General features: G+C 39.5%; 1 protein-coding gene across 8 annotated transcripts; it reads right to left on the bottom strand.

Annotated features, from left to right (window-relative positions):
- Nucleotides 1-69,417: 69,417 nt before the first annotated feature.
- LOC130930158 (partitioning defective 3 homolog) lies at nt 69,418-284,566 on the bottom strand. Of its 8 annotated transcripts, none has more exons than XR_009066999.1 (26): nt 284,153-284,566; nt 246,563-246,664; nt 206,548-206,734; nt 205,105-205,292; nt 204,901-205,044; nt 182,067-182,155; nt 180,595-180,678; nt 178,069-178,194; nt 174,024-174,409; nt 169,239-169,378; nt 163,255-163,383; nt 160,483-160,518; nt 150,862-151,050; nt 149,094-149,264; nt 138,423-138,576; nt 131,632-131,830; nt 131,188-131,342; nt 130,154-130,198; nt 123,660-123,890; nt 119,309-119,561; nt 119,087-119,203; nt 117,857-118,129; nt 79,917-80,049; nt 77,992-78,128; nt 71,068-71,481; nt 69,418-70,871 (listed from the first exon to the last, which is right to left on the bottom strand). XR_009066999.1 is itself a non-coding variant. In XM_057857914.1 (26 exons), the coding sequence occupies exons 1-25, from the start codon at nt 284,270-284,272 to the stop codon at nt 71,127-71,129; spliced, it is 4,143 nt and encodes a 1,380-aa protein (XP_057713897.1). In that variant the 5' UTR covers nt 284,273-284,566; the 3' UTR covers nt 69,418-70,871; nt 71,093-71,126. The 8 variants fall into 8 exon arrangements, 6 of the variants coding, with proteins under 6 accessions (XP_057713897.1, XP_057713900.1, XP_057713896.1 ...); XM_057857914.1 differs by having other exon boundaries at nt 71,093-71,481; XM_057857913.1 differs by having other exon boundaries at nt 69,419-70,871; nt 71,147-71,481.
- Nucleotides 284,567-288,358: the final 3,792 nt, after the last annotated feature.

Below are 288,358 nucleotides of genomic sequence, written 5' to 3'. Positions count from 1 at the left end.
TAATTGACGGACACAGAATGTCTGTGTTGTGTTACGTTTGTTACGGTCCGAGTTGCGAAGCTGCAATAAACGTTGACTCAAATGAGTTCAAGAAACTAAATTCTGTGCTCTATGAAGAGTGAAAAAAGCAGAATTTAACACAGACGAAATCATTCGCCCAATCAGAGTGAAGTATTACCGTGTAGCGAGTTACAACAGGATTCACCGGCGGAACTTATGTTGGCACGTTGTATAGTTCCCGGGGGGAGGTATTTTGTTGAGGGAACAGCCGGAAAGATAGTTATATTCCGCGGGTTGCATGTGAGACAGACATTGCTACCCTATTTTGTTGCAGCCTAAATGTCAATAAAGGAACGCGGATTAGCTCCGTTGTTTGATACTCCGCCTCCGACTCCTTCCCTAGCTCGCCAGGACCGAAACAAAATGGTGACGTAACGTACCAAAATGGTCGCCAACGGGTCGCCGCATACGTTTCTTCAACACAACATGGCCGTGTCAATAAAAAAAAAAAATCGGTCTTTATATACCGTAATTTCCGTATTACAAGCCGCTACTTTTTTCCCTCATTTTGAATCCTGCGGCGTATGCAATGATGCGGCCAATTTATCAATTTTTCTAACGACCGCCAGGAGCGCTCGAGCATAAAATGTAAGCGTAAGACACGTGGAATATATGTGTCGAGGAAGACGCTAGTTTGCACTCTTACCCGTATTTTAACTTTGTGCTTTGTGCACGAATAAAAGTAGCAGACCCTCATCGTTGTGCATTAGTAAAATGCTAGAAGAAATGGATATGACGTGCCGAGTTGAATTGAAGGCTTGGATGGCCAGCGACGTCAGATCGTTTACAAAAGTGGCCGTATGCGAAGAGCAACTTTTGCAAAAGTCAGCGTGAAAAAAACCATCATCAACAGGTTTCCAAAAGCCGGTCTGCTACGTGACGAAGACGACGACACACGCTCAGGAGTGAGCTTGAGGAGTCAGCTAAGTGCCGTGTCGCTGGCGCTGTTTGGAAACAAAGGTTTTGTATTGTAACGATGACAAAGAGTAACCCGCTAAGTTAGGTTACAATTCTTTATGTTGGAAACTCGTTGAACATCACACGACTGTTGCCTCTAGCAGCCGAAGCACACACACAGACACACCCGCAACAACAGCACGTCTCTTGCTCTTCCGCACCTCCCTTACCTGTAAGTCACGCGCTATATCATAACCCGATTCGTTAAAGTATGGTATTAAAACTTAGAAAATTGTGTATTTCTTTATAAATATTTCAGTTTACTATGTGGGCACACGCGGCTTATAGGCAGGAGAGGCTTATGTGTGTACAAAATGCTTTTTCCCATAAAAATGTACTGGGTGAGGCTTGTAATCAGGGGCGCTCAATAGTCCGGAAATTACGGCAAATTAAAAAAAATCGGTCTTTATACAGTATATATACAATATATATAAATATAATAACTTATATTTTTGTCTCCATCCCTGTACCCGTTTATAATGCGCACCATGATTTTACAAGTTGGTTTTGGGGGAAAAAAGTGTGCGTTATATTCGGGAAATTACGGTAATTCAATCTCCAACTAAATTGTCTTCCGTCTTTACAAAAACGAGAGAGAAAAAACGTGCATTCAAATGACTGCTGATTTAACTAGGTCTCATCTAAATTGTCTTTGACACACAAAACCAAAGATAGTAGTTTAACTAATAATTCAAGTTAGTTTTTCCCAAGATTCCCAAAGACCCGAAAGCGAAGTTAATGGAACACTTGAACCCTCTTTCGTTTTCAGCAATCTGAAAAAGTTCATAAAACCAATATTTTAGGTTTCATTGAAGACTTGGATTTAATATTTATAACTACTGTAATTATATAGTTACTAAAGTGTGACTGACCATAAGCCAAATTGCACAAATTTCACAAAATTTAGGAAAGACATATACACCAACAACACCCGACTATAATCCACATGTGTCCATTACTCAATATGGAGTATTTACATATGCAATGTTAACAGTACCACATGTTCGACTTGTCTTCTCTGAGACAGACTGAAAACACTTAGTAATTAAATAAAAACGGTCGCTCCAATTATGAAGAAGAAAAATCCACAAACCATGACTTCTCATCTTGCAGCTGACTCCTAAATATCCCTATAGTGCTGAATGAACTGGACAAAAGGCTGTCAGCCCTATTATAGCGGCTTTGTCATAGCACACTGTATTTATCTATCTTTTTGAAATCTGTCGAACCATCCATGGTTAGCTAAACTGTTCTTCTGTAATGGCATCATGCATCGGATGGGTATTTCCAGGGGCCTACTGGGACTAAAAAGCAGCGCTGGACTTTGACTCAGCCCAGCCCACAAGAATCGCTTGCACAAAGGGAAATACAGACCCTCTAGGGGGGTCCGGGGGCATGCCCCATGGGAGATTTTTTTTTTCTACATTTGATTTTAAAATGCATCAATTTTTTGCACTTTGAGAGAAAAATGAAACGGCTATGAAGAACTACACATTGCATTGTTATACATTTTAACTTGAATACTCACTTCTTCTGAGGGTGGTAAGTAGGGATGGGAATCGGTTCTTATAGAGAACCAGTTCCGCATGTATCAATTCCATGGAATCGCTTGGCAGATTGTCTAACGATTCTCTTATAGATTCCAAACAGTACAATACGTACATAACGTCACGGACTTTACGCATGATACACACGGACAAGTAAGCAAGTATCACATCATGAATGCTCACAGTGTAACCACCCACCAAGTGTACCATGAGGTGTCGCCACTGAGTGATAATATGGAGGTATTATGTATATATTAAAAAGTCTATTAATGGGTCTATTATATTTTCGTCGAATACTCTATAAGAAAAATATAAAATAAATGCATCTAAAATAACCCTAAATGATTTTATGAGCAATTTTTATACTCCTGTTAGAAAGATTTCATGGTTATGTGTTCGTTCCCATAGCAACCAGTCCATTTCCTGTTATTGAACTGCGTCATGCGCGCTGCATATTCTGGGACCGAGAATAGGCGTAAGGTGCGCATTTCGATCAGAGAATGGCCACCTTTTAGATAGAGGAAGTATTCATTTTTTTGCGTCCATGAACGAATGTAAGTATTTCCTCTTCATGCCATAAAGTTCTTATGATAAATTAGAGCCGTTATCAGCGCGACCGTTTCGTGTTTTTACTGTCGGCTGGTTGCTCCGCTCATCCTCGCTGCGTCGAGGAGAGTGTTTACATTACATTCGCGTTGCACATTTGTGTTAAGAGGCTTAAGATGATGTTGTACATCCATATGAGTGTACAGTGCTTAGTTTTCGCCACTTTTATGGCCAAGATGACCGCACGTGCACGCAGCGTGCTTGTGGGTTGTGCGCGCGCAGTCCCGCCGTCGTAAATCCATAACTGTAATGTGTCCATGAAAACATTTTTTGTTTTCACCTAAATAAAGCGTTCCGTCAGGGGGGACATTTCATGCAGGCCGGCTATTTTTCGGCACAACACCCCCACCATTACATTCGCGTTGCATATTTGTGTTAAGAGGGAATGTGTTAGTTTAGCATCTTAAGATTATGTTGTACATCCATATGAGTGTACAGTGCTTAGTTTTCGCCACTTTTATGGCCAAGATGACCGAACGTACACGCAGCGTACTTCCGGGTTGTGCGCACACACTCGCGAACATCCCCCCTCTTTGTGTTAATTACACTGCAAGTCATGTATGTGTGTTATTGACTGCTTTACAGTCAATTTGCATCGTTTACTGCATCAGCACTAATTTTCTTTCCTTTCAGAACCACACATATCCACACATTCCAGTCTTTCACACACATTCAATTACATCAACATCTTTCCACGCCTGCTCCCACCTGCTCATTGAGTGATTCTCATATCAAGTGCCATTGCCTGTATATAGTTGTGCCTGTTGCCAAGTTGTATTAAAAGTGGCAAAGACCAACTCCACTCTCCGCTCCTTGTGTTCTAACCGACACCCCAACGCGAATGAACATATTGAACACACATATTGAACCCAGAACCTCATACAGTCCATTAGTCCAAATTAGAATCGATAAGAGAATCGATAAAGAATCGAATTGTTAAGCAATATCGATAATGGAATCGGAATTGTAAAAATCTTATCAATTCCCATCCCTAATGGTAAGTAAAAATGTGTCTAGACTGTTACTGTCTGACTTGGGGCGCTCAAAGTACTGCAAGGCTGAACTGGAGTTGGATTCATCTTCTGCCCTAGCTCTATGATCAACCTGAATAAACAAATGAAAGAATTTTTTAAAGCAAGTTTTATGTATCCAATTGATTATTACAGCGCCTATCCCGTGTCTATAAAATGACTTCATTGTTTAAGCCATAATTAATCTTGCCACACAAATAATACATTTCAATGAAAATACAATAAACATTTCAAGACAAATCCTGTATACATAACCTTCATTGGAAAGTATTAACCAGAAAGCAAAAGGATATATAATGATTATAAATATATCAATTTAACTACCTAAACTTTAAAGTAAAACCATTCATTTTATTAATCACTTAATTATTAATTATTAATCACTAACCCTTTAATTGCCATTTATTTCATTTAATATGTAGCTACCTGGTAGATAACAATTGCCAATATACCTAGCAAGTAACCCTCTTCATCCCTACTTACTTGCCCTGCGCTTGTCCGGGGAACTTCCACCATCATTACCCGCTCCTTCGTCTGTTGTCTCTCCCTGCACCGGCTGCATGCGAGAGCGGCCGCTGCTCCCACTCTCACCATCGCCGGGGGCTGGGCTGTTGCTAGCCGGCGTGGCCATTGCAGCCAGACTGCTGCTTATGAACATGTGTGTTAACTTGTGACATTTCGATGCTTTGCTCTCGAGTTTCTTAAGTTTTCTCTTTTTTTTGCCACCACCATCCGTATTGTTTATCCACGCTCGTCGCTATTTTGCTTCCACAAGGAGTAAGGTTTTACCAAAGTAGGCTACTCTGTCCTTTCTTTGTTCTTCTCCTATCAGATTGGCGGTTAACAGCCAGGCGCATTGCTGCCACCTGTCGGACTGGATGCGAACCGTAGATAATCATAGAGGATAGGGGGGAATAAAAACAGTGATGCCGCCGGACGTCCAGAGCACCGGCCGTTCTGTGATCCCCCAGAAACTACAGATTACCAGTCGGCCCCTGGGTAATCCTGAGTACTGGGAGAAAAACGACTATCTGACGCATACTTCTAGCTAACAATAGCCACGTTTACATGCTGACTTTTATTCATACCGATTCAAATCATTCCGAATGGAAATTTCACATCAGCTGTTTACATGTCACTCCATCTATTCCGATCCAGCGTTTACATGTGACTGCCTTTATTCCGAAAGGACGTTTGACAACTGCCGTCTGACATGCGCAGATTGATCAAAACAAAGCGTCACGTTGCAAAACATGGAGATCGATCGTCAGATCAGCTGCTGTTTTAACTTTTCGAGTGGAAACAAAACTTCAGAATGATACGCCGTTCATTTAAAAAGTTGTGTGGGTGCGCTGTGCGTGTGCTTGGAAGCCATGTTGCAAGTGACGTTACTTACGTCACCAAGTGACGTCACCATGTCAGTACGGAGCATGCGCAGAAAGAACGCAACCAGACACCATTCCGCTTCCCTGTTTACATGATATAATTTTACTTCTAATCGGTTTGGGAAAAGGAATATTCCACCCCTGTGAATCGGAATGAAATTCCATTCGGTTTGGGCCTGTTCATTCCGAATGAGGTGTTTATATGGAACACATTTATTCGGTTTGAACAAATATTCCGATTGTAATTGGAATATTTGGCTCCATGTAAACGTGGCAATTGGCTATCCAACCTTTTGGAATCTGTTTTACTGCCCATGGTTAGCCTTAAACCGTTCTGTGGAAGCACATAACAACAGATGACTCCTTATTCGTCGATGAAATAAAATAGTTTTTGATGTAATCTGACAAAGTCGCTGGCAAGCTTTGTCGGCACTAGTGTGTATATCCATTCTTTTAAAATATGCATGGTTAGTCTCATATGGTTCTTCAGTAGCACCAATGGTCCTCGCTTGATAGCAAGTTGGCATGTACCCATAAATAACTTGGGGGAATAACAAGAGGAATGCTATCCCGAGGTCAGACTGTATTGGAGAATAAACTCCGAGCACGATACATACATACAGCACATGAACTCAATATTGTTGAGTTGTCATTATGACACACTCGTGCTTGACTGAACCCCGGCACGAGTGGCAATATCATCATGACACGCTGGGCCACCAGAACGGATGTGAATGGAGTGAAGGAAAACTCATTTTATTTCTAATGAGAAATTGCAATTCTCGTTTGCTTGAAAAACAAACATAAATAAACTGCTTCGTTATTAAAGTCGCAGGGTCCAAAATGAGGGGGAAAAGTAGCGCCTTACAGTCTCAAAAGTATGGTAAAACCGTCTTCGTTGAAGACTTGGATTTAATATTTGCAAAAACAACTATACTACGTTACGTTTCGTTAATCGAATTTCCTAAATTGTTTTTTATGTTTACGAAAACATAACAAAACATGAAAACAAGGTTAATATAGTACGTTACTTTTAACAGTATGTGCGTGTTCATCATAAACATACAGTACATGTTGAAATTGTCTTTCAGCTTAAAAGCGCCTGTGACACGATAAAAAAAAATCTTAAATAACAATATTATTGGAATTCAAATCATAATTTGAGACAATTCGACTACATACAACAATTTGGCAAAGTGCAGATGACGAGAAATGAGTCTTTTAATCTCCCGTTTAGCCCCTCCTATCGTTATGGCGCTCTGGCGCCTCCATCTGGGTGATGACTTCGGCAGAGTAATGATTTCAGAATTTAGCTCGAAGGAAGAAGCGTTTTTCAGTGATTCTGGTTCAAGTGTGGATCATTCAAGTGATATTGTTGATCCAGAGGAAGCCTGTGGCATACAGTCATATATGTTTGAGTCGTATTTGGAGGAGGAAGAAGATTCAGAACGGCAAGACAACAAACACGAGGTTGATGACTACAGCGTACTGTAAAATGTCATCATTGTTTTTTCTCCCTACTCCAATATTTTTACAGGATATTTTTTGTATCTAAGTATTTTTCTCCGATTGCTAAATAAATTGCATGGTCATGATCAATAACAGTCTTGTGCTAAATGGAATGTGAAATGTTAAAAATGCATTTCAATACGACAGGGCTAAATTACAGCATAATGGTCAAAACTGCTGACTTCTTTAAACTCCCAAACGGTATTTATTGCCACCAGAGTTAGTCCGGCTCTTGTCATTTCCCTGTGGGGACTTGGAGACGGAGGAAAGAGCGTAAACAAATGAGAAACATGAGAGCTATACTACATGCTAACCCGAACAGAGCGGCTCTTCCAAGTCTCTTCCTCGATTTTCGAACACTAAAAATCACACAAAACTACCCCGACTTATATCACACACGGCGGCGGGGGTGATTGTCTTCACCAATCGGCCAGCCCCCGGGGGCCATCAAGTTGTCGTCGTTCCCCTCGTGCGGCCCTGTCAGGCAGGCAGTGCTTGTTGCCAGGGACGCAGCAGGGTAAATGAACGGCGAAAGTGTGGACAAACCAGCCAACATTGGAGCGCGTGGCTGCCCTAGCCCAAGCCGAGGATAGCGCTCTCTCTGCGGGCACACGATGAGGGCCAAGAGGGGTGGAAGTCTCGACACCAAGCGTCTCCAAACCGGTCCTCGAGGGCCTCTGTGTGTCCTGGTTTTTGTTGATACCTATCAAGCACAAACCTTTTAACCAATGTGGTTTGCACTAAAACAAGCAGCACCTGACTGCAATCAATTGATTGCACTTATAAAACACCGGATTGGTGAAAAGGTGTGGTCTTATTTTGTTGGAGTGAAATCCTGCACCCACTGTGGCCCTATGTGGAATAGTTTGAAGACCACTGCTCTACACAATCGAGAACCACAGACGAGAGCGTGTGGCTGCCCAAGCATGGACGCTCATCGGCCGGCGACCATTGTGTTCAACAAGCCACTGGTTGTCGGCCGAGGGAGGCGGCCACTCCCGCCTTCTCAATGGACAGGGAACATTGTCACCCACAAAATGCAAGCCACCTCCTTATTGAAACGTGTGCCACGATCCCAGTATTGGACATAATATAAAATACCAAGCTTACTCACTTCCTGGTCCGTCCAATGGTCACTCCATTGTCATACTTGTTTTGTCCATGCTTCGCGGTGAACAGGGTCTTTTTGAAACCTAGAAAGGCTCTCACCACTCTCCCTGGTGTAGCAACAGAAGCCTGCTGCACGTTGGGCTGGCGTGACACGAAAAATAAACAAATGAATCTGCAAAATCAGCTGGATCCGCAGTCCTTTTGCATACAATAGCATGACTGTATAGTGAAGATAATGTCACATTCGCCTTCTTCCTCAATCCGAGACCGTGGCCGGTAGTCTCTTATTTTCGTAGCGCGGGATTTAAAAAATTGAATAAACATACCGATCGCTTCTGCACACATCCAAGTGGTCCATTTCATTCAGGAGCATAAAATACTGCGTGTAATATGAAATAAACGTGCTTTTTTCTGTCACAGGCACTTGGGGAAAGTATTTTGATTGGCGTGAAGATTGTGGAAGGTCACAGCAAGTTTATGAGAATGTCCCATGAACGCATGTTTTCCACTTGCAGTTCCTTGCCGTAAATCGGATACATTTTCACCGCTAAAAACCATTCAGGCCACAAATACCATGTCAGCCAGCCAGATGGGCGTTTTGGGCCCGTCGGCGTGGCCTAAGAGACGAGTTTCATCGTCGGTGAAAGTGCTAATTAAGTTCTGTGTGGAGAGGCCCTCCAGATCCCCGCTGCGCTTTTCCCAGCCCAGTCCTCCAATACCAAGCGCATCATTAGCATATGTCTTCACGAAAAATGCGCCTCTGCAAAGGATGTGGATGAGTGTCCTCTCCACCACTTATGGGCGTCTCCTTGACAGAACAAATGCAAACATGGCGAGACAAATTAGAGGAGCTGCATGGTTAGTCAAATGTAAAAATACTCTTATTTTTAAGTTTTTGTGCTATTAGGTGTTGCCACAGAAGCCATTTCAGCATCCCCCTCTCTGCCTTGATGTCTTCCCCCACTCCATCTCTTTCCCCTCTCTTGGGTCTTCCTCAAGTAGCTCCATCCTTATCATGCCTCTGCCAGCAGACTCAAATCACCCCTCTGGATGTGTCCATAACATCGTATCCAAAACAAAGTTCTCACTCTCTAAAACACCTTGGCTCGTTTTTTTTTTTTTTTTTAATCGAACCTAGGTGCTCCCATGGAAAAGTTCAATATCTTAATTTCTGCTATGGTACCCCCGTTGTCTCTTCCGTGCTACTGTCTCTAATTGGGTCAGATGGATGTCGTATTCATGTGTAGGTCATTATATCTGTCACTGAAACTGGGGGTGTTTACTGACAACGTAAAACACCACCAAATCAAAGAGGCTCCACTCATTCCCTTTAAATGTATCACATTCACTGTCTCGCATGGGGAGAGCTTACCATTCTGGTTCTTTGAGTGAAGATAGATTGAAACAAAATTTATCCATAGACTTCATTATCAGTTCACGGGAAACGGGGTGCGGGGCAGCCCCGTAAGGGCATATTTTCAAAAACTTATAATTCAAATATTTTCAAAACCAAAGCCGCTAGTGACCTAAAACTAAAACAGGTACCTCCCTTAGGCATATATGAGCAGCAACATTAGAAAAAAATTAAATTCTTTCCCTAATAAAATCCAGACTAATTATTTTTATATGAGTATAACAAAAATTAAAATGGCTATAAAATTCTCAGATTTCACACTGGATGCAAGAAATCACCAAATGCAGAGATAATCACCTATATTTTCAAGATCAATAGCAATTTTTAACATATCATATAAGTTTTTGCCCGAAATAGCAACTTTATGTTTTTTAAATTTAGCGCAATTTTGTTTTCAACAGCAAATAAATCACTCCATTTTCACATCAGGAACTTAATACTTGAAGAAAGCATGCAGAATCATCTTAATTTTACTCAACAAAAGCAAAATTAGCATTTTTCTTTCTACAATCGCAATTTATTTAGGTTGAATTCTGATGTCACTATTGCCTCAAGCCGAATTTCTTTTTGTATGGATGCAGAAATGTCTGAATTACTAGTTTTTGCTGCCCCGAAAAACAAGCAGTTGGCTGAAAATTACCAAATTATATGAATGTAAAGTACGCTATTGTGTGTAGATACAAAATCCAAAACAGCGGCCATCACAAAACAAAGAGCTTTTTGAGTAGAAAATTCTAGTAAATAAATGCGTAAATCCCGGAATTTCTATCGATGTGAACATAAAAAAGTCTAGATTCTTGGTTAAAAGCAAAAAACGGCCAGTTATCGTTCATTTTACGTAAATATTTCAAGATAAAGTTAAGCTAATTTTTTTTTCCATTCATTTTTTCACAAAGTTTCAAAGTGCTTGCATGGTGCTATTTTATATAACAATTACCTTGAATCCTCGACCAACTCACTCTTGAGACACTCCTGCCTGCTTGTATGCATTAAAACTTTCATCCTGTTTCCACCTAAATCCAGCGTTAGAACGCTGCGTGTTTGAATTCATCACAGTGAAAGCGTCCACGACGCTCTGCCTGACCCCGGCCCCTATGTAAAGCCGCGGCGCTATGTAGGAGCTGTCTCGTCAACTGATAAGAAGTCAATGATTTATCACGTTATTTTCTGCAGACCTGTTGCGAACATTCCAGAGCCCTCAAGCGGTGGGTTCGCGGGTTCTTCTGTTATTGTAACACCTGTAAAAGAAAATGTTCATCTTATGGACATGAGAGGTTTTTTAATCAAAACTTGGCTGTCAAACGGCAAGGAAAAAAAGGCTGGCACGCGTTAATGGACAGCGGCCGGCAGCTCCATTAAATGCTCGCCCGCTGCCGTTTCTCAGGCCACGGTGGCAGTTAATTACGTTCCAAAGAACGCCGCCTTTGCTTTCATCACGAGAAGAAGGAGAAGTACACGCTGAGGATTAATGGCAGGTGTCAGCCATCAAAGAAAAAAAGACAAATCCAATAGCCCAGTGATTAGCATTCCTTGGAGACGTGTGTGTGTGTGTTTGGTATGTGTTTTTCCACAGCCTATCATTCCATCCCAAAAGGAGACAAGATTCATGACTGATATAGAACCAGAGGAAGCACTGATGTTGATTAGGACAAAAGGTTGTTGTCTCCTTCAAATGCACTTTTTAAATGACTGTCAACCACATGAGAAACAATCATCTTTGGATTCATGGCTTTAACTTAACTTCCAAGTCGCTTAAAATTGATTAGTGTGAGAATTTTTTTTAAACAAAAAAATGTAGTTTTTAAAATTGATGTGAAAAAATTATTTTTTTAATACACAGTACATGCAGCATTTTTCTGTTGAAAATTACGACATTTGCCTAATAAAAAACACAAGTAACATAAAAATACATTTTAAAAAACAAAAGTTGTACTTTGAGGGCAAAAACATATAAATAGTTTAACGTTCAAGTTTGCTTTTTTCAGTAATTTTTTTTTTTTTTTAATTAAAAAAAAAAAAACTATGACGGGGAAAAAAACACATTTTCTCTAATCTAAAAGCAGTATTTTTATTTTAAGAAAATAGCTTTTCTTGAAAAACAAAGTTGATAGTCATATTTTTTGAAAGGGAAAAAAAAAACTCTCTAATCCCCAATTTTTTCCCTTCTGTAGCAAAAAACAGTATATGGCAGAAAACACAGACAAGGCTAGAAATCAAACCTGCTCTTGCACCCTTCTTTAAAATAAACTGCTGTATTTAAGACAAAAGAACTGCTGTGCTTGATAGAACAATATGCCTATATGCTGCCATAGCGGTTTTGTAGCCCATTAAGCCCCGGAACTATTTTCAATTTGCCCGTTTTACCCTGGAAACCCCCGTTTACAGACACCGCGCGACTGCTTTTTTTTCAACCCATTATTTGAAATGTCTATCATTTTTAGCTCAGAATCATTAATTGATGTCTAATATTTAATTAAACACAAAAATGACTTGATAAAATTATTCACTCGCATATTCTAAACTTTTAAACAAATTACGTCACAATGAAAACAATTATGTCTGTAAACAGGTCAGGGATATTTACCTCATAACTATCTCTAAATAGTATTTTATTTTTTACTGTCGCATTTTCCCTTCTTCCCGTCTTTTAGATGATAAATAATCGATCCAAACATAGAAAAAAAAAAAAAAAACTTTTAAAACGGTAAATATTTGAAAAAGAAAATCTCGACCACTCCTTGATGTCTGCAATTTCTGCATTGTGACCCTTGTTATATTGCCGTGTTTCTACCCATAAAATCCCCAAAAAGTCCAGCTGTTGCCATTCACAGATGTGTGTTGACACCCGGTGAGACATGCTACACCGAGTTTTTGGATTAAACAAGGTAAATACGCGATAATGTCTTGTTAAAAGCATGGTGTCTTTAATTGTGCTCTCTCATGCTCTTGCCTCGAGTTAATTTATTTATTTATTTTTTTTTTAAATGTCCACCTGTTCAAAAATGCCCCCCCCCAGAACATTGAGAGTTTAAGCTTTCCAATGATGTATCACACATGCATATAGGACAGGGTTCACCAAATCTGGACCTCGATGCCATCAATCCTGTCGTGTTTTCTACGTCTCTCTCCCATAACACACCTGAATCAAATGATTATGTCATCAGCAACCTCTCCAGAAGCCCGATAATGATCTAATTATTTGATTCAGGTGTGTTGGAGGAGGGAGACATGGAAAACACGACAGGAAAAGTGGCTCCGAGGTCCGGATTTAGTGGACCCTGATATAGGACATCTTTGATATTTGGCCAATTTGGGGGTCTCAGAGCAGAACTTCAAGTCACCTGAGTGTTTTCCGCCATATATATTGTTAAAGACAAAAGAGTATGCTTTCAGAAAAAAAAAATTGTGGGAAGAAAGAAAATGTTTGAGGGGGAAGCTTTCTTTCACGATGAAAAAGTTGAATATTTTCTAAATTGACACTTTTACATGTTCCCAGTTGGCCAAAAGTTCATTGTTTTTTACCTAAAAGTCACATTGGCAACCGGAACAAAAACTATCAACGGAGTACACGCCGTACCCACAACAGACACCCCTACATTGACTCAAGTGACAAGATGACGAAATCCAAATGTTGCGTAGTGGCAAATGTTTTGTTGCCTCCAGCGTTGATTTTCCATTTTTTGTAGGGGATGATGATGATTTGACAAAGATATTACACATCTGTTTCAACAGTTTTGTAGCTCAGAGCAAAGTCATGACACTATGTGCCATATGCAATCTACACGCTAACACACACAAGACACAAACCGGTGCCAAACGCAAAGTGATGCAATACAAGCCTCATAATGTGTGGGGGGTTCTTTTTTGGGTGAAGATTACATCACACAAATGATCTTCAACAACAGTTATTACCACCACGATGATACTTTGTACGTGTGTGTCTGTGTGAATCTTTATCAGATGAAGACAGCTGATTGGATTTTAATGAGAATGTGAGGAGGACTGATGCACAAAATTGTTCCTTCACGAGGGCTCAACAGCCAAAAGCTCTTTATTAAAGTCGTCATGACTGCTATCTTGTCTTCTTGTGATGCAGCCAAAACTAGAAGTTAATAGAGTATACCTACATACGTACAGTACAGTGGTACCTCTACTATCGACATTAATTGGTCCTGCAAGCAGTTTTGTAACTTGAACGTGCTGTAAGTACAAATGCATTTTCCATGTAATTGCCCTAATCCGTTCCAAGCACTACTGAAACGCGACATTAAATTTCATAATTAGGGTAAAACGTGAATAAAACAAAAGCTAAACACATTTGAATCATTCCTCAAACCTAACCTAACCTAACCTAACCTAACCTAACCTAACCTAACCTAACCTAACCTAACCTTACCTAAACTAACCTGTAATGAAGTTGATCATAGAACATAATGAAAAGGAAAAAAGAAAAAATATATCTTAACTTTCAAGTGAGGCAATGTCCTCTTTTACGAGAATGATGGGGCCTATCGCCTATCTCACTCATCGTGACACAAAAATGCGAGGAGCCTTGCGCTTTAATGTGCTACTAATGAAGTGAACTGTGTGTGGGCTTAAAAAAAACTTTTCGTGAGACATAAAAGCGAGGAGACTTGCTATAACAACAACACTGTCGCGTCTGTGCACATCATCACACTGCGACACCCAAATTGAAATGTCATAAACAATAGGCCAATAGGAGAACAGAATAGCATTCCTTAAGCATGATGGGAAATATTATGATCAATAGGGCAGTAGATCTTATGGCACAACATTTAAAAGCAGAAAGCTGCAAGTACCATATTGGCCCGAATATAAGACGGTCCTGATTATAAGACGACACCCTCTTTTTCAAGACTTAAGTTGAAAAAATACAGAAAATAATTACAGAACATCTGAAACAAATGATTATAACAATATATTTGAGAGAAAAAGCATGTTATTTTACCTCATTCAAATCTTAATATCTGAACATTTAAATATGTAAACTAAAGTGCAATCACATTCATAAATGAATGGCTTCTGGTTTTTAAAATGTAAATAAACCAATCTATTGTGATAAAACAACAAAATTGCAATAACTGCATTGACCATCAAAGTGAAGTCTCACTGTAACTGTAGTCTTGAAACAAATCTAAATAAGGAAAAAACATTGCAATAAAATAATGCAAACTGGTTAAACTTGAGAGTAGCTGAGATCTGTCATGAGTCATGACAGATCATCGCTTCAATGATATCTGGCGCCATCTAGCGTCGTGAATGGGTATAATGTCTAGACCGTGAATATAAGACGACCCCCACTTTTGCAGTCTTATTTCAATCCAAAAATCACTGTCTTCGGGCCAGTACGGTGTATACTTCGCGCTTTACACATCGCGTCCTCAGTCCATCGCAGATTTTTTTTTTCAATTAAAAAAAAAAATGCTGGATTTTATGGAGATGTCCCATCCGATCACATAGAGCCTCTCACTCTCCCTCCTGAAGCTTTTCTTTCTCACAAGGTAGCTGCATCTTGTTAAAGTTAACAATGAGTGACAAGGGAGCTACTTTGAACTTGCCAGAGAAGCTTGAGAGTACTACCTTTTAAAGGTGCCGACGCGTTTAATTTGTTAAACTTTGGCTATAGTGTGCTTTGGCAACTCATTGTGTTGTGTTGTGTGCTGTTCTAAGCAGCATGAGTTGATTTGAGAGGACTCACTCAATGAAGCATTTAATAAAGAAGTATACTTTTGAGAAAAAAAGGGGGGAAATAATGTCTTATATGTATCAGTTTTGTATCTCTTTGAACACACAATTTTTTTTCAGAAAATGTAAAAAAGCTACACCTCTACTTCGTAGATTTCGACTATCGCGCGGGGGTGTCCTTATTAACTGCAGGAAAACGAGGGCTCACTGTACATACTGTATCTTTTACAGTAGTATTTTTGCCTCTAGTAACCTGAAATTTCTTAACAAGAGGCTATACTTTAGCATTGAGGTGTGTCCTAACCTGAAAATTACGTTTGTAGACACATTTGTAAGTAGAGGTATCACTTGTACGTAAGTATATGGGATGGATTAACAGGGTTGTCAAACGTGTGGCCCCACTCGGGGGGTCTGACAAGCACATTTTAGTTCATTACAAGGCAGGGGGACAGCTTCACTTTCGTTCTGAAAGTGTCCATTTTAAGTCATTGCCTGCCTCATCAAGGGTTCAGTCTCGGGCTCCAATCTTCTGTCGTGGTGTTACAGTGTTCTCCCTGTGCCTGTATGAGTTTTCTCCGGGTACTCTGGTTCTGCCTCCAGTCCATAACAAACTGGGATAGGCTCCAGCACCCCTCTTAGATCCAAACTTCCAAACATTTGGCTCTCTTTTCATGAGCTGTGTTCCCGCCCCTTCGTTCAGCTCCAGGCTAATGTGATTTCAATTAATTATCATAAAATAAAGCGCTGGTTGCTTGACTGCTCCACAACCCCGCAATGACACCCCCCGGAGACCCCCTGACGTTGAGGTATGCAAATGTTAATTAGGAATTGATGCAGTGCACAAGGTTTTCAAGTAATCACATCCTCGGGGAGCAACTTTTACTCCAAATGCCTCGCATGTTTTCTCACACGAACAGTTGAAAACGCAACAGTACAACTTAACTTATTGGCTGCCATTGACAGTGACTGACGTCCAGTCCATTAAGACTGGGACCTTCCAGGCAAAATAACAGCCAAGAACTGAGTGCAACATTTGTGAAATTAAAAAATCCCACACATATACCAATGAAATATGCATTCGTTCATAGGTTCTGCCGAACACACCGAACGTGTCGGCAACGACATTTTTACGCATATCATTTTTTAAGCCTCGTCACGCTGTAATTACCGCTACGCTGTAGTTACCCATGTGGCGCTGGGTGGCCTCATTTGAAGGTGCGGAAGTTGAGGTCCACAACTGTTTTTACTTGAAGCCGATCAACCAAGTAAAACGGGAGATAATGTCATTTGAATTTTATAGTTTTATTGTACTCATAAATAAACATTAAAACGCTGCACGGACCAAGTGTTAATATCCATATTTCCATCATTTCTTGTCCTTTTTCAAAACCGAAAGCACCACGAAAGACTACATATCCCAGGAGTTGTTATAAGGTCAAGAACGATGAACCTAATGTGAATATTTATAATAGATTTCCGAGCGAGGCGCCACCTCGGGAGGCAAGGGAGCAAGCGACGGCCGGTTGGATTGAGCAAGCAACTTTGAAACGCATGGAATGAATCGAAAACTAAATTTAGCACAAGCTAATGCATTATTTTGTCAACTCGATGAAGAGGATGAGCCAGATTTGTTGTCGTTTTTCTACGATGAGTCGGCGTCACGGCAAGTGCGAAATGACAGCAGCAATGACTTAACTAGTTTATTGTCAGTATTTATTAGAAGACTTTTTATCATTGTTATACTGTATTTGATTTTTTTCTTCACTTTCAATCTTTTTAATTTTTATAGATGTGTTTGTTCGAGAAGCTTGATTGCATGTATATATTTTGGATAAGGTGATGGGTACAATAACTAACCTCACAAAGATATGTCCTCAAAATCCTTTTTGTGTGAGAGGAAGCCCGCCCGTCTCTTCAGACCATAGGACATGGTTCCAGTAATCCATATGCTTTGTTGACATGTCTTCAGCAAACTGTTTGTGGGCTTTCTTGTGTACCGTCTACAGAAGAGGCTTCCTCTTGGGCCATGCACACCAATTTGATGTAGAGTGCGGCGTATGGTCTGAGCACTAACAGGCTGACTCCCCCACCTCTTCAATCTCTGCAGCAACGTTGACAGCACTCCTGTAACGAGTCACATGACATTTTGGAGGGAAAATGACAAGCAGTACTCAATTTGGACATTTATGAATGCACATTTTTTCAGAGGGGTGTACTCACTTTTGTTGCCCGGGGTTTAGATATTAATGGCTATATTTTGAGTTATTTTGAGGGGAAAATAAATTAACTTCATTATATAAGCTGCACACAGACTACTTTTCATTGTGTGAAAGTGTCATTTTGTCAGTGTTGTCCCATGAAAAGATATACTTAAATATCTACTGAAATGCAAGCGTGTACTCACTTTTATGATACACTGTAAAAGGCCTGCAAATTCGGCCAAAATAGGCTCAGGTTTTAAAGGGCTAAATGTCAAACAAATACTTAGAAATACATACAAATTAAAACATCAATTACATTTTAAAAAATACAGTGTACAGCTACAAAAAATCAATAAAACAATTATGAGGAAATAAGATTAATATGATAAGTGTGCGGTGTTGTTACAGTTATATATATATATATATATATATATATATATATACAGTTGTGGTCAAAAGTTTACATACACTTGTGAAGAACATAATGTCATGGCTCTCTTGAGTTTCCAGTTATTTCTACAACTCTGATTTTTCTCCGATAGAGTGATTGGAACAGATACTTCTTTGTCACAAAAACCATTCATGAAGTTTGGTTCTTTTATGACTTTATTATGGGTTAACAGAAAAAGTGATCAAATCTGCTGGGTCAAAAATGTACATACATGGATCTGAAAAAGCGAATCATTGACTTGAACAAGTCAGGAAAGTCACTTGGAGCCATTTCAAAGCAGCTGCAGGTCCCAAGAGCAACAGTGCAAACAATTGTTTGTAAGTATAAAGTGCATGGCACTGTTTTGTCACTGCCACGATCAGGAAGAAAACGCAACCTATCACCTGCTGAGAGAAAATTGGTCAGGAGGGTGAAGATTCAACCGAAAATCACCAAAAAGCAGATCTGCCAAGAATTAGAAGCTGCTGGAACACAGGTGGCAGTGTCCACAGTCAAGCATGTTTTGCATCTCCATGGACTGAAAATCAGAGTTGTAGAAATAACTAGAAACTCAAGAGAGCCATGACATCATGTTCTTCACAAGTGTATGTAAACTTTTGACCACAACTGTATATATATATATATATATATATATATATATATATATATATATATATATATATATATATATATATATATATATATATATATATATATATAATATACAATTATAGTTACAGTTGCCTGTCTGAAAAATGAACTCATTACATTATTAGTTATTCAATTATGAAAGTAAGTTCCTTGAGTTACTTCAAATAAATAAATTAGGAAAAGCGGCATGGAAAATGAATGAATGAATATACTGTATATGTACTGTATACCCCTTGTCTTGTGTTAGAAATCATCCCATATTTTTGCTAGTGAAATAAATTTGATCTGTAAATTAACTTGGCCTGAAAATACTAAACCTTTGCAGTGCATTGTTTTCGGGTCAAGATTGACCTGTTTTCAAGTTTGGGTATGGAAAAAAAGTACCATTGATTTTTGCATACGCATACGAAAACTTGAAAACGGGTCAATTCTGACCCCAACACAATACAAGGGTTAAATAAAACAATTTAATAAAAAAAAAAATAATTTAAAAACGTTTCATTAGTGGTGTCCGATAATGACTTTTTAATCCTTAACCTATATCCTGATGTTGTCCAACTCCAAAAATATGATATCGAAAATATGATACTGATATCAAACCGACGTGATATATGTTGCCATGGACTTATTATGGCTAATTGTATTGTGATGCCCTACTGGGGGCTTTTATAATGATAAATGTAACAACATCAAAGGTTTTTCAAATTAACATTCTGTGAAAAATAAGAGAATAATTTCAACTGAAATTATTGAAAAAGTGCCTATATTGCACCACAATATCAATAAGCATGACTGTTGTGCTAAGCTGTGAGGCTTCTACATTCACTTTGAAGGCAGCGTGCATATTGACCCAAAACCGATAATGAAAAACCGCTTTCGATATTATCCGATATAATTTTAAAATTCTTTTATCGGCCGATATTATTAGCAACCCGGTAATAACGGACAACACTAGTTTTTGTTGTTCCATCGTAAGGTAAGACAAAAGACAACTCCATCCTAACACTATGAAATGTAATGGAACAATAAAACGTGCAGACATTTTGACAGGCATCTTTTATAAACTGGCCTACAAAACAAAAGTTGCTTTGATATATGAAACAAAGAAAACATTAATAACAATAATAATCAACTAAAAACATTGTCAACAAGACTCGCCCTACTCTGTCTGACTGTCTCTGATTGGCTTACCCTGACATCTTGCTCTGTGTTAGCCAATGAATAACCTCTTCTGGGATGTGGTGTGGCAAGAGTGAGAAGAGCCATGTGAACCCAGAGGCTAGTATGAGAGCACAAAGCTGTCAACAAAGTAACGTGGGTAACGCTCGTACCATAACTATAGAGCCGCTATATACAAGTTTCCTGAGCGAAATATTGTCGGCGCCATCTTGGAAAATGTTTGCTACAAACTTTTGGTTTAGAAAGAACAACATCAATTGCGATCGAAGTAAGCAGTGTGTTGACAAATTTAAAACTGCAAAATCAAGCCTGAGGACCACACGGAATCTCCAAAAATGGATTCAGTACGACGTAGTATATGAGACATAGAGGAGATTGTGTGATTCTTCTTTTCACTTCGTTGATCAATCGTTGACAAAATTATAACAACCTGTCAGCCTGTGTTGACGTGAAGTATAGATTGATACGCTGGCCACTTGTGTGACCAAAATTAGGTGAAATTAAAAATTATATTACATTTGCCGAATGCAGAAGGGCTCACACTGATTTTGTTGTTGCAAGGAAATACTACAAGGTATGTACACATAAACAAAAATAGTATGTCATTCTTTTTTATTGCAGATATTGATCATATTAAAACATTTGGACAACATTATTTAATTTCTTGTTTACTTTAAAACGATTGGTGCATGTGCAAAACAGGTCAATAAATCACAATTTATAAAATTGGGGAAAATAGTATACAGGAATGTGATAGACAGCAGAGCTCCGGACCCTCGCCAAACTTTCACCCAACTCATACAGGCTTTCTCCCGCTATCCTCGGTAATTCCAGCTCCAATAGTGTATCTTAAAGTTTTTCCACCTGTAAACAAATGGAAAAAAAACTTGTAACACTAGCATTTATGTGTTGACATAATTGTGCCATCTACACGTACTGATTAGCAAAAGGCTAGCAGCCTGCACTGCTACAGCAGTACAGTAGTTGTGGTAAATAATGTTAAAGATCATCAAAATTACAATCATCATGGTAATAACAATATCAAAGGCAACAAGTCGTTTCATGCGCAAGATTTTAGCTTCGGTATTTTTTGAGCACCGGACACATGAAAATGCAGGGATGGGAAGAATATACCTTCCATAACAGAGGCAACATGGCTACAAAAACCCCCGGTCTGTTTTGGTGGCACGAGCTTGGTTCCACATCTGCCTTCATGAACATGTTGTCCTCCCCTGTCGTGATGATGGCAGATGGATGCGTTATTTCCAAATTGTCTTTTTAAGGGATTTTGATGAGTAATGTTACTCCAGCTCCACTGTTGGTTTGGATGGAAACATTCCAAAAAGGAAGTTGCTTGCAGATATATGGAAGTAAAGCGGAAGTACATCGGAAACTTGTCTATAGAATGAGAAAATGTAATTAATTACATTTGAAGTTACAGCAAAAATTGGTTTTGTTATCTAATGTAACGAATGTATTGTGTAGGCTACTGAAGAATTAAAAATAGATATTCAATTTTGAGTTTCAGTAAAGTAATATTCATTTGAAATAGCATATTTTTGGGCGTTTTTATACTAGTTGTGTACAACATAACTTCGGCATACGGAGAATTGCTTCTAGTTAGGTCTTTGCACATAATATTCCTCCATAATGTATATTTCATTCCACATTGTGCAGAGTGCGCGAAAAAAATATAACACCTCCGGGGCACTAAATACTACATGAAGATAATAATTCTGTGCCTATTAACATAACATTATAGCTGCATATTTAGTATCTGCAATGAATGGGATATTTTGCTTTACTGTTCAGATATTTTGCCTTTTAATAAATAGATACAGTGCCTTGCAAAAGTATTCGGCCCCCTTGAATCTTGCAACCTTTCGCCACATTTCAGGCTTCAAACATAAAGATATGAAATGTTATTTTTTTGTCAAGAATCAACAACAAGTGGGACACAATTGTGAAGTGGAACAACATTTATTGGATAATTTAAACTTTTTTAACAAATAAAAAACTGAAAAGTGGGGCGTGCAATATTATTCGGCCCCTTTACTTTCAGTGCAGCAAACTCACTCCAGAAGTTCAGTGAGGATCTCTGAATGACCCAATGTTGTCCTAAATGACCGATGATGATAAATAGAATCTACCTGTGTGTAATCAAGTCTCCGTATAAATGCACCTGCTCTGTGATAGTCTCAGGGTCTCTCGATGTGCAAAACTGATAGAAACATACCCCAAGCGACTTGCAGCTGTAATTGGAGCAAAAGGTGGCGCTACAAAGTATTAACGCAAGGGGGCCGAATAATATTGCACGCCCCACTTTTCAGTTTTTTATTTGTTAAAAAAGTTTAAATTATCCAATAAATTTTGCTCCACTTCACGATTGTGTCCCACTTGTTGTTGATTCTTGACAAAAAATTAAAATTTTATATCTTTATGTTTGAAGCCTGAAATGTGGCGAAAGGAAGCAAGATTCAAGGGGGCCGAATACTTTTGCAAGGCACTGTACACATGAAGACATTTCAATGAGAAAATTTCACATGATAACAATTAGTCTTAAGTTATAACATGATACAGTGCCTTGCAAAAGTATTCGGCCCCCTTGAACCTTGCAACCTTTCGCCACATTTCAGGCTTCAAACATAAAGATATAAAATTTTAATTTTTTGTCAAGAATCAACAACAAGTGGGACACAATCGTGAAGTGGGACAAAATTTATTGGATAATTTAAACTTTTTTAACAAATAAAAAACTGAAAAGTGGGGCGTGCAATATTATTCGGCCCCCTTGCGTTAATACTTTGTAGCGCCACCTTTTGCTCCAATTACAGCTGCAAGTCGCTTGGGGTATGTTTCTATCAGTTTTGCACATCGAGAGAACGACATTCTTGTCCATTCTTCCTTGCAAAACAGCTCGAGCTCAGTGAGGTTGGATGGAGAGTGTTTGTGAACAGCAGTCTCCAGCTCTTTCCACAGATTCTCGATTGGATTCAGGTCTGGACTTTGACTTGGCCATTCTAACACCTGGATACGTTTATTTTTGAACCATTCCATTGTAGATTTGGCTTTATGTTTTGGATCATTGTCCTGTTGGAAGATAAATCTCCGTCCCAGTCTCATGTCTTGTGCAGATACCAACAGGTTTTCTTCCAGAATGTTCTTGTATTTGGCTGCATCCATCTTCCCGTCAATTTTAACCATCCTCCCTGTCCCTGCTGAAGAAAAGCAGGCCCAAACCATGATGCTGCCACCACCATGTTTGACAGTGGGGATGGTGTGTTCAGGGTGATGAGCTGTGTTGCTTTTATGCCAAACATATCGTTTTGCATTGTGGCCAAAAAGTTCAATTTTGGTTTCATCTGACCAGAGCACCTTCTTCCACATGTTTGGTGTGTCTCCCAGGTGGCTTGTGGCAAACTTTAAACGAGACTTTTTATGGATATCTTTGAGAAATGGCTTTCTTCTTGCCACTCTTCCATAAAGGCCAGATTTGTGCAGTGTACGACTGATTGTTGTCCTATGGACAGACTCTCCCACCTCAGCTGTAGATCTCTGCAGTTCATCCAGAGTGATCATGGGCCTCTTGGCTGCATCTCTGATCAGTTTTCTCCTTGTTTGAGAAGAAAGTTTGGAAGGACGGCCGGGTCTTGGTAGATTTGCAGTGGTCTGATGCTCCTTCCATCTCAATATGATGGCTTGCACAGTGCTCCTTGAGATGTTTAAAGCTTGGGAAATCTTTTTGTATCCAAATCCGGCTTTAAACTTCTCCACAACAGTATCTCGGGCCTGCCTGTTGTGTTCCTTGGTTTTCATAATGCTCTCTGCACTTTAAACAGAACCCTGAGACTATCACAGAGCAGGTGCATTTATACGGAGACTTGATTACACACATTTGGATTCTATTTATCATCATCGGTCATTTAGGACAACATTCGATCATTCAGAGATCCTCACTGAACTTCTGGAGTGAGTTTGCTGCACTGAAAGTAAAGGGGCCGAATAATATTGCACGCCCCACTTTTCAGTTTTTTATTTGTTAAAAAGGTTTAAATTATCCAATAAATGTTGTTCCACTTCACAATTGTGTCCCACTTGTTGTTGATTCTTGACAAAAAAAATAAATTTCATATCTTCATGTTTGAAACCTGAAATGTGGCGAAAGGTTGCAAGATTCAAGGGGGCCGAATACTTTTGCAAGGCACTGTAGGTTTCACATTATAAAATGATCAATTTCACGTCTTTCACAATATACAGTGGGGCAAATAAGTATTTAGTTCTCCTACTTGAAAAGATTAGAGAGGCCCGATATTGTCAACATGGGTAAACCTCAACCATGAGAGACAGAATGTGGAAAAAAAAACAGAAAATCACATTGTTTGATTTTTAAATAATTTATTTCCAAATTAGAGTGGAAAATAAGTATTTGGTCACCTACACATAAGCAAGATTTCGGCTGTCAAAGAGGTCTAACTTCTTCTAACGAGGTCTAACAAGGCTCGACTCGTTACCTGTATTAATGGCACCTGTTTTAACTCATTATCGGTATAAAAGACACCCGTCCACCACTTCAGTCAGTCACACTCAAAACTCCCCTATAGCCAAGACAAAAGAGCTTTTGAAGGACACCAGAGACAAAATTGTAGAGGGCTGGGAAGACTGAATCTGCAATAGGTAAAACGCTTGGTGTAAAGAAATCAACTGTGGGAGCAATTATTAGAAAATGGAAGACATATGAGACCACTGATAATATCCCTTGATCTGGGGCTTCATGCAAGATCTCACCCCGTGGCGTCAAAATGATAACAAGAACGGTGAGCAAAAATCCCTAAACCACACGGGGGGACCTAGTGAATGACCTATAGAGAGCTGGGACCACAGTAACAAAGGCTACTATCAGTAACACAATGCGCCACCAGGGACTCAAATCCTGCACTGCCAGACATGTCCCCCCTGCTGAAGAAAGTACACGTCCAGGCCCATCTGCGGTTCGCTAGAGAGCATTTGGATGATCCAGAAGAGGACTGGGAGAATGTGTTATGGTCAGATGAAACCAAAATAGAACTTTTTGGGAGAAACACAGTTGGGGGTGGAAACATCATGCTTTGGGGCTGGTTTTCTGCAAAGGGACCAGGACGACTGATCTGTGTAAAGCAGACATTTCCAAAGTCTGGCCCGGGGGCCAAATGCGGCCCGTGGTCAAATTTCATCCGGCCCCCAGCCTCTGTCATAAAATCAATAACGTCTGGCCCACACACAGACTTAATAAATTGGTCATCAGTACTGCAACCAGCATATGAAGTAGCTTACACAGGAAATGCTGCTCCTCATTCACCCACTAAACGGCAAAAGCACTTTAACCCTTTATTGCCAAATGTATCACATTTTAAAAACCTAAAATTTCATGATTTTGAGACTAATTTAGAATTTTGACATTTTGAAAAAAAAAAAAGATGGATGCAAGTCAACACATTCATCTGCAGGTTCCATGAGAAAAAAAACATGATTTAGCATGGGTTATTGATATTAGAGCGCTTATTACACATATTCATTTTGACTCTCTTTTCACAAATTTGAAAAAAAAGTTTAATTAGGACCTTATTTTTCAAATATTGGGATTCTCTGATAATTGCTTCATGTTGCAGGTATTTAAGGGCTAAGCAACATTACCCCGTGTGACCCATTCCATTTTCTAAAATGGCGAAAATCAACAAAAAAAAGAAAGTTGACTGTGAAGGCCGACGCTTTAAGGATAGGTGGAAATTGGACTATTTCTTCACTAAAATATGCAACAACTGTGTCTTCATTTGCAAAGAGAAAGTCGCTGTTTTTAAAGATTTCAATGTGAGGCGATATTACCAAACAAGACACGCTGACATGTACGACAAGATCAGAGGGAAGATACGCAGCAAGAAATTGAAGCAACTTGAAGCTAGTTTAATTTCACAGCAGAAGTATTTGGTAAGAGCCCGAGAGTCGAAAGAGAACGCCACAAAGGCAAGTTGCGAGATTGTTGAAATTATTAATTTAAAAAAATAATAAAGCAAATGTGACACACTGAATGGCTTGCTAAAATTTGCTTAAATATATTGTTTTTAAATGTAGTGTAAAGGACATTAGCCAAGGTCGGCCCCCCACATTTTTACCTCACCAAATCTGGCCCCCTTTGCAAAAAGTTTGGACACCCCTGGTGTAAAGGAAAGAATGAATGGGGCCATGTATCGAGAGATTTTGATTGAAAATCTCCTTCCATCAGCAAGGGCATTGAAGATGAGACGTGGCTGGGTCTTTCAGCATGACAATGATCCCAAACACACAGCCAGGACAACAAAGGAGTGGCTTCGTAAGAAGCATTTCAAGGTCGTGGAGTGGCCTAGCCAGTCTCCAGATCTCAACCCCATAGAAAATCTGTGGAGGGAGTTGAAAGTCCATGTTGCCCAACGACAGCCCCAAAACATCACTGCTCTAGAGGAGATCTGCATGGAGGAATGGGCCAAAATACCAGAAACAGTGTGTGAAAAGCTTGTGAAGAGTTACAGAAAACGTTTGGCCTCCATTATTGCCAACAAACGGTACATAACAAAGTATTGAGATAAACTTTTGGTATTGACCAAATACTTATTTTCCACAATGATTTGTAAATAAATTCTTTAAAAATCAAACAATGTCATTTTCTGTTTTTTTTTTACCACATTCTGTCTTTTATGGTTGAAGTTTACCCATGTTGACAATTACAGGCTTGTCTAATTTTTTCAAGTGGGAGAACTTGCACAATTAGTGGTTGACTAAATACTTATTTGCCCCACTGTAAGTTCAGTTCCAGTAACTTAGCCAGAAGTTAAACTAATACATGATTTTCACCCATAGGCTACATTATTTCTGGCTGCAAAAACATGGCCTGGCTCACGATGCCAGCATAGCGGCGATCAGTCGTCCGTCAAACTAGAGTGTGCGCAAAGGAACAAAAAATTTCAGCCATCAATACTCTTCACCGATAATTGAAGAAAATCGCTGTATTATTGAATTCACGTTGCATTAGCATTTAAAAAATAATCCTGAAGCGACGTCATAATTTTCACGTTAAAAAAAAGTTAATTGCAGTTTGAATGTAGACATAAAGTGAAATGTTCAATTTTTATGGTTAAATGTCATCTTCCTTTGCAAATGTCAGCGGCGCAACCTTTGCGTCACCCTGCAATTATTACTAGTGTAGTGCAATAACGCACAGCAGGGCTATTGTTGTCGATGCTGTAATGAATAATTGATCTGGCTCCTGCAGAGCCATTTAAGTCTTTCTGTGCCAATGACGATGAAAGACGTCCAATCCCGCAGTTCTCTCCATCCTTTTGCTTTCAACTAAATTTGTCAGCAGGAGACGTCCAGGTTCATTTGTTTTGGGGGGGCTGGTAAACGTATATTAATATATAAAAACTGCAACCTGTCAACCGAATACTCAAAATTGTCTTTGATGTTTACAAAAATCAAGTTCTATTCTAGCAACTATTTTTTAAATTCACAATGTTGGTTCAAATCTTCCACGTCTTTGTAAGCAGTTCTTGTCACTTAGAGCTGATTTACATTGCTTTTGTTATCAAAGAAACAACAAGCAAGACACTTCCTGTTTGGACAGGAAGCAGCCTGGAAAATCACAATGAGGTGCTCGCGCAATGGCAGCCAAAGCTTGATTTAGTCCAGTTGTGCAGCTTGATGAAGTAAAACGTTTGTTTAAGAGTCTCATTGTCGAGAGACAACAGCAGGAAACAGGATAGACACTAAGCACACACAATTTTCTTTACAAGGCGGCGTTTCCTCTTTTTAGTGTCCACACACAAACGTACAATACATGACGTTTGTGAGTGATGTTGAAAAATGCTAAACCGTTTATATGGGACGATACAGGATTTGAAAAATACTTTTCTACTGCATGCATGCTTCACAAATGCCCTGATGAGTTAGCAGAGACCTGACATTTTAACTGAGACTTCCCCCAAAAAAGGAGCAAAAAGCTTTACTAAAAGCAACGATTTTTTTATTTCAACGAGCTCCAGTTCGAGAAATTGACATTGACTGACATTAAAGTGCCTGTAACACGAAAAAGCATGTTTATTTCATAATACACGCGGTATTTTATGCTCCTGAAAGAAATGGACCACTTGGATGTGCGAAGAGGCGATCAATATATTTATTCAATTTTTTTAATCCCGCGCTACGAAAATGACAGACTTCCGGCTTCGGTCTTGCATTGAGGAAGAGGGCGCTGTGACGTGAACGGAGGAAGGAGTCCTCTTCACTATACAGCTGTACTGTTGTATGAGAAGGACTAAGGATTCAGCTGATTTTGCGGATTAATAGGTTTATTTTTCGCCTCATGCCAGCCAAATGGCTGCAGAAAAATCTTGCTGTACGAGGGAGAGGCGTGTGCACCTTTTTGGGGTTTCAAAAGGTTCCCATTCACCGGTGGATATTGGCCACAACAAGCCCTACTTCTGTGGGACCATGGGACTTACGAGGAAGTGAGTAAACATCTTGTTTTGTATTATGTCAAATACTGGGATCATTTTAATATGTAGGTGGCTTGCATTTTGTGGCTGACATGATCCTTGTCCCCCTCGCCCAAAGACCGGCGGCTTGTCACAAATCCCCCCACCGGGAGAGCACTATACTTGGCTTATTGCCCTCTTCACGTGCCCGGTGTTCTGTCAAATTTTCTGACCGATCAGAAATTGCAAATTTGTGTTAAAAATATCCTCGAATACAGGAATTACAAAGTAAACACTACAAACTTTCTTTAAATAAAGGACTACTTACGTTTGATCATGGATGGGCATGTAAAAAAAACTCTCCTCATACACATTAGCTGTACATTTTAGCTGCACAATAACTGCAGCCGCTCTTGTATGACTCTCGCTGTTTACGTCTTCGCCGTGTAGTAAAGCATTATTTTGCCCAATTCGTGTTGACCATTTGGCAGCTACACACTCCTCCTCCGGCGGTCATTGTCCAGCTGCTTCCCCGGCAAGCTCTCCTGTCCGTAGTAGCAGGGGTACGAGCTGTAAATTGCTTCAGCCGGGCAGGTTGCCGATCGGCATAGACAATCGACAACCCAGTCGTCCTGTGAAATGATCCGGGCATCACTAGGTTCGGGTTAGCATGTCGGCTAGCTGTCATGCCTCTTGGTTTGTTTACATTCTCCGAAGCCGGGGAAGGGAAATGACATAAGGTGGCATAAAATATCGTTCGGAGGTGCGACATTAAAGGTGAAGTCGACAGTTTTGACCATTATGGAGTAATTTTGCCATGTCGTCCTGAATAAATGCATTTTTATTATTTCATATTCCATTCAGCACAAGACTGTTATTTGTCATGACCATGCCATTTATTTAGCTATTGGGGAAAAATACTTGGATAAAAAGAATATCCTGTAAAAATATTGGAGTAGAGAGACTGAAACAATTACATTTTGCGGCTCTTTTCGTCGCCTTTTCCTCGTTGTGAATAATTCCTCCTCAATGGGCTGAATAGTAAAACCGATGAGCCCAGTCTACCGCTGACGTCATCCACCTGTTGGGGACGCTAAAGCCCTATAATGGTAGGCGTGGCTAACCGGTAGATTAAAAGACTACCGTAATTTCCCGAATATAAGGCGCACCCGTGTATAACGCGCACCCCCAATTTATCTGCAAAATCTAGGGAAAATTCTTGTACCCGTGTATAACGCGCACCCTAATTTTAGCACCAATAAATACGGTAGAATACAAGTAGAAATACAGAAATGTCATTTTAATTTAACAAATTATAAACAGACATAACACAGCACAAGCATAGCACAGTGATAAATACCGTTCCGGTAGTGCAAAACATTACTGTAACAACTTTTAACAACTTCTCCAACTTAAGACAACCCGTGAGAAAACAAAACAGCCATATCTGTATTATACATGAACATCTAAAGCATTCTTATAAGTGCTTTTCTGCCCCTACCAATTGCTTTTGCTGATGACTTTGCTTGTTCCAGCTGCTTCTTCATTCATTTCCAATACTGCACACTCGATTCTCCGACGTCATACCATCTTGCCGCTTCACGAATTCCAGCTTCCTCAGATACGGAAATTACTTTCCTTTTGAAGGCTGCCGTGTAGCTTGCTCGTTTCATCATCATGAAATACCGCAAATGTATCTTCCTTGGAATTATACTGTAAAGTAAAAGTGACGACTGAAGTGGGAAAACGAAAGGAGCTCATAACAGTGCAGACGAAACGAACTCACGGAAGTCATTCGACCAATCAGAGTGAAGAATTACCAAAACAAATGGTGACGTAATATACCGTAATGGCGGCAACAGATCACCGTATGCGTTTTCTTCAACACAACATGGCCGTGTCAATAAAGAAAAAGTCTTAAAATATACATATTTATATGTATTTATTTCTGTCTCCATCCATACATCCGTGTATAATGCGCACCCTCGATTTTACAAGTGGATTTGGGGGGAAAAAAGTGTGCCTTATTTTCGGGAAATTACGGTAATTTCTCCTTATCTGCGCATGGCTAAATTGTTGTATATAGTCGAATCGTCCCAAAATATGATTGTAATTCACTTTAAAGAAAGCAATGAGTGCTATGTGAAGCTCCATGAAACAGAGATAATGATACAACCCCTTGTGTTCGGGCAGCGCACTGCAGCGCAATGCGTCACTTCTACGCATACAATGTTATTTACGAAACTGTGTTGTGTTTTTATTATTTGAACAGTGTAAATTTTCTTTCATGTTTTTGATAAGTACAATTGTTGAACATTCGGAATTGCAATGCAAATATGTTATGTACAGTGAGGAAAATAAGTATTTCCACACTCTGCGATTTTGCAAGTTCACCCACTTAGAAATGATGGGCGGGTTGGAAGTTTTCATGGTAGGTGCTTTTCCACTGTGAGAGACAATCTTTAAAAAAAAAATCAAGAAAACACAGTGTATGATTTTTAAAACAATTTATTTGTATTATCCTGCTGCAAATAAGTATTTGAACACCTGTGAAAATTAAAGTCAATATTTGGTAGAGTAGCCTTTGATTATAATTACAATTATAGTCAAACGTTTCCAGTAACTTTTCACCAGGTTTGCAAACACTGCAGCAAGGATTTTGCAGCCCTGCTCCATACAGTTCTTCTCTAGATCAATAAGATCTCTGGGCTGTCACTGAGAAACACGGCGTTTGAGCTTCCTCAAATGATTTTCTATTGGGTTAAGGTCTGGAGACTGGCTGGGCCACTTCAAAACCTTGATATGCTTTTTACGAAGCCACTCCTTAGTTATTCTGGTTGTCTGCTCCTTGCCATTGTCATGTTGGAAGACCCAGTCACGACCAATTTTCAACCTGGTTATTCTCTCCTTAATACAGTGCAGTCGTCTAGTCCCATATGCAGAAAAACACCCCCAAAGCACGATAATATCACCACCATGCTTCACAGTAGGGATGGTGTTCTTGGGATAGTACTCATCATTCTTCTTCCACCAAACGCTATGAGTGGACTTAGGACTAAAAAGATCCATTTTGATCTCATATGACCACATGACTTTCTCCCACGACTCCTCTGGATCATCTAAATGGTCATTGACAAACTTAAAACGGGCTTGGACATGTGCTGGTTTAAGCAGGGAAACCTTCCGTGCCATGCATGATTTTAAACCATGATGTCTTAGTGCATTACAAACAGTAACCTTAGAAATGATGGTCCCAGCTCCTTTCAGGTCATTGACCAGCTCCTCCTTTGTAGTTCTTGGCTGTTTCCTCACCATTCTTAGGATCATTGAGACCCTACAAGGTAGATCTTACATGGACACCCAGTCCGAGGGAGATTGAGAGTCATGTTTAGCTTCTTCTACTCTCTAATAATTGCTTCAATGGTGGATATTACATCCCCAAGCTGCTTGGAAATGGCCCCGTAACCCCGTCCAGCCTTGTAGAGGTCTACAATTCTGTCTTTGGTGTCTTTTGACAGCTCTCTGGTCTTGACCATGTTAGGAATTGGAGACTTCCTGATTGTATGGTGTGGACAGGTGTTTATATGCAGACAACCACCTCAAACAGGTCAAAAGTCAGACCCAAAAAGTCAACTCCACTTATTTTTTGGACTTTTTACAGGCGACTCACAGGTCTTTGAGGCTCACAATTCTAGCTAATAGACAGGTGTTCAAAAACTTATTAGCGGCAAATACAAATAATAATACAAATAAATAGTTGAAAAAAATCATACACTGTGATTTCTGGATTTTTGTTTCTTTAGATTGTCTCTCACAGTGTACAAGCATCTACCATGAAAATTTCAAACCCACCCATCATTTCTAAGTGAAAGAACTTGCAAAATCTCAGGGTGTTCAAATACTTATTTTCTTCACTGTAAATGGTATACTAAAAATTGTCTTTGAGAAAATTCACAGGAACAAAAAATACAGTGCATCACAAAAGTGAGCACACCCCTCGCATTTCTGCAGATATTTAAGTATATGTTTTCATGGGACAAAACTGACAAAATGACACTTTGACACAATGAAAAGTAGTCTGTGTGCAGTTAATATAATAGAGTTATTTCATTTAAAATATAGCCATTAATATCCGATTCCAAACACCTGGCAACAAAAGTGAGTACACCCCATAGAAACTACGTACATCCCTAAATGTCCAAATTGACTACTGCTTGTCATTTTCCCTCCAAAATGTCATGTTACTCATTACAGGAGTGCTGTGCAGAGATTGAAGAGGTGGGGGGGTCAGCCTCTTAGTGCTCAGACCATACACCGCACTATACATCAAATTGCTGTGGATAGCTGTCACCCCAGGAGGAAGCCTCTTCTGAAGACGGTAAACAAGAAAGCCTGCAAACAGTTTGCTGAAGACATGTCAACAAAGCACATGGATTACTGGAACCATGTCCTATGGTCTGGTGAGACGGGCAGGCTTTCTCACTTTTGTGATACACTGTATTTGGTTCATTAAAGTTTAAAAATGTTTTTTGATGCTTACATAAAGATACGTATGAATCAAACTCAGGAAACTAGTCGACTAGTCTGAATATTCAAACATTGTTGACTGTAGATTGGACGTCAATTACCTTAAATGGAAGCAATGGAATTCAAAGTGTCCACTTGAAAGGAACATTGATTTCACATGTTCCCCTCACTATTGGCATATAAATGTAGCACAAATGCTCGGGAGGTCCCCACACCAGGATTTTGAGAAAAAAAAGAGTGAATATTATTTTCGCTCCATCTGCGCAATCCCAGCAGCCCTCTTTGGCGGGTACGCGGCGCGCACACACACACGTACGCAGCGAGGGAGGCCGTTCTCGCACCCCGATAACGGCTTCACACTAGCCCACATGCTAAGGCCACGCTGGGCTAATTCCATTCGGTGCTGTTGTCGAGGTAACGGAATGATTTTTCTTGGGGAAAAAACTCCATCTGAAATGCTATGAATCCATCTGCAAGGAGACATTTTTTACATTACCTGATTTATTTTTTTACTCCAATCATTTTTATATAGTTTTTTTTTTAAGTTGTGTATAGGATTTTGCTGTTGATGTACAAAAATATTTTTCGTTAAACATGTCATTTGGTAATATATCACACAGTTTTTTTTTTTGTTTGTTTGTTTTTTGTTTTAGGATTTATTTGAGTTGTTGTGATGTAAGATTCTAAAATATATTGTATTAACTTGTGCTGAAATAAAACCCTAATGTCATCTGAAAATCCTGATTTGAAACTAGTCCTAGTCCCTGAATATGATGCCGCGATCCTGGTCCAAATCTGAACTCCCAAATCCTGTATTTGTAACTAATCTTGATTTGAATCCCTATTTGAAACTGTGACCCTGTGTTAAAGTAGAAGTTTGAAAACCATCTTTTGACAAAGTCATTTTGTTTTGAAAACTTCATTTCGAACACAAACTTGGGCTGAAAGCCTCATTGTAGTTCGAAACCCAATATTTTGTTCCAAATCCTTAACCCGGTTTTGAAACCTTATTAAATTAGTTACCCCAGCTCTACACTGTATTTCTGTAAGATATGCTTGATTGTATGACCATTATACTTTGCGGGTTATACAAGTTTGCTCTCCCACAGCTATTATAAGCGCTCTCCCAAGCTATTATGAAGAATACAGTTTTAGCCCATAATCATGTGCTTACATTTTTATTACCGGCAGTTGCTCACATTCTGCTGATAAATAGATACACACAAATATGTTGATTCATCACACAACATCTCAGTACTTTTCCACCAAGCTACTTCGAGTGCAAATGTGTGTTCAAAACAAAGTTATCTTGCTCGCTCAAGAGTGTGACTTAATTTAATCAATGAGTGTGACTGTTAATTTAATCAATGACTAGAATAAGGAACTTGCCCAATCGAAACTGCCACGTTGGACAACAGTGTTGTAACTATATTCTGCCCAGCAACAAGCCCTCAATAAAAGTCAGCAGCGCAGGGAGCTCTGAGAGAGACTTCGATGAGACGCTCTTAGTTACGTTGCCCGATCTCACACCTCTCCCCAAACTGCAGCTTGGTAAAAGTCTACTCTCTGACTCCTGCCTCCTTGTGTCCTGCCTTTGTCACCTCGCTCTGGGTCAACAGCTAATTTGAAAAAGGTGTTTTAGACCCAACAATTTCATAAAAATATGATGCAGATAGTATTTATTATTTGAGGAAGATGGCTCATCCAATCACTAAGGGTGTATTTACACCAGCAAAGTTCATAGTTCGCTTTCTTTGGTCCGCACAAAAACACATTTGTTCCGGACTTTTTTGATGTGGTTCCTTTTCACATTGCAATTTGAGCAAGCGACTCAGGATTTGACAACAAACCTACACATGTGCAAAAATCATTTAATATTTGGACATAACGATTTGGGCGGGGTAACACGCTAAAATAATAAAGTAAACAATCACAGAGCTCCCGAGTACTGCAAACGTGCTCATAATGATTTGTATTATCCAATTACAAGCTTTTGTGGGAAATTTGGAGCATCAGAGGCCTTTGATGCCATGTTCATTTTACAAGGACAGTAGAAATTCCTCTCCTCATTGCTCCACGTTGAACACCGACTTACAGTGGGGCAAATAAATATTTAGTCAACCACTAATTGTGCAAGTTCTCCCACTTGAAAATATTGGAGAGGCCTGTAATTGTCAACATCGGTAAACCTCAGCCATTAGGGACAGAATGTGGAAGAAAAAAAACAGAAAATCACATTGATTAATTTTTAAAGAATTTATTTGCAAATCATGGTGGAAAATAAGTATTTGGTCACCTACAAACAAGCAAGATTTCTGGCTGTCAAAGAGGTCTAACTTCTTCTAACGAGGTCTAACGAGGCTCCACTCGTTACCTGTATTAATGGCACCATTTGTTTAACTCATTATTGGTATAAAAGACACCTGTCCATAACCTCAGTCAGTCACACTCCAAACTCCACTATGGCCAAGACCAAAGAGCAGTCGAAGGACACCAGAGACAAAATTGTTGACCTGCACCAGGCTGGGAAGACTGAATCTGTGATATAGGTAAAACGGTTTGTGTAAAGAAATCAACTGTGGGAGCAAATATTAGAAAATTGAACACATACAAGACCACTGATAATCTCCCTCAGATCTCACCCGGTGGCATCAAAATGATAACAAGAACGGTGAGCAAAAATCCCAGAACCACACGGGGGGGACCTAATGATTGACCTACAGAGAGCTGGGACCACAGAAACAAGTCAGTATCAGTAACACAATGCGCCACCAGGGACTCAAATCCTGCACTGCCAGACGTGTCCCCCTGCAGAAGAAAGTGCACGTCCAGGCCCGTCTGCGGTTCGCTAGAGAGCATTTGGATGATCCAGAAGAGGACTGGGAGAATGTGTTATGGTCAGATGAAACCAAAATAGAACTTTTTGGTAGAAACACAGAGGTTCTCGTGTTTGGAGGAGAAAGAATACTGAATTGCATCCAAAGAACACCATACCCACCGTGAAGCATGGGGGTGGAAACATCATGCTTTGGGGCTGTTTTTCTGCAAAGGGACCAGGACGACTGATCTGTGTAAAAGAAAGAATGAATGGGGCCATGTATCGAGAGATTTTGAGTGAAAATCTCCTTCCATCAGCAAGGGCATTGAAGATGAGACATGGCTGGGTCTTTCAGCATGACAATGATCCCAAACACACAGCCAGGGCAACAAAGGAGTGGCTTCGCACGAAGCATTTCAAGGTCCTGGAGTGGCCTAGCCAGTGTCCAGATCTCAACCCCATAAAAAATCTGTGGAGGGAGTTGAAAGTCCGTGCTGCCCAACGACAGCCCCAAAACATCACTGCTCTAGAGGAGATCTGCATGGAGGAATGGGCCAAAATACCAGCAACAGTGTGTGAAAAGCTTGTGAAGAGTTACAGAAAATGTTTGGCCTCCGTTATCGCCAACAAAGGGTACCTAACAAAGTGTTGAGATGAACGTTTGGTATTGACCAAATACTTATTTTCCACCATGATTTGCAAATAAATTCTTTAAAAATCAATCAGTGATTTTCTGGGTTTTTTTTCTTCCACATTCTGTCTCTCATGGTTGAGGTTTACCCATGTTGACAATTACAGGCCTCTCTAATATTTTCAAGTGGGAGAACTTGCACAATTAGTGGTTGACTAAATACTTATTTGCCCCACTGTATATTGGTCGACGTACTGCTAACCACAGACGATGATGCTAAACAAACAATATTTCCTGGCTACGGAACTCTGTTAGATGCAAAAAGGTAAGTGATTTCAGCTATAGTACGGACCATGGTGAAGTCGCATTCTTACTTAGAGCGAACCACACCACGGTCTGCTTGGAAGCGAACCGAAACCACCACTCCAGCGAGGTCTCGGACCAGCTGATTGGTCCGCACCAGAGTTCGCTGGTTTGTATTCACACCAGCCCAAAAGGTGCGCACTTTGAACTTTTTTGGTTTGGGCCAGACCAAACAGAGCAAGTGTGAATACACCCTAAATCTCATTTTCCATGACCTTCCAGTATTTGAGATAATTATTAACTAATTAATAAATATTAGTCTCCACTCAGTAATTTAAAAAAGACAGAATTTACCTGATAAGTACATTTTCATTTATGGAGACTTGGATGAAATATCCTCCATACAGAAATTGGAGGTCTCCTTGACTGGCTTGATTCAAAACCAGAATCAAGAAATCGTCAGGGAGCTCCAGTTAATGCGCGCTGAAAACGAGAAACTCAAGCAGGCGGTCGAGGAGAGGGATGTTCGCATTAAAAGGCTGGAAATTTTGGCTGATGATCTCGACCAGTGCCAACGCGCAAATGAGCTCATCATTTCTGGATTACAGAAGTATTAAGTATTTGTACCCCTGAGAATCAGCAATAATTATGACACTCAAAGAGTTGTCAGTCTACCTTAAAAAAGTTCACCTTTACCCCATGAGTAACCACCCTCACACCACCCGTTTGAGCTCAATATTGTCACCTGTGAACCCCAAAGTAAGTCATAATCCACCTTTTACCATGGGCATGACCACAAAGCTTTCGAAAGACACCAGAGGAAAAAATTGTTGAGCTCCACAAAGCTGCAAACAGCTATGGGACAATTGGAAAGCAGCTTGGTGAGAAATCAACAGTTGCAGCAACTGTTAGAAAATGGAAAAGGCTGAACATAATCTACCTCGGACTGGGGCTCCATGTAAAATCTCTTCTCGTGGGGCATCACTCATGATGAGAAAAGTGAGGGCAACCTAGAACTACATGGCAGGAGCTGGTCAATGACCTGAAGAGAGCTCGGATGTCGAAAAGATCGTGTGTCGAAGCGATCGTATGTCGAGGTACCACTGTACTTTTTTTTTTTTTTTTTTTTAAATATATACAGTTCTTTCAGTTTGTCTAAATGTTTAATGTACACCGTCTGAGCTGCTGCAATGCCTGAATTTCCCCTATGAGGGATTAATAAAGTCATATTTTATCTTATTGAAATGGTGGTTGAAAGCGGGTAAACTCGCAAAATCACAAGGAGTGCAAATACTTCTGCTCCTCACTGTAGATTGCTAACAAAAAACATTGAATGGTTGGGTTTGCCAGCGTGAAGGCCCACGTCCAGGCCCGGAGTGACTAATCGGGAGCTTCTGGACGATTCCAGAAGGGCCGGCCGGCCAGATGGGCCGGTCCGCGTTTTATTTAAAAAAAAAAAAAAAAAAAAATTACACTGTTATCATTTTTTGTTTGGTATTTATTTATGACAGTGTCACTGAGTATAACTTACATTCTGTTACCGCTGTCCCTGTGGGCCGTCTTAAAAAAAAAAAAAAAAACAGTATTATTTTTTTTTCCAGACTCATCCTCACGTGTGCAGACGAAAAATACAGCATGCAGCTCCGCCCCCTAATTGTAGTCTGTATTGAGCCAAATTAGCTGCTATCTCGGTGCTCGGATGGATAAAAAGAGCAAGGGTGGCGCTGAAAAATAAGAATTAAAAAGAGAAAAGCACTCGTGAAAGAATCGGCAAAATGCGCGAAAATAGCTAATTTTTTTCATGCAACGACCTTGCTGCCTCAAACTACAGAGGATTACAACGAAAGTGGTAAGGCCAGATGGCGAATAAAATGCAACTTGCACCGTGTGATACGACAATATGTAATTGTGGAAACTTTGGCTTCTTGTAGCACCTCACAAGGGATATGTAGCAGCAAGCATTAGCCATAATGAACACACCACAGGTGCAGAGCTGGAAGGTAGGATTGCCATGTCGTTCAGCGAGTGAACATTAGAATTAATATAATCAATTACGTGGCGTTTTTAAAGTGGAAATGGAAAATGGATAATAGTATCATTAGAAGTTGTTACAATGTGCAATACGTATTCTTTATTTTTCATATTGTTATGTTGCTATGTTTGTTTTATCTGTAAGCACTCATTTTGTTAATATTTGATGTTGCAGAAAAGGTCTTATTTATTCATTTATTTTGGGGCTGCCAAAATTATCGCGTTAACGGGCGGTAATTAATTTTTTAAATGAATCACGTTAAAATATTTGACGCAATTAACGCACATGCCCTGCTCAGACAGATTTAAATGACAGTACAATGACATGCCCACTTGTTAATTGTGCTTTATGGAGTTTTGCCGCCCTCCGCTGGCGTTTGGGTGCGACTGATTTTATAGGCTTCAGCACCCATGAGCATTGTGTAAGTAATTATTGACATCAACAATGGCGGGCTACTAGTTTATTTTTTGATTGAAAATTTTACAAATTTTATTAAAACGAAAACATTAAGAGGGGTTTTAATATAAAATTTCTATAACTTGTACTAACATTTATCTTTTAAGAACTACAAGTCTTTCTATCCATGGATCGCTTTAACAGAATGTTAATAATGTTAATGCCATCTTGTTGATTTATTGTTATAATAAACAAATACAGTCCTTATGTACCTTATGTTGAATGTATATATCCATCTTGTGTCTCATCTTTCCATTCCAACAATAATTTACAGAAAAATATGGCATATTTTATAGATGGTTTGAATTGCGATTAATTACAATTAATTTTTAAGCTGTAATTAACTCGATCAAAAATTTTAATCATTTGACAGGCCTAATTTATTTTTCAAATGTATCATTTAATATAGTTTTTTTTTTAAATCCATTTTTAAATTTGTTCAAAATATGTTGTGTTGCACTTGTTAAAATAAAGCCACCTTGTTAAACAACCATGACCTGCACTGAATTGGAATACACAGAATTACAGTACACGGCTTTAGAGAACACTGAACTTAACACGTGTATGCATAATGACATAATTTTAAATGAGTGGGCCGGTCTGAGGCATGAAATTCCAGGGCCGAAAATGAGTCCCACTCCGGCCCTGCCCATGTCCACAATACACAGCCTGCCACTTTTGTAAAGAAGTAAGCGGATTAGAAATTGGGATTAGTTCCAAGCAGAAAGCTTCAAGTCATACGCAAAGTCCGTCATCTTCTCATTGATGTCAAACAGTAAGACAACAATGTTGTGCTTTTAATGGATATGAATGTCACTTGTAAAATCTTCTTTTTGTGTGACCCCAAACAACAGTAACAGCTGTTCGCTTCGTTGGTGCTGATTTGCATAACGCGTTTCATAACCTTCTTGTTTCACAGGTGTGAGCGTAAACTTAAATGTGACCTGGCGTCCCAAAATGAGTCGAAAGTGAGGTACAGTAAAAGGCAAAGATATTTCACTCGGTGAAAATTTTCTAAATGTTCAATAAACACCTTTTTTACCATCTCAAATGAAATAAACATTGCACATTTCCTTACTGTTTTTGTAAATATCCGTACAGTGAATTCTTTCTGGTATCAGTATACGAGCGAAAATTTCTCTTTGGTAATTTTGGACCCGTTTTAATAATTCTACGTCGTTATTAAGGAAAATTAGGGATAGTTAGGGTTAATCTATTCTTCACGCGCAGCGCATTGTGGGTATGGTTGGAAAACAATGTGTGACTCTCACAAATCATGGACATTTCTGCAGATTCTCAAAGTAAAAAAACAGAATAGGAATTAAAGGGTTTTTAGATGATGAACAACGTTGTTGACAGCCTGAATCATTTGTCGGCTTGCAATTTGGATGGTTCAGCAAATGGCAGAGGACTGAAATTGTATTGACATCAGGGGTCGCGTTAACCGAATATTTTCCGTCGTTGACCGATTTTTTAAAACGGTGACGGAAAAAAATGAAGTCCATCCGTCATTTTGACCGGTTGCAATTCACACCCCAGACCACAGAGTGGCGAGTGAGCATATTAATTAGCTATTGTCTCTCTTGATGCATGACGTCATTGGCCTTACTCTGAAAAAATGTCAAGGCAACTGAGTGTCCGAAGTTTCTTCAAAAAGCCCCAAGACGACGATGGTGTTGATAAAAGAGGTGAAAAAACAGGGACTGCACAAGCGGGCACGCAATTCAAGTCCATGCGCACCAGGAGGAAAGTGTGAGACTACGTTCAGGCCACAGCAGGTGAACTGTTAATTTCATTGTTCCATATGCTACATATGGTAGGCTACCTACTTACTGGGGCCTCAGTGACGTTTCTTATTCTCGCTATAAGATTATACAACTTTAACATTTGTTAATAATACGCTCTGTGTGTTGCATCATCCATCGCTTTTCCTTTTTAAATAGCACTTATAAGCGAACGCAAGAAGTAACAACGGGAACATTTTTAAACAGGCATTTCACGGGAGAGCATTTTGACTCTTCGGCCAATCATATAGCGAGAGCGAGTGGATAGTGAGGGGACCGAGAGCGGCTCTTAAGTGTCTCTGTCACGTGACTGTCGTAGCCGGTGTAGGCGCTTGAACCTACACCGGTAACGCGCTCAGCCAAATGGACACACAAGTACGGAAGGTGAATTATGCCAAACAAAGGGTCACCACAATGTCATTATCATCATTTTAAAAATTTAAGTGACGGGTAAAAATATATTATGACCGGATTTTTATGACCCTGTCAGTCAAAATGACAGACAACGAAAAAGTCTAGCGCAACCTCTGTTTGACATGTATAATAATAATGGGGTGATAAGAACTGGAAGGACAAAGAGAATGACGACAGCTCTAGAGAATTTGAAAATGACGCTGGCAATGGTCAAGTCAATGGGAATGACAGTTATGCTTCAGGTTTGGACAATCGGTTTCAGAATGGATTTTAAAAGTGAAATGGAATACATACAGGAAATTGTTCCTCACACTATGTCCTAAATTTATGTGGCAAATTTGGTGCTTACCCAGCGGGTAACACTTCATTTGAATGTTTCTTATGCAGTGTTGTTAATCTTACTTTAAAAAAGTGATTTATTACAGTTACAAATTACTTCTCCCAAAATGTAATTGCGATTTTCATAAATGTGCAACATTAGCGCTGCCTGCAAAATGCCTTATCAAAATCCTTATCAAAGTGAATGGCATTTCTTCATCTGAAAAGATAGAAATGCCAAACGTTACACACAAAATCTTGAAACGTTTCTACACAAACTGTTTCAGGTTAAGAACACCCTGTAAATGCTTAACGGTCTGTTAACAAATACTTCACAAATCAACAATAAATAATTTATCAACAATTTACTAATGATCTATTAACTAGTAAAATGGATAGTTATTATAAAGTGTTACCCCACCGTTGAGTAGGTTTTATTCATTTTCAAGCAACGTAAACAGACAGTCTGAGCTGCTCCATCAGCTTTTATTTTGTTACTTCCAGTCTCCATTCATGTGAATTTGCATATTAAGCTAAATATTTAGTTCCAGCCATTTCCAGACTTAGCATTTAGGATATAAATAAATATAAATATAAATAAGGATTTAAATTAAATATTTAGTTCTGGATTTAAAGAATCAGGTCTAAAACTTCTTATTTAAAAATTAATATTTAAGTTGCTAAATAATATTGTAAATGTGCACACACACAAAAAAAAGTGACTCTAAAAGTTTCACATCATTTTAAACACGGAGTGGCGCTAAATGTGAGAAAATGTCGTAATTTTCAGCATGTGCTGCTTTACAAACGGCGCTCAATAGGAGATTGTCCTATTTTGATTGCCAAACTGTCACTTTTGAAAAATGGGTCACTAAGAACCATTTAGCTGTGCCTGGTCACAATATAAAATCCAAGCAGTTTAAGCATAAGATTGAGTTTTTTTTGCTATATGTTGCTCCAAAATGTATCGTAACATGTTGAAATGACTGTGATCGGCGTTCAAAAAGTCAGCTAGACTGTCGCTCACAAGCCAACACGTGTTGCACAGAAAGCGCCATCAAAGATTTGGTTCTAAACGGCGACAAGCGCGTCTGGCGTCTCAGCTCATCGTCTGCTCGCGATGGAATCATTTCGACCGTTTGATGATGTCTGGCGCGATCAAACGGCCTCCTTACTTCTGGCGTGTGTTTGCCCGCCGTCCCCGGAGACTCTCTAATCTGTCATTGGACGTGTTCATTAGCCTCCATGTGCACATGATAACAACAGGTTTTTATTTGTCCGCTCTGGGAATCCACACAAAGCGGCGCTTCATGGCGCCATATGCCGAGCTCAGGTAGTAGAGACGCAATTAACATCGGGTTTGATACTGCAAATTAACAAACCGAGATCAAAAAGACAGACGCTAAAAAACACCAAAAACAAGACCGACGCTCAGATGCTTCTATCATCTTTCATCTTCAAATTAATTTTTATAGCACAATTCAACACAAGGCAATTCAAAGTGCTTTACATCACATGAAGATCATAAAAATGACATTTAAATCAATACAACCTAAAAACCAAGACAATCAAAATCGGGAAAAAAATTATACATAAAAATCGCATTTAATCACATAGAGAATAAAAATAAATAAATAAAAATAAAACAAAAACTACTACTACTAATAATAATTGAAATCAGCAATGGAGATAAGCACAAGAGGAATAGAAAGCAAGTAGATTGAAATATATAGACAGTTATGGATATGCAGTGCTAAACAAAAGCGTTTTTAGCCCTGATTTAAAAGAGCTAACAGTTTGAGCATACATTTAGACGTTCAGGCAACTTGTTCCAGAGGTGAGGAGCATAATAACTAAATGCTGCCCCACCCTGCTTGGTTCTTGTTCTTGGAACATGCAGGAGGCCGGTTCCAGACGACCCTAGGGGTCTAGATGTCTCATAGGAATCTAACAAATCAGGCATGTATTTTGGTCCAAGGCCATTAAGTGTTTTGTAGGCGAACAGTAGTATATTATATTCTATCCTTTGACTCACTGGAAGCCGGTGTAGCGGTTTCAAAACCGGTGTAATGTGGTCCAGCTTCCTTGTATTTGTGAGGACTCTGGCTGCAGCATTCTGTACTAGCTGCAGCTTCCTGACTGATTTTTTATCAAGACCCGTAAATATACCGTTGCAATAGTCCAATCTGCTGAAAATGAATGCATGCATAAGTTTTTCCATGTCTTGTTGAGTCAGAAGCCCCTTAATTCTGGTTATATATTTTTTAGGTGGTAATAAGCAGATTTAGTGACGGACTTTAGATGGCTATCAAATTTTAGGTCTGAGTCAATAATGACGCCAAGGTTTCTGACTTGATTTGTAGCTGTAAGTGACATTGTGCTAAGTTGCCTGCTTATCTTTGACCTTTCCGTTTTTGGCCCAAAAATGATCACCTCTCTCTTCTCCACATTTAATTGGAGAAAATTCTGGCACATCCATTCATTGATTTGATGAATGCATTTACTCAGAGAGACTAAGGGACTATAATCATGTGTGGACACAGAAATGTACAGTTGTGTGTTATCTGCATAGGCGTGAAAGGTCTTTTTAGTAAGGGTTAATCCATGACTGGCATCGTTGTCAACGGTAGCCAATGTCATTTTACTCATGTTAGTTTTGTTAATAAGCCTGCAACCTGCATATGAATGATAACTGATCAAAGAAAACTACACTTGTGTATGATGTGTATGATTTTTTTTTCTAGAGAGATTGCAGCCAATGTGTTGGGGAATCCTTTGTGTGCAAATCCAACGTGTTGAGGCGTGATCAACAGTTGCCACGGTAACGCACATTCGCTCGTGTGTGATCTGAAACTCAATTTTATTACAGCGTGTTAAGATCATATCATTTATGTTTATGTTAAAAGGAAACCAATTCCCACTTGTAAATATTTCTAAATGTAACAGTGGACATCTTGTGTAAATGAAAAGACTGAATGTGAGAAGATACTGACACATATGTCGGAGTAATTAAGATGTGGCTAATTTAGTAAAGCATAATTCATGCAAACACTGTCATTCAAAGGTTAAAAATTCATTCAAAGTTGCTCTTCATTTGGACCAAATGTTCATTATTCAAATGAGCTCCACTGGAGGATTCCAAATCAAATCATGTGGAAAGAAGAATACCACACAATGTTGTTGACTGACAGGGAATTGGATTTGTTTGCAAACTGACATTGTAATCATGATTATTATTTACAAAGACCATTTTCAACGCATCTTTTGGGCATGATTCTCTTCTGGAAATGTTTTCCATCACAGCACAAGCAGGAGCGTCTCCATCACGAATTATAGGACACGTAAACGCGGGTCGTGGTGTTCTGTAGCGACACGCCGCCGCCGTCCGAGGTTCCCATGAATTTCATCACGGCGAGATCTTCACAGCGTCGCCGTTTGTAATAAATCAGTTCGGATTTCCAGGTCGGATAAGAGGCGCCGCACTTGACGGATTGCGGCCTGCGCTGCATGCCGGTGTTATCTGATCCAAATGCGGCGCGCTCACAAGGGGAAATGGATTTCTTTCACTTGCAGAAAAGGATTTACAGCATTCACAAGCTGAATTTAATCACTCCTTTCATTGGTCGTGTTGAATCTGCCAGCTCCTCACAGTCATAACGGATTGGACGTCAGTCACCGTCAATGGTACCCAATGAGTTCATGTCAAACTGAGCTGCCGTGCGAGGAATACATTCATTTATACACGCAGTCACGCGTCATAGCGGCTGGCTTTGTGTCGTTTTGGCACATTGACACATTGAATGTGAGACTGTTGAAAACAAAAGAATAGAATGTAATGGCTCGGCGCAATTAAAGCAAGACAAATTCAGCGCCCTAGTGGCTTTAATTGACTCTTTCTTTACTTGAAGCAGAAGCCAAAAGAGCAGCAAGACAAATGAAAATGTCTCAAAAGAGATTGTCTCCATAAACCAGGACTGCTGTTTGTAAACGAGGCTGGATTGCACTTTATGAGGGGTACAGGCTGACCATGTCCAATAGACAGACAATTAAAGCAAAAAAAAAAAAAATCATCAAAATATACTTAATTATTTATTAAGGTCCATTTCTGGAATTTTTCAATTCATTGATTAAGCATTTATTGTCGAATTGAATGTTTTTAATGTAATGTTTTTTTTGCCCATATATTTTATTTAGCCATGTTATTATTCCTGAGTTGATAATAAAGGCATACAAGCTAAATACAGATACAGTAAGTTATAACATCTATATAGAGTTTTTGCAACTATTAACACAAACTGAAGAATAAATATTGTTCAGAGATCAATAATACAAACAATAATAATGCTTGCACACTCTTTTCACTAAATGACTGACAAATCCACAAGCATCGGTCCATCATGAACTGAGGTGTAAAAAGTCATGTGTCAAAATTGAGTCAGAATTTTTCACTAACAAAACGCTACAAAATAAATCAAGCAGTGTGCAGTTCCAATTTAGCAATGAATACACTTTCCATCCCCTCCTCCTAGTCAATTTTGGACATTTTAGTCTCTTGGGCTACACAGTTCTAACAAAAACTGTCAAAATGAAAGCACACGACTTATTGCCTTGATATTCTTCCTTCAAACTTTTTAAAAACTGCTTTTATTGCACAGGACGTACTGCAGATTTAAAAAATATATATTGACAAGTTTCTTCAGCGAAACATGGGTGTCGCCATCTTTGACATTTTCTGCTAGGGACTTCCAGTTTAGACAGAACATTATTAATTGCGATTGAAGTAGATATAGTTTTAAACTGCCAAATTAAACCAGAGGAATCCTTGGAATCTTCAAAAATGGATTCAGTACGACGTAGATTAGACTCCAGGACTTTCTGTGTTGTGCTTGGTTGTGTAAACTCCTGGAAGTGCCTATATATGCCGGAAAACACAGACGAGACTGAAAAAGCTGTTTCTGCTCTTGCACACTTCTTTAAAATAAACTGCTAAAGAACTGTTGTGTTCGATAGAACAATATGTCTATATGCTGCCATAGCAGATTCATTCGAACTATTTTTAATTTGTCCGTTTTACCCTGGAAACCCCCGTTTACAGACGTCGCGCAACCGCTTTTGTTTCAACCCAGCCATAAAAAGAAGGTAAGTAATTATATTTATTTATTCAAAATGTCTGTCATTTTTAGCTTTGAATTATTAATTGCTGTCTAATACTACGCTAAAAAAAAAAAAGAAAAGAAAAAAACGACTTTAAAAAATTATTCACTCACAAATTTTAAACTTTTAAACAAATAACGTCACAATGAAAAAATTGGCGTTTGTAAAAAAGTCATGAATACCTCACAACTATCGCTTAGTTGTATTTTTTCTGTTACTGTCGCATTTTCCCCAATATTTTAGATGCTAAATAATCGAACCAAACACAGGAAAAATTGAGAAAAAAAAATGCTTAAAAGGGTATAAATATATGAAAAAGAAAATCTCGACCACTCCTTGATGTCTGCGATTTCTGCATCGCGACCCTTGTTGTATTACCACGTTTCACCCATAAAATCCCCCAAAAATCCAGCTGTGGCCATTCACAGCTGTGTCTTGCAACTCAGTGATACATGCTAAATGGAGTTTTTGGATTGAAACAAGGTAAGTACGCGATAATAACTCTGCTCTCACCTTTAGATAGGGTTTTGCTGTTTAATAAAAAAAAAATATATACATATATATACTTTTTTTTTTTAAAATGCCCTCCTCTTCCAAATTTTTCTTCCCCCAGAAAATTGAGATTTTAAGTTTTCCAATGATGTATCACACGTGCATATCGGAATATTTTGAAATTTGGACAAATTGGGGGTCTCAGAGCGCAACTTCAAGTCTTCTGAGTGTTTTCCCCCATATATGCTTGGAAGTGGAATGTTTTGAACAGCGTCGAACTTCAAAGCGTCAGTGTGGATCTACCTCGCCATACACCTTAAATTGAAATTAGCAGCAGATTAAAGATTTGGCTAGCAGCTTTAAACTAAACGATCCACCTAAAAGATTGCATGTTTGTTCTTATCACTTCGTTGATCGTTCAAGGACAAAAGTCAAACAATCTATGCAGTCTGTGTTAACATGGGGTGTAGATTGATACGCCGGCCACTTGAGTGACCAAAATGAGGCGAAATTACAAATAATATTACAGTTGCAGAATGCAGAAGGACTGACACGGACTTTGTTGTTACAAAGAAATACTGTAAGGTAATTTTCATCTAGTTAGGTTATAGTTAAGGTATTATGAGCTCATTGCACATGTACATCTAATGCAGCTATTGATCGCAATAAAACTTTTGGACAACATGATTCCATTTCTTGTTTTATTTAAAACAATGGGTGAATATGCAAAACAGGTCAATAAATCACAAATTATAAATCAGAAAAATATCAACGAAGGTGAAGCTTAAATCGAGCCTATAGTCTCGGTATGCGTCCATCAACGTAAGTGTTGTTGTGAGGCACATCAAGTTGTCTTCCCATGCCTAACAGCGTTTTCCACCTGTAGAAAAACGGGGGGGGAAAGCTTAACACTTGATTGTATGCATTTAGGGTAAAAAGCCTGTGTATGACTTGTAGTAGATGAGTGTTTTCCATTTCTTTATTGTTGAAGCTAACGCAAAGCTAATGATGTCTCTGCGGTGACGCAACACACTATATTGAAGTCAAATTGAACATAATTGTACCTGTTATTGCTTTGTGGTGGCACTGTCTTGGTTCCACATCTGCCTTCATGAACACAAAATTCTCGTATTCATGTATTAGGAAGAGGGCTGTAAAACGATTAAAATTTTTAATCGAGTTGATCACAGCTTAAAAATTAATTATTCGTAATTAATTGCAATTCAAACCATCTATAAAATATGCCATATTTTTCTGTAAATTTTTGTTGGAATGAAAAGATAAGACACAAGACGGATATATACATTCAACATACTGCACATAAGTACTGTATTTGTTTATTATAACAATAAATCAACAAGATAGCATTAACATTTTTAACATTCTCTTAAAGCGATCCATGGATAGAAAGACTTGTAGTTCTTAAAAGATAAATGTTAGTACAAGTTACAGAAATGTTATATTAAAACCCCTCTTAATGTTTTCGTTTTATTAAAATTGTAAAAATTTTCAATCAAAAAACAAACTAGTAGCTTGCCATTGTTGATGTCAATAATTACACCATGCTCACTCATGGTACTAACCCATAAAATCAGTTGGACCCAAGCGCCAGCAGAGGGCGCCAAACACAAAAAAAAAACAAGTAACATGCGGACATTACACTGTACTGTCATTTTAATCTGTTTGAGCGGGGCATGTGCGTTAATTGCGTCACATATTTTAACGTGATTAATTTAAAAAATTAATTACCGCCCATTAACGCGATAATTTTGACAGCCCTAATTAGGACACATACAACTGGATGCTTTGGAGTTTTTCAGGTCCCTATTGCATTCCATCCACTGCGGTTAAACCAATAAAATACAAAATTATTTTGGTTGTGGCGACTCTTAGCCATTTCTTCTTGCCTGGTATACCAGACTCACCGCTGTACCAGCGATTGAGTCTGGCGACCGTCCGGCGGATCAAATTCCGAGGGCGGAGCAAGCCACAGCAAACAGACAGCGGAGTGGACCAATCAGTGATGGGCAGACGTGACGTTGTAAAAGCGACAAGTAATTAGCGTGAGCGGAGAATGGAGAAGTTTATTCAACATGGCTAGCGCGAGCCATGTTGACTGTTGTCACTGACTTGTTTCGATGTGTTCTTGGTCATTTAAAACTGGTTTTACCGCGAATTGGAACATTTTCTCGGCTCTCCCATTCACCATCTGTGTTGTTGTAGAGACGACTTTCGGCGCGCAAGCGTGACGATACTCGTTAACAACACGTCACGCAAATAAACAAATCTGATTGGACGGTTGATTTTGTATCTTGCTCATGAGGCCGGTAATGGGCTGGGTCCCAGACTATTTCTCCCAGTGTTTGAAAAACTTGTCTATATACATTTTTTTTTGGGGGGGGGGGGGGGGGGGTATGCATAATAAAACCTCTTCTAAAAAAACAAGCAAACACTCATCAGGATTCCACGACAATAAGCAACTTATCCTATTTCAAATCTGCCATTTATTATACAAATCATCGAAAGGGTTGTTTTTGAGAAAATTCATGCTTTTGTGATGCAAAACAATATGTGTGACTCATTTCAGTCTGGATTTTGACCACAGCACTGAGACTGTGCTTATCAAAGTCTTAAATGATATCCACCACAACAATGGCACAGGCAAATAATCTGTTCTGGTATTACTGGATCTCAGTGTCGCATTAGACATGGTTGATCATAACATAGCACTCAGCAAACTAGAACAGTGCGTAGGGCTCACTGACACTGTGTCAGTGGTTCAAATCTTATTTACAGAAGATAGGGATTTCTTTGTGTCAGCTGGAAACCATGAGTCTGAATGAACCAAAATCACATGTGGGGTTCCTCAAGGGTCCATTCTCGGATCACTTTCATTTAACATCTATGTTCTTTCTCCATCTGAGATTATGCATATGACACACATCTCTACATTTCAGTGTCTCCAAATGATTATTGTCTCTTAGTCTCAATGAGTAAATGTATTAATCAAATCAGTGAATGGATGTGCCAGAATTTCCTCCAGCTAAATGCAGGAAAGATCATTTTCGGCCCAAAAAAGGAAACGTCAAAGATCAGAGCTCACCTGGACTCGGTGTCATTGACAGCTACAATTCACGCCAGAAATCTTAGAAACTCTAGTCTCATTTTTATCAATGTTACTTATTTGTATTTTTCTGAAAAATAAAATGTTTTTAAGCAATAATTTATTTAAAAAAATATATATATATATAATATATAATTATATAATTATTTTACATATTAATTTTATTTTTTATATATTTTACTAATTATAAATATATATATATTATGAAAATATATATTATACTGTACATATATATACATGTACAGTATATTATATATGTATATATTATAATAATATATTAAATATATATATTATAAAAAATATATAATTTATAAAAAAATATCTATGTATATATATATTAGTGTCAAGACTTCATGATTCTATTAAGAATATTTGATAATTTCTCACGTCATGAATTTCACTGGATCTCCTCTCTTATACCCGAAACAGTTTTGACCAGCAGGTAGTCCCCGGGATACGACGTACTCTACTTGCGATTTCGACTTACGACGCCGGAGTCTCATCTGCAATTGTCTACAGTCGTTTTTTTTTTTTTTTTTTTTTTAAGCTGCGTAAATAGTACCTTATTGTACATCAGAGTATCTTATTTTGACCTTTATTAATTTGACGTGTTCTGTCCTCACTAAACGAGAAGTTGTTCAGCTTGATAGACAGCAAACAAGACAATTACAGTTTTTGAAGCTTTTTCCTTCACTTTTGACAATTTGCAAAGCTGTCACACACATTTGTACATTTATGTTCAAAAGAACACACATTTTAACAATGAAACACTTGACACAAAACAATTGGTGTTCAAACGTCCATGTCGTCCGATCAAAATAAAAATCGAGTAGATTGAATTAGCCCAATTTGCCTATCAAAAGTCCACTATCTTAAATGCTACGAATGCTAACGTATTTAAAAATTCATAGCAAATCACTCACACACAACTCCTCTGTAGCTCTAAACTTAATTACATATGCATACCCAAACATACTTAACTTAAACTTACAGCCTTATGTGGTCCAAACAAGAGTGCAGCTGTCCTATATCCATGTCTCCTACTCAGGCACCATTAAACAAAATACAATACTTTTGGACTTTTTGGATAGTTTTTTTTTTTTAAAGGGTATATTCAGACTAGAAGCGGAAATTCAGGTTACGTCGCCAGTGTAGGAACGGAACTAGTTCGTAACCTGGGGACTTTCCGTACTGGTATATTCATTTCCTTTTTAAATACAGTATATACTTAAGACCTAGTTGCATTCGATGGCAAGTTCTGGTGTACCTGTTAAGGTGTCCGGTGAGTGTGCTAAATAAAGAAGGTGAAGATGAAGGTGAATACTGGTGCAGTAATCAAGTGTGTGAGATTGGTCGCAGCGCACTTTCAGAAGGGATCAAACCTTTCAATCCGCCGTCTCGTCACGGTGAGAACTCCTGGTCGAGAGTGAGGTGTGGCGACGCCTTTTGAGCCACAATCCAATAGTCAGCGTGGCTTTGAGGCAGATTTGCAGCATCCCGCTTGCGTGCAGTGCCTTCACCTTGACATTTGCGGTTGCCTGGCAACAACAACAATAACATGGACTCTTGATGAAAAGTCAAATTTAAGATCATTACGTTCTCCCAAATTTAAAAAGGGATTCACAGTGCGGTGAAAAAGTCCCCCCCCCACCTTCTCAAATTTTTTGCATAATTTCCATAAAATTTAAATCTCAAACAAAGATAACCCAGTAAAGATAAACGATCAATCAAGAAAACTGATGATAAATGAGAAAGAAGCAAATACAAATGCAAAAAAATAATAATAGTGTCAGAAACGCTACACACAAACGCTCTCTCATTCTTATGTGCACTATTTATTTGGAAGAATATTCAAATATAAGGTAATGTGTCACCTAGATGGGGGCTAGTTAGCGTGCATCTCGACTAAATGTGCTAAAAGTTGAAAGGTTGTCCGATCGCAACGGCTTTAATCCCAAAAGTTATGGGGTCGTGACCCCATCGGGGGAGGCGGACATCAAAGTGTGGCGTGCGCTCTTCTCATATAAAGGCCCTGTGATATCAAAGTGGCAGAGAACCCCTTTGACCCCGACGTCCCTGCGCCAGCGCCTTTCATTTGTCGGCCATCAAAGAGGGCGCCGGTGATGGAGTGCCTCATAATTCTTGCTGAGGTTTTTTTCAAACAAAGATTAGATGCTTTCCACAGAAGGCATCAGGAATCATACCCCAAGCAGATCAGTTGGTAAAACCAACTAGATGGAAAAGTCATTAAACCATTAGCTCATTGTCATTGCTGTGACATGTGTCCAATCCATAGGAACTACTGCAAGGGCTGCCAGTGATCATTCACTGATGATATATGTACTGTCATATGTACATGCTGTCCACTTGATTTGAGCTGTAAAAATTGTGTACAATGGAGTTGCTGAACTGGTCGCTGAGTTCACAGGACAGATTTTTTTCAACAATCCGACCTACATCGAGCCAATGCCCATGTCCGGCCAACACCTTTTTACCGAAGTGTTATGTCCAATCAATGACTTTTGGGAAGATAATTCTTGAGATGGGAAAAAAAAAAAAAACACTCTGCTCATGTATCGCAATGTATAATGCCTACTCTACCATGTATTGATTGTGCGTCCTTGCTTGAAGGGGACGGGACTTGATAAGCATATGCTTCTCCGGTCAGCCCTTGTCTTTTACTACAGTTTTTCCTTTGGGTTAATCATATCACATCTGGCAACTGTCAATTATTCCGATGCTGATGACAATAAATAAATAAATATAGTTTTACTGATCTCGCATGTATCCCAGCAGATTTCGGGCAAAAGGTGGTGTATACTCATGATTGATCAAACAAATCACTCAGTGGGGATAAACAACAGATTGGTCACCAGTCGACATCATGTCAGAGACAAAGACTGAACTGATTTGTGGCGCATAAACAGACGAACAATGGACTGTCTGTTAATCATTATGAGTTTTCTCAAAGCAACCATGCCAATGACTTTTTGTATTTGAATTTGTCAAAACTCAACAGGCTCACCTTTGTCTCCCCATGCATTTCCAATACTATTTGTAATATATATGATAATACCAGTTCTTATCCTAAATGCCAAGGCTCTGCTGCAAGCATTGGCTTGGACACTGTGGGAAAATCTCTAGAGACGTGGAAGATGGAAAAATGACATGCGTCACCTTAGCACGCACACCTGCAGATAGCTGCTCTTATTTTGATATATTAAAGGGCACCTTTGCATGTGCAGCCTCTGATGGAGGCTCTTATTTTGACGGGAAGTGGTCGTGGACTGCATGTCAAACAGAGCAAGCTGATAAGAGCAAAATGGAAAAGCGCTGTGAGCAGATGGAATTGCAAGCAAAATAGGTTATGTGCACATTTCATTACACTTTTTTAAATGAGTAAGTATTTTAGTGAACATCTTTGTTCAGCACTTGTACGGAGACAAGTTGACTAAAGTACCGGTACATGTAGAATCTCTCGAATCTAGGTCTATAGGATTTTTAGATTGTAGTTTGTGTTATTTATTGTACGAGTTATTGTTGTGTTACCTGTATGTTTACCTGCTGTGGACAAGTTTCCCTTTCTTAGGGAACAATAAACTGAACTGACCTCAATGTTAACAACCTTAGTAGTCTAAATAAGTTTTATTACTAGTAAGAAGTAGGGTTGTTCCGATCATGTTTTTTTGCTCCCGATCCGATCCCAATCGTTTTAGGATGAGTATCTACCGATCCCGATATTTCCCGATCCAATTGCTTTTTTTTGCTCCCGATTCAATTCCAATCATTCCCGATAATTTTTCCCGATCATATACATTTTGGCAATGCATTAAGAAAAAAAATGAATAAAACTCGGACGAATATATACATTCAACATACAGTACATAAGTACTGTATTTGTTTATTATTACAAGAAATCCTCAAGATGGCATTTACATTATTACCATTCTTTCTGTGAGAGGGATCCAAGAATAGAAAGACTTGTGACTTTGTATATTGTGACTAAATATTGCCATCTAGTGTATTTGTTGAGCTTTCAGTAAATGATACTGTGGCCATCCCAAATGCATGATGGGAAGTGGAACCATGACTGTGCGTAGTGCTACCAATTGATATAACTTCTCTGCGTTGGGAAGTAACATAAGGTGTTAAGACAAAGATCAATTGCCACCTTGCTTCCCCACATTGCTTCCCATGATATTTCTAATCATAGGGAGAGGGATTGCAAGGCTTTAGCCAATTAAAAAAAGGCTCCAAAGGCTGCCAAAATTCACTCTACTCATTTTGCGCTGACTTTTATCTCTCTAAAAAGGTAAAACGGCGTCATTACAGATTTGAGCGCGACAATGAGTGAGAGGGTCGTGCAGCGCATGCATTAATTGCGTTAAATATTTTAATGTGACATATTTTTTTAAAAATTAATTGCCGCCGTTATCGGGATAAATTTGACAACCCTACCTTAAAGCCTGAGTTATACTCCTGTGTTGCGGTGACGGCGCAGCGACTACGACGTCATTCGACATTCGATAGTTCTGCGGTGAGGGAACGCGTTGCTCTGTAATTCACCGCCAAGCCACTAGAGGGATGTGGCGTTATGTTTGTACGGTTTTGGGGCATGCTTGTTGATTTCCGCTAGTCGGAGAAAAAATAAACAATGCAAGATGGAACTCTTGAAAGTAAATATTCTGCTCATCAACACTGAATAAATATTGAACATACAAATGTTGAGGGGCAGGCGACGCAGAAGACTGTTTCGAGGCGGTCTGGCCGACTTTTGATGCCGCACAGAGAGTTTTAGACTCGGGTGGAGAGAGCTAGCTGTGGTGGCTAGCTTCAAACTGGCGTCAAACACTGCGTTCAAGGTCCGCAAAGCCCTCCAGCCCGATTTGTTTGCCGTGTCCTACAACCAGCCAGTGGGAAGCCATAGCAGATTTCTGGCGTCTATGGAACTTCCCAAACTGCGTTGGGAGCCTTGATTTTAACGTTATCATAAATAGCACCGAGGCACTCTCAATCAGTGATGATGTATCGTGTGTCAACTGTGTTAATGAAAATTAAAGATCAAAACAACTCTTTTGACACCAAATCTGTGCTTTATTCTTCATATACTTGAAGTGTGACACGTAAATAAGTCACAGACTCACAGCAAACATATGTACACAATAAATGATGAAGTGCACCAACCAAAAATACGACAAAGTGATAAAAAGTTGGCAGTTTTTGGCCGACTGGGCCACCGCTTCGTGTGGCCACTCGATTACGAACACACACATCTCGGTGGTTCTTCCATTTTTTTTTTTTTCCAATCGCCGACCTTGCCATTTGGCAATCACAATAATGTCTTGACGAGACTTGCTCTTCGATGATACTCCCGTCGGCTTGGTCCATTTTTGCGTGTAGAAAATAATGTTTAATTCTATTCTACAATGGCGGTGATTTGGCGCTAAACCGGAAACAACAGTCTGAGCGGACCAATCACAGTCCGTTTTCGCCACGTCATACACGTCTACGGGACGCGAAGGTTAGAAAATTCGAGAGGCGCGCGTCAGGCTACGGCGTAGGGTCGTAACTCGGTTCTTCCTTGACGGCGTAGGTCTGACGCGGAAGTATAACTCGGCCTTAAGCCTAAACTAAAGACTCTGGATGAGTGTAACATATTATGTCTGTAACGTTAAATACAATTAGAAAAAAATCTTAATTTAAAATATATATATTAAAAAAAGGCATGGCCGATATTTTTTTGCCGATTCCGATACTTTGAAAATGACCTGATCGGACCCGATCGATCGGCACTAGTAAGAAGTCAAGTAAATGAAAACAGTGTTCAAATGCATGGACAGACAGTTCAGGGTCATGTACTAATATAATTGTAACCCTTAATAGCAGGGGTCCCCAACCTTTTTTGCACCACGCACCAGTGTGATCTGGGTCTTTTTTCACAGACTGGTGTTCTGTCAAATTTTGCACACTTACAAAATTTTGCTCCCAAAGCTTTTGTGCGTTGAAAAAAAGCCCTCTTTTATATTCAGTTGGACTCTGTGTTATCCAGCGGTGCTAAAAAAAACTATTTACATCATAAACATACATGTGCAACACAAAAATGGCGTATGGTAATGCTTAACGACACTGCGAAGTTGTTAAGTGAGAGAGCTGTGTGCAGTTTTGTGCAGCTAACATGGCAAACGTGAGTTAATATTCCTTTCTTTAAAGACGGTTTGTAGTGTGTACTTTGGAATCGCTGCATTCAGGGTCATTTTTAACATTACGCGCATGCCAAGTTTGTCAGAACACCGGAAATGTGCAGCAGAAAAATACAGCAAATATAAAATAACATTTGTTTTCAGCCCCGTCGTGTTAAGTGCAGGGAAAATACAACTCACCTGCTGAATCAGTGGGAGGCCTGAGCTTGTTTCGATGAGACGAGAGTGAGAGAAGCCAGCTTCACAAAGATACGATGTTGGAAATTGTAGCACAGTTTTCAGTGCTCTCCTAGCGATGTCAGGATATTACGTAATGACTTTAATCCAGATCCTCGGTAGAGTTGCTGTCTCAAATGTACAGTACGTTTAAGGTCGCCGTCATTTGCGATCTCTACAAGCTGATCCTCCAGTTGCACAGACATGCTCGAATCACTGTTTCTTTACAAACGGGTCACAAATCCACTCCTTCCCAGTTCGTGGGTCTTTAGTGATTGGGAAGTAGCATAGATTTTGTTTTGTTCGAGGTCGTAGGCTAATCTTCTGGCTCGTCAGGTGCCCTTTTCCCCGTAAAAAATCTGTCCAAAGACATCTGTTTTTCAGTCATTCTAGTGTGGGGGCTAAATATTTCCGGGAACAAATGTGATGCTGCACAGATTCAAGGCCTGTATCCCTTTCATTATCACACAATTTTCCTTAGAAAAAGCTCAGAGAAAAGCACATCAATAACTGGAAGAAATGTACCTGTCCGAAATGACTCCTTCTCTGTGCTGACCTGTCTTTGAACTTTAGGAGTGAACAGGTAATGCCCCTCAAGCCCCGAGCTTGGTTTGACATGACGGCCTGGAGGTGTGGCACTGATGTTGCATTGCTCAGTATGAATTAGAGCAGGGGTCGGGAGCCTTTCTGGTTGGGAGAGCCATAAACACCACATTTTTTAAAATGTAATTCCATGAGAGCCATACATTATGTTTAAAACTAAAAATACAAGTAGTAATGTGTGCATTTCATGTAATTTCAACACTTTTAAAGTACAACAAGTGTCTGAATTCTTTTTAATAACATTGTTATGCTGTTGTTGATCAATGATGAGTATTTCTTACCATTAATGCGACCTCAGGTGCTGCATGGTGTTGCTGATGGCTTTGTAGTCTGGTTGATACTTGATGAGCTTAAGCGTCATGCAGGCATTGAGAAACTTAGGATACGTCTCTTTCATGTTCACCAAGAAGCGACATGAATCCTCGGTTTTTTTCCAACCATACACAAAGCACCATCAGTGGACACCGAAACAAGCTTATCCATTGGTAGATTTTTTTCTTTAGCGAACTCAATGAAGGACTTGAATAAATCCTCCCCTCTTGTTGTCCCTTGCATATAGCCAAAACTGCCATACTTTCCTCATGTAGTGTGTCACCGACAACATACCTTGCGATTACGCTGAACTGTGATAAATTGCTTACGTTCGTTGACTCATCCAAAGCGAGTGAAAAAAATGGAGCTGAATTTATGTCCTTCACTTGTGTTACCTCAATTTGATTTGACATCATGATGGTACGATCGTGAAGAGTTCTTGCTGACAGGGGCATGTCTTTTATTCGTTTAATAATCTTATAAAAGTCCTATAAAAGTCGTCAAAAAGTTCTTTGGCAACATCAAGCATGAATGTTTTGGTGTACTCCCCATCTGTGAATGGCCTCCCGTTTCTCACAATTGCTAAAGCGCCAGCAAAGCTAGCCGAATTCCAGTCACCTTGTTTGGTCCAAACACGGAGTTGCTGCGGACTAGCTTACACTCTTGATAAAAGCTCTTGAAATGCTTTCTTACTGTTGTCCCCCGCCGGATATTTCGATGCAAATGTAGTATGGCGGGTGTTGAAGTGCTTTCATAGATGCAATTTTATCATTGCATATTAGATAGAGATGTCCCGATCCGATATTTGGATCAGATCGGACGCCGATATGGGCAAAAAAATGCGCATTGGTATCGGATCGGAACACGGAAAAATTCAGATCCAGACTTACGATCCAGGTTTTTTTCAAATTCCGGTCCGGGTTTTCCAGTGCACCGATTTACATAATCCATTCCAGTTTTTGTTTCGGTTTGCTTAAAATCCGGTCCGCATTTTACGGCACACCTTCAACATACTACCGTCTCCCAATTTACCGAGAGACTTTATCGGTAAAAATGTCAGCTGTGTGGGATCATTTCACCTTAAAGGACGACAAAGACGAAGAGGCAGAGTGCAACATATGCCACAATAAAGTCAATCGTAGTGGTAAAGCTGTAATAAAGTGTTAATACAACCAACCTAATCAAGCATTTAGCGAAATACCACCACAAACAATATGAGGAGTATGTTAAGAAAACCGAAGACAAAAAGAAAGGTCCTACGCAACTAACACTGGCAGAAACTTTTGCTATGCGTGACAAACTGGCACTCGACAGTCCCAAAGCCCAGGGAATAACAAGAGTCATTGCCGAAGAATTCATTCTGGATGACGAGCCATCATCTCACGTGAGTAAAGACGCACCATCCAACACTTAGAACCACGGTACAACATGCACAGCCGCCATTACATCCTTGAGCAATTCGGCCGTGGAAGATTCGCGAACGATTCACAAACATCCAAATTCCGATTGGGGAAATATGTCAAGTAAAGCGGAACTAATACACAGCGCGGTCTTCGGGACGCAATGAGAAACGGACCGCATTGCGTCCTGAGAGTAAACATCATGCTTGTCATAGACCCGGGTAATGCCAATGCTCAACTCACGGCTTTAGCTCAACTCATGCTGCTGGATAAAAAACACAAGAATACCTGACTGCTGCTGACAGCCGCTAGAAACTACGTCAACGTCGTTTTACTGGAGATAATAGATATCATATGTATATAGAACTAGATACACCACGACAGACTCGACTGCGTTAGCAACATTGAAGTATTGAAAACCAGATCCGTTAGTAAACAGTCGCCATCTTAAAGCAGAAGACTTCCCTAGTAGGCTGTTGTGAACCTTCCAAGCGAACCTAATTAACTTTTTATCTAAGATACTCCTAAATCGGCAAAATCTTGATTTGATTTCTTCAAAACAGTTTTAAAACTTTCACATGTCAAAAGTAGACAGAAGGGAAATTATGGAATAACGGGAGCAATTTTAACAACTTTAACAGTTGATTCGCAAAATTAAATGAATTGAATGTAGTTTAAAGCTGCTGATACAGAATGGGGACTTGAGTATTTTGTTTACTGTTTTAAAATGTTAACTTGATACTGAAATAGTCGTTTATTTAAACCTGAGAGGGTTTTTTTCAATTTTTGTAACTAATGCACAAAAGATTAAAAGGATCTAATAGCTTGGGGGGAATTTGTGGGATTTTTCACTGAGGTTGTTGGTGTGTTTTGCTTTTTTAAGACAGTTTATAATATTATTTGCACGTTTTACTGACTGACTATGCCATTTCTGTTTGTTATTTATAATGTTTTGTGTTTGTCACTGAATAAACAGGTCAGTTTCTTGTTACCAACCGTTGTGTGTTATTCAAACTCACCTAATTCAGCTGGCTAGATGTTATCTAGAGTACTAAAACCTTTTTCAACATGAGTCTGACAACTAAGTAAGGAGGCTAAATAACTTTAACACATGCTCAGATAGGTCGGTATCGGTATCGGATCGGAAGTGCAAAACAATATCGGTATCGGATCGGAAGTGCAAAAACCTGGATCGGGACATCCCTAATATTAGACAACACGGCAGAACCTGCTCTCTCCACAAAGGCAAATTCCTCTGTCCATTCCTGCTGAAAAGTATGATACTCCTCGTCTTTTTTTCTCAAAAGGGTTTCTAAAATTAGCGGGGAAAACTAAACTAAAACCGTGGGGAAATTACTACGCACATGCGTACATTGGCCGCTCTTTTTGACAGCAAAATACGGTGACCCCACTCGATCAGTGTCTCTGCCTCATCTGTGTTGCCAATGCGATTGATGGTGAGGTGAGGGCTTGCCTGGCTGTGCATTTGGGATTAAATGCATAACTGATGGTACAACAATCTAACGATATACTGGCAAGCGGGGTGGCCAGTGGAGTGGCCAACAAATTTATAAGGGGGGCCGTGGCCACCCCCTGGAGGCCCCACTGGGAGGGAGGAGGTCGGACAGGACTGGAGGGGCAAGGTTGTGGATGGCCTTGAATGTGAGGAGGAGAACTTTGAACTGGATGCGGAAGTGAATCGGGAGCCAACAGAGCTGGCGGAGAACCGGAGTGATGTGGTTGATCAATGGGCTACGGGTTATAATGTGAGCGCTTGAATTCTGGATCAGTTGCAGTTTATGGAGGGTTTTTTGAGGGAGGCCAAAGAGGAGGGAGTTGCAGTAATCCAGGCGGGAAGTGACAAGACTATGAACCAGGATGGCAGCAGAATTGGGGGGGTGAAGGACGGGCGGGCGGAGGCGTTTGATGGTGCATAGGTGGAAGTGGGCAATCCAGGTAATATTATTGATGTGTGAATGAAAAGAGAGTGCACTGTCCAGGATGACACCCAGGTTCTTAACTGGGGGGGAGGGTGAAACAGTGGAGTTGTTGATGGTGAGGGGATGACTATGATATTTGGATATGGTAGATTTGGAGCCAATGAGGAGCACTTCGGTTTTATTGCTGTTGAGTTGAGGAAATTTTGGGTGAGCTAGTTTTTTATTTCGGTGATACAGTCAGTAAGGAAGGTGGACGGGAGAGAGGAGGAGGGTTTGGAAGTAAGGTAGAGCTGGGTGTCATCGACGTAACAGTGACTGTTGATATCGAATTTACGGAAAATATTGCTAATGGGAAGGAGGTAGATGATGAACAGTAGGGGCCCGAGGACAGAGCCCTTAGGGCAGACATGTCCAAAGTCCGGCCCGGGGGCCAAATGCGGCCCGTGGTCAAATTTCATCTGGCCCCCAGCCTCTGTCATAAAATCAATAACATCTGGCCCGCACACAGACTTAAGAAATTGGTCAGCAGTACTGCCACCAGCATATGAAGTAGCTTACACACTAAATGCTGCTCCTCATTTACCCACTAAAAGGCAGGAGCACTCCAAGCAACATTACCCCGTGTGACCCTTTACTCCCAATTTTCTAAAATGGCGACAATCAATAAAAAAGTTGACTGCTACGGCCGACGCTTCAAGGATAGGTGAAAATTGGACGATTTCTTCACTAAAATACGCAACAACCGTGTCTGCCTCATTTGCAAAGAGACAGTCGCTGTTTTTAAAGAGTTCAATGTGAGGCGATACTATCAAACAAGACACGCTGACCTGTACAAGATTACAGGCAGCGAGAAATTGAAGCAGCTTGAAACTAGTTTAATTTTACAGCAGCAGTATTTCGCAAGAGCCCGAGAGTCGAAAGAGAACGCCACAAGGCTAGTTGCGAGATTGTTGAAATTATTACCGCATTGGCCCGAATATAAGACGGCCCTGATTATAAGCCGACCCCGTCTTTTTCAAGACAAGTTTGAATAAAAACTTTTTGAACACCAAATTAATTTTTATACAGAAAATAATTACAGTACATCTGAAACAAATTATTATAACAATATATTTGAGAGAAAAAGCATGTTATTTTGCCTCATTCAAATCTTAATATCTCAACATTTCAATATGTAAACTAAAGTGCAATCACATTCGTAAATGAATGGCTTCTGGTTTTTGAAATGTAAATAAACCAATCTATTGTGATAAAACAACAAAATTGCAATAACTGCATTAACCATCAAAGTGAAGTCTTACTGTAACTGTAGTCTTGAAACAAATCTGAAAGGAAAAACATAGCAATAAAATATTGCAAACTGGTTAAACTTGAGAGTAGCCGAGATCTGTCATGACAGAACATCGCTTCAATGATATCTGGCGCCATCTAGTGTCATGAATAGGTATAACGTCTAGACCGCGAATATAAGACGACCCCCACTTTTTCAGTCTTATTTCAATGCAAAAAAAATGTCTTTATATTAGGGCCAATACGGTAATTAAAAAAAGATAATGAGGCAAATGTGACACACAGAATGGCTTGCTAAAATTTGCTTCAATATATTGTTCTATGTAAAGGTTGTCAGCCTAGATTGGCCCCCCAGATTTTTACCACACCAAATCTGGCCCCTTTTGAAAAAGTTTGGACACCCCTGCCTTAGGGACTTCGGAGGTAACGGATGAGGGAGTGGATTTAAGGGACTTGAGTTGTATGTAATGAGAATGTCCAGAAAGGTAGGATGACAACCAGTTCAGTGGGGTGTTGGTGATGCCAATAGTAGATAGACGGTGGAGGGTGGCTTGACTGATGGTGTCCAAAGCTGAAGATAGGTCCAGGAGGATGAGTATCGTGAGAAATCCAGAGTCGGCTGGCATGGGGAGGTCATTGGTTATTTTAACAAGTGCTGCTTCAGTGCTGTGGAGTGTCCGAAAGCCAAACTGGAACTGCTCATAGAGGTTAACGTGGGATAGATGAGAATAAAACCCTAACTCTAAACAAATACATAGTGCTTGTGGCCCTCAATAAACTTTTTTTTCCCCATTTATTTTAAAATATTTAACTCTTTGCCAACTATTGACAATTATACTTATAGACATCCAGTTAATTTAAACACGGAAGTCTGGCTGTGAATGCTAATGTTTCAATTCCTTTGAGAATCTTAGACATCGAATCCATTTTGACTGGGAAGGCTGGCAGCGATCATTCACTGCCAACATTGCCAGTCAAAATGGATTGGACGTCTCGTGCCGTCAATGGCAGCCAATGAGTTAAATGGGGGCCCTTTGAAGTTTAGATTTAATGTTCACATTATTAGATTAGAGCAGCATAGTAATATAGCACGTTTGATATGACAAAATAAAACCTCCATGAAATAATATAATAACCTGAACCGGAAGGAATGACTTCATTTTGTTTTTCTGAAAGTCCATGTGAAATATATTAGAAATGAAAGGTGATCATGTTAAAATGGATGATTTTATAACAGTGAAAAATGTTTGCGATCAAGCACATGTTTGCAGTACGCACATTTGTAAGGTCAAAGCAGTGCGCAAAAGGCTTCTCAGCTGGTAGCAAGCTCACCATCGATCTGTCCTCAACTTCCTGAGAGGTAAGAGGGCAAACGTGCTTGAATGCCTCGTCGGACCTCACGCTCAGTTTCACTCTCCCAAACTGAAAAAGGTCCAACTTTTTCCACAGATGGACAACAAGCAAGCGCCTGTGAGGAAACACATTCTTAAGAAGTTTAGAAGAAGATTGCTAAGCTGGTTAAGTACATTATGGCAACGGACCAATTTAAGCTGTTGCTACATACGTACCCTACGTTTGCACCTTAAATGCCAAATCCAACTTTGAGAAAATTGCATGACTGCACACTAATGATAATTCTAACGAATCGTCACGTGATGAACTTTCCAATATGCCGAGCAGGCAGATGGCTGTGTCTTCCCGGGTGACATCGCCTCCTCCGCACATCTGCTTCCAAGCTGTTGACACACGACCTTCGCCTAGAGGTCGTCCGTGGATCTTCCTCACTTGCTCTTCTTCTGCGAATGGTAACACTTTCACTTGGCCTGTTGGATCGCTTGACACTTTATAGGGCACTCATGTAAATCATTGCTTGCCATTGATAACGCTCGACGGACTTCGGACTTTGAGCGGTGTTAATGGCACCGAAATATGAGCATGCACATTCAATCCTCCCAGTATGAATGAATTGGACGTGTATTATTTTCAATTGCAGGCAATAAATGAAACACAGTGCCGTGAAAAAGTACAGTGATCCCTCGTTTTTCGCGGTTAATGGGGACCAGAACCCGTCGCGATAGGTGAAAAACAGCAAAGTAGCGCCCCCACTAAAGTTTTTGTGTGTGTTCAATGTACTAGTATTTATTCAGATTTAGCAGTGGAAAGAGATACATACTGTATAACACATGTTTTTTCACCCCCCCCCCCCAAAGTATAACTAGAAAAATAACGTATGTATATGGCGGAAAACACGCAGGCGAATTGAAGTTCCGCTCTGAGGCCCCTAATTTGGCCAAATTTCCAAATTGTCCTATACGCATGTGATACATCATTGGAAAGCTTAAAATCGCAATATTTCTGGGGGGAAAATTTTGAACAGGAAGGCATTTTAATGTTTTTTTTTAAACAGCGAAACCCTAACAGGAGGCAAGAACATGAGAGAGCATAATTAAAGACGCCATGATTTTAACAAGATATTATCGCGCACTTACCTCTTTTTGATCCAAAAACTCCATGTAGCATGTATCACCGTCAAGACACAACTTTGAATGGCCACAGTTGGATTTTGGGGGGATTTTAATGGTGAGACATGGTAATATACGTATCAAGGGTCGCTATGCAGAAATGGCAGACATCTAGGAGTGGTCGAGATTTTTTCCCCCCCCATATATATTTGCCTTTTAAACGTTTTTTTCCCCCCCAAATTTTTCTTTTTTGGGCTCAATTAATTATCATCTAAAATATCGGGGAAAATGCGACAGTACCAAAAAAAAAAAAAAAAAACCTTTACGCGATAGTTATGAGGTAGATACCCGTGACCGATTTAAGACACTTTTTCTTTGTGACGTAATTTGTTTAAAAGTTTAAAATATGCAAATAAATATTTTTTTTAAGTCGTTTATTTTTTTTAAACAAAATATTAGTCGTCAATTAATGATTCTAAGCTAAAAATGACAGACATTTCAAGTAATAAATATGATTACTTACCTTCTTTTAATGGCTGAGTTGAAACAAAAGTGGTTGCGCAGTGTCTGTAAATTGGGGTCTTCAGGATAAAAAGGACAAATTAAAAATAGTACTGGGCTTAATGCGACATGAAACTGCTATGGCAGCGTATAGACATATTGTTCTATCAACAGTTCATTTTGCATAAAATACATAAAACTGCTTTTTCAGCCATGTTTGTGTTTTTCGCATATATATTTTAATGTTTTTAACCACTTCAATTGTAATAATTATAAATATATTTTTTTTAAAATAAAGTAGAAAAATGCTTCTCTTTGTTAAACTTCATTGAGTGAGTTCATTGAAATCCGCCCAAGCTGCTCACTTACACACAATGAGTTGCCATAGCAACTCTTTAACAAGCTAAAGGATGATTGACGCATTCGGCACTTAAAGTTTTGGCTTCCAAGCATCTCTAGCAAGATCAAACCTTAACGTCTGTCAATCATTACTTTTAATAAGCAACTCCAGTGAACTGCCAGACCAAGAAAAGCAGCAGGAGGAAGAGGGAGACTACCTGATCGGATCCGGACAGTTCCTCTGTATTTATTTATTTATTAATTGGGAAAAAAATTCCGCGCTGGACTAAGGGCGCAAAGTTTGAAGCACGAAGTAGCAAGGGATCACTGTATTTGCCCTCTTCTTGATGTTTTTTTGCATATCAATCACACAAGGTTTCAGTTAATCAAATATTAATACGACACAAAGACAACCCAAGGAAAAATAAAATCCAGTTTCGAAATGTATATTTTATTTACCGAGGAGGGAAAATTCCAAACCTATCTTGCCCTATGTGAAAAAGTAACGGCCCAGACCCCCCTTTGTTAAATCACAAAATAACCATTACTAACCAGTTTTTGCAAAGCTCAAATTCAATTTCTCAAATTGCTCAAAGTTCAATTTCACTAGCCACACTTAAACCTGATAGCCACTACATTTGTTTAATTGAGAAATCCCCGAAATACCTCAAACACAACATGCCACGATCCAAAGAAATTCAAGAAGAAGAAGCTTTTGAAATCTATCAGTATGGCAAAGGTTCCGAAGTTATTTCCAAGAATTTGGGGCTCATGGGAACCACTGTCAGAGCCCACTGTCAGAGCCATTATCCACAAATTGGTAGCAGTTTCAAACCTTCCTAGAAGTGGTTGACCATCCAAAATGCCTTTAAGAGTGCGACAACAACTCAATCAGTTCACAAAAGAACAGAACTGCAGGCCTCGCTAGCCTCAGTTAAAGTCAGTGTTCATGACTCCCAAAAGAAAGACACTGACCAAAAAATGTCATCCATAGGAGATTTTCCATGTGAAAACCATACTGTCATAAAAGAACACAAAGCTTCGACTTAAATTTGATTTAAAGCATACTGATGATCTTCAAGAATTTTGGAAAAACATTTTGTGGGCAAACTAGTAAAAAAGTTCCGGCTTCAGTCTCGGGTTTAGGACTAATGCGAATGTGACGTCACCCGGGTCAGCATCTCATAATACAGCATTGCTTTATAGCATGCAGACGGACTGCTGATTTTGCGGATGAATTTGTTTATTTTTCGCATCACGCCAGGCAAACGGCTGCAGAAAATTGTTGCTGCACCAGGGAGAGGCATGTGAGCCTTTTTGAGTTTCAAAAGGTTCCCATTCACCACGGATATTGGCCAAAACAAGGCCTACTACTGTGGGACCATTGGACTTACGAGGAAGTGAGTAATCATCGTATTTTGTATTATGTCAAATACTGGGATCATGGCACACGTTTTATTATGGAGGTGGCTTGCATTTTGTGGCTGATTGTCCACCAAGAATGCCACTCGGCAGACGACCGGCGGCTTGTTTGCACACACCCCTCCATACTCGGTTTATTGCCCTCTTCGTGTTCTGTCAAATTTTCAACCCCATCAGAAATTGCAACTTTGTGTTAAAAATGGCCGCGAATACCGCGATTACAAGCACGACAAACTTTCTTTAAATTAAGGACTATTTACTGATGTTTGATCATGGAGGGACATGTAGAAAAGTTCTCCTTAGATACATCCTGCCATGTCAAAGAGCGGCGTGCAGTTGTTGTGCAGCTGTTTACGTCTTCGCCGTGTAGTAAAGCATTATTTTACGCCATGTTCGTGTCGATCATGTGGCAGCTAGTCAGCCGGTTTGTACGGCGGTACTCACCAGCTGGTTCCCCGCGAGCTCTCCTGTCTGTAGCAGGGCAACGAGCTGCAGCTTGCTCGCTGCCTGGCGGGTTGCCGATCGGCGAAGAAAATCAACAACCCCGCTGCCGTGTGAAATGTTCCGTGCTAGTTTTGTGTGATTTTTCGCTTCGAAAAGTGAAAATAAGACTTTTGAGACATCACTCAGTTCGGGTTAGCATGTCGGCTAGCTGTCACGCCTCTTGGTTTGTTTACATTCTTCGAAGCCGGGGCAGGGAAATGACAAAAGGCGGACTAACTACGGTGGCATAAAAAATTGTTCGGGAGGTGCGACAATAAAGGCGAAATATATAAATAAATAAATAAGTCGACAATTTTGACCAGTATGGAGTCATTTTGCCATGCCGTACTGAATAAATGCATTTTCATTATTTCATATTCCATTTAGCACAAGACTTATTTGTCATGACCATACCATTTATTTAGCAATTGGGGAAAAATACTTCGATAAAAAGAATATCCTGTAAAAATATTGGAGAGACTGAAACAATGAGTTTGCGTGTCTTCGTCGCATTTTCCTCGTTCTGAATAATTTTCCCTCAATGGGCTGAATTTTAAATCAGATGAAACCATGACCATGCCGACGTCATCCTCCTATTGGGGACGCTAGAGCCATATAATGGTAGGCGTGGCTAAACGGCGGATTAAAGGCTAATTTCTCGTCATTTGCGCTTTGCCAAATTGTTGTATATAGTTGAATAGTCTCAAAATATGTTTCTAATTCACATAATAATGCTATCTAAGACTTTTTTTTTATCCTGTTGTACGCACTTTAAATCTGGCATAAATCTGGCACAGCATTTAATATTGGCAGTTTGATGGTTTGGGGCTGCTTTGCTACCTCAGGAGCAGGACAACATGCTGCGATTGATGTAACAATGAATTCTGCTGTCGACCAGAACATCCTGTCGGAGACCGTCGGCCATCAGTTTGTGCCCTAGCACTCTAGCTATCTTGGGTAATGATCCAAAACACAGCAGCAAGTCCACAATTGAATGGTTAAAAAAAGTAAAATGAAGGTTTTAGAGTTGCTAATTCAATGTCCGGATTTGAACCCAACTGAGATTCTGTGGTGTAGCCTTAAAAAGGCAGTTCATACTGGACATCCTCCAAAATGGCAGACTTGAAACAATTCTGAAGAGTGGGCTAAAATTTTTCCACAGTGATATACAACTCATCACTGATGAACACAAACAGTTGAGACTTTTTAGTACTCTGTGTCAAAGGTCGCACGACCAGTTATTAGTTTGGAGGGGGTGATTTCTTTTTCTGGTCGGGCCAAAATATACAAAATCTTCATCACTTAATTTTTGAGCATTTTCTTGCACAGCAATACATGTTTAAAAACTGCATTTTGTAGTTCTGTGGTTGTCCGTGTGATAATTGGTTTGATAAACTGAAACCTTTGTGCATGATATTGCAAACAAGAAACAAACAAAACAAAAAAATCAAGAGAAATCAAGAGGCAAATACATTTTCACGGCACTGCACTAGGAAATAATTTTTTAAAAATCAACATGTTTTAGGGGGGCATAATTGTTTATTTCTAAGTGGACATCATGTTTTTGGGTCATGTAGGCCACATTATTACACGACCCAAAATGTGACGTACACCTTTGGATGTAAATAATGGAAACACCTAAAAAACACCTAAAAAAAAAAAAAAAAAAAGCAACAAATACAGATCTGATATGGTGTAGGTCTGCCTTTTGCAGCAATTACAGCTTTAATTCTCCGAAGTATTGATTCATTGAACTTAATTGTTTCCAAAGGAATTTTAAGCCATTCTTTAGATAGAATACCCTCTAACTCTTTTAACGATGGCGGTGGAAATCGACGTCTTAATTGAATTTCTAAAAGTGACCGTAAATGCTCAATAATGTTGAGGTCTGGGCATTGTGCCTGCCATGTGAGATGTTCAACTTCTTTAGAATGTTCCTCATGCCATTCTTTAACAATTATTCTTAATGATTATGATGCCAAAAAGTTTCACGTTTCCATTATTTTGTCCAACCCCTGTATGTAAATGTCAGGTCTTGATCAACAAGATGTCGACACCAATGTTAGCAAGGAAGATGTTTTTATTCTACATTTTGTACACAACAAGCTTCTTATGATAACATGACAACCAAAAATGAACAATTGCACATCAGCTTCCACTTACCGTCCTACTTTTAAAAATAAACATATAAAAAGTGTAACAGGATACAAAATGTCCGCCGTGGCGCTAAGTGTTCCAAACAAAACGAAAGAAGGAGTACCGGGATTTCATCAAATACTGAGAACGAAGTACTACAAAAATGAGCGATAAAAGTCGTATCCTTCTTCGTGTAAAATATGACATCATCGACAGGCACTTAGCAACATCTCATTCCGTCCCTGTGATGACTGCAGAAGCAACCACAAACAAACTTTATAGTCTTTTCAATCAAAACGTGAACAACAATGAAGCTTAAAAAGGCAACTGAAATAATGCTGGGATTTTAGCAGCTGTGGAAATAATTCTAACTGGGATGCCATCATCATGCCAGAAAGATTACTTACCATGTGTGAGCCATGTTGGCTAATGATCAATGTGAAGGGCTACTAGTTACCTAAAGTTGCAAAATGAAAGTTATCATGGTTTGGTCCGTATCGTGTCAAAAAACGCTGTTTTTCAAAATAAAAGTGGATGTTTGTAAACATCTCGTTTTGATTGAACGCAAAGATAATCAGCCAGTCTTTACAGAGGACGAAACATATCGGAGGATATTTATTGCTGAGAGGCTGAAATCAGACCGGAAAAATCCGTCCAAATGCTCAAATATGTCTGGCAGTGTTGGTTTGCTGTTCTGAAAATGAGTTCAAGACCCAATTGTGTCAAAATGAGCTCATTGCTGGTCGTCTTTACGTCAGCTTTACTTTCTTGTGGCATGTGGGGTGGGGGTGTTGTATGTGGGGGGCAGCAGGTGGCTGCTGATGAAAAATTCAGTGTTAAGAGAGCAGCTCGTGAGAGGAATCAAGAGGGTGGGGGCAAGGAGGAGGGTGACAATTGAAGAGGGGGTGGGGATGAAGGCACACAAATAGGCTGATGAACAACAGTGACGATGGCCCGGAGCTCCAAGCGGGCTGATGAGTCCGGCCTGGAGAGGCGGAGGCGGTTCGGGCAGCAAATCCAAGGTGTCAACACTTCCTGGCTGAGGCTCCTCCACAGAGACAGCACCTCATTATTTATTCATAAAGGGGGAGGAGGCCTTGTATTTTGATTCACAACCCACATTGTCCTCCTTTTCATCTCTTTAGGGAGACAAGTCTTATTTTTGGAAGCAGGAAGTTGACCAAATAAGGACAATCTTAGCGAAGAAGCGCTATCTTTGCAGGAAGGCAGTATTGTTTTCTCGTCTTACTGTGGAGGAAGCAATAGGAAGTAGATTGAATATAGATATTTTGGTTTTGTGTAGCATAGCATTGAAGAGGAAAATAAAGAAAAAAATCTTCCACTGAACTTGAACTAATTTTGGTAAAACAGGAAGAAGCGTGATATGCAGGCTGTGTTATTTAGCATTGGGGTGGGAAAAAGCCCAAAATACGGAAATTGTTACCAGGAAGAAAATTAAAACAAGGCACCGGCGCCGCAGAGGAGTTGATCGGACGCCGACCCTCAGGAATAAAAGAGTCGACCTTTCTCCGAGCCGACGCGATTGAGTCTGGCCAGCTGCGAGGGCGACGGCGGCACGTCGTGGCGATACGGGCCCTTGGGTGACGCCAGCGGCGATGCTAGTGGCGAGGCCCGGTCCTTGGCCTCCATCTCTCGCCGCCTCTGCTCTTGCCGGAGGAGCTCCTGCGCCTCCAGCAGGACTCTGGCGTTGACGCCTGTCACGCCGGGGAGGCCGTTGCGGGAACCCTGGTAGCTGGAATAGCGAGGATTATCCTTGGCCGTCCGGAAAACCTCGCCACTCTGGTACGACTTCTCCCAAGGGTCGTGATTGATTGAGACGGGATTCTTACGGGGTTGCCTGAAGACCAAAATACACCAAAATTGAGTCACCTTTCCAGAGTATTGTATTACATAGATCAAATCTACGAAAGCAAAGATTAGCCAGCTTTCTTGCACCAGGGGGAAAAAAAACTATAGAGAAAACTGATCATTTCAATTTTTTTTTGTCATGTTTGTTACTGTTCAGGGAATCCCTGCACATATTTTCACATCTCAATGAATTAAAATAACTCTCAGTTGGAATAAAAATATCAACTGAAATGCACTCGTAGCTGAGCTCGATGAGAAACAGAAGCCGAGGGTCCCGGAGGTTGTTTTGTCTCGACCCGACACCAACGAGCGTCCGCATGCAGACGGGGGTACCCGTCTGGTCTCCCGACACTGAATAACGAGCGCGTTTATCAGCCGGCGGGAAGAAAACACACCATCGCCCTCATTTCAAATGCGAGAACCAAGCGCGCGCCTTCTTTATTTTCTTTTTTTCATGGAACGGCGCTATCTCGCGCTGCTCACTGAGTCGTGTCGGAAAATAAAGCTCAGGTTTTCTTCTCCCGCACGCTCTGACGATTTACAATCTTCTTGGTTCTCAAGTTCTTTTTTCATTTGGACAAAGACAGACGTGCACGAGCGTCGAGGCGCTGAGTGTGCGTGTGAGCAACACACATTCACAAATAACAATAGATCCGAGAACTGTAGAAACATGGACATATGTCAGTAGAAAACTATATGAACATAAATAAGAACACACACATATACTTGAACAAGTGAACAAAAATATGCATGGAGAAGCGAACACCAAATAATAGATGTAAACACGCATACATACATATCGAGGGATCAAAATAATGGGTCTAAAAACATTTTTGTTTCATTTGGAATACTTTTTCCAAAGTATTCAAATCGGATAATAAAACATTTATTTACAGTGATCCCTCGTTTTTCGCGGTTAATGGGGACCAGAACCTGCCGCGATAAGTGAAAAACCACAAAGTAGTGCCACTTTTTTCTCCCAAATTAAAAAAACAAAACAAAAAAAAACTTATGTAAATGTATATTTTAATAAATGTTTTTGAGCGTTTTAAATGTAATGATTATAGGTTTTAAACATGTTACTGTCCCACTGAATTATTTTAAAACAAGTATAAAAATGCTTGTCTTTATTCAATGCTTCATTGAGTGAGTCCGCTCAAATCTTCCTCCATCTCCTCACTTACACATAATGAGTTGCCACAGCAACTGTTTAGCAAGTTAAACGATGATTGACACATCAAAGGATCTGTGGCAAGATCAAACAGAAGATGACTATCAATCCTCATTAACTTTAATAAGCAACTCCAGTGCATTGCCTGAACAGCAGATACAGTTAAGTCACGGTTCGGTACTATTTTCAATACGAGGGACACGATTCTCGATTCGATTCAATACATTTAATGCTCCGAAACAAATAATACAAGCTTTTTTTTCTTTAAATGTTTTATTTTGCCAACAAGTCAAAATAACAATGCCATCATATAAACACACATTATAGTGCATAATATTTATGTGCTTACTTCTTACTGATCTGAAGAAATTTTGTATAAAAGTGCTGAGAACAATCTTTACTGTTTGTAAAGTGAGGCGGGGCACACTGTTGATTGCTATTACTCTCTTAGCAGGTATGTTTACCATATGAGAAAAACATCCTATACAGTGGGGCAAATAAGTATTTAGTCAACCACTAATTGTGCAAGTTCTCCCACTTGAAAATATTAGAGAGGCCTGCAATTGTCAACATGGGTAAACCTCAACCATGAGAGACAGAATGTGGAAAAAACCCAGAAAATCACATTGTTTGATTTTTAAAGAATGTATTTGCAAACCATGGTGGAAAATAAGTATTTGGTCGATACCAAAAGTTCCTCTCAATACTTTGTTATGTACCCTTTGTTGGCAATAACGGAGGCCAAACGTTTTCTGTAACTCTTCACAAGCTTTTAACACACAGTTGCTGGTATTTTGGCCCATTGCTCCATGCAGATCTCCTCTAGAGCAGTGATGTTTTGGGGCTGTCGTTGGGCAACACAGACTTTCAACTCCTTCCACAGATTTTCTATGGGGTTGAGATCGGGAGACAGGCTAGGCCATTCCACGACCTTGAAATGCTTCTTACGAAGCCACAACTTTGTTGCCCTGGCTGTGTGTTTGTGATCATTGTCATGCTGAAAGACCCAGCCACGTCTCATCTTCAATGCCCTTGCTGATGGAAGGAGATTTTCACTCAAAATCTCTCGATACATGGCCCCATTCATTCTTTCCTTTACACAGACTCAGTCGTCCTGGTCCCTTTGCAGAAAAACAGCCCCAAACCATGACGTTTCCACCCCCATGCTTCACAGTGGGTATGGTGTTCTTCGGATGCAATTCAGTATTCTTTCTCCTCCAAACACGAGAACCTGTGTTTCTACCAAAAACCTATTTTGGTTTCATCTGACCATAACACATTCTCCCAGTCCTTTTCTGGATCATCCAAATGCTCTCTAGCGAACCGCAGACGGGCCTGGATGTGTACTTTCTTCAGCAGGGGGACACGTCTGGCAGTGCAGGATTTGAGTCCCTGGCGGCGCATTGTGTTACTGATAGTAGCCTTTGTTACTGTGGTCCCAGCTCTCTGTAGGTCATTCACTAGGTCCCCCCGTGTGGTTCTGGGATTTTTGCTCACCGTTCTTGTTATCATTTTGACGCCACAGGGTGAGATCTTGCATGGAGCCCCAGATCAAGGGAGATTATCAGTGGTCTTGTATGTCTTCCATTTTCTAATAAATGCTCACACAGTTGATTTCTTTACACCAAGCGTTTTACCTATAGACCCTACTCACCTACGTCACAAAATGACGTGTCGCTGTATCCGGCCGCCATATTGTCCGTATTTTTTAGACTTATTGTCATTGTTTTCCATTAGTCGTGCAAGTTATAGAGCAATTCATGGAAGCCCCGGTGTTATCTGATGCTGTAAACTCATTGGATGCGTTGCATAAAAGGCATTATGTGGAAAAGCTTCAGTTTATCCATTCGCCAGATCCATATTTGATGCCTAAATCGATGTTTTTCGACCCGCTGTCTTCGCCGTCTTTGCCTGACATCTGCTAGCTACCCTGATATTTACAACTATCTTGTCCACACAAAATCAGCCTATTCTCACGAAAGTTTGAAAAACTTTAAGAGCTTGGAGGCTTATAAATACTTCGTTGCCGGTTGGGTGAAACAGGTCCTCGTCCACGAAAATTCGGCAGGAATCTATCGTGTGCTCGGGAAGGTGAGTTACGAAATTTTCAATTCAAAATCTTTTGTTCTTGCTAACATCCACTGTCAAGTCTAATGTATTTCATGTCATTTGTCAATGGAGCTAGGGCTTTTAATGTTTATATGGTTTAGCGATAGCACTCTCACTACATACATATATAATATGTAATAAATATGAAGTGCGATAGCACTACTCCAGATTGTCCCTAGTTGAATTTATTTTTTGGCTTTTGACCTCAATAGTGAAATTGTAAATTAACTGTATGATAACTGTCTGATTATCCCCTTATAATCATATATTTTCAGGTAGTTCATTCACAACGTCTGAGTGTATGTTGTCGGCGATTAGCCTAGCAATGATCCTAATTGTGGTTGTCAGCCCAAAACCCTCTAAATATATATTAAATGCATCTTACCAGATATAAAATGACTACTACATAATCTGTGGAAGTCGTTTGGAGCCCAGTTTTCTTGTCGAATTGCAGCAGTCAATCTCGGTCTCCTCTCCGGGTTTCTCGGAATACGGTAGAACTTCAAGTCTCTCCATCTATCTTCTCTGTTTTTGCAACCGACCGCCACACAGGACTTCACAATTTTGATTATTAATGTTAACGAGCAGAAAAACACGCCATAATAGGAGGAATTTACAAAATGCTAATGCATTAACATGATGAGTATACGGACAACATGGCGCGGGGGCGTGGCTGTGACGTCACGTGAGTAGGGTTTATTGCAGATTCAGTTTTCCCAGCCTGGTGCAGGTCTACAATTTTGTTTCTGGTGTCCTTCGACAGCTCTTTGGTCTTGGCCATAGTGGAGTTTGGAGTGTGACTGACTGAGTTTGTGGACAGGTGAAGAAGTTAGACCTCTGACAGCCAGAAATCTTGCTTGCTTGTACGTGACCAAATACTTATTTTCCACTCTAATTTGGAAATTCTTTAAAAATCAAACAATGTGATTTTCTGGGTTTTTTTTCCACATTCTGTCTCTCATGGTTGAGGTTTACCCATGTTGACAATTACAGGCCTCTCTAATCTTTTCAAGGAGGAGAACTTGCACAATTGGTGGTTAGCTAAATACATATTTGCCCCACTGTATGTGGTCGGAGTCCATCTGTGTTACGTACTGAATTAACAATATTTGCATCATAATCTACAAGTCACTGGTATGGATTGATTTGGCCTGCTTAACTTACGTTCAGTCATGGCGGTTTTTAATTAATCAATGCAGTATATGGACTACGCGTTCCATGATCACTCTGGGCTCACGCAGCCAATGGCATGGGATCTACACCACACATCTAGGTCGCTATTTGATGATATCTACTTTGTGTGCGCGAGTGTTGTTGGGCATTAAAAAACAGTTAAGCGCCACAGAAGTCACCTCTGCTCAGTACTGCACAACACCAGCATTTGACAACTTTCATAAACAGGACGAGTTTGAAGTAAAGCGATCTCAATTTGCCACTCATTGTTAATGATGTAACCGTGAGTTAGCTCTGTGACCCACGGTTTTAACTAGAGCTGGGAATCTTTGGGCACCTAACGATTCGATTACGATTATGATTCAGAGGCTCCGATTCGATTATAAAACGATTATTGATGCACCCCCCCCCCCCTTTTTTTTTTTTTTTTTTTTTTTTTAAAACATGTTTTGTACATTAGTTCCAAAATTGTTCAAAAATACTCTCAGGCTAAACCAAACTCAAATTTCAGTATCAAGTTAACATATAGCAGTAAACAAATATACAAAAATAACAGTAAATAAAAAAACTCCCATTCTGTATCAGCAGCTTTAAACTACATTCAATTAATTTAATGTTGTGAATCAACCGTTTAAGTTGTTAAAATTGCTCCCGTTATTCCATAATTTCCCTTTTGTCTACTTTCGACATGTGAAAGTTTTAAAACTATTTTAAAGATAGATTCAAGTCAATATTTTACCGATTTAGGAGTATTTTAGATAAAAAGTTAATTAGGTTTGCTTGGAAGGTTCGCTACAACAGCCTTGCAGGGAAGTGTACTGCTTTAAGATGGCGGCCGTTTACTAACGCTCACATCTAGCTTTTTGTAGGTGTTCTGCTAACGCTACCGAATCTATAATGCATCTAGTCCTATATAAATGATATCTACCGTAACGTTATGTGGATGTACTTTGTAGCAGCTTTTCGGCAGCAGTCAGGTATGTTGTTGTGTTTTTTCATCTCGTGGCATGAGTTGAGCTAGAGCCGTGAGTTGAGCATTGGCATTACCCGAGGGGCCGGGTAATGAGAAGCATGATGTTTAGCTACTCTCGCTCCTTCCCTCATTGACTGCGCGGCGCGCTGAGTGTGTTGTACTTCCGCTTTACTTGGCATATTTCAATAATCGGAATTTGGATGTTTGTGAATTGTTCTCGAATCTTTCACGGCTGAATCGCGAATAATCTAAGAATCGGAAATTTTGCACACCTCTAGTTTTAACCTGTCTGTTGTCAAAGCGAGGCTATTCGTGGCAGCCAAGTCAGCAACAATAGGCGGTATATGCATGGCTTTCAACCCAGGGGGAAGCGTCTTCTGAAGACGGTACACAAGAAAGCCCGCCCGTCTCATCAGACCATGGGACATGGTTCCAGTAATCCATGTGCTTTGTTGACATGTCTTCTCAAACTGTTTGCAGGTTTTCTTGTGTACCGTCTTCAGAAGGGGCTTCCCCCTAGGGTGACAGCCATGCACACCAATTTGATGTAGAGTGCGGCGTATGGTCTGAGCACTAACAGGCTGACCCCCCACCTCTTCAATCTCTGCAGCAATGCTGACAGCACTCCTGTAACGAGTCACATGACATTTTGGAGGGAAAATGACAAGCAGTACTCAATATGGACATTTAAGGATGTGCATTTTTTCATAGGGGTGTACTCGCTTTTGCTGCCAGGGGTTTAGATATTAATGGCGATATTTTGAGTTATTTTGAGAGGAACATAAATTAACTCTATTATATAAGCTGCATACAGACTACTTTTCATTGTGTCAAAGTTTCATTTTGTCAGTGTTGTCCCATGAAAAGATATACTTAAAAATCTGCTGGAATGAGAGGGGTGCACTCACTTTTGTGATACACTGTAAGTACAACAGGTACGGAAATGCATCACCATACAGAAACAATGCAGATTCCATACAGAATCCAGAGTCGTATTCACCAATAAACACGAACAAACATACAAGATGAAAGATCCTCAACAACGGCGCACTGAAAATGAGGCATTATCTTACCGAGGCAGAGAGCTGTATTGCCGCTGAGCTTGAGCAAAGGAATCTTCCTGCCTCTGACGCTGCATCTGGACCTCCACAGACACCGAGTGACGACCTGGTTGCTGCCCAACTGCCGTCGATGTGCCGGGGCCGTTGGACTGGAAATCACATATCACATCATTAGATGACATCATCATTATGCGACGTGAGAAATTAGCAGCAAATAGAAAGCCCTTAAAGTTTTTTTGACAAAAATTGCAAAACTAGATACTAGGCTCCCTTCACACTAGAGGGCGTAGTGCCCAGTCTAGATTTTTTGATTATTCTTAATGAAAGTGTAGCCGTTCATATTGCAAAAACATGCAAATTGACGTGCAGAATGCGGACGCAAAGGGACGCATTTTTATATTGCGAGACGTACAACATATAATCATGTATCGCAGTATTTGCGGAAGTAAATAGGGTACCTTCGGATGGTCTCCCCTGTCACACTTTTGTGGCAACTTTTAAGGATTTTATGCCACTGGAGTATATTTTTGTTTGTTTTGTCGAACACAGTGGTGATGTAATTTACTTGTTAATGACGTATGGGTCACATTGATGATACGCGCTCACACTGGAGCATGTGTGAGATATCCGATTCTTATCCACATACAATTGAGCACAGGTCGGACTTGAAAAAAATCTGAAAAGTTCACACTTGATGAAAAAAATCTGATATGTGTCGCATATTGGCAAAGAATCGGAATTGACCTGCAGTGTCTATGCAGAAACAAAAAAATGACTAGGATAGAAATACAAATCCATCTGAACTGTCAAAATGGATCGGAGTAAATGAATTGGTGTAAATGGTAGCAGAGGAGTAAAATATGACCTAAAACATGTACGGAACAGCTTTTAAAAAGAAATAATTTTTCAACATTGTTTTTACTCAGTAGTGCTTCATCATGTGTAAAATAAAATTCAATTTTCTATTATTCCGTGGAGGTTTTAACAATGTCTGAAATGCTCATATCAGGAAGAGTAAATTATAAAGGAAAGAAGACACTTTTACTTTCAGGCCATAAGAATTGCTCTTACACTTAGCGTTGACAAGCTAATAAATTAGGTACACACGCAGTCACTTACCAGCCAAAATGGTGTCATGATGATGTCATCATGGTGGCGAGGTGACAACAAACATGATGGGAGGGGGTGGAGTGAAGGGAGGAGAAGCATGCTGGACACTCTTATTGGTGATGATGATGATGTTAGTTAGGGTTAATTGGACTTTCAACGACGCTTGATTTCTACGTGTCAAACTTTTTGTCACTTCAGTCCTGCTTCCACCATAATATCCAGAAAAAAATCCCAAGTCTTCATCATCTTGCTATCCTTCTTATTATTTTCCAAAATGCTTTGCTCTCCCCGACAATGAGGATTGGAACATGCTCTTGAGTGTTGTTGTTGTGAAGGAGGCAAATGTGTCAGGAAAAAAAACTTTTTATTACACAAGACAGTGAGGAAAAGGCAAATGACTCTCTGTGCTCCCTCTGACCATCAATATTAAAAACAAAGCAGCACATCGTCACAAAATAGATTTTGAAAATAAGAGTTAAAAAATACTATTAATATATTCTCTATTTCAATTTCAAATAATTTACCACAAAAGCAAAATGGTGCTTGAGAATGAATAATTCAAATAAAAAAAGTCCATAGATGATTTTAAAATTATATCTCAAACATTTCTCAATAAGACGAATTATAAATACACATTTTTGATCGTTCTGCTCATTAAAAAGTGTGAAAAGGCTAGAGGGCATGTCCAAATGGATGACTGACAGACATGAGGACCAATGTGGTTAGTGGTGATGCACACATGCAGGCTTTGTTAGCTTCGTCCGCTGGGGTCTCGGCGATGGTTAGCGGAAATTAGCAGTCTGTCGCTAACTCCGTCACACACTCACCCAGGGCTGCTCGAAGCTCAACGCGCGTCTTCGCTCGTCCGTGTCGCTGCCATCGTCCGGAAGGTTCTGAGCCTGCTGGAACTCCTGCCTTAGACGCTGTATCCGGTCGTGGTTGCTCGGGGCAACACGGTTGCTAAACAACACATAGGAGAAATCAGTCAGTGTGTGCGAGAGTGTTGTTTTGAACTCCTTAACAGAGCAATTCAATCGGCATGATGAGAACTAGCCGACAGGTGTCAATCAGTAGTCAGCGTCAAAGTCAACGCAAAACCTCACGAAGTGTCCAGCCTGTGCAAAATGATGACATCTTCATTCATGAAAATGAGTTGCGGCTATGTCACTTTAGGAGGTTCATAGAAAAATTTGGGAAGACAAAAAAATAAATAAATACATAAAAGCTCTCTCGTGCTGCATTTTAATTGCATCTTTAAATAAGAAGAATTAGAAGATTATGATGGCCCTTTCATATCTCACACTTCATAATAATATTTCTTTTAATTAAAGGACGTCATCTTAATTAAACATTTCATTAGGAAGACATGGAAGTTAGTCATGAGATTCTGGCCGCAGCTAAACAAAGACTGACACTCGCATACAATTCATCACACAAACATACTCACACCTACTCACATTTAAAAGCAGGCATGTGCACACACATAAAATACTATATATGGCTAATATTTTAAAGTCGACGATGAGTTTTTTTCATTTCTATTTTTTTCTGTCAGTACTGCGAAATCTGTTTATATACAGTGGTGCCTCTACTTACGAACATCTCTACAGACGTAATCAGGTTACGAAACGTCTCAGCAGGGAAAATATTGCCTATTGATAAGAATGAAATTTCAGGTTACGAGAGGCAAAAATACAATACAATATTGTAAAAGATACGTATGTACGTCCTGCTTTTAAATGCCACACCATAAGATCCTGCTGCCCTATTGGTCATAAATTTTTCCCATCATGCTGCAGTAATGCGATTCTGCGCTTATTGGTCTACTGATGACGTTTCAATTTGGGTGTTGCAGTTAGGCATGTGCCGGTATGAGATTTTGACGGTACGATAACCGTGAGCAAAAATACCGCAGTTTCACGGTATCACGGTATTGCAATTATAGCTACAAAATGTGTTATTTTGAGATGTATGGGTTAAAAAAAATAACTTTTCCTTTGAACAGGATTTTTTTTTTTTTTTTCCAGAACATAGTTGCAAATTGGAACATGAATATATTGTTAAAATAAATAAATTATCAATAAAAAGACAAATATTTTAAATAAAATTAACTTATAGACTTAATAAAATTAACTTATAGACTATACCCACAGCCACACCTCAAGTTGCTCAAAATTAGAGCAAGAACAAAATAATTTCTATAAAAAAGTAAAAACACTTCTGAATAAAATTTTTAAAAATTTGTACTGCATCACTTTTTTTTTTGAGGGTGGAAAAGCTCAAGTGAAGTTTTGCCAATTTCAGCCACTGTGTCAAATCTAGTCTACATGATGTCATGCCTTTGTGTTAAAAAGAACAAAGAGTTCATAGTTAGTTAAAAATGTACAAGTTAGTTAAAAATGTAAAAGTTGGTTAAAATGTAAATATTGCTGTGGAAAGGTTTCATCTTAAAAAAAAAAAAAACAAAAACATTCGGAGTGAGACCTCTCCTTGAGCTAACGAACGTGGATTTGTGCTTAGGGCAAGATCATCTTTCGCAATTAACGATCTTTGATGCTATCCTTTTTTTCCCCCCCTTCATTCAAGCGAATCAATCTCGTTTTCTCACTCTGCAGCTGTAACACTCGACGAAGTTGCTCTCCCAGCTAAGTCTAGGCTAACATTCATCTTTGTAAGCTTTTAGTTAGTGTGTATATCGAATTTGAAAGGAAAATGTGTGTTTTGTTTTTGGCGAACTTTTCCATGATGCTAATCTGTTGAAGCTACTCACACACGAAAAAATACAATTGTACAACGTTTTAAATGTTTTCATTTTGTATATTACACTTACCACAATTTGAGAGCTGATAGCGTCACTTTCACAAACAACAACAAACGGGAGGGGGTTAGCGCTGCCGCGCCATGCCACTTCTAGCTGCATTTTTGACACATGAAAAATAGCGAATACCGTACTACGGTCTGACGGAAAATTTTAGTGGTTTTGAAACCACGACGTTTTCACACCTCGGTAAACAAGTCTCGCTGTTTTGTCTCAACAAGTTTTTTTCCCCCAGTTAGTAGCACATTGGAGCACAGGTCTCGCGTTTTTGTGTAACCGAGAGTAGAGCAGGGCGGTAAACCAAAAATTTACCGTTACCGAAATTATTCACGATGACCGACGTAATTTTGACCATGCCGGTAAATTCGGTAATTTAATAAAAGAAGAAAATATAGTCTTTCCATCCCGCTTTGACTCTGTGTTGTTCGGCTATGTTCATTCCCCTTTAAGAAAGCAGACAGTGTGCTTACGTTTGGAGTCACATGGTTTTCAGGAAGCCAATCAAACAGAAGCCCGGTAGGCTAACGCTAGCTGCCAACGCTAGCGGCTAACGCTACAAGTAAACGGGATGAAGTCGGGCTTAAGTTAGCTTCGCCAAACTTTCACCCGACATTAAGTAAACTCTTGACGGGTTCCAGATAGGGATGGAAAAACCGAGGCTTTCTGAAACAATGAACCACTTTTAAGACAATTGCCCTAAATTGAATCACTGTTTGACACACTGCAAGTGCCCCATCTACTGGATAAACAGTGCACGTTTCTTTTTAAAAGTAAAGTTGACAAATTGCCTCAGCATTACATATCTTCAATAGAATTAAATGGATGTCGTCTATTTCAACCAGGAGATCGTGTCATCATTAAGTGTGATTTACACAATTAAAGTTGACCTCTTTAAGCCTGTGTCATTGCTTTTGTCTGTGAAGATGTGTTCAAAGTAGTATTTGTAATACACGACAGTGCTAGTCTTGTAAGTGGCTCGTCCTAGATGACGGGGAGTAACTAGGTATTGTTTATTTTTTTGTAAAAATTACAGTACAGTAAGCACAGTGCTTGGGAACAGGAATATTATTTATTGCATACTGTAAGGATTTCCAAAATCATAAGATGTAAATAATTGAGCCGAATAAAAGAAAGGAAAGGTTTGTGAAACATTTTATTTTTTAATTAAGTATAATTTCTGGGGGGCAGGTGGATGTGTCGTATTTGTATCTATTCTAAATATCTAAACGTATGCCACTATCTAGTGTATAACAATGCGGAATGAATTTAATGAAATTCAAGTGATGATATTTTTCAAGTCATACAAGCTGTTATAAATGTTCACACAAGAATTCTTATTGTTTACAAGATTTTTTTAAATACTTAATGTTTACACTGCATGTACAATTGTTAAATTGAAAGCTGGTAAATACATTTAACGAGAAACTGTTAATTTGTATTCCATGCATTGATTCAAATTTTCAAATTATATAACAGTTTGCTTGGGCGAATTTATCGTCATTTATCGTTATCGAGGTAAATCTGCTCAATTTATCGTGATACGTACTTAAGGCCATATCGCCCAGCCCTAACCGAGAGTGAGATAAGCGATAGTCACCATCTTCAAAGAGAAGGAAGCCATCAATGCAGCAACACTTTCAAAAAACGTGACTATCCTTTTCATGTAAGAAGAGTCAGTTTCATGATGATGGAAAGACTTCTGCTCTGGATTAAGGAAAAGAAAATCACTGCAGACACAATCATCGAGATGGTAGTCAGCTACAAAGCCAATGCAATTTTCGATCTCGTGAAAGAAGAGTACATCGCCTCACTCAAAGGGGAAGACTTATTTTTCCCTTTGCATTATGTTCTATTATCTACTACATTACAGGTATCAAGTTATGCTAGGTACACTGCTGGCCGAAAGTATTGGCACCCCTTCAATTCTGTCAGATAGTGCTGAATTTCTCCCAGAAAATGATTGCAATTACAAATGCTTTGATAGTAATATATTCATTTATTTTGCTTGGAATGAAAAAACTCAAAAGAGAATGGGAAAAAAAAATTAAATCATGATCATTTTACACAAAACTCCAAAAGTGGGCCCGACAAAAGTCTTGGCACCTTCAGCCTAATACTTGGTAGCACAACCTTTAGACAAAATAACTGCGAACAACCGCTTCCGGTATACATCAATGAGTTTTTTTTTACAATGCTCAGCTGGAATTTTAGACCTTTGTCTTTAGATCTTTGTCCAACTGCTCCACATCGCTGAGATTTGAAGGATGCCTTCTCCAAACTGCCATTTTCAGATTTCTCCACAGGTGTTCTATGGGATTCAGGTCTGAACTCATTGCTGGCTACTTTAGAAATCTCCAGTGCTTTCTCTCAAACCATTTTCTAGCGCTTTTTGAAGTGTGTTTTGGGTCATTGTGCTGCTGGATGACCCATGACCTCTTAGGGAGACCCAGCTTTCTCACACTGGGCCCTACATTATGCTGAAAAATGTGTTGGTAGTCACAGACTTCATAAAGCCATGCACACGGTCGAGCAGTCCAGTGCCCAAGGAAGCAAAGCAACCCCAAAACATCAGGGAACCTCCGCCGCCATGTTTGACTGTGGGGACCGTGTTCTTTTCTTTGAAGGCCTCGTTTTTTTCCTGTAAACTCTATGTTGATGCCTTTCCCCCAAAAGCTCTACTTATTATTACATTATTCAAAAACATTTGCGGCTTTCTTTCAGGTAAATTTTGGCAAAGTTCAACAGAGCTTTTGTATGTCTCTGGGTCAGAAGTGGGGGTCTTCCTGGGTATCCTACCATAAAGTCATTCAGACGCCGACGGATAGTACGGGTTGACAGTGTTGTATCCTCGGACTGCAGAACAGCTTGAACCTGTTTGGATGTTAATTGAGGTTCTTTATCCACCATCAGGACAATCTTTCGTTGAATTCTCTCGTCAATTTTTCCTTTCCTTCCACATCTATGGAGGTTAGGCACAGTGCCATGGGCTTTACACTTATTGATGACAGTGCGTACGATAGATACTGGAACATTCAGGTTTTTGGAGATGGACTTGTAGTCTTGAGATTGCCCATGCGTCCTCACAATTTTGCTTCTCAAGTCCTCAGACAGTTCTTTGGTCTTCTTTCTTTTCTCCATGCTCAATGTGGTACACACAAGGACAAAGGTTGAGTCACCTTTAAATCATTCTAACTCGCTGCAAGTCTGATTTAGTTATTGCCACCACCTGTTATGTGCCACAAGTAAGTAACAGGTGCTGTTAATTACACAAATTAGAGAAGCATCACATGATTTTTCAAAGGGTGCCAATACTTTTGTCCGGTTCATTTTGGCAGTTTTGTGTAAAATGATATATATTTTTTTCTATTCACTTTTGTGTTTTTTTCTTTGGAAGCAAAATAAATAAAGGTATTACTACCAAAGGATTTGTAATTTCAATCATTTTCTGGGAGAAATTGAGCATGATCTGACAGAATTGCATGGGTGCCAATACTTTTGGCTTGCAGTGTATATGGAATGATTCAAATGGGTTTGTTGTGTCATTCCGGTTGTGCCCCGATTTAATGTGGCATTTCAGTAGTGCTTGGAATGGATAAGGGCAGTTACACGGAAATCGCGTCTCTACTTACATAATTTTTAGGTTACAAGGCTACTTCCAAACCCAATAATGGTGTAAATAGAGATACAACTGTACTTTATATCAGAAGACAATGGATGCATATAAATAAACACTGTCAATGAATTGAGGAATCAATTTTATATTTTAATATTAGTAATATATTAATAATAAATCATAATCTTTGACTTCTGTCTGTGGTGTAAATCCAACATATTTAAATTCTGATTGTGATGCCTCTTGCTTGTTGTTTGTTTACTTTTCAGCCATGACTCATCACATTACTTTACGTTGTCCGCCCACACCGAGCTCGCCGACTCCCCGCCCGCCCACGTGGGGCGACAGGGTCGCCACTTTCCTTTTGCAACACTCGTTGCCGGCGTTGTGCCTCGTGGCCCCGCTCGCTCTGTTGGGGGGTTGTTGGAGGGATAGGGCGCAGAGGGTGGGCTACTCAGATGTCGCGTAGTACGTGCCATCTCGCACTTTGCCTTTCCGCCGAGTCCTCAGCCACTCAGAGACTCCTCAACTCATCCCTTTCAAGAGCAATTTTTTCCTAAGCTATTTGAATGTTTTTTTCTGCAGTTAATGTTTGTTTTTTCTTATGCATATTTGCAGTCTATATATTTTTTGCCCACTAATCAAGTCAAGTTTATTTATCACTTTTTTCCCCTGATTTGAACAAAACTATCCCAACATTTCTGCCATGTAAACGGTTTTTAGTACAGCAGTGGTTGCAACAAAGCGAGGAAAAAAAAATTCACAACCACTCCATCCATCCGTTCTATGTTTTCTAATTTGTGAATCAGACGTGCAGAAAAAATATGGTTGCAAATAAATAACATTTGAATATTTTATTTTTCATAAATAAATACAGTGTATCACAAAAGTAAGTACACCCCTCGCATTTCTGCAGATATTTAAGTATATTTTTTCATCGGACAACACTGACAAAATCACACTTTGACACAATGAAAAGTAGTCTGTGTGCAGCTTATATATTAGAGTTAATTCATTTCCCCCTCAAAATATAGCCATTAATAACTAAACCCCTGGCAACAAAAGTTAGTCCACCCTAGAGCCTAGTTCGGGCCTAAAAAATCCAGCCCGACCCGACACAGCCCGCTGGTATTGAGGCCCGACCCGGCCCGAGCTCGATCACTTAACTAGATTTGCAGGCCCGAGGCCGAAAAACCCGATTTTTTTTTTTTTTTTTTTTTTTTTTTTGAGTGACGCGGAAAAAACGCAGCAGCAGCAATTTATTTTCATTTGTTCGAGTTGGCAGAAAAAAAACGCAAGTTTTCTTAATGTTTAAATAATCTACATATTTTTTTGAGAATTATCAAAGCATTCACACAACGAAATAACGCTGGGAAAGTTTGTTAAACATATTTCTGAGTGTGTGGGATATTGTTCTCACATGGACGCGCCTCTCTGACAAGGAAATGAAAATGAGGGCGGCGCCTCGGCCGAGCGCAAACGGTACAGCGGGAGGACAAGAATAAAGAGCGGCCGGCGCCACGGCGTTCGTGCACACGCACAAGCAAAAGCGCAATACAGAGAGCCTGCTCTCCATTTTTATTTTTTTTAAAATAATTTATTAGTCCGGCATGGCGGCCCGACCCGAACTGACCCGAACGTGAATGCTTAAAATGTGGGCCCGACCCCGACCCGACACGGGTCGGGTTCGGGCACAAAATCTAACCTCTAGTCCACCCCTTAGTGAAAGTTGTTAATATTAACATATAACATGTCAACTGTCAATATTTTGTGTGGCCACCACTATAATCCAGAGCTGCCTTTACTATCTTGGGCATGGAGCTGAGCAGAGCTTCACAGGTTGCCACTGGAATGCTCTTCCACTCTTCCATGACGACGTTGCGAAGCTGCCGGATAGTTGAGACTTTGCGCACCTCTGCCTTCCACTTGATGATCCCCCAAAGATGTTCTATTGGGTTCAAGTCTGGAGACATGCTTGGCCAGTCCATCACCTTTACCCTCAGCTTCTTCAGTAAAGCAGTGGTCATCTTGGAGGTGTGTTTGGGGTCATTGTCATGCTGGAACACTGCCCTGTGACCCAGTTTCTGGAGGGAGGGGATCATGCTCTGCTGCAGTATTTCACAGTACATGTTGGAGTTCATGTTTCCCTCAATGGAATGTAACTCTCCAATACCTGCAGCACTCATGCAGCCCCAGACCATGACATTCCCACCACCATGCTTAACTGAAGGCATAACACACTTATCTTTCTACTCCTCACCTGATCGCCGCCATACATGTTTGAGACCATCGGAACCAAACAAATTAATCTTCATCTCATCAGACCATAGGACATGGTTCCAAGAAATCCATGTGCTTTGTTGACATGTCTTCAGCAAACTGTTTGCGGGCTTTCTTGTGTACCGTCTTCAGAAGACGCCTCCTCCTGGGGTGACAGCCATGCACACCAATTTGATGTCGAGTGCAGCGTATAGTTTGAGCGCTATCAGGCTTACCCCCCACCTCTTCAATCTCTGCAGCAATGCTGAAAGCACTCCTGCGACGATCTTTCAAAGAAATCATTTGGATGTGACGCTGTTCTGAGTGGACCCTGCTCTTTTAAAACGTTGGATGATCTTAGCCACTGTGCTGCAGCTCAGTTTCGGGGTGTTGGCAATCTTCTTGTAGCCTTGGCCATCTTCATGTAGCGCAACAATACATATTTTAAGATCCTCAGAGAGTTCTTTGTCATGTGGTGTCATTTTGGAACTTTCAGTGACCAGTATGAGAGTGTGAGAGCTGCACTACAAATTTAAAAACACCTGCTCCCTATGCACACCTAGTGGACTTAGTAACATATCGAGTCACCTGACATTTTGGAGGGAAAATGACTAGCAGTACTCAATTTGGAAATTAAGGGATGTAGTTTCTAAGGGTTGTACTCGTTTTTGTTGCCAGGGGTTCAGATATTAATGGCTATATTTTGAGTTATTTTAAGGGGAAAATAAATGAACTATTATATAAGCTGCCCACAGACTACTTTTCATTGTGTCAAAGTTTCATTTTGTCAGTGTTGTCCCATGAAAGATATACTTTAATATCTGCAGAAATGTGAGTGGTGTACTCACTTTCGTGATACACTGTACCATAAAAATTATTAAGTTGGTCATCCAATGTGAAAAATTGAGCTATTTTGGTTGAGATTTTCTCAACTTCTTTGCTGTCGCTGGACATTTTTTCCCCCCCCTGCAAAATTCATCTAATCCATGCATCATTGCCATTTCAACCGGGAAAGGATGGTTTTGAGTGATCATGTTTCAATCGAATGATCACTCCCAATTAAAAGTAATTGGCAGTATATAGCCATTAATGGCAAAAAGTTAAAAACCAGATCTTTTTCACTCAATTCTGTTCCTCTGAATATTACGTGGTCATCCCCGATTTCCAGTCATGTGATCGGATCAGGGACATCCCCCAATTTTTTTTTTTTTTTTTTTTTTTTTTGGGAGGGGGTCCTATTTTTTGCACTCCGTGTTGGAGTGGATGTTGGCCAGACTCATACCGGTAGCTGAATTGAGGAGAAATCTATCCACCGTCCGCGGGGCCTGAGCTGCCTAATCCGCGGAGAAAACCAAGGCCAATCCGGATGACCTGCGACTCGGCGAGTGCTAATCTCTCTGCGACGTCAACACAAACACGGCTTGTTGAGCGTGCTAATCCTCGGCTAAGGGTTAGCATATGCTCCTGAAAACCCAAAACATGCAGCACCGCCAAAATTGAATCTATTTTCTATTTTGCGTTATTCAAACTGTGCAGTTAAAATCCGTCCATAATGTTGCTTTAAGTTGTCAATGTATGCAGTATTTGTTTATTTTTCTGAAACATTTGCATTCCCCAACTAACTTTGCAATGTGTTTTCATTTATTCCGGGTTGATTTTTTTTTCTCTCTAATACGTGTGTTTTTCCCAAATACATTTACAAAGCTTTTGTCATTTTTTTTTCTATATTTGGATGAAAGTTCTTTTATCCCATTTGTACTCAATCCAACATTTGTGTATTTATATTATTTTTTGTCTCCAGTTATTCTAAATTATTTTCAATCGTAATTTTTTTTGTCTTATTTACAATATTCTCATAAATATTTGTCTCCACATTTCTTTTCATTGTTAGTGTACTAGTATTTTTTAATATTAGATTTGTATGCTGTCATTTTTTTGGTCTTCTTAGCAGCATTACCAACATGCAAATGCGCATGCACTAAAACACTTATCGCATGGACTCGCACGATGACGTGTTTCCATTATTGTAAGGCATCACATGACCCAGGCAGCTTGCCGGTCACCTGGGGAGACAGTTACCAAGGCAACAAGGCTGGGATGTCACTTGGCGGCTCCACTGCCGACCGGGTAGCCGCCAGTCGGGCAGCTGCCTGGCCAGCGTGTCAACATGCTGCTCGACGAGGCTCTTTTGTGCTCTCGTAGAGCTGCAAAAACAACTACTGTATGTATATCTACAACTACGTCAAAAATATGCACATAGCGTGCAAGTTTGTTACAAGTACATCTATAATAAACTCATCAGATCAGTTCCTAATTTCATTTAAAGATTAGTCAAGTTTTGAAAATGTTCAGTGAAGGTTCTCAAAAGGCATTTTAAGGTTCTTGAATTGAGGTTATCAATTTTTTATGAGCTTCTAAAAATCTTAAAACTCAGCCTCACAAGCTTTTTATGTTATTTAAAACCCAATGAGATTCAAAACGTTTTGTAAAATTCGAATTATTTTCTGTCATTTGTCAAATGGTTAACGTGCCTCAAATTTTGCAAGTTTTTTTTTAATGTTTTTTAAGGCTCTTCAATTTGCTCAATTTACAACTCTTGATGGTTTTTCAAATTTTCACCGTGTTCTTCTATATCGTTCATACTATCCAAAAGCGTTTGAAGAAATTCTTGACATTCTTCCTCAAAAGAGACTTTCTGTCCTGTTGTGTCCTACCGAACCAGACAGCAGTTGAGCTGTGTGGTGTCTGACGAACGCCACAATGTTTCAGACAGTTCCAGGATGTCGGGTAGCGATCTAGTGGGGATAGGTGTGATGCTCAGTGATTCAAACCATCTTTGGCTGGTCATGAAGGTCTGTGACTCAAGTGAAGAACTCTATACATTTTTGACAGTTTCAAACTTGATCTTAAAAAGATCTTTTAAATCAAGTCATATGAAAGATTTAAGTTTTAAGGAAAAACAAAAGGTCAGTTTTTTTTTGCACAAGTAGCCAATGTACTTCCCCCCATCTTCTGACACCAAACAACCAATCAGACATCACCAAAAATGTCAGTGCTCCAAACATGGTATTTTAACCATGTTTTTCAAGGGGACTACATATTTTAGAAGCCAGACTTCTTGCTCTATAAAAACAACCCTGCCCCCACCTCACCGTCAAGGAAAGACACGGTGCAGGCCATCAAAGAGTAGCGAGAATGGAAAAGAAAAGTCAAAGGGTGTCAGTGCACTGAAGCCTTCACGCTTCACGCAATCCCCCCAGAGGATGTCTGCTGCTGTCTGGAGAAGATATTCCAAGATGGGAAGCGTGTTTGAAGGCTGAGCAGCGAGAGAATGGCGGCACAAGATAAAATAAGGAAGGAAGGAAGTGAGGATGAGTCCAAGAAAGGAAGTTAGCAAGGAGGAAGATTGTGGTGGTACAACAAAGAGGAAGTGGTGATGACGTAAATCGGTAACAAGTTCTACTACCCAAAAACTGTGTTAGCATTCCATACAGTAATTAGTCGATAAACTTAAAAATTAAACTTACTTTCATATTTTTGTGGCATTTCAAAAATCAACTTTGTTTCTGCAGCATATTTAACTTATATTGTGATAAAACTTTATAAGGATGAAGTGCATTATCTTCTTGTTGGAATTTCTCAATAAGAAAATGATAACCCAACATGCACTTGCCATTGTATGTGTATCAAACTACAAAAAAAAGCTGGGAAAACGGGGCTCCATATAGTGGTATTCTCAAACTAACACTTTTGTGTTCGCAGTGAACACTTGGAGAAGACGCAGAAAGATTAAGTGAGAAGATCTTCAAAGGCATAAAAAGTTTTGCGGTCCTTGCGTTTTCTGTGTTGAGATGACGGCGTTCGCCCCATGCCAGGATGGATGAAACGCTGTAGGGGAATATTTTATAGATTAGATAGACGCCACTCGAGGAGGCTGCTGGCGAGGGCTTGTGGAAAAGTCCTCAAAGAGATCAGAAACGATGTAGTGGGGGGGGACATGCTCACATCATGGCGGCATGATTGAAGCAGGACCCAGGTCAGAGTGCAGCTTCTATTCTGGCATCATGTGAAACCAGTCCCTGCAAGAGACGCTGACTGTTTGATGACAAACCAGGAGGGTCATAAATAAAGCATTAAGCGGATTGAGGAAAGTGGTGGGGGCTTGGCTGGGTTTAAGTGCGCCACTTGTGATGTTAGTTGTGCAATGACGCCGTATTTCACAGCGATGGTTTCTAATGGTTGCAAAGCTCCTCACGCGTGACTGATGATTGATGGTGTCGTGGTGCATCTTAGCAAGAAATCACGGCGTAACACCACACTCGTCAATCTATTGTTGGAAACGCTCACTACTAGAAGGGCTTTGGGATGATAGAAAAACCAATAATAGTCAACTAGCCCAGAATTCATCATTTCAATTTTGAATAAATTGAACTTAGAAGTTGAATTGGTTCTCCCACCAAAGTTACAACTCAATTACAGCAGTGTGTTCAGATACGAGCTATCTGAATTGCCTATTTTTTTTTTTTTTATATTCGAGACACTTTTTTGTTATGAGATACGAGTGCATTTAGAGAACCAATGATGTTGGCAGCGCACTTGACAGCATTCAGCCACCGTCAATTCACATTGGTTTCCTTGCAGTAGAAGGGCAATACAAGCTAGTGGCGCAAATAGGAACCGCTAGAAAACATCACAGAAGTGATTTGTGCACACATTTTTTTGTGTTTGCCAGTTACATAGAGAGCAAATGTTGTCACACTTTCACATAGTTATATTAAAATATAATCAGTTTAAAATATTAACTTTTGACATTTTTTGGGGTGGGTGCAGGAACAGAATACAGTGATCCCTCGCTACTTTGCGCTTCAAACTTCACGCTCTCAGTCCATTGCAGATTTTTTTTTTCAATTAAAAAAAAAAAAAAAAAAGATGAGCTGTCCCGAGCCAATTGTGTAGTCAAACTTTCGCTCCCTCCCTCCCTCCCTCCCTCCCTCTTCCTGCTCTTTCTTTGTCAGGCACTGCACTGGAGTTGCTAATTAAAGTTAACGATGTAGACACGCCACGTGCGTCAATCATCGCTGAACTAGTTAAACAATTGTTGTGGCAACTCATTGTGTGTAAGTGAGCAGCTTGAGAGGACTTGAGTAGACTCACTATGAAGCATTTAATAAAGCCAAGCATTTTCCTACTCTTCCTATTCTTGGTTAAAAATAATTCGGTGGGACAGTAACATGTTTAAAACTTATTATAATTATTACATTTTAAGTGCTTAAAAACTATATTATATATATATATATATACATTTCTTTTTAATTATACTTTGGGGGGAAAAAGTGAAAAAAAGGGTTTAAATCTGAATAATTACATTGAACATGCAAAAAAAAAAAAAAAAAAAATTGGGGGGGTGCACTACTTTGCGGTTTTTCACATATTGCTGTGGGTTCTAGTCCCCATGAAACGCGAAAAACGAGGGATCACTATAATTGCATTTTCGATTCATTTCAATAAGGCAAGATTATGTGAGCTGTGAGCGTGGTCAGTAGGGCTGCCACAATGATTGGTACTTTGATTAATCACAGTTTTATCTTAATCCATGATGAATACTAGTGGGCATGTGCCTCCACATTGATGCTGCTTATGAAATGAATCACTGCACATGCGCATAAATTGAGAGGCCCCTTTTCAGACAAGCAGGACGGGCAGCCAGCCAATCAGAATGTTGTCGCTTATTCAAATAGTTTGACAAATTTGAGCGTTTTCAGAACTTGTTGGCGAATCTTTGCAGCCCTAGTGGTCACTGAACAAAATAACAAACAAAACCTATGTCTTGAAGCACCGCAAATCAGTCCCCATTAAAATGACTTTATTGCACATCACTAGAATTTTCGAATTTTAAGGGCCGACAATTTTCAAAGACAAAAAAAAGTCCTTAGTGTAATAAACAAAAGTCAGTAAATTATCAACTAGATTATAATGCAACACAAATCTTAATTTAAATAGCATCTTCTACCATTTGAAAATTGCTGTCTCCTACATTGTGATGTTACGGTGGGTGGCACATTATGCGGCTTCTAACATCTATTACTGCATCACTAACACACTAGCTAAACACAAAGAGAAACCACATCAAATACTCTTCAATACTTGATGTCATTTCCATGCAAATTGTGACCTCGTATGCAAATACCAGGTTTGCTGCATCTCATATTGGGTAAATGGGTGGGCGGCTTTTGTAATACAGCACAAATGACTTACACCCAAGCCACATGTCTGGCATGCCCCAAAAGTTGCCAACAAACCAACTTTTGCAAAATAGCTAGCCGTACCTTCTTCTGTGAGCGTGCGATCACTGCGTCGGTCCGTGGAGCATGAACAAACATTTAAACAACATTGAAACAGAGCTTCATGTATACTTCGTTTCTTAGAAAAAATATAAATTAAAACAATTTAAGCCCAGAAAGCTAGTTTTGCTTGTCAAAAAGAATTTTGACACAAGGGGTGTGAAAATATATTGATAATGTTGAATTTTGTATCCCAATAGGTCCCGTCCAGAATCCATATATTGTTTTAAGAATACAGTATGACAGTATTCAATAAAGGAACTAACAGGTTGCTACAAAAAAATTCCACTAGAATCATGTCAGCTGTTATTGATGACACTAAACGACCAATTCATTTTGACTAGTAGGTAATGGCACTCAAACATGAGCAATAAAGCCAGTCCTCCTGGTTTAAATGGATTGGACGTGTATCATTGTTTCTGTAATGGGAAGTTGTATTTTTGCTAAACTGCTAATCACACTTAGACATGTCTGCTTTTATTGCTTTAGTTCATAATAAATAAAGATATTGAAGCCATAGTGTAGCCAACATCATAAGACATTTAAAATTATGAGTGCCTGAGAGGGATGCTCGTGTGTGCGGACAAAAGAGCTGTCATATGTGTATGACTGAGTGAGTGATAAGGTAGGCAGTCCAGCAGTGGCGATACGGCAGCAGTCATCATGGCGACAGTGTTCACGAACTGACAACGATGCAGACCAATGGAACACAACGTCCGCGCCCTTGCCTGAATGGCACGAAACAAGCTAGCTGAGGAGCCACCCCCCATTATCAGCAGTCCTGGAGGCCGATAACAACGGACAGTCCAAGGACAGTTGAGGAACAACCCCCAACAGCCCCACGATACCTGGTAACTGATGGACACAACATTCGAAGATGACGTTGCACCTATTCCTGGTTGACAAACGATAACTCCTGTCGCCTCGACAGCAGCCATGGACGAACGTTCTTGCCCAATTTAAGACTGGCGCCACCCCTGGACAACACCTCGACGGGGCCTCCAAGCTGGCTCCCGCACTTTCAATAGGACTGAACATTGCCGTCGGACGTTGTCACTTTTCGGGGATTCTCATTGCATGCTGAATTCTGACCCTGGGCCTAGCCGTCTTTAGTTTGTTGGTCATTTTGCCATTTCCATTGCTATGTTTGATTGCTCCATACATGGAATAAATTGTAAACATTTTGGAAAGTCATTGTTAGAGTTTTTCTTCGAGCTATCAATAATGGTGTTACAGGAGTCAGATAACTGGTAAGAAATAGAACAAACAGGTGGTGTTTGACCAAGCGGTCTCACGTCAACAAACAGCAGGCAATGAGTTAAGACAGACACTCATTTGTTTACTGAAATGTTGTAATAATATAGTTCTGCTGTATCTGGGTCCCCCCAGGATTGATAAATCTAAATTCAAGACTTTAAAGACCTTTTTTAATGCCATTTCAACTGAAAATTAATACTTTTCTCGCACACATTATTTAGATAAAATTGAATCATATTAAAAAGATAAAGCACTGAACATCAAATTTAACCTCAATTACTAAGTGTGTTTGACAAAAGAATGCACATTTACTGAAGATACAATTAAAACACATTTAAATAAAAGGTCTTTCAGAATTTTTTCCCCCCAGGATAAAATGGATTTTACACTATTTTTGTAAAGCAACTTCAGAAATTACATTTGCAATACAACAGGTTTCCCTTTTAAGAGGACCTAGTCAAGGTGGTAGGTTGGTGATTGTCAAGTTGGTCACCTTAAATGTAAAGTGCTTGGGAAAATCTTGCAATTGGCAGTGAAAGTTTAAAAAACAGCCACTAAATAGCAGTAGTTTACCATTAATTACCACAAAATAAAAAAGCTACACATGACCATTTCCCTTGGTAATTATTTTTTTCTAATCACATTACAAGAAGTATACAAAACACATGTTAATGCTTTGTTAGCTATTGAAGACATTTCTTTTAATCAGAGAAAATCCATACTCTTATTCAATCAAGAAAAACATTTAAATATACCAGGAGGTGTTTTACTATCACCTACATTATACATACATACATTATTACTATGCCATGTTGTTCAAATCAATGTTACCCCGCACTCGTTCCAACGATAGTGTCAACCGTGTTGTGTATCTGAGGGTGATGGTGGATCAACGACTCCGGTTTATCCATGCTAAGTAGAGCTGTTCTGACTAGTCGACGTTGTCGACATCATCGATGACGTAAATGCGTCGACGGGCAAAACATACCGTCGACGGGTATTGACGGGTTAAAAAAAAAATTTACATGCGGATAAAGTTTACAATGGCGGGCACTCGCGATGCAAGTGGTTGTTACTAACACCCCCAAGGGGGCCGCTGTTATTTCAATGTGACCGGCATTGTCAGATTGAGCAAAGAGGAAAAAAGTGGGCGAGCGAGCGACGAGAGAGAGGGAGCGAAACAAAGTGGGTGAGAGTGGTGAGTTTGGAAAGTGCGCGCTGCGCTGGTAGCACGGAGTTCAGTGGCTGCAGCCCCTGCGTTTTTGTTTTGGACAATAAAAGTATCAATAAAGAGCCATCCGACGCCTCTCGGTGTTTTTATGAACGCTGCCGCCTTCCTGAGGAGGACATGGGCGAACCAACACCAACGAGCCAAGTGAATCGCCGGTTCACTCCTCATTATGGCGAGGAGTTGAAAACACCGGCAATTACCAAAAAGGGCAGAATTGGTGACACATGAAGGTGGCATAAAGCCAAAAAAGCGGACCAGAATAGCCAGAGCCTGGAATAATTTCAAGGAAAATATGGAGGGTGCCACTGTGTGTACTCTTTGCTAAGCTTAGCTCGTATACCACGGTAGCACGTGAGCTATGAACGAACACTTGAAGCGCCGTCACCCAAGTATATTTTTCCAAGACAACAAGCTAGCAGATTGTAAATCCATACAACTTTCTAACGATTTTTAAAAATGGAAGTTACCTTTATGTGCGTCGTATCAACGTGCATTTTTATTTGATAAAATAATTAATGTATATATAATTATATATATTTTTTATTATTATTATTTTTATTAAATTTATTAGGATCATGGAAGCTCCCAATTGGGGAAAATATATACATACATCCTGTATATACATACTATAATGAAAATATATATGGAAACAGCACTGGCCTGCTTACTGTAATCCATGACTGCACTAATGTTAGTCACTTTATATTATAAAGTATCATTGTGTATATACATATTGTAGTATACTATAAAATTAATACTATATATTTAATTTTTGTTACTGTGAGTATGTGTGCCTCTCATTCAAAATAGTTGTGGTAATATTTCAGTGTGCCCTCTACTTTATCTATTTTCAGGTTAAACAAAAGTTGAACAGTTTTTCCCCTCCCCCCAAAATGCAAAATGCACACCAGAAAAAGTATCTGAACTCACACAAAGTATTCTGAAAATGGTTGTCCGGGACATTGCAATTAATTTTAACATTTAGAACAATATAGACAATGACATACCACAAAAAGAGTAAGAATTGTCTCTGTGTTTCCGTTTACATTTTTTTTTTGCACTAGTTAATGCCAGCATCATTTGACCTCATTGTTTGTGATTTATTATTGATTTATTATTATTTATTATATTGATTTATGTTATTTATTTATACGTTAATAAAGAATGTAGGTGTTCCAAAATGTTTTTTGTGAATTAATAAGCTTCAACAAAAATTTCATTATTAAAGTAGTTATAAAAAAATAAAAAATAAAAAAAAATAAAAAAATAGATTAGTCGACTAATCGTAAAAATAGTCGGCTGACTAATCGGGAGGAAATTAGTCGTTTGGGACAGCCCTAATGCTAAGGCTAGTGCACCTGCCAATACCCCATTGAACATGGCTAACGCTTGAGTTAAAACTGCGAAATTCACATTAATTCGAAAGGCAAACCGTGCAGAAATACATTATTGCATCTAACACATTTTAATTGGAGAAAATGGCAACTTACTTTGAAATGTTAAGCAGGTCCACTGCCTTCGCATGACCCATAAACTGCGACCCAAAGTATCTGGATGCGACTTGGTCGCCGATCCAATACCTCACATGCTGGTCCAACTGTTTGGACTTGGTTGTCTTGTTGAGGCTTTCGTCGAACATAACAACTAAGGCATCTGAGCAGTTCCTTGCGTTAGCACACAGTACTGAGCGATTGCCTGCTGTTGTGATGTTGATGCCAATGATGCTAACAGCGCGGTGCAACGAGGTGCATTATGATTTGTAGCGCAGTGCATCGTAAAAATTCTACGCGTCATCTTCGTTATGGATTTAAAAAAAAACAAACTTCGTCACGGATATAATTTAGGTTGCACTGAGATGTTCTTCAAAATTAAAACCACGGTGAAAAAATTCCAAACTTACGACAGCTAATGTAATACTTTTAATCCCTTTAATAATGGAAAACTAAATTCAATGCTTTTTTAATACTTTTAATAACCCGCGGGTACCATGTGTCTACATTTACAGATATTCATTCATCTTCCCTGCTGTTTATCCTCATGAGGGTTGCGGGGGTGCTGGAGCTTATTACAGAAATATTGCACTGAAATATTCTCAGTCTGTGAGAAAGACAATAGTTTTTGACGGATTGTCCACGACTGCAAAAAGTAAAAGTAAAAAAAAAAAAGTTATTTCGTGTAGAAATAGCTAGCTTTTCTCTTTAGTAGTTGTATCGCCATATTGCGAGATAGTAGTTATCGTTAGGGATGTCCCGATCCAGGTTTTTGCACTTCCAATCCGAAACCGATATTGTTTTGCACTTCCGATCCAATACTGGCCGATACCGGCCATCTCTCGGTAAATTGGGAGAGGGTAATGTAGTGTGTTGAAGGAGTGCCGTAAAATGCGGACCGGATTTTAGGGAAATCGAAGCAAAAACTGGAATGGATTATGTAACTCGGTGCGCTGGAAAACCCGGACCGGACTCCCCCCCCCCCCCCCCAAAAAAACTGGATCGGAGGTCTGGATCGGAATTTTTCCGTGTCGGCCGATTCGATCCCAATGCGCATTTTTTTGCCCATATCGGCGTCCGGATCCCGTCCAAATATCGGATCGGGACATCTCTAAGAAAGACACTCATTTGTTTACAGGAATGTTGTAATAATATAGTTCTGCTGTATACATTTACAGTAGGGCTGTCAAACGATTAAAATTTTTAATCGAGTTAATTACAGCTTAAAAATTGATTAATCAGAATTAATCGCAATTAATCGCAATTCAAACCATCTATAAAATATGCCATATTTTTCTATAACATATATATAATCTGTAAAATAAATAGTTGGAATGGAAAGATAAGAAAAGATGGATATATACATTCAACATACGGTACATAAGGACTGTAGTGGGCATTTCACTCTACTGTCATTTAAATCTGTCTATGCTGTCCTCACTCCGAAGCGTCTACTTTTTCCAAAGCTAGACAGCTAGTGAACGACGCCTTAATAATCAGACTTCTTCCTTTTTCATCTGATTTATAAATAAAATGGCCTCAAACCATTGTCCTCTTTAGACCGTCGTAAAACTACAAAAAAAAAAAAAAAAAAGTACACAAGCATTGCATTTGCAACAACGTTAGCTTAGCACGCTATACAGGTTCACTAAACATAAAAAAAAAAAAGCATCTCATACAAAAAATATAACATTTCGCTTACTAACATAATATGTACATTCTTTACAACAACCATACTTACGGACAAAATTGTCCAAGGATCATATAAGCACAACATTACAATGTAGGCGTCAGTCCGAGACGTCGTGCAGCCATATTGAACTGGCAAGAAAACAATAAACCATGTCGCAAAGCGACCACAAGAGTTCACTGTTAGCACAAAAAGCCTTGCTGTAAAACTTACCAAAAGGCAGAATACTGTCTGAGCGGGACATGTGCGTTAATTGCGTCAAATATTTTAACGTGATTAATTAAAAAAATTAATTACCGCGCATTAACGCGATAATTTTGACAGTCCTAATTTACAGATAATCATTCATCTTCCCTGCTCTTTATCCTCATGAGGGTTGCGGGGGTGCCGGAGCTTATTAATTATAGAAATATTGCACTGAAATATTCTCAGTCTGTGAGAAAGACAATAGTTTTTGACCGATTGTCCACGACTGCAAAAAGTAACTTTATTTTTTCGTGTAGAAATAGCTTTTCTCTTTAGTAGTTATATCGCCATATTGCGAGATAATTCTTATCATATCGCAAATCATATGAGGAGGTACCATAGGTTCCCACCCATAGTTTGCATATTGGCAAAGTTTGATAATGCCATAAAATACAATTTTCAAATTCAGCTTATGATTTTTTTTTTTTTTTTTAAAAGCTGCAGAGCCAGTTACCCCAAATCTTCCGCTTAGATGATAACTCTGTTAACACTCATATCGGCGGGCCATTTACTCAAATTACAACGACATTGACATATGTCAAAGTAACATCATTGACGACTCTTTCCAAATCACATTGATCTTGTCAAGCGGTCGCCAGGTGTGTGTAGGTAGAGTTTTAACTATTGATCCCATCATTTGAGATATGAAAGATGAGTTGGGCAGTGGACTGTAACGGCCTTTTGATGCGAGTTTTTTCCCCCCGATGGCCAGTATGATCGCCTGTCCCTAGACTCATTAGTGCAAATAATGACCAATCGATACATGTCGCACTTCCGGTGGAAGTCCTCTTTAGACCTGATTGATGCCACAGCAGCACAACATTAACGGCGAATCAATTTAGGAGATCAATTTAGGCAATTAAGACCTGCAGTGTGCACTTGAATTTTTGCATGAACAAGATAGAAATGACAAAATGGGAAAATATGAAGAATATGAATAAAAATGAGAATGACAGAGAAATAAGAAAGGAAATGGAAACAAAAGAAGATGGCAGAGGGAAAGAAAAATAAGGGAGATAGGGAAGCAAAAGTAACAGTGAGCAGAGGAGGAAAAAATGAAACTAGGGAGTGATGAAGAATGAGGTAGGTAGGTAGAAAATAGAAAATGGAGAGAAACAAATGAGTAAAATGAGACAAAAAAAGGATGAGATGAAAAATAGAAATGGAAGTTGTGAAAAAGAAGAAAACTTTATACATATAAATATTTATACATGTTTATATGTGATCATTAGACGTGAATAATGAATATGGGGAAGAAATAGCAGAATAAGTAGAGGGGAAAGAAGTTGAACGATAAGGCAAAGGAGAAGCTGGAGGGGTAGAAGAGGCAATGAACAAGAGAAGAATGTGATGAAGAATGAATGAACAACGAAGATGTGAATGAGACGAAGGAGAAGATGAAGACCGACAGAAAGTGCATGTAGAAGATGGTGTGATGTTTGGTCATGGTCTATATCGGAAGTATTTTTGTCACAGCCATTTTTGGAAGTCTCAGTGAAATCAGGGGGTGAGGATGTTCAGGGTTGTTTTGGGAACCAGCAGAACAATGAACTGAGTCTGAAGGTGAGTGGACAGATGGACTTCTCATGGGAATGCGCATATGACAACTAGCATTTTGAGGGTTCTTTAAGGAAAAAGTGACAGATTCAAAGCTGAAATCATCATTGAGGCTTCAAAACTAGCAAGAAACTGACTACACTAAAACACATTTATGCATTTGTTTACCTTTTGGAGATTTTTTTGTCCAAATGTATGTACAAAGCACGAATTATACAAAATCATCTCCAATTTTCTCCAAATTAGGAGAGACTGAATCTGGCGCAACTGAATCTTGTTGGACTTGGGTTATATTTTATAAAGGGTGAACACCAGTTCGTTTTTAGGACGGACACAGCCTTTTCAGTGATGTGTCCGGCATCCGGCACAACCCATGAGCCGGACCTATATGAAAATCGGCCGCCGTTCAGTTTATGTGACGCCTGTGATTGGTCAAGAGTGCCTTAAGATAAAAATGTCCGAAATCATTGATTCAATAAAATGTAAACAAAGCTTCACGTATAGCTATTGAACGACATCATTTCCTCACCGAGATTTTACAACAGTGCTAGCCCACATGCCAAACAGCGGACGTCTTTTGACAATGAATGAACTAGTGCTTCAACAATTAATCGATTAACTCAAGTATTCGATTAGATAAAAATATTCTAATTAAATTTTGTTGCTTCGAGTATTCGTTTACTTAAAGTGGTGTTGTAATGGTTTATTTTTAAAGTGTTTGCATTTAGTTTTCTTGATTAGGGTGGATACTCTGCCCACTGGTCTGCCTCTTTTCATACTGCTCCCTGTTAAGACCAAAATAAGCTTTTGTTTATAGGTTTTTGTTTGAGCTTGTTTTTTTAATGCATTCATAATTTAGTTTATATGTATATTTAGCCAATTTTTGTGGGAATATCTGTCTGAACCATTTGTTAAGCGCATTGTAAATAAAATGATAGCATTTAAGCAAGCAGACTTTTTCCATGTGTTAGCCAATTGTTCTTTTGTTGCACATAGATCCTCATCAAAATAGAAAATCATACCGTTTGAGGCTCAGCTCAGGTATTTTAATTTTTCATGTTTCTTATCCAATTAATCAATTATTCGAACTAACTAGTCCATCTATTAACTTACTACTACAATATTCGATAGCTGCAGGCCTAGAATGGACGAAAGAGCACGATGTACTCGCCAAAAGCAGTTGAGACCTGTTTCACTGTTTCTGCATGCTTTGCCGGTGTGACTTGGAACGTGAGCAGCAGGAGGCAAAACAGCCGTAGAACGTCACACGGTGAGCGTGAAACATAAAAGAACTAGACGAGCAACAGGCGTGTCGATCTTGAAAACATTTTTTCGGGAACCCTCATCACCTTTGTATAATAAAAGACCTGCAGCTGAACTTTGTAAAGCTGTTCCTCTTATAAAAGGCTCTACTTCTTTTGAGCAGTTCAATGCATTTTTTTTTTTTAAACACCAAAAAAAAATCTTGTTCTTAAGAATTTTGTTTGTTATAAATGTTCCTTCATAAGACAGTTTCAAAATAAGATTTGTTCTGGGGCACGTTGCAATCTGAAAACATGGTAGCCTACTGCAAACTAAATAAAATGTAAAAAAAAATTGACCTTTAATTTATTTAGTTACATAATATGATCTACAGTGGATCAAAAACGTGAGTACACCCCTCGCATTTCTGCAGATATTTAAGTATATCTTTTCATGGGACAACACTGACAAAATGACACTGACACAATGAAAAGTAGTCTGTGTGTAGCTTATATAATAGAGTTAATTTATTTTCCCCTCAAAATAACTCAAAATATAGCCATTAATATCTAAACCCCTGGCAACAAAAGCGAGTACACCCCTTAGAAAGCCTGCAAACAGTTTGCTGAAGACATGTCAACAAAGCGTATGGATTACTGGAACCATGTCCTATGGTCTGATGAGACGGGCGGGCTTTCTTGTGTACCGTCTTCAGAAGAGGCTTCCCCCTGGGGTGACAGCCATGCACACCAATTTGATGTAGAGTGCGGCATATGGTCTGAGCACTAACAGGCTGACCCCCCCCCCCCCCCACCTCTTCTCTGCAGCAATGCTTAAAGCACTCCTGTGACGATCTTTCAAAGAAAGCATTTGGATGTGACGCTCAGCACGTGCCTCAGCTTCTTTGGACGACCAACCCGAGGCCTGTTCTGCGTGGACCCTGTTCTTTTAAAACGCTGGATGATCTTAGCCACTGTGCTGCAGCTCAGTTTCAGGGTGTTGGCAATCTTCTTGTAGCCTTGGCTATCTTCATGTAGCTCAACAATACATATTTTAAGATCTTCAGAGAGTTCTTTGTCAGGTGGTGCCATGTTGGAACTTTCAGTGACTAGTATGAGACAGTGTGAAAGCTGCACTACAAATTTAAACACACCTGCTCCCTATGCACACCTGGACCTAGTAACACTAACGAGTCACATGACATTTTGGAGGGAAAATGACAAGCAGTACTCAATTTGGACATTTAGGGATGTAGCTTCTAAGGCAGGGGTGGGCAAACCGGTCCTCGAGGGCCACAGTGGGTCCTGGTCTTTGTTCCAACTGATTCAGCACAGAGAGTTTAACCAATGAGGTTTCAGTGGAAACAAGAAGCACCTGACTGCAATCAACTGATTGCACTTGTAAGAAACCAGATTGGTGAAAGGCTGTCCTCATGATGGGTATGAACAAAAACCCACACCCACTGCGGCCCTTTGTGGAACAGTTTACCCACCCCTGTTCTAAGGGGTGTACTCACTTTTGTTGCCAGGGGTTTAGATATGAATGGCTATATTTTTAGTTATTTTGAGGGGAAAATAAATTAACTCTATTATAGAAGCTGCACATAAACTACATTGTGTCAAAGTTTCATTTTGTCAGTGTTGTCCAATGAAAAGATATTCTTAAATATCTGCAGAAATGCGAGGGGTGCACTCACCTCTGTGATACAAAACATTATTGTTGATGAAATTACACTGCAATAATTTTTTAAAAATATGTCCTCATTTTGTGGTCACTCTAATTTTATTTGTTCTGGGATCATGTATCCAGTCACGTAGCAAAGTTCAACTTTACGCTTGATTTCCTCTGAATGCTCGCGGTCAAGAAACAATCAAAGATAAAAAGCAGACTTCCCCTCGCGGCTTCAGCCTCCGCCATCCAATCACGTGAGCCGGCTAGCTCGCCTCCTTAGCCTCCGGGACGCCATTACACGACAGGACAATGAGACCGGCCCAGACGCATTGTGGGAGTTCACATGCTCGGCAAAGCACCACCACAAAGTATGAAAGGCAGCTAACCTTAAAATGTTTTTAAAATAAGGCAGAAATTGTTATGCGCAGATCTTTCGCAACCATTCATCGTTAGCCAGAGGCTAGGAACACAAAAAGACAAGACTCGAGAAAGAATAAAGCCACACAATAAGACACTGTCCATAACAAGTGGCGACATGTCAGCATAAAGTAAATGCTATCTATCCCTCTTGTGACGCCTCTGATCAGAACCAGAACACACATGTTCACGTTTATGCTCATGTGTTGTCACGCCAAAATATGTGGAGAAAAAAGCAGGTGGGCTTTGAAATAATCTGGTTATGGTGGGGTTGAGGTTCACGAGGACAGAGAGCAACAGATGCACAACCTCAGCTATTAACAAGATGGGATAAGCACATGTACATATTCACCATCTTTTGCCACAAAATAACCATATTTAAATGTGTTGACTGGCAAACAGGAGATGCTTCTGTGAATGGACAAACAGGCAATGACTGCTAGTTCCTCCTAGTTCAAATGGATTGAATAAACATTGGTGATATAGGCGGCCAACAGGCTGAGGAGGAGAAAAAAAACAAACACATGGCCTGACATGAAATGTGGGTCAGCAGGCTTTTAGGAGCACACGGATGTCACACTGTAAAGACATAAAGATAACCACACCCAACCCCCCCAATGTCATCCTTCCAATCCTGTCCTTACTCCCCTGCTGTGCAGGGGAACAAATTCCACCCGCCTCCACCATTAGTAACACTGTCCTGACACGTGCCATATTGTCAGTGTTTGTCCAGATGCAGATAACATTTTTCCCCCCAAAAAACGAACATCCTGCTGAGCTATTAGCGGAGCGCTGAATATTAAACACCTTAAGTGGATCCCACGCTGACATTAATGGCTGCCTAAAAGTACTCTCAGTGTTTTGTCTGAATGGAAAAAGTAAAGAAAAGCCCCCGCGGCGGCACAAATCGTCACTGAAGCTGACAGAAACAGGTCTACAGACGGAAACAGATCTACTTAGAAGCTAAAATGGGAAGTCACCCATTGTTCATGATTTCATGCTGTGATGCACTAAGTGATGCAAGAATTGCCCAGTGTCAACTAAAAATGTAAGAAATTCTAACATACAAATAATTCAGTTCAGTTTTTCTATCACACAGGTTAGGATTCGGACCACAAAAACAGGTTTAATTTGAACTCAAATGTTTTAGAAAAACTTTCCATTTCAGATTACAAAAATTAGTTTTTAGACATAGGTTTAAATAACAGGATAAAATTTAGGACCACATTTGGTGTGGTTTAGATCACAAAGTACTAGCATTAGTCGAATTAAAGTAAATCATGTTAAAAAGGGAGATACTGTACAGTGGATTATTAATCAACATGGATGATCAACGGTCTAATCTGGGATTAGCACATTCGTACAGTGACACCATAATAAACGACTCCTGAGTTTAAGTGCCCATTAAACACATCATCATCGACATCTGTTTTAATCTCAAGAGGATAACAATATTTTGTTCATCCATGTTGTCTCGTTGGAACCAGGGATAATGATGTCATACAGCATTTAGCACTTTGTGAAAAAAGACATCACCTGTCTGTAAAAAGAGAGAACCCCTCCAACTCTCCCTTCGCCCACCATCCAGAAGGCTACTGAGGCGTTTACTCCCACGTCCATTAAACTTTCTTCCCGTGGGCATGGAACTCTCATCTGAGAATTTTTGGCAGACATCCAGAAGACTTGCCCGTGTACAATGCAAGTCATCGCGCTGCTTCTTTTACAACAGCTGCCAGGTCACTTCAACACTACTACGGGGACTAGAAAGAAACACTGTGTTATAATAATAAAACTCTTTGAAAGAGTCAAAAGGTTTGCTATAGGGTTAAGCATGCAGTGAGACTGCTGTACAACTCTTTGCTTATTTACGTGTTACCATTTAAATTTAAAAACAGTGTAAGGAAGCCAAATTTGTGACTTTAATCTTTTATTTAATGTTATTCATTAAATTATGTGATAATATTGTTATTGTAATAATATATAAATACTATATAGAGATGTCCCGATCGGGTCCGATCATGTCATTTTCAAAGTATCGGAATCGGCTTAAAAAATATCGGCCATGCCTTTTTTTAATATATATATTTTAATTAAATCGTTTTCTAATTGTATTTAACGTTACAGACATAATATGTTACGCTTATCCAGAGTCTTTAGTTTAGGCTTAATGTAGGGTTATCAAATTTATCCCAATAATGGCGGTAATTAATTTTTAAAAAATGTATCACGTTAAAATATTAATCGCAATTACTGCATGCGCTGCACGACCCACTCACGCATTGTTGCGCTCCATCTGTAATGGCGCCGCTTTGCCGTTATGGAGAGTTCAAAGGCAACGTAGAATGAGAAGAGTGAATTCTGGCAGCCTTTGGAGCCTTATTTTAATTGGCTAAAGCCTTACAATCCCTCTCCCTACGATTAGAAATATCATGGGCAGCAATGAGGGGAAGCAAGGTAGCAATTTATCTTTTTCTTAACACCTTATATTTTATCCCATCGCAGAGAAGATATATGTATTGGTAGCACTACGTACAGTCATGGTTCCACTTGTCATGGTTCCACTTCCCATCATGCATTTGGGCATGCCCTTCAGTATCATTTACTGAAAGCTCAATACACTAGATGGCAATATTTAGTCACAATATACAAACTCACAAGTCTTTCTATCCGTGGATCCCTCTCACAGAAAGAATGTTAATAATTATATGCCATCTTGAGGATTTATTGTCATAATAAACAAATACAGTACTTATGTACTGTATGTTGTATGTATATATTCGTCCGAGTTTTATTCATTTTTTTCTTAATGCATTGCGGAAAAATTATCGGGAATGACTGGAATTGAATCGGGAGCAAAGAAAAAGCAATCGGATCGGGAAATATCGGGATCGGCGGTTACTCAAACTAAAACGATCAGGATCGGATCGGGAGCAAAAAAACATGATCGGAACAACCCTAATACTAAATATATAATATTTATAACATAAATATTACAATTTGAAGATTAAAGTTTTCGATAATTTGGATGAACTTTAACGAAATATTGAAAAACTATGAATAGGCTTGAGTAGGGGATTAACAAGATTTTTTTTGTTGTCAACGACAATTTAATTTAATTCCCCAGAAATCGAAACAAACTGCTATCCATAACCAAGTTTTCGTACTTTTAGACCCTCGCTGATGTATGAAAGGTCCATTTTTTCCGCTTCTCGCAGCGTATTAGTCTGGTGACAGTAGCAGTAGGTTAATGGAAATTCCTCTGTCAACCGGCCAAGTGGAAAAACAAGATGGAGCTCTAATCCACATAATTTGCAATTAGTCGGAAGTTGGCTAATGAGTTCAACCTTTTAGTAACATGGACTTAGTAACATGGACTCAATATTTAAGCGGAGCAAGGTGAAAATTTTTTTAATTCAAACATCAAATTCAATTAAGCTTTTAGGTTCCCAAAATGTGACAATTGACATTTTTTATGCATGCTGCTGTGTACATGTTTGCTGTGAAAGATAATGTGAACTGAAGACCAAAAGCATTCTGGATGTCAGATCCCTGTTACAAGCTGTTGTCACATCGGTAAAAATCGGGGCATTTGGTGTGACATGGACATTTGGAACGTTTGCAGTAGGTACGTTTTCCAGTATAGCGTTGCACTTTGAGTAAAGCACAGCCTGAAGCGGGCAGTGAAGAACAAACAAAACGAGAAGAACCAGGAGATCAAGCGAAGCCAAGCTACGGAAGCGCCTAAAAGAAAGTAAAAGAAAAGCCTAGGTTTGCAAATCCTTCTGTTCTTGCTGAGGCTGCCATTTTTTTCAGCAAAAGTTAAGAGTGGTGAAGGCGCCTCGCACACCAGAGGCGATGGCAGCGGCAACCCACCAACTTGAAGATTTGAGTTATCGGCTTTTACCGTGCTAGAGCGACGACGACCCTTACAGCTAAGCCGGCAGACGTTCTGTTCCCGCTCAGTTCGCACATGACGAAGCCAACATCAAAGATGATTGGTGTTCCTCTCAGGTGTTGAGTGGTCGTTGAGTGCAACTTGATGACTTTGGCACAAACATACAAACCAAACTTCTGCTTTACGAGTACTTCAATCGATGTATTTCATCAGTGCTCAGGAAATGAAAGCAAACATTGTGGAAAAGGATGGGATGCATCAAACATAACCTTTAGCGTTACATTGACTCCATTATCACCAAACCTGTAGTCAAATGGAGTTTTTCTAAGATTTTGCAACTTGATTTCAACAAGTGACAGAAAAACTACCCCCTCCACCAGTTCAACAGATCAATGTCAAATTTAGTGGAGGTGTTGATCAAAAGAGAATGCATGAAAAGGTTTTCAGGAGCCATTCCAAAAATTTAACAAAAGTCAGGGATTTGAGAAAATCACTCATTTTAGACTCAGTCACACCCTGTAGGAAGTTATTTAAAAATTGAAAATAAATAACTGTTCAGAAAAAGAAAATCGTGATGACAGTAAGTGTGCATCTTTCTCAACAGTGTAAATGAAAAAGCCCTGGGAGATGGGATTCATTCCTGGTCTCAATTGCAATTTCCCTCGCTTCTCAAAACATTGAAGACAACCCAGAAGTTGTGTCATGCTGTCTCATTAAACCCCCTTTCACACATACCTGAACACCGTTTGAATCCCGGGATTTAAACAGGGAGCCCTTATGTGTGAAAGCAATTCCACGGGCGGACTGAGACGGAGATTATGCGGACATTCAACGGGTCACGTCTTAGTATTATGACCGGGACTTTCCCACAGCAAGGCATGTGTGAAAGCAAGCGTTTGATTCCTGGGTCACGGCATAAGGCTGATGACGTAAATATCATGGTGGGTCATTTCCTCTTTCTCGGATACGGAAAGCAGTAAACAAACATCACAATTATTAACATGGCATACTGAAAATTGCAAAACTGAATTGAAAACAACTAAATTAAATTGCTACTGGATTGTAGAGCCGAGAACGAGAGTTCTTTTTCCATCTTTGGAAATGTGTGGTTTATTTTGTTGCCGATGCCAACCAAAAATGGCGTAATGTCCGGGTTATAAAATTGCGCCAAGCCACCAACACGGGACAAGTCTGTGAAAGTGTCCCCCGGATTTTTCTCAGGACATTTCTCATGTGTGAAAGCCATGACACGGGTAAATCCCGCGTCACCTTACACGGGAATTTACCGGGGAAATACAGTTGTGGTCAAAAGTTTACATACAGTGGGGAGAACAAGTATTTGATACACTGCCAATGAGTTTTCCCATTGGCAGTGTATCAAATACTTGTTCTCCCCACTGTACACTTGTGAAGAACATAATGTCATGGCTCTCTTGAGTTTCCAGTTATTTCTACAACTCTGATTTTTCTCCGATAGAGTGATTGGAACAGATACTTCTTTGTCACAAAAAACATTCATGAAGTTTGGTTCTTTTATGACATTATTATGGGTGAACAGAAAAAACTGATCAAATCTGCTGGGTCAAAAATATACAAACAGCAGCGCTAATATTTGATAACATGTTCCTTGGCCATTTTCACTTCAATTAGGCGCTTTTGGTAGCCATCCACAAGCTTCTGGCAAGCTTCTGGTTGAATCTTTGACCAGTCCTCTTGACAGAATTGGTGCAGTTCAGTTAAATTTGATGGCTTTCTGACATGGACTTGTTTCTTCAGCATTGTCCATAAGTTCTCAATGGGGTTTAAGTCAGGACTTTGGGAAGGCCATTCGAAAACCTTAAATCTAGCCTGATTTAGCTATTCCATTACCACTTCTGATGTGTGTTTGGGGTCATTGTCCTGTTGGAACACCCAACTGCACCCAAGACCCAATCTTCGGGCTGATGACTTTAGGTTATCTTGAAGAATTTGAAGGTAATCCTCCTTCTTCATTATCCCATTTACTCTCTGTAAAGCACCAGTTCCATTGGCAGCAAAACAGCCCCAAAGCATAATACTACCACCACCGTGCTTGACGGTAGGCATGGTGTACTTGGGGTTAAAGCCCTCACATTTTCTCCTCCAAACATATTGCTGGGCATTGTGGCCAAACAGCTCGATTTTTGTTTCGTCTGACCACAGAACTTTCCTCCAGAAGGTCTTATATTTGTCCATGTGATCAGCAGCAAACTTCAGTCGAGCCTTAAGGTGCCGCTTATGGAGCAAGGGCTTCCTTCTTGCACGGCAGCCTCTCAGTCCATGGAGATGCAAAACACGCTTGACTGTGAACACTGACACCTGTGTTCCAGCAGCTTCTAATTCTTGGCAGATCTGCTTTTTGGTGATTTTTGGTTGAATCTTCACCCTCCTGACCAATTTTCTCTCAGCAGCAGGTGATAGCTTGCGTTTTCTTCCTGATCGTGGCAGTGACAAAACAGTGCCATGCACTTTATACTTACAAACAATTGTTTGCACTGTTGCTCTTGGGACCTGCAGCTGCTTTGAAATGGCTCCAAGTGACTTTCCTGACTTGTTCAAGTCAATGATTCGCTTTTTCAGATCCATGCTGAGCTCCTTTGACTTTCCCATTGTAGCGTTTGTGGGCGTTTGCATCCAATGAGCCCTATTTGCCTCAGAGAAGTCAAAATTGCTAATTCGTGTTGCTGTATGTATATTTTTGACCCAGCAGATTTGATCACTTTTTCTGTTAACCCATAATAAAGTCATAAAAGAACCAAACTTCATGAATATTTTTTGTGGCAAAGAAGTATCTGTTCCAATCACTCTATTGGAGAAAAATCAGAGTTGTAGTAATAACTGGAAACTCAAGAGAGCCATGACATTATGTTCTTCACAAGTGTATGTAAACTTTTGACCACAACTGTAAGTCTGAAAAGGGCTTAAGTCTCAGTTTGCAAATAGAAACATGAGATGTACCCAAGAGAAAGTCACCTATTTTGGTTTCAAGCAGCCATTTTGGGCCTAATGCAGGGGTCAGCAAACCTGGTCCTCGAGTGCCACTATCCAGCTTGTTTTCCATGTCTCCTTTCTTACACACCTGAATCAAATAATCATGATCGTTACCAGGCTCCTGCAGAGCTTGCTGATGAGCTGATCATTTGATTCAGGTGTGTCAAAGGAGGAAGACATGGGAAAACAGGCTGGATAGTGGCACTCGAGGACCAGGGTTGCTGACCCCTGGCCTAATGTATATGCGCAAACTACATTGACTTTATGTCTGACTGGTTGACCACTTCCTTCTGGCACCAAAAGCATCACATCAATCAATTTCTAACAAACCAGATTTACACAATTGCTAATATCTAACGTAACTATTTTCAATATTTGACGTCTAGAAGAAAATTGCTCACAGAGCGAGGGAAACGTTTTAAAACATCAGACGATTAAAAGACTTCATACAATTGTTCTACAGCTATTTTCAACACTTTAAATTGGTTGACATTGTGTAAACCACAGAGCGAAAGTATGGATCTGTAAAAAAAAAAATGTATTAGCTTAACCATATTTGGACGTACAAGTTTTCACCTGACAGCAGCATTATGTAAAATAGATTTCTTGGCTTCATAATGGTTGGTTACTATTGTCCTAAAGCCTCCTTGTTTACAACAAGAAATCAAACATCACACAAAACGTCTTATCAGGCTACCAAAAGACAGGCAGGCAAAGCGAGGCGGCGACGCCTGTTTGTTCGCAGGCGTTCTTGTCTTTTTATTTTATTCCCTCGCTGGAGATGAAGCGTAATGGAGGCCGTTCAATAAAGAGCCGGGAATCAAATCACTGTAAATCCCCTGGAGCTTTTCTCCTGGCGTTCAGAGTGGAGGATGGAAAAAAAAAAAAAAAACGGCGGTTAATTCTCATGATCATTCAAGGACAAGCGGGAGAGTTTTTTTTGTGGTTGCCAATAGAGCTCCAAAACAATAACTTAACACTGTCGTGAGTTCAGCACTTGAACAAAAAAAATAAAAAAGAGGATTGTGTTCCTTTTTTACTCAGTGGGATTATGACGCCGTGCCAGATGTCAATCATCCGCTCGGGAAAACATTTGTGCTGAGCTCTGCATAATGTTTGACTTGGCAAGATTAAGATGAGGAGGAAGAAAAGTAGAGTAGCGAGCGAAGGTTTTCTAAGCTTATGTTTTACACCAGCACCGAGCTAAACAGTGGGACTCAATAAGTGCATGCAAAAGCAGCCGAGCCTGCATTTTGGTGAATTTCAGTTATTTGGAGTAGGACTGTGGAAAATACGGGATCAGCATCTGGCACCCGAGTGTCCGATTGACAAGGAATATGGGGCACGCGCTCATTCTGACAACACAAATTACCAAGATGGTCATTTAGGTTTGAAAGTTCTGTCGATGATATTATGGAAGCATATGCCCATAGTTAGCTGGGATAGGCTCCAGCACCTCCGTGACCCTTGTGAGGAAAAGCGGCATGGAAAATGAATGAATGAATGGATATATTTTGCTCGCTCATCGAGATTTTTTTGTTCTGTTTTGATGCCACATTATTTGAAGCTATTTTGATCATTTGGAGTAGCCTGGCAAGCCAGCTTGACTTTTGTCATGTACAAGATACATTGCAAATCAGTCCGGTCTTTTCCACTCCGGTCCAATCTGGACCAACTAATCACAGGACACCAGGCATGACTTTGTGATGCATCAAGAAGGGGAGCGACAGCGAATTGCTTTGCACTCCTGGGTGTTTTGGACAATGTTGTGCATTTTGTTTTTTTTTTGTATATCCAACAAAGAGGCTGTTGATGGAACTTTTTTCAACTTCATGATAATGCTTGTACAACGGAAAGTCTCTTTCGAAGCACGAGTGAACAAACAAAACAAACTTTAAACATCCGCTCCAACTAGCTGTCAGACCGAGTTACAGGCAGACCTAACTCCACAAATCATTCCAACACATTAAACATTTGATCTCTTTTCAAAAAAAGGGTGGGCTACTATACACGACAATATACAATGTACTCCTACATGTTTCACACAAAAACGGCAGTTATCATTCACTAGTATTCGATTTGACTGCTTGCAATGATCGTTTTTTACTGAAATTTGACTTCTACTGACAGCAAGGTCCGTTGCGTTCACATCACATCCGTGCTTCAGTAATTTTTTCTAATTCGGTCTGTGCTTGTTAGTCCCACTTCAAGCATTAATTTTGAAATCCAGACCAAACCACATCTGACTTGCCATGTACTAGTACTGTATATTGCACATCGCAAAAGTCAGGCTGGCTTGCCAGGCTACATTTGAAGCCTGGTGCTCATTTTTGAGATTTTGAAGCCATTGGGTTTCATGATCAACTATTTTGTCTGCTAAACTACAGTCAATTTGTGTCAACACCATGTTTAGTCAATCAAATATGTCACAAGTGATCACCAAGATTGACCTAATTTTTTTTGTTTTTTGTTTTTTCGTTTTTAAATATGTCATAAGCGATCACAGAGATCAACTAAAACATTTTTTTGATCTTGTATTTAAATCTAATGAGCACAGTCTGGGCCTGTGTGTCCAAAAGAAGCAAAAACCTCATACCAAATTTGCCAACCATTCTTTGACTCTCAACAAACAAATATGTTCAACTTGTTCTTTGTAAAGGTAAAGACTTTGACGTCGGGGTGACGGCATGAAATTCTAAAGTGTTAGACAATGAAAACCTTCCTGATCTTTGGGAAAAACAATCCAAAAATGGTTCTCATGAAACTTAACACCATGTATACTTGTCATGTTAGTGCCATTGGACCCCCAACATAACAAACACATCCCTCGTACCGTACTCGTTTCCTGTCTTCTAAGGGGGCCCACAGGATATCCACTTTCTGTTTCTCTATCTCGCGAGGCGCGGGGTATTTATCTTAGGATTGTAGCGGTGGGAATGGACACAGTATCCTTTTGGAGTTGGGAACCACACAATTATTTTGTCACCACCGTAGCAACAAACGCAAGAGGAACACTGTAGCCCCTTTTATAGCTATTCGATCCCAAATGATTTGAAATCATCGAAATATGATGTAAGTTACACGTCATCACTTGATGCTGCATGATTTGAAGTGTTGCACATTTGATAACATCTTATTTGTCGTAATCTCTACCATTTAATTTCACATTTAACTTTGGTGCAAAAATATGCGATCGGGACAACTCAATGAAAAACCCAATTTCTTACAAGTATCATATTGTGTCAAATGTAAATACCAGAAGACAATTACTTGTGAATCCTATTAAATCTGTATTCAATTTATTACACCATAAAGATATTTGGCTCATTCAATGCCATTGAATAGGGGGGCAGGGAATGATCATTAGCATCCAATGACTTAAACCCCTTTCACACATACATAAAGACTGTTTATTAGCCCTAATGTGTGAAATTCCTCAATTTCCTGTGTTGACTGACACGGACATCACGCGGACATTTACCGGGACACGTCCTAGTACAATGTCTGGGACTTACCCAGGACGCGGCAAGTGTGAAAGCAGGAGTTTAATTCCCGGGTTAAAGCGCGAAAGCTGATGATGTAGATCTCGTGGCAGGCCGATCGTCGTTTCCTCTTTCTTCGCAGTAAGACGAAAAGTGGTAAACAAACATCCCAATTATCAACATGGCAAACTGATAATAGCAAAATTAAACTGGAATCATAACGAAAGTAAATTTCGACTAAGATATAAGTCTGAAAGTGTTCAAAGTGACTATTCTCTCAACAACACAGGATAGGAAAGGTTGAAGAATACTTGAAAATATCTTGGAATATTCAGCAACAGGTTAATTGTATATAATTGGCTATAAAAGGAATATCAGTGTAAGGTAAGGCAACAAGGTTCACCACTTTGTGAGAAATTGCATGAGCAGAACACGCCTTGGGATTTCATCATCTACTCTCCATATTCTCATTATACTTTGTAGGATTCTGAACAATGGTGGCAAGGCCCCGAAGCAACACTGATTGGCTATGACCTTCGATCTCTCAAGCGGCACTGATTAAAAAGAGCCATGATCATTTAATGAGTATTACCACGTGGACAAGGGAACAATTCAGACAACCATTGTACAGTGCTTCGTCTACAAATCCAAAATAGCGTGTACAAAGAAGAAGTACACATACTGTAGCATGTAATGTGAAAATAGTATCAACAACCTTATTCCATATCAGTCCACATAAAGACCTTCAGAACACATGTGTTGGGTGGGTTCTGTGTGAAAGATGCAAGGGGGGAAAAACGATCAGTTCTTCCATACATCGAGTAAATTCTGCTTGGAAAGGGCTTTTGACACAGCAGCCGAATCAGAGTACAAAACTATGAAGTGCAAATATGACAGCCAGTCAGCAAGCAAGGGAGTGAATAAAGTTAAAAAAGGTCAGATGTTGAAAAGGTTTCATTTGGTGGAGAAGGCTGCTATGTGAGCTGACATTTAGCGGCCATCTTGTGATTACTTTCTCCTGCAGGTGTGATGGCCAACGCTCTTGTTTGCGCCTCAGGCTCACTACAACGAGCCCACTAAGACCTTTTACACAAATACCAACATAAACCCGTGGAAAGGTTACAGCAAAAAATGGTTGTGAGTGGAATTAACATGAAATGGCAGTGCTTTTAAGAAACAAACTCAAAATGTTGGTCACCAGACTTAATGGCCAGTATACTCTATGTGATGGACATAAAATGGTGGTCAGTGTATGTCAAAAGTATTCAGAGTACTTCAATTTCTTCACATTCTCCAATGTTACAGTCTTTTAACAATATGGTAGCTGTGCAAACAACAATGGATTGATTGACAATTTATTGAGTAATAATTTTCATCACTTAAAGCCATTTTTAAAGCTACTTTGATTGCTTCACCTCTAAAAGGTAAATATTCTCTGATTTCTGTAGTTTCATCATAATTAGGTAATTGGTAACTTCTGCTTTTAATTTGCAGAACAACGATCAACAATTTGGACTATTTGCTGACCTTTTCCAGATCAAACCAGTGAGTAAAATCATAGTTAATAATTTAAAAAAAAATTTTTAAAGAGAAAAAAAAAAAAAAAAAAAAAAAAAAAACACACCCCAAAGACAACATGAAAAAAGGTTTAATTTTTGCTAATTTAATTTTAAAAAATGTTTTACGAAGACCTAATGAATACACAGAGTGTTGTAACTGAGCCTGACTGCAAATAGCAAAAATCTGACGGTAATTGAAACCCATGTATAGCACATGAGAATACTGACTCTGAAATTCTTCCCTTAACAACCAAACCTCAACTTCGTCTCTTCATACTACAGGTCTTAATGCACGAATCCAATTTTTTTTGTGTTTTTCCGACTCGAGTCAGGCCTTAACTTTACGGTCTGAACGGGACAAGTCGCATAGAAGTGGACCATTTCAAATCCGATCTGAGTCACTTTCGTATGTGGTTTAAATCCAATCTGGGCCACATTTTTTCAGAACGTGACTGGCGGTCTGAACAGTCAAGATCGGAATTCATGCAGCAATTACGTCAGCAAAGAGCAAGAGGCACGGAGGACGGGTGCCATGTAGGCATTAGCGCCTAGCTTGAACTCTTCTTTTAAGCACGAAGCGGGCGTGATCACAGTCATAAAAAAATAAAATGAAAATGTGGATATGTGTAGAATGGTGATATTGGAAATCTGAGTTATGTCGACGATGTCATTATGGACTGTTGTGTGCAGAATTTGATGGGGAAAATGTTATTTGTTAAATATTTTGGAATAAGTGGGAAAATTCACGGGCTTTGTATGTTCTATTTTAATTCAATTTCATGCTTTTCCCCCCACTATGAACGGTTATAACCAGTTGTGGAATGTACTTTTTCCAGTGTATTAAACATGACTCACTATCTTCAAGATGCATTGTAATTAAAACAAAACCGGTTTATTCAGTTATATACAGGCAATATGGTAGTAGTGATCATATAGATAAGAGCAACATTTTTATTTAGTAAACATAGCAGACACAGAAAGTAGACGTACCTGTCAGTAGAAGGGGGTCTCTCCGGTTGCGCCTTGCTGACTTGTGTGTAGTGGGAATCCGAGTGCTGGTGTACGTGATGGTGCTGTAAGCGGGGGTAGTGGTCAAGGTCACTGCGGGGGCTGCTGTGCCCGCCGTTGTTGAGCGGGCTGATGCCGGCGTACAGGTGCTCATCCTCCGAAGACCTCTCCCCCGAGCGGCTCAAGTCCAGGATCTCAGCGTAATCTCGCTCCCGCGCCTGACGCTCACGCAGTTCTCGGGTTTTGGCCTGGATCCTGGTCAAGGAAAAATTTCCCACAAAATATGAATGGATACTGAGAGCACAAATGGGGCAACTCAGGTAAGGTTTTTACTTTTGTTGCCAGCGGAAAAATCCTTTGGCCAAATTTGGTCAACTTTCAAATATTTATAAATGGCTTGCTTTCTTCTGATATTACAATGTTAATAGCCACAAAATAGCTGTTTGCTGGTGGAGGGTATATGTGCTTCATATCATTTTAAAGTAGTCTTATCCAAGGCTACTTTACTTTGTAGCTATTGAACATTTCTCCAGTGTAAACCCATGAAAAGATGGAGAAAATAAGTAGAAGTATTGACAAAAATTTTACCTGTCAAGACTTAAACGTCTACAACCCTACATATACAGCACACAAACATACATTCACACACTTTAAATATAAATTAATTGCATGATTTAAGTTATGTTTTCCATACAGTGTGTGACGTCCTCAGCATCTGCTTAAAGTTTTACAATGTGCTGAAATAGCGCCAGAATCGTTGTGGTTATTATGGGACAACTTCCCATCCTACTGCCGGCGGCGGGTGGGCTGGTCTCCGCATTAGGATGCACTAACCCCATAATTAGTGAGCATGCCTTTACAAGCAGCAATTATGGTCAAAACACCCGCCGAGAGTAGGGCTGCACCAGGGCAATCTCAAATGCGGAACACTTCATTCTAGTAGGCCAATATACAAAAAAAGCACACTAACAGAAGCAGTAGTAGAAGATGTAGTTTGTGGTTAGTGTACACAAGTATGCTGGCTGATAACACCTCCACAATTCCCACTCGAGTGGAAAGCAGCTGACAAAAGACAAAATGAAAGACAACTAAAAGTCTGAAACTATTTTTCCAATTTTCCACTAGACATAGTAGGAAAAAAACAGCAACTTTTGAATAATTGTTGTTCAGCATTCACACAAGTAACAAATTTTATATTGTACAATAGATCACCTTTCTTGCTCCATCCTCATCTTGAGCGTCTCCTCGTCAGAAACTTGCATCTCCTCTGGCCGCCATTTGCTAGAACCTTTGCGGTCAATCCTGTCATCCTTTCGGTGCTTCCCGAACCTGAAAACAGCAAAAATTTAAAAATCTATTAAAAAAAAAACCTGAGCAGGAAAGAAAAATCTCAAGGGGCAATATCTGAAAGACATACAGGAACCTACACTTTACCTGAACATGTCTCCGAGCCCTTTGAGCATTCCCTTTTTTGCTTTTCCCTTATCCTTCTCTTTTTCTTTGTCTTTCTGCACATCTGGCTTCTTCTTGTCCTTGCCACCTTTGTCCTTTTTCTTGTCATCTTTGGCTCTTGCATTGCCGTTGACCATCGTCGTCTTTTCTCCACCCGGCGACAGCGGTGTCAGCTCGGCCACAGTGGACACAGAATCTCGACCCGAGCGAGAACTCTCTTCGGTGTCCTCCTCCACTGCCAGACACACAAGTTCACAAAACACCAAAGCATGAGTAAGTATATGAGAGACATTTGTATTTTTCCCTTTGTGCTAATTTATGAAAAGAGGGGTTGTACTTGTTGTTTTAACACAAGCAGAATTAGCCAAGCCTTCTCCTGCAACGCACAACCACGTAGAGGGGTAAAGGTGTGTGAAATTATCTGTTATGACAGGGGGGAATTGTATTTTATTGTAATATAACTGAATGACATTGTGCCAATGGTTTTTTTTGCTTATTGTATATGGTAACTTGTAGAGGTGTGCGAAATTTCCGATTCTTAGATTATTTGCGATTCGGCCGTGGAAGATTCGAGAACGATTCACAAAAGTTAAAGACAGATTTACGGCTTCATTGCTTACTTTTACGAGAAATATAGTTACGACTAAAATTCCAAAGGTACTTTTCCAAAAATTATATCGAAGTTCTGATGAACATCAACATGAGACCCGTCATGCCATGGGGGGTAGATTCATTTTGCCTCATGTCAAAACAAACCATGGAAAAAGTTCAGTCATGTATAGAGCGATGTTGGGCTGGAACACTGTGCCAATTGAAATTATTTCTGCAAACAGTAAAAATCAGTTTAAGTTCCTTCTGAAGAGACATTTAATTAGTAATGAATTCTGAAACGAAATAACTAACCGCCATGAGCCAGATAACTTCAATGAACGTCAGGAAAACAAAGACTGGGTCTTTTCTGTACATGTACATGCATGTAGTATATAGATATGTATAGAGATATATGTAATGTGTATGTCTGTACTATATGTGCATTTATATGTAGGGGTGTGTGTGTGAGTGTATGGATAGGGAGGGAGGGGAGGGGGTGGGTGTGGGATTTTTTATTGTTATTTTTTCCGTATGCATTTTGGTTGGTGAGGCAAGCACTGGTGTAAATGTTTGAACGGAGCAGGCTGAATTGACTCCAGGAAGAGTAGATGTACCTGTTACAACTAATGGAGATCAAAATAAATACAAATACAAAATACAAATACAACATTCATATTCCGATTATTTAAATATGCCAAGTAAAGCAGAACTAAAACACGGTCTTTGGGACGCAATGAGGAACGGACCGCTGAGAGTACACACTCACAACTCATGCCACTAGATACAAAATAACAACAAGTATGGCTGACCTAACCAACCTACCTCTCCGTGAGATCAGACCTGCTCACATCAATTTAAAATACGATGTGTGGAATTCTTTTGGATTCTACTAGAAAATCGTCTTCTAGAATACAGGGGATTTCGAAGAATGTTGAAAGCAATAGAGCCGAGGTACGTCATCCCATCGCGACGCCATTTCACTGACATGGCAGTCCCGGTGTTCTGCCAAATTTTGCACCCTTATTTTTTTTTCTCCCAAAACTGTAGTGGCGGTGATTAAGCTCTCTTTTACATTCAGTTGGACTCTCAATGTTATCCAAAGGTGCTAAATAAACAAGTTATATCGTAAAATTACATGTGCAAGCAGCGTGCAGTTGTTGTGTGCCTCTAACATGGCATGTCTGAGGAGAACTTTTCTACATGTCCGTCCATGATCAAACGTAAGTAAATATTCCTTTTAGGGCTGCAGCTATCGAATATTTTAGAAATTGAGTAATCGACTGAAAATTCTATCGATTAATCGAGTAATCGGATACAAATTTTTTTTAATTTTTTTTTAAAGATAAAGAGCAATTATATAGATGAGAAAACTACTGCTGCACGATAATTATCGGTCCGATAATAGGAATTTGATAATTTATCATCCTGATAAATCCAATAACATTTATAATAGGACCGATAATATCTACTGTTCAGGCTTTGCAGTTTACACAATAGTATGGGAAATCAGTTGACCATTTGCGGGACATTGCTCCCACCTGCTGGTCAGAATAATTCAATGTACCTATTTTTTGTTACAGTAGTTTGGTTCAATCACTTACACATTGCGGTGTCTAGCGGTAGCATTGACAGCTCTGAATGCTTTCTGTTACGTTTCCGCCTCAGAAATATACAGTATGTAAGTATTTTATGTTTACTATTACAAATGGATGTGCAAAATATGTTTACTTCTGTGGTGAAGGGTCATATGTACCGAACTTCATAAGTTGTGTTATAGAAGCCAAAATATTCTTCCAAAATAAATTGAAGCCGTTTATACACTCGTCTGAATTTGGCTGACTTTGTGCATGAATGCAACACTGTGCTGTCAGTCAACCAGCTCTCCTGAGATGTGTGGGCATGTGGCAAGAGCAAAGTCAGATGGTACTTGTAGAAAAAGGTGCGGTGTCACATCACATCGTCCCCAATTTCAAAATTTGTCATTTGCCGAGAAGTTTGACTTGCAAAACTGATTGAAATTAAAATACAAACTGGATATATGACAAGCTTCAACCAAGTCCCACTCATTTTGACACGTTTTGGATGGAATAGTGTCAGAAAATTTGAAACCTGCCATGGGTGATCTTTACTCAAAAAGGAGCATTTAGCAGAAAGTAGGGGTGTGACAAAATATCGAAATGGTGAAATTTCGTGATACTTTGCATCCCAAAAGGTTGTCGATACACTCATGATATCGTTTTAAAAAGCTGTAAATGTTTAAAATAAATAAATAAGGAACCAACAAGTTGCTACCAAAATCTTCGACCATAATAGTGTCTCAGTTAACTCTATGGCTGACATTGACGACACTCAACGCCCAATCCATTTAGACTGGGAGAATTGAAGATACTGTAATTTTTGCACTATAAGGCGCACCTGACTATAAGCCGCCACCCACCAAATTCGACACGAAAATGGCATTTGATCATAGATAACCTGCACTGGACTATAAGGCGCAGCTTTCCTCACTGTATTATGGGATATTTACATCAAAAGATATCAACCAGTAACACTTTATTTGACAGCAGCATCATGAGACTGTCTTAAGACCAAATGAAACACCATGAAGCTTTGAACCAATTGGCTGCAAAGCTTCATTACTTCAAGGAGCTTCATTTGGCCATCACTGTTCTCATGGGGAGACGGACAACCTCTGCTGCCACCTGCTGTCAATGATGGTGTCGTCCAACATGCCTTCTAGCATGCATTGCAGCGCTACAGATGCAAATAACAAATCAAAATTCATGTTCTGTGCGAACTATTTCTTCAGTTATTGTTCTAGTTGTTTAATTAATTGCTAGCTATGGAATTTGGTAACACTATTTACAGTGGTGCCATAAGACTGTCATAAGACCATCATAATTATGACACTGCTATGAGCATTAATGAATGCTTATGACGGATGTCATTTTGTGTCATCCGGCAAATTATCTCCCGTTTGGATGGATGTAAAAGACTCTAGCTGAACATAAATGGAGTTAATGATATAATTTACTGGATGACACTTAATGACATCTGTCATAAGCGCTGATTAATGATAATGTCATGTCATAGCTATGACAGTCTTACGATGCCACTGCCAAATAAAGTGTTACCCATTAATCCAAATCAACAAATAAGCCACACTGGATTTAAAACCGCAGGATTCAAAATGAGGGAAAAAAGCAGCGGCTTATAGTCTGAAAATTATGGTAGTTCGTTTTTTGTTTATAAGATATTCTGTAGAATATCCCAAAATAATTTCCAAACCCATGTATCGATAATCGTTGTATCGCTATATTGTGAGATCATCGTTATCGTGAGCTTTTTATCGCAAAACGTATCGTATCGTGAGGTACCAAGAGATTCCCACCCCTAGCAGGAATAACTTAGCACATAGTAAGGAAGTTTTCAATTAACATTGTGAAACACTAATTCATTAACGTTAGCACTAACAGCGTTCTTTCCGACCGGTCTTCTACACACCGACTCGCAGTTAGTCACCAATTCAGCCAATCCAACACAAACAGTGAGAGTTCAGCTGTGGGCAAAAATGCCGTCACGCCCATGCATCACAATGCAAAGTTTCAGGCACGAGACGGCGAGTTACATGACAACCGAGGTCCTCGCTGAAGAATGCCAACTTGCCCGGCAGTGGCTGCGTTGGGTATGAAACGTGTAATCAACAGGAAGGAGATGGGCGATTTGACGGCAGACATCTTACACGTCTCCATGCCCTCATCATCGTCCTCGGCGGCAGGTGGCCGGTCGTATGACTTGTCGATGGCGGCACGGAAGCTTTCGTTGCAGCCGCGGCCTCGGATGATGCGAGGACGAGGCCGGTGGAAAGGAAGGTCGCCGTTGAGCGTCACCTCGGCAACCGCTGTCTGGAGACTCTCAAGAGAGCTCGACTTCTTCAGCCCCAAGGATGGACCCACATCCTTTGTGGACGAACCTGATTGAAACACATGAAGACACATTCAATAGAACTTTCATCAATGCATTATAGAAAATGATTTCATTATTCATCCCTTGAAAAATCCTATGGAAAAAAAATTCTGATGAGATTTATAATAAACAATCAAACTTTTCTTTGGACAAATACACAGCTATAAAAATTATGTTCATTAACTTATTTTATTTGAATACAAAACCCTTTCTAACAACTTTTTTTTTGCTTTTGCTTTTTTACAATAGGAAAACCGCAGCCTTTTCTGCAACAGATTTTCAAAAAATATATATATTCCATTGACTTGTTCTATTATTAGTTTTTTTAATCAAACGACAAGCTGATTGTACACTTGTCTAAAATAAAAGCAGCTTTTGTTCCAACAGCTGACAGGTGATTTGAAACGGAGTGAAACAGTTAAGAATTGTTTAGGCCATTACTTTCATTGATTTAATTGCTTGTCTGTTTTTTTCTCCTAGAAGAAGAAGAAGAAGAAGAAAAAAAAACTACTTTTTGGAGCGCCTTTTGATATACTTTAGACCAGGGGTCCCCAAACTACGGCCCGCGGGCCGGATGCGGCCCGCCTCCACATTTGGTCCGGCCCCTTGAACAAAATGCCCCCCCCCCCCGATAGTGTTATTTATTTCCTGGCTTTTTTTTTTCTGTGAAGAACCCAGAGAGGGTTATTTGGTTATTATCTATTTAATTAATAGTGTAATTATTATTTATTATATTATATTATTAATAGTGTTATTATTATTTATTATATTATATTATAATGTATATTAATAAGTACTGTACTTGTTTATTATAAGAATAAATCAACAAGATAGCAATAACATTTTTAACTGTTAAAGCGATCCATGGATAGAAAGACTTGTGGTTCTTAAAAGATAAATGTTAGTACAAGTTATAGAAATTGTATATTAAAAGCCCTCTTAATGTTTTCGTTTTAATAACATTTGTAAAATTTTCAGTCAAAAAATAAACTAGTAGCTCGCCATTGTTGATGTCAATAATTACACAATGGTGCTGAAACCCTTAAAATCAGTCGCACCCAAGAGTCAGCAGAGGGTGACAAAACACTATAAAACAAAAGTAACAAGTGCACATGACACTGTGCTGTCATTTTAATCTGTTTGAGCGGGGCATGTGCGTTAAATGCATCAAATATTTAAACGTGATTAATTTTAAAAATTAATTACCGCCCGTTAACGCGATAATTTTGACAGCCCTATACATCATATTATATTGTTATTATTATTATTATTTTTTTTTATTTACTTTTGTTCCGTGAATAATCCAGAAAGGGTTATTTGATTGTGGCTTTCTGAAAAACAATAGATTTTTACATTTAGGCACTCCTGCAATTGTCACACCTTTTCTGTTGCAAACTGACCCCGGCCCCTCATCAGAGAAGGGAAAAGTTATGTGGCGCTCACAGGAAAAAGTTTGGGGACCCCTGCTTTAGACAATTGTCATTAATACAAAAACACAACTTTATTTGTCAACTGCAGCGAAGTCTATTTTTGTGACAAGTTGTTTGTAAATGACAAAGACAAGACAAAGACTGGAGTGGTCACAAATCACTAGACACCTTTCTGGTGATGGTCACAACATAAACGATTCCTTAAATGATCTCTTATTGATTCCGTGCTACTTTCAAAAACTTTCATGTCAAAGCTGAATGGGGCTGCCGCTAAACACAAATTCTTTTTACCAATGGGTCTTCAGGGCCATGTTACGGTTGCGTTCCTCGCCTCCCATTATGACTAAAGCTACTTTATTAATACAAGTTCTACTACTCTTCCTACTCCTATTACTAGGCCTTCTACAATTACTTCAACTACTACTTTTACTACATTTCCAACTTATTTACTCCTACTTCAACAACTATCACCACTAATTGTTTTAATGTACAAAGTACTATTACAAATTGTACTATGATTGAAACTATTTCTACTACTAATTTAATCTTATTATTATTTCCACAAGTTCCACCACTACTTTTGACTAACTTCTACATTACAACTACTATGCCAAAATTTTTTACTCATGCTACTTCTACAACTTCTATAACTACCACAAGCTTAGCTTCGACAAGTATATCTTGGATTTGTGCTAATAACTTCTATGAATAATCTCAGCCTCCTTCTACAGGTATAACTTTTAGTACCATCACAATGACACAATTTGTTTGTCCAAGAAAATTCTTCCTCCTTCCACTCTTTGGCAAGGGAGGCAAGCCACCCTGATTTGTAGTCTGTTTCTGCCTAGTACTTGCGTTCCATCTTTGAGGTACTTTATACTTTGACATGCTTGAGTGAAAAGAAGCCGTCTGAAGGTCGTTCACGCAAGGCGTCACGTCTTGTTTGGTCTCCGTCAAACGGAGCGTGCATTATTTACGAGCACGTGATTATTTTAAAGTCATCCCAGAGGAGCTCTAAAATCACATCAAGCAAGTTTCAGTTTCACGTGGGAGTGGAAACCTGCAGCTGCTTTCAATAAATGTGCACGACAACTTCCATAGGCTTCACTGTAGCGATAATGGATAGGAAAGGGGAATATTTGATTGGATATTGACTTTTTAATGTTTGTCTGGTGTGGCTAGAGTGCATGACCACCCATCAAGTGTGATATTAAACAACAGAGTCAAACTGAAAATATGGCTGAGCCAGTCCTTTTTTGTCACATTTTAATGTGACACTTTGAATCATTTATAATAATAATAATAATATTTGGTCATGTCAAACAACCACGTCACAACATTGAGGTGCATTTTGGATTAAAATGCCCACATCTCTGGACTTTTCGGATGTTGCATATTTTTCATGGTCTTACACCCCTTTAACATCTCGTTCACGGATGATGGGCACTGCTGTTGTAGAGCGCTAATGTGAGCGACGATAATTAGCGAGTGACTCCACCACTGTTAGGTTTTTGAAAAGTGCCCAGACTTGACAGTGATGGATCACTTGCCGTCAACACGCCACCTCAAAAGAGGAGGGAGCACACAGGCGGCGTAATTAGCCAGCCAAACTCATCGGCTACAAACAAAAAAAAAAAGCCAAAATATATTGTCTTTAACGGTGACCTCAAAACAGAACAGGAGCAATTGTGTCTGCTCAACGAGCTGGGATAAAAAAAAAATTAAAAAAATGAAATCAATAAGGTTCTTTCTCCATCACAATGATTTGATGAATGTTCAGACTAAATTGGTTGAGCACTGTGGAGAAACACAAATTAAATTTTAACAGTGTCTATGTCAATACATATATACATACACAAACTGTATATATAATTTTTTTGGGGGGGGGTTGTTCAATTCACATATACATACACGCACGCTGCTTGCTGTTTTAAAGGGACAGAGAACATCCAGTATTCGGTCGTTTCTATTTTTTTTTTCAATTTATAAATCATTGAGGGTTTAAGTTAGCAACTTCACTTAGATATAACAAAAAATTGATAGCTGGTGTAATATTTCTGAAGCAAAACTAAGTTTATTGGACTAACGAAAGATATACAACATGCATAAAAACAAAATTATACAGGTGCAGGGAGTCGATATTCAGTAGAGCCTCCTTTTGCCGAACTAACAGCTTCTAGACTTTTCCTATGGCTTCCATTGAGTTTCTGAATTCTGGATATATGTATTTTGGACCAGTGATCCAGTCAACATTAATCATTTATTTGATTAGGTGAAAGAAAAGACTTGTTAGTAAACCTGCCAAATTTCAATGAATAAAAACATTGCTAAGTAGATGCAATAAAGCTTTAAAATGGGAGAAAATAAGACAGGGCTTTAAGTTCTCAGACGCTGCAGATGTGTCCGCTGACTGTGCTTTTCTTGAAATGTTGTATTCTTGTGTGCATAACATGCATAACACCCCTTGTAATCCCAAAACAACAATCTTTGTCTCATCAGTCCATAGTACCTTATTCCAAAAGGAATCTGTTGGCCATAATGTGCTTTTGCACACCTCAAGGATGTCAGTTTTCAGCATTTGTCCAGCAAAGGCTTCTTCTGTTACATTCCCCAGTACAGCTTCTCTCGGTGCAAGATGCACTGAATTCTTGAATGAGGCACTGTGACACTATCAGTAGCAATATCATGTTGTGTTCCTTTGGTGGTGGACTTTGGGTGGTCTTTGACCATTAGGGGTGTAACGGTACACAAAAATCTCGGTTCGGTACGTACCTCAGTTTTGAGGTCACGGTTCGGTTCATTTTCGGTAGATTGAGAAAACAAAATGCAAAATATAAATGTGCTAGTTGTTTATTACACACCTTTGTGCTTTCAACAATAGGAACATTAGCCTATACAAAGATAGAATTCTGCTCAAAAAGTAGCGGGTATTTAAAGATAATCCAACCACAATTTGCCTTTCAGACCCCGCGTATTGGTCAGCTTTCTTTCTTTCTGAAAGAAAAAAGAAGTCCTGTGCTAAAGAGAAAAGCAATCCCAATGACAAAGATTTTAACATGTATTTTACGAATGAAATGCCTCAATGAATCTTTTTTTTTTCTTATGAACGGTTTCCAAAACTTTATTGGTAGATTTTCTCAAGTTAAAGCGCCACACAGAAATTAATTAATTTAATTGTGTAAGCAGGATCTGTGTAATATTATTTGATTACTGTTGTTTTAGCTCATTTCAATTTTATTATTGATTTCATCATTTATTTAAATGGGCTATTATTTATTTTATTATGTGTTTATATTTTACAAATGTGATGTAGTATTCATTTATATTGCATATCTTATACTGTATAACTTTAGTTCCTAAGTGAATATTAGTTCCTACTTGTTTTGTTGTGGTAGGGGGGGTTTTGTATTGAACACGGGGCTGTGTTGGTTATTATAGCAGAGAAGACAGCAGTAAATCAACAAAGACAAGTCAACTGTGCCCCGATCTACCACTCAAGAGATCTGATGGACTCAAAAAGTGGGTTACGATTGCATATTAGTTTGAAAATCGACCGGATCCACCGTATTTTTACACGAGTGACTTCCGGTCTGCCCGATCCTAGCTACAGGTAGTAGTGTTGACGCAGAGGGGTCACATCTCACGTCAAATAATAAACTCTGCCGTTCTTTTTGCATGCATCGTGTTGAGCCGCTTCTGGGATGCGTCTAAAACGCAGCCGCACTGCGACTGGTGTGCATTGGCTGATTGACTTTAACGCCTGCGTTTCACTGCGTTCTCGCGCTGCCACGTTGTCGCGCCGTTGACGTTTCTGGGTTATACTGTCCTACCGTGTTGGTCCTCATTATAGTAGAGAAGACGGAGTAAATATAATCTACACAAAGAAACTGTTAACCGATCGACACACAGCCTCAAAAAGTAAGGGTTACATTACGTCAGAAACTCGTTCGGTACGCCTCCGTTCCGAACCGAGCACCACGTACCGCAACGGTTCAATACAAATACATGTAACCGTTACACCCTTATTGACCATTCTCACAATCATTCGCCTTGGCCTCCACAATATTTTTCTTTCTCTACTTCTGCCCTACACAATAATTTGTGGTCTTCCATTTCCATGCTATGTTCCTTACGGTTGAAATTGACAGCTAATATCTCATAACTTTTTATAGCCTATCCCTAAATCAAGATGTTTAAAAATCTTTTCTTTCAAGTTATTTTACTTGTTTTGAGGGTTGTCACTCTTGGCTGGAGATTCAAAGACATGCATGGTGCATGTTGCACATTGAGTCTATTAGTCGAATACACCAAGTTTAGATTGGCCACTTCTTGGAAATACTGGCTATTATTTATATTGTCTTACACTCTTATAAATTTGAAAAATGAACATTTGACTTTTGTTCATTTAAATAAACAAGATTGGGATGCACACGATAAAACTGTTGTCTGTCCGTTTAACTGATTGAACTATGGGTGGCCAACGTTCACATCAGTTTTCTGATATAACTTTCAAGGAAACATGATTCTTTACTCAAGCAAATGCATAATTTGCTTGCTGTATGTTTGTATTCATGTTTTTTTTTCGTTTTACTTATTTAAAAAAGCAGTGAAACCATGACTCTCCTTTCCTGTCTTGTAAACCACTCAGTTCAAGGGAAGAGCAATCAATCACAGATGACGGCCTGTGCTCAGAAAAGAATGACACTATAGGGTCACTGAGGATATTTCAGAATACAATGTGATTTTTGGAGCATCAATATTTCAGGTCATCATTCAGAAATTGTGAATGTCTTGGACTCTACTTTGGCACGTCACGCTCCTGCTACCCACTAACCCTTACCTGTGCCGGCGTCGGGCCGCAGGCTGAGGTTAATCTCGTCGGCTACTGTTAAAGGAAGCGGAAGACGGGGAGGGGCAAAATATTTGGGGCTTCAGTTAGTATTGGTCACATTCCTCATGCAACATCCTGCTACAGCAAACATCACGAAAGGTCAGGGTGGAAGTCATGGCATACCATGCCAGAGAAGCAGCTGAGAAGAAGGATGAGGATGGAAGAATGGATGGGGTTGCTACTGTTAATGATGATGATGATGAGAACAAGTGGGGCAGTTAGAGAAGGGCAAGCATCTCAAAAGGAGTTTCAAGGAGAAAAAACATCGAGCAAATAGGAGACGTGAAGATCATTGAAATGTTGAAGGTCACGTGAGATGTGTTAGAAAGGTTTTGGCTTAGAGGTGATGGCGCACAATTTGGATTGAACCCCAAGCACACAAACTATAATGGAAAGGTGCAATTCACCTATGTGATTCTACAGTACGTGTTGCAGTTGAAACAACAGATTAAAGCCCACATTTCATAAATTCATTGCTAATAAATAAAAAGAGGGTCATTTTTTTCCCATAATCCGACTTATGTGACATTTTTCCCCATGAACATTGCTGCTTCAGTCTTTGGGCAATGCTGATCTTATTCACAAAAGACACCTAATTTTTTGAAGGTCGTACTGTAGTTTCTCAAGTATGATATGCATACTTGATGATGATTAATAGTGCAGGCTTGTGCAAGGTGTACCTTCATTCCAATACAATACGTAATGTCTATTGTTACAAATCTATAGAAAGAAACTTATTTACTACTCACCGTGAATTACAAATTACAAACAAATAGCTTAAAAAGTTGGAAAGGTTGTTAAATATAGATACCAACTGGAAAGGTTCCCAACACTGACTTTTTTTAATAACCTAACACTGGTTCCAGCCATCTTATTAATGTAAACTAATTATTCCATTAATCCATTCAACACCCAGCCCTACTTTCGTTATTACTTTTCAAACAGGCTACTCATCATAGGCGTGTTGTATGAGAAATAGCTACCTAGGTCCATGCTCTTGGACTTGCGCGTCTTGATGATCTCCAGCTGTGAGGCATCTCCAAACTGCTTGGTGCGCTTCTCTGACATGCTCTGTCGGCCAAAACCTTCCCGCTGGAAGGCAGCGTCAGCGGCATTGATTTCTTCCGGTGTCTGTGAACTAAGTCACAAACCCGATTTGAAAAAACAGGTGGGGAAACATTCCGAGCTCAAGGGACGCATTTGATTTTTAAAGACGCATTTGATTTTTAAAAGGCACAAATAAAAACAAAATGAGAAGTTATCAATTTGAACATTGTGAATTTAAAAGACGCACAACAAAATGAAAATTGAAGAGCCTATGAAGGGACCAAAAATATATCTTGTAAATTTGACACAACACAGACAGTTATGATCAAGCCTGCCAAATTTAAATTTGTGAACAATACACACAGCTCCCTCATTCCCACCTGTCCTTGGGAGAAGGCATCTCTTGAGCCCAGGACGGCGTTACGTTGGCGTTGAAGCCACTGCTTCCTCCTACGTCGTCGTGGGAGCTGGATGACGACTGGTCAGACATGTGAGGAGGGAGGACCGGTGGCCCGTCATCCTCAATGATTACCGTGTCATCCTGCGGCATGTTGACGGTCGGGGAAAGCTGGTAGTTGCCTGAAAATGACACCCAGTTTAGCGTCAACAGGCTGACGTAATATAAATTGACATTATATGCTTTTTGCGAAGCCTCACTGAACTCCAGAAGGATAAAAAATAAAAGGGACTAGTCATACTAAAAGGTTTGACAACAACCTTGAGTAAAGTATTGAAAGATTTGTCGCTGAAGCGAACACGCTGGCCTGAGGCTGTTGGACTACACCACCAAGAATAAAAGATTGCAAAATAGACAACAAAAATGCTGAATCAAAGACTCTTTAAAATGAATAACCTGTTGTAGTTGCTTGGTGGTGGCAATTCCCACTAGTACAAAGAAAATGATTCACTGATTCAATGCAATTACTGAGTCATTCAAATTACAATGAAAAATTTTAGTATGGATGTCACAATTCAATACTTTTAAAATTGCGCTTCTCATCCATTATGATATTATGAACTACAACTACGATACAAGATACTGTATAATATGCTGTATAGTTGAATTAGACTGACGACCCACTGTCCTTGCCCGAGTGTCCTTGAGCAAAACAGCAGTACTATTTGCTGTTGTGTAAATGGGTGAAAGTAGCCTTTAAAGCAATTGGACGCAATGGTGTATATAAATAAAGCGCTATGCTATACAAGTTACTAGAGGTGGGAATCTTTGGGCACCTGACGATTCGATTACGATTACGATTATTTAGAGGCTACGATTCGATTATAAATCAATTATTGATGACACCCCTCCCCCTTGCTATTAGCTGCTAATGTTTTGTACATTAGTTTCAAAAACTAAAAAAAAAAAAATCCTCGCAGGCTTAAATAAACGACTATTTCAGTATCAAGTTAACAGTTAAAAACAATAAATAATATACTCAAATCCCCATTCTGTATCAGCAGCTTTAAACTACATTCAACTAATTTAATGTTGTGAATCAACCGTTAAAGTTGCTAAAATTGCTCCGGTTATTCCTGTTATTAATTTCTCTTTTGTCTACTTTCGACATGTGAAAGTTTTAAAACTATTTTAAAAATGGATTCAAGTCAATATTTTACCGATTTATGAGTATTTTAGATAAAAAGTTAATTAGGTTCGCTTGGAAGGTTCGCTACAACAGCCTTGCAGGGAAGTCTACTGCTTTAAGATGGCGGCCATTTACCAACGCCTGCATCTAGCTTTCTGTACATGTTCTGCTATCGCCACCGAGTCTATTTTGCATCTAGTCTTATATAAATATGATATCTACCTTAACTTTATGTGGACGTACTTTGTAGCAGCTGTCGGCAGCAGTCAGGTATGTTGTTGTTTTTTTATCTCGCGGCATGAGTTGAGCTAGAGCCGTGAGTTGAGCATTTGCATTACCCGAGGGGCCGCGTAATGACAAGCATGATGTTTAGCTACTCTCGCTCCGTTCCTCATTGTGTTCTGAAGACCGCGCGGCGCGCTTAGTGTGTTTTACTTCCGCTTTACTTGACATATTTCAATAATCGGAATTTGGATGTTTGTGAATCGTTCTCGAATCTTCCACGGCCGAACCGAATCTAAGAATCGGAAATTTCGCACACCTCTACAAGTTACCATATACAATAAGCAAAAAAACCATTGGCACAATGTCACTCAGTTGTATTACAATAAAATACAATTCCCCCCAGTCATAACAGATAAAATTCATTCAAGGTACAATGTAAGATTATTCAATCCAATTCTCTCGGAATTACAATAGAAATTATATTCATTATGTTACGATACTTTGCTCTCTAATGAAGATGCAACGTAATACACTGTGATTAGGATAAAATACAAATTACTCAAATTATGATACAATGGGATTCACCCAAATTATAAAACATATGATTCAAACTAATCGTGATGTGTCATGATAAATTTACTCCAAGCAACCATTTTGGGTCGGAGTCGGGTCAAGTACGACTCTATTCAATAAATTACATTGTGAATTCCTCCTCTTATCACTCATATTCGGTGCAATTCCTGTATGAATTGCTTCAATTCGGATACGATTCACTCCATTTACAAAACAGCTCACAAAATATATTATACTAATCTTTCTAATTCCAATATGATTCATTATAACAATACAATCTAGTATAATTATAATGAGATTCCCTCCAAACAAAGACTTGTTGCAGATATAAACACAAGACTGCACAAGTACAACAAAGAAAAAGAGCAAAAATAAAAGATAAAACAAAAAAACAGAGGATGACTTTTTAAAGCAAATAACATATTGAGGACACTGGGTAAAGGCAAGGCGAGGCAACGGGCTAATCAGCTTAGAGAGTTTGTCATCGGGCACAGCGGCGTTCCAGTGTCACAACAGCGTGATTAATTCAAGCTGCGCCAACGCCGCAAATGAAGATAAAAACTTCCCCGCCGACTAAGGCGGGAAAAGAAAATAAGTCGGCGCTCTCTCTCACCAAAAAGCCGGCCTTAAAACCCCTCGCTGATACACACAGCGCAAGACTTTGTGGTTAATCTCCACTTTCAAATTGAATGTGTACAGGGAGCAAGAACGGATGGGGGATTTAGGACCATGAAGCCTCGAGCATCTAGCTCATGTTTGTTGTATCAAGAAGGGGGGGGGGGGGGGGGGAATCATTTACTACCTACTAAAATTATTGGCGTAATTTGTACTGCAAGTGAATTGCTAGGTAAGTGAAGTGAATCAGTGAACCTTGATGGAGTCACACATAGCGTTACCCAGCATCCATGTAACCAGTATTGAATAAATCTGTATATGTCTGTCAATTTTTGTCAATTGTTTTATGAAGCAGATGTTTGCAAACACCTACGTTTGAATTAAACAAATTTTTAAAAGAAAAAAAAATGCTCCTCACTAATGTCTTGAATATGTGGATATGTGTAAGTACAGTAATTGTTGTTGAGTTCAATTTAAAAAAATAATAAGAATAAAATAAATAAATAAATAAAAACTTTAAAATTAGCTCTGCATTTCCTCCTATTCTGGGTGCTGCTATGATATGGCATGTTTCCCTGCCGCCTTGGCGGAGCCCAAATATCGGATACAGTATTTGGACTCCTACATCACGTTCGTCACAAACTTCAAGTTGAATTTTTTCATTAAAAAAATAAAAATTATGGCATCATTTCTGGTACAAGTGGCATAAGACAATGGGATTACCACACAGTCCAAATTTGAAATGTATACAGTGTAATCACCTAATGATAGAGGAGAATTATATGGCTCCCTGATGTAGCCGTACTGCATTTATATGTAAAGTACATAAGGGCTGTTTGATCAGTATTCGATAATACCGTGAACCCTCGCTACTTCGCGCTTCAAACTTTGTGCTCTAAGTCCATCGCAGATTCTTTTTCAATTAAAGAAAAAAAAAAATACTGATGAGCTGTCCCGAGCCGATCGCGTAGTCTCACTCTCCCTCCCTCCCTCTCCCTGCTCTTTGTTGGTAGCAGTGCACTGGAGTTGCTTATTAAAGTTAACAACGACTGACAGACGTTTAATGTTTGATCTGGCCAGAAGAGCGAACTTCAAAGTGCTGCATGTGTCAATCATTGTTTAACTTGTTAAACAGTTGCAGTGGCACTGTAAGTGAGCACCTTGAGCGGATTTGAGTGGACTCACTCAATGATGCATTAAATAAAGCCAAACATTTTTCTGCTTTATTCTTGTTTTAAAATAATTCGGTGGGGCAGTAACATGTTTAAAACGTATCATTATTACATTTGAAGTGCTTAAAAACCGTTTATTAATATTTTTTAATTATACTTTGGAGAAAAAAAGTGAAAAACGTTTCTTCTATGCATCTTTTTCCAATACCAAATCTGAATAAAAGCATTGAACACACTTTTTTTTACTTGGCAGTTTTTCACTTATCGAGGTGGGTTCTGGTCCCCATTAACCGTGAAAACGAGAGATCACTATATTGTCACTTTATATTGCAGTGATCAGCATTTCATGCTACTGTCACTTTATATTTCATAAGAAATGCATCAGTTGCACTATCGTCACTGTGTCACACTTACTGCACTTCAGGTAACTTTATATTCTTGGAGAAGTCACAGCTGTCATTGCACAGCACCTTTGCACTACTTCTATCTCCTTAAATGACTTATGGCTCTGAACTTACTTGTATGTTACATCCTAAATATATTTTTGTTAGCATGGCTTGATTGTTGTATAATGTTATACTAAAGTGGCAATGTACCGGACAAAGATTCAATGCATGTTTTGTGCATACTTGGCAAATAAAGATGATATATAGTTGTAGTGAATACAGTTCACCTTAAATGGAAAGCAACTACTGACACACTCTCACCTTGAGTGCTCTCACTCAGGATTTAACAAAGCCTCTATGTTTCTTCAATCACATGTGGTTTGTTTTTGTTTGATAGCATAAATGTAACTTATCAGCAGCATGGCCCAATTCAGCGAATATATCACAGGTAAACACAGTTTGGGTTAACTGAGTAACTAAAATATGACACGAAATCAGGCACGTGTGTTGATCACGACAGGTTGCATGAAGAAAGAAAAGGAGCTACACAGTTATATATGCAGGTAGTTGGCTATTTCGGTTGGATTTTCAATTCCCATCCAATTCACCTTGGTGCTTCTCAAATTCACTCCATCTTTTTGCATTTAGAATGGAACATCTCTTGTTGTGTGAAAGTACATTATTCAATTGAGCAAGTGTGAAAGTTCTTCCTTTTAAACACATCAGTGTTGTTTCTGCTGGACTCGCCAATGGCAAATAAATACTTCAGTGTCCAAAGTTAAGTTCAATATGGTTGTACCTTGAATAACAAGTGCATACAACAATAATTGTCACAAGGATATATTTTTTATCCTCTATAAGAAACAACTAATATTATTGCAGCTGAGATGCCAATGTGTTCTGTTTAATCATTATAACTGTGTGTAGTATCAGAAGCACATCAGAAGGATCCCCAGTGAAGTAAGGTATTTATTCATGATGTGCAAACTGCTTAATTCATTCATTCTATTTATGTTATTGCTGCACTGGTACTGTAAAGGACTATTTTATCAAATTAATGGCATCTTAATTCATAGCAAAAAAATGCGACACAAGCGTGGCCAATGGACAAATACAGGTGCCCCTGTACTTCATATTTCACATCATGTGTACAGCTTGGTTCAAATTTGCTACAAAACGTATTCAACAAGCTCCTTTCCAATTATGCAAACAGAGGGAAAACACAATGAAGAGATGTCACTCTCACCTTTTTACAGCTCCATTCAGAGCATCCTGTCACCCCCGCAACGCCTCCTTTTCTTCCAGTGAAATGTCAGGTATTGTTCCTCTAAAGATATTATTCATTGCATCTCAGGTGCTGCTTTTGTTAGCAATATGAAGAAGCAGGAGCCATACATTTGTCATTAATCTATTGATTTTGAAACGCAGAGATTCGAGATGCAGAGTCAAAGTACAACCACAAACAGGTACAAATGTTAAATAGTCTAATGTTGGAAAAGTAAAATGAGTGAACATACTGAATTGCATCAGTTAAACTGGCAGCACCCAGCAGCCATCTATAGCTTTAAGGTGCACAGCGTTGAAAATTGTAAAGCATTCCGTTTTTAGACACAGGCAAAGTCCATTTAACGCTCAGCTTTGCTTCTCATCTTTGGAGTACAAGAGGCGACATTCTGCTTTTCCTCCTCAAATGAGAACACAAACTGTCTCTGTAATTCCTTTTTAACTTTTTGCGGCTTTGTCTTTAGCTACAAATGCTCCAGTCTTGAAGGAGAAAAGGAATCAGTCCTTTATTTGAGAGCCTCCCTTCTTGGTAATATAAACATGTCTTGGTGGTCTTATCTTGAGTCCAGGCCTTTCACGCCTGCTGTGGAACCTTTTTTTTTTTTTTTTTTTTTTTTTGGGCTACTTGCAGTCTGAAGTGTGAAAAAGGTCTTTGGAGCTGAAGAAGTGTGAAGACAGAAAGCAGCAGCCTGCATCTTAAAATGTCTGGACTTTTACTTTGAAGGTCTAAAGAAGCCCACAGGTGATTTTATACTTGTAAAGACGTACTGTACATCTAGCTTCACCTTTCAACACTGTCTAAGCCTGTTGCCTTGGTGACAATGAACCGAGCAGTCCCCGTCCTGTCCTCTCGCTTGTTTGTCAAGCATGAGCGAACAGCACCTATTAACACTTTCTGTCACCCACAGCTGAAGATTTTTTTGTTGTTTACATTCACTGGGTGTCAAATGACAAGCAATTTGCATGAAACAGAGTTGACATATTTTGCGGCTGAGTAGTCGCTTGGAGAGATACAAAAACACATCAAAGGTTGGCCTGTGACACTTTCCGTTGACTTTCTCTGCTAATGATTTTTCATCTTTTCATTTTATGGCAGCGATTTGTTGGTGTGCCATGCTTCCTTGTATCGTACAACTAGGTGAAGCTACTGTACAAAAAGTGATTTTTTTTTGGTGAGAAAAATGTGAAACAACCATCAAGTCAGATTTCATCTTAAAACACTTTCCACATCTGTTTAAACAAAACAACCACATCCAATGATGAAATGACTCAGAAACTGTTTTAAAATTACCTAATTTGGTGGTAAAACTGAGATAAGCTAAGGTCTTACCAACTGTGCGAGGCATCACGCCATGTCGAGGCATCAGGTTATCATCCAGATCCTCCAGTGCACCATACAAGGAGTGGGAGATACGACGCTCGTGCTCATCCAGAGACAAAGACGTTGAGCTCTGCTGAGGTCCTAGTGGACCCCCTGGTGCCTCCTATCACAAAAAACAATTAATCCTGTTTGTATAGTAAACGGAGTGAACAGAAATGGATTTCTGTTGTATTGCAAATGAAGCCAAGTATATTAAATCATATTGAAATTTATGAACTATAATTTACAAAACGATCTTATCGCATTGTATCGAAAATATCGTTGTAACTGGAGTGATTGTTTTTTCCAAACCAGTGAATAGTAACATGTTCTTAGGATTGAATCATAAAAAGTTTTATTGTTTGACCTAATTGCATTGCATCCTAACTTGAGTACATCGTACAATGCTGTGCAGTATATTGAATCACCTGCACCACATGCAAATGGAGCAAGAGTGATGTTCATTGTCAAAGTTAGCAAATACTATTGTCTCCAGAAACAAATTGGCAGTGTCCTCTCCAAACCGGCGACCGTTCCATCTGAACAGTAATGAACAAGCAGCGCTTTGCATGCTAATGCTAGCCACATAATAACCAGGATAAATGAGGATGGATTTCCAATCGGCCAGCCTGCGTTCAGGCTTCTTATTAGCCTGCGAGAATGCAGACATTCCCCCTGGGACTTGTGATGAGACTCCACTTTAGACCAACAAATTGACCATTTTGTGCTCCTCTTAGCTATAAACACACATTCCTGGACTCTGTGGAAGTGCACGTGTGTGTCCAATGGATCATTTGCTGTATTGATTGGCTGCGGTTTGCTGCATTTACCGTCTAGACGGCGACAGCTGGAGCTATAAGGATTAGCATCGTTGTCTGCAGCGTGTCACAAACGATAAGACTCTGTAACTCGCTATATTTGCTTAGTTTACACACCTGCACACATAGAACACACCCATGGCGGGTCCGGATGGGGTGGGTGGGGGATTGGCGCCCACAGTAAATCAGATAACTGCAGCAGTGGATATATATAATGTCAAAACAAAAAACGTCACGTTAACCTGTTACTTTTTTTAAATAAAATTACTTTTTCCATACAATATTTTGATTATTGTGTTTTAACAGACTTTAACGCTGACAGCCAACACCCCAAGTCAAAATGGATTGTACTATTATTGCTCTCAATGGCAGCCATTAGTTAAACGCGGTGCGTCAAATTCTGAGAGGTGTTCCTAATATTATGGTGTGAACTTCAGGTTTGAAGGTCTTACAAGGCTGTGTGTTGCTCTTGACTTGAAATGAGCAAGTTAATGAATTTGGCCAGCTGAGGTAATAGCGGCGGGATGTGGGAGGGGGGCTTTGGCTTGACTTGTCGATGTGCCGCGGGGTGCGATTCGCCACGGCAAGGGAGCACGGACAAGCCGCAGTGCCGCGTGTTGCATATTCAGACGGATAATTAAGCAGCGGGAAGGTCTGGATCCTGTCAGGGGGGCCGCTCTGAGTTGGCTGGGATTGAAGATGGAATGAGTAGTGGGGAGGGGGGGGTGGTCACGCGCGTGATTTATGCAAACATTTGCTATTGTAAATTGGCTCCTCGGGAGGCCAGACATAGGCAGGAAGGTAAATAACACATGATTTGATTCTACATGTCAAGTGTGTGTCACGTGTGCACCAGCCTTCGCACATCAAATTACGCTCCCTCGCTCCCCCGCAGGCTTATTCGAAAAAGTCAAAACCCAGCCTGTGGGTGCCCTTATTATTTTATCATAATTAAATCACTCTGGGTAAATCAAACAAGATACAGTGGTGCCTTGAGATACAAAATTTGAATCTCAAAATATTTTTCCTCGTGAATGAGCGGAAATGCCGCCAATCGTTTTAAGCACCCCTTACCCATAAAAGGGCTGAAATGTGTATTTTAATAAGGAAAAATATATCTCTGTGGAATTGTAGAATACTGAACTACAGTGGTGGGGAACCTATGTCTCATGAGCCATAACTGGCTCTTTTGATGAGTGCATCTGGCTCTGTGCCAACCCATAATCTCAAATGTGGAACCGGTCGGCTCGCTTGACATGAACGAGCTATGATGAGCTGTTGATGTATTTACACATTGATCTTGGACATTTCAAATGTACGGCGCAATCATATGCTTCAATCTGGTGCCCATTGGTGGTCCTCCCAACGCGGCTTGCACGGAGATGGGCTCCCCTTGCGCGTTAAGTCTCCACTCAGCCAGCAGTGGGACTGGCCCCTCCCAACTCAATGCCGAGCAAACTAGAATACATATAAAATTCTTAGGGGAAAATTAAACCATGAAAGTGAACCGCATGGTACCTCAAGTAACACAGGCGTGTATAAAATATATATATTAGAGATGTGACCGAAAATTTGGCACCGAAAACTATCGGCCGAAAATTACTAAAAAATGCATTATTGGTTTTCGGTTTGGAAAACAAAGTTCAACACCGAATACCTTAGTCTTGTGATAACTAGAGGTGTGCAAAATTTCCGATTCTTAGAGTATTCGCGATTCGGCCGTGGAAGATTCGAGAACAATTCACAAACATCCAAATACCAATTATTGAAATATGCGAAGTAAAGCGGAAGTACACAACACTCAGCGCGCCGTGCGGTCTTCGGGACAGAACGGAGCGAGAGTAGCTAAACATCATGCTTCCCATTACCCGGCCCCTCGGGTAATGCCAATGCTCAACTCACGGCTCTAGCTCAACTCATGCAACGAGATAAAAAAAAACACAACAACATACCTGACTGCTGCCGAAAAGCTGCTCCAAAGTACATCCATATAATGTTACGGTGGATATCATTTATATAGGACTAGATGCAATATAGATTTGGTAGTGTTAGCAGCACATCTACAAAAAGCTAGATGCCGGCGTTATAAACGGCCGCCATCTTAAAGCAGTACACTTCCCTGCAAGGCTGTTGTAGCGAACCTTCCAAGCAAACCTAATTAACTTTTTATCTAAAATACTCCTAAATCGGTAAAATATTGACTTGAATCTATCTTTAAAATAGTTTTAAAACTTTCACATGTCGAAAGTAGACAAAAGGGAAATTATGGAATAACGGGAGCAATTTTAACAAATTTAATGGTTGATTCACAACATTAAATTAATTGAATGTAGTTTAAAGCTGCTGATACAGAATGGGAACTGGAGTTTTTTATTTAATGTTATTTTTGTATATTTGTTTACTGCTATATGTTAACTTGATACTGAAATAGTAGTGTGGTTTAGCCTGAAAGTATTTATGAACAATTTTGGAACTAATGTACAAAACATTAAAAAAAAAAAAAAAAAAAAAAAAAAAAAAGGAGGGGGGTGCATCAATAATCGTTTTATAACCGAATCGGAGCCTCTGAATCGTAATCGAATCGTTAGGTGCCCAAAGATTCCCAGCTCTAGTGGTAACGTTATCAAAACACAGCGAGAAGCAACACGCTGGCTGACGCTGTCTCGCGAACACTAGTGGCTCACAGCCAACATGTCCGCGGTTTGGAGGGACGTATCAAAAAAATATGAAATGACAGAAAATCAATTTGCTTCATCACTGCTACATGCTTGTTCTGAAGTTGCCTTCCATTGATGTCCCGCAACCATCGAGGACAGTGTATTTGAGCCAGTGTGCAAGGAGTTCAATCAGGCAAACAATATAGAAATTAATTAGTATTTAAATACATACATGTGCATTTGCTGTGGTTTAGTACAATACTTGTAGGTAGCACGACTACTTCCTCTTTTTGTCACATCTTTTTCTGCGGAACCCACACCCACTCTGCCAGTCGCTGCTTAGCCCGACTGGGAGCGACTTTGCGACGCTTTTGTCACAGCTAGAATTCGGCCCACTCGCCTGGCTCCAGATAGATTCCAGTTGTTGCACAAGAAAACAGCAAGTCTTATTTTAAGGAGCAGGAGAGATTGTAATAGCCTTGTAAAGAGCTTTACTATTTTCGGCGAGAATGGACTAGTTTTTTGTTGTTGTTTTTTGTGAACTACAGTTCCACACAAACGTACATCGAGATCTCATTTAGCCTAGCAATTGGAGGTGTGAGGCCTATTTTCAGAGTGTCTCAAACTTCAAAGAAAGCTCATTTATCAAGGTTTCATCGGCTGTGACGTGTGTGTCTCCGTCCACCGAAAAGAATGCTTTTACGACGCCATACCTCTGCTTTTGGACGTGTTCAGAGTTTGCCACAAAACGCTGACTGCCGAATGTAATTAGCCCTGAGCCAAAAATAGAAAGTCTGAATTGGGCTCCGAAAATTTAATTTTTATTCGTCCACAAATGACAGAGCAATTTTAATTCCACAATTCATGTTATTAATCAGCTCTGGAAAAAACAAATCCATTCAATCATCATATAATTTTTATCCATCTATATATGATGGAGGAGTAGCAATTTCAATTTTGCAATTTATTAATCCAATTAATGAGCCCCAAGAAGAAGAAAAAAAGAAATCTAAATAAGGCTCCAAGGATGGATACATATACAGTGGGGAGAACAAGTATTTGATACACTGCTAATGGGAAAACCCATTGGCAGTGTATCAAATACTTGTTCTCCCCACTGTACATGCGAAGAAAATATGCCTACCAAATTTTGTTCTGATCTGTCCACGGGTTACAGAGATGTAGTAATCTTAGTTAGTGTCCTCCTCAAGAAGAACATAAGAACAAAGAAATAGAGTTTTTGAGACCTCTCTGCAGGCAGTCTAAAAAGGTACAGTAATGACTAGAGGTTGGAATCTTTGGGCACCTAACGATTCGATTACGATTCAGAGGCTTCGATTCGATTATAAATCGATTATTGATGCACCACAACCCGCCCCCCAACCCCCGCGCTTTTAATTTTTTGTACACTAGTTCCAAAATTGTTCAAAAAATCCTCTCAGGCTAAACAAACTACTATTTCAGTATCAAGTTAACCGTTAAAAACAGTAAATAAAATACTCAAGTCTCCATTCTGTATCTCGATGTGTATCGGCAGCTTAAAACTACATTCAATTAATTTAATGTTGTGAATCAACCGTTAAAGTTGTTAAAATTGTTCCTGTTATTCCATAATTTCCCTTCTGTCTACTTTCGAAATGAAAGTTTTAAAACGGTTTCATCATTTAAAGATACTGTAGATTCAATTTTTTTAAGATGAAAAGTAATTAGGTTCGCTACAACAGAGCCTTCTAGAGAAGTCTACTGCTTTAAGATGGCGCATGTTTACTAGCGCGGGAAACTGTCATTTCGCATCTCGTTCTTGGTATATGATGTAACACGGCCGTCGTCTGTCTCACATCTAGTCTAGATATATGTGATATCTACCATAGCCGTATGTTGCCGTATGTTTGTAGCAACAAGCAACTGGGCGCTGTTTGTAGCGGCTGACGGCCGCAGTCAGGTATTATTGTTTTTTTTTTTTATCTAGCGGCATGAGTTGAACATGATATTTACTCTCGGTCCGTTCCTCATTGCATCCTGAAGACCACGCTGGCTGAGTTTTTATTTCCGCTTCACCTTGTATAATTCAATAATCAGAATTTGGATGTTTGTGAATCGTTCTCGAATCTTCCACGGCCGAATCGCGAATAATCTAAGAATCTGAAATTTCGCACGCCTCTAGTAATGACCTTAAATAAAATTGAAATAATCCTTTAGAGTGGCAATAAACCTTTATCTAAACTGTACTGTCCAGTCCTGTCCTGTCCTCATGGTGATTAGCAGTAGGACAGCTCATGTCTCAAAATACTGACAAATTGGTTCATATCTCAAGGAGGATCGTCTTCACAAGTTGCGATAATGGTCACAAATTTATGTAATTAATTGGGGTTCTATGAGCGACCAATTTCATGCGGGTAGGGGACTCTTGTGAGGTAGTAGACACTGCAATAGCCTACGGTAACACCTGCGGCTCAATAGCTGAGGCGTGGACACACCGCCACGGTGCCCTGAACCTGAATACATGCATGTACAAGTAGCAGGCGGAGACGCACAACATACACAATTACTTACGCACAAATGACACACGTGCACTGATGTGCGCGCACACATGCACAAAACATGTCGAGTAAAAATTAAACAAAGCCTTCAGGCTTGGAGCGGGCTTTCAATTAGCAGATGGGCCGAGGGGAAATCTAAAGTTTGGTTGAGGCGAGGCAAGACAGGAGTGTGCTAGGCAGCAGAGGAAAAAGCCAGAGGCGCTCACGTACAGACACGCACACAGACACACACACAAACCCAGCCAGAGGGGCTCAGCTGCTGACACTGTGTCCAAACACGACATTGTAGACATGGAGACTTGTACAGTGGAGCTCACTTCACAGCCCGATTTTTTATTCGAGGCAAGATTTCTTGAAGGGGTTTGGGGAGGTGTGCCTCTAAGTTTGACAGATTTTAGAAATCATACATCAAAATTCGACCAGCTTACCATGCTTTCAATAAAATGGCTCACGAAGCCATACACAGTGTATACAATTTCGATGAACTTCTGAACAGAAGCTCAAGAGTAATTATGGAATTCTATTAGAATTGTCTCGGAAAAATGAGGTCTCAATTTTATTGTGTTGTGATTAGAGATGTCCCGATCCGATATTTGGATCGGATCGGACGCCGATTTGGGCAAAAAAATGCGCATCGGTATCGGCCCACACGGAAAAATTCCGATCCAGATTTCCGATCCAGTTCTATTTTTAAAGTCCCGTCCGGGTTTTGCCAGCGCACCGATTTACATAATCCATTCCAGTTTTTTGCTTCGGTTTCCCTAAAATCCGGTCCGCATTTTACGGCACACCTTCAACACACTACATTTACATTACCGTCTCCCAATTTACCGAGAGACTTTATCGGTAAAAATGTCAGCCGTGTGGGATCATTTCACCTTAAAGGATGACAAAGACGAGGCAGAGTGCAACATATGCCACAATAAAGTCAAGCGTGGTGGTAAAGCTGTAAGAAGTTTTAATACAACCAACCTAATCGAGCATTTAGCGAAATACCACCACAAACAATATGAGGAGTATGTTAAGAGAACCGAAGACAAAAAGAAAGGTCCTACGCAACTAACACTGGCAGAAACTTTTGCTATGCGTGACAAACTGGCACTCGACAATCCCAAAGCCCAGGGAATAACAAGAGTCATTGCTGAAGAATTCATTCTGGATGACGAGCCATTATCTCTCGTGAGTAAAGACGCACCATCCAACACTTAGAACCACGGTACAACATGCCCAGCCGTCATTACATCCTTGAGCGATTCGGCCGTGGAAGATTCGAGAACGATTCACAAACATCCAAATTCCGATTATTGAAATATGTCAAGTAAAGCGGAACTAATACACAGCGCGGTCTTCGGGACACAATGAGAAACGGACCGCATTGCGTCCCGAGAGTAAACATCATGCTTGTCATAGACCCGGGTAATGCCAATGCTCAACTCACGGCTTTAGCTCAACTCATGCCGCTGGATAAAAAACACAAGAATACCTGACTGCTGCAGACAGCCGCTACAAACTACGTCAACATCGTTTTACTGTCGATAATAGATATCATATGTGTATAGAACCAGATGCTAAATGACAGACTCGACGGCGTTAGCAACATTGAAGTATTGAGAACTAGTTGCGTTAGTAAACAGCCGCCATCTTAAAGCAGGAGACTTCCCTAGTAGGCTGTTGTGAACCTTCCAAGCGAACCTAATTAACTTTTTATCTAAAATACTCCTAAATCGGCAAAATCATGACTTGAATCTATCTTCAAAACAGTTTTAAAACTTTCACATGTCGAAAATAGACAGAAGGGAAATTATGGAATAACGGGAGCAATTTTAACAACTTCAACAGTTGATTCGCATAATTAAATGAATTGAATGTAGTTTAAAGCTGTTGATACAGAATGGGGACTTGAGTATTTTATTTACTGTTTTAAAATGTTAACTTGATACTGAAATAGTCGTTTATTTAAACCTGAGAGGCTTTTTATGCAATTTTTGTAACTAATGCACGAGGGGGGTTTGTGGGATTTTCCACTGAGGTTGTTTGTGTGTTTTGCATTTTTAAGACAGTTTACAATATTATTTGCACGTTTTACTGACTGACTATGCCATTTCTGTTTGTTTTTTTATAATGTTTTGTTTGTCACTGAATAAACAAGTCAGTTTCTTGTTACCAACCGTTGTGTGTTATTTAAACTCACCTAATTCAGCTGGCTAGTTGTTATCAAGAGTACTAAAACCTTTTTCAACATGAGTCTGACAACTAAGTAAGGAGGATAAATAACATTTAACTTTGACACATGCTCAGATAGGCCGGTATCGGTATCGGCCAGTATCGGTATCGGATTGGAAGTGCAAAACAATATCGGTATCGGATCGGAAGTGCAAAACCCTGGATCGGGACATCCCTAGTTGTGATCCATGCTTTTTGATGGGGTTTCTTGGGTCTTCATCAAGGTATCACTCCAAATTTGAACTAACTACTTACTACTTCAACTAATTACTCAGAAATATTGCATTCTCTGAGGTCTGAAGGCTTCTTTGTACTCACACGAATTTTCTATATATTTACACAAAACCGTTGTTTTGAAGATGTGCTGCAGTTGCAGTTTCCCTCCAAGTAGAGTCAAAGGTGTTCCAAGTCAAGGATGTCGCTGTGGCTTGTATCTACTATGACACCACATGCTGGAGTTTCCTCTGCATTTTATGGCCAATTGCCGTCACCGTTTTTACCTACTCAGGTTTGTTCAAGCAATCAAGACCCCAATGAAGTTGCCGATGAAGTTGAATGACAGAGTTTCAGAATGAATTTCAAAAGTGAAATAAAATACATTAAAGCCGTTATTTCAAGTCTGAAATGTATAGTAAACAGTTCCTCAAATATATCCTAAGTGTGTGTGCCAAATAAGGTGATTCTTCACCCTCACAAACATGCCATTTGCTAAGGACACACAAAGGATTGGTATTAAAATAAAAGTGCCATTTGCTGAGTCCGTTTTTATCTTAAGCAACAGTGGTTAACTTTTGAATCTTGTGCTGACTGCTTTTCGGCATACGTCACTTCCCCCTTTCGTTATAAAGACGGAAGTCGATGCGAACGCTTTTGCGCAAATTCTGCAAAGATGGAAGAGCTAAATAGTGATAAAAAAGTTTTGTCCGAAAAAAAGAAAAAGAAAAAGGGAGGCTACCACGATAAAAGGGCACATTGGCCCGGCTTTCACTCGCTAGCGTGAAACCGGTGAAGAAATACGGCACAAAATCAAACGTTTCTCATTGTCAACATCGTCATATGATATTGTTTAGCCCCAACTGGATTCATTACCTCATTACTATTCATCTTTCACACAGTTGCTAGAAACAAAAATATTGTTTAATCCATCTGCAGGCGGCTGGGAGATCAGGATTTTACGAAACTGTGCGCTGGTCCCCATGGGAAACGAAGTCTTCCTTGCGGCAAAACACTACCGCTCTTTACCACCTGCGTCGCTAAAATCGACCAAAACTGAAAAGTTACCTATTGCTGCTTTAATTTTGGTAATCCAAGATGTACAAACCTCCTAACTTTAAGTCATAATTTCTCAGAGAAACGTCAAAATGATGTCATTAGAAAAATGACAACATTCTCTTTTTGATTCTATCAAAACCTCAGTCATGAAAATGGTTCACTGCAATTCATTTTTGTGGGGCTGGGTGACATATTCAGGGAAAGCAGAAAATTTTAAAGCCATACAACTCCATTACAGCAGAACCTCCACATACAAAGTTAATTCGTTCCAGGACCTTGTTTTGAATTCGAAATGGTCGTATGGTGAGCAGGATTTTCTGATAAAAATACATTATAATTCCATTAATTCGCTCCATAGCCTGAAAATCTACACTAAATCCTTAATAAATACAGTTGGTACGATTACAAATGGCAAATACCCATAGCATTACGAATAAATTATAAACAAAAAAAATAATAATACAGTATAATAATAATAATAATAATTCCTATAATAATGTAACGGATTGGGTTCTAATGTGATGGGTGTTTTGCGTGTACCTGAACGCACCGCGCAGCTGACGTGACAGTAAGATAGGTGCGGTAGATATTTTACTTTCTTTTTTAATGTTCTGTTGTTGGCGTCGACTGCGGCGAACAGAAGGCGTCTTCTGTTGCACAAGTTCTGAAATAAATTATTAAAAACCTGACGAACTGGTGATTTCTTTGGCTACGTTACCACAATAATAATTGTCACATTGATTTTTAAAGACTGGCTAACAGAGGTCGGAGGAGGACCGTCGAGTTCGTAGACATTCTACGGTCGTATTGTCGAGACAGTTCACGGATGCGCACACCACGCTGATATTTTTCATCTTCATTTCAATGGTAAGCGTCACCTTTTCCCTTTTTCACCACCTGCACTAACCTTATTGGAACCCATGTTGATTTCTCTCATAAGAAAATCCGCTGCGCGTCTGTCTTGCGGGAAAACAAAGAAACGGCAGCGGTGTCATAAATCGTCGTGTTATGTCGTTGGATATAGAAACAAACGGCGAGTCAAATTTTACGTCGCATGTCAAAAAGATCGCGTGTCGAAGCAATCGTATGTCGAAGTACCACTGTATTTCTCTTTTTCGGTCAGTGACCCACCTGGCTCCTCTTGCTATGGCGTCTGGCCACGATAAGTTGGATCATGCCACGCTTGTTTCCTTCAGTAGACATTGACTTGCGCAGCGTCTCCATGGCGTCCTGGTTGGTTTTGCCCAGCAGTGACTCGCTGTTAACGGCGATCAGCTGGTCGTTCACGTGCAGGCGCCCATCCTGGATGAGGAAGGAAGAAATTCTATTTAAACTGACGATTTAGAGCTTGCATTAAACGAATGTTCTGTTTTTAAGTTTTCTTAAAGTTGAAAATCACATTTATCATATCTTTAAAGGAAATATTTTAACTAAAGATGTCCCGATCGATCGGGTCCGATCACGTCATTTTCAAAGTATCGGAATCGGCAAAAAAATATCGGAAGTGCCTTTTTTAAATATATACATATTTTTTCATTAAATCGTTTTCTAATTGTATTTATCGTTACAGACAAAATGTCATACACTCACCCAGAGTCTTTAGTTTTGGTTTAAAGATTGGTTCATAATAACGACAAACATCCTCCCCTGCCATTTATTGTCGCACTCACAAAGTGTGGCACCGAAAAAAACTTGGAACATGGAAGTGACTAGAGGTGTGCAAAATTTCCGATTCTTAGATTATTCGCGATTCGGCCGTGGAAGATTTGAGAACGATTCACAAACATCCAAATTCCGATTATTGAAATATGCCAAGTAAAGCAGAAGTACGACACACTCAGCGCGCCGCGCGGTCTTCGGTACGCAATTAGGGACGGAGCGAGAGTAGCTAAACATCATGCTTCTCATTACCCGGCCCTCGGGTAACGCCAATGCTCAACTCACGGCTCTAGCTCAACTCATGCCACGAGATAAAAAAAAAAAAAACAACCTACCTGACTGCTGCCGAAAAGCTGCTACAAGCCACATTATGTTACGGTAGATATCATTTATATAGGACTAGATGCATTATAGCTTCGGTATCGTTACCAGCACATCTACAAAAAACTAGATGCGGGCGTTAGTAACGGCCGCCATCTTAAAGCAGTACACTTCCCTGCAAGGCTGTTGTTGCGAACCTTCCAAGCGAACCTAATTAACCTTTTATCTAAAATACTGTACTCCTAAATCGGTAAAATATTGACTTGAATCTATCTTTAAAATAGTTTTAAAACTTTTACATGTTGAAAGTAGACAAAAGAGAAATTATGGAATAACAGGAGCAATTTTAACAACTTTAACGGTTGATTCACAACATTAAATTAATTGAAAGTAGTTTAAAGCTGCTGATATAGAATGGGGACTGGAGTTTTTTATTTACTGTTATTTTTGTATATTTGTTTACTGCTATATGTTAACTTGATACTGAAATAGTAGTTTGGTTTAGCCTAAGAGGATTTTTGAACAATTTTGGAACTAATGTACAAAACAAATTTTAAAAAAGAAATAAATTAAAAAAAAAAAAAAAAAAAAGGAGTGGGGTGCATCAATAATTGTTTTATAATCGAATCGGAGCCTCTGAATCGTAATCGTAATCGAATCGTTAGGTGCCCAAAGATTCCCAGCTCTAGAAGTGACGTCGTGTAACTTTATTTTAATTTTTTTCTTAATGCATTGCCAAAATGTATATGATCGGGAAAAATTATCGGGAATGATTGGAATTGAATCGGGGGAAAAAAAGCAATCGGATCGGGAAATATCGGGATCGGCAGATACTCAAACTATAACGATCGGATCGGGAGCAAAAAAAACATGATCGGAACAACCCTAATTTTAACTGTGGCTTAAAGGATGACCAAACCTTGCACGCGGCCCCTCCGTTGATGATGGATTTAACGAAGATGCCGAGGTCGGCGTGGTTCTCTTTGGACCGGTTCCCCTTGACGCTGACGCCCAGGCCAGCTGAGCCTGAGTCACTGAGCGGAATCTCGAAAGTCAGAAACTCGCGAGTTCCATCCGGTGTAAGCACTAGCTCATCCTCCTCTGGCTTCTGCAAAAGGGGGAAAAAAAATAAAAACACTCACCTGTGTGTTGATGACTCAGAATGAACAAGACTTTTCATTTACATTTTTTAGTGAGACAATTTTCAATGTAATTATTCATGCAATACGGAACTGCAACACGAGGCAACACACAAGTAATGAGATTAACTAACTCAACTAATTTCACTGTTTTGTTGAAATACTGTTCATCATTTTATCACGGATGATGGATGGCGTCAGTCTGACACTCTGACATCTTTAACAACCAACAAAACATTTAAGGTAGGGGGGGAAAAAACTATTTTTGGTCATTCTGGGACATTGAAAGACCCTGCAATTTCTGAAAGTAAATGAAAACACTGAGCATCACGGCCATCGTCGTGGTAACCTGGCGTGAAAAAGAGCTATCTTTTTCTGACACCACAACAGGTGCTCATTTCTCGTTTTCCCTCTCTCCCGACAATAAACGGCATTCTCTCCGGCTCGTTATTTGACAGCTGTCCTCTGAATAGACGGGCTGCGCGCACGCCGCCGCTTGCCAATTATCGAGCACGCTTAATGAATTCAATCACCGGGCTCGCTGTCAGCGCGCCATTAGCTGGCTTTGTTTTTCCGGGAGGAGGCGGGAAGACGATGGAATGCGTGGAGGAAGGAAGGATGAGGAAAGACAAATAAATGCATCCTAGGATTTGGATGGCGAGTGGTGATGGTGGGGTAGCCATGTTGCCTGTGATCATCAGCGAGTGGGGGGGAATAAATAATAAGACAACAGGAATGTCATTACTTCTGAGTCCGGAATTCAATTACGCAGATAAATCAATCCTATTACGCTGAAAACGATTACAATAAGCAGGCGGGAAATGATCTGTAGAGAGGGGAAATAACACAAAATAGGCCATGTGTCGGAAACAAGGTGGATTAGAAGAGCGAGAGTCCTCGCAAAATCCTCCCCATCAAAATGGCACACTTCCCGTTCAGTTTAGAGCATAGGAACTCGAAACATTCTAGTATGTCTTTTTGTGACACATGTTCGCTAATTGCATGATGGTCAGTGAAACTGATGTCAGTAGCTAATTATTCCTCACTTTTCGGTTAGAGTTACTACTACAACCTAAAATGGAAAACATCTATTTTGTGCAGGGGATTTTTTTTACAGTGTGATCGTGACCGACGTGTCTGCTAAATTTCATGTTCATCTTTGGAACTGGTAACAGTGGCTGACTGTTCCAGGGAACAATGGGCAAAATGGATGCTTATAAAAACAAATTGGCAGATTTCCTGATCAGTTTATGAGCCAATGAGACGTTTCTGTCTGCCACACAATGACAGAACTGTTACTTCCAACCATCATGGCTCACTTCCTGTTCAATTCCAGGGTACAGTATGGGTCGTTGAGACTTTCGTGCATCTGGGTATGTTAAACATCTACGCCTGAATTCATGTTTTTGGTGAAACTGGTGTTGTTGATGTGTAGCTGTTTCCATTTCTACAGGAGTGACTTTATGTGCAAAATGGCTACCTAAAACCAAAATTAACTTACTAATATATTTTGGACATTTTTTGTCCACTATGTAATATAAATGATGACCAATAATCTCTGTTAAAAATTGTTCTCAGGGGCTGGTTGTTGTTTGCTTTCCATGGGACTTCCTGTTCTGAGCATGGGCGATTGGGACATTTAAAATGCCCAGTTAGTACAGAGATCTGCATCAAATTGTGTTTAATATCATATGTAATTAATATAATAAATTCAGATTTTATTTAACTTTCCAGGTGGTGTGAAATACATGATTGTGAAGTTGTTGTTTCAAATTAGAAAGAAGTTGCTGATTTAAAGTAGAAACTATGGTGTTTATTTGTGATTTGGGGGTAGGGGGCTTTGGTGTTTAAGTCCTTAGAAGAAGACGAGATGTTTTACTCCCATAAGGGGTGAAAAGCCCAGTCACATTCACTCTGTGTGTGCATTAACACAGACACATGCACCCACACAAACCAACATAGCTTGCAGTGTCTGGAGTGATTAGCGGGTCGGCAGCCATGTTCAACTTGGCTCCAACCAAGATGTCATCTTGACAGCAGAAAAAAATGCTGCTGCAGGCCAAATGTGTCTCACAAAGAAATTGGGGGGGGGGGGGGGGGATTGGAGATAGTTGAGGGAGAGAGGGCAGGAAAAAGGAGTGTGAAAGTAAGCAGATAGGGAAGGATACAGGGAGGAAATAGTAAGGAGATAAGGCAAGGAAGAAAATATATGTGATGCACCTGTGGAGGAGGAGAAATAATGGATGGACAAAGAAGTGAAAAATGACAGAAGAAAGGCAAGAAAGGAAGAGGAAAGGCTGGGGGACGGGAATCAAGGAGGGACAAGTTGAAAAGGAAATGCAGCACTAAAACGTGGCTAAAAGTAAAACGAAAAAGGCTGAACTTAGAAAAGAGAAAAGAAGAAGGAAGAATAATTCTCCCCTTTTTTTGTCATCTGCAATCGTGACAATAGCCCTGTGGCTGTGTCATCTCCGTAGTGACGTGACCGCCCGAACTGGCTGACAGCAAGACGCCATGCACAAGCAGCAGGTGGGATGCTGCTGGATGCTGCTCAATATGTCAACACAAACACTCGCATGACAGTCACTAACTTACAAATGCGCGCGCGCGTGCGCACACACACACACTCACTCACTTTTTTCTCACTGACACACACAGGTGACAGTCACTCATTTCTCACTCACAGGCAGGTGAGTCACTGGTTCACACAGTCACAAACAGCCCACGCGCACCCCCCCCCCCACACACACACACACACACACCGTTCACTTTGATAGGCAAATGAGTAGAGCTGGGAATCTTTGGGCACCTAACAATTCGATTACGATTACGATTCAGAGGCTCCGATTCGATTATAAAACGATTATTGATGCACCCCCCTCCTTTTTTTTTATTTATTTATTTTTTTTTTTTAAAATAAAGTTTTGTACATTAGTTCCAAAATTGTTCAAAAATACTCTCAGGCTAAACCAAACTACTATTTCAGTATCAAGTTAACATATAGCAGTAAACAAATATACCAAAATAACATTAAATAAAAAAACTCCAGTCCCCATTCTGTATCAGCAGCTTTAAACTACATTCAATTAATTTAATGTTGTGAATCAACCGTTAAAGTTGTTAAAATTGCTCCCGTTATTCCATAATTTCCCTTTTGTCTACTTTTGACATGTGAAAGTTTTAAAACTATTTTAGAGATAGATTCAAGTCAATATTTTACCGATTTAGGAGTATTTTAGATAAAAAGTTAATTAGGTTTGCTTGGAAGGTTCGCTACAACAGCATTGCAGGGAAGTTTACTGCTTTAAGATGGCGGCCGTTTACTAATGCCCGCATCTAGTTTTTTGCAGATGTGCTGCTACCGCTACCGAGTCTATAATCCATCTAGTCCTATATAAATGATATCTACCGTAACATTATGTAGCTTAGCTGTACTTGTAGCAGCTTTTCAGCAGCAGTCAGGTATGTTGTTGTGTTTTTTTATCTCGTGGCATGAGTTGAGCTAGAGCCGTGAGTTGAGCGTTGGCATTACCCGAGGGGCCGGTTAATGAGAAGCATAATGTTTAGCTACTCCCGCTCCGTTCCGTCCCGAAGACCGCGCGGCGCGCTGAGTGTGTTGTACTTCCGCTTTACTTGGCATATTTCAATAATCGGAATTTGGATGTTTGTGAATCGTTCTCGAATCTTCCACTGCCGAATCGCGAATAATCTAAGAATCGGAAATTTTGCACACCTCTACAAATGAGTCACATTTTGAGTAACTGCTCATTTAAAAAAAAAATTTTTTTTTTTAATTGGTATTTTTTTTCTCTCAGCACAAACTTATCTATATGAACTGTTGCTATAATGATACTGTAAAATAACCCATTATATAACCATTTAAAGCCAAAGAAATTTAAAAAAAAATTTTGATTAAAGAGAGGGAAAAAAACAGGAATGAAGCATTATTCGTCCAAAGAGCATGAGTGCCCTGCCCTCTAGTGAAGAAAATAGTTTCTAGTTTGAGTAGTGAATACTGTAATTCCTAAATAGTTACTACTATGAAATTAAAGGATCATATCTCCGGTTTTCCGTGGTCAATCGGTGCCAAATATAAACTGGGAGAGAGTTTTAAATCCACGATTTGAATTGATTTTGAGGGCAGCGCTAAATATCAAATACTTCATTTGTTACAGTGCTTTACAGATGCATAATTAAACAGGCTTTCGTGATCATAGAACGACAAGCTTGTGTCTGATTGATGTAATGGAGTCATGTGATTATTGTTGCGATGTCTCATTGGTGAAATTAGTAGCGCTACTCTTGGCAATCGTATTGCTAGCAGAAAAAAAAAATCTAACATGTAAAATAAAGAGGAAAAATGTAACGACTCTTGTGTAGCCCAAAGTAGCGGAGCAAGAGTAGTGTTTTTTCTTCACAAATCTGCTCAAGTAAAAAGTATGTCTTAGTAAAACTACTCTGAAAAGTACATTTTTCTCAAAGGTACTCAAGTAAAAGTAACGGAGTACATGTAATGCATGACTACCTACCTCTGCTGCTGATCAACTGGGATTCTCATGCACAACCATCTCTAGGACTTACAGAGAATGGTTTAAAAAAAGAAAACATTAACTCATAACCACATGCTACAATTAAGGTATGCAGAAGACCATCTCTGAACACACAAGATGACAAACCTTGAGGAAGATGGGCTACACCACTGACATCAACAAGGTACTTTCGCTCGCAGAACTGCTGCTTAGTAGGGGTGCACGATATCCATTTTTTTTTTTAAAACCAATACCGATATCAATAACTTCCTGCTCCTCAAGGCCGATACCAATATAACCGATAACATACCGTATTGGCCTGAATATAAGACAGCCCTGATTATAAGACGACCCCCTTTTTTTCAAGACTCAAGTTTGAAAAAAAGACTTTTTGAACACCAAATTAATTTTTATACAGAAAATAATTACAGTACATCAGAAACAAATGATTATAACAATATAATTGAGAGAAAAAGCATGTTATTTTGCCTCATTCAAATCTTAGTATCTGAACATTTAAATATGTAAACTAAAGTGCAATCACATTCGTAAATGAATGGCTTCTGGTTTTTGAAATATAAATAAACCGATCTATTGTGATAAAACAACAAAATTGCGATAACTGCATTAACCATCAAAGTGACGTCTAACTAAGTGTAGTCTTGAAACAAATCTTAATAAGGGAAAACATTGCAATAAAATAATGCAAACTGGTTAAACTTGAGAGTAGCTGAGATCTGTCATGGCAGAAAATCGCTTCAATGATATCTGGCGCCATCTAGTGTTGTGAATGGGTATAACGTCTAGACCTCGAATATAAGACGACCCCCACTTTTTCAGTCTTTTTTCAATGCAAAAAACACAGTCGGGCCAGTACGGTACATATCATTTTTAAATGTATATTCACCTGAGTTTTTGAGCACTTGCAGGTCAAAAATAGAAGTGGTGGATTCAGCATAGATTTGCCAGATTTTTAATGAGGACCGGAACATTACTATTACGAACAAAACAAAGACAAGAACAGTTTTGACTTCAAATAAAGTGCCCTTATTTATTTTTTCAAAATCAATAAAATTTGAGTCAATCACAATCAATCAGTCAATGTCATGGACGATGGGTTCCCCTGAACAATGAGCACTGAACTAAAACAAACATAAACCCAAAAGGTATTGTGCTTTGTCAGCAGATAAAACAATGGTGCAACATAGGAGAGGAGACATTTGTGGTCTTGGTCCATGAAACAACTTTCTTAACCTGGCAATTATAGGACGGCAAGCCGATCAATAACCAAAAGGCCTCTCAATAACTTGCAAACATAGCACTGTAAAATGCAAACATTGCTAATTGCCATAGTAAGGTTAATCACTCAGTAATGGAAAACTTCGGCCTCTAGAACAGTAACAAAACTTTGCATTCTGGCAAAACAGGAGTGGAATGAGACGTTTCTGTCTGTCACACAATGACAGAACTGTTACTTCCAACCATCATGGCTCACTTCCTGTTCAATTCCAGGGTACAGTATGGGTCGTTGAGACTTTCGTGCATCTGGGTATGTTAAACATCCCCGCCTGAATTCGTGTTTTTGGTGAAACTGGTGTTGTTGATGTGTAGCTGTTTCCATTTCTACAGGAGTGACTTAATGTGCAAAATGGCTGCCTAAAACCAAAATTAACTTACTAATATATTTTGGACATTTTTTGTCCAATATGTAATATAATGATGACCAATAATCTCTCAGGAGTGGAACAAACGCACACATTCCAATCCACCGACACCGTGCCATAAATAATATATGTTATCGAGCATATTTATCGGATTTGTTGGGATGACGTCATAATTCCTTTAATTGGACCGATAATTATCATGCACCTGTACCGATTAGTAGAGGTTTTCTTTTTTTCAGACCATTGTCTGCTAACTTGAGCTCTGTTTGTGCGTGAGAATCCCAATAGATCAGCAGTTTTTGAAATACTTAGATCGCCTCGTCAGGCACCAACAGCCATGCCATGTTCAAAGTCACTTAAGTCACCTTTCCTTCACATTCTGATGCTTCCTTTGAACAATAGCAGACCGTCATTACCATATCTACATGCCTGAATGTATCAAGTTTCTGCCATGTGATTGGCCGATTACAAATTTGGGTATCATTAGGGATGCAACGATACAGTTAAGTCACGGTTCAGTACGATTTTCGATACGTGGGACACTGTTTTCGATTCGATTCAATGCATTTATTGCTCTGAAAAAAAAAATAACAGTTGTATTTTTTATTTCGATGTTTTTTTATTTTGCTAACAAGCAAAAATAACATTGCCATCATATAAACATGCATTTTAGTGCATAATATTTATGTACTTGCTTCTTACTGATCTGAAGATTTTTATATTAAAGTGCTGAAAACAATCTTTACCGTTTGTAAAGTGAGGCGGGCACACTGTTGATTGCTACGGCTCTCTTAGCAGCTAGGTTTACTACATGAGCAAGACATTGTATTTGTGGTCCGAGTCCAGCTGTGTCACATACTGAATTAACAATATTTGAAGCATCATCTATAGTCACTGGTATGGATTGATTTGGCCTGCTTAACTTCCATTCAGTCATGGCGGTATATATTTCATCGATGTAGTATATGGACTACGTGTCCCATGATCACTCTGGGCTCACGTAGCCAATGGCATGGGATCTAACGTAGCACATTTAGTTTGCTATTTGATGATATCTAGTGTGTGCGCGCGAGTTTGTTGGAGCGAGCATTAAAAAAAGTTAACAAACGCCACAGAAGTCACGTCTGCTCATTACTGCACAATACAGGCATATGACAATCGACTTTCATAAACAGGACGAGTTTAAAGTACAGTGCTCTTAATTTGCCACTCATTGTTCATCATGTCCATCCAGCTGTCTGTTGTCAAAGCGAGGTTGTTCGTAGCAGCCAAGTCGGTAACAATGTTTTTGCGGACTTCGTTGTAAATATCTGGGAAAACAGTCTTTGTGAAATATGTACGAGAGGGGATAGCGTACCTGCAAACCCAAAATGCTGCCACTCAGCGGATCTTTACGACGCTGAAGCCGCCTCCTGAAACTTCTGTCTTTCCTCGCTAGCCATGATTTTCATGTCTGTTACCTCAGCCACAAACAAATTCAGCATGCTTCACTCCGCCCTCCACGCAGTTTGGGGAAAGAGAGGAGGAGGGCTGCTCGCAGGGGGAGCTCAGAGTTTTTCAAGGCACAGCCCTCAGTTTTCAATGCACCCCGGGCATATTAGCGAGCGCACGCAAGAAAAAATTCGGAAAATACATTTTGGGAGCTTTTGTATGCATCGAATATTTTTGCGTATTGAATCAAAGAGGGCGTATCGAACGATTCAATATAAAACCGAGTACTGTTGCATCCTTAGTTATCATGCAATTGGACATTTATGTCTAATAAAGTCGCCCGTGTGTGTGTGTGTGTGTGTATAAATAATATATTAGTACATATATAAAATTTACACACACAATAAATCACACCTACACACAGTGAACTAAACAAACACACCTGCACACTAGGGGTGGCCATACAGCGTCATTTGTGCACAGGGGGAACATGTGTACATCTGCAACACCATGGTGACATTTTCCATAACTTCAATTGTCATCACAACTCCTGCAATATTCAAACTTCATATCACTACCAAAACACACCAGTAATACTGATGACAGCATAATATACCCACACATATATACAAACACACACACAGCCGGCAGTCAGTTGCACTCTTAGCGTACTCGCTCACTCATTCAAAATCAACAGGTCCCACAAAGTGGCCATCCCGATTGGCTATGACAATGTCAACGACCTCGTTAAAGACTCCCATTTACGCCATATCACACTAACACATGCTAACAACAGATGGCTGTTAGGAGTGTGTGATTCTGTAGCTAGCTTCCTGGCACGGTGCCTCTGCATTATTGTTGATATGCATGATAACATAAGCAGCCACTTCCTAGAAGCCTCTGTGAGTAATGGCCTCTACAACACGGCGAGCCGACGTCTGGCGTTATGGCGCCATTATGCCGTCATCATCGAGACATCAGAAGACAAATAACGATCGTCACCAAATTGCTGCTTTTGAGGCCATGTGCCGCTGGGAAGGCATGTGTGAGAGTGCGTGTAAAAGAGTGAGTGAGTGAGTGAGTGAGTGAGTGAGTGAGTGAGTGAGTGAGTGAGTGAGTGAGTGAGTGAGTGAGTGAGTGAGTGAGTGAGGGAGCGAGTGAGCGAGTGAGTGGGTGAGATAGTCAGTTTGCAAATTTTAATGGCTGTTTTTTTAATCGCAACCTTACAGTGTCGGAACTGAAGTGACCCATACAGCTTGGTGGAAATGAGTCTTGAAGAACGAAAGTGTAACTGGGACTTTGGTGTCCAAGGCACTTGACAGGGTAATGCTCTGGAGATGCCTGATGTTCACACAAGGCTCGAGGGTGTTTATGAGCGGGGTAATTACCAAAGCGTGTGCTGAGCGCCTCCGAAGCAGATGTGCACACAAACTTTGCGTTCAAGGACTCACTCTTACTTTTTCTCTGCGCCCCCGACTGAAGAATTTGAAGGGGGAAAAAAAATAATTTTTAAGATTCACCTCATGTGCCAGCACCCAGACAGCCCAACTCGCCTGCTGCCTACAAATGAAGACTTTCTCCCGCCTGCACTGCCTGACATCCAGTCCATGCAAAATAATTACAATTAGCCTAACTTTCCGTTTGCGTGACACTCGAACCCTGTTTTCCTTTTTTCTTGTGATTCACTTGTCACAGATTACAAATGTCCACGCAAGGGGGCTTAAATAAAGGAGCAAGAGGAGGGAGGGTATGAAGGGAATGTGACAGATTTACTTACCAAATCTCTGGGGCTTTGCATCTGAATCTCGCCACCCTGCCGGAGGTCAAACAAACAATAAGCACAAGTCACTAAACAGAACATGAAAACAACACAAGGCGACCACTGCGAGGTTATCAACTCCTATCAGGTCTGTGTGCTTTTTTTTTTTTAGGATGAGGCCACCAGAATAGTACCAGTGATGCTAGATGCCAACAACTGTACTCAATATGACACAAAGGAGTATAAACCCCTATTTTTAACTTGACATTTTGATATTTTGGAATATTATCTTAGACTATTATAAGTGGTATTTATATATATATTATTATTATTTTAGAGTTTGTAATGGCATAATATTTTCAAGAAATAAAAAGGTAATTGTATTGGAATGCCAGATTCTTTAAGAAAAAAAAAATGTTAAACATGAAAATCTTGAAATGTTTTATGGAAAAAAAGAAAGGAAAAAAAAAACATTTATTGTAAGATTCTAACTGTTCTTTTGGCATTTTACTTTCTTGTTAATTGTTTCCCCACCACTGCCTGATAAAGACTAAACGAGGGTGGTAGTGTGAATATTCAATATCTGTCTTTGTATACTAGGGCTGAAGCTATCGATTATTTTAGTAGTCAATTAATCGATGAACTAGTTAGTTCGAATAATCGAGTAATCGAATAAGGAACATAAAAAAATTAAAATACCTGAGCTGAGCCTCAAACAGTATATATATAAAAAAAAAAAAGATCTGTGTGCAACAAAAGAACATTTAGCTAATTTACATAGCAAACGGCCGCTAGCTTAAATGCTATAAAACGCTAACTTTTTTTTTCTTTTAACAATGCTCTTAACAAATGGTTCAGACACATACTCCCACAAAAAATGGCTAAATATACCCATAAACTACTTTACGAATGCGTTAAAAAAACATTAGCTCCAACAAAAACTTAGCTTATGTTGGTCTCAACATGGAGCAGCTGGAGTATCCACCCAAATCAATAAAACTAAATGTAAACACTTATAAAACGAACCATTACAACAACACTTTAATTAAACGAATACTCGAAGCAGCAAAATTTAACTCGAATACTTTTTTCTAATCGAATACTGGAGTTAATCGATTAATCGTTGCAGCACTATTGGATACGTCAAATTGACATTAAATTGGGTGTTGTATCACAAAAATATCCACCCTGCAGAAACGCAGAATAACTCTCAGCCCCTCTTTTTGTCAAGCTGACCTCTTTTTTGCCCTCATCTAAGAGACACTTCTTTGAAAAAATTGTCACCAAAGAGCCTCTTGATTGACACTCCTTTGACCTCCATTGGAAAACGCCAACACAAGACAGAAAAAAAGATAAGCTACTTCTCTCCTAACAAGCTTTGAGGCCAAGAGAGAAGAGCATTTCCATGCAGACTGACGGATGGCGCTCCACAATCTCCTCTGTAATTACCAGCGCTCTTATTAAGGCAGCTTTGAAGACGGCAGATGTGTGGGACATCACGTCTCATTTGCCACACGGGGCAATTAGTGCCAACATCTGGACAGCTTAGAACTTATTGAGAGACCACTTGTTAAGTTCCACAAAAGATGTCCAACAAGGTGACATGCAGACCAAATAAAATCAGTTTTTTTTTTTTTTTTGGGCCACAAACCTGTTTTTAACAATTTTCCCCCTTGCGAACATATTTTATGCTTTATTTACTTTGACCCCGAGCGTTAACTCACTTAAAAATATTATTAAAACAATTGAATACACCAACCGAACTATTGACTTTTGTAATCTAGCAGCCTTGTTGTTAGTGTCCCAATCACTAGAGCTGGGAATCTTTGGGCACCTAACGATTCGATTACGATTCAGAGGCTCCGATTCGATTATAAAACGATTATTGATGTACCCACCCTCCTATTTTTTTTTTTTTTTGTTTTTTTATGTTTTGAACATTAGTTTCAAAATTTTTCAAAAATCCTCTCAGGCTAAACCAAACTACTATTTCAGTATCAAGTTAGAATATAACAGTAAACAAATATACAAAAATAACAGTAAATAAAATACGCCAGTCCCCATTCTGTATCAGCAACTTTAAACTACACTCAATTAAGTTAATGTTGTGAATCAACCGTTACAGTTGTTAAAATTGATCCCGTTATTCCATAATTTCCCTTCTGTCTACTTTTGACATGTCAAAGTTTTAAAACTGTTTCATCATTTAAAGATAGATTCAAGACAAGATTTTGACGATTTAGGAGTATTTGAGATAAAAAGTTAATTAGGTTCGCTACAACAGAGCTTTCTAGAGAAGTCTACTGCTTTAAGATGGCGGCTGTTTACTAACGCCGGCAAGTCTGTCATTTCGCATCTCTGTTCAATAATACATGTTCTAACACTGCCGTCGTCTGTCATTTTGCATCTATTTCTACATATATATGATATCTACTGTAGCCGTATGTTTGTAGCAACTAGCACCTGGGCGTTGTTTGTAGCGGCTGTTGGCCGCAGTCAGGTATGATTGTTTTTTTATCTAGCGGCATTAGTTGAACATGATATTTATCCTCGGTCCGTTCCTCATTGCGTCCGAAAGACCGCGCTGACTGTGTTTTACTTCCGCTTTACGTGGTATAATTCAATAATCGGAATTTGGACGTTTGTGAATCGTTCTTGAATCTTTCACGGCCGAATCGCATATAATCTAAGAATCGGAAATTTCGCACACCTCTCCCAATCACTAACATCGATTCATCTTCTAACCATCAAGTCAAGTGTGAGATAAAAAATTTTAAAAAATATGTATACCACTTCTCGAGGGAGGAAGTTGTCTTCCTGGCGGAGAACCAGCAGGCCCACGGTACCCCCCATTGGCGTGGCTCTGAGGATGGACACTACCTCCTCCTGGCTGCGACCATTCAAATCGACGCCATTCACCTCGATAAAAAAAGTTATTTCTGTTAACACTCACATTAGATCTTTGTTACTTTGCACGCCATAACTGCAACATATCCTTATATACAGTGCCTTGCAAAAGTATTCGGCCCCCTTGAATCTTGCAACCTTTCGCCACATTTCAGGCTTCAAACAAAGATATGAAATTTAATTTTTTTTGTCAAGAATCAACAGCAAGTGGGACACAATCGTGAAGTGGAACAACATTTATTGGATAATCTAAACTTTTTTAACAAATAAAAAACTGAAAAGTGGGGCGTGCAATATTATTCGGCCCCTTTACTTTCAGTGCAGCAAACTCACTCCAGAAGTTCAGTGAGGATCTCTGAATGATCCAATGTTGTCCTAAATGACCGATGATGATAAATAGAATCCACCTGTGTGTAATCAAGTCTCCGTATAAATGCACCTGCTCTGTGATAGTCTCAGGGTTCTGTTTAAAGTGCAGAGAGCATTATGAAAACCAAGGAACACACCAGGCAGGTCCGAGATACTGTTGTGGAGATGTTTAAAGCCGGATTTGGATACAAAAAGATTTCCCAAGCTTTAAACATCTCAAGGAGCACTGTGCAAGCCATCATATTGAAATGGAAGGAGCATCAGACCACTGCAAATCTACCAAGACCCGGCCGTCCTTCCAAACTTTCTTCTCAAACAAGGAGAAAACTGATCAGAGATGCAGCCAAGAGGCCCATGATCACTCTGGATGAACTGCAGAGATCTACAGCTGAGGTGGGAGAGTCTGTCCATAGGACAACAATCAGTTGTACACTGCACAAATCTGGCTTTTATGGAAGAGTGGCAAGAAGAAAGCCATTTCTCAAAGATATCCATAAAAAGTCTGGTTTAAAGTTTGCCACAAGCCACCTGGGAGACACACCAAACATGTGGAAGAAGGTGCTCTGGTCAGATGAAACCAAAATTGAACTTTTTGGCCACAATGCAAAACGATGTTTGGCGTAAAAGCAACACAGCTCATCATCCTGAACACACCATCCCCACTGTCAAACATGGTGGTGGCAGCATCATGGTTTGGGCCTGCTTTTCTTCAGCAGGGACAGGGAAGATGGTTAAAATTGACGGGAAGATGGATGCAGCCAAATACAGGAACATTCTGGAAGAAAACCTGTTGGTATCTGCACAAGACCTGAGACCGGGATGGAGATTTATCTTCCAACAGGACAATGATCCAAAACATAAAGCCAAATCTACAATGGAATGGTTAAAAAATAAACGTATCCAGGTGTTAGAATGGCCAAGTCAAAGTCCAGACCTGAATCCAATCGAGAATCTGTGGAAAGAGCTGAAGACTGCTGTTCACAAACACTCTCCATCCAACCTCACTGAGCTCGAGCTGTTTTGCAAGGAAGAATGGGCAAGAATGTCAGTCTCTCGATGTGCAAAACTGATAGAAACATACCCCAAGTGACTTGCAGCTGTAATTGGAGCAAAAGGTGGCGCTACAAAGTATTAACGCAAGGGGGCCGAATAATATTGCACGCCCCCCTTTTCAGTTTTTTATTTGTTAAAAAAGTTTAAATTACCCAATAAATTTTGTTCCACTTCACGATTGTGTCCCACTTGTTGTTGATTCTTGACAAAAAATTAAAATTTTATATCTTTATGTTTGAAGCCTGAAATGTGGCGAAAGGTTGCAAGGTTCAAGGGGGCCGAATACTTTTGCAAGGCACTGTATGTAGTAGATGGTACAATGTCATGGAAGAAGGTCTCAAACACCTTTTCTGGGGAATTCAGGTACATAAACACATATAAAATATCCCTAAAGAACAGGGGTGGGCAAACTACTCCACAAAGGGCCGCTGTGGGTGCGGGTTTTTGCTGCAACCCATCAAGAGGATACCTTTTCACCAATCTGGTGTGTTATAAGTGCAATCAGTTGATTGCAGTCAGGTGCTTCTTGCTTCCATTGAAACCTCATTGGTTCAAAGCTCTGTGCTGGATCAGTTGGAACAAAGACCAGGACCAACTGCGGCCTTTGAGGACCGGTTTGCCCACCCCTGTTATACAAGGTACCGTTCTATTGCTTTAAAGTTAAGATCTGCACACTTTTTATGTAGAAGATAAAGATTAAACAATAAAACTCATCTTGCCATGTCGACTTTTTGAGAGAGAAAAAATGCCAACACTATCCTCTCCCACTCCTATCCATTGAAAAACATAATTGAAATGAAGGTTCACATTATATCTTAGGATTGTCCTACTCGAAGCATGCAAGAAAGTTTGTAGTTCAAGTGCAAAGATGGTTGAGGACAATTAAAGGAAGTACGGATGTCCCGAACGCATATTTTTGCACCTGAGTCTGAGTCCAAGTCACTATACGTTGAGAATCTGCCATTACAGAGTCCCGATCCGATATCAGAAAAAAAGTTCCAAACATGTTACAGTCCTGTACCGTTTACAGTACTTCTTTTTCTACTTTTTCCGGGAGTGTTGCGGAATATAAAACCATATAAAAAATATTTTAAAAGTATATTTGTATTTCTTTTGGCAATGTCATTGCATTTCTGGATTAATTTTAGAGGTGGGAATCTGGGGGCACCTAACAATTCGATTACGATTCAGAGGCTACGATTCGATTATAAATCGATTACTGATGCACCCCCCCCCCCCCCCCCAAAACTACTAGCTGCTTTTAATGTTTTGTACATTAGCTACAAAAATTGTACAAAAATCTTGTCAGGCTTAAATAAAATACAAGCAGTAAACAGTAAACAAAATAATCAAGTCCCCATTCTGTATCAGCAGCTTTAAACTACATTTAATTAATTTAATGTTGTGAATCAACCGTTAAAGTTGTTGAAATTGCTCCCGTTATTCCATAAATTCCCTTCTGTCTACTTTCGACATGTGAAAATTTTAAAACTGTTTCATCATTTTAAAGATGCAAGTCAAGATTTTGTCAATTTAGGAGTATTTTAGACAAAAAGTTAATTACCGTATTTTTCGGACTATAAGTCGCAGTTATTTTCATAGTTTGGCTGGGGGTGCGATTTATACTCAGGAGCAACTTATGTGTGAAATTATTAACACATTATGATATCATTTCACACATTTTGGTGTTTTGGAGTGACTGATGGTTTGGTAAACTTGTTAGCATGTTCTTTATGCTATAGTTATCTGAATAACTCTTAATAGCAATGGCCACGTTCGTGTTCTGCCTTTGGCAATGTGTGTTCAATTGCATTATTGACTTTTTTACATTGAAATTAGGGCTGTCAAAATTATCGCGTTAACGGGCGGTAATGAATTTTTTTCATTAATCACGTTAAAATATTTGACGCTATTTAACGCACATGACCTGCTCAGATTAAAATAACAGCAGTGTAATGTCCGCTTGTTACTTGCTACTTGTTTTTTGTTGTTTGGCGCCCTCTGCTGGCGCTTGGGTCCAAAGGATTTTATGGGTTTGGGGAGTAAGCATGGTGTAATGACATCAATAATGGCGAGCTACTAGTTTATCTTTTGATTGAAAATTTTACAAATTTTAATAAAACGAAAACATTAAGAGGGGTTTTAATATAAAATTTTTATAACTTGTACTAACATTTATCTTTTAAGAACTACAAGTTTTTCTATCCATGGATCGCTTTAAGAGAATGTTAATGTTAATGGCATCTTGTTGATTTATTGTTATTATAACAAATACAGTACTTATGTACCGTATGTTGAATGTATATATCCGTATTGTGTCTTATCTTTTCATTCCAACAATACATTACAGAAAAATATGGCATTTTATAGATGGTTTGAATTGCGATTAATTACGATTAATTAATTTTTAAGCTGAAATTAACTCGATCAAAAATTTTAATCGTTTGACAGCCCTAATTGAAATGCATGCTTTTAGTTTGTGGCGCATTCACGCCCACGTGGGGGCGCACTCGCACTTGTTTACGTGAAGAAGAGCGCTCACACGCCAGAAGACCGACAGCCTCTGCGTGAGTGGGCGAGTTAGCGGGAGAGAAACACTGCTCTGAACCTACGTTCATTGTTTATGCTTGTAAAAAATCTGTACAGAGGCAACGCCTGTGTGTATCATCTTTTCTGTTGTTGTTGTGTGTTTTCCACCTGGGATCGGACACTTAGAGCCAGTTGTGTGGTTGTTTGAACGATGTGCTAATGCTAGCAGACGCATGCTAACAGTTTTTGTCATTGCTGTAAAAGCACCTAATTATAATTTATTTACGTTGATGCGAACCTGTTTGGTATCGAGGACGAAATTGATTCAGCAAATTATACGGACGACCAGCATTGTCATTCGGGAGTTTAGCCAGCTGAATAGCCAGGACCGAGCCACAGCGTCCTGGTGAGGACAGTATATTCGCATTTCGTTGTTCATGCTCTGTACACTTATTCAGCATGTTGTTCTCTATTGTATTTTTATATTAAATTGCCATTTAAGATGACATGTCTGTTCTATGTGTGGGATTTCATCAAGTAAATTTCCCCCATAAATGCGACTCATACTCCGGTGCGACTTATATATGTTTTTTTTTTCTCTTCGTTGGGCATTTTATGGCTGGTGCGACTTATATTCAGGTGCGACTTGTAGTCCGAAAAATACGGTAGGTACGGCCCGGAAGGTTTGCTACAACAGCCTTCTAGAGAAGTCTACTGCTTTAAGATGGCGGATGTTTACTAACGCCAGCGAGTCTGTCATTTCACATCTAGTTTTCTATATATGTTGTGAATCAACCGTTAAAGTTGTTAAAATGGCTCCTCTTATTCCATAATTTCCCTTCTGTCTACTTTTAACATGTGAAAGTTTCAAAACTGTTCCATCATTTAAAGATGCAAGTCAAGATTTTGCCAATTTAGGAGTATTTTAGATAAAAAGTTAATTAGGTACGCCCGGAAGGTTTGCTACAACAGCCTTCCAGAGAAGTCTACTGCTTTAAGATGGCAGATGTTTATTAACGCCGGCGAGTCTGTCATTTCACATCTAGTTTTTTATACATGTGCTAACGCCGCCTAGTCTGTTATTTCGCATCTAGTTCTCCATACATTTGATTTCTACCCCAGCATTATGTGGGCGTAGTTTGTAGCGGCTGTCGGCCGCAGTCAGGTATTACTGTTTTTTTAATCCAGCGGCATGAGCCAGAGCCGTGAGTTGAACATGATGTTTACTCTCTGTCCATTCTTCGTTGCGTCCCGAAGACCGCGCTGACTGTGCTTTAGTTCCGCTTTACTGAGCATATTTCAATAATCGGAATTTGGATGTTTGTGAATCATTCTCGAATCTTCCACGACCAAAACGCGAATAATCTAAGAATCGGAAATCTCGCACGCCTCTAATTAATTTGTTACTTTTTTGCGTTTAAAAATAAAACAATATGTAATTATTCTCAAAAATTTTAAACTCCTCTGAAAAATGGCCAGATCAGCCCGAATTCCAATCACATGATCGGATCGGAGACATCCCTAAAAGGAAGACTTGCTCAAGTTGACGCTAAAACAATCAAAAGACTCACTCATCGCTAAAGGATCTGTGGGTGATAGCTGAGCACATTCTTGTTGGGTGCAGTCATTTTTATAGGGCTTTAGAATTTTAAAATTATTGATCTGAAAAGAACATGGATTTAATTCCTACACATCATGGTAATATGGAGAAAAATTTGACTATGTATGAATAATATTTTAATATAGGGAGCTACTTTCAATCACCCTGTACTTTATCGTGACATATTGCTATCGTGATATACAAAATAGCCCCATATTATGATTGGAGATTTTTTTTATTTGCTCAGTACTATTATGTTGGTGTTGCAAATTGGTTTTAGCATGGACTTTTTTTGCCTTTCACACATCGTCCTCACCTCAAGTAATCTGTCCCCAGCCTTGAGGCGTCCATCTTGAATGGCAGCACCCCGAGGCAAGATGTTTTTAACGTAGATGGGCGCTGAGCCCCCGATGGGAACGTCACGCGACGTGATGCTGAAGCCCAAGCCTTCTGGCCCTGTGGGGCCCAAAAAATTTGAGCATGTCAGACAGGAAGCCCATTTATAGCATACCATCTTGAGACAAAACAAAAGGGTGAGGCATTACCCAGATGGAGTGTTTTTGTAATTAAGACAATCATAACATGTTTGTTTTATTTGAATATCCCATGTAGCTGTGTGGAACACAATAATATATATCCTAGAATAGAACTTAATTCGATGAGTAAAATATTAGGATCAACCTTCAATTGAACCCTGGAAATGCACCTTAAATGGCAGCCTCAAACCAAATTGCAGACTTCTAGTATACCTTGGGTATGGCTTGTTGTAACTATTTTTTAGGATCATCCCTATCATGATGATAGACAGACCAACCAACTTCAATACAAACTAAATGCAAATGTATTGGGGGAGTGAGACTGTGGTAAATCAAATGAATTGATTACCGTATTTTTCGGACTATAAGTTGCACCGAAGTATAAGTCACACCAGCCATAAAATGATTACTACAGCATAAAGAACATGCTAACAAGTTTACCAAACCATCAGTGTCACTCCAAAACACCAAAATAACATGTGAAATGATATAATAATGATTTAATAATTTCACACATAAGTCACTCCAGAGTATAAGTAACACCCCCAGCCAAACTATGAAAAAAAAACTGCGACTTATAGTCCGAAAAATACAGTATTGAGTTACTATTAGAGGTTTTTGTCTGTTGACATGTTTTCAAGTTTCACTAACAAGCATTGCTCAACACAATGAGAAAAATTAGAAATGTTTCAAAAGTTAAGAATTCACATTTCCAGTTTTGGAGAAAATTGCCACTGAAAACCAAATCGGTACTTTGATCGATTTGTTTGGGGGTATTGACAAGTCTTGAGACATATTTGTTGGTCTACCCATATTATATATCTGACTGGAGAAAAGGGAAAGTTCTATGCATGAAATATAAAACCTCAAGAACAGGTGACCTTAAACTGTCCTTTCAAACTACACAATGACAAACATATGGATGATTTTACAAGCATGAACCCATGAGAGAGTGTGGTTTTCGTCAACGATGAAAATAACGAAAATATTTCGCCAACGAGCACTTTTTTCATGATGATGACGAGACGACGAGTTTTGGGAGACTAAAACACAACCAGCCAGCACATTGTCCTCTCCAGTCTCAAGTTTTGCAGACACGCACACACGGTAAGATTTCTTCTCTTATCTTGGCCAGAGAAAATATGCAATGCTGCTTTACCCTTTGAAGGTCTGTGCAGAGTGATCATCACACACTAAATGTTACCCATAGATTTAGCATAGCATTGGGATTAGCATTAGGCTTTATAAATAAAGTACATTTTACAGACGAAAACATTTTTTAGTAATCGTTAACAAAAACTAGACGAAGACGAACACATTTTGAGATGACTAAAATGTGACTAAGATTAGATAGACTTGTTTGTCTATTAGTCCAAATTATAGTACTAGTACCAATCTTATGTGGCTAAGTAAAACTAAATTTTCAAAAATGTCATTAATTCAGTTACTGTTTTGTGTTTATGGCAAGCCATCAAACTACAATGCCCACACACAGTAAAAAAAACCTGACATTTCATAATTTAGACTCATTCATCAAATATACATTACATCAGTAGTAATGGGACAAATACCTTCGTTCAAGTCCGCCATTAACCTTAAAATAGGAGCTTCAAACCAAACTAGCCGATTTTCCCCTCATGACACACATCTGACAAATTTCATGTAGCACAGTTCAAGTGGCTTTCGGAACTATACTTTCACAATTTTCCTTCGAGGCATGTTGTTTTGGTGAGAACTGAATCAACATCCTATTATGAGGACAGTTAGGAAAGGAAATGATGACTAAGCCTCCATCCTGTCCAGGCTTCTCTTGTATTAGTGCATGGGAATAAATTGTGGGAAGCAACAAGTTGGGACTAAGTGGATGTTAATTATACAAAGGTCAGCCAGAGTCTGACAGTGTTGCCAAGTTAGCGACTTTTCCAAGTCCTCTAGAGACTATTTTTCTAAAAGACGACAAGTGATTAATTCTTGCCAAGAAACTGACAACCTGAGCAAGATCATTCCCACATGGTCTTACCAATACAAGGATGCAGTCTTAAACACACAGAAGGATGTGTGCAGGAATTTCTGGCAAGTAATACATCTCTCAACATAACCAAATGCAATCCTGCTTTTACTAACAAGCCGATCATTTGACAATATACTTTGTACAACAATAATCATGTGCAAAGACAGAAATGAATCTACAGCAGTTGCATAAGTAGGTGTTAAAGGTTGAAGGGTGTTGTGACTAGAGCTGTCCCGACTAGTCGACATAGTCGACGTCATCGAAGACGTAAATCCGTCGACGAGCACAACATCCCGTCGACGGTTAATGAAGGGTTAAAAAAATATATGCGTGGAAAGTTAGAATGTCGGATGCTCTGTTTGCAAGCGGGGAAAGCGGCACAAAGCCAAAAAAAAAGCGCACCAGAGTGTCCAAAACATTGCCTTATTTCAAAGAAACAAAGGAGAGTACACTCTCCTGTCCTGTCTCTTCAATGCCAAGCTTGGCTGCACGTCGGCCGTGAATTAAAACCTCAAGCGCCTTCACGCAGTTTGTAAAAAAAATTTTTTTTTCATTTTTTGTACACCAGAGGGTGCTGTCGCCTTACAAAATAATAATGTTTCATTGACATTCATTCATTCATTCATTTTCCATGCCGCTTATTCCTCACGAGGGTCGCGGAGGTGCTGGAGCCTGGGCCTATAAGTGCTATTACTATTGTTCTTAATGCTAATTGAAAGGTTTATTTCATGTTATGGTTTATTTTATGGTATAGAAAATTATATAAGGTTAAAAGGTCATAAATACATACAGTATATACAGTGATTGCACTCAAGGGAGAGATTGTCAATGATAAGGTAATAAATTAAGGTAAATGCAATTCATATAGGCATTGATATATAAATAAGGTTTAAAAGGAAAAAGGTGAAAAGTTTTTGTTAATTTCTAATTATGTTGCTTTATTTGTGTGCACCGTAGCTCTTACAGTGTGTTTACATCAAGGATGGAATAAAAGTTGTAAACCATCAGTTTAAGAGACCATCTTTTCAATCGGGAGGCTACACTAGTTAATTCTATCAGCATTTGAACTCATTGTTTATTTGTGATTTATTATTGTTATTTACGTGTTTATTTGTACTTTAATAAATAATTTGAGTGTTCCAATATGTTTTTTGTGAATTGATAAGCGTCAACAAAAATTTCATTGCTAAATTAGTAAAAAAAAAAAAAAAAAAAAAAAAAAAAAAAAAAAATTATTAGATTAGTCGACTAATCGTAAAAATAGTCGGCTGACTAATCGGGAGAAAATTAGTCGTTTGGGACAGCCCTAGTTGTGACATTCAAAAACAGATTATTTTGAATAAATTCTGTTTTTCATTCTTCTTTTTAGTCAAATTTAGAGTCCGTGTAATTTTAATTTCACAAACTAATAGGATTATACCGCAAATAAATGGTTGCCGGGGAAAAAAATATACATAGATCGCTAATTTTTGACGGTTGGGATAGAACTGCAGTAGCACAACACTTTAGGTTTCTGCTACAAAGCAAAATAAAGGTCAGGAAACGCTTACCAGAACATCTGAACTTTATTTCGGGTTGTTCAGAATCACATTACATGTGTGACTTCGATTCAAACATGAGTATGAATGGCTCAGGTTGACATTCTTACACTTGTACAACCACAATCTCATTTTTCTTCATGTCATGAATGGTTATCGTGTAGGTAATGGAGTAAACCAGAGGTTACGGTGCTTTCTGAACAGGCCTGTGTAGACTTGGTTATAGCCCCCATGCATTATTGTGTAAAAGTTTTTTCACTGAATTAAAATCTGATATTTTATTGTTCGCTAAATTCAAGCTAGATGCAGACTGAACACAAGCGTCCAGGTGTTTACCACAAGCATGATTGTCGTCTTGTTGGTTTAACGTCAACGTCAACGTCTTCGCTGCAACTTGCAGGATTCAAAGGTATAAACAATGCGGGTATTTAATCTGCGCTGGGAGCGGCAGGATTAAGTGGAAACAAAACGAGATGATGCAAATGATCCCCTTGAGAGACGTGGTGCTAATCTACCGGCAAACGTCTGCTGCGGCGAGAGACTAGAGTGAGGATCCTGCGAGGAAATTTCGGGGTGAAGACCAAACAACAAAAAGCAGCTGCTTTTGTTTGTGCCACTGACGCTGCCGAAAGGGGGGGAAGGCCACAGTCCTGTCTTTGTCGCAGCGAAGGCGGCTGCTTAGCAACAAGCTTGCTGGCTGCGCCCGCAACTGACGCCTTGGCAGAGGTGCGTGCCACCTGTGCCAAGACGTCAGTCATAGGCGACGCCTAATATCTGCGCAAAATGTTATTCCTCTGTCCACCTGATGCTTGATTTAAAGTGGACAAGAGTATTGGGACATGATCCACCTAAAGAAGGTGAACACTAAATATGTTAAAATATAAAAAGGGCTTTTACACATTTTATAACATTAATACCTATTGATTGCAACTTTTAACTAGTAAAACCTATTGATTCAAATTCAAAAATTAAAATCTAAATATCTTGTTTTCTGATTGTTATTTTTCCCCACATACCCTTCTTGAGCTGAATGTTGAGCCTCCTCCCGACCTTCTTGTATCCTTGTGTTGGAGTGGATGTCAGCGCCCTCTGTGGCGAGTGGATCTGCCCGGTGGGAGGTTTGGCGGCCGAGATGGCAGGTGGGTGAGCAACGGGCGGGAAGCCGTCCGTCTGATCAGGCTGCGTTTGAGCATGCGAGTGCTTCTGAGAGCCGTGACGGGACATCCTTTGAGACGCGAGATCCGCGGCCCCAGACACTGGGTCGCTGCTGAAGCGGCCCGATGAATACGCCGGGTTTCGCTCAGCCTGGGACAGATGCTCGTAGTGGGATTTCAACGAAGATGGCACCACGTGGAACATGATGACGGGAGAACGCATGGCCTGGCGGAACATGTTCTGGGCTCTGGACAGAGAGAAAATGCAAGTAGAATAACCTTTCAAGATCATTGATCTTCACACAGAGGGGAGGAATTATGTCAGCACAGACTTGAATTTAAGCACTAAGTAAATTGGTTGGTCAGTAGAATGGCAGCTTAAGTAGCTTGAAGTGATGTACAGTTTGATGATAGGTCAGTAGATTGTGACATGCAAGTAGTACGTTTGAGGTCACCGATAGGGACACTTCACAATCACATTCACTTTGACTCTTTCGCATTTGTCACCAGGGGTGCTGGACATCACTCAAAACAGGGGGTGCTAAGGTGCACCTTTATCCATACAAGGCGTGCACAATGGCAGTACACATGCATGCTGGATAGTTTACATACTACTACTAGGCTACTACAAAGACAGCGTTCCATTTCACCGACCGTAATTGTTGGAGTTTTTACATTGGAAATAAAAGCGCCTGTCTATGATAATGCAAATCCCCGCAACTATAGACGGCTCAATGACACAAGATCACATTTGAAGACTAAAAGGGCCAATAAGCCTCGGTTTAACACCCCCTTTTCACCACACTAAAATAAATTGCACACGAATATCCAACAGCACTCTGCACGGCGGCAGCTCAACAGCAACAACAAACAATTTGACTACAATGCAATCACCCTTACCCATTTAAACACAACAAAGGACAATCTCCATCATTTTCAACCTCAAATTGAATTTTAGAAAATGTTGCTGCTTTTCTAAAGAAAAAAAAAAATCGCTAATTCGTTTTTGTGACATGTTAACGCCTCCTCTGTCAACAGTTTACTTTTCCGTTCCAATACCGCCTTATTCAACTGACCCAGCAGCAAGCACGGTATCAGGTGGTGTTATTAACAACAACAAAAAATACCTTTTCAACATATATATTTAATCACCAAAGTTAAACGCGCTATTGTTTCAAAACTCTTTATTTTTAAATCTACCAAAACACTTTTTCCTCCCCAACACCAAGCGGTACTGCAGGACCCTCAGCACCCCACTTCCCGCACCACTGTTTGTCGCTGTCAAATATTAGCTATGTGACATTCTGACATCAATCTCAGATCACCTGAATATAGCGAGGTGTAAATTAAGACCCCCATGGCTTCATTTGATGGTTCTCCTACTTGGATAAAGGACCAACCTGAACACCCCCAACAGTTGGATTCCTCACAGAAAATCCCCTCTAAACACAGCCCCCTGGCCCATTAGTCGCTGTGAGGTAATACAGCAAAGGCCTTCCCAAAGGAAGCTCATGCAGCAAATCCTTACTGACACCATTTGCTGCACTCCATCATGAGTTGCTATGACTTGTCCAGAGAGGACATTTAGGCAAGTGGCAAAAGGGTCACAAGACTTATTGCATTCCAGTGTCGTTAAAATGTGTTGTGAAATTCTTGAAACCCCTTTTCCCACAATGCCCATGAGGAGGATGAACTTGTAGATGAAAACAGGAGCTTCCAGAGAAACATTGACTGAATGCAATTGGGGTATCAAAGTCACACTTCTTGAGCAGAATGCAGCCCCTTTCACAGTGTTTTAACCTCCTATCTGGGAAAATAAATCCCCTGAAGTGTTTAAAAACCTTGCAATACTGAAGATTGCCAACGAAGGCGGTATTCAAAACAGAGCAATCTTCTTAGCCTGGAACTCCAGACTCACTGCTGTTCCAGCGATTGTGTCTGGCGACTGTGCCGCGAATCAAATTCCCACGGCGGAGCAAGCCACAGCAAACAGGCAGCGGAGTGGTTTAATCAGCCACGGGCTGACGTGACGTTGGTAAAGCGACAAGAAAACTAGAGCGAGTGGAGAACGGAGAAGTTTATTCAACATGGCTAGCACGAAACAGTCTGTTGTCAGTGACTCGGGTCGATGTGTTTTAGTGATTTTACCGCAGACTGGAACATATTCTCGGCTCTCCCGTTCGCCATCTGTGTTGTTGTGGCGACGACTTCCGACGCGCAAGAGTGACGTTGCTCGTTAAGAACACGTCACGCAAAAAATTCGAATCTGATTGCACGGATGATTTCATTCGGCTCGAGAGGCCATTAAGGAGCTGGCTCCCAGACTATTCTTACAGTGTTTGAAAAATACAGGGAGAACAGTCTGGCCTTGCCAGGCAACACTCTTCTATCCAGGTGAATTCTTAACCACCCAACTTCACCTTCAAAATAAATTTCATTAAAGTCTGGTAAAAACTTTGGATTTGGATTGTATGGCATCACCATCACTTAATGATAGATGTGCAGTGGTTGAACAGACATTGAAATGAAAAAAAAAATTAACTGGAAATTTCAAGTCAAACAATTTCACTTTAACTTTCAAGGTTTGATGGAAAATCTAGAATAAATTAAAGATACTGCTGTAAACTCAACATTCGAAGTAAACTGGACTTCAGTTAAGTAGTTTGGACTCAACATTCTAAGTAAATAGACAATATACATACATATTTTGCTCCAACTGGGAAACAAACCAGGGCTGCCACCATGGAAGTGGAGTGCACTTAACATCTTGACCCTCCGGTTGCCAGCTAGCCTTTTTTGAGCCATTGGGAGTGAGGGCTCAGGCTCAGTTCACACATCTCATTTCAAGTTGTGTTTAATCAGAATTTTATGTATGAACACAAAATTCATCATGCAAGTTAATCCAAATCATTAAATCAAGTTAGTAAAAATATTAATTTGATGACTTTGGAATACTCAAAATAACACAACTAAATAATTGAAGTTATGTCTCTAAATTTAGCATGACCAATAGCAATTTTTTACAATGTAGTCCAAAGTCGGCGACACCTTCGGATGACAGTATGATGTACAGTGAAAACTTGAGATATCACTGTTTAATCTGGCCAGTGACAATACTAAGAACTCAAAACACATTCTCCAATTAAATTAATGGAATAGTATTAATCAGTTCCAGCAGCCACAATAAACTTATCATTCCATATGGAAACTATATCGCGATAATATTGTAACACCCCAAAATAAAGGCATTTTGTACAAGTACGATTTTCATATGCTCGTGCCTGTGCGACCAGTGTAAGATTATTTTTGGAGCATTAGTTTTTGCCTCCTCATTTTTATTGGGTTCCAGTGAAGATTAACCTCAGAAACCATCCTTGCATAGTCACAAGGCTAATGTTCCCGATACAGCCTGAGCGCTAGAAGCATAACCGCATAGAAAAGTCATGTTTTGCGCGGTGAAGCTTCCATAAGCCCATTAACAAGTAACTGTGGAGCAAGTGTGTGTGTGCGCATTCGTGTGTGTATGGTATACCTAATGAATTATAGGAGTTTGAATGAAAGCATAAAAACAAAAACAAAAAACACTACTTATCATTCATTCAAGAAACATACATGTGTGAATCTAAAGAGGAGCTAGCAGATGGATTAAGGTAGCTGGGGGAATGATGCAAAAGGTGGAGTCAGTGGTAAAAGAAGCGTGAATCTCCAATTCTAAAAGCGTTTTTTTTTTTTAAAGGATTCATAGCTGGGGGGATTGCAGGAATCGTATCAGCGGGTAACGTTAGCTCAACGCAGCCCTGAGGCACTGACAGGAGGAGGAGAAATACAGGAAAGAAGAAGGGGAAAAAACTCGGCGAATGAAGGCCATCAAAAAGTCCTGCAGCGGAGCCTCCAGAAGCGATCTTACTGTTCAAAGCGGATGCTGCGCAGGTCCCCGTTATTGATTCTGACGATACAGTCGTTCTCCTGGAAAAGGGCCTGCTGCTGGGCCTTGCCGCCTCGCTCCAGACGCTTGACCAACAAGCCAAGAGTCCTGAAAATGGCCCACAAGCTCAATCAACATAATGGAATGTGAAAGTTATGAGTGGCGGGCTCAAAGTGGCGAGCTTGGAGCGACTGGTCAGAAAATAAAAAATTCACAAGCATTCAAAATCACTTGTGATTATAATTCAATGGTAATGAATGAATTACACTGTAAGATGGGGGGACCCCACTGTGAATCAAATGTCTTTTTAAAATTTTTTTTTTATTTTAAAAAACCTTATTGTAACATTGCAATTCCAATTGAGCCGCTCTAAAGTTTACTAATCTTTTTTGGTGGGAGGAGGCAAGGGGAGTAAAAATTAAAATGAAAAAAATACCCTAGTGAGGATAAGCGATACAGAAGATGAATTAAAACATAATAGGTTTAATGAAAGCTCTATTTGTTATTTGACATCATTCACTCTCATGTTTACTGCAAACAACGGCTATATTCCCCAACAAATGTAGAAGCCTTAACTGTGTCTGCAGATTTTATATTTGCAAGTCACTCTAAAGCCTAACAAATCCAATTTCTCCAATCAGCACATTATTTTAACACGTAGAATTTTTTATTATTAACTTAATTACTACTATTCATTTAATATTCAATGTACACTGTGGGTCTGTGAAGCCGTAAAGAACCATAAGGTGATTAGGAGCTTTATAAATAATGTGACTTGTCTTGAGATTTTTGGAAAAACAAAGGCTTTCATTGAAGAAAACCTATGTTTCTTTGGAAATTTGGTATGTTTTCAGCACCACTGACAACAGGTGTGAAGGGCACAAACATAAATAGAAAAATATATCACTCTGGACCAGGTAGGAGAGAGACTTCAAAGTGTTGGATTATACAAAAGGTGCACTGCTTGGTAGAAACATGTATCATCAATAATTTAATTTAGCAGAAAAATCCCAGACCCTTTTTACGGCTTAAAGAGTATTTTTGGCAGGCGAGCTGAGGTTTGTCTTTCACACTGTGACAACATGAAGCACCTGAGCCGCCACGCTTGTAATCCGCTGCGGCAAACTGTTTTAGGGTGAGAGGCTAGCTTCACCTGAAAAAGGCGGATTAAAGAGCCAAAAAGAGAACTAGCGGGGAAAAAATGTGACAAACCCAACATTCGCCTTGTCAACCAAGCTTCTGCAAAGCTTTTCTTCTCCACAACTAAAAGCACACCTCTGTATATTGAGTAAATTGTACAGTTTAACACGCGGCCTTGGCTTCTAATTCAATAGGAATGAGAATGTAATTACGGCGAGGGTAGCAGAGTTCAGGAGGGCAGAAGAGTTCAGAAACATTCCCGCTGATTGGATTTGAGTGGGAACACAATGTGATTTGCCAGGAAAAGGGCCTCTACTCCGCTTGATGAAAGTTTAATCTTGGAATAACGCCTGCCCACACATTTTCCCAATAAAGGGAAAAGTGTGTTACAAGTATGCTTTTAGCGTGATTGAGTCAACCCATGGAGAATAGCGATCGCATCACTACTAGGACGAAGTTTGCAGTCACAGCTCTTATTTCGGCTTCTCCGCCCTGTCTGGGAATATTCAAGCCAGATGTGAAATTCCTCAAAATGCCGTCCTGGCCTTGTTCCAGCTGTGCTCATTGTATCCTTTGAATCCCGCAGAGCAGACTTGACGGGAGGCCCGCGGAAATACGACAGTCACCTGCAGGCGTCAAAGCGCCATGATGGATGGCGGCGAACAGACAAATGGCTTCACAATGCAGACGAGTGTTAACGGGTCAACGAATGGCGACGTGTGGGCGATAAAACGGCATATTCTGAGGCCACAAAAGTATTTCTTCAGAAATAACACTGTTATGCAAGCACATGATATCAATTTGGGTGATTTCCAATTCCATGCCGTAATACTGTCATAATGAACATGTTGCAAGATTTCATTTCAAGAGCCGCCTCCCCCCTTTATAGGTATGTGTACATTTTGGATTTGTCTCTTCTTTAACAAAATTACTTTCTGCAAATGCCCCTTTAAACGAACTTTTCAATATACAGTAAGTTAGATATTTGGCAAACAAGTCACCCATTTGCTGCCAATGATGGGTATAGTTGTCAATTACGATTTTTAACAGGGAAGAGTTTGGTGCTGTACGTCTGATTATGGAACAGCAAAAAAAAAAAAAAAAATTTTTTTTTGTACAGTAAGAATACAAATAATACAATTATCTGTTGTTTTGAAAAATCTGTAAAAATGCTTAAAAATGGCAGCCAAATTCCTTTGTAATATTTTACAAAAAGGATAATCAAATGATTTGTGCGAGTTTTACTTGCATAATGACCATATAAATGTCTAGCTATTCTTGATTTATCAAATCAACAACTTTAAAATGACTTGGGGAAGTGTTTTAAAAGCAGGTACTTCCTCTCTTGGTGGGATTTTTTTTTTTTACCTGCGATCCCTGCCACTGAAAGGCACCACGTGGATTCCCAGGGGGCCGCCATCATTTGTCACCTCCACCACTTTGATTATGTCTCTGCGATCAAGTGGGGACAAGGAGACAAGGAGAACGAGTGGGGTGACACCATGTGAGCAAACAGAGAAACAAGAAGAAATGTTCATGAATCAAAGTAGAAAGGAAAACCAATTAAAACCTAAAGAAAAAAGAAAATGTGTGGAACACAAGCCTTATGCCAACTAAAATAAAAGCAATGTGTGACAATAGGTATTTTCACTGGAGCCTTTGGAAGCCTTTCAAGGTTTTCTGAAGTCTGGACGAGGATCAACACTTGGAGCTCGACTAGTGCAAGTGTTAATTACAAAACAAGAATACATTTCAGGCAGTAGGTCGACCTCCGTAACGTGTCAAAGATGTGATGTACGCTATAATGTATATTCAGACATAAGTTTTAGGAATTTATTAATCAATCAACAGTTCAAATCCAGTTCTTTACCTGTCCTTGAATCTTAATTGTTCTTCTCATGAAAACCTTTTGGACAATTATAAGGTCTTAAACATTCATCCCTGAACATTTTTCCCTTTCAATTCCCTGTAGGTGTCCCAATAATTTGTCCCTAAACAAATGCTCACACCCTGTAGATGTCGCAATACTTTTGCATATTTTCTTCACATTTCATTTTCTTGCAGACCTCGAAATACTACTGAGATATGTTTCATTCTTCACTCCTCACAGATCTCTCTAAACTTTTGTCAACAGTTCCCTTAGGTGCCGCAATACTTCTGTACAGACTGCACATTTTCTTTCACTTTTCCGTCTTCAGGTGTCCCAAAGTTTTTTGCAAATTCCGTCCTTTGTTCACTTTTCTCTGTAGGCATAACCCATCCGTGCCTTAGCCAACATGATGCAAAACAAGTGCTCGCATTTGCAGGTGAGCGCGTGCAAAACATCATACGGCTGCCTCGCCGCTTTGAAACAATAACTGTGATTAGTTTGGGGGGGCGAACATGTGCCTTGTTGACAAGCAGGAGGCGTTGGAAGAGTAATAATAATAGCAATAGCATACCTGCATATCAAAGTGGAAAAAAGAGGCCCACAAGCAGACACGCTGGCTAATAACATCGGCGGAGTGGACCAGTGTGTGGGAGTGACTGTGGCGCTTTGCTCCCACTCAAGAGTGACAGGCTTGAAAATGACTTTTGCTATATTGCATCAGTTTCCAAGAGTTGTTTTTGTATTGGCCTCCAAAAAATACATTAAATCACCCAAAACAAATTCCTGATATTGGGCTTTGGGGTGAAATTGCATTATGAACCAAAAGTGCGCCAAAACTTTTAACGAAGCAAGGAATTTCATCTAAAAGACTAATATTGCAAACTTTTTGGGACAAGTGTATATTTCATCATTGGATTAAATTTTAGTATCCAGTTGCGACTGAAAGGTCACAGGAACTTTGGAGACTCACTCGAGAGATCTGGCTGTTTGGTCCAAGCACGAGTCTGCTCGGCCAACCGGTTCGATGCGGCCATTTTCTTGCTCTCTCGCTTCGTCCTCCTGCCATCAAACACAAGAGCACAGTTGGAAAATCAGACCGAATGCTAGTCGAGCAGCAACTGTTGATCCCAGCATCAATAAGTTCCCAATGACTTTTAGCCAAATGTCACATTTTCCTCACTTCCTGTATATGTATCCCAATACAGCACTTTTAACCAGACTGTCTTTACTTCCTCTTGATATTCAAAAATTTTTGTCGTAAAGCCACATTTTCTTTCCGGCTCTACCTCCAGTATGTTGATTTTTTTTCCATTAAAAAAAATAATTAAATTGAGAATTTAAAATGTTTATTTATTACGAGTCAGGTTTTGTTTTTGACATAAAGGTACATTTTTACTCAAGCAAATGCACATCTTTCCACAATATTCATTAAGATACCTGTAATGCTAGGGGGAGAAAAACATGTTTGAATGAGAAAAAATGAGTGAAATCTCAATAAAGCAAAACAAAGAAAAAGTCAAATTTTGAAAATGGCTATTCAGTGTTGTTTTCGTCACCGATGACAATAACGAAAACATTTCGTCAACAAACACTTTTTTCATGTTTATGACGAGACGATAACAAGCTTAAAACGTGTTTGGGAGACTAAAACATAACGAGCTGAATGCCAATTTTTGTCTGACGAGACCAGAATGAGACGAAAATGTGCAATAGTTTCCGCTACATGTTCACAATGTGTGACCTTTTTATGTGTAGTTAGCCTGCATAGTAGCAGTGTCTGGTGGTGTCACTCATGTGACGCGCTGTGATCACCCCCCCCCCCCCTCCCCGACTCACCAGTGTGTCTTCTGCAGTCTCCGTGTAGGCTTGCACACTGGTAAGATTTGCTTTCTTATCTTGGCCGGACAGAATATGCAATGTTGCTTTTGCATTTAAGGTCTGTGCTGCTAATTCACACACTAAACGTAACTGATAGCGTTAGCATGAGAGCGTCCTCTTAATCTCATCGGATAACTTTTTTTTTTTTTTTTTTTTTAACATACAGTTCGTGGCTTCCAGTTGGGTATAATTAATAAAAAATAATGTATTGTTTTCCTGCTGAGTGTGTATTATCACCAAGTCGGCATTGTCCTTGTAGACACTACAATATGTGCTGGTCTGTCAATGTTTATTTGAAATATTTGTAATACTTGAATAGTTTATTTTTTGGAACCTTTTTTATTTTTTTTTTTTAATTTTCATCGGCTAAAACTAGACGGAATTAGTCTAGAGTTTTCGTCAACAAAAACTAAACTAACACATTTGGAGATAAAATATGACTAGGACTAATAAGTGTTATGGTTCATAGGACTAAGACGAAATTTAAAAGGGCTGCCAAAAACGATACTGTTGCTAGTGAAGGATAAAAAAAAAAGCGGGTATAATAAAAAAAATTTCCCCAACCAAAACATCGAACCCTATGTATTGTTCTAGACAGTTGAATTAAGTCGTGGCAAAATTGACTACTTCAGGAAGAGTGCACAGTGTACCACTCTCAACATAAAAAAAGAAAAAACAAAAAACTTCATTACTATTGCTTTTGCGCTGCACTGATATTAAAACACACACACAGTAAGGTCAGTGCTCAATAACACCTCATCCACGCACACACAAAACACATTTACTCAGAAACACACCCTCTTAAACACATACAGACTGGTCAGCAGCAGAAATGAGGAGATAAAATTAAAGAAGTGGTCATTAAAATTGAAGGGCTACACACAAGAGCATCAGCCTCATCAGTATGAAAATGAGTCTTGTGCCAGTGCCGCACGGTTGCCATGACACTTGGGGGACACCCGCTGGAGCCCGCCGTCGCGGCCCATTGACTTGGTTTCTCCTTAAAGTCAAACAAGTTGGGATTCCTAATAGCCAGATAACCGGGAATTAAACGTTGTATTTTCAACCTTCCATGGAAAGACAGAAAAAAAAATTTGCAATATAGGTCGCTATCGCTAGTACCAGTTTTTCCATTGTTCCGACTTTTGAGTTCTCTCTCTAGATATGAACCGTCAATCGTTGATTTGTTTGCTTTGACTTGGAAGAGCTGAGATGAGAGAGCAAATTCAACTTGCTTCAGAGAAGAGCATTCATTGTAGAGCAGTTTCAAAACCTACTTCAGTCATTCCCATTGAAAAATGTATTGACAATGGTACAGCATGACCTAAATATTATAAATTCCATCATACAATAAGTATGGTTCTATGGAAGAGATTTCAATTTTAAAAATATGTCCAATTACTTTTGTTTGCATTAGTTGTGTTTTTTTTTATTGGGGTGAGTAAATATCACCTTGTGTAAGAATTAAGCCAGTTTAAAATTGTTTTATCTCATAAATGTTTTTGTTTTATCAAAACAAATGCATTCTGTTATCTTTGAGAGAATACAGTATTGTGAGTTACTTCAATTGCTATCCAAAAATGTCAGACAAATGCAAAAAAAAAAAAAAACACTAATTTCATCTCGGATTTTCTGTTCGCCGTCTGGAGCATTTTTCATGTGAACTTTTCTAGCCATCCCTTCAAGTACTGACGAACTACTGAAGTCTGTTTCTTCAAAGGACATTTTACTTATGAATTCAGAGCGCCCCCAGTTTGATATTATTATTCATGAACATTATAAAACAAAGGGATAGATTGACTCATAGTTTAATAGGCTGGGGAACAAGCCAGGGAGCGAGAGATTTATTTCTAGGAAAGAGCAAACAAGACAAGCTTTCATCGTGGCATGCTCCCGACTTTTCCTTCCTTCAATACACGCTATCGGTGAGGATCTGGCGGTACGCTGACAGTCGCACTCGGCATTTCGAAAGCGTACGTTCAAATGGATAGATGAGGGACCATACAATGTAACTGAAACCAATGATGTAGAGGGTGATAACACAATATTATGCACAATTACGGTGAAAAGGGGGATTTACATACATTCTATTCTAGCCTTTATGAATAGGACGTTGAGCTACATACATGTGCACCATACACTTAGTTTCTGATCAGCACCAGTCATGAAATAATTTAAGGTTGTGTTTTCTTTATGTAAACAAGAATTCCAGTCAAATGAAAATTGCAATATCAGCCAGGAAAAGATTTTTGTAGGGCAAAGTTTCCGTTGTCAAAATGCAATACAAATGAGCATTTTCCCCACTTCTCTTGGAAATATGAACATTAAAAGCTGAGATAAACGTGAGCAATAACTGCTTAGCATGGTGGATGACTGACAGGTGACCCGCGACAAATGGGCGCGAGCAGGTCGCATTTGACCAAGACAACTCTGGTTCCCGTCACCGAGACAGGCTCTGACTGGACAGTCGTGAATAATTCATGTAGGTGTTTGGAGGAGGTAAGCAGGTATGAGGAGCATTTTCAATTTTTTTTCCACACATAAGTCTGTTTGTTTCCTGTGTGGAGAGGCAGGCGGGCGGGCAGCACTCTGGCCCCGAGGCTCATTAAAGATTAATACCAGAATCCATTGAGGTCTGTCCTCCCTATCTCTCACACTAAATAAAGTGCCCCCAATGTTTGTGTGTGTGTGTGCGCCTGAGAGTGATGCTGCACTTTAATGAAGTGCAGCCCAGACGCAGTTCCCGGCACTTTGACCGCACTGACACGTATAAATGGATGTGGATGCATGCAGCAGCATGCACTGCTATCAACTTTATAAGCTTCCTAAACACACTAACATGTACACTAGAGGTGCGCGATAATTAGCGGTCCGATAATAGGAATTATGACGTCATCCCAATAAATCCAATAACATTATTAATAGGCCCGATAATATATATTTTTGGCACGGTGTCGGTGGATTGGGATGTGTGTGTTTGAGTTGTTTCATGGTCCAAGTCCACAAAAGTCTCCTCCACTGTTGCACCAAATGTTTTGTTTGCTGACAAAGCACAATACCTGTTGGGTCTATGTTTGTTTTAGTTCAGTGCTCATTGTTCAGGGGAACACATCGTCAATCATATATATTGACTAATTGATTGTGATTGACTCCAATTATATTTGAAAAAATAAATCTGGGCACTTTATTTGAAGTCAAAACTGTACTTATCTTTGTTTTGTTCATTATAATAATGGTCATGTCGTCATGAAAATTCTGGTTAGGTCAAAAGCAAATCTATGCTGAATCCACCACTAGTATTTTTGGCCAACAGGTGTTCAAAAACCCATGTGAATATTCATTTTAAAATAGATATATATTATCGGTTATCATATAGGTATCGGCCTTGAGAAGCAGGAAGTTATCGATATCTGTTTCAAAAAATGGATATCGTACACCCCTAGTACTGGTCCTTCTCAAAAAATTAGCATAATGCGATAAAGTTCATTATTTTCTGTAATGTACTGATAAACATTAGACTTTCATATATTTTAGATTCATTACACATAACTGAAGTAGTTCAAGCCTTTTATTGTTTTAATATTGATCATTTTGGCAAAAAAGTCCAGAAAAAACAAAAATCCCTATCTCGAAAAATTTTCATATCATGAAAAGGTACTCTAAAGAAGCTACTAACCTAATCATCTGAATCAACGAATTGACTCAAAACCCCTGCGAAAGATTCCTGAGGCTTTTAAAAACTCCCAGCCTGGTTCATTACTCAAAACCGCAATCATGGCCAAGACTACCATTAACTATATAAGTGCCGATAGCACGAAAAACTGTCAGCTGGAAGCTACATGACTAGGTATTTTATAAAGATCAGCTGGGAGAGGCTCCAGCAGCAGAGGAATGAATGAGTGGATGAAGTAGATGAGAGCTCTTTTTGATGTTTTTAGACAGATCAAGGGGAAAAAAAGGCGTAGAGAACGCAAATGGCGACCCGCTTGCCTTTAAACTTTAGGGCTTCCATTTAGTTTCCTGTTTAATGTAACTCAAACAGAGGGTAGCCACCAAAGTTAACAGAAAAACAACAAAAGGTAAATCAGAAAACAAAACAAATGAAAAAAAAGAATAAATGAATGAGGGATATTAATCCACAGAGGCTCTCTGAACTAAGATGTCTCTTTTTGAGCAATGTTGTGGAATTTCGAATTATACAACTTCTCTAGATTGCTCAAATGTTAGTCGATCAGTCAGTTAGTTTGGGTTGCTTACTAAAGTGATTTATAAGTTTTAGAAGAAGCTTCGGCATTGTGAGATGATGCAAGCACCATTGGTCACATGCGACGCTTAAATGTTTTCAATTACACACACGTGCTCGAACACATTAATTCCCGCTGCCTTGAAGACTTAAGTAATGAGAGGCAGACGGGCAGACGTGCACGGTCAATAAGTCATATTGACAGTTTGTCACAGAGCCACAGTGTTGACGTTGCAAAAGATTATTTCAGGTCTACTTTCTGACGACATCCATCATCTGTCCCTGCTGTTGTATTTGCCGATGGCACAAATAAAATACTTGACAGTGAAGTGACATTCATCAATAGTGCAGTCCCATTAAAAGTTTCCTGTTGTTTTTTTAATTCGAAAGCAATAATCATACATCCTGCACAAAATGGTGGAATTTTTGCAACTTTCGCTCCCACTTCTTTACTACTACATTTCCTCGTAAAGACAAAGAGGAGACTTTTGGGATATTCTGGTTTGGACTGGGGGAAAGGCTACAACACCCGGAATGCACCAGTGGATGATGCATTAACTTATATAAGTGCATTCAGAGGACCAGACAAAGTTTTACTTTTTCTTTTAATTAAAAAAAAAAAAAAAAATCAACTTGAGCATATATTGCCTTTTTTCTTGCCTTTTTCTCACACTTGGAGAAGACTAAAAATAGAGAAGGAATTAGACACACGTTCCCAATTTCAGCATACGAAATAGGGATTTCCCGATCCGATCACGTGATCGCAAATCAGGCCGATCGCGCCATTTGTCAGAGAATCTGAATCGGGTGAAAAGGATCAGGTTTTTAATTTAAAAAGAGTATTCATATTTTTCTGATTCATGCTTGTAAAGCCTCACACTCTCTCTCCTGCTGCTTTTCTTGGTCAGCAGTGCCCTAGAGTTAGCTATTTAAAAATAATGATGATTGACAGGGGTGTAGCTTTGAGACCATCAAAGGCCCGAATGTGTCAATCATTGTGTAGCTTGTTAAACACTAGCAGTAGTGTGCTGAGGCAACTCATTTTGCACGTGAGAGGCTGTTCTTTGCAGCGTCAGGGTGTGAGTGGTTTTGAGTGGACTCACTCAATGAAGCATTTAATAAAGACAAGCATTTTTTTTCGTTATTTATGTTTTAAAATTATTCACATTATGAAGGCAGCACGGTGGGACAGTAACATTTTTTTTTTCTTTTGAACAACGCTTTTTTTTCGGTATCGGATCGGGACTCGGTATTGGCAGATTCTCAAAATCAAGTGATTCGGACTCAAAAATATGGAATCGGGACATCCCTAATACAAAATCATCACTCTCACTCACGCTTAAGGGCTGAAATTACCCCCAAAACTTGACCAAGCTGGGTCGCCCAACGATAATAAAAATAAATGTTGATTAATTGTTGCACCTCTAGCTTTGTGTGTGGGCTAACCTACTAGTTAACTAGAAGCCACAGTATGACTTGGCGGTCCTGCAAAAGGAGCATACTGCTCAACCTTCCGAGACAATTCCAAGGGAAACGTGTCATAAATCTGATTTTTCCCCCCTTTGGACTTAGACTTGAACCGTTACCGGGGTAACTTGGAAGCAAAGGAACTCCCATATGCGCAAGTATGTCTCCCATGTGTGGCCATCAACGGGCTGTCAACTGTGTCACAATCAGCCGTGGTTCGGCCTGAGTGTCGTTGCCGGCTTGTGGCCAAAACGCAGATGGACCAAGCTCGGCTCCTTAGACTTTGTCGGCCACGAATACAGGTGGTGGGAGAAGGAAAGCGATCCGGGGAAATTGGTAATTGTGGAAATGTTGATTTCCATATGCGGTCCATATGGACACAAATCTACGTTGACGGGAGCCAGCAGACGTTTATTCTTATGAGCAATTTTCTCAATTTTCTTCGGCTTGACATTATTTGACAGAAATTGATGGATCTAGTTGATAAGGGTTAATTTGTGAGTGAACAAATGATTAATCAAAATTGGAAATTTTGGCAGGTAATCCAAATTCGTGGATGGTTGACTCACACAAAAACAGGAAAGACTAAGATTGCTCAGAAAAGTTCCTGTGCTTTAGTATCACATTGTAAAAATCTGCACCTTTCCTGCTGTAACATACAAATAATTGCTCATAACTAGTCAGATGCTTGAGAATTTATTCTAAATGGACTCGAGGGGCAACAACAACAACAACAAAATCAACCGAAAATGTAGTAGCAAATAACTCAACAACTACTTCTGAAATCAATTAATCCTTTAAAAATGATCATTAATTCCACAATTACAGCCTAAAAATAATTGCGAGATTAATCCATTATTAAAAATAATTCGTTAGATGCAGCACAAAAATGGATCATGATTTGAATACCATGCAACACAGGTGTGAAGAAAACAATTTGAGATGACTACATCGGAGTTCAGAGATCACATATTGGGGGACACACTTTTGTTTTAAACAGCTTTACCTAAATTCGTAAATTAGGGTAAAGGAATAAAACAGATTTTTTTCAATGTAACGTTCCCAATATTGCCTATGGCGAAAAACACTCCGGTGACTTGAAGTTCCGCTCTGAGACCCCCAATTTGGCCAACTTTCAAAATTGTCCGATATGCATGTCTGATACATCATTGGAAAGCTTAAAACCTTAATTTTCTGGGGAAGGAAAAATTTTGAACAGGAGGGCATTTTTTTATTTTCATTGTTTTTATAAACGGCAAAACCCTATCTGGACGTGAGAGCACGCGAGAGCAGAATTACAGACGCCATGACTTTAACGAGATATTATCGCGTACTTACCTTGTTTCGATCCAAAAAATTCCATGAAGCATGTATCATGGAGTGTCAAAACACAGATGTGAATGACCACAGCTGGATTTTTGGGGGATTTTATGGGTGAAACATGGCAATATAACAAGGGTCGCGATGCAGAAATCGCAGACATCAAGGAGTGGTCGAGATTTTCTTTTTCATATATATTCCCTTTTAAATGTTTTTTTTCCAATTTTTCTTTGTTTGGATCGATTACTTATCATCTAATATATCGGAGAAAATGCGACAGTAACAAAAAAATTAGGGCTGTCAAAATTATCGCGTTAACGCGCGGTAATTAATTTTTTAAATTAATCACGTTAAAATATTTGACGCGATTAACGCACATGTCCCGCTCAGACAGTATTCTGCCTTTTGGTAAGTTACAGCAAGGTTTTTTGTGCTGTCTAACAGCGAACTCTTGTGGTCGCTTTGCGACATGGTTTATTGCTTTCTTGCCAGTTCAATATGGCTGCACGACGTCTCGGGCTGACGCCTACGTTGTAATGTTGTGCTTATATGATCCTTGGACAAGATTTGTCGGTAAGTATGGTTGTTGTAAAGAATGTACATATTATGTTAGTAAGCGAAATGTTATATTTTTTTGTATGAGACGCTTTTTGTTTATGTTTAGTGAACCTGTATAGCGTGCTAAGCTAACGTTGTTGCTAATGCAATGCTTGTGTACTTTTTTTTTGTAGTTTCACTACAGTTTAAAGAGGACAGTGGTTTGAGACCATTTTATTAATAAATCAGATAAAAAAGGAAGAAGTCTGATTATTAAGGCATCGTTCACTAGCTGTCTAGCTTTGGAAAAAGTAGACGCTTCGGAGTGAGGACAGCATAGACAGATTTAAATGACAGTAGAGTGAAATGCCCACTACAGTCCTTATGTACCGTATGTTGAATGTATATATCCATCTTGTGTCTTATTTTTCCATTCCAACAAATTATTTTACAGAATATATATATAATTTACAGAAAAATATGGCATATTTTATAGATGGTTTGAATTGCGATTAATTGCGATTAATTACGATTAATTTTTAAGCTGTAATTAACTCAATTAAAACTTTTAATCGTTTGACAGCCCTAAAAAAATACAATTAAGCGATAGTTATGAGGTAGATATCTGTGACGTTTTTACAGATGCCATTTTTTTCATTGTGACAATTTGTTTAAAAGTTTAAAATATGTGAGTGAATAATTTTTTAAAGTTTTTTTTTTTTTTTTTTAACGAAATATGATATATCAATTAATGATTCTAAGCTAAAGACGACAGACATTATGAATAATAAATATTAGTGCTGCAACGATTAATCGATTAACTCGAGTATTCGATTACAAAAAAATATTCGAATTAAATTTTGTTGCTTCGAGTTAGAGCAGGGCGGTAAACCGAAAATTTACCGTTACCGAAATTCTTCACGATGACCGACGTAATTTTGACCATGTCGGTAAATTCGGTAATTTAATAAAAGAAGAAAATATAGTCTTTTCATCCCGCTTTGACTCTGTGTTGTTCGGCTATGTTCATTCCCCTTTAAGAAAGTAGACAGTGTGCTTACGTTGGGAGTCACATGGTTTTCAGGAAGCCAATCAAACAGAAGCCCAGTAGGCTAACGCTAGCTGCTAACGCTAGCTGCTAACGCTACAAGTAAACGGGATAAAGTCGGGCTTAAGTTAGCTTCGCCAAACTTTCACCCGACATTAAGTAAACTCTTGACAGGTTCCAGATAGGGATGGAAAAACCGAGGCTTTCTGAAACAATGAACCACTTTCAAGACAATTGCCCTAAATTGAATCACTGTTTGACACACTGCAAGAGCCCCATCTACTGGATAAACAGTGCACGTTTCTTTTTAAAAGTAAAGTTGACAAATTGCCTCAGCATTACATATCTTCAATAGAATTAAGTGGATGTCGTCTATTTCAACCAGGAGATCGTGTCATCATTAAGTGTGATTTACACAATTAAAGTTGACCTCTTTAAGCCTGTGTCATTGCTTTTGTCTGTGAAGATGTGTTCAAAGCAGTATTTGTAATACACGACAGTGCTAGTCTTGTAAGTGGCTCGTCCTAGATGACAGGGAGTAACTATGTATTGTTTATTTTTTGTAAAAATTACAGTACAGTAAGCACAGTGCTTGGGAACAGGAATATTATTTATTGCGTACTGTAAGGATTTCCAAAATCATAAGATGTAAATAATTGAGCTGAATAAAAGAAAGGAAAGGTTTGTGAAACATTTTATTTTTAAATTAAGTATAATTTCTGGGGGGCGGGTGGATGTGTCGTATTTGTATCTATTCTAAATATCTAAACGTATGCCACTATCTAGTGTATAACAATGCGGAATGAATTTAATGAAATTCAAGTGATGATATTTTTCAAGTCATACAAGCTGTTATAAATGTTCACACAAGAATTCTTATTGTTTACAAGATTTTTTTAATACTTAATGTTTAGACTGCATGTGCAATTGTTAAATTGAAAGCTGGTAAATAAATTTAACGAGAAACTGTTAATTTGTATTCCATGCACTGATTCAAATTTTCAAATTATATAACAGTTTGCTTGGGCGAATTTATCGTCATTTATCGTTATCGAGGTAAATCTGCTCAATTTATCGTGATACGTACTTAAGGCCATATCGCCCAGCCCTACTTCGAGTATTCGTTTAATTAAAGTGGCGTTTTGATGGTTTATTTTGAAAGTTTTTGCAATTAGTTTTTTTTTTATGAGGGTGGATGCACTGCCCTCTGGTCTGCTTCTTTTCACATGGCTGAATCCAACTGCTCCCTGTTAAGACCAACGTAAGCTAAATTTTTGTTTGAGCTAATGTTTTTTAATGCATTCTTAATTTAGTTTATAGGTATATTTAGCCGTTTTTTGTGGGAATGTGTCTGAAACGTTTGTTAAAAGCATTGTAAAAAAAACAACATTTTTTAGCATTTAAGGTAGCAGACTTTTTCTATGTGAGTTAGCCCGTTCTTTTGCTGTACGTAGATCCTCATTTAAAAAAAAAAAAAAAAAAAAAAACGTTCGAGGCTCAGCACAGGTATTTCAATTTTTCATGTTCCTTATCCGATTACTCGATTATTCGAACGAAGTAGTCCATCGATTAATCGACGACTAAAATATTCAATAGCTGCAGCCCTAATAAATATAATTAATTACCTTCATTTTATGGCTGGGTTGAAACAAAAGCGGTTGCGCGACGTCTGTAAACGGGAGTTTTCAGGGTAAAATGGATAAATTAAAAATAGTTCGGGGGCTTAATGCGCCATGAATCTGCTATGGCGGCATATAGACATATTGTTCTGTCAAACACAACAGTTGTTTTGGCTTAAAATACAGCAGTTTCTTTTAAAGAGGAGTGCAAGTGCAGAAACTGCTTTTTCAGTCTTGTCTGTTTTCCGCCATATCTATGTTTGGAAATAAAAGCAATTATGAGGGTTTTGAGTTTTACTACTTTTATAAACACACCAATACGCCAACAAAATCATCTCTCAAAAGCTACAGAGACTGATTATGACTCTTTTTATGGTCTGCATCCACCATGGAGTGGATCAGGGGAATTTGGGGTCTAATTAGGAGTGAATTAGAGTTATTTTGTGCATAACTTGCACCCCAAGGTGGTGTTGGCCCAAAGGGAAAAGTGTACTCCCTCATGCCAAAGAAGACTTTGATCTTTTCGTTGCGTCTCCGTGGTTGATCGAGACTTTCACAGCTGGAAAGAGGGGAGTCTCCTGGCGCACTGTCATATCAAAACCACAGGATCAAAGATGACGAACGGAGCACAGGAGAACGACCATTAACATCTTGCTGAGGTGAATATTCCCTGTGAAAATATGATATTGGAGCAGGCTATTTGAAGCTTTTATGGCATCATTGGGTTCAAACGTCAAGGTATTAGAGGTTAAAATGATAAGTTAAAGCTATGATAATCATGTTGCACTGCAAACAAAAGCATGAAAATATATGCTTGGAAATTTGTATGTATGCTTTCATGTATGGTAATGACATTTGAAATATGAACACAGTTGGCACGCTCGCGCTACATGCATCGCATGGGGGTCGACTGACTGAGCCAAAGATACGTGTAAGTGCATAAGCACGTAAGTACACGTCTACATATGTTGGTCGTTAATGAAAATTAAAATGGATCAAGGATTAAAATCCTCGTTGTGGATGCTGTCAATGCATTACCAAATGAAATATTTCTTTGCCAATGCGTTATTATGTTGAGAAAAGTAGTCCAGAAAGTATCCTTCACTCAAGTCATGGCAATAAAACCTAACCTGGGGCTCGTAGCTCGGCTGTGTTTTATCTTAGTGTTAACCTACCTCGCTAAAAATGATTATATATTCACTCACGGACTTAACCCCGATATAATGTGAAAATCTTATGTTTAAAGACCGTAACTTACTTATAGAACAATTTGGTATATAATAGACCATAGACATCATCATTATTGACGTGTCAATTCGTCATTCTTTGCGCAACGCCTTTTAAGAGGGGGCCGAGCTTCATTTAGTAATAGCCGAAGACGGCACACGCTCATGTCAGATTTAAGCTTGGATTTACTTACGAATGGATTCAACTACGAAAGTTTTCCCGCATACAAACAGGAGGGATTGTCTCAGGAGTTGTTCGAGGATTCAAGGTAAATGTTATATTTTTTGTACCATGCATGCGTGACTGAAGCATTTATTCGCAGGAATTTTCTTCTTTGTTGACACATGGAGGCGGCTAATTTTCATAACTGATTAGCCTTATAGTTTACTTTTAACCAAGAATAAAAACTTTTACGTCCATATCTATAAAGAATTCAGGGATTTAAGCATTTCTTCACAAGAATTTTCGCCAAAAAAGCTCCTTTTACGCCAGACGGCCGCTAGCCTCATTCGCTAACATAGTAGCATGGCACTTCGTCAATATAAGTCAAATAAAAGCTAACTGTTCGGTTTCTTTGCTTTTAACCAAGAATCGAGACAGTTTTTCGTCCATATCTATGAAGAATTCGGGGATTCAAGCGTTTATTTACAAGAATTTTCGCCAGAAAGGCTCCTTTTACGGCAAGCGGCCGCTAGCCTCGTTCGCTAACTTAGTAGCATGGTACTTCGTCAACAAACGTAAAATAAACGTTAACTGTACGGTTTCTTTGCTTATAAAGGGATATTCTCTTCTATAATAGGTTTGGATTGTACATAGAATTTATTAATGATCTATTTACATATTATTTATGATTGATTCTGTATGTTTTCCTCAAGTATTAAGTTGCTGATGTTAAATTGAGTGATTTATTAGCTGTTGAAAACTTGCAGTAAAAAAAAAAAAAAAGTTGCTATTTTGGTCAAAACCATTCGTGATACAGAGTGCATGACAGCAGCAATTTCATCTAAAAGTAGATTGTGAATCTTTGTATTGGGACTGAGATGTTGAGCTCATCCTAGTGCAGTACCATTTTTGACCACCAATCATAGATACGGTAAATGGTAAATGGTGTTATACTTGTATATGGCTCCTTTAAAGTGCCTGTGACACGAAAAAGCATGTTTATTTCATAATACATGCGGTATTTTATGCTCCTGAATGAAATGGACCGCTTGGATGTGTGATGAAGCGATCGCTATATTTTTTTAGTTTTTTTTTTTTAATCCCACGCCATGAAAATGAGTGACTTCCGGCAACAGTCTCGAGTTGAGAAAGAGGGCGCTGTGACGTGTACGGAGGAAGGAGTACGTGTACGGAGGAAGGAGTCCCCACTATACAACCGTACTGTTGTGTGAGAAGGACTAAGGATTCAGCTGATTTTTCGGATGAATACATTTATTTTTCGCATCACGCCAGCCAAACGGCTGCAGAAAAATCTTTCTGAACGAGGGAGAGGCATGTGCGCCTTTTTGGGGTTTCAAAAGGTTCCCATTCAATGGTGGATATTGGCCAAAACAAGCCCCACTACTGTGGGACCATGGGACTTACGAGGAAGTGCGTAAACATCGTGTTTTGTATTATGTCAAATACTGGGATCATTTTAATACGGAGGTGGCTTGCACTTTGTGGCTGACATGCTCCTTGTCCCCTCTGCCGACAAACCGGCGGCTTGTCGCACATCCCCCCGCCGGGCGAGCACTATACTCGGCTTTTGCACTCTTGGTGTGCCCTGTGTTCTGTCAAATTTTCTACCCGATCAGAAATTGCAACTTTGTGTTAAAAATAGCCGCGAATACAGTGATTACAAAGTAAACACAAAAACTTTCTTTAAGTAAAGGACTAATTACGTTTGATCATTGATAGGCATGTAAAAAGCTCTCCTCATGCATATTAGCTGCAGGTTAGCTGCACAACAGCTGCAGCCGCCCTCCTCCGGGGAATGAGCTGTAAATTGCTCTCCGCCGGGCGGTTTGTCGATCGGCGAAGACAATCGACAACCCAGTCGTCATGTGAAATGATCCGGGCTAGTTATGTGTGATTTTTCGCTTCGAAGACTTTGAAACATCACTCGGTTCGGGTTAGCATGTCGGTTAGCTGTCACGCGTCTTGGTTTGTTTACATTCTCCGAAGCCGGGGAAGGCAAATGACGTAAGCCCCGATTTAGGTGTCATAAAATATCATTCGGGAGGTGCGACAGTAAAGGTGAAGTCGACAGTTTTGACCATTATGGAGTAATTTTGCCATGTCGTCCTGAATAAGTGCATTTTTATTATTTCATATTCCATTTAGCACAAGACTTATTTGTTATGACCATGCCATTTATTTAGCAATTGGAGAAAAATACTTGGATAAAAAGAATATCCTGTAAAAATATTGGAGCACAGAGACCGAAACAATGACATTTTGCGGCTCTCTTCGTGGCGTTTTCCTCGTTGTGAATAATTCCTCCTCAATGGGCTGCATACTAAATCAGATGAAATCGTGACTCCGCTGATGTCATCCACCTGTTGGGGACGCTAGAGCCCTATAATGGTAGGCGTGGCTAACCGGCAGATTAAAAGACTAATTTCTCGTCATCTGCGCTTTGCTAAATTGTTGTATACAGTCGAATCGTCTCAAAATATGACTAATTCACATTATATTCCTATTTAAGACTTTTTTTCTCCTGTTGTACGCACTTTAATGAGTACCCCAATTTCAAGATGGGTCTAGCTGCGGCCCGCAGTACTCTGCTTCTGCGCCCCCTGCTTTCAACGAGAAATCAGATCAAGCTTCTCCATCCTCCTTCCCCGCCCCCTGCTTTGAACGACTTTAACCCAATGCATCATGGGGCGCTGACGCAGAAGGCACCAAAATAGGCGTGGAAGGCGAGTACTGTGGGCAACAGCTGAACCTACTTGTTAATTTCTCGTGTATGACTACTTCTTCTTCTTCTTGCACCCTCAAAATCACCCTTGAGTATTAGCATTGGTAGCGTGTTGCGTATGGGTATTTTACATCAGGCACTTCATTTTGACAGCGAAGGGCTGCTGTAATTTACGTCAGGCACTTCAGGCTGTCAGTCGTTTTTGACCAGTTGGACATGGTGCAGTGGTAGTGGTAGCATGCTGTTCGGTGGATGGAGACACGCACATCACGCCTGAGGAAACCTTGATAAATACGCGGTCTTAAAGTTTGGCACACTCGAAAAATGGCTCTCACGCCTCCAATTGCTAAACTAAATGATATCTCGACCTAAATTTGTATATTTGTGTGGAACTGTAGTTCACAACAAAACAAAAAACTTTTGTTTTCGCCGAAACGAGTAAAGCTCTTTACAAGGGTATTACAATCTCTCCTTCTCCTTAAATTAACTGGCTGTTTTTGTTTTGTGTAACAAAGGGTAGGGTAGATCGAGAGCCACAGCAGCAACGAAGCCGAAGTTGCTCCCAGCTGGATTAAACATTATTATTTAATTACAGGTGTTTTAGCTCATTTCAATTTAGTTTATTTAAATGGGCTATTATTTATTTTACCATGTGTTTATATTTTACAAATATGATGTAGTATTAATTTATATTGTATATTTTATGTTTTATAACTTTAGTTCCTATGTAAATATTAGTTCCTACTTGTTTTGTTGTGGTAGGAGGGTTTTGTATTGAACACGGGGCCGTGTTGGTTATTATTATAGCAGAGAAGACAGCAGTAAATCAACAAAGACAAGTCAACTGTGCCCCGATCTACCACTTAAGAGATGTGATGGACTCAAAAAGTGGGTTACGAATGCATATTAGTTTGAAAATTGACCAGATTCACCGTATTTTTACATGATTGACTTCCGGTCTGCCCGATCCAAGCTACCGGTAGTAGTATTGACGCAGGAGGGTCGCGTCTCGCGTCAAAAAATAAACTCTGCCATTCTTTTCGCATGCATCGTGTTGAGCCGCTTCTGGGACGCGTCTAACACGCGGCCGCACTGCGACTGGTGTGCAATGGCTGATTGACTTTAACGCCCGTGTTTCACTGCGTTCTCACGGCGGCCACGTTGTCGCGCCGTTGACGTCTCAGGGTTATACTGTCGTACCGTGTTGGTCCTCATTATAGTGGAGAAGACGGAAAAAATATAATCTACACAAAGAAACTGTAACCTTATCGACTCACAGCCTCGAAAAGTAAGGGTTACATTACATCAGAAACTCGTTCGGTACGCCTCCGTTCCAAAACAGAGCACCACGTACCGAAACGGTTCAATACAAATACATGTACCGTTACACCCTTATAAGCAACAGTAGGTAACTTTTGAAGTCTTTATAAAAAATCTTTTCATAACATTTGTGATATGTCGCCTGACAACTAGTTGAATGACATATCTTTTATATCTTGAGGGGGTCTGTATCGCTTTCACCGATACTAATTAATTTTGATTATTATTGATTATTAATTATTTACCATTTATACTTGGCAATATGGAACTCAGAAACACACTGGAAATCTCCAGTGATAGGTTTTATGAGACAGACATGTAAAAAGATTTTTAAAAGACTGACAGTCTGCTTATGGATAGCAGGTCTGTGGTCTTGCTTCAGAAATGTATAAGGGATGTCCTAAAAGTGTTTCTCTTTACAAGATTATTGTGCCTTGTTCCGAGAATTCACTTACCAGTAACTTGGATATTTGGAACTTTGGAGCATGACGCCTCACAATTCAGAGATAAATGGTTTAATCCCGGGCTCAAATCAATTTCCGTTATTCATGAAAATCAAGCCTTCTTCAATTGTATCGCACCCAATGTATTGTGGCATGATTTGAATAGTCTTGATCGGAGATTTGCACAGCCATGTTGTGTAATTATCATACTATTAATCATTAATTAATTACGGATCAAAATCAGAATTTTTCTATTACTTCTGTCATCAATATGATTCAAATTATGATATACTGTTAAGACAACTGTGAACGGTTTTAAATTGGTTCAAAAAATGTCTCCTTCAAAAGTTTTAGCTTTGCATCAGATTAGTTTCATTAGGGCTACAGGGAAAACAAAACATGAAATGAAACAAATGAGATTATACTCCACTGGCACTACAGTTTATTTGTTTAAAAGATGCTATCTCAATTCTGCTCGTGGCTTCCCAACAACATGAATAATTGCAAAAGCACAAACAAATACCGAGCAACCAGGTCGTTTGCCGCCGAGACACCAGCAGTGTTAGACGTGCCCACAAAGCACTTGCATCAACTTCACAAAATGACAACACTACAGTACACACAGACGAGCGCGCAACTCATCTGAAGATGTACAGTGGGGCAAATAAGTATTTAGTTAACCACTAATTGTGCAAGTTCTCCCACTTGAAAATATTAGAGAGGCCTGTAATTGTAAACATGGGTAAACCTCAACCATGAGAGACAGAATGTGGAAAAAAAAAACAGAAAATCACATTGTTTGATTTTTAAAGAATTTATTTGCAAATCATGGTGGAAAATTAGTATTTGGTCAATACCAAAAGTTCATCTCAATACTTTGTAATGCACTCTTTGTTGGCAATAACGGAGACCAATCGTTTTCTGTAACTCTTCACAAGCTTTTCACACACTGTTGCTGGTTTTTGGCCCATTCCTCCATGCAGATCTCCTCTAGAGCATTGATGTTTTGGGGCTGTCGTTGGGCAACACGGACTTTCAACTCCCTCCACAGATTTTCAATGGGGTTACGATCTGGAGACTGGCTAGGCCACTCCAGGACCTTGAAATGCTTCTTACAAAGCCACTCCTTTGTTGCCCTGGCTGTATGTTTGGGATCATTGTCATGCTGAAAAACCCAGCCACGTCTCATCTTCAATGCCCTTGCTGATGGAAGGAGATTTTCACTCAAAATCTCTCGATACATGGCCCCATTCATTCTTTTCTTTACACAGATCAGTCATCCTGGTTCCTTTGCAGAAAAACAGCCCAAAAGAACAAAAAAAACCTGTTTCCACCCCCATGCTTCACAGTGGTTACGGTGTTCTTCGGATGCAATTCAGTATTCTTTCTCCTCCAAACACGAGAACCTGTGTTTCTACCAAAACGTTCTATTTTGGTTTCATCTGACAATAACAGATTCTCCCAGTCCTCTTCTGGATCATCCAAATGCTCTCTAGCGAACTGTAGACGGGCGTGGACGTGTACTTTCTTCAGCAGGGGGGAGACGTCTGGCAGTGCAGGATTTGAGTCCCTGGCGGCGCATTGTGTTACTGATAGTAGCCTTTGTTACTATGGTCCCAGCTCTCCGTAGGTCCTTCACTAGGTCCCCCCGTGTGGTTCTGGGATTTTTGCTCACCGTTCTTGTTATCATTTTGACACCACGGGGTGAGATCTTGCATGGACCCCCAGATCTAGGGAGATTATCAGTGGTCTTATATCTCTTCCATTTTCTAATAATTGCTCCCACAGTTGATTTCTTTACACCAAGCGTTTTAACTATTGCAGATTCAGTCTTCCCAGCCTGGTGCAGGTCTACAATTTTGTCTCTGGTGTCCTTTGACAGCTCTTTGGTCTTGGCATAGTGGAGTTTGGAGTGTGACTGACTGACTAAGGTTATGGACAGGTGTCTTTATACCGATAATGAGTTAAAACAGGTGCCATTAATACAACTCACAGCTCTAGCTCAACTCATGCCACGAGATTAAAAAAAAAACACAACAACATACCTGACTGCTGCCGAAAAGCTGCTACAAAGTACATCCACATAATGTTACGGTAAATATCATTTATATAGGACTAGATTCGGTAGCGTTAGCAGCACATCTACAAAAAAGCTAGCTGCGGGCGTTAGTAAACGGCCGTCATCTTAAAGCAGTACACTTCCCTGCAAGGCTGTTGTAGCAAACCTTCCAAGCAAACCTAATTAACTTTTTATCTAAAATACTCATAAATCGGTAAGATATTGACTTGAATCTATCTTTAAAATAGCTTTAAAACTTTCAAATGTCGAAAGTAGACAAAAGGGAAATTATGGAATAACGGGAGCAATTTTAACAACTTTAACGGTTGATTCACAACATTAAATTATTTGAATGTAGTTTAAAGCTGCTGATACAGAATGGGGACTGGAGTTTTTTATTTAATGTTATTTTTGTATATTTGATTACTGCTATATGTTAACTTGATACTGAAATAGTAGTTTGGTTTAGCCTGAGAGTATTTTTGAACAATTTTAGGAACTAATGTACAAAACATTAAAAAAAAGGAGAAAAAAAGGAAAAAAAAGGAGGGGCGTGCATCAATAATCGTTTTATAATCGAATCGGAGCCTCTGAATCGTAATCGTAATCGAATCGTTAGGTGCCCAAAGATTCCCAGCTCTAGTAACGAGTGGAGCCTCGTTAGACCTCGTTAGAAGAAGTTAGACCTCTTTGACAGCCAGAAATCTTGCTTGTTTGTAGGTGAACTAATACTTATTTTTCACTCTAATTTGGAAATACATTCTTTTAAAATCAAACAATGTGATTTTCACTTTTTTTTTTCCACATTCTGTCTCTCATGGTTAAGGTTTACCAATGTTGACAATTACAGGCCTCTCTAATCTTTTCAAGTAGGCAAACTTGCACAGTTGGTGGTTGACTAAATACTTATTTGCCCCACTGTAAATTGGTACTGCGCATACAACATGCCCACTCTTAAGTCACATCAAAGCGCCGCACTCCGCAGCAGCACCTGCCGGTCTCACACAGAGAGGTTTCCCTGTTAATACCTGTACGCAATTCACTCAAACACAGAGATTCTGGCAAAAACACACCAATTGATACATACATACCACCACTCTTTCACAGTACAGCACAAACACACAAATTCAGAAAAAAGACAGACACGCAAATGTATACTTCATTAAAAATAAATGCACATATAAACACACATCTAAGTCAAATAAAGGATCCACAGCAGCACCTGCTGGAGACACACACAAACTGTAATTAATCACGCAATTAAGTCACACAAACTGGGATGGATCCAGTTACAAGGTGGGAGTAAGGTAAGTAACTTATATTCACAGACTTTAGCCACAATACATACGCAAAAAAGTAAGATCTATATGCGCACACACTTGCAGACACCGCCACACCAATGCAAACTACATGTGCTTACATATACCTGCACATGAATTTTTATATATGTATAGAATCAATTCTCTCTCCCTCTCTCACACACACACACACACGCACACGCAAACTGAATGTGCTCCAGTTGTGATTTATGAGCACTACGCTTACTAAAGATGCACCTGAGGGACATACACATGCACACTTCTTTGACTCTTCTAACAAGCCTTTGAGTGTGTGTGTTATGCGTCTTGAGCTTTTGGTCATGTGAAAACATGCATATTCGTCAATGTGTGCACGTTCACTGTAGCAGCTTATCTAGCTTTATAATTCCTGCATAGGTGGGAGTGGGTGTGCACGTGTGTGTGCGCGCAGTCAGCCTTCAGCATGTCATTCTAACAACATCCCTAGTGAGTTGAGTGCCGTCTGCCCTCGCCAGCCCACCGTGACAGATAACCGCGTCGCTCCCTAATAGTCCGGGACACACACGCAGACACACACACCCGTTCAATTCAAACAAGATGACTGTACTTGACGTGTGTGTTTGTGCGTGTTTTGGCTGAGTCCACTTGAATAAAGCAAAATATGAAAAACTACAGCAACGTTTTAAAGTACCAAACCACACACACACTTTTCTACTTATGTGTGTGTATATAAATTACATATAATACATTTTCCGCAGTGGCGGTGAAGGCTCGTTGTTGCCATGGCAACCCAGCCTACCTGTTCAACATCTTTCAAACGCTAATTGTACAAGAGCAAAAGACTGGTCCATTTGGCTGACCTTGATGTGTTAGATCACGCAAACTCATGGTCAGAGATGACCGCAAAGTAGTTTATGATTCTAAAATGTCATTTGTCATTTTATGTGCAATGAGTTTTTGAAACAAAGCGATTCCAATTAGTCAGGGGAGCACACTTTTTTTCCCCATTGAGTAAATCAATCATGAATGTAGAAGGAGATGCCACTTTTAAACCATGCTCACATCCCAAACAGACACCCCCAAACATACACAAACGCATACATCCACGCCCCCCCCCCCCACACACACACACACACATGCAATGCCAGGACTGAAACGTCAAATAACAAAATACATACTTATAATATATGTTGTTATTTATTTATTTATTTATAGCATTAAATCATTTTAGAATTTAAAAAAAACATCTGTTCCTGCCTCTCCAATCCCCAAAAAACAAAAATTCTCATTAATTCACTATACTTCAGCATCATTTTAATGTGTACCAGATGAGTCATAGCGACCTGGAGTAGAGTTGACTTGAGTCACAATATTCTTGAGGTGGTACGAGCAGAGATCAGTTTCAAACAGAAAACGTGATATTTTTTGGGGCATTCCCCCCCCCCTTTCTAAAAATATAGGTATCGGATCGGCATCAGATCAGTATCGGATTGGTATCAGCAAACCATATCTTTAAAAAATTCCGATTGGAAATTTAAAAATCAGCATCGGGACATCCCTAGTGTGTACCTAGGTCTAAATGACCAAACATGTAATGTTGGAATAGATCAATAAACAGCTTTAGTTTGGTTTATTACATGCATGCTGCATTCTCACTTTTAAAAAAAATCATCTTTAGGAAGGTTTCTCTCAAAGAAATAATCCTGAGTATTGCACTACCTTGTGACTTGATTCTGCTTGACTTGACATAACCTTGCTACTCAATGTAAGTCGAGATAACCTTGTAATTCAACTCGTCTTACCGCTAACAGAAAAACTCAGATAATGGGGAGTTGTGCATTTAAAATACCGCTGATCTATTGACGACAAAAAACATCATATCTTGAGCAACACTTGTTGCAACAGCATGTTTTAACTTGGAATGCCGGGGTAACACCCTTTTGACTAGCCCTCAAACCCCGCAGCAACTGTGACCATTAACACCCCTGCTGCCACGCTGGCTGTGCACTTTGTGCCATTGTTACCAGCACAGCACATCTGCCATCACTTCCATTTTTTGTTTCATTTCGGCTGTCACAATTTGCGAGTTTTACGATTCCTTCTTCCGCAAACACATCCACTTCATCCACTTATAATTATTTTTCTCACCATTACTTTCCTCAGAAATGCTTGTTTTTTTGTTTTGCTTTTACGGCTAGTGTGAAAATAAGAAAAATGATCCACAAAAAAGTGAAAACCAAAGATTAAGACCCCACACCCTCGAGAAGCAAGTTGTACATTTGAGGCAAAGCAACAACTGCATATAATTTGCAGCTTGAAATTGCATCACTTGGGGTAAAAAAATTGGGAATGTGGGATCGCTGCTTCTCAACATACAGTATAAACGAGCAGCACGTCTTTGGCAGCATACATTGCCAACCTCAAGCAAACGTACACACACCTGTTCCTGCCTCTCCAGCCATCGGTCCACCATTGGGTGATGAGCACTGAGGGACGAACGTGCAGTCTCTCTCTGAAACTCCCGCTGATTGGCCCACGTTCCAGCATCCCGTGGCAAGCTGCGGTACGTGTCCAAGCCTTTATTCTAAACCAGAAAAAAAGCTCATTTTCTATCATTTGGATCATGAGGACATTTCACATTTACCTTTCTTTCCAGGCTACTGGTGCCCGAGTTGTGGCGGGCTTTTAGGAAGCCGGCAGTGGTGGACCATCGGCTCGGGTTCTTCCGTGACGGCGGTTCTTCTGCTTGGACCCGTGAATCGGCACCGCTGAATGGGCCGTTTAGACGCAGCAAGGCGGGGTCGCTGCTGCGGCGAACGTGCAGGGGCATGTCTGACGAGGGGAAAAAGGGAATCAAAAAAGCTAAAATTCAATGCTTTCACAGGTGCTGCTTTTTATTGTCATTCAAACAACACAAAAGAAGGATTCAGATCATTTTAAATCCAACAGGATCCAAAAAAAAAAAAAAAAAAAAAAAAACAATAATCCAAGTAATTGCCAGGTTATTTCATAATCAGTTCATTTCTTTCATGTCTCCTCAAGGTAATAATGGAATATCTGAATTAATCATCCTAAATCTCTGATCAAATGACACGAGCAAAACAAACACCGGAAATGAGTGTGACGGCAACATCCGATAAGCTAAACCGCGGCTGTGATTCGAGTGCTTTATGAAGTTAATTAATGAGCGACAAGCCTCCGCGGGAGATTGCTGGCTAACGAGGAGGTAGGCTGGAGTCAGCTCAACAGTGTGGGAACGACAATGCGAGGGAGAGAATAGGCTGCTTCCATTACAACTAATCACTTGTTTAAAAGTTGCTTCGTGTGGGAGGATGGGGTCCAAACAACAAGCCTGCCAGTAAACGCCACTGATGAGAATGTTAAATGACCTTTGATATCACCCCCCACCCCTCAGCCGTCCCATCACAGGCACTCAAAAATCTGGTGGCTGGTTCTGGCGGACCACACGTGGAAAATGTTATGTTGACAGGATGAAGTGTCATGAACTGTTGCGCAGCATTATTTTGAATACATAAACCAACCAGGGTTGTTTGAAACACGAGAGCCAACATACTCATAAATGTCAACTGGGGGTTTGAGAAGAGGGGCGCTTAGAGCGTGAGACCAGGAACTGAAGAATTCGAGTGTCACTCAGCGCTAGACCAGACCCATTCCATTGCCACACTTGGTCAAATTTTGCTCAGAGATATTGTAATCAAATCAGTTCTTTTAATGCACCAGCCAACATTCGGGCAGCGTCAAACGTTCATTTTAGTATTTGTCTAATCTAGTCTGCTGCAAATGGAAAAGCATAGTTTAGTTATTCCTGACATAAATCACTCCATTTCTTTTTACCACCCGCCCCCCTCTGATTGCAAATGTCACAGAAATAATAATTTTAATTTTAGGATGGCACTTGATGTGTTTAACCAAACTTAGGAATAAAAAACTTAGAAAGACTGGTTGGATATTAATGAACTCAGGTAACTGTCACAGCATTAATTACTGAAATATAGTGCCTGATATGCTGCTTGCCACTGTGTAATGTGATGAAAGAAAGAAAACATTCAAGCTTAATTATACTTACTGGTGCGCAGGGCAGACGGCGTGACTTCGATCTCGCTAGCAGCCTGGTAGGGCTGGAAGGCAGAGGTCCCGCTGTTCGTACCAAGGTCAACTGTAGCAAACAGGTCCGGGCTCTGGGTGCCCGTAGAACTGGCGCTGGTGCCGTCGCCACCATGGTGGGGCTCCTGCTCATCATAAATGGCGATCAACTGCAGGGGAGGATGAAAGACACAAAAGGGCACATTTTAAAAAGTCATTGAAAAGGAGATAGCAATTGAAGGTACTACAGTGGTATGAAAAACTTTCTGGACCTTTTGGAATTTCTCACATTTCTGCATAAAATCACCATCAAATGTGATCTGATCTTTGTCAAAATCACACAGATGTAAAAAGAGTGCCTGATTTTACTAAAACCACCCAAACATTTATAGGTTTTCATATTTTATTGAGGATAGCATGCAAACAATGACAGAAGGGGGAAAATAAGTGAACCCTCTGCCTAAGGAGAGTTAAAGAGCAATTGAAACCAATTTTTACCAAACAATTTAAGTCAGGTGCGTGCCCACACTGCCCAATCACAGATGAGTGGTTTAAAGCTGCCCTGCCCACTATAAAACACACCTGTTAAGAATTGTCTTAATGAGAAGCATTGTCTGACTTGCATCATGGCTAGGTCAAAAGAGCTGTCTGAAGACCTGCCATCAAGGATTGTTGATTTGTATAAAGCTGGGAAAGCATCTGTAAAAGTATGGATGATCATCAATCGAAAGTCAGAGAAGTTGTCTACAAATGGAGAGAGTTTGGCACTGTTACTTCTCTCCCAAGGAGTGTCCGTCTACCAAAGATGACGCCAAGAGTTCAGCGCAGAATACTCAGAGAGGTAGAAAAGAACCCGAAAGTGTCTGCTAAAGACTTACAGAAATCACTGGCACAGTCCAATATATCTGTGCACACATCAGCTATATGTAAAACTATGGCCAAGAATGGTGTTCATGGGAGTACTCCACGGAGGAAGCAACTGCTGTCTAAAAAAATATTGTTGCATGTTTAATGTTCGCAAAAAGGAACTTGGACACTCCACAGAAGTTTGGGCAAAATATTTTGTGGACTTATGAAACCAAAGTTTAATTGTTTGGGAGTAACACACAACGACATTTGTGGTGGAAAAAAGGAACAGCTCACCAACATCAACACCTCATCCCAACTATGAAGCATGGTGGAGGAAGCATCATGATTTGGGCTGTTTCGCTACCTCAGGGCCTGGACAACTTGCAATCATTCATGGAAGAATGAATTCAAAAGTTTATCAGGATGTTTTGCAAGAAAACCTGAGGCCATCTGTCAGACAGTTGAAGCTAAGAAGAGGATGGATGCTACAACAAGACAATGATCCAAAACACAGAAGTAAATCAACTTCAGAATGGTTTCAGAAGAACAAAATACACGTTCTAGAGTGGCCAAGTCAAATTCCAGACTTGAACCCTATTGAGATGCTGTGGCATGACCTTAAGACAGCAATTCATGCCGGAAATCCCAGGAATCTGACTGAGCAACAGCAGGTTTGTAGAGAAGAATGGGCCAAGATTAGTCCTGATCGATGTGCCAGACTGATCTGCAGCTACAGGAAGCGTCTGGTTGGAGTTATTGCGCCAAGGGGGGGGGGCACAAAATATTCAATGTGATGGCTCACTTACTTATTTTTCCCCTTTCTGCCATTGTTTGCATACTATCTTCATTAAAATACGAAAACCTATAAATGTTTGGGTGGTTTTAGTCAAAGCAGACTAAGGATGGAACAATACTCAGTTTTATATTGAACCCGTTCGATACGCCCTCTTCGATTCAATAAACAAAAACATTTGATCCAAATGAAAAGCTCTCAAAATATATTTTCCGAATTTATTTTTGTCGTCTCTCTCGCTAAAATGTCCGGCGCAGCTTTGCCTTAAAAAAACAAACTTCAGGCATGAAAATGGGTCAGGGGTTAAAAAGGTGATAAGGGTGTGGAGGAAATATGTTCCACTACACTGTACACTCCAACAAAATATTGAGCTCTGTCGACCCACACTGTGTTTCAGCAGGGCCATGCAGAGACCGGTGGAGGGGCGGGTACTCGTAGATCAAAAGGGGCACATGAACAAGTATTTAATACACCTTAAAACAACATAACTTCAATTTTAACCAGCTTTAGATAATAATTGGCTGCAACTGTGACATACTTTAATTGGGAGGGGGCAACAGTGAATAGAAATCAAAACTGTCATCAACACTTTCTGGCTGTGACTCAGTCAGTCTGCCTCTTTTCTTCCTTCAACCTCTGCATCAAAACTTCCTTCCTCAACTTGTTCATCTGAGAACAAACCACATCAGATGGTCACTGAGCCACCAACAGCACAGTTTTCTTAAAACTATTATTTCATTATAATCCATACTTAACAACTCTAGCACCTAATGATTAATAAAGCAATGACATAAAAATCTTATAGAAAAATAACATTGTAATTGTGTTTATTATTTAATACCAGACTATCATAGCAAACTTGTTCTTACCAGGTCTGCGATTCACCCAGCTGATGAGGTATCCACTGCCTTTAGCAGCCTCATGCAACTCCTTTTTTTATCCCTCAATCTCCCTTCCCCACGACGCATGTCTATGTAATGAAATATAAATATTTAAAAAAACAAAAAAAACAGACTCCCCGGTGGCTTTTAGTTTTAAAGCTTTCTTAATTTCTTTCTCTCTCAATAACGATGGAGGTAGATTTGTGTTTTTATTATTCAATCAAAAAACAAAGTTACTTCTATCAAAAACAAAGTTGCTTCAATCAAAATACAGTATATACTTTTAATCCTCAAAAAGTCACTTCAATTAAAAAAAATTGTTTTTGATTGCAAAAATAAATTTGAGACAAAAAAAGCATTTGAAAACTATTTTTCTTGATTGAAACAAATTTTTCCATTGAAGTAATGTTGTTTTGCGTTTGGGCCACATTTTGGCTAGGACATTTGTGTCTTTATTATTCAATCAAATAAGTTGCTTCAAACAAAAAAATATATATAAAAAGAAAAACTTTGCACATGTGTCAATCACCGTTTACCAAAGCCTGAGAGGGTTTGAGTAGACTCACTATGAAGCATTTAATAAAGCCAAGCATTTTCTTACTACTTTATTCTTGTTTAAAAATAATTCGGTGGGGCAGTAACATGTTTAAAATTTATCATAATTCTTACATTTTGAAGTGCTTGAAAACCATTTATAAATGATACTTTGGTGAAAAAAGTGAAAAAACATGTCATAGAAATATGTATCTTTTTTTCCAATGTAAAATCTGAATAAATGCTTTGAACACGCACAAAAAGATGGGGGGGGGGGGGGGGGGGGGGCCTACTTCGCGGTTTTCACTTATTGCGGCGGGTTCTGGTCCCCATTAACCGCGAAAAACGAGGGATCCCTGTATTTCTGAAAAGCTTTAAGAAGCAGGACTCATTCCCACCACTCGTCGGGCCGGTGTTGTGCCGACACCGGCCGTCAGCTCAAATCCAAGCCGAAAATAACGCGTCTCCGGCGGACGACGGGAGAGATGTGAGGCGCCTCCTCCATCCGAGAGCATGCCGCTTAATTTGACTCAACAGTGTGTTTCTTCGTTTATATTACCGCTAAATACACAAGCTTGATGCCAATTTTACGGGAGCTATTTTTTTTCATGGGAGATTTGGCTAGCTCTGGCAGTGTTCAACGCAAGCTACGAATGGCAGTAACTTTTTTATATCGCAAAATGTGAAAACGATTGAAACCATTACTCACCAAATTCAATCTGCTGGCAAATACAGGTAAGTGTGTATGCTGCGCTCTGGTCTGCCCCGGTGTGGATAAGGCCTGCTTTTTGTTTTCGCAGCTTTGCAATGCAACCAAAGGCTCTCTGAGCACTCCATGTACAGTAAGGAGTGCGCGCGTTTGGAATAATAGAACGCAGCTTGGGCCGATGATTGGTTCTCGTCAGCGAAACATCTAGAAGGATTTGCTGACTGTGTTCTTAAGTGCTCAGTTTACGTACTAAGTTAATCACATGATGATAGTAATAATAATAATTAAATAAAACCTCCCGACCCCCCCCCCCCCCTCCCAAAAAGAATTTCTCCTCGGATCTACGCAAATCACGTAGGTCGCCCTTTTTTACTTCAAAACGGCGAATTTCGCCGAAAGGTGAGAGATTTTCATGCCTGAAACTTGCCGCTAACAGCCCCCCTCCTCCACCCCTCCTCCAATCTGCATGGAAGGTGGGAGCTGTGGCGCACGAGGATCATTGCTCGTGAGGAGAGACAGAAACTTAAGGAGGCGGCTTGCCGGCTTCAATATCCTACAGATCCGTTGTTTGGCAGCATTTTGGGTGAGCTGATATGCTATCCCCACTCGTACATATTAAACAAAGACGGTCTTTACGGATACTTACATTAAAGTCCACCAATATATTGTTGCCGATTTGGCTGCTACGAATAACCTCGCTTTGACAACAAACAGGTTAAGACCGTGGGTCATGGAGAGCTAACTCTGCGGTTACAGGATGAACAATGAGTGGCAAATTAAGAGTGCTGGACTTCAAGCTTGTCCTGTTTATGAAAGTCGATTGTTACTGTAAATGCTGGTGTTGTGCAATAATGAGCAGACGTGACTTCTGTGACGTTTGTTAACTCTTTTTTTAATGCCCGACAACACTCGCGCGCACACACTAGATATCATCAAATAGCAACCTAGATGTGCAGTTAGATCCCCCTCAAGTCCCATGCCATTGGCTGCGTGAGTCCAGAGTGATCATGGGACGCGTTGTCCATATACTACATCGATGAATTAAATACCGCCATGACTGAATGGAAATAAGCAGCCCAAATCAATCCATACCAGTGACTATAGTTAATGTTGCAAATATTGTTAATTCTGTACGTAACACAAATGGACTCGTACCACAAATAGGATGTTTTTCTCATGTGGTAAACATACCTGCTAAGAGAGCAATACCAATCAACAGTGTGCCCCGCCTCACTTTACAAACAGTAAAGATTGTTCTCAGCACTTTTATACAAAATTTCTTCAGATCAATTAGAAGTAAGCACATAAATATTCTGTAGTATAATGCATGTTTATATGACGGCATTCTTATTTTTTATTGTTAGCAAAATAAAAAAAATCTTAAAAAATACAAGTGTTTTTTTTTTTTGTACCGAACCGTGACTTAACTGTATTGTTACATGCCTAAAGCAGAATTTTTTCATCTGTGTCATTTTGACAAAGATCAGATCACATTTGATGGTGATTTTATGCAGAAATGTGAAAATTCCAAAAGGTTCAGATACTTTTTCATACCTCTGTAAATCCATGTGACGGCAAAAGCTCAGGATGTGATTTTACACGCAGGGCTTGAAGTTAAGCTCTTCCGACTGCCCTGCAGAACTAAATAAACTGCTAAAGGCAAGGTAATAAAACCTATAGTAATGTGCCGTCTCTGAAAAACAACTTTTTTTTTGCTCACAGAACATGGCAACTGTCTGCCATAGCTGGTGCCAAAAAAAAAAAAACAACCTCTAAAAAATAAACCTAAATAGGCATGCACACACTTTTTATTCAATTCCCTCCTCACACTCACTCACCCCATGTCGCAGGATGCATTCAAACAAATCGGAAACCGCATTGCCCAAAAAACAGACCAAGACTGATATACAACCACACAGAACACACACAGCCCAGGTCAGTACTGTTCGAAATACTGTGTTCAATATTTCTTGTATTTATTTTCCAGATTTTGTCTGTCAATTTTTTCGGGTTACAACATATTTACTTATATTAGGTATTCATTTTTTAATTACCGTGTGACAATTTATAAAACGTCAATTATACAATATAAAAGTATTAGTAAACTCTTTGTATTTGTCGAACTGGCTAATTGTAATTAACCAAAACAAGAACAACAAGCGTGTGAATTATTAATTCATTGTTAGAGTAAACAATATTAATTTGCTAACTGTAATTGAACTGATGTTTACATCACAATTATAACACATGGTTTTGAAAACACAATCATTCAGCTGTAAAAGAAGATAAAGCTATGTTCCCAGTATTTTTGTTGAGTTCTGGCACAAAACAATGTTAGCAAAATGTTTACATTTTTGTTTTGGGAAACGCTTTATGTGCCAAATGTATGGATGTACTATACCAGGGTTCACTAAATCCGGACCTCGGTGCCACTTTTCCTGTCGTGTTTTCCACGTCTCTCTCCCCAAACACACCTGAATCAAATGATTATGTCATCAGCAACCTCTCCAGAAGCCTGATAATGATCCTGATTATTTTGATTCAGGTGTGTTGGAGGAGGGAGACATGGAAAACATGACAGGAAAAGTGGCACCGAGGTCCGGATTTAGTGAATCCTGTACTATACTCATTCTTAAGGCGTTGTTTAAACGGCTTAGTGATCAAGTTCTGCTTTCGCTTGGGAAAATAGCCCAAATTTTGACCGTCTTGGTTTAGTCGACACCGGTAACTTCGTCATAACCGACAAAGATCCAGCACATGGAAACAACAACTCCAACCATCTGTAGGAATCTGTTTAACAAAGCTAAGAAAAACAACATGCCCACTTTTACTTGGTCGTTTGAACATCCCCCAAACATCACACACAAATAGAACACAAAATTTATACACACACTTAAACGACTGCAGTATTTGTTGATGTTTCCAGCACATAAAACATTTACTTGACATTAGCGCTTTAATAGCATGCTGGACAAAGCAACACATCGGTATACATGTACGTAGCACATATCGAGACTCATTCTTCCCATTAGGGTTTTAAAGATGCACACACTTCACATTAGAGCTGGAGTCAGCTGGAGCTGGATGTAATGAGGCTAATAAAAGGTGCAAGGTGCGTGTGTGTCTGCAAACTGCAGTACACAAACTGTGGGCGTGACCTTATGAGAACTCCCCACTCTTACCTCATTAAGTAGCTGAGTAAAGGCCAACAAACACACAATTTTGTAGGCACGCACATACACATTGCATGTGCTTACCATCAGTCAGTAATCTGTGAGGTTCATCAGATATGTGGGATGTGTGAGGGGGAATAATTGACTAGCAAAATACCTGGTGACCCTCAAAAAAAGAGCATGTACTGTATATCATTCTTTCTTTGCCTTGCTTTTTTATAAATATTTCTTAATTACCTGACGGCTCTAAAAGACCAGTCCATTTGGGTCAAAATGGATTGCACGTTTTAAGTCCCATCAATGTCACTGAAAGATGATAGGTCCTCCCAGTTTAAATGATGGCTAAATAAAATCAGAATACAATAATTGCAAATCATGTTCCCCTTATATTTAATTGAATGCACTACAAAGACAAGATATTTAGTGTTCTAACTGATAAAACTTTTTTCTTTTCAAATAATCATCAAGTTTGACTTTTATGACTGCAACACATCACAAAAAGAGCTGGGACAGGTGGAAAAGTAGACGAAAAAAGTTAAGGACAGCCCATCAAACACCGATTTTGAAAATCTTACAGGTAAACAGGCTAATTGGGCAAATGTTAGTGCCATAGTTAGGTATACAATAGAGCTGTCCCGACGAGTAGACACTGTCGACATCATCGATGACGTAAATCTGTCGACGACCACAACATCCCGTCCACAATTGATGAAGGGTGAAAAAATATGCGTGGAAAGTTCAGAATGTCGGACGCTCGGTATGCAAGTGGGGAAAGCGGCACAAAGCCAAAAAAGGGCAACAGTGTCCAAAACATTGACTTATTTCAAAGAAACAAAGGAGTTAACATTGCTGTGTCCTGTCTCTTCAATGCCAAGCTTGGCTGCACATCGGCCGTGAATAAACACCTACGCTGTCACCCAGTTTTAATTTTCGAAGACAAGAGTAAGTCCATCTAACTAACTAACGACATGTATTATTGAAGTTGCTAAGCCTGTTGCGATTTGCAATAAGTCCATTTGTCGCAAGGTTAAAAAAATGAGGGTGATAATTTTCACGGCTGCGTTTTATCACCGTGTGCGTGCGCGCATGCAAACATTTGTGCGTGCGTGTAGTTCATTTCACAGATGTTTATTGGTAATCAACACACCGTAGAATTACAGTTCAGACATACAATATAAGGAAACATCTATATTAAACACTGTACGTTAGCATTGCTACATTGAGACTAATGGGGAAAAAAGACGACCTACTTTAGCCTTCTGTAAAACACTGTCTTCTCCAAAATGCAAACTTGCGGTTAAAAGGTGACACTTCAAACATCGCTGGTTAATAGCATTTGCAAACAAAAAATAATTTTTTTTACTGACACCACATGCAATGACAATAAGTGATTTTTTTTGCGGAGCGTAAAGCTTAAATTAGCTGTTTAGCGAACGTACTTCCGGTGAATATTTCAAAATAAAAGCATGTCATGTTCGTCAATTTCTGGAGTTAATCCCACATACTTCAGAATTCAGACTACTCTAAGAATACCTTTAAAATGACACCCTTTATGAAAAATCTGATTGGCAATGAATAATTATAATACTATTATATATAGAACTATACTAAAAAAATAATGTTAGGTACTTTTTTAAGAAATGTTTGGAATCATGTTGGAAACGCGAAGTCAGTGTTCTGAATCTGTTTACATTCCATTCTTTTGCACTAGTTAATGCTATTAGTATTTGAACTCATTGTTTATTTGTGATTTATTATTGTTCTTTACATGTTTATTTGTACTTCAATAAATAATTAAAGTGTTCCAAAATGTTTTTCTGAATTGATAAGCGTCAACAAAAATTTAATTGCTAAATTAGTTTAAAAAAATTTTTTTTTTTGATTAGTCGACTAATCGTAAAAATAGTCGGCTGACTAATCGGGAGAAAATTAGTCGTTTGGGACAGCCCTAGTATACAAGGAGTTATGAATTACTCAGTAATTCATATGCCAAGATGGGGTGAGGTTCACCGCTTGGTGAACGAATGTGTTAGAAATTAATCAAAAATGTTAAGGACAATGTTCCTAAACAGACAATTGCAAGGAATTTACGGATTCATCATCTGCTGTCCATCCAGTCATCAAAAGGTTCAGAGAATCTGGAGAAATCACTGCATGCAAGCAAAGAGATGGAAAAACCAACCATGCCCTTAAACAGCATTACACCACAAACAGGAATGTTACTGTGAAGAAAATCACGGAATGAGCTCAGTGATACTTCCAGAAAGCATTGTGAGTGAACACAATCCAGTTTCACCCACCAATGCTGGATAAAACTTCCCCATGACAGAAGAGCCACTTCTAAACAGGAACCAGACACACAGGTGTTTTCTCTGGGCCGGGGGTCATTTAAAATAGAGTATAGCAAAGTTGAAAACTTATATGGTCAGACTATTGCAATTTGAAGTTCTTTATGGAACACTGGGATGTCATGCCATATGGACTAAAGAGGAAAAAAGAACCCAAGTTGTCAACAGCGCTCAGTTCAAAAGCTAGCATCTGTGATGGTACGGGGCTATGTTAGTGTCATTAACATGGGTAACTTAGACAACTACGAAGGCACAATTAATGCTGAAAGGTATATTTAGGTTTTGGAGAAACATATGCTGCCATCTCAGCCCAGACCCAAATCAGATTTTACATGTCACAACAGTGTGGCCTTGTAGTAAAAGAGTGCGGGTACAAGACTGGCCTGGCTGCAATCCAGACCTGTGGTGCATTATAAAAAGTTTCAATTACGACAAGGGAGACCCAGGACTGTTGAACAGCTGATGCTGTACATCAACCAAGAATGGGAAGATTTCCACCTGAAGTGTCAACATTAAGTGTCCACAGTTCAAAATGTTTATTGAATGCTGTTACAAGAAAAGTGGTACACAATGGTCAGTAAACCTGACCCTGTCCCAGGGCTTTTGGGATGTGTTGCTGCAATACAATTCTTAAATTACTGATTATTTGTTAAAGCTGTAGTGTGAACTAATTTCTTCACATGCCAAATAGGGTCACAAGTAAAGTAATTCAACATTGTCCACCAAATAAAGCATGAAAAAATAATTTATATGTTGTATATTTGACAAAATAATCGCGTTTCCGAAGTTCGAGCCTGAAAGGGGACGAACCCGGAAGTGATACATCACACCGGGAACAGCGTTGGCAGCTCCATACATACGGCCGCCATACAAAGCCCTTCAAACAATGATTCAAACAGCGATATAAGCGATAGACCGAGCACAAGGGAGGGGATCCAAGTTTTTGAAGAGTTGGAGGAAGAAGAGGTGCTTGGAATTTTATGTTGGATCTAACATGTATTAGCCAGACGCTAATCAGAATGCAAACAGTGTGCCTAGACTACCTGACATGGAATAGATACAAGACCCATCGAGATTACAACATTGGTAAGATATAGGCTGTTATTATTTTTATGATTTGAAGATGCAGGCATTTGCACATAATGTTATGTTTTTGTCTATCTGATGACATTGTTAAAAAAAATAATAATCAGACTTCATGTTCATTTTGGCAGATCCGGCAGCTCTCGTGCATATAAAATAATAATATAAAAACGTTGGGGGGGAAAGAAGGAGATGAGTCTTCGATGGCTTTCTCCACTTTATTGTGGCAACAATAAGAAAACAAAATAATAGCGGACTGCCGCCACATTCGACCGCGAAGTTTTGCTTCTCGCCGATCTCCTCCTCGCCTCCCACTCCAGCGTCTCTTAAACGGATTGTGCAAAGTGTCTTGTTATGAGCTTTTTGTTTACAAATGTATCGAACACACGACGCGCTGACAACCTTGTCTCTATTAACACATGGAGCAGTTCTTATGGAAAAGTTAGAACACAGCTCGGCACAGCTCTCGGCAGGAATTGGCGTCTAATGGCGTGAGGAAATGTAGTTTTTTCACACAAGCGAACAGATTACAAAGCACCACTTCAGTGTTGTCCCGAGACTACATTTCCCATGATTCACTGCGTGACCTGCGCGCTCGCTGATTCGCTGCGAGATTGACTCAATGGCTACGCTAAACCAACACGCTATTTTTCAGCTGTCACCTGTCAGCGGCTCTCATAAAACACAAACTAGAAGCCTATCATGCGATCACCGTGAACGCTGAACCGTCCATAAGCAATGCAATGCTTGAAGCATGAAGGTGGAAATACATAATACAAATACAAATAAATGTGCATAAACTCACCGGCGGTGTGTGTCTCTTACAGCAACGTGACCGTGAATTACCGCGACGCCGACCCGTTTATATGCACATCCACACCCGTTTCCCAATTGACAGTGGATTAACCCTTTCGGACATGATCGTAGATGACGCACACTTTAAACACGCTTAACCTAGCGAACGCAACAACAACTATGATTGGGGATTTCCACGAGTTAACTTTCGGCTAACGTCGCTAGCTTATACTGTTCAATTCCACAACAGTAGGCAGCTATGCTTTGACAAAGTCATCAGTCATCTATCCAAAAATCACACTTACTTTTTGGCAAATCCTTGATCATAAGCAGACCGGTTAAGGAAGCAGGCATCTTCGAAGTGTTTGCAGCAGAGAACACTACTCGATGATGGCGTGAAATTCATTCGCTTCGTGCGAACGAAAGATGTCCATTTACGTGCCCTGCTATCCTTTGGCCACTCATACAACTTTTCGTTTGAGCGAGAACAAAACATCGCCACACACCGCTGTGGCATCTTACCGAGAAGCAATGCAACAAACAATACTGTTCTATGGTGGACTTCCCTCGCATGTCTAGGTGTGACGTAATTTCCGAAGATTTCCGAAGATTGCCGAAGAAAAGCATTTTCGTTGTCAAGGGCGTTGCTATGGGTTAAACAAAGAATCTGGAAGGGTTGCGTTAAAAAAAATAATGAAAATATGCTTATAATTGTTTAGCCATTGATATTATTCAAAAACATGGTTGGCCAACCTTACTTCAAAGTTCCCCTTTAAAACACTACTGTTTCTCAGTTTGAACGTTAAACATATTGTATTTATAGTGTATTCAATTAAATATAGGTTGAACGTGATTCGAAATTTATTGCATTCTGTTATACTGTATTTATGTTTACCACAACATCCCAACTTCATTGCAATACAAACTTTACTTTTACAAGTACAGCTGCATAATGCAAAACACTGTAGTCCTAAAGGGACTAAGAGACCGACGAGAACTTTCCCTGTCAATTGCCAAAAAAAAAAAAAAAAAATTCCTCAACAGGACAGCCCACAAACACCAGATACCACACTCTGGTGCATTGCTTATGTAGGCTGTTGCAAAATATTCATTGTGTCAATCTCCACTTCCAGACGAGATCCTAGGACAGGAAAGCAGACGTGTGTTGTTGTTTTTTGGTCCTCCCCTGCAAAAATTAATCTTGGATTGTGGACAATGAAGGAACTGAACTGTAAATTATTCAATGATGAGTAATTTATTCCATAGTTCCATTATTAACTCATTCACTGTCATTGACGGTGATGAACTGGGAGTGGTGGTATAGTGAATTGTGCTTTAGTGCCATTGACAGTGATTAGAGACTTTTGAACAAAGAGGGCTGACTGTGAGTGAGTTAAAAACACTGGCGCTTCTGAGAACCAGTATCTCAAAGGGAAAGGGAAAGTTATCAAGTAAGAAACAGAAGTTATCATAATTGGAGTAAATGCAGCTCAGTGCATTTTTGGATTTTTCTCTTTTTTTCCCATCAAGGTCCCATATTATTTGAATTAAAAAATATATATTAGGAGCTAAAAACACATCTTAATTATGGAGGGCACTGTATATATAAGTATGTATTTTGTCATTTGACGTTTCAGTCCTGGCGTTGCATGTGCGTGCGTGTGTGTGTGTGTGTGGGGGGGGGGGGGGGGGGGGGTCTGTTTGGGATGTGAGCATGGTTCAAAAGTGGCATCTCCTTCTAAATTCATGATTGATTTGCTCAATGGGGAAAAAAGTGTGCTACCTTGACTAATTGGAATGACTTTGTTTCAAAAGCTCATATTGCACATAAAATGACAAATGATATTTTTTAATCATAAACTACCTTGCGGTCATCTCTGACAATGACTTTGCGTGATCTAACACATCAAGGTCAGCCAAACGGACCGGTCTTTTGCTCTTGTACAATTAGCATTGAGAGATGTTGAACAACACCTCCCGGGGCGACAGCCATGCACACCAATTTGATGTAGAGTGCGGCGTATGGTCTGAGCACTAAAAGGCTGACCCCACCGCTTCAATCTCTGCAGCAATGCTGACAGCACTCCTGTAACGAGTCATATGACATTTTGGAGGGAAAATGACAAGCGCTACTCAATTTGGACATTTAGGGATGTACGTAGTTTCTAAGGGGTGTACTCACTTTTGTTGCCAGGGGTTTAGATATTAATGGCTATATTTTGAGTTATTTTGAGGGGAAAATAAATTATTATATAAGCTGCACACAGACTACTTTTCATTGTGTCAAAGTGTCATTTTGTCAGTGTTGTCCCATGAAAAGATATACTTAAATATCTGCAGAAATGCGAGGCGTGTACTCACTTTTGTGATATACTGTACATGAACACATAGTTTTGTCAAGTACGGTTAGGTGCACCTTAATGACTGAAAATTACTATTAGAAGAATTAGAAGTACATTATAAGAGCAAAGTCGGGTGCTTGAGGAGAAAGAACAAGATCTGTGCCACCATAGCGGCATTCGCCTTAATGACGGGAACGTGGGTGGGAAGGCCAGCGGTGGCGGCGTTAACGAGCGCCATGCATCATGTGCCATCAGCTTTAATCGTGCCGCCTGGCTATATTTAGCTTCCGTGCTTCAATAACCAGTTTTTTTTGCACGGGCCTAATCAACATGTCGCAGGCGGTGCGGCTGTTAAAGAAACGCAGATGGTGGTGAGAGCGTTGATGTATTTGTTTAATTAAGTTGCCCGACCCGCGCGCCAACGCATAATAGCATTTAGAGGGAAACTCGCATGCAGACAAGATTAATACAATGACTTTTACTTGCCTCAATACTGCAACAACAACTGCAGTTTATAAACAAAACAACACTATTAAGTGAACAATTTGTGGGTTTTATTTCAGCTATATAACATGCACTTTGAAGAAACTTTTTAAGCCCTCTAATCAAGACATTGCTTCAAAAAGAAAAAATCATTAAAGTCAACAACAATTAAGTGAGCCAAAGAAAAGAGTAGTTGACAAAGCTGCCACATTTCAATTAATAAAAACATTGCAGTACCGTATATGTGCTAAGGCTTTTTAATCGGGAAAAATAGTGTGTTCGTTCACTGTGCTCAAACTACGGATAGTTTTCTCGCTAAGTGAGTGATATAGTGGTTGGTAAACAAAAAGCAGATAACATCCCAACTGTTAGGCAACCAGGAAACCAACTGAGGTTGGCCACTGCTACTCGATGTACCTCGTGTCTCAGCTCCCCGCTGGTCAGCAGTTTCGCTATAAGCCCTTTCAGAATAGTGCAGTAAAGAAACAGTACATTTCCCTATGTCTGAAAGACAAGAGCCGGGTAGATTCCAGGGCACATTACCCGGTAAAGTTCTGGTATATTATATGTCTGAAAGCATCTCATGTATCGTTTCACAAATAATATATAGCATTAAATACCGAAAATAAGATGTAGTTTGGGTTAGGGAGTTCTGTAACTTGCAGGCAAAACTTGATGGTCAAATTTTGAATGAGGAAGCAAATGCGGAAAATAGCCGCTGACAGCACTTAGTCTTTATAATGTGGCAGGAGCGGGCCAAAACCCTACGTTTTTTAACTTGCGTCAGTGGATACCCTGTTTGGCTACCCCCCCCCCCCCCAAAATCCTGCCTGCTGAGGATAGCTAGAATTCATATTGTTCATACAAACGTACATGCAATGGCCAGGGTCAAGACAATGAAACCTAAATTGCTCACTGTGGGGATGGCAGTACCTTGCAACACTGCTGAAATATAAATTCGTAAATGAGCATGTGAATGCGAGTGCAGCAGCACCACCTATGATGTATAGGTGTATGAACATGTACACTACATGAATGTGAGCCTTCGTATGTAAAGTTGTTTGACCACTAGGGGTGTGACAAAATATCGAAATAATGATATATCGTGATACTTTGTAACCCAAAAGGTTATCGATATGCTCCTGCCAAGAATCGAGATATCGTTTTAAATAAAGATACACGATAATATCGGTGGCCGATAATTATCGGCCGATAATGGCAATTATGACGTCACACAGATAATCCAGATAATAAAAAATTCAACCGATAATGCAATCCGATAATTATATACTTGATTTAGCCTCCAAATGTGCACAACCGAAGAATTCAGCACGCCGCCTCCTCAACCCCTCCCCTCTCTGAAGCCCCTGAGGGAGGAGGGGTTGAGGAGGCGGAGTTACACGACAAGAAATAGTTGATTATGGCGGCTGTTACTAAAAAAACGACGCTCTCGCCATTTGCGAAACATGTACCGCAGAAGTTCCATGAGGCCGAAAGAAAGCGTCCTCATTCAAAACCACTAACCCAGCATCCATTTAAAACTGCATCACAAAGATTTTTGGAACGAATACCAGGCTGCTGCTGCTAGCGGGAATGCTAAAGCTATTGTAAACACTAAGTTAAACTAATGGCTTGTGACGATACAAAGTCGGGTTGTTTGGGAAAGCAGCCCAAGGCGGGTGGTAAACTCGCATCTAAGGCTAAACACCGGCACGACTGGAGACCGATAGTCAGCAAGTAGCCGTCTTCCGACGGAGCCCGCCGCTCTGGCCGGTCCGGCAGGCCGCCGCCGCCGCCTCGCCGTCGGCGGGGCGGGCAGAGCCCGGTTCCCCAGCTTCGGGACCTCCGGCGAACACCCCGGTTTCTCGAGCGTTCCCTCACGGCGTGTGAGCAGAGCCAGGCCCCGAATACGCCGCAGCAAACCGGCCGGTGCGGGCGGATTATCCAGTACGAACGTAGCCGCCGCCTAGACCAGACGAGACTAGATTTTTTTTTTTTACCGAAATGACCCGAGAGCCAAAGCCCTGGATAAAAAAATAATGCAGTTTATACGACCACCATTCTTCATGAAAAACATGCCAATCACATTTTCACCACTACATTCGAAAAAGTGATGTCCAGTAAGCAAGCTTATCATGACGGCACAGTGGTTAGATGATAATTTAAACATGGAGAAAACGAAGTCAGCCCCTCAATAATCCATTCAGTATGTAAAATGACGAGCGGTCAGATGACTTTGTAATGCTGCCTTTATTTTCGGCTTAACAAAACTCAGGCACAAAACAACACGCACGGAGATGCGAGCTCCAACTGCATCCAAATAGTACTGCCGTTTATCAGTTTAGCTGCTGTAAAGCGAATGTCGCGACTCGTGAGTGCCGCAAATGTAAACAAAGCGCTGCAGAATGGGTACATGACATCTCGCTCTTTTGAGTTAATCATTTTCACAGTGTGCAACAAAGCATATAACATTAGCAATCAGTTTTCAAATTAATTTAATTTATTTGTCTGCTCAATTACTGTCACAGTAGATAATCTAAACTTATTGGCACTTATTAACACTTATTAATTTAAATATGCACATTCCTGTTGTAATGAAATAACAATAATATTCTGTAGCCACAAATATTCAAAATCTTTTCTTCTTCCAGGTTTTTTTTAGGATTAAGTATAATAATGTATTGCTTAAAATAAGGCTGTTAAGAATATTTTCAGCTAGCTATTTTTCTTCCAAGAAATCTGAGAGAAATACACCTGAAGCGCTGGCAGATAATTTCACTTATTTCCAATAGCCTGTCGCAATATGCAATAATTCCATTTATCGCGCGATATATAAAAATGGAGGCGATAACTTTTCCGCTGCGATTTATCGCCTCGCGTGCACGTGTGTGTGCGCGTGCGGCAGACGTGCTGTTAAAAGTTCGTTACCAACTGCGCAAAATGCATCTTCGTTCCAGGTCCGCCAAAAACTAGCGCCAGAGCCAATTGTTCCCATTATATCCTATTGTTCAACGTATACCGGCCGCGTCAGTGCTCCGGAGTGACTGTGGACCATCTATGGCGCGCCGGTGTTCGGCCATTCCTTGCTACGCGGCGAAACGTCCTACACAATGCTCAGGGCGCTTGCGCATGCATTCACACGCATGCGCACATCTGTTAGAGGCGGCGATTACTCACTATTTTTGTTTTTATTTAGTTATTTAGAACCTTTTCACAGCCTCAAAGATACTTTTTGCATGTATTACCCTCTCATACTTTTAACCATTGTGTTTTTTTGTGTTAGCTTTAAAGCAGTTGACCACATTAGTCACGTAGCGTGTTTAAACCGTCCTTATTTGATATAACTACATTTAAGTATTTTCTGCAGGCATTTTTTTAGTACCTTATTCCTGTATGCATCTAAACAAAACAAGTTTAGAGCGCACGTTTCGCCGATGTAGGATATTTTGGCAGAACACCGGTGTTGTTGACGTGCGGGCGCTCCCGTCAGGAGTGACATTTCACGCGGGGCGGCTATTTTTCGGCACAACGCTGGATATTTACAATTAAGTCCGCCAAAACATTGTTACCGACTTGGCTGCTACGAATAACCTCACTTTGACAAAGAACAGCTGAATGAAATTACCGGTAAGAGCGCTGTGCTTCAAACTCGTCCTGTATATGAAAGCCCTCATATGCTGGTGTTGTGTAGTAATGAGCAGACGTGACTTCAGCGGCGCTTGCTAACTTTTTTAATGCGCGCACACACTAGATATCATGAAATGGCAAACTAGATGTGCTACTTCCCATGCCATTGGCTACGTGAGCCCAGAGTGATTATGGGACATGTAGTCCATATACTACATCGATGAATTCTAAACTGTAATTTGTCACATGAGATTAAGAAGGCCAAATCAATCCATACCAGTGCCTATAGATAATGTTGCAAGTATTGTTAATTCAGTACGTGACACAAATGGATTCGGACCATAAATAGGATGTCTTGCTCATGTAGTAAACCTAGCTACTAAGAGAGCTGTAGCAATCAACGGTGTGCCCTGCCTCACTTTACAAACAGTAAAGATTGTTCTCAGCACTTTTATGCAATTTTTTTTCATATCAGTAAGAAGTAAGCACATAAATATTATGCACTAAAATGCATGTTTATATGATGGCAATTTAATTTTTGCTCGTTAGCAAAAAAAAAAAAAAAAAAAAAAAACAATTGTTTTTTGTTTTTTTACAGAGCATTAAATGTATTGAATCGGATCGAAAATCATGTCCCTCGTATCAAAATTCGTACCGAACCATGACTTAACTGTATCATTGCATCCCTATGGAACACCATTGCAGAAGCTATGACGGGAAAAATTTTTCTAAATGCTGAAGTTGTTAAGTGCATTTTTTTTTTTTTTAAACACATTTTATTTATTCTGTGTTTCTGTGCGGTATAAATATTGTTGTTTTTTACTTAAGAGGTATGGTCTATTGTTTTTAGTTGTGATTTCTTAAAAAGTAGATTTGAATTTAAGAGTAAATATCACGTTTAAATGGGTGTACTTCATCTATTAATATATACTGTATTCACACTGTGTTATTGTAAATTGGTTTAAAAAATTGGGGGGGGGGGGGGGGGCAATAATATCGCATATCGCAATAATTTATGAGAATAATTATCGCACACTAAAATTTGTTATCGCGACAGGCCTATTTCCAATAGATTTACACTTAAAACCTACTAGTTTTAAGGAAGTGTGTTTTGCAGTGTATTAATGTTATGTTAGGAATGGCTTACTTTTAAAGGCATTTTTGTGCAACTTAGGTATTTACTCTGAAAGTAATTGTTGCCAGAAGTTTACCATTACACAATGTCAGACAATGTCATTATTTAGATGTTGGAATTGACGACTTGTTCATATTTTATGTTGGAAAAAAAAAAAGAGCAATAAATTATATTTTTGCACAGTAATATTTTCTTTTGTTTAAAATCTTACATAAATCTTTTAATAAAATTATCGGCTTGACATTATCGGTTATCGGTAGGAATGAGGAGGAAATTATCGGTTATCGGTATCGGTTGAAAAATGTATTATCGTGCATCACTAGTTTTAAAAAGGTGTCCAAAAAAAAAAAAAAAAAAAAAGGACCCAACAAGTTGCTATCAAAATCTTCCACCATAATAGTGTCTTAGTTAACTATATGGCTGCGATTGATGGCACTCGGCGCCCAGTCCATTTAGACTAGTAGGGTTGAACAAACGTTCATTCATTCGAAACCAGAGCATTCACAGTCACTCTTTCTGATTTTCAGGCCATTTACAGGTCAATTTCTGTTCATTTTAGTGCATTTACAGTGTTAGGTTTTGTGTTGGTTTTCTCCTAGTGTGACTTATCCCTGTGATTGCCCATTGATTTCAGCTGTTGTACCTGCTCCTAGTGTATCCTCCAAACTGCATCCTCCTGTGCTCACCTGTTTATCGTTGTGTCGTTACCCCTTGTCTGTGTGAGTATATCAGCTCCCAGTTTCTTTTCACTCTTTGTTGCGTCATTGTCAATGTCCATGTGCACGTCCGAACCTGTTCTCGCCAGTTTTCTCCAAGCCCTCGTGTTCCCCTCAGTAAGTTTTGATACCCAGCCTTTTGTTAGTAACCCGAGTTTTGCTTTGTGTTGTGTTTTTTGGAATCTCATCATTATTTGTTGGTACTTTGTTTTTTGCTTGCCGTAATTAAATCATTTTTGCACCGTCAATCTGCCTCGCCTCTTTTCCCTGCATTTGGGTCCACACACCACCTGCCTGCCCGGTTCCTGACATACAGGTCGCTTCCTGTTGAGTTTGAGTCACTGCCTATTCATTTGGGAGATTCCCGGGCCACTTCCTGTTCTGTAACCCAAAACCAACAGGATATGACTCATAAAATGCCTCAAAATCAACAGGAACCTTAGGAAGTGACTGAAAATCAATAAGGTAATGATCTGAATTGCCCCAAAATGACCTCTTGCCTAGCATTTGCTGCCACTGATGGCCATAGACGTTCAATCGTTTAAAGTGGGAGGGATGGCAGCGATTAAAGTGGGAGGGATGGCAGCGAAAGAACGAGTGTTCATTCGCTGCCACCCTCCCAGTTCAAACGGATTGGACGTCTACTAGTCATAAACTAATGCCAATTTACAGCAGAAGCTTGTTTTTCCCTTATTAGTTGTTTGTAGACTATCCTAGAATGATTTCCAGACCAATGTATCTATAATCGTCAGATCATCGTTATCAAGAGCTTTTTAATCGCAAATCGTATCATATCGTGAGGTAACAAGAGGTTCCCATTCCTATTGACCACTATAATGGTGTGGATGAAAGCGCTTCAGAAGTGTTCTCCATTTACCATTTTCACCATCGGTGAGTTGACTTCACTGACTTCACATCTCAAATATTTGCAAACAAGTTAGTACAACTAGGGCCAAAATGACAGCCCAAAATTGAACTTATCCCAAAAAAAACTTGTAAGAGTCACTCGTAGCTCAAAAACAAAAGCAGGTTGTCATTCGGATGTGATTTTTCGTGGCAAACCATCCTGACTGTTAGGAATGGGACATTCACTCTCAAGTACAAGTTATGCAGTTTCCTGGCGGAAGCTAATTTTACTTTATGCTACATTTTACATTTCAGACAACACTGATTTCACTGGAGAGTCATTTTCTTCAAAATGGTGTGACAACTCATTGCTTGCTCCAGCATCTGACTGACATTGAAGATAACAGATGATACTCGGAGCAGCGGTGAGTTAAAAAGCAGGCCTTCTTCATGATTGAGGATATTTGCGATTAGCCAAGGTACCAGAGAGTAAGGGCTAAGGGACAGAGGATTAGTGATTAGTTTGGGGGGTTAAGGGTATCACTTGCTCTTCCTCCTACTGTCCAAACATGAACTCTAACCCTAGAAGAAGCTTAGAACACATCATCAGCTTACATAGTGTCACTTAACTCCATTAACAGAACTCCAACTGTCACATAAAAGTCAATGATCAGACAGATGATCACAAATCAACAAAACAGAATTTCAACATGAGGCAATAAGGCTGAGGGGTCTGTCGGACAAGATTTTTTTTTTGTTAAGTGTACATGGTAGACATTTTAATTTTCCTGAGGAAAACTACTTTGTCGTTTCAGCAATGGATTTATACAACTGTGTTAAAGTGCCTGTGACACGAAAAAGCATGTTTATTTCATAATACACGCGGTATTTTATGCTCCTGAATGATATGGACCGCTTGGATGTGTGTGGAAGCGATCGCTATATTTATTTAGTTTTTTGAATCCCGCGCCATGAAAATGAGTGACTTCCGGCTTCGGTCTTGCATTGAGGAGGAGGGCGCTGTGACGTGTACGGTAGAAGACGTTCTCTTCACTATACAGTGTACTGTTGTGTATGAGGACGAAGGATTCAGCTGATTTTGCGGATTAATACTTTTATTTTTTGCATCACGCCAGCCAAACGGCTGCAGAAAAATCATTCTGTATGCGGGAGAGGCGTATGCGCCTTTTTGGAGTTTCAAAAGGTTCCCATTCACCGTGGATATTTACTGTGGGACCATTGGACTTACAAGGAAGTGAGTAAACATCTTGTTTTGTATTATGTCAAATACGAATACAGTGATTACAAAGTAAACACTATAAAATTCCTTTAAATAAAGGACTACTTACGTTTGATCATTGATAGGCATGTAAAAAGCTATCCTCATGCTCATTAGCAGTTAGCTGTTAGCGCGTTAGCTACACAACAACTCCAGCCACCCTCCTCCGGGGAACGAACTGTAAATTGCTCTCCGCCGGGCGGTTTGCCGATCCGCAAAGAAACTCGACAACCGGGTCGTCATGTCAAATAATCCAGGCTAGTTATGTGTGATTTTCCACTTCGAAGACTTTGAAACATCCCTCGGTTCGGGTTAGCATGTCGGCTAGCTGTCACTCCTTCTGGTCTGTTTACATTCTCCGAAGCCGGGGAAGGGAAATTACATATGTCCGATTTAGGTGTCATAAAATATCGTTCGGGAGGTGTGACAGTAAAGGTGAAGTCGACTGTTTTTACCATTATGGAGTAATTTTGCCATTTCGTCTTGAATAAATGGATTTTTATTAATTTATATTCCATTTAGCACAAGATTGTTATTTGTCATGACCATGCCATTTATTTAGCATTTGGGGAAAGTACTTGGGTAAAAAGAATATCCTGTAAAAATATTGAAGTAAAGAGACAGACACAATGACATTTTGCCGCTCTCTTCGTCGCGTTTTCCTCATTGTGAATAGTTCCCCCTCGACGGGCTGACTGGTCCTTCTCAAGCCATTTATATAGCTATTGGGGAAAAATACTTGGATAAAAAGAATATCCTGTAAAAATATTGGGAGTAGAGAGACTGAAACAATGACATTTTGCAGCTCTCTTCGTCGCGTTTTCCTCGTTCTGAACAATTCCCCCTCAATGGGCTGAATAGTAAAACCGATGAGCCCAGTCTACCGCTGACGTCATCCACCTGTTGGGGACGCTAAAGCCCTATAATGGTAGGCGTGGCTAACCGGCAGATTAAAAGACTAATTTCTCGTCATCTGCGCTTTGCTAAATTGTTGTATATAGTCGAATCGTCTCAAAATATGATTCTAATTCACATAATAATGCCATTTAAGACTTTTTTTCTGGTGTCATATGCTCTTTAAACTATCCACTGACAAGCCCAAGAGGAGGCCGCAAAGTGGGCTTAAGGTTCTGGAAAGGATACTGGTAATAAATTGCAAATGCATTTTCTCATTCCATCCTTTGCGGATCTACTCAACTTTCCAGGAGGCTCATGTTCAATATGGCAGCTGAGCAGTTGTCATCACAAGCCTCAAATTGCGGACTAATCATGCAGTCCTGGCAGGGGAAAAGCGAATACTTCATAGTCTGACTTTGAAACTCAGTTTTTCTGGAAATTACGTTGAAGAACCACCGGTTGAAGAACACAGGGTAAAAGTTTGTTTTCTGTCTTGAGTCAAGCATCCTGGGGATGGTTAGGACCAGGTACAAGTACAGAGAGGGAGGAGCTACACAATTGAGTACAACATAGTTTATGGTCTTTGCACATTTTCAAAAGTCAAGTAACTACATAATATAAACATTTGACCATTTTAACACGTAGTTTGGCCAAACATTTGTGGGCACACTACCATCATTATCAAATTCTGTCCGTTTTACCTTATTAAGAAAAGAGTCCATGTTAACGTTTCCATCAAAGTGCAGCCTATTACCCAGCGGTTACAAAGATTATGAAACAATTGCAGCAGTTTTATCAGGCTGCTCCAATACAGCCTTTCTGACACACACATCAGACACATTTGCTCTTGAGTGGTCGTAATAAGTTGTGCCAGAGCAAAAGTTCAACATGTTCCCAGTTGTGCAGAGTCCAACAAAACTAAATAACACAAGGGAGAAACGGGGGAAGGTCTCCAAAGAAAGAAAGGGGGTGGGGAGACACTAAAGGACAACAAGTGGCATGTCATTTTTCCAGGCAATTAATCTTGTGAGCAAAGAGTGGGTAGAGAGGACCAAATATGTCTGCAAGCATTTCTTTTTATGGGGCAATTACAGTGACAAGTATAGGTGCGGAGGAGGGGAATGGTAGACCTAGTTGGGAATATGAGCCTGTTTCTAGCCTGATTCCGAGTTGATATAATTCAAGTCTGGTCGAATGTGGGAAGTCATACTTGAGGTGACAGTCGCAACAGCCTTGATGTATTCCTTTAACATACCTATTTGATACTCAATATTATTTTATTGTTAGGCGGTGCTTTGATGGCTTCTTAACTTCTTAGGGCATCACAGAAATTACAGAAACCACAAAAAAAACTGTCACCAGCCATAGATTTCAACGTGAATAATATTTTTTTTTTTTTACAAATGCAAGAGGTTTACTACAGCTCACTTCAAATTAGGCCTGCACAATATATCGTTTGAACATCGCCATCGCGAAGTGCGCGTACGAAATAGTCCCATCGTAGGACGTGTGATTGTTGTTTTTTTCTAATCTTTTTTTTTGAACAGGCAAACTTTTGTTTTGCTTCATAAAAACAGATATGGCCTCCTGGATCCCTTTATATCCAGCAATCTTCAGCATTCACAGATAATGATATATATTTATCAATCCCACCAGAAAGTCGCAATGTCAGTTTTTTTTCCCAATATTGTTTAACCCTACTTCAAATATCGATACGATGCGCTGCAAATCAGCAGCACTGAAGTTTCACAATTGGAAACTAATTTGACAGCCGTGCAACAGAATTTCCCAATCGTTATGCGATTCCATTCACTGAGCAAAGTAAATGAACTGCAGGCAAAACAAAGTGAGTGGAAGGACATTGCTTGTTTTTTATATTGGCATAGGGTAATATGTTCTGCTCGATCAATCGCACCTAGGGGATTTAAAACCATAGGCCTGAGCAATCAAATTGTCGTTTTCTGATGCGTCTTCAGTCGTTAGCTTTGGCTGTAATACTTGACCCAGGTGAACGTGGACTCTAAAACAAATTACTTGGCAGAAATGCAGTCCAACGGATATGTGCCGTTTACGGGCCAATATTTCACCATAATGTCAATATCCTAGTTAAGCGACATTGTCTCCTTTTGGAAAGGACAATAGCTTTTTTTCCCCCCAGTAGCTGCGAGTTTGTGCAGAGATAAGCACGTCAAGTGAAAATCCTTTAAGAAAAATAGAAGCTTTGAAGTTTCAATTTCCAAACATCTCTGGCAAGATCAAACCTTAACGTCTGTCAATCATCGTTAAGTTTAATAAGCAACTCTAGTGCACTGCCTGACCAAGAAAAGCACCAGAAACTAGAGTGACAGACTACAGCTACATCTACACTAGGACAGATAATTTTCTCCAGAGTATTTTGCCGACTATTTTTATACCTGTCCACACTTCGTTTAAGGTGTGTTTAAGGGCCTCCCCGCGTCTGCAAGGTACGCCTGCTTGGGGCGCATGCGTAAAAATGAGAAGCCTCATGTGTTACGTCATCGCCCGCGCAGTTTACCTCTGAAACGGAAACTCATTCCTAGCCCGTGGCAAATTTGGAAATTAATCACAAAATAATGACAGTCTAGTGTAGTACTGTTTTTTTCGTGATCGCAATTAAACGCATCACACAGGAGCGAGAGTGGAAGGGAGAGCACGCTCTACTTTTACGAGCAGGCGCCGTGTTGTGATTGAAATAAATCTTTATAAAACAACTGAAGCCTGACACATTACTTGGGATGTTACAATCGATGCTCAGTTGCGCTCTCACCACTTGGAAAATAACAAATAGAAGCATACGGTGTGGCGCTGAGGATATTTCCTGGAAGCAGGAACCAGGACTGCTTGTGCAAAAAAAGGGGCGATCTTGGAAGTGACAACAGTTTTGACAGGCAGAAATGTCTGGGGGAAAAAACTGATTACGTGCCTCTTTGACTGGGGGCACCACGCAGGTCACTTTTTGGGGTTTAATTTTCCTCTACGCATTTTAATATACAATACTCATGTTCAGTCGGCATTGAGTTGGGAGGGGCCAGCCCAGCATCTGGCTGATCGGAGACAACTTGGGAGACGAGCTCTAAGAAACGCACATCTCCAAGGAAGGGAGGACCCCAAATGGGCACTGAATTTAAGCATATTATTGACAGTAGTTTGAAGGTTCAAGAAAAACGAGTGGAAAAGAAAAGAATGCCATGTCGTGATCTTCCACCTCCATTGTTTACAATGCTGTCATGCTGCACTAAAAACAGTGACGGCATGACATCCCTTCCAGAGTATCCGAATGTTGTGCAGTGACAGCAGTCCATATTAGGTGGCGCGTAGGCTGCGGGTACAGGGATTCCCCTATATTCAACAGATTGTGGCGCACCGCCACACTAAAATGAAAGCCGCCACACCTGGCAAATGAGATGTATTTTATTTATTTATTTAAATTAAAAAAAAAAAAAAAAAATTTAAGGCCGCTTCAAACTAGCAGCAGCCGAGTGGGAGGAGTTCAGCGGACACCTATTCATTGTGTATTGTAGCCTAATGTTCGTAACTATGCAGGCCCCCCCTTAAGAGACGCAAGGGGAACGAGTAGGAAGAATGGGAGAACGAGCGAGATAGCGAGAGATAGCGGTCGCATGTCGTAGCAGCCCGCTGTTATTTTGTTATTGTTTTTCTTTATTATTGTTACCACAATAAAGTGGGTAAGCAAATACAGACTTCTCTCCTTCTTGCCCATATCCGGGGCATTACAATAATTTGGATCGGACTTTTCGGCGAAAGTGAGCGGTGGACGGCCGTCTTGGACGGAAAGCAAACTTTGACTAACTTGCGCTGAGAGACTGCGGAGAGGCGGGGCCCAAAATAAAGCCTTGCTCTATTTTCAGAACGTTGGTCACAGTAAACGATTTATCAGTTCAAGCAGAGTAAAATGATACATATTCACGGTACAAGAACGTCGTTTCTGGTTCCATCGATTGGTATAAAAAGGCTGTTTGTACGAGTGACGTCCCCCTCTTGTCAGGGGGGACATTTCACGTGGAGTGGCTATTTTTCGGCACATCACCGGCGCGCCAACTTCAGACAATTACGGCTGACGAAACTTTGATAAATGCGCCCCCCCACCCAAATTTCGCGAGCTCTGGGACACTCGAAAAATGACTCTCATACCTCTCCTTGCTAAGTTAATGGTACCTCGACGTGCCTTTGTGTGGAAATTTAGTTTACGAACATCGGGGAAAAAACTATTCACCTTCTCACCGAATCAAGTAAAACTCTTTACACGGCTATTAGAATTCCCCCAGTGCTCTCAATGGGTCAGTTGACAGAAGGACTGTTATTGTTGTGGTAATGTAGTACTTATGAGGGTCAAATAAAAGGAAAAAGGAGGACTACGACGGTGGTCTGCAACCCGCGGCTCTCGGGCCGCATGCGGCTCTTTAGCGATGCTTCGGAGCTTTTTTTTTTTTTTTTTTTTTTTTTAAATGGAAAAAGATGGGGGAGGGAAATATATATTTTTTTGTTTTAATAGGATTTCTAGGAGGACAAACATGACACAAACATTCTTTCAATTCATTAATATTGTAATGAAGTTAAACTTGTGGTGGCATAGCAGTAGTCACGTGGTGCGTCATTCTCTATAGGATCCACTGCAGGGAAAATAAACATTTAATCATGAAGGCTAATTAGTATTTCTAGCCAACTTAGTCATTTCTATAGTAGGCTAATATAGCTAGTATCGATAATTATAAGGCTTGTACAAGGCTTTTAATTTTTTGTGGCTCCAGACATACTGTATCAGTTTTTTTTTTGTTTTTTTTGGGGTCAAATATGGCTCTTTCAACAGTTTGGGTTGCCAACCCTGAGTCACTACGAGATGTAAGCCGTACTATTGCCACGAGAAAAAAAGTCGCATTAGTACATCGGGTAACGTAGCTGTAATCAGCTACGCATTTTACATACATGTACTGTAGCTGAGAGGTACAACATTAGCCTGGCTAATGAAATATTTCAAATATATCTTTGTTATGGTTCTTCTTGGGGGAAAAAATGAAGAAAAAAAAATTCGCTGTGGCACGACATGGTGAGGCTGTCCGACTCCGATGCAGCCCACCACCACAGCTTCAAAAAATCCTAGGGGAAACACTGGGGTAACATTACCCGCCTACTTTAACCATCTAACAACTAATCCGGATAATAGGCATACTAGTGTAGCCGATATGCCGTATAGTCCAATTAATTAATAGGTTTAAGGCCATTTTCCGTCTTAGTGTAGAAGTAGCCTAAGTGAGCATTTATTTTTTTTTTTTTTAATTAAAAAAAAAAATAAAAATCTGCGATGGACTGAGGGCACGAAGTTTGAAGCGCAAAAGTAGCGAGCGATCACTATGTCAATGGTAATTTTTTCCAATATCGTTCAGGCCTATCCCAAACATATTTATTCACGTAATCTGGTAAATATTATTCTAGTTTTAATATCGCAATATAATATTTCAATCCCCAAAAATCGCAATGATAGTTTTTTTGCCCCCCAATATCGTTCAGGCCTAGTTTTGAGACACATTCCCTCAGAGACATAAATTTGAAAGCATTTAACACTGCTCGCACAATAACATCAGGCCAAACATTTCCTTAAAGAATAGAATAGAATGGAATAGAATAGAATACAATATTCATTGTACAGAGTGCAACAAGATTTAAAGCTTCGCCATAACGTGCACCACATAAAACAAAAGCAAATTTACAATAAGGCTAATATAAAAACACAGGTTAAAGTTACACAGATAGGGAATAAAGTGAATAAGTGACTAGCAGCCAGCTGCTCTGCGTTACACTTTAAAACTCGACTCAAAAAGGAGGAAAATATAGTACTGTTGCTTCATCTTCCGATACCCCCACCCATAGAAATGCTCGTTTAAATCCGCCTACACGGGAATGGCTGAGTAGCCCTGTTTGGGTTAGCGTGGCTGGAAAACAATCAGAGGATGGAAACGAGACGACAATGCAGTGGGGTTGAGTTTATTATGTTCAATGCTGATTGAGGTCAAGGAGTGTGTGAGAGCAGCTACTTCCTGTTAAACTGCTTGACTGGCAGTTTAGGGAGGTCTCAATCAGTCGACAAGATCACTTTGTTAGCCATTCCAATTACAAGTCTCAGATGTACAACACCAATTGAGTGGTTGAAGTAAGTGATGACAGAAATAGCGCAACAGAACTTTAGTCTACTTCTGTTATCATACACTGACCCCTTGTGGAGAAAAGTGCTTGACTAAAAGTCCAGGACGGTCTGAGCCTCATCAGCATCAGCAGGCTCGGAAGGAACACTTTAATATACATTAGCTATTCTAATCACCAGTCTCAAAAGCATAAAACATCCATTGATTGGTTAGAAAGTGATCATACACTGCACCCTTGCGATGAACAACTGCAATGACCATCCATCTCTTCACAGGGTAGCTGCAGGTTTATGGAAGCCAATAAACTTTTAAAGACCGATTAAATAATATGACTCCAGTAACTCCACATTTACTAATCATGGCCATGGATGAGATGGAGTCACAACTTATTAAGGATGAAACGGTTTTATATTGAACCGTTCGATACGCCCTCTTCAATTCAATACGCAAAAATATTCTATGAAAATGAAAAGCTCCCAAAATGTATTTTCCGAATTTTTTTCTTGCGTGCGCTCGCTAATACGCCCAGGGTGCATCGAAAATTGAGGGCTGTGCCTTGAAAAGCTTTGAGACAGCTCCTCCCCGCGAGCAGCCCTCCTCCTCTCCTTCCTCAAACTGCATGGAGGGCAGTAGGAGTGGGAACCTCTTTGTTCCTCACGATACGATACGATTTGTGATACAAAGCTCAGATGATAAAGCGATACAACGATTTTCGATACATTGGTCAGGAAATCATACCAGGATATTCTACAAAAACTAATGAACAGAAAAACAAGCTGCTGCTGTAAATTGGAATGAGTTCATCACTAGTAGACGTCCAATCCATTTGAACTGGGACGGTGGCAGCGAATGAACAAATTCATTTGCTGCCATCCCTCCCACTTTTAAGGCAATTTAAGGTCATTTACCTGTTGATTTTCAGTTACTTCCTGTTGATTTTAGGGTATTTTATAGGTCACTTGTTTATTTTGCGTTACAGAACAGGAAGTGACCTGGGTATCACCCAAATGAATAGGCAGTGACTCAAACTCAACAGGAAATGACCTGTAAATGCCCTAAAATGAACACCAAGTGACCTGTAAATGCCCCGAAAATCTGACCGAATGACAGTGAATGCTCTGGTTTTGAATGAACGGACGTTCCCAGTCTAAATGGACTGGGCGTCGAGCACCGTCAATGGCAGCCTTTTTTTTTTTTTTTTTTTAAATTGACACCTTTCTAAAGCAATATCTCGATTCTTGACAGGAGCATATCGATAACCTTTTGGGATACAAAGCATCAAGATATATCACCATTTCGATATTTTGTCACACCCCTAGAGGGCGGAGTGAAGCACGCTGCATTTGTTTGTGGCAGAGCTAACAGACACAACAATCATGGCTAGCGAGGAAAGACAGAAGTTTGAGGAGGTGGCTTCAGCATCGTACAGATCCGCTGTGTGACAGCATTTTGAGTTTGCTGATATGCTATCCCCTCTCATACACATTTCACAAAGACTGTCTTCCCGGATGTTTAAAACATTGTGACCAACTTGGCTGCTACGAACAACCTCGCTTTGACAACAGACAGCTGGACACTGACAGCCACCTCACGGTTACATGATAAACAATGAGTGGCAAATTAAGAGTGCTGTACTTTGAACTCTTCCTATTTATGAAAGTCGAGTGTCATATGCTGGTGTTGTGCATTAATGAGCAGACGTGACTTCTGTAGTGTGCAGTAATGAGCAGACGTGACTTCTGTCGCGTTTGTTAACTTTTTTTAATGCTCCGACAACACTCCCACACACAGTAGATATCATCAAATAGCATACTAGATGTGCATTTTGAGATGCTGATATGCTATCCCCTCTCATACACATTTCACAAAGACTGTCATCCCGGATGTTTAAAACATTGTGACCAACTTGGCTGCCACGAACAACCTCGCTTTGACAACAGACAGCTGGACACTGACAGCCACCTCACGGTTACATGATAAACAATGGGTGGCAAATGAAAAGTGCTTACTTCGAACTCGTCCTATTTATGAAAGTTGATTGTCATATGCTGGTGTTGTGCATTAATGAGCAGACGTGACTTCTGTAGAGTGCAGTAATGAGCAGACGTGACTTCTGTCGTGTTTGTTAACTTTTTTTAATGCTCCGACAACACTCCCACACACAGTAGATATCATCAAATAGCATACTAGATAGGCTACGTTAGACCCCCCCCCCCCCCCAAAGTCCCATTCCATTGGCTACGTGAGTCCAGAGCCCAAATATTGTTAATTCAGTACGTGACACAGATGGACTCTGACCACAAATATGATGTTTTGCTCATGTGGTAAACCTAACTGCTATGAGAGCTGTAGCAGTCAAAGGTCTGCCCCGGCTCACTTTACAAACAGTAAAGATTGTTCTCAGCACTTTTATACAAAATTTCTTCAGATCAGTAAGTAAGCACATAAATTTTATGCACTAAAATGCATGTTTATATGATGGCAATATTATTTTTGCTTGTTAGCAAAATAAAATAAAAAAACATCGGAGAGAAAAAAAAAACCTTAATTTTTTTTTTGTTTCAGAGCATTAAATATATTGAATGGAATCGAAAATCGTGTCCCTCATACCGAACCGAACAGTGACTTAACTGTATCGTTGCATCCCTAATATTTATATATAATATCTGGGGCTGTCACATTATTGAAAATATCCACATGATGAAAAAAAAAAAAAACTAAGTGCGTCATGGCCTTATCTCGATATAAAATTCTGCGTTGCTGTTGCTTAAAATGTAGCTTTGGGTGAGCTATACATGTAGCCACATACTTAGCTGCGCTGCAATTGCACACTGCTGCAACAATAATATCATTTTGGAGAAATACAAAAGTAAACAATGTCTGGTAAAGGGGAATAAAATACACGGTGTGTGTGTGTATATTATATAGGCCTACATATATATATATTACACTTATCTACATAAATACCCATCGGACCATCATATCAATGTTTTTTTAAAATAGAAATAAATATGAAACACCATTTTAATTCACTCATTCACATTTGACTGCTATGCACCATTCTGATATAAAGGTTTGTGCAATTGTTTTTCTACCTCAAATCCTGCTAATAACAAACTACTGGTGCACGATAATTATCGGTCCAATAATAGGAATTATGACGTCATCCCAATAAATCCAATAACATTATTAATAGGACCGATAATACTGTATGTACTGTGCTGCGCTACACACCAGTATGGACAATCAGTTGACCATTTGCGGGGCATTGCTGCCACCTGCTGGTCAGAATAATTCGCTGCATCTATTTTTTGTTTTGCTCACAAACTCATTCACTTACACAGTGCGGTGTCTAGCGGTATCTTAATAAGCCACTGAAAAGATAACAATCGCTTCGATGGTGTTTTAAAGATTGATATTGATTATTAAAGGGAAAGCCATTAATCCTTTTTGCTCTACCATATTTTTGTTATGAGTGATGAACCTTACTATATAATGTTTGCATTTTAAAGTGTTAGTTATAAGTTAGTAAGTTATTGAGAGGCCTTTGGTTATTTATAGGCTTGCTGTCCTAACCTGTCTCCCAGGTTAAAAAGTTGTTCCATGGACCAAGACCACAACTGTCTCCTCTCCTGTAGCACCAAATATTTTTTCTGATGATAAAGCATAACACCTGTTGAGTTTATGTTTTAGTTCAGTGCTCATTAGTCAGAAAACACATCTTCCATTATATTGACGAACTGATTGTGATTGACTCAAATTATATTTATTTGAAAAAATAAATATTGGTGCTTTATTTGAAGTCAAGACTCTTCTCATCTTTGTTTTGTTCATAATAATGTTCATGTCATGAAAAATCTGGTGAGGTCAAACGCAAAAATCTGTGTTGAATCCACCACTAGTTTTTTTGTTTTAACCTCCAGGTGTTCAAAAACTCGGGTGAATATACATTCAAAAAATTATATATTTATTATCGGTTATTGATATCTCTATTGGCTTTGAGGAGCAGAAAGTTATCGATATCAGTTTCAAAAAATAGATATCGTGCACCTATATAACGAACAGAACAACACAGACTTGAAAATAAACATGCCCTCTGCAAGAGATAGTGTTTAATGATTTAAATGCGTTGGCAGCCCTCAACCAGAAGAGGGAAGACTTGGACTACAAAAGTTAATTTTGTGTCAAAAGCTGTATGATATCAAGACCCACTAGTTTCTGAGTTTAACACAGTCGACATACAGTATCTCAGCCATTTTACATTAGACATAAATACAGAACTTTCTATAATACAACGGTTAAGGATTGTTACTATGAAGCGATGATTAAAAAATGAACGCTTGTTGCAATGGGATATTTGGAAAGTGAATTTCAGATCATCTATTGGTAATCAGGAAACAAGAGAATGTCCTTGGTTTTGTTTCATGCATATTTAGACATCACAGGACAGTCGGGCATCAATCAACCCGATTCCCCTGAGCATTCCAAAAAAATGGTCTAAATCAGTTTGGAGTTGTTTTTCAGATCATCACTGGTGATTTAATTTCAGGGATTTAATTGCATTGGCTGTTCAACTGAGAATGAAACAATTTTAGCAGAGATGTCCCGCCTCATATGGAGATAATTTAGGCGGAAAAAAAAAAAAATCAGTCAAATAATGAATTGGGACATTTATTTAAGCCGGTGATGGAGTTTCAGAAACACTGCATTGGCTACATTTCGCTCTTTTAGAGGAGTTTAAATCTGACAGAATGTCTTATGTCCATGTACGGTTGTGCCGGGTTCAGCGCCGTGTTGTGGGTCCTCGGGATTATGGAGGCTGGACCTCACAAGTAAAAACAAATTGAGGAAGGACCCAAGGGTGACCAGAGAAGGAAATGTGCTACTTCAACACAATGTTTATCATGACTGGACCAAGCGCCGCAAGGATTAAGCCCAAATATACAAAGAACTTTTGAAGGTGGTCCACTGAGTATTGACAACATTTACTTTTAAAGTTATCCATCGTATCGTGACCAAAAGAACTTTGAATGACGTAATTCTGTCCAGATAAAGTACAGTAGCAGAGTGCTGAAAGAGGTGAGGAAGAGATAGTTAATTCACCTGATCATGCTCATCAACTATCAACAAGGAATGTCCCAATTTTGATTTTGAACACCGATGGCTGAAAAAAAACCCCCCCAAAAATCACTTTTTTACTGAAACATGTATTTCGGTTTGATTATATACAGTTTAAGGCACTACTTCTGACATTTTATGATAGATAAGTGCTTTTTAAAACAGGTCGCTCACCAGTGCCCTGCTGTGCCCCAGTATCGTATTAGGTCTAGTGACACTTCTGGGTGGATATACTTGTCAGGATTCTTAACCATTACAGAACGATTCTGACTTAAAAGTTGTTTCATAAAAGCAGCTTATTATTGAAGCAGTTGGATAATCAATTTGTTGCAGACATATTGATGCATCTCTACTGCAAAGCAAAATGGCAGACTTCCTATATTAAAACCGTTCAGCAGGTCTCCTCATTGCAAACTGGCTTTCAGGGCAAAAAAGCTAAAGGTAAATTTACAATTCGCATTAAATCAACAATCTAGTTTTACATGGCTAAAATTTAGTAGCATGTAGTACTGTGAATGGCCAAGTTACCCTTTAACGGCGGCTTCAAAGTAAAATGGCAGCTTCCTGTGTGTTTTCAAGAATAGTTGCTGTAACTTTTTTGTTTCTACAAAGACAAGCAGACCAAGTTTCATGTTGCTAAGTGAAGTTTTCTTTGGGTGCCAGATTTTCAGAAAAGTAATTTTGTGTTCTTTGGATCTTAGAAAGGTAGCCAATGGCATCCATCCCATTCCAAAACTCATGGTGGCGCCACTGTTCCAAATCAAATTCATTCCAAGTGATGAAATCCAAATTTTGTATCTTTCTCTTTTTTGTGCTTTGGAGCGCTGATCTGCAATAAAAAACACATAAAAGTATGTCCTGATGGCCAAACTTCCTTCCCAAAAATTTGCTAATGTGGAAAAGTAAGTACAAAAAAATTGTTAAATAGCACATGTAGCATTTAGCATGATATTTTGCACACAACCTATCAATCTCAACAGAGTTGTCATGAGCAGTCCTGCTGTGGCTCAATTTGGCACTGGCTCGTCATCTTGTTCTCGTTAAGGGGCTGCCGAGGGGGAAAGCGGGGAGAAGAAGAGGGAGGAAGGCGAGCGTGGAAGGAATGAGGTCATCCCCGACGTTCGCCCGCAAGGATCTGTGGGCCGAGTGCGGGTGTGGTTTGCGCAGTGATAAGGACGACGAGCTCGCCACAAATCCAAAACATGTTAAAGGAACTCACTTTCTCACTTTACTGAAGTGCTTTGCTTTGTTGTGGTTTATTAATTGTTTTCTTGTTCAGGCATGTCTCTGGCAGAGGAACACAAACAAGCACAGGCACAGGTCCAGAACAATATCTTTGATGATATGATGAACCCTCCCTATTCACAAGGGTTCAGGACCAAGAACAGCGAAAAAATGCCAATTGATGCCTGCCAGACTTTCACAAAAGTGTATTTAATTCCCTATATTTGAAGTTAAGATCCGAATTTTTGGTTAGTCGCGGTCAAACCTTATCACCTATAAATTGGCAGTTGTGTATTTATTTCATGAGCCAAGAAAAAAAGGTATCACAATTTGCAATTGAGTTAAGAGTTTACACAAATCAATGTCTGTTGCTTCAAACACAAAAGGACCAAACAGAATGGGTCGTAATGCTACCTAGACTACCTGGTAAACCACATTTGCTCAACATGAGAATGTAAATACACACACACACACACACACACACGCACAAGACAGGCAGGAGTCATCATGGGAAACGCCTTAGGGTTGGTTTAACCTCACGACCTTCCTGTCTGTCTGCTGGTCTACCACACAGAGACAACGCCATGCGATGCACTGTATGCAGTTCACACATACTGAGACAAACAAATGGACTAACGTGACAGTCTATTATGTATGTGATGTGGGGTTAGCATCCGTCAGATCCATCCAAACTAAATAAATGGCGGACTGCTGCTGGGGTCATTTACAATATAATATACATCATGATAATGCAAAAACGCAAGTGGTATTTAGCCTCAACAGAGTAAAATCGTGATTCTGAAATGTAGATATTTCTCTGAAAATAAGGTGAAGTCATTTAATCAGTTGCCTGAGTTTGGCCGTCTTCAGCAGCTTTGAATGCACTAAAGAGCCACCTTGTCTGTTCTCCTGAGAGGAGTCTGTGAGTAGGAAGCAAGAAGTGCGCAGGTACTTGCATAATAAGCCGAAGTATAACGTCAGACCATAACAAATTTGAATTCTGCTTGTGTGCAGAGTGGTTTGACTTCCAGAAGAGATTGCAATCAAATCAAACCACATACAGTATATGACAAATTTCAACCAAGCTACACACTCATTGACCAGTCCTATCTATGCATGAAACATTTGGGGGGGGGGGGTCTAATTTTTAAATTTGAGAGCATGTTTTTCCTTAAGAATTTTAAACGTCATTTTCAAATTGATTTACAGTATATTATTTTCCAAACTGCGAAATAGAGCTGAACAAATTAACCTACGTTGCATCGATATTGTTGTTTTTACTGCTGTGATTTACTGTGCTTTGTCTTTGTGGGCATGTCACTGTCAGTATTGTGCATTTCAGTGTTGTTTTAGCATTATTCTACATTCGTCTGTTTAATTTGTGTGGGCTTGGAACTCTACAACTGCGAGCAGCTGTTGCAAGCATGTGGTGCATTCAGGGACACTACGTGAATTACAACTTTGTTCATTGATTGTGGTCACACTTGTTTTATTAATGCAGACTGACTTTGTTTAAATGAAAGCAAGAGGAATGTGAAATGACAAAAGTCTGCAACCAAATACAGTTTCGCCATTCGTGGTCCTTCATTGTGCTGCAGGCCTTTGCAGAAAACTTTTCAACAAAAGTACACCCTTGTAAATCCACCTCAGCGGTGTAGAGCTGCATTGTGACTGAAGCCATAGTGGCAACCGCGTCATATTGGAACAGTGACACATCATGTGTTCTCATGCTTGTCAACAAAATTGATCCAAGACTGTTGTAAAGATAGTAACTATTTTAATTCAACATTCTGGTTTTATGCATTTGAAAGTACGACATGTAAAAATCACAAACTGAATCACAATATTTGTCGTATAAATCGGAATTAATTTTTTTTGTCATAATCGTGCAGCCCCTTTGCAAATTGTGGCGCTTGATCTCTCCGCCATGGGGGGGAGGGGAAAAAGCTGTCAATTTTGAGGAAAAAAAGTTGAAATATGTTTAGGTGTAAACTGAACACTCCAAACAAATTAAGGATGACAATTCTTGTTTTAGAGTACTGTCGTTTTGAATTGCCAATTTTTACTGTCGGTCTTTGGAAATGGATGGAAAGAGAATTACAATTTAGGGTGAAATTGTAAGACGATGACTACTACTACTACTAAGCTACAGACGTGTAAAACATTCAAAGGCTGACAGGGGTCACAAATGGATGACGACCCCTGGGATGCCGGACACAGCTGTACGACACACCCCACAAACACACATCGAGACATCATGTATCTAAGTCGCAAAGGCGCACACAACACCTGACACCAGACATGTGGTCATCTGTCCAGCTTTGGAATGGGTCGAGAAAATGTCTTTTTATATGGGAAACGCCTCACGGAACTCTTCACTGACATGGCCGAGGAAGGAAGGATGATGGAAAGGTCTTTAAAAAAAGATTGACTCCACTTTTCCTGGCACACTACAGACACACATACTTTCAAAACATACAATACGCTCATCTTCCCCAAACAAGCATGAGTGCACGTTTGTGTGCAAGAGCTAATAAAAGAGGCAGCCGCATTCCTTCCAGACTTTTAAAAGCTTGGCCTGGCGGAATGGACTCTGATGATGAGTCACGGGAGCTGCCAGGAGCTTTGCGGTTGTCCCTGTGGAGTGACGTCGCGTAAGGCGAGAACACCATTGCTTTTGGACAGTATCTCAACTCAAGCTTATTGAGGTCGTAGAGGCATGAATTGACTATTTGGATAATTGGCCGTTTACCAAAAAATTCTCCAAATCCAACCATAGGGGTCTTATGTACTGTATATTAAAAACATGACTAGTTACGAAAAGTGACTGCTTCCCACTAAAATAATCAACTCCTGCAATAAACACCAGCAGAATCCCATTACCACATTTTGAACCATAAAGGCGCATTCTGTCCTAAACTGACCTTGGCATCAAATTTTGGCAAATGGTGTGTGATTGGCTTAAAACAAGTGAGATGAAAAAAAAAACAACTTCTTATTCGCCTCGTCTTTGTTGCTAGTGAGCAGTGAAAGTACTGCAATAGAAGGCAGCCAAATGACCCAAGGTCAAATATTCATTCATTTTCGTTAGAGGTGCACGATAATTATCGGTCCGATAATTATTGGCCCGATAATAGGAAATATGACATCATCCAAATAAATCCGATAACATTAATATTTTTGGCACGGTGTTGGTGGATTGGGATGAGTGCGTTTGTTTCCACTCCTGTTTTGCTAGTATGCAAAGGTTTGTTACTGTTCTATAAGCCGTATTTTTCCAACACTGAGTGATAAACCTTACCACGGCAATTAGCAAATGTTTGCATTTTACAGTGTTATGTTTACAAGTTCTTGAGAGGCCTTTTGGTTATTGACTTGCTTGCTTGCTGTCCTATAATTGCCAGGTTAAGAAAGTTGTTTCATGGACCAAGACCGCAAAAGTTTCCTCTCATGTTGCACCAAATGTTTTATCTCCTGACAAAACAAAATAACTTTTGGGTATAAGTTCAGTGCTCATTTTTCAGGGGAACACATCGTGGATGATATTGACTGATTGATTGTGATTGACTGAAATTATATTTGTTTGAAAAAATAAATATGGACACTTTATTTGAAGTCAAAACTCTTCTTGTCTTTGTTTTGTTCATTATAATAATGTTCATGTCATCATGAAAATTCTGATTAGGTCAAAGGCAAATCTATGCTGAATCCACCACTAGTATTTTTGACCTAAAGGTGTTCAAAAACTCAGGTGAATATAGATTTTAAAATTTTATATATATTATCGGTTATCGTATCGTATCGGCCTTGAGCAGGAAGTTATCGATATCGGTTTTTAAAAAATGGATATCGTGCACCCCTAATTTTCATCTATGGCACAGCCTGCTAAAAAGGTAGGTGGCCATAGTCTGGAACACTTTTAGAAGAAATTCCAAAAATCCCAACCCTAGTCTCTGCTCAAAGTGGATTCTAAAGTATTTGGAAATCCTAACTCAAGCGATTGAAAATTACTGAGCCTGAACTGAGCCTACAATCATTAAAATCTTACTGATGTCCCATTGATGAGGAAGGGCTACGTGTGGCTAATGGTTTAGCCAAATAAAACGTTTTTGTGGATAACTACTAGGCAAGGCGATAGTTACATTGTTTAGCCACATTGGCTCAGACGTTGTATGACCCTTTGCCAACTCTGCTCGGGTTCACACAAGAATGAAAGTCTCTCAAAAGTCAAATCTAAAAAGTTTTTTTTTTATTCTGTGTATTTCCAATTCTGGCCAAATCAACATTAAAACCATTTCGAGGAAAATGAACTCAAATCACTATCAAAAGAATGTAAATCAAATTTAATATGAGATTGTTAAGAGCTAGACCAAGGAAGACTCATCTTGATTGTAATGTGTTTGTGAAATTAAAGACTGTAAACATGAGAGTGGTTTCCCTGAAATTAAACGATATAACAATCAAAATGTTCCTTTTTCACAAAAAGCTCATTTTCAGTGAAACCAGCTTACAGTATGTTCAATCGCTAACTATAACAGAACAGAAGATCTAGATACCTTTTTTTTTCTTACAGCAAATATTCAACTCATTCTTTTAGTAGGGTTCATATTTATTTCATCACAGAGCACAATAATATTCTGTGAATCCTGAAAGATGAGCTGAAATGCTTGAAAACTGCTGGCAATTAAAGAGTTAAAGAAGAACAACTCAGACCAGCAGACATAGTCTCCGCGTCAGAGACCTGGCAAGTGTGTAGCTGGTTTGCGGCACGCGACCGCAAACACACAGGTTCCGCCTCCAGAGTGCTTTACAACATCCACGTTGCCTGCCAACCCAATCAACCGCTGCTGCGATTTCAACTCCAAGCGCACAAGCACAAGGAAGCAAATCCAAGCATTCTACTGGAAAAAACTCAGCAACACTAAATGTCTGTCACTAGAGGGGTGGGAAGCAGCCATATCTTTCTGCTCATCACGCTACGTCTTACCCGGTCTTTGTCATCCGCGACATCGCACAACACATCATCCAGGTCCAAGATGCCGCCGTCACCGTGCTCCAGGCGATGCACCTGCAGCCAGTAGCTGGCATCCTGGAAAGGAAACACAGGAACGTTTCTTTAAAAAAAAACAGCAACATCTTACAAGGAAAATATGACAAAACCCTCAGCAAATGCGATTGACATTAGGCATGTGCCGATAACCAGTTGGCAAGGTATACCGTCACGTCACGTGTCACGGTTTCAAAACCGCAAAAAATTTCCGTCATTTCCATTATTAACATTCTTTCTGTGAGAGGGATCCACGGATAGAAAGACTTGTGACTTTGTATATTGTGACTTAATATTGCCATCTAGTGTATTTGTTGAGCTTTCAGTAAATTATACTGTAGCCATGCCCAAATGCATGAAGGGAAGTGGAACCATGACTGTGCGTAGTGCTACCAATTGATATAGACCCTACCCACCGACGTCACAAAACCACGTGCTCGCTGTGTGGTTCCGCCCACTTGTCCGTCATTTTGTCTCTGTATTAGCATTGGTTTCAATTGATCGAGGAATTTAAAATGCATTTCATGGAAGACCCGGTGCCTTCTGATGCCGTAAACTCACTGGATGTGTTGCATAAAAGGCGTTATGTGGAAAAGCTTCGATCTATACAGTTGCCAGATCCATATTTGATGCCCAAATCGATGTTTTTCGACCCACTGTCTTCGCCCTGTCTGCCTGACATCTGCTACGCTGATATTTACAATTATCTTGTCCACACAAAATCAGCCTATTCTCACGAAAATTTGAAAAACTTCAAGAGCTTGGAGGCTTATAAATACTTCGTTGCTGGTTGGGTGAAAATGGTCCTCGTCCACGAAAATTCGGCAGGAATCTATCTTGTGCTTGGAAAGGTGAGTTAAGAAATTTTCAATTCAAAATCTTTTGTTATTGCTAACATCCACTGTCAAGTCTAATGTATTTCATGTCGTTTGTCAATGGAGTTAAGGCTTTTAATGTTTATATGGTTTAGCGATTGCACTCTCACTACATACATACGTGTATGTTGTCGGCGATTAGCCTAGCAATGATCTTAATTGTGGTTATTTGTCAGCCCAAAACCCTCTAAGTATATCTTAAATGCATCTTACCGGATATAAAATGACTACTACATAGTCTGTGGTGATTTTTTGGTGCCCAGTTTTCACGTCGAATTGCAGCCTCTTCGCTCTCCTCTTTGGATCCCTCGGAATACGGTAAAACTTCAAGTCTCTCCTTCCATCTTCTCTGTTAGTGCAACCAACAGCCACACACGCCTTCACCATTTTGATTATTAATGTTAAGGAGCAGAAAAACACGCCGTAAATAGGAGGAATGTACGTAGCCTTAACAGGTTAACACTATGTTTTGACGGACAATTGGACGGTACCATTCAGGAGAGCGGAGTTGTGACGTCACGTGGGTAGGGTCTATATCTTCTCTGCGTTGGGAAATAACATAAGGTGTTAAGAAAAACATCAATTGTGACCTTACTTCCCCACATTGCTTCCCATGATATTTCTAATTGTAGGGAGAGGGATTGTAAGGCTTTAGCCAATTAAAAAAAGTCTCCAAAGGTTGCCAAAATTCACTACTCATTTTACGCTGCCTTATATCTCTCTATATAGGTAAAACGGCGCCATTACAGATTGAGCGCAACAATGCGTGAGTGGGTCGTGCAGCGCATGCATCAATTGCATTAAATATATTAACGTGATACATTTTTTAAAAAATTAATTACGACGGTTATCAGGATAAATTTGATACCTTAACCCTACCTTAAGCCTAAACTAAAGACTCTGGATGAGTGTAACATATTATGTCTGTAACGTTAAATACAATTAGAAAACGATTTAATTAAAAAATATATATATATGTATATTAAAAAAGGCATGGACGATATTTTTTTGCCGATTCCGATACTTTGAAAATGGCGTGATCGGACCCGATCGATCGGGACATCTCTAATTACGATTCAGAGGCTCCAATTCGATTATATAAACAAGTTCCAAAACAGGCTAAACAAACTACAATTTCAGTATCAAGTTAACCGTTAAAAACAGTAAATACTCAAGTCCCCATTCTGTATCGGCAGCTTTAAACTACATTCTATTAATTTAATGTTGTGAATCAACCGTTAAAGTTGTTAAAATTGCTCCCGTTATTCCATAATGTCCCTTCTGTGTACTTTCGACGCGAAAGTTTTAAAACTGTTTCATCATTTAAAGATAGATTCAAGTCAAGATTTTGCCAATTTGGGGTTGGTTTTGTAATTACAGTGCCTTGCAAAAGAATTCGGCCCCCTTGAATCTTGCAACCTTTCGCCACATTTCAGGCTTCAAACATAAAGATATGAAATTTAATTTTTTTGTCAAGAATCAACAACAAGTGGGACACAATCGTGAAGTGGAACAACATTTATTGGATAATTTAAACTTTTTTAACAAATAAAAAACTGAAAAGGGGCGTGCAATATTATTCGGCCCCTTTACTTTCAGTGCAGCAAACTCACTCCAGAAGTTCAGTGAGGATCTCTGAATGATCCAATGTTGTCCTAAATGACCGATGATGATAAATAGAATCCAACTCTGTGTAATCAAGTCTCCGTATAAATGCACCTGCTCTGTGATAGTCTCAGGGTTCTGTTTAAAGTGCAGAGAGCATTATGAAAACCAAGGAACACACCAGGCAGGTCCGAGATACTGTTGTGGAGAAGTTTAAGGCCGGATTTGGATACAAAAAGATTTCCCAAGCATTAAACATCTCAAGGAGCACTGTGCAAGCCATCATTATGAAATGGAAGGAGCATCAGAGCACTGCAAATCTACCAAGACCCAGCCGTCCTTCCAAACTTTCTTCTCAAACAAGGAGAAAACTGATCAGAGACGCAGCCAAGAGGCCCATGATCACTCTGGATGAACTGCAGAGATCTACAGCTGAGGTTGGAGAGTCTGTCCATAGGACAACAATCAGTCGTACACTGCACAAATCTGGCCTTTATGGAAGAGTGGCAAGAAGAAAGCCATTTCTCAAAGATATCCATAAAAAGTCTCGTTTAAAGTTTGCCACAAGCCACCTGGGAGACACACCAAACATCTGGAAGAAGGTGCTCTGGTCAGATGAAACCAAAATTGAACTTTTTGGCCACAAAGCAAAACGATATGTTTGGCGTAAAAGCAACACAGCTCATCACCCTGAACACACCATCCCCACTGTCAAACATGGTGGTGGCAGCATCATGGTTTGGGCCTGCTTTTCTTCAGCAGGGACAGGGAAGATGGTTAAAATTGACGGGAAGATGGATGCAGCCAAATACAGGAACATTCTGGAAGAAAACCTGTTGGTATCTGCACAAGACCTGAGACTGGGACGGAGATTTATCTTCCAACAGGACAATGATCTAGGGCTGCAGCTATCGAATATTTTAGTAGTCGATTAATCGATGGACTAGTTAGTTCGAATAATCGAGTAATCGGATAAGGAACATGAAAAATTAAAATACCTGAGCTGAGCCTCAAACGGTATAATTATTTTTTTTTTTATGAGGGTCTATGTACAACAAAAGAACAATTGGCTAACTTACATAGAAAAAGTCTGCTAGCTTAAATGCTATAAAATGCTAAAGTTTTTTCACAATGCTCTTAACAAATGTTTCAGACACATATTCCTACAAAAAACGGCTAAATATACCAATAAACTGAATTATGAATGCATTAAAAAACATTAGCTCAAACAAAAACTTAGCTTACGTTGGTCTTAACAGGGAGCAGTTGGATTCAGCCATGTGAAAAGAGGCAGACCAGAGGGCAGTGTATCCACCCTAATCAATTAATCTAAATGCAAACACTTTCAAAATAAACCATTACAACGCCCCTTTAATTAAACGAATACTCGAAGCAACAAAATTTAATTCGAATATTTTTTTCTAATCGAATACTCGAGTTAATCGATTAATCGTTGCAGCACTACAATGATCCAAAACATAAATGGAATGGTTCAAAAATAAACGTATCCAGGTGTTAGAATGGCCAAGTCAAAGTCCAGACCTGAATCCAATTGAGAATCTGCGGAAAGAGCTGAAGACTGCTGTTCACAAACACTCTCCATCCAACCTCACTGAGCTCGAGCTGTTTTGCAAGGAAGAATGGGCAAGAATGTCAGTCTCTCGATGTGCAAAACTGATAGAAACATACCCCAAGCGACTTGCAGCTGTAATTGCAACAAAAGGTGGCGCTACAAAGTATTAACGCAAGGGGGCCGAATAATATTGCACGCCCCACTTTTCAGTTTTTTATTTGTTAAAAAAGTTTAAATTATCCAATAAATTTTGTTCCACTTCACGATTGTGTCCCACTTGTTGTTGATTCTTGAAAAAAAAAATTAAAATTTTATATCTTTATGTTTGAAGCCTGAAATGTGGCGAAAGGTTGCAAGGTTCAAGGGGGCCGAATACTTTTGCAAGGCACTGTAGGTTCGCTACAACAGAGCCTTCTAGAGAAGTCTACTGCTTTAAGAGGGCGCCTGTTTACTAGCGCGGGAAAGTGTTATTTCGCATCTAGTTCTTGGTATATGATCTAACACAACCGTCGTCTGTCATCTAGTTCTGTATATATGTGATATCTACCATAGCCGTATGTTGCCGTATGTTTGTAGCAACTAGCAACTGGGCGCTGTTTGTAGCAGCTGACGGCCGCAGTCAGGTATTATTGTTTTGTTTTTTTTTATCTAGCGGCATGAGTTGAACATGATATTTACTCTCTGTCCGTTCCTCATTGCATCCTGAAGACTGCGCTGTGTTTTATTTCCGCTCTACCTGGTATAATTCAATAATCGGAATTTGGATGTCTGTGAATCGTTCTCGAATCTTCCACGGCCGAATCGCGAATAATCTAGGAGTCGGAAATTTCGCACGCCTCTAGTAAACACTATCATGAACGTTTCCCACCAGCTACGAGAGTTACCTCCAGCGTGTTTAGTGCATTTAGCAGTGGTAAAACATGCGGGTATTTTTCACTGGCAACTATCTTTGTTGAGAAAATGTATTATTAGAGCTGGGAATCTTTGGGCACCTAACAATTCGATTAGGATTCAGAGGCTCCAATTCGATTATAAAACAATTATTGATGCACCCCCTCCTTTTTTTTTTTTAATTTTTTTTTTATGTTTTGTACATTAGTTCCAAAATTGTTCAAAAATACTCTCAGGCTAAACCAAACTACTATTTCAGTATCAAGTTAACATATAGCAGTAAACAAATATACAAAAATAACAGTAAATAAAAAAACTCCAGTCCCCATTCTGTATCAGCAGCTTTAAACTACATTCAATTAATGTTGTGAATCAACCGTTAAAGTTGTTAAAATTGCTCCACTTATTCCATAATTTCCTTTTTGTCTACTTTCGACATGTGAAAGTTTTAAAACTATTTTAAACATAGATTCAAGTCAATATTTTACCGATTTAGGAGTATTTTAGATATAAAGTTAACTAGGTTTGCTTAGAAGGTTTGCTACAACAGCCTTGCAGGGAAGTGTACTGCTTTAAGATGGCGGCCGTTTACTAACGCCCGCATCTAGCTTTTTGTAGATGTGCTGCTAACGCTACTGAATCTATATTGCATCTAGTCCTATATAAATGATATCTACCGTAACATTATGTGGATGTACTTTGTAAGTTTGTAGCAGCTTTTCGGCAGCAGTCAGGTATGTTGTTGTGTTTTTTTATCTCGTGGCATGAGTTGAGCTAGACCCGTGAGTTGAGCATTGGCATTACCCGAGGGGCCAGGTAATGAGAAGCATGATGTTTAGCTACTCTCGCTCCGTTCCTCATTGTGTCCCGAAGACCGCGCGGCGCGCTGAGGGTGTTGTACTTCCGCTTTACTTGGCATATTTCAATAATCGGAATTTGGATGTTTGTGAATCGTTCTCGAATCTTACACGGCCGAATTGTGAATAATCTAAGAATCGGAAATTTTGCACACCTCTTTGAGTTATGTAAACATGATACAAGACATACGTGGTTTTTCCATGGACAATAATTCAATTATTTTTGTTCTGATGATAATAATGTTAAGCTGTGGCTGTGGGTTTATGCTCACCTAAAGGACTGCATTTATTTTAACTTTATTTAGAAAGTTTGGGGGGGGGTTGTATTTAACGGAACATTATGTTGCAATTTGCTAATATGTTTTGAAAAATAAAAATCCTGTTCAATGGAAAAAAGTTGTTTTTTTTTAATCCAGATATCGCAAAGTAACACATTTTAGAGCTGTAATTGCAATACCGTGATTAGGAATGGGAATTGATAGGATTTTTACGATTCCAATTCCATTATCGATATTGCTTAACGATTCGATTCTTTATCGATTCTCTCATCGATTCTAATTTGGGGAAAAAGAAGAACAAACGTTTTGATTGGCATCGAGTTTGTTTAATCAGAAGTCACAACCTTACAAACTCACAACGAGATCAAAAGAGGCCCAAAGCCTCAATGTTAACTGTGGCAATAAGTGGCAAATACACAAGAATGTGTAACATTTTACTGAAACATTTATCTAATAGAAATAAAAAATATTGGTATATATTGGCAGATAGGTTTTTGTTCTGCCTTTGGCGATATGTGTTAAAGCAGGGGTCCCCAAACTTTTTCCTGTGAGGGCCACATAACTTTTCCCTTCTCTGATGAGGGGCCGGGGTCAGTTTGTAACAGAAAAAGTGTGACGATTGCAGAAGTGCATAAATGTAAAAAATTATTGTTTTTCAGAAAGCCACAATCAAATAACCCTTTCTGGATTCTTTATAATAATAATAATAATAATAATAATAATAATGATAATAATAATAATTAATAATAAAAACACCATTAATTAAATAGATAATAACCAAATAACCCTCTCTGAATTCTTCAAGGAAAAGGCCAGAAAATAAATAACACGATTGAGAAAAAAAAAATTTCAAAATGGCCGGACCAAATGTGGAAGCGGGCCGTATAGACCCTACCCACCGACGTCACAAAACCACGTGCTCGCTGTGTGGTTCCGCCCACTTGTCCGTCATTTTGTCTCTGTATTAGCATTGTTTTCAATTGTTCGAGGAATTTAAAATGCATTTCATGGAAGACCCGGTGCTTTCTGATGCCGTAAACTCACTGGATGTGTTGCATAAAAGGCGTTATGTGGAAAAGCTTCGTTCTATACAGTCGCCAGATCCATATTTGACGCCCAAATCGATGTTTTTCGACCCACTGTCTTCGCCCTGTCTGCCTGACATCTGCTACGCTGATATTTACAATTATCTTGTCCACACAAAATCAGCCTATTCCCACGAAAATTTGAAAAACTTCAAGAGCTTGGAGGCTTATAAATACTTCGTTGCTGGTTGGGTGAAACAGGTCCTCGTTCGGCAGGAATCTATCTTGTGCTTGGAAAGGTGAGTTACGAAATTTTCAATTCAAAATCTTTTGTTATTGCTAACATCCACTGTCAAGTCTAATGTATTTCATGTCGTTTGTCAATGGAGTTAAGGCTTTTAATGTTTATATGGTTTAGCGATTGCACTCTCACTACATACATACGTGTATGTTGTCGGCGATTAGCCTAGCAATGATCTCAACTGTGGTTATTTGTCAGCCCCGTAGACGAGGCCAGTTTCTTTCACTTGGTACCAGCTAAATATTATTCAAAAAATAACGATGGTGGAAGAAAGGGAAGTCACAAACATCTTGAATTTGAAACTATGTCGTACTACGTCGTATGTTGTCGGCGATTAGCCTCGCAATGATCTTAATTGTGGTTATTTGTCAGCCCAAAACCCTCTAAGTATATCTTAAATGCATCTTACCGGATATAAAATGACTACTGCATAGTCTGTGGTGATTTTTTGGTACCCAGTTTTCACGTCGAATTGCAGCCGTCTGGTTTTTGATTATTAATGTTAAGGAGCAGAAAAAAACGCCGTAAATAGGAGGAATGTACGTAGCCGTAACAGGTTAACACTATGTTTTGACGGACAAGTGGGCGGTACCATTCAGGAGAGCGGAGTTGTGACGTCACGTGGGTAGGGTCTATTTGGGCCGCAGTTTGGGGACTGCTGGGTTAACGTGTATTATTTTACCATTACATTGAATTGCATGCCTTTTAGTTTTGTGGCGCTTACACGCTCAAGTGGGGGCGCCCTTGCGCTTCCTCACGCGAAGAAGAACGCGCTCACGTGAAGAAGAGCGCGCTTACACCCAAAGAAGAAATGCCGCATCCAAGTGAGTGAGCGAGTTAGTGAGAGAGGGAAACACTTCTACGAGCCTACGTTCTTGGTTAATGTTAATATCTACAGAGGCAACGCCTGTATGTATCATCTTTTGTGTTGTTGTTGTTGTGTTTCCACTCGCGATCGGACACTTAAATCCAGTTGTGTAGTGGTTTGAACGATGTGCAAATGCTAGCGAACGAATGCTAACCATACTGTTATTATCAGCTAATTATCACTGATTTACGTTGATGCAAACCTGTTTGTTATAAGGGACGAAATTGATTTGTTTCATTTCTATTATAAGTTTCACTCTTCAAGTGATGGTTGAATAAAGTCAGCAAATTATACCAACGTCTTCTGCATCGTCATTTGGGAGTTTAGCTAGCTGTATAGCCAGGACTGAGCCTTAGCCTCTCTCTGAGGACAGCGCAGTCGTTTTCCCTCCCGATGCAGTTATCTCCACCTTGCAATGACTGCAAGTCGCTTTGTTGTAATTTTTCCTCGTGAAGACACACTTTCGAGCGTTTGAACCTACGTGCTGTCATTGTTATGTTTATGGCTGCAATGCTCGTGCTTACCCGTCGTAACCTTTCATTTTCACACTCTTTCCTGGTGAAGTGTAGTCAAACTTTGGAGCGAGTGGTTCTTGGCGCCATGCTAGTTTGATGCGTCTGGACAACAACACACGTCACGACGTAATACGTGTCTTTAGGAATCGTTAAAGGGATCGTTAAGGCTTTTTCATTGTGATGTCGAGGCCTCGAAACACTCGGAACCGGTTCCGAATTGGAATCGGATTTCGATTCCCATCCCTAACCGTGATACCATGATATTTTTGCTTAAGGTTATCATACCGTCAGAATCTCATAAGGCGCATGCCTAATTAACATGTACAATAGCTTCACTCCAGTTTTGCGTCTTTTTTTCAAAAAATTAAAATTCGACAGTGTGTACAAAACATGAGTACAAGCAAAATTAAGAAAATTTGCCACATTAATGTCTACCGGTACTTCGTGGTTGTAAAATAGTAATACTTTGGTTCCAGTTTGTCAGTAGGCATTGGGAAATGCACCAAGACGTCAATACTGCGAACGTTAGGAAAACATCGTATTGTTGGAATGAAATTAGGCACAGTGCAATCTCATTGTTGCATTAGCAATTCACATTAAATTTCAAAACGAGCTCAGAATGTCAAAACGTTTCAAATTCATAGCTATCACCCGAACAAACAAATCATTAGAGTAGACAAAGTAAGAAAACTTTTTAAAACACAAAAACGAACACTGTGAACAGAAGAAATCGAGTCAAATTACTATGTGAATAATACTTTAGGTAGTAGTTTTTCCAACTGGATAAATTTACTGAAGATGTACAGTTGAAGTTAAAAACAGAAATAAAAATCTTCATGGTTGACAGTGTAAAACAACGCATCAAGAGCTATTACAATGCATATTCCAAAGTGCCAGCTGCCACACACGGTGACTTTCCCACCCCCAAAAGAAATCCATCACGTGGCAGGGCCAAATTAAAAAAAGAAAAAAATGACTCAAGCTGTACTACAAATGCAGCAGTCTTTCTCATGCCAAAATTTACCAATCAGTCATAACAATATAGATGTGGGATTTCGTTTTTGTCCTTTTAGATGAAACTTAATATTTCAGCTTGCAATCAAACATGGCATGCGCATTCCACATTCAGAAGGGATGCATTCATGTTCAGTTTGTCAGATCAAAGCACGGGCACATAATTGGCATCTTCGGGCATTCAAATCACAAATTAAAAATAGGTGCTAGTAAATGTCACCCAGCTAGACCTAACCTGACGACGATTCAGCCTCAGCGTGATGACAAATGGATATCAACGAAGAGGTCATGGAACAGGTTTTGTGTCAAATACCAACGAGCCCCTCGCCGTCACTTGATATCTTCTCTGGGCTGACTGAAGAATTCCTCTGCCAAAATATTTGGTACCACATACACCTCAACTTGACAGCCATGGCGTAATCTGATGCCACACAACCACTACATCATACAAATGTATAAGACAGAGCTTTCACATAGTCCGCTACTTTGCAATTAAATTTTATATATACTGGATTGTCTTTTTTTTTTAAATGCGTTGTTATCCAAATCCAAGCTCAAATCAAGTTTAATTGATTTCTTGTTACATCGGCTCCAATAAATTGTGAAGTGTTAACGGAAAAAAAATACTGCGAGTAGACAAGGGGACGTTTTTCTTTACTCATTTTTATTTTACTATTATGATTTTTTTTTTTTTACAAATCAATTGGCAACTACGTCATAACACGTATACAACTGGACTTTCGCGGAAGCGGAGGGGGCGTTGCACCGAAAGTTGGACATTTTGGCACTTTTTTTCTCCCAAGGAAAATATTGAGTAACGATTTTGGTATTAAAACATTCACCCACCTTACAATTGTTATGATGCGATGTTGTCGCCATAGCCTACAATCCAAATTAAGGTAAATGAGAATTTCAAATATGAGGAAAAATACATCGTGTACCTGTAAATCCCACGTTCAGGACGACGCGCGTAATCAGTTAACGCGATGCTAACAACATATATATTACATACATATTCAGTACATCGGCCCGTTGTACTTACCCAGTGAAATTATCTAGTTTTACCCGGTTGTTATGTAGCGCGTTACACGACTGAAAAACCCCAACCTTTTTTGTAATTAGCCGCGCTTCCGCGGAGGGTGTGTCGTCTTTGACGCAAACCGACGACGACTGATGACGCAACAACTCTTTCGTAGAAAACTCCCTTTATTAATATACTTCCAAGAACAAAGACGTGACGAAGCTCACGCACGAATGTGCACTGTGCTGTTTTTAAAGCAGCGCGCGAGAGAGACGCGACGACCAAGAATGTACTCGGTGGTGCCCCCATTTTAAGCCGTGAGGACCGCCAAAATAGAAATAAATGGAGGTGACGCCATATAAACGCGACGAGGCCGATGAGGCCGATTGTCAGGAGCTAGTGCATTTGTTCAATAATCTCAAGTGTTTTGACACAATCTACCTGAACAATGTTCTCATTGACATGGAGGTAAAAAGATCATTACTACCAATATAAAAATCACGGTCATATATTTCAAGAGTGAATTAATATATGTTGAGTGATTTCAACTGAAACATTTTTCAACAGTAGCAAAAGTATTTTATTTCTATGAAGTGAAAATGAATGTTTTACAAATCTGACAAACAACTGTAATAAATGTTAACATTCCTGCCAAATTTAAATGATAAAGCAAAAATGCTTAATATATAAAATGAGGCTTACAAAAATTCAACCACTTGTCTCTGTTCTTGAATGCAGTGGGCGTGTCCACTGATGCTCTGACATGGTACACACAACTGTTTATCAAATACAAGGGGTGTAAATAACCCATTATACAATAATACAATATTGGACAATAAAATATTTGCCAATATTACAAAGTATACCATGATTCAATTTTCTTTTGATTCAAGGGCATTTGCTCGATTTAAAAACATATACAGTATCGATACATTTAACAACAAAATGTTTGTGAAACATTTCACACATTTGAATGATAACGTCTTATTATTACAGGCTGAAGGCCTCTCAAGTCACCGCTATTGTTGTTGTTGTCGATAGTGTGTACACCAGGGATAGCCAACTCCAGTCCTCGAGGGCCCCTATCCAGCTTGTTTTCCATGTCTCCCTCCTTTAAAACACTTGAATCAAATGATCAGCTCATTAGTAAGCTCTGATGGAGTCTGCTAACGATCCTGATTATTTGAGTCAGGTGTGTTGGAGGAGGGAGACATGGAAAACAAGCTGGATAGGGGCCCTCGAGGACCAAGGTTGGCTACCCCTGGTGTACACTGTAATGTTTTATCTATTCCTCCATTGTTCATGGACGGATCATAATGAAATTATGTAGGTATATTCTTGGAATGTATTCCCATCGATCCTCAAAGCCTGATTTTTTTTTTTAATTTGCATCAAGGTTGATTAATTAATTGCAATTAGTGATGCGTGTACATTAGGGTTAGCCAGTAGAAAACATGTGCGCTCTTCGTGTCACAGCCTTCAGCCAGCAGTAGCTACCGAAATTTTTTGACAATAAGCCGCTACTTTTTTTCTTTATTTTGAATCCTGCAGTTTATAGTCCACTGCAGCTTATTTGTTGATTTATTTGGGTTAAAAGGCAACACATGCCTCCTAGCATGCATTGCAGCACTACAGATGTAAACAACAATCAAAATTCATGTTCTGTGCGAATTATTTATTCAGTTACTGTTCCAGTTGTTTCATTATTAATTGCTTGTTATGGTATTTGGTAATGCTTTATTTGACAGCAGCGTCATAAGACCGTCATAATTATGACAAGATACTGTCACGGTCATTAATAAATGTTTATGACAGACATGTCATCAGGCAAATTTTGTCACCAAGTTCATTTATGTCCAGTCCGGATCTTTTACATCCATTCAAAAGTGAAATAATTTGCCGAATAACACTAAATGACATCTGTTATAAGCATTCATTAATCCTCAGGACAGTGTCATGTCATGATTATGATTGTCTAATGACAGTCTTATGGCACCACTATCAAATAAAGTGTTACCAAATACCCTAACTAGCAATTAATGAAACAAATGGAACAGTACCTGAAGAAATCTCTCCCCCAAGGGAGCAGCGATGGGAAATGAAGCTTCTTGAAGCAATGAAGCTTTGCTGCAAATTGGTTCAAAGCTTCACGGTGGTTCATTTGGTCTTCTGACCGTCGTATGATGCCACTGTCTAATGAAATGTTACCGGTTAATATCTTGTGTTGTAAATATCCCATAATACAGGACAGCTGCGGCTTATAATCCAGTGCGGTTGATCTATGAACAAATGTAGTTTTCGTGGTCACATTTGGTGGGTGGCGGCTTATAGTCAGGTGCGCTTTACAGTGCGAAAATTACGGTACACATTACGTGTTAGAGCCATGAACATACAATATATTATTTTAAGCTTTTGGTGGCTGAAGTATATTCCGATGGGTCATTGCAAGACGCCACAACGAGACACAAAACTGTCCCACTAGCAAGAAGCCTTTGCCTTGTGAAAATGAAAGGCAAATGTTGATCAATGCTTTGTCAAAGTACTATATCCAAAGGTCATATTTTTATTAGAAAAGAATCAGTTTATCGCCATGAAGAACGCCAGAAATCTGACCATATTTCCTGTCAACATAATGACATTTATAAGGGTTTGGTGCATTTGAAGTTACAGAAGGTCTCTGATAGTTGTCGATTTAATAATTGATTACTTATAAATTATTCGTAGCACCTCTAAAAAAACAAAAACAAAAAAACAAGCCACATCATGATTTATAATGTTATCTCTTTTTTTCCCCCAGTTTAAAGCGTCTCAGAGCATCACGGAGACTGACATTTCAATGCTAGAGTTCCTGCTGGACTACATGGAGGCAAACAACGCAAGCCAACCAGATAACTCTGACTCGGACAGCACGGACTCTGGCAGTGACAACTCTGTTCTGAGCACCGGTGTTGATGAGCAGGACAGTTTTGGCGACTAGTCGATGAGGAACTTGTCTGTTTTTTTTTTATTCAAATGACTTTTTGATCAGGGTTTGGCAGCAGTGCACTTTTTAGGGCCTCTAAGGATCCTAACAACTAACTTGAAGTTGTTTTTAGTTTTTACAATTTTTTTAATTAAAGAAGCTGTACCTCAACTGGACTTTTGGATCCAACAAGTGGAAATAATGTTTTTTGGTTTAACTTAAGGGGTCATGACTGGTGCAACACGACCACATTAAACCAGAACGGTTGACTTCCTGTTCAATTTCAGGCATAGGTCCTTGAGTTGTATTTTTTTTTTTTTTAAATATATAACTTGTCATTATTAATCATCAACACATCTGCCCAATTTTGTTTATTGATGAATTTGGTATAAAGGGCCGTTTTACCCCCATTACTTTTAATGTTTAGTTTAGCGAGGGTGACCCTTGAAATAAATACATTTTCATCTCACTAAAATGCAGGTGGTTTTGGTTGTTAAAGCACACAAAAAGGCAGTTGAAGCAAAAGGAGATTAATACAATCCAAAAGTCTACTAAAATGTGAAATAGTGTGACTCCAGGCTAGTATATTTGATTTTTTTTTCAATTTAGTAAAAACAGTGTTGCATTTTATGCTTTTTTTCCTATTTTATTCTATTCCAGTTAAGAGCTTCATGTGACGTTAACGTTTGCCCTTCCTGGAGATCTAAAACCATAATTTAAGATTAAGAATGAAGATTCGAAGAGCAGATGGAGGATTCCAAACAAATGTAGACAAGACGGGACTTCTCTTTTAGTGTGGTGATTAAATGTTAAAACTAATTACATTTGGGGCAAACTGACATTGATCCTCACAGCAGGTGAGGTGATTTAGCAACAGATTTAACAACTAACAAGAAGCTTTACTAGCATTTGACACATCTCTTTTCATTGCCTCAAGTCCAGGTTTTTCTGTGCCATTTCCTTTTATTTATACAAAACTAAGCATATATAGTCCTTCTAGGTGCTTGAATAGTAAAACGCGAGGCTCAAAATATAATTTAAAAAATGTCCAAAAAATAATGTTTGCATATTTTTGTTAATTTGATTTATCTATTGAAGAGGGAGGCCCTCATACTCATCGCATAATTTTACAAAATTTAATTAGGTTGGGTGATTATCAATATTAAGTGATTTCCCCCAACTTTGGAGAAAAAGCCGATAACCATTTAGTTCTTCAAACTAAGTACATCCTGCTCCCATTTGGGATTTGCTTAATTATGCTAAGGCCAAAAAAGCTTTGGAACAGTTTTGAATAGAGAAGTGTGCGACTAGTCGTTCAATCGTTTAACCGCCTACTCATATATTAAACATTTTGTATTTCACTAGTCGGTTAAACGCAGCATCAAGCATGCATCTTGATCTTTGCGCCTCTGCCTCTTTTTTATTAACAGGCTGAGCAGCCTGAGAAAGAATAGCTTCCCCGCCCTGCTAACACACACACACACACACACACACACACATCTAGGAGGGGGCAGGGACACAAAGTTTGGGTGAATAAGTCTGAAGATGGCAACGCGACTGCACAAGCGATAACAAGGTTGCCTGTCAGCTGTGTAAGCAAAAACTCGCGTACAACCGCACTACCGGAGCGTTGAGCAACAACATAAATTGCGAGTTTTCTTGCTTATAGACAAGTCAACTTGTCGCAAATAAAATCAGACAAGTAAACAGGGAAATTTGTCATGATTCCCATCCCTAGTTTTGAACGCTCATAGAAATAACTGAAATTGATACAAATTCTTCAGAAGTTTGAAAATGAGAACTTCCTTCTGGAAATAAATGTACCCTTAAAACAACATGTATGTAAACACAGTCAGCCCTTGCTTAATGAACATTTGTGGTGGGGGTGGGGGGTGAGATTGAAAAGGAGTCCTCCAGGGATTCCCCTATAGACAAAAGATTGTGGCACAGCGCCACACCAAAATAAAAGCAGCCATGCCTTGCAAATGAGATTTTTTTTTTAATTATTATTTTTCAAAAAAATTTAAGGCCATTTCAAACTAGCGGCAGCCGAGTGTGAAGAGTTCAGTGGCAGCGGCAACAATTGTACAGTATATTGTAATGTCCGTAACTATCGCGGCCCCCTTAAGAGACAATCGTACTGGGGAGCTGTGACGCAGGGGGAAGCAAATAGGACGAATGGGAGAACGGGCGAGATAGCAAGAGATGGCGGTCGTATGTCGAGGCGGCCCACTGTTATTTGTTATTGATTTTCTTTATTATTGTTACCACAATAATGTGGGTAAGCCAATACCGACTCCTCTCCTTCATTCCCGTATCCAGGGCCTTAACAGTAGTTTGGATCAGACTTTTCGGCGAAAGTGAGCGCTAGACGGGTGTCTTGGACTGAAGGCCAAGTTTGAATGAATTTGCGCCGAGAGGCGGGGCCCAAAATAGAACCTTGCTCTATTTCCAGGGCACCGCCGCGCTAACTTCGACAACGAGGGGCAGCCGTACTTATTATACTGTGCTATCAGCCTGTTTTTGCAGACGGATATATGCAATCACGGCTGAGGAAACTTTGATAAATGCGCTTTTTTTCCCCAAAGTTTTGCGAGCTCTGGGACACTCGAAAAATGACTTTCATACCTCTCCTTGCTAAGTTAATGGTACCTCGATGTGCGTTGGTGTGGAAATGTAGTTCACGAACAACAACAAAAAACGAAACTAGTAAAACTCATTACACGGCCAATAGAACCCCCCCCCCCCACACACACACACACACACACACACACACTTCTTGAAATGGGTCCGTTGACAGAAGGACTCTTATTGTTGTGGTAATATAGTACGTATTAGGGCCAAATAAAAGGAAAAACAAGGACTACGACGGAGGTCTGCAACCCATGGTTCTAGAGCCGCGTACTTTTTCAAAGATATTTGAAAATGGAAAAAAATAAGGGAGCGAAATGTTTTTTTTTTTTTCTTTTTAAGACTGTTTCTGTAGGAGGACAAACATGACATAAACATTCTTCCACTTCATTAATATTGTAATGAAGTTAAACTTGAAGTGGCATCGTACAACAAAGTAGTCACGTGGTGAGTCATTCTCTATAGGATCCACTGCAGGGAAAATAAACATTTAACCATGAAGGCTCATTATGTATTTGTAGCCAACTTAGTCATTTTGATAGTAGGCTAATATAGCTGATATCGATACATACAGCCTGTGTTGCTTTTATTATAAGGCTTATACAAGGCTTTTAATTTTTTGCGGCTCCAGACATACTGTATCAGTTTTTTTTTTAGGTCAAATATGGCTGTTTCAACATTTTGGGTTGCCCACCCCTGGGTCACTGCGAGATCTAAGTCGTACTATTGCTACGAGAAAAATAACTATTATAACATAGCTGTAACCAGCTACGCATTTTACGTACATGTACTGTAGCTGAGAGCTACGACATTAGCCTGACTAATGAAATATTTCAAACATATGTTTGTTATGCTTCTTCTTAGAGGAAAAAAAACATGAAAAAAAATTCACCATGGCACGACATGGTGAGACTGTCCGACTCCGATGCAGCCCACCACCACAGTTTCAAAAAATCCTAGGGGAAACCCTGTAATATCAAAATAAAGCATCTATTTAATAACAATATTTATTTGTAAGGACTTCCACCCAGTGACTATTTGGAGCACAGCTTCAATTATGGTTGGTCCTTTTTGGGGTGAGGAAAAGCTTCGTTGTTGTTATTCGGCCTCAGTGTACATAATAAGGTATCCAGGTATTCAGTGATTTTACAAATGCACAACGAGCAACCTCGACCTCGTAGCTCTTTCCCATCGCTTCTGGGGTCATTGTAAGCCATACGTGAGTGTTTGTGCAATGATGAGAAGGACACAGTTTGTGATGGTGAACTTGGGAACAAAGCACCCTTTCATTCCGGTAGTGTAAATAGTAGTAGTGAGATGACGGGGTGTTGGTCTGCGTGTGCGCGTCAATCTATCTGAGTGTGGGGGGCCTACATGACTCGCACAAAAGTCACCACAAGAGTACAGATGTGGGATGAGGTCAGATGAGGTCTCCAGACAAACATTTTTTACTAGGAGCACAGTGGCCTCCAACTTAAAATCTTAAGGGAGCAAGCAGAAGATTCATGGCCGCACACTATAAATCAACATGCAAAGTTTTCCCCTAATTTTCACTGTTTAACCGATAAATACTTTCATAATAAATGCATACAACTACAAACTTATGAACCATCATTTTATTCTATATCAGTTTTGACATCAAGCAGTACACTGCTTAGAAATCGGGTTAACATGGGAATTTTGTTCCATTTTTGTCACTGTCACCTGGCACTACAATGAGCGACAGATTTATTTATTGACAAATCATCTGCGAGGACACTGGCCAACCTAAAAATTGAAATCCACATGCCACACTTTGCCAACATGGAATAGCATATCATCAGAGACGAGCGATGACACACAGGCAGAGGGCATTGCATGTCCTGCCCCTTGCCGCTGCAGTCGCATCACGCCCCGTGTGTTGGCTTACAGCTCAACGGCGATTGACTTTCACATTTTGCCATCCCTCATCGCCTCCTGTGTGTCGAGCCCTTGAGTCGGAATTACTCCCCTTGTTGGCCTATTTTGAAACAGTGCCGACGGGTTTGTTGGAAAGAAAGTAGTCACTTATTGTCCTTTTCGCTATTGTTTGCAAGATCTGTCAAGTTTTCACGTATCCCAAATTATAACCCGCTCCACAGAGTCCACACATCGCCCACCTCCACCTTCTTTTTCTTCGTTGTATTTTCTCTTGGCAAACCAGCTTTAACATTACCGCCAATTACTTGATTTTTTTTTTTTCTTTTGCTGACAATGTTACTGGTCGCGCATGTGCGAGTAGATGAAAAAAAAAAAAAACTCACATTGGCTCTAATTTTAGTCGCAAAATGCGACCATTTGGTCGCAGTCTGGAGCCCTGGTGTCCACAAATGTTCCAACTGTGACACACTTCCTTGGCTCTTTTCAAGAAAATCGACTAAGGCAAGATGCTTGCAGTGATTTTGAAAATCCTTAAAGAGGACATATATAAAATTGACTCTGTTTCGGCAATAAGGCAAAATACATATCATTTCTGAAGATTTTAACTGTCAAAAAGCCCCCTGGTGACGAGCGATAAACTTTAATTTGCAAAAAGATGAGGAGCCATTGCCCGATTTAAGAGAACATTTTCCAAGCATGCCCCCAATGTCTGGTCTACTCCAACACTCTAAGCAAACTGAGAGCTAAACTAAACACGAGGTAGGACACTGGCATCCCCACAGGAGCCATCACAGTATTCACATTATGGACGTTTACAGTGAGCTTTCAGTTCACCAACATGATAGCCTGATGGTCAATTACTACCTCTGAGTGCTAATGACAGCATTAGTAAGTGAAGTGAATGGAGTAAGGCCAAACAGCTTGTTGCTGACTGTTGCCTTGTGTTTATGGGCAGACCACAGTCATCAGGTCACACAAACCAGCCAAATTGCTTCTTGCATAAACTGTGTTTCCATAAAAATTGAGCAACAAAATTATTTTACAGAATTGGGTCTATCGCAATTAGAGCTTAAACGATTACTCGAATCACTCAAGTGACTCCAGTTAAAAAATTGGTCGAGGAATTTTATTTGCCTCGAGGAATCATTTAATTTTGCCTGTTCTAAGCATCACATTTTGCCCGGACTACTTTTAATGTGGCTCAACGCCCTGACGTCACGTACGTACAGGAAGAAAACAGCGGCGGAAGATATATTTGATTTCAACCATGAATGGATATAGAGATGACGACGAAGAAGCCGAAGAAAGCCAAGAGAAATGCACCAAGAAAAGGCAGAAAATGTCAAAAGTGTGGGAGCATTTCTAGCTGGAGACCAAGGCGAACACTGTATCATGTATGAACTGTAAGACAGGGATTACATAACGCCAACGGCACCCCCCCCGGCCGCAGCTACCCGCGGCCCCGCCGAAGCATCCGCACCCCCGGCTGGACCCCCCAACCAATGACCGCCACTGAAACCCGGGCCGGGTACCACCGCACAAAGGCTAGGTTTCTATTAATTATGACTATTGTTGATGCATGGCTAACTTGTCTTTCATACAAGCTTTATTTAATCTGTAAAAACAATGCTGTAGAGTGATGAGGGTGTAAAATAAAAACATAATAAATAGGGCAGTCAAAATTATCGCGTTAATGGGCGGTAATTAATTGTTTTAATTAATCACGTTAAAATATTTGATGCAATTAACTAACATGCCCCGCTCAAACGGATTAAAATGACAGAACAGTGCAATGTCCACTTGTTACTTGTGTTTTTTGGAGTTTTGTCGACCTCTGCTGGCGCTTGGGTGCGACTGATTTTATGGGGTTCAGCACCCATGAGCATTGTGTAATTATTGATATTCAACAATGGCGGGCTACTAGTTTATTTTTTGATTGAAAATTTTACAAATTTTATTAAAATGAAAACATTAAGAGGGGTTTTAATATAAAATTTCAATAACTTGTACTAACATTTATCTTTTAAGAACAAGTCGTTCTATCCATGGATTGCTTTAACAGAATGTTAATAATGTTAATGCCATCTTGTTGATTTATTGTGATAATAAACAAATACAGTACTTATGTACCGTATGTCGAATGTATATATCCATCTTGTGTCTTATCTTTCCATTTCAACAATAATTTACAGAAAAATATGGCATATTTTATAGATGGTTTGAATTGCGATTAATTACGATTAATTTTTAAGCAGTAATTAACTCGATTAAAAATTTTAATCGTTTGACAGCCCTAATAATAAAGCTTAATGTCAATTTTAGCTCAATAGTCATTGATGGATAAAACACCAAGTAGCACTGGTGTCTAATGTGCTTAACTTTGAACAATGCAAAAATCCTATCAGGACTTACAATTTAGAGACTTAAACTTTATACTTAACTAGAACTTAAAAATAGCTTGTGGAAATGGAAATTCAATTGAACTATGTGAGAGGAAAAACACCTAACTTTTAAGTGATGTGCGCGTAATGACATTTTTAGGTAAGATTAGTTTTTTTGAGTGAAAGCAGTGAATTTGTTGTTTTATTCTAGTCACATCTGAGATGCAATTGTTGGCTGTTTTCCACAATGTACATTTAAAATAAAGACATTGTCTAAAAATGGTTCAATATTAAGTGAAAAGTCTTGTTTTCTCATGTATATTTACAACTGCTCTTTACCTAAAATAATGTTTTATCTGATTACTCGATTAATCGCTGCAATTTTGCAGTAGAATACTCGATTACTAAAATATTCGATAGTTGCAGCCTTACTCTATCGTATGCTTCCATCAAAACGGTTAATTGTGACCTTTAAAATCAGAACTTTTAATGCAATCCGTTTGGCCCCATACTGATCAACTGAAAATCACATGATTCGGTCCGATTTCCAATTAAATGATCGAGGCACGATGGCTCTACAAGAATGTATAATGACATCGAAACACAGCCAAAAATAATCACTCATAAGTACTGTATACGGAAGTTGTGCGCTTGGACCTGCTGTGTAATCCATTCAATAACAGTAATGATAAATTAGAATCGGCCTTGGTAAAGGTCACTTGGGGCCTTTCATAGAGTAAAGACAGTAAAAACATTTTTTTAAAGACTCATTTCCTAACTCCATTTGTCCATGAAAGCGTTCCAATCAAGTAAAACCTGAAGAACTCATCATCAAATCTTTCACTTTATCAATAAAGTCTCCTGTTCAGAAACTCAAAATAAATATTTCAACAGTTCTATTTAAAAAAAAAAAAAAAAAAAAAAAAAAAAAAACAGTGCAGAGAGGGAGGTTGTGGGGGATGGAAGAGAACGAAACCTGAGAAAGGCTCACCGGCGTTAAACAATGGCGCTATTGAGAGAAATGCTTGTATCGCACCAAGCCAGGCGGCCTTTCAATAGTCCAGATTCTAAAAATAGTCAACTTCAAATACGGGCGCAATAGATTAGTCTCTATTTATAATTTTATTTATTCTGTGTTTATTAATTTTTTTTAAAAAAGCTTATGTGAGTGCAGAATTGCTCCGACACAAATTAAAAATGACAAAGGGGATGGAAGGATGTTTTTCTCGAGCAGCAAACAAAACACAACATCCATAATTCAACAGGAAACAACATTCGGCGCTGACATGCCGCCACGTGATCTCCCACGTGGGAACTCCGGCTTTAAAAGTTCCAATATAGTTTTCTTATCGGACATGAAAAACAGTGATTTTTTTTTTCCCAATTAAGTGCAGTACTGGTAATTTCCAAAGTATTTCCTGTTCATTTCCCCCAGGCAAACATTTCCTCTTAGAGCCACCGGTTTATTGTACGGTATATCACATACTGAGATCTCATTTTGGAAGACAAATACATGCATATTGCATGTATATGCAAATGCAAATTAGAAATGTATACATTACAATATATCAATAAGGGTATGCACGTTTAACGGTTTTCGCACAATCAATGACTAGGAAAATAAGCTGATTTCATTGTATGAAATTAAAATACATTGATAATTAATTTTTGGTACACCCTAAAGTTACATTGTTACGGTGTTGACCTGTCAAACGGTGTTGGCTGGGCGGCTTGCCGAAAAACTAGACGTAATAAGTTTTTTTTTTATTAAAGGATTAATAAGAAAATATATCAGATTTCCAAAACTAATAAAGTCTAGGGCTGGGTAGCATAACCAGTTATCAATTTGGTACCATTCCGAAGAAACCGGTGGTAACTGAACTACAGTAAATAAACATTTCGGTGCATGAGTATTTTTTAGAGCTGCGACCCAGTCACATCTTTAGTTTTTTTTCCCCCTTTGTATTATTCTCCTTTGTCTTGCTTTTATTTGTAGTGTTTTGTCGTTTCCTGTTGGCGCATTTCTTCTTGCATCTTATTTGTTCACCTCAAGCTTGTTCTGTTGATGTAATCACATGACATCTTGTGCTTATAGTGTAATGCAATAATTGTCAATAGATTAGCTAACCGTGACAGCGGTTGTATAACCAATTCCTATCAATTTGCCTCTCACTCTTTGTGCCTTGTGAGATATCTTCTGCCTTTGTTTCATGTAAGATGAGTGATATATAGCACATTATGTACTGTATGAATGAAGTATGAATATTTTGTTTGTTTACATTTACAGTAAAGTGGCAGTACTGTAATGTTACACTCAAACTTAAGTGCCGGGTAGTAAAAACCGGGATAAAACTCAAATGATACCCAACCCAAATAAAGACAAACGTTATTGTATAATGTTGTATACAGTGTATTGTATTACTGTAAATACTGTATATGCTTGAATCATTTTGGAGTGGTGAAAAATAGAAAGTGTGTTTATTTACATGTACTTTCTGGGTTTGTATATGCTACGTGAAAGAAGACACACTTGAGCGCAACACAAGCCCCTGCTCATATTACAACAAAGTCTTCTACTTTAAGGGAGCCTTACAGCCTAGGATGCAGTCACTCCACAACAGCCAAACAAAACAATCAAACCATCCAAACCCTGAAAGCTTGCATGGCATTGCTTCTAGATCTTTTTGTGGTTTTTGGGGCATACCAACAGGATTTCCCGTCCGTCATGAGGTGGAAGTCATTGAGACAAAAAGCAGCAGATGCTCTTCAGACAATGACTTTATTTAGGAAATGGTTTCTATAACAATTTCGTTGTATAGATAGTTTATAAATGCGGCGAATAAGCACTACTGCAAATGTAAACGGTCCAACTGTTATGTAGTGAAATTTTAGGAATACTGATCAGGTGAAAAACAATTCCAAACTGTATCAAATGTCTAAATTAACTGCACATGATCATTCAAGTTTAGCCATATGGTAATTATTTGGCCTACCAACAAACCTATGACGAAAGCGCATCTACAACACTAGTGATTGAAAAAGCTCAATATTGTAAGGTTATGACTGGAGTGTCCACATCCAAGATTTTCTATCCACTTTAGGAAGACTAACAGTGACTCAAGTCCATTGCTTTTGTCTTGAGACCTTCCCAGCTGTTGACTTTTACATTCCAACCGGTCGGCACATGTTGCGAACCAGGACGCCAACGCCCCCGCCGGCCTTCCTCCAAACTCCAAGAGTTGATCCAATGACCAAAGTGTCCTACTTATTTGTTTCGCAGCTCCAGGGTTTGGGTGCCACTGTGTCAGGAAAATGCTGCTACAACAAACACCCTTCTTTCTCTGACCTGCTTTGTCCCATTCGCTTTGCGCAGAGGAATGCTGCTGTTCTAACGGGTCTAGGAGAAGTAGAGCACACAGAACTAGAGCGTATAGATGCGCTCTGTTAAAGCGGCTGTCAATCAAGGCAACCAAATGCAGATTGCATGTAGCCAGAAGTGCGGAAGCTGTAATTAAATTGCACGTCATGTTTATACAACGCATCCGGAAAGTATTCATAGCACTTTTTCTACATTCTGTTGTTACAGTCTTTGTTCAAAATAATGGATGCTGTTTATTTGACTGCTGTTGACTCAACTCATTTCAATCCCAACATGAAAACACAATAGTGAACCAAATGCTACAAATTCGATTTTTTTTTTTCCCTTATTCCCAAGCACTAAGCATTATTCAGAATTTTTGCCACATCTATAGTTTACGGTATTTCTTCTTCGTGATTATATTTTCATTTCAGTGTACAGTGAAAAGTGTTTCCATATCAACAAACTGCCACACCAGCATGGACATGTTTGCCTCGTTTCGTCTGGACAAGCCTGACTGCTCACTAGTAAACATAAATCTGGGCACTTAATTAGTTATGCAATTCCATACAAGTGAATAACATGTTTGTGCTACATCACACCGAGCGCTATTTCTAATATTTAGACTCAGTGTGCACTATTTCACCCCATTTGTCGCTGTAATCTGATAGCAAGAGGTCGCATGACGACAAACGACAGCGCTCTGAGTCTTTTCCACGAAATAATCCCACCCCGCTGCCTGTGTCCATTCACCAAATGTTCCCAGGCACTTGCAAATAATCCTCTTGTTCCCAAAATACTGAATCAAAAAATAAAAAGAAAAAAAGCTGCTAGTCTCGTGGGATTTTGGGAACTCTGCATCACGGTTTTGTGACAACTGTTGCTCAATAGGAACCAAGCGTCACGACAATACAAAAATAAGTCCAAAATGTCATTATGATCATACCTTTATGAATTGAACAGGAAATGTTAAGTAACATTCTGTGTAAACAAATGTTAACAGTTTTGTAAAGGTTGCTCAATAGCAGTTGATATTTAATTGGTTTTACTAACCTAGCAGTCTAGAATAGTTATTAGGGTTGCAACAAGACATCAATCTGGAGTAATATATATAGATTAGTTTGGCAACTATCAAATCGAAATGGATTGAAACTCAAAATGGTCATCTTATGAATATGCCGTTTTGTTAAAAAGAATAGTTTTCATTCAAATATTTGAAATGTATACACATAATGGTGAAAAACGTCAAAATTGCTTGGTATTGTATGGCTTTCCGTGAAATCTAACGGACTGTGTAAAATGTGCACGTAATATCGCATTAAATCAATCAAAGGCCCTTGAATCAAATCAGGGCAGATGTAACATCAGCAAATATTGTATCATTGTAGAATATCGATATTGGATTTTGCCATCATTAAACCGCTAACAGTTACTTTTAATCAGATTTAAGTAGTCAGAGTTAACTCAATTTTGATGGACAACAAGGGAGAAGTGTTGTTTTTCCTATTCGACATACAAAGTAGATGGGTTCTCTTTGCGGACCTCGCTGTTCTAGATCATCGCTAGACGTTCTTTCTTGTGAAATGGCACTAACAGACAGCATCAGTCACAGTGGCTCAAAATCCAATGCTTTTGTTGGCACAAAGTTGGACAGGCTTGTTGTGACATAAAGTGCAAGTGACCATTTTAGGGTCCTGCTGCTAATTGCTGGCAGCCACAAGATAAATGTGTCGGTTTAGTGACACAAAGAACCCAAAAGGACAATGATTTGTCACCATGGTAACCTCACATGTATCAATTAAAAAGACGCATTGGAGGCAGTAGGGGTTGATTTATGAGCGTAGATTAATGATGACTGTCTCTACTTAGGATGATGAGGCTTTGTGAGCTAAATTTAGAGCACAGTGCTTCCTTTGACAGCATGGTGATGATTGCCCGGGGGTACAGAAGACTTCAACTTCATTACTTGGCCGTCTCATACCTGCTTCACCCTCCTCAACAGCCCATGGATGAAATTAAACAGGAAAATGTCCATTAGTGTAAATTACGTAGTACAGTAGTACCCACTGGAAAGTTAGAAACAATTAAGCCCCCATCAGTTTCATAGATCAATGTGAAATTGAGTGGACAAAAAAGGTCACAAGGATCAATCAACCCCTCATGCAGCTCAATAAATCACAAAAATTCTGTTATGTGCCATTTAGTCCCTAAAAGATGTTAACAGCGCATGTACTTTACTGTATTAAACGCATTTTACAGCAAACTTCTTAAGGTGTGAGGGCTTGTTTCCAAAACAGTGGCTTGAGGTCAATTTAAAAATGCTGCAAATTGCAAATTTTCAACTTAAAGAGGTACTAAAGGGCCCTTAAAATATAATTCAGTCATTTTACAATGTGGTTCAACTCGGGTCATGCATCCATCATGCTATACAGCCGTCTAGCCTCTGGCATTTATACATAAAACGAGGGTCAGGCGGGGCATCGCCCTCAAAGAATGTGATTCATACGACGGGACAGGACATAACATCAGTGGTTGGCATGAAGGAATAAAGAAACACGTCAGGGATTTGACGGCGACCTAGTTCCGGGTGTAGTTGTCTTACTAGACCTATTGGCTTGAAATGTAATTTGCTTTGTTCTGTGTGGTTCGTTTGTTATCACTTTCAAACCAGCAGCCTAACATTCGACATTCACAAGATAGGTCCTGTGCTTTTTAGAGATCAAGCCTAAAGGCTTAGGTCAAAGAGCAAGATCACAACAAGGTCAAGATATGTCATATTCAATATTCCCAAACAGTAAGAGTGTAACGGTTCACATGAACATATTGAACCGTTTCAGCTTTTCATGTTCGGTTCGGTTCACTTGCGTTCTGTTTCAGTTATGTTCCATGCATTTTTTCCCTCATTCAATTTATTATTAGCGCAAGCTAAGCACTCCATGCAGAACCGAAGTCCTATGGGAGTTTCCACACGGAAGCTTTAAGTGCCGGACACTCGGAGCTATGAATGATTATTGTTTGCAGGCAAGACAAAGAATGGAAATATGACTGATGCAAGAGAGAAGCTTGAACAAAAAGACAGTCCTTCTTATTTGCACGGCGACTGGCGCTCGGGTTACAGCATTCTATAGATGCTAAACCCAAACCCTTGTTACTAATGGGGCTGTTCGGTGAAAGAGTGGTTAGCATGTCCACCTCACAGTTCTGAGATTGTTAGTTCAATCTCGGCTACGGCCTCTATGTGTGGAGTTTGCATGTTCTCCTTGTACCTGCGTGGGTTGTCTTTGGGTACTCCGGCTTCCTCCCACAACCCAAAAACATGCTTGGTAGGCTGATTGATCACCCCAAATTGTAGGTACGTGTGAACGTATGCATGGATGGTTGTCTGTCTATATGCGGCCTGCGACTGGCTAGCAACCAGTTCAGACAATACTCTGCCTTCTGCCCGGATTGGCTCCAGCGACCCTGATAAATATAAGTGGTTTCAGAAAATGAATGAATGAATGCTACCAATGGAGAAAGGCAAGTGGATAAAGCCATACTTACTGTATGTCAACAAATGCTGCACGGATAAGTTAAACCACTTAAAACTGCATTAATCACACAATGAATGTTGAATTGACACGCAAGAAAATCAACTAGATATTGTCACTGGAACCAGATATGTGCTTTCTGCATAAAATGTGGACATGTTAATCCCGCTAGCAAAAAAAAAAACTTACATTTGTCATGTTAAGGTTGCTGTTGCTATGGATTCAAAGCTTCCAGTTTTGCCTGTTTATTTAGAATTTCAAGATTTTATAACTATTACAATTGGTTGTTTTAATTTTATGAATTCAGAGTGTAATTTATTTGTAATATCACCCAAAAGGGTCACTTTTATTTATTTACACAAGTTCTTGTTTACATTTACAACAAAAGCATAATAGCATTAAGTATTTTTCTTGTCTTTTTTGTACGGAAAATAACCGAAACTTCAAAAACCAAACAGAGATTACATTTTAGTGTACAGTTACACGCCTACATTTCTAAAAATTTTATCCTATCTTTTGTCTTTTTTCCAATCTTCTCCAAACACCTAGTAGGAAGCTTAGCTTGTTTGTTTTAAGTAGTGAACAACCTCTACCTTCAAGAGATTGCTTCAGGTTCAAGTTTTTCAGTAAGAAAAGTTAAAAAGGATTGGGAACAATCCACATCGAGTCACATGAATGAAACCACTGATGTTCTAGTTCAAGTTCTCCGCCTACGCCAGGTTGTATTTTCTAAGGTGCGTTTTGAACTCACGACCAGAGTCAGCGTCACCAGGATCATCGGGGAAGCTCTTAATCCTGCATTGTGCCATTTATGGAAGCTGCGACCTCTGGCTGGTGACAAGCAATTGAACCGGAACGTCATCGAAGCGCATGACTAGAAACCAGGAGTAGGCTCTTATCTACACAATGGTTCCCTAACAATAAGCAGAACCAGTCCAGGTAGGTTCGTATGGCAACTTCCTTGAAAGAACTGCATTCACATTAAAATGTATTAAACTCATTTTTCAAAATAATTTTTTAATGTTAACTTTAACACTGATGAGTTTATCACCGAACTAAATAAAAGCTTGCCACACTTTTTATTCAGTGCTCAAAAATGTTAAGTAACATGGCTAATGTGAGTAAAAATTAACTAAAAAAATTGCCTCAATAGAATACTACATTACAAAAGTCATCAAAACTATGACAGGACATCTGCAGTAATCCCTTATCACACCATCACAAGTTTCTCTGTACTGCATCTGTTTCGCTTGCCAGACGTTTCCTCTTCTATGCCCTAGCAGAATGATAATCGAATCTGCTAGCATAAATTGCAATTGCCTTCAAGTGTTGTCATCTGGGTCCTTAAATAATCTCAACACGGTTGACTTGGCTCGTTCTTGCAAAGCATTCTGCATGTCAGACTTGCTTTGTGGTATTAAAGCACTTTTCATATACCATGAACAACATAACAGAGTACCGGCACCACTGGTTTGAGGGCCTTTGAATCTCAAACAATTTATTGGTAATTTTATAGGCATGGGACAGTTCTCAATTTCATGGTATACTGCACTTTTAAAAAGCCACAGCTTGAAAAACGTTAATACTTTCCAGCTACGTTATTACGACCATCACTGACAACTGATCATTCTGACTGGTAGTTAGCTAGACAATTAACGCATGAGGCAAGAAAAAGAAGTGACCCAAGTAACAAAACAAGAAGGCATTTAAAGAAGCCACAAACATGAGTAGCTCATTTTGGTTTCATCTTCTCACTTTCATATTGACGCCACAGCCACCTGGACGGTACAGGGATCTTTGTTTATCCTCATTATATTCTAGGTTAGTGGAGCTTTCCATCCAGAATTTGTAGTTGCCTATTTTTGAGGAACCAGGATGATGGTATATATATATAATATATATATATATATATATATAGAGGGATTTTCTCCCCCTCCCCTCTGTGCATAGAAGGCTTATTGATCAGTGTTGGGCACGTTACTTTAAAAAAGTAATTAGTTATAGTTATTCACTACTTCTTCCAAAAAGTAACTGCGTTAGTAACTGAATTACTCTATAGTAAAAGTAACTAGTTACCAGGGAAAGTAATTATTTCCGTTACTTTAAAAAGAAGTTGTTGTATGTCAAAGAATATGGTAATTGTGTTATAGAACCTTGTAATATTTATGGCACCTCACCAGCAACAGATTTATCCTACACTTGAAGTGCAACAAAAATAAACAGTAAACAATATAATAAAATAACAATCAGCAGTAAACAATATAAAGTGAGTTTAATCAATTAAATCTAACTCTCACAACCTGAGACAACTGGTCAAGTAGACATAGCCTACTGTACTTCAAGTATTTTGACTTGAAATAGTGTTTATGTCTCCACCTCGTAAAGGACAAATTTTCCTCTGAATGCTCCGCCATCATATCCCTCTGCATCTGTTTTGCGTATGTGTGTTTGCCGCATGCGCCGTTCCGGTTTGTGTGTGAAAACACCGGCTCTGATTGGCTTACCATGACACATGACTCTAACCCTCAGTCAATCACAATCACTTCCATCGCATCTATCCAGGTGGTGCATTCAGGTAACCTCGTCCCCCCCACTCCTCCCGTCACCCTCAAAGTGTCAGCCGTCCTCAAGATGGAAGCAGCACTCTTGCTGGCTGACAGTGGGGGAAGGGTACGAGGCTAGCATTCAGGTGTAGCAAACACAGAAATGTTAGCAAGCTTTGGAAAGCATTGTCTAATTGAATGAGCGGGGACAAACAGCCTGGAGTCACAAGAAGTACGTGCTGTAATATTCTGATACAGAATTATCCCAGGCACCCTAAAGTGCACACGGCGCCAATATTGTTTTGCTCACATGATGCGTGAGTGAGTTAGAGACATGGCCTGCCGAGAGCCGTACGTTTGTGTTCATGTTGAAGTTATATGTGCTATTAAAGAAACAGAGTGCCAGCACGTCCTGATATACACAGGGGTGAAAGTGGGCCGGAACGCACCGGATCGGCGTTCCGCCAAGAAATACGATGGCGGAACGCCGTTCCGGCATACGGTGCTTTGATCCCGAAAATATGACGGCAACTGTCAAAACCCAATGTTTAAAAACAAAAAACAAAAAAAACAAAAACCTGCCACGCTGCCACACACGCATCTCCAATAAGAACAATCTACTAATGTCAGGTTTACATACACAAGTGTTAACAATAGAAGCCTAATAAAGAGCTTGCTTAGCGTCATCCGTTTTCACTGATTTTTATTATTCATTTATTCTACGTAGTTCTCCCCGGCATCTCTATCTATCTGACAAGTCACATTGCCTGTAGCCCTTTTCACACATATTACCAGGGAATTTCCCGTATAAGGTAACGCAGGATTTACTCTCGTCATTGCTTTCGTGCATGAAAAGATTCCGAGAATGAAGCCGGTTGGACGCTTTCACAGACTTGACCTGTGTTGCCCACTGGCACTCTCTGTGCGTGGAAGGCTGCTGGGCGATTTTATAACCTGGACATTACGTCATTTTTGGTCAGCATTATCACAATGTTGGTCAAATCCTGTCGTGTTTTGTTCCGGAGGGAGCGTTCCCCGACGTGTAACTGCAACCAATTTAAGGTCATCAAGAGGTAAGATCGGGCCTAAAAAAATCCAGCCCGAGCCGACCCGGGTCTGCTGGTATTAATACCCGACCCGCCCGAGCCCGATCAATTAACTTGATTTGCAGGCCCGAAAAAAACCCAAAATGTTATGTTTTATTTCTAGGCCCGAGCCCGAAAAAAAAAAGAAGAAATTTTATATTTTATTTGTAGGCCCAAGCCCGAGAAAAAAAACCCTCAAATTTCTATGTATTATTTGTGAGGAGGAGAGGGAAGGGATGCTCCAGTCAGACCTGGACAGATCACTGCTTGCTGCTTGGAAAAACGAACTGGTTGCGTTTTGCGTGATCACATTTGGTGACAATGCCTGCGCATTAAAGCCTGTTGTTTGTAACGAATTCTCTGTTGGCAGAAAAAAAACGCAACTTTTCTTAATGTTTAAATAGTCTACATATTTTTATGATCATTTTAAATGCATTTGCACAACGAAATAACGCTGGAAAAGTTTGTAAAATTTAAATAAACAGATGCGGTTTTGCATCGCAGAGGAGAAAGAGTAAAAAGAGGGCGCATGGCACGCTCTGGCTCTGCAATGACCATACAGCACCTTGTCTTTCTTATCCAAATGATTTATTTGATAAGTATTCCTTTGTTTAGCATCCATTCATCGTTTTGGTATACGTATACTGGACTGTCTCAGAAAATTAGAATACACAATATTCTAATTTTTTGAGACAGTCCTGTGTATATATACAGGACTGTCTCAGGAAATTAGAATACACAATATTCTAATTTCCTGAGACAGTCAGGAAATTAGAATATTGTGTATTCTAATTTCCTGAGACAGTCAGGAAATTAGAATATTGTGTATTCTAATTTCCTGAGACAGTCCTGTATATATACACAGGACTGTCTCAAAAAATTAGAATATTGTGTATTCTAATTTCCTGAGACAGTCCAGTATAAATATATATTTATTTTAAAAATTTAGCGAGAACCCCGACCCGAACGTAATGATTGACATTTTAATTTCGTTATGTTTTCAGTTTAATTGAGCCATTTCCAGCTTGTCATGTTTATCGGAACTGTGAGGGGAACGTGCTAACCACTGTGAAACCTGTTGTGTTTTATTGTGTGTTATATTTATAACTGTGCCAAAAGTTCTTGCATTTTGGTGGTTTTAGGAGTTTTAAGCCAGCCCCCCCCCCCCAACACACACACACACACACACACACACACACAAAAAAAGGGCTCTGTGGCGAACTTTATGTTAGGGAGTTCCGGCAAGAAATTCTAGCCACTTTCACCCCTGGATATATATATATATATGTATATCTTTGCTAAGAAAAAGCACAAAACAAAATACATGCGCTATTCTCGAACCTGAACGCACCCAAAGTCTTGGATGGCAAATAAACAAAGCAGAGTAGACTCGCTACGGCTGGTAGTTTCTTCAATTTATTCAGAGTAAGTAACACACCGCTTTTGACCATCAGTAACGGTAACGGCGTTGTAACGACGGAAAAAATAGTTAGTTAGATTACCCCGTTATGTAACAGCGGTATTTATAACGGCGTTATTCCCAACACTGTTATTGATTGACGCCAGGGTGGACTCTTTGTGGCGTCTATGCTGTCACTTTAACCTGCCCCACAAGCAGACTGCCATTTTTGTGGCGTTGCATATCTGGGCATTGCAATTAAGTATTGAGGGTGAGGTTTCAAGTGTTCCTCCAACAAAATGCAGCAAAGTAGATGCCCTGTCACAAATAAATGTCACCTGACTTCAAAAACTCCAAATCAAAAGCTACGTCCTCATTGTTAATAGTCTCGCTCAAAATGTCAAGTCTGCAACAGACCAGACGTCTGTGTGGTAAAAGCCGAATGAACCATCCAGACATCTGATATCCCGCCACGGCCTTCAGCTCTCCTGCGCGATGACTGCGGTGAAGTTTTCGAGCCGTTTTCCATCAGGGAGCCGTCATTTTACGCCCAGCTGGAATTCGCACACTTTTTCCCCTCGCCCGTCTCATTGTTCAGGTATGAGAGGATTTTTCTGGATGTCCAAAGCAAGCGCATGACTTTTCCTTTTTTTTCTTCAGGAAGCATTCCTCTGTAATGGCAGGGGAAGTTACAGTACAAGCTACTACGCATAAACAGCACAGCAGGAGAAAACACCCGTGGCTCACGTAGGGACGATTTTTCATGGGTGCTTTGCATATTGGGCTTGGTATTTATACTGAGAAAAAGTTTAGAATTGGATATAAAAGTTTTTTGTTTTTGTTTTTTTTTTAAATAATGATGAGGTGGATAGGGTTCGGCGAAACCACCCTGAAATAAAATCTCCAATTTGTGACACAAATCAATCGAAAATATTAACCCCCCCCCCCCCCCCCCCGGAAGTATAGAAAAAGCTAATCATATTATCCACTCATGTTGACGGTTTCTTAAAGTAAATTAAAGTGACTAATGAACTCACTCAATGAAACAGACAAGAAATGTGTCACTTACTACATTTTTTACTGTGCAAAATAATCTCTCGTGCCCTACAAAATCCCCATAAACAAATTTCCTTTGGATCAAAGGTAGGAAAATGTAACAACCCCGCATATTTACAAGTTGATCTGATAAGATGTGACAGATTGATGCAAAGTGTCTGAACACGTTTGGTGGAATTTGATAAAACTTTTAAATCTAACTTAATTTGGTGGCAGGTTAATTACTCACCCATCCACTTATTAATTACTACAGCACTTATCTTCATTTAGGTCACCGTCAGGTGAACTAGTTTCGATTGCAGCTGACTTTTAAGTGCATGGCAGTAACAGGGCACATTGAAACAATCGGGTCATGCCTTGCCTTATCTAATGTTTTTTTCTTTTTATATTTTTTTTTAAACAAAAAGCCAAGCCATCACCTGAATGTTTTTTGTTTGTTTTTTAATCAATAGCCAACTTCAAAATATCTATTCACCATCAATTCCCAAATGGTTTCCTTGCTGTGGAAGGACAATATAAGTCAATAAATGAAAAGGTTTTTTTTTCCCCAGAGAACTCCTGTTGCCATTACTAGAGGCGTGCAAAATTTCCGATTCTTAGATTATTCGCGATTCGGCCGTGGAAGATTCGAGAACGATTCACAAATATCCAAATTCTGATTACTGAATTATACTAGGTAAAGCAGAAGTAAAACACAGTCAGCGCGGTCTGTGGGACGCAATGAGGAATGGACCGAGAGTAAATATGTTCAACTCATGCCGCTAGATAAAAAAAAACAACAATCATACCTGACTGCGGCTGACAGCCGCTACAAAGAACGCCCAGTTGCTAGTTGCTACAAACATACGGCTTCAGTAAATATCATATACTGTATATGTAGAACTAGATGCAAATTGACAGACGACGTCAGTGTTACATCATGTATTATTGAACAGAGATGCGAAAGGACAGACTTTCCGGCGTAAGTAAACAGCCGCCATCTTAAAGCAGTTGACCTGTCTAGAAGGCTCTGTTGTAGCGAACTTAACAAACTTTTTATCTAAAATACTCCTAAATCGGCAGAATCTTGTCTTGAACCTATCTTTAAATGATGAAATAGTGTTAAAACTTTGACAAAAGTAGACAGAAGGGAAATTATGGAATAACGGGAGCAATTTTAACAACTGTAACAGTTGATTCACAACATTAATTTAATTGAATGTAGTTTAAAGCTGCTGATACAGAATGGGGACAGGAGTTTTTTATTTACTGTTATTTTTGTATATTTGTTTACTGTTATATGTTAACTTGATACTGAAATAGTTTGGTTTAGCCTGAAAGGATTTTTTGAACAATTTTGGAGCTAATGTACAAAACATTAAAAAAACAAAAAAGAAAAAAAAAGAAAAAAAAAGGAGGGGGGTGCATCAATAATCGTTTTATAATCAAATCAGAGCCTCTGATTCGTAATCGTAATCGAATCGTTAGGTGCCCAAAGATTCCCAGCTCTAGCCATTACCTACAGAAGCGTATTGTTGCCATACCAGAAAACAGAATTTCAGTGTTATACTACCATGATGAATTTCACATTCTAAAATTTTCATATTTTCGTATCTTTGCCAGCGTTCGACAATGAAAAGGCTGATAAAAGCGGTTTCAGTGGTCTTCAAAGGGGTGCCGTTGTGTGACTTGATTAGTCGTCTATGTGTTTAGTGAGCCACAAGTGTATAAAGAATATAAAAAGCAATACAGCAACTGCCTTCACTTCCAGTTAAGGGGCCACACCCCCCGCAGACAGAACGTCAGTGCAGCCATATGAGGGATACGTGGCCTGGAGCATGTGATTTAATAACACGTGCACACCCTCCTAATGAAATATCACATCTACTAATGCGTAGTCTGTCGCCAAAAACGTGTAATAAGCGTGGAAGATACAGTATATTACCACTCGCTGAGGTGTATGTTGTAATCTGTTTCAAACTGAATCTCTAATTCAAAACACTAACCTTGGTTTTAAAATTATGCAGGATGAACTCAGGATAGAAACAATAAAAAACCCTAAAAATCCAATACCTGAAAAAAAATGTTGCTTGAAGGCTTGTATAAAACTCATATCTCTCATTTAAAACGCTAGCCTATGCTTGAAACTTTTTGTAAGCTCAGGGTTAGTAACCTGAAAAGCTTATTTTGTCATTGTGGATGACAGTTATCCTACCATGACAACATCTTATTTTGTCATATTTAGGGCTGTCAAAATTATCGCGTTAACGGGCGGTAATTAATTTTTTTAACTAATCACGCTAAAATATTTGACGCAATTAACGCACATGCCCCGCTCAGACAGATTTAAATGACAGAACAGTGAAATGCCCACTTGTTAATTGCGTTTTATGGAGTTTAACTGCCCTCTGCTGGCGCTTGGATGCGACTGATTTTATAGGCTTCAGCACCCATGAGCATTGTGTAAGTAATTATTGACATCAACAATGGCGGGCTACTAGTTTATTTTTTGATTGAAAATTTTATAAATTTTATTAAAACGAAAACATTAAGAGGGGTTTTAATATAAAATTTCTATAACTTGTACTAACATTTATCTTTTAAGAACTGCAAGTCTTTCTAACCATGGATTGCTTTAACAGAATGTTAATAATGTTAATGTCATTTTGTTGATTTATTGTTATAATAAACAAATACAGTCCTTATGTACCACGTGTTGAATGTATATATCCATCTTGTGTCTTATCTTTCCATTCCAACAATAATTTACAGAAAAATATGGCATATTTTATAGATGGTTTGAATTGCGATTAATTGCGATTAATTACAATTAATTAATTTTTAAGCTGTAATTAACTCGATTAAAAATTTTAAACGTTTGACAGCCCTAGTCATATTACGTTAAAAGTTACAAAGATTTTAGAGCTCTTTTGAGATTAGGTGACACTGTAGTGAGTAGAAAACTATTATCTAAAAGATTTTTTTCTTTAATTGAATAACACAATGCCACAATCATTATTTTTCCTCGTCCTTCAACTTTCATCTTGATGAAAACACAAAGAATTATTTCTGAGTTTGGATGATGAACGATTTTTAATAAATGAATATTAAAAATTTTTTAAATCATGACCAGGACAGTGTTTACACTGCTAACATGCTAAGCAGTTAGATTCTCCTGGTAGCTTCTCCCGCATTTTTAGACTTCTGCAAATCACTCAAACTGACTTACCTCTTTCACTACCACAGACAGTGGCAGATGTCCAATCCATTTGAACAGGAAGAGTTGACAGTAAAACCTAAATCATTGCTCGCTTAAATGGATTGGGCTGTTATTGGCGACCATTGAATTTAAGGGGGGGAAATGCCCTGAAAGCATTTAAATCAAGTTAGGTGTTGGAGTTGCCTCCACGGCTACCAATAATTAGTATCGATATCGGGCCTGGGGGGGAAACAGCTCAATAATCAGGACTAACTTCAATTACATGCAGCTTAAAGTTTGCATCGAGGCACTTCTAACAAGCACTTCCGGGTCATTTTGCTCGAGTGGGAAAGGAACGAATGCAGCCCCCCCCCCCCGCCACCCCCAACAAACACACACATACACTCTTTCCAAGTGACCCCGAAATCCCAATACTCTTGTCCGTCTCGCCTTTGCAGTCTTTTTTTCAGCTTGTGATTTGGAACTTTAGTAACTGAGGGAATCACAATGAGTGCGCACAATGGAAATTTAGCAGATTAATGCAAGTTTGCATGTTGCGTGCACACGCACACGCACACGACCCTCGCCCCCCTCCCTTCACGTTCCCAAAGCTAGCAGCAACAAGTAGGCTAGTTAGCCAGGCGTGCTAACATGCTAAAAACAAGAGGACGACGACTTGGGTTACCTTGGCGATGGCCTTTTTGTACCTCATGACGGCTTGTTGGACGAGCGCGTGCACGTGAATGTTACCATCCCCGCACGGCACGACCACGCGCGTACGTCCGAAGCACACAGTCACTTTCATGGTGTCTTTCCGCGCCCGCTCGAAGCTCCCGAGCCCGGCGAGAAGTGTCGGAATAAGTCCACGAGCTGCATGGGGCGATGGGAATCAAAGTGGGGTGTCTTGGATCACTTCGTTCCGTGGCTTTTAAAGCGTTTTTCTGCCTCCCCCGCCGCCAAACGACATGATTGTTTGCTGTGTGGTTCCCCTGCTCTCTCGCTCCCTCTCTCTTTCGGACTCGGACCACCTGTTTAGTGTAGCTCGTTCTGTCTATCCTCCTCCTTCTCCTTTTCCTTCGCTTCCCGCGCTCGCTCGCGATGCCTCCCAGCGCGTGCACGCGTGGTGGGGCGTTCAAAGCAGCCCGGACAATCTCCAACTTGTAAAAATCACCTGATTTATGACATTTAACCCAGACTATTTTTGGTCATTTAAAAAAAACCTTGGTGTGCACATTCAATTATAATTATAGATTTTTTAAAAATGTAAATAATTATTGGATTTTTAATATTATTTTAAAATATATATTTTCAATTGTCAAATACACTTATTGCTTAGTAAAGGTAGACGGAAACAAAAATAATAAAATGAAAATTAATACAAACAGAAATACAGTTTGGTTATGGTCCCCAATAAAACTAATTTTGATTTTTTTTTCATTGTATTTAATTGAGTATGCTATGTAGGGATGTGACAAAACATCGAAATGGTGATATATCGTTATACTTTGTATCCCAAAAGCAAGGCCGTAGATTTGCATGGGGACGGTAGGGACATGACACTACCAGATTTTCAGGATGCTGAAATTGTCCCCACCAACTTTTAAGCAACCTTATTGTCATCATATCATGAATTCAGTTATATAGATAATTTAGATTGTCTTTCCATATGTTTTATGGATAGAATTGACCCTACCATTATTAAGTGAATTACTTTCATTATGTTCACGCTGACATTTACCCCTATTCACTTGCTGAATGTGCCAGTCCATTTTTTCCTTCAAACACAGGTTTGATTGGCTGATGACATGACCCCCCCCCACACACACACACACGCACTCACAGCCCAGACAGAGATACATGTCGACAACATGCCGCCTTCTCCGCCCGCTTCGAAGACGCGGGATATTAGAATTTTATTTCAGCCAGCAGCAACAGCAACCACTGTAATTAATGTAAAAAGACATCAATGTTGTGGAGGTGGGGAACAAACCACTAATTTTGCTACTGAAAGTCTGACCTGTATCAGAGTTGGCATAACATTAAACTGTATAAATTTGCTGACCTGCAAAACTCGAGTCGGAAGCTGCTAAGAGAAAAGTTAATTGTGAGAAATGTAGTGAACTGAGGTTTAATCCATTCTCCCCAATTTTCATTTTATTTTATTTATGTGGTCTTAAAGCAGCCAAAAGGAGCTTTCTTTTTGTTTTGTTTTTTGTTTTTTTTGGTTGTGTTTGTGGACAAAAGCAGTTGTGTTTTACCTGAAGGAAGGCTCCATTTTTATTTATTTTTGTTAAACGTTAAGATGTTTTTTCAGTTATATTGAATTTATCTATTTAGACGATGTTGAGTGGTCTTCAGACAATTGTTTATTTTTTGTATTCCTGGATAGTTAAGAGATTATTGTGTATGTTAATATAATTTAAATTCTGTTCAAGTATTGCAATTTAAATTTGCTAAAAAAAAAATTAAAAAATCCAGACATTTTAAGTTTTCAAAATGTTTCTTTCGTAGTTATTGAAAACAAATAAATCAAAGATGTATCACTTGAACTAATACATTTGAAAGTTAGTATGAGTAAAGACAGATTTATTTTGCATTGATCATTTAGCCTATCAATTAATTAGGTTCATATTGGTGAGAAATGTATCCCTGACCCCCATTAGCCCAGTTTGTATGGCCTTTCTTATTAATGTCCCGTCCCCAGCAAAAAGTGTACATGCAGGTTATGCTGTTATATCGTCCCTACAAATGTTGAGACCAAACCTACGCCCTTGCCCAAAAGGTTATCGATATGCTCTTGCGCTCCTGCAAAAACTGAGATATCGTTTTAAAAAGGTGTCAATGTCTAAAAAGAAAAAAAAAAGGAACCAACAAGTTGCTACCAAAATCTTCCACCATAATAGTGTCTCAGTTAACTCTAAGGCTGCATTGACGGTGCTCGACGTCCAATCCATTTAGACTGGGAACGTACGTTCATTCGAAACCAGAGCATTCACAGTCATTCTGTCCGATTTTCAGGGCATTTACAGGTCCCTTGGTCATTTTAGGGCATTTCCAGGTCATTTCCTGTTAAATTTTAAGTCACTGCCTATTCATTTGGGTGACTCCCAGGTCACTTCCTGTTCTGTAACACAAAATAAACCGGAAGTGACCCATAAAATACCCCAAAATCAACAGGAAGTAACTGAAAATCGACAGGTAAATGACCTTAAATGGCCCAAAATTACCTCTTTACCTGGCACTGGCTGCCACTAACGGCCATAGACGTTCAATCGATTGGACATCTACTAGTAATAAACTCATTCCAATTCACACCAGAAGCTTGTTTTTCTGTTTATTAGTTGTTTGTAGAATATCCTAGAATGATTTGCTGACCAATGTATCGATAATCGTTGTATCGCCATATCGTCAGATTATCGTTATCGTAAGCTTTGTATCGCAAACCGTATCGTATTGTGAGGTACCAATAGGTTCCCACTCCTAATGCTATGTATGGTTAACATACAGTATGTATGCATTTAACCTTGTTTCCATTGTTTGCATATCTATTACAAAGGTATCAAATGAGATCATCGATGACGCGCCGCAAAAGATATATATACACCAAAAACCTGTGAGTTCAAAGTCACTGTGTAATTTTGTCTGTCATTTTATTTTAAGACATCGAAGCCAAAAAGCAGGCACATATTCATAAAAGACATGAATATATTCTTTGGGATTTTATTCCAGTTTTTATGGCCAACCATCCATCCATTTCCAACACCGCTTGTTCTTATCAGGGTCGCGGGGTGCTGGAGGCCATCCCAGCTGGATGGGATGCAAAAGGAGGACAACATCCTACACGCCAGTCAGTCCCATAGGACAGGGGTCCCCAACCTTTTTTGCTCCATGGACCGGTGTGATTTGGGTCTTTTTTTCACAGACCGGTGTTCTGTCAAATTTTGCACCCTTATAAAATTTTGCTCCCAAAGTTTTTGTGGCGGTGAATAAAGCCCTTTTATATTCAGTTGGACTCTCACTGTTATCCAACGGTGCTAGAAAACTATTTACATCATAAACATACATGCGCAACACGAAAATGGCGTAAATTAATGCTTAACGACACGGCGAAGTCGTTAAGTGAACTGCGTTCAGTTGTTGTGTGCAGCTAACATGGCAAACGTAAGTTAATATTCCTTTTTTCAAAGGAAGTTCGTAGTGTGTACTTTGGAATCGGTGCATTCGCGGTCATTTTTAACGTTACGTGCATGCCAAATTTGTCAGAACACCAGCAATGTGCGACAGAAAAATACAGCAAATATAAAATACTATTTGTTTTTAGCTCCGTCGTGTTAAGTGCAGGGAAAATGCAACTCACCTACTGAATGAGTGGGAGGCCTGAGCTTGTTTCATTGAGACAAGATGGTCCCGAGATGGGAGAGTGAGAGAAGCCCGCTTCACAAAGATACGATGTTGGAAATTGTAGCACAGTTTTCATTGCTCTCTTAGCGATGTCAGGATATTCCGAAATGACTTTGATCCAGAACCTCGGTAGAGTTGTTGTCTCAAATGTTCGTTTAAGGTCGCCGTGACTGGCAATCTCTACAAGCTGATGTTCCTGTTGCACAAACATGCTCAAATCACTCAGTTTATTCACATACGGGTCACGAATCCACTTCTTCGCAGTTCGTGGGTCTTTAGTAATTGGGAAGTGGCATAGATTTTCTTCGAGGTTGTAGGTTCATCTTCTGGCTCGTCAGATGCCCTTTTCCCCGTAAAAAATCTGTCCAAAGATGCCTGTTTTTCAGTCATTCTAGTGTGGGGGGCTAATTATTTCCGGGAGCAAATGTGATGCGCCCGCCCTACGTCATACATCATTATCGAGGACAAGCGCACATGGATATACAAAACA

The sequence above is a fragment of the Corythoichthys intestinalis genome, chromosome 14 (genome assembly GCF_030265065.1).
Source record: "Corythoichthys intestinalis isolate RoL2023-P3 chromosome 14, ASM3026506v1, whole genome shotgun sequence".
NCBI lineage: Eukaryota > Metazoa > Chordata > Actinopteri > Syngnathiformes > Syngnathidae > Corythoichthys > Corythoichthys intestinalis.
Note: the sequence above shows the minus strand (reverse complement) of the source record. Positions and strands in the feature narration are given on the sequence as shown.

Excerpts from the sequence above, each read along its gene's own strand:
- LOC130930158 (XM_057857913.1), bottom strand. The coding sequence starts at position 284,272 with ATGAAAGTGACTGTGTGCTTCGGACGTACGCGCGTGGTCGTGCCGTGC. Across the intron at positions 163,384-169,238 it reads CTGGGGACAGATTACTTGAG|GTGAATGGCGTCGATTTGAA; the intron begins GTGAGGACGATG and ends TTTTTTATCGAG. Across the intron at positions 131,343-131,631 it reads ATGCCTTCTCCCAAGGACAG|TTCACAGACACCGGAAGAAA; the intron begins GTGGGAATGAGG and ends TTTGTGACTTAG.